This window comes from Cygnus atratus, chromosome 4 (genome assembly GCF_013377495.2).
Source record: "Cygnus atratus isolate AKBS03 ecotype Queensland, Australia chromosome 4, CAtr_DNAZoo_HiC_assembly, whole genome shotgun sequence".
In the NCBI taxonomy this organism is placed as follows: Eukaryota; Metazoa; Chordata; class Aves; order Anseriformes; family Anatidae; genus Cygnus; species Cygnus atratus.
Genome location: NC_066365.1, coordinates 67,606,228 through 67,894,585, shown reverse-complemented (window position 1 = coordinate 67,894,585; position 288,358 = coordinate 67,606,228). Strand labels below are relative to the sequence as shown.

General features: G+C 38.7%; 5 protein-coding genes across 5 annotated transcripts; 4 read left to right on the top strand and 1 right to left on the bottom strand.

Moving 5' to 3' along the window:
• The first annotated feature begins 149 nt into the window (after positions 1-149).
• On the top strand, positions 150-21,656 carry MSANTD1 (Myb/SANT DNA binding domain containing 1). The gene is given in 5 exon segments (XM_035547303.2): positions 150-217; positions 335-457; positions 460-598; positions 10,837-11,121; positions 20,752-21,656. Coding segments are annotated over 4 exon segments (777 nt in total). The 5' UTR covers positions 150-217; positions 335-345; the 3' UTR covers positions 20,993-21,656.
• An 11,928-nt stretch (positions 21,657-33,584) lies between these two features.
• Positions 33,585-108,541, top strand: RGS12 (regulator of G protein signaling 12). The gene is made up of 17 exons (XM_035547465.2): positions 33,585-33,764; positions 38,656-40,598; positions 56,411-56,530; positions 77,571-77,592; positions 85,818-85,987; positions 89,192-89,284; positions 90,492-90,635; positions 93,442-93,621; positions 94,852-95,005; positions 96,233-96,309; positions 97,066-97,266; positions 98,502-98,575; positions 100,493-100,619; positions 101,566-101,662; positions 103,044-103,123; positions 103,632-103,785; positions 106,454-108,541. The coding sequence occupies exons 2-17, from the start codon at positions 38,742-38,744 to the stop codon at positions 107,086-107,088; spliced, it is 4,185 nt and encodes a 1,394-aa protein (XP_035403358.1). The 5' UTR covers positions 33,585-33,764; positions 38,656-38,741; the 3' UTR covers positions 107,089-108,541.
• Positions 108,542-135,153: 26,612 nt separating this feature from the next.
• On the top strand, positions 135,154-176,473 carry HGFAC (HGF activator). Its single transcript, XM_035547146.2, has 14 exons — positions 135,154-135,229; positions 136,687-136,741; positions 138,557-138,653; positions 144,472-144,545; positions 149,964-150,077; positions 151,125-151,256; positions 152,630-152,740; positions 164,263-164,437; positions 166,768-166,853; positions 167,795-168,035; positions 170,576-170,715; positions 172,861-173,001; positions 174,050-174,198; positions 176,098-176,473. The coding sequence occupies exons 1-14, from the start codon at positions 135,164-135,166 to the stop codon at positions 176,266-176,268; spliced, it is 1,752 nt and encodes a 583-aa protein (XP_035403039.1). The 5' UTR covers positions 135,154-135,163; the 3' UTR covers positions 176,269-176,473.
• Positions 176,474-180,029: 3,556 nt separating this feature from the next.
• DOK7 (docking protein 7) lies at positions 180,030-244,096 on the top strand. Its single transcript, XM_035547276.1, has 12 exons — positions 180,030-180,134; positions 180,269-180,314; positions 182,877-183,122; positions 186,622-186,822; positions 195,481-195,600; positions 203,122-203,229; positions 205,781-206,655; positions 229,657-229,699; positions 236,825-236,890; positions 238,035-238,106; positions 242,385-242,537; positions 243,960-244,096. The coding sequence occupies exons 1-12, from the start codon at positions 180,081-180,083 to the stop codon at positions 244,094-244,096; spliced, it is 2,121 nt and encodes a 706-aa protein (XP_035403169.1). The 5' UTR covers positions 180,030-180,080.
• Positions 244,097-255,452: 11,356 nt separating this feature from the next.
• On the bottom strand, positions 255,453-264,671 carry LRPAP1 (LDL receptor related protein associated protein 1). Its single transcript, XM_035547405.2, has 8 exons — positions 264,437-264,671; positions 261,316-261,460; positions 260,846-260,970; positions 259,085-259,205; positions 258,012-258,170; positions 257,417-257,499; positions 256,524-256,700; positions 255,453-256,184 (listed from the first exon to the last, which is right to left on the bottom strand). Exons 1-8 carry the CDS (start codon positions 264,617-264,619, stop codon positions 256,119-256,121), a joined length of 1,059 nt encoding a protein of 352 aa, XP_035403298.1. The 5' UTR covers positions 264,620-264,671; the 3' UTR covers positions 255,453-256,118.
• Between the last annotated feature and the right edge of the window lie 23,687 nt (positions 264,672-288,358).

Here is a 288,358-nt window from a genome sequence, read left to right as displayed (position 1 = left end):
GTTTAAAAGCTTTAATATTGATGGCCTGTCAACTTTGTCCTGATTCTTTGGCTTTCAGTTAAAAGGTTTTTGTTGTTGTAGCTTATGCAGTTGCTCTGTTGCTATGGAAACGTGACATCAAAATGACGTTTCTCTGTTTAAAAGCTTTTAACTAAATTCCTGCCTGTCAGATGTAGGCCCCATTTTGTGCACTCAAGCTTCAAGCTGTTGCAAAAAGGTTTCATATGTTCTGTTGTCATTCAAATTCTTTATCCACATATGCATGTCTTGCACTACAAAAACCTAAGCTAAAAACTCAATCTATATTAAGTGTCCTCTTTTAAAACCCTTTTAGGTCAGTCAGCAATGGCTGCAGCAGAAATTCCCAGTTACATTGTCTCTTCTCAGACTGAGAAACACAGAAGGGCCAGAAACTGGACTGATGCAGAAATGAGAGGTTTAATGCTGGTCTGGGAAGAATTTTTGATGAACTGAAACAAACTAAAAGGAATGCCAAAGTTTATGAGAAAATGGCTAACAAACTCTTTGAAATGACTGGAGAAATTCGCCACGGAGAGGAAATAAAGATAAAAATTACAAATATGACATTCCAGTACAGGTAAGCTTCAGTTAATTCTTTTTATTTTAAGAGATTTTAGCAGGGGCAACGCAGTGGTGTTTGCTTTTCAGAAGGAAGTATCCTTCAGGAAATCTGTAGATAAAAGATTAAAGATTGTTCATATCGCTTTTAAAATTCTCTCTTGCCAGTGCTGTTACGTCATTGTTAATTTTTCCCCCATTTCATTTCAAACTCCGGGACAACTTTGTTTCTTTATAATTAACTAGCATTGTTATGGTGTAGAGGGATAGAAATGCATTTAGTGGGAAAACAGATTTTTTTTTCTTCTCTTTGCTGAGGGGACCGATTGTGTGAGCTTGGCAGCAGCTCCTTGCAGGGAAACTCCTGCAGTTTGAAGTGACCAGTGAGGATCGGCATTGCAAGGCAAAGTTTTCTTTTTTTTTCTTTTTTTTTTTTAAATACGAAATAATGTTTTTGGGGGAATGAAGCTCCTGGATTTTGTTACTGTGAGTTGAAGGGTTACACTTCACGGGGCCAAGAATAATTGAATGCCTTCTTGCCGAGTGGCACACATTGCTATAATTATAAGCAGCACCAGTGAAAGAACGATCATATCTGCAGTGAGGGAATCGATGTGCACCGTCAATACTGCTCCCAAAGAGTTGGGGGGAGGGCAGAGGTGGCTACAAGGAGATGATAAAGAGCAGGCAGTGTCACTCAGGAGGGGAAGTTGCCTTTAAAAATGCGAGATGTTTTTTTTTTTTTTTTCTAGGGGAAAAAGAAATCAGAACTAAACAGGAATATTTGCATCTCTCTTTTTTAATTTTCTTTTTTTTCTTCTTTTTTTTTTTTTCTTTCTTATCTCTGTGAGGCACAAACTGCCTCGTACTGGAAATCCTGAGTGGTGATTTTTGCTATGTGCTTGTAATGCAAGAAAATCAAATATGTGACTCTTTTATTTAATCTCTCCTCAAAGCTCGTATTAATAATAAAAAAGGTTATTACAGCAGGCAACCATGTTAAAACTGCTTGCTTTTTTCTCTGAGGCAGCCCTCCTGTATTTAATGCAGAGACTGCTCATCATGTAGAAAACTAGGGAAAATCCTGTAAACCCCTTAACTTTGAATGTCCTTCTTCTACATTTGTAAGATCCACAAGCGTAATCTTTAACATCATTTTCCATAACATTAAATCCATGTTTTGTAGCAAATGTCTCCAAAATGTTTCGCTAACACTGTTGCAGTCCTTGCAGTTTTTTTTTTCACCCAGACTGTAAATGAGGAAGCTGGAAGTAAGATAAATTTTTGCCCTGCATCACCCAGCTATTCACACTCAGATGAAGAATTAGAAGTCCTGAGTTGTTGGCTTCCAGGCCTTTGCTTAGTCTGCTAAATCTGCAGTCCTCCCTGCTGAGAAATACATCTCACAGCACCGAGATTTTACAGGTGTCTAGCAACACTGCACAATATTTAAGTGCCATAATTGCCAAGTGTAATAGGTTATTTCTGTCAGCCTTTGTTCTAAATTTTCAATGTTGTCATCAGTCAGACTGTCTCAGTTTTTCTAATTAATGTTTTTGCTTTAAAGTTGCAGTGGGGGAAGGGAAGAAATAAAATCACTCACAACCATACAGTGTGTGTGTGCATGTGGAAACATAGCACTTTTAAAAAATTCTTATGACGTTTCTGTGAACTTCAGAGATTGCTTCTGTTGCATGTTGTCATGCTGCTTTTCTATAGTGCAGTGCAGTGCATTGCAGCTCCTTGCTTGTTGATTAAGATGCAAATTTATGAGAGTTAGAAAACTGCCTTGCACTATCACTGTGCTGTTTCATTTTGTACTCTTGGATTTGAAATGCATCTTCCTTATTGTTCGTTCCCATCCAAAGCACGCTTGTGTGCTTTGCTTTCAAGACGAGGTGATAGAAAGAATAGGGACAAACACAAACTGTGACTTACAACTCATAGTTTTCTGGAGGCTTTTTGTTGGCGTGTGAGGATAGGAAACGTGATGAAACTAAATGATGTTAGTTGCCACTGACTGCTGGCTTTGCTTTGAAGCATCTGAGTTTTAATCCACATTTTGGTGCCTGGAGGATACCTGAAGATGCTTTACCTTAGTGTATTTCCATGCATCACTGCTGCGCTGTGGCATAAAGCGAAAAAGAAAGTCCTGAAAGTGGGTAAAATGATCTATTTTGGGACAATATTTTGTAATGATGACGTAGATTTATCAAGTGTGACATGTGAGCACCAGTAGCAGGGATGAGGGGGTGTTCTGCACCCAAGTGATTATTTCTTCCCACTCCTTCAGGATCTCTTACTTTCTTACTCTACACAACTCTGTAGTGTCACAAGGGTGCTATGGTCTCTACTTCGATAGTCAGAAATTAACCAGATTATAATATTTAATCAGGTAATAGTGTTATTTAGTGGTGAACCATGATTTCATAAGGGAAAATAAATTTTTTGTCCTACAAACTATGATACATACATGTGCACATATACATAAACATACATAACACATACATAAACATATACACATATATGTATATATTTGCTATAAAAGGAAAAGCAGTGCTTGAATATTTTTCCTAGTTCAGTTAACAAAGTTCAGTGGTAAGTGTCGCTGCTGGCATGTCACATCCTGGAACATCTCTTGAAAAAAATATTAATGATCTGAAATATTAAAGGATCTAAAATAGTAAACACATTTATAAGGAACACATTTATAATGGTGAACACATTTATAATGTGCTTTCCTATCTAAGGATCCCATAGCATTTTGAAATCCAATTCTATATTGTTTTGCTTATATTGCCCAATGAAAGCCATTACTCATGGTGCAGAAGAAGTCAAAGTCAGACAAACATATACATGGGCAGGGGAGGAGCATTTCTTATCCAGCAGTTACTGCAGTTGCTGCAGCTAATGCAAATTTATTCATGGTTATGGTGGCCTGGAGCTCAGGCTGGGCTAGTAGCCCAGGTGTTCACCTGGGTTTGTGGGTACATTTTTTGATCCTATGTGGAATGCTGTGCTGCCAGATAAAGTTAGTTCAGGTGTAGTTCCGTGCATGTGATCTTCTGTCACAAAAGCAATTTTAGGATGATCATATCCCATTCCTCCACATCTGTGGTAAAAACATTGTAAAAATGTTAAAATGCCTTTATATAAATCTATTTTATGTCATTATTTCCTCCTTGAATTCTCATGTTTATTTCAGACTGCCCTATATTTCAACAAGGTGACAAGAGAATGAGAAGATGTTTAGAAAACATGATTAGGATAAGATGCGGAAATCTTTCTTTATTGAGAGAAATGGAAAAGTCTGTGACTTACTTGGAAAAGAAAGCAAAGAAATAGGAGGAGTTCTAGGGGTGCATGAAAACATACTGCACTATTTTTGAGAATGTAAAGCAGGTATTCCTTTTGCCATAACACAAGAAGTTATTTGTTGAAATTGTAAGGCAAGAAATGTAAAACTAGTTCAAGCCATATAAATTTGTATTACACTGCATAATAAGCATGTGGAACTCATTACCACTGAAAATCATTGAGACCAAGAGTGGTAGGTTGTTTTATTATTATTATTCTTACTAAAGATTAGATTTATTAAATAAAAATACAGACATTGTTTGTCTTCAAATTAGGGTCATAAAAGACAGTGGGTTTCAGGATATTACTAGCAGTCAATGGAAAAAGAAGGAAATATCATTATGTCACCCAAAAAACCTGTCCATCAACATGTTTTTGAAGTATTTAGTACTGACTTTGGTCAGAAGTGAGGCAGCGGGATGATGATCTGGGAGCAGCTCCTGTATTCCTTTTCATTGCCGTGGTCCAAGAGCATTTGGAAGAAACTATTCAGGGAAAAATATACCATATCCTGAAATAATTCCTACTGCAGTTTCAGTATGTTAAAGGGCGATTTAATCCACTGTGGAAATTACTTGTCTGAGTGGAAAATTTTGCACAGGTGGAAGGAAAAAATTTGTTGCAGGTGCATTTGGGTAAGATTCTGCATTTAAGAATTGAACTGGAAGCTGAAGTATTTGCTGTGGATAGAGCAGCCACCAGGTTTTTAAAGTTCAGTTTTAAAGACTCCTGGGTAACGAGCTGCATGAACATCCCTATTTATCTCTGGTGGAAGAATGAAAAGCTGAGTCAAACCTGCTGCAATTCAAGTTACCTTTCTGATGTGCTGGGTATCAAAAAAGTTTTGCTGAGATTAGCATGCCATCTCTTGCAGTTCAGTTTTTTAGGTTTGTAGGATACTTGGGGCATTCAGCACACATAACCCTGTAATTAGTTCTTCTGAAAGAAAGCACTTTCCTGTCTCTGCTAATATAGTGATATTAATTCACTACATATGTTGTAATATTACTACTGACATAATATGCACTGGCTTTTAAAAATAAAATTGGGTTTGCAAAGCTAACACAGTGGTCCTCAGTTTTGATCGATTCTCTCTGATGTTTAAAAATAAGAACAGTGTGAATGCAAATTTGTTATTTTCAAAAACATCACCCTCCCCAAAACCTAGGAAACAGGATGCAGCTGTTTCTGTTTGATTTGAATCACAGTCAATTAATGTTAATGATTGGTAAATTTGAATTAGTCTCATGATTTGAATAAAAGATTAGTCTAATTTTTTATTTTCATGTGTACATGATAGCAATTAAACATTGTTGCTTGTGTAATTCATTGCTATACTCTATGACATTAAGCAAGTGGAATATTTGACCTCTGCTACACCAAATGATGAAATATAAGTGCATCCAAATTACTGCAGAAAGTTAAATTTGAATATTTTACCAGCTTTCTCTTTAATTTTAATAATTCAAAGCAGATGCACAACTTAAGTACTGTACTTTCATACATCTTTCTTTCCCTCCCTGTTGATTGGTTCATGAATAGTTGTTATTTATTATTTATTTTGAAAGCTTTTCTCAGGAACCCCAGGAGATGAATCTTATATCCATTCCTTAAGTCAAGTAGTAATATCAAATACTGTAATAATAATATAAAAGCAGTATTGTGTTGAGCAAAGCGAAAAGAAGAAAAAAGGCAAGTTATAGATTACATTTTTTTTTTTTACTGATGAAATAATGATTTTTAAAAACTCTTTAGAATATAATATAATAATTTTATTTTAGAAGGTTGGTAATAGGCACAGAGAATAAAGTCTGAAGAAAGGTCAATGGCAGCACAAATTACTCAGCTGGTGTCTCAGACCATTCGTTTTGGTCGTAGGACTTCAAAAAACATTAATTTATTCACTTCTCTGTGATAAGATGTGCAACCACCTTTTAGACTAACTGAGCAACACTGTTTTTCATACTTCAGATATTTGTCCACTGGAAACTTTGATGCCTGAATTTTTGGAGAGGGCTCTCCGTTGCTTCTGCTCTCAGTTGGATTTTAATAGAGCCTTGTGAAACAGTGACAGGTCTAGATAAACTCAGCAGGAATTTATTTTGCAAGCTCTGTTGACTTTCTCACTTACCCCTGTTTCCTACCTAATTTTTCTGCCTGGCTCACTCACTCAGGCAGTGATTTGCCCGGTATATATTTTCAAAGAGTTGAATGTTTGGCTTGTCTTCCTTTCTCATTTCCGAAATCTTGCATCCCAACCTTACTCTTGCCCTGTTTCATTCTAGCTTCTTCATTTTTCATTAAAAAAGCAAAAACAAAAAACACAAAACAAACCAACATGAAAACAAAACAAAGAGAAAAGCAAGTTTACGTTTTGGATGCAACTGAGACCTGCTGTGATGATTTATGGTAATTACTGACTGAGAGCAGTAAACTCATCTTTGCCTTAGACTTCAGTTCTACCAGGGTTTTACTTACATTAATGCAGGCAGAAACTCTCAACTGTTTCTCTAGGTTTTCTTGTTTATTTTAAAATAATCAGTGAATCCTGAAACTTAATCTTAATATTGCCAAGTTATCTATTTGTTTTTTACCAGAAAGCTAAAACATCACTACTGTAGCAGTGAATGTTCTCACTGTTTTCCTCCACCTGCAGCATTCCTAGTTCTTTTCCAAAGTAGACACTCCCTTTCTCATTATCTTCCTATCTCTCCATCTATTTAATCATTTTTTTCTTTAAGAATGAGCCAGACTCCATACAGGTAGATGGTTGCTGCTGGTGCTGCTTTTAAGCTAACAAAATTCCCCTGCCAATCTCCTGGTGGTGATCACTTATTTATTTATTTTAGCCCAGAGCCATGGTAAGTTGTCAGAAGTGGAAGAATTTGTATCCATACAATTCATTCAGAGCCATAGAAATATCTAGTTTTATACAGCTCCAACCCTAAAGCTGTACGGGCAGATGATAAACTACAGCTCTTCCTTCAAAATCATGAGAGTGTTAGCAAAAATGGGGTCTAGGTGCACAGCTGACCTCAAACATAAAAAATGTATTGTCCTACTTGGGAAAATACCTGCTCCTGAAAAATTTTGCTAAAGTAAAGAGGACAGCGTTTAGCTCAGGATGATATAATAATGATAACGGAAGACTATTTTTAGTGCCATTCTAGTGATAAATTAATACTTGAAATGTAACGTATTCCGAATGGTCATCAGGGCACTCTAATTAATAGTAAGATAATCCTACATGGAGCTGTCTTTATTTGGGGTTTAGACTAAATATTCTCTTAATAAAAGTTGCTTACTGGTACATTTCTACTACTTCATTAGCAGTTAAAGGATAAACATGGAAGATGTGGACCTGCTGCTGAAAGGGGTAGGTTATTTACTGACCACAGATGCCCGTGTTAAGGCTGAGGATACTCAGTACCCTCTGGCTGGGTCCTCACTGCCCAGGTCTCCCAGGCTCTTGTGCCTGGAGCAGGGTTCAAGGAGCAGTGGAAATACAACTAGTGGAAAACTATTGAGTCAGGGATCATCTCTGAAAATTTATGAAGATTGAGGGAGATCCTTCGTGAATGAAGAGAGGCTGCTGTTGAACCCATCTTCAGCAAGGGCAAGAGGAATTAAAAGTTGATCAGCTTCTTTTCAACTCCTGGGAAGATCACAGAGCAAGTCATCTTGGAAGCAATGTACAGTCACACGAAGGAGAATGCGGTGACTGGAAATAACCAGGATGGATTTACTCAGAGTGAATTGTATCTGACTGACTCACTTGCCTTCTGTGATTAAGTGACTAGATCTGTGCATGATAGTAGAGCAATGGATGTTGTTTAGCTTGACAGGAGTAAGCTTTTTGACATAGTTTTCAAGGTCATCCTTGTAACCAAGCTGGGATTGTAGAATCATAGAATATCCTGAGTTGGAAGGGACCCACAAGGATCATCCAGTCCATCTCCCGTCTCCACACAGAACCATCCCAAAATCAGACCGTATGTCTGACAGCATTGTCCAAATGCTTCTTGAGCTCCATCAGCTCGGTGCCGTGACCATGTCCCTGTGGAGCCTGTCCTAGTGCCCGACCACCCTCTGGGTGCAGAACCTTTCCCTAACACCCAGCCTGACCCTCCCCTGTCCCAGCTCCATGCCGTTCCCTCAGGTCCTGTCGCTGTCCCCAGAGAGCAGAGCTCAGCGCCTGCCCCTCCACTCCCCTCGTGAGGGAGCTGCAGGCAGCCATGAGGCCTCCCCTCGGCCTGCTCTGCTCTGGGCTGAACAAACCAAGGGACCTCAGCCGCTCCTCATACGTCTTCCCCTCTAGACTGTTCACCACCTTTGTAGCCCTCCTTTGGATGCTCTCTGATAGTTTATATCCTTTTTATACTGGTGGTCTTAAACTGCACACAGTGCTTGAGGTGAGGATGCCTCAGTGCAGAGTGGGACAATCCCTTCCCTCAACTGGCTAGCAGTGCTATGTCCGATGCACCCCAGAGTACAGCTGGCCCTTTTGGCTTCCATAGTATACTCCAAAGGGGTGAACTACTAGCTGGATGACAATCTGACTGGATCACTGGGCTCAAAGTGTGATGGTTAATGGCTTGTATTCTACCAAGAGGCTCATTCTAGGTAGAGGATCACAAAGGTCTATGCTGGGAAATGTCCTGTTTAACAGCCTGAAGGAACAGATATTGGAATGCATGCCCATGGTTTTGCAAATGAGCAAACTGCAGGGTACAGCCCTCACAAGAAAGGACAAGGCTGCCCTTCAGAGGTTTCTAGGTAAGCTGGAGAAATGGGCTGACACGGACCTCATGAAACTCAACACAGACTGGCTGGGCAGCAGCTCTGCAGATGAGGCCATAGGGGACCTGACTGACACTAGGCTAAACACAAGACATCTGTCTGCCCCAAGAGCAAAGTAGGCAGAATACCATGCCTGAGCATTTCTTGTCTTTTTTTGGCACGATGTTTTGCAGTTCTGAAGGCTCAAACCATGTCTGGTGAAGTCTTAATGCAGCTGCTGGACTTTGCTCTGACATGGTGGAGAAATGCTCGTGCATGGCTTTTTGCTGTCTTGCCCATAGGGCAAGACCATGGTGAATGCATTGCAATGAACAGCTGGGGATGGTAATGTTTTAAAATAAATTGTTTGAATATATTGAAGGTTTCACAACATGGACAAACAAATGTGAAATGTAGACCTGGCTAGTAGCTCATAGTGGTATAATTGATTTGCTCTTCATGTGAATAGCCTAAACAATTAAACTAATCAATATCAAGTGATGGTTGCTGTCTGCCCTGAATTTAGCTATTTTGTGTCTGGGCTTGATGAATATAGATGTATTTGTAGGTTGTACTAGATATTCTCTGACTATGAAATTGCAGCAGCAGGTTGTGAAACATGTATGAAATTAAAATTTTGAATGCATATAGGGCATAAAAATACAGACAGCTGTGGAGGTTTTGCTATGCAGGACTCTGATGTGCCTTCCCAAATAGCTGGCAAAGCTCATCAGACCTTGCAAGGACAAGAAAAATAGAAGAATCCATAAATAGCTTCAAAATCTACGCAAATATTTCTGCCTTTTTTTCTCACTAGTGGATTTCCCCTTACCATGGGCTGGGAGGTGTTTAAAAGGAAGAAGTTTAAGTTCCCACCTTTAAGTTTGGCACCATTTTTATCATGTTTACATGTTATTTAATTCTATCTTTTGTGCAGGCTGGTGTGGGCAGGATGGATTCAGAGGAGGAAAAACCTGGAAGGCTTCAAGAAAAAGGGGCGGGCCAGGTGTCCAGGAATAGTTTTTATCTTTTTTTTTTTTCCTGTAAATTGAAACCTTTTCCTAGCGGAGAGAATCAGATTTGTTTGTTTGCTTGGTTGATTTTTGTTGTTGTTCATTTAAATGAAATCTGGTTTATGAAAGTGGAGCAGTTGTCATTTATCTTGACGTTCCTGTTTTCTTCCTTTGCTGCACTTTCATTTAGAGTAACAAGACCCTAACCAGGAAAGGCAAATGAGAATAAAGTTTGGGATGTTAGCTGGGTAAAGGAGTGTTTCTGAGTTGCATCTATTCACCTTAGTTTTGTATTTTTCAGTAAAAGCAAATAGAATAACAATGGATGCCAAATGGGTTAGTGGTGAACTTTGTGTTAGGACTGAATGACAGATCTCATAATAAGGTGCAAGTGAAGGACAAGGTCATGGCTGATAGTCCTTCTGCTGTAATGTTTTTGTGCATGCTGTTTATAATGCATTATCAACTGCCTGCTTTTTATTTTTTTTCCGTGTGTGTGTGTACATAAATGGAACTATATTTCTTCCTATTACTGATCTTTACCCTGTAACAGATGAGCAGACATTTACATCTTATGGTTGTTACTAGAATCTTCACAAGGCCAATCCAGAGCTTATAGACAACGTCAGGAAAAGAATATGAATGATATTTATAGACATTTGTATTCCTAATGGAAAATATTCATTCTTCAACACATGGAAGGCCAGTGCTGACCGTAGTTTGATTGTGCTGTGTTCCCTGCCCTGGCTGTCCTAGTACACTGCCAGGGGCTGCTGTCAGATCAGTTACTCTGGCACTCTGCGAGGAGAAGAAAAAGTATTGCATGATCAATGCAGTGCTGTTTTCATTAGAAGCTGTCATGTCCTTTATTTGTGTTGCATGTAAACCCCAAAGGAAATTCGTCTTTTAATCACAGGTTAAAACTAGGAAAAGGAACTTAACAGCTTCCTTGGAGATTAAAAGAAAAAAGTGTCTGATTTTGTTCTCATTAAAAACATTCAGTTCGACTCCCAAACATGACCAGAACAAATGTTTTGAGATAGAAGATCTGTATGAAAGTTACTTTTAAAGGAAAATAAGCTCTAATGTTTTATGCCTTTTTTTACAGGAAATTAAAATGCATGACTGACAGTGAAACTGTTGCACCTGACTGGCCTTACTACAAAACCATTGATAGGATTTTATCCAAAGTGACAGACCACAGCGATGTGAAAATGCATGAAAATCAGCAACCAGGTCCTTCTACATCACAGACGGAGGCCTCACAGTCTCCATCAGCTAAGTCAACGCCTCTGTATTTGCCATATAACCAGTTTACATACGAAGGAAGGGAAGAGTGCTTTGAAGATGAACATTCAGAGAGCTCATCAAGCTTACTTTCTTACAAGCTGAGGTAGTATCTAATTTTCTCCCCTTTCTTGTATTTCAGAGAATGAACCCGGATCAGATATCTAAACGGGAAATCCTGGAACATTTTCCTCTAATGGCTGTTGTATCTTTCTTGTAAATCACAAGTGAGATATATTTCCCAGTGTCAGCCTTTCTGCTGAATTAGGGCATTTTCTTTCTTCCTTTGTGAGAGATTGGAAGGCAGTAGGAGGACTGCCATGTCATGTAATATTGCCAAAATTCAGCATGCGTGTCACTGCTCACATGAGGTAGAGTGTTTGTAATAGGAGTACAGGCATGTTCAAGACAGTACTGAGAATGCAATAAGAGATATAACATACTGCTTAGATGACTCTTGGCTTGCTCTAGTTTTATTTTGGTATGAGTAAGTGAAATTTCCCTGGATTCAGCTATTGGTACAGTGGAGAAAAGTAGCAAACTAAATATTGCTGTGGACACCAACCATTTTAAATACAATTGAGAATGTCACTTTTTCAAAGTAAATGCTAGTTTGAGAGTGCAAACGTGTTGCCTTTTTTGATAAGATTGGAGTAGTTTGCAAGACAGCATTTTAACAAAAGTCAGGGTCGTACACTGGATACAAACTTTAGATTTTACTAGTCTCATTTTTCATCCAGTGTAGTGTGAAATAAGAGTTGATTGCAGTTTTATGGCAGCAAAAAAGTTGATCCTGGAGATCCTTATCATAAGTCTGTGAGCCTTTAACTATAACAGTAAAATTATCTGTCAGTCATGCAACTGAGAAGGTGTTAAGCTGGAAGAAGAACCAACCCAGCAAGTCCGGATTATTGTTTCCAGGCCTACTCTTGGATGAGTAAAACTAGGATAAATGCATTCAATCATTTAAGCAGTGGTCTTTGAATGGTTGATTATTTTTAAAACTTTTTTTTGGCAATTGAAAATATATTATGGTGTGTAATTTCTGAGCTGTTGAAGCTTTTTTGTTCATAAGCAACAGTTTATTTTTTCATCATAGATCATTGTAAGGAGTTGATATCCCAGATAAATGATCTCTCATGATTTAGGATCTGCAAATGCCAAGATCATGTTTCTTATGCAAGAACTTTCTGCTCCCCCAATTCATAATTCGATTTCCAGTAATATTTTTTTTAATAGTTAAGAGGTTACTTTTTCACAGCTATGGGGCATATTTTATTCACTAGGCTGTTATCGTGGTTTAGCCCCAGCAGGCAGCTGAGCACCACCAGCCACTGGCTCCATGTCCCCAGGTGGGATGGGGGAGAAAATCGGAAAAGTCCAAGCTCATGGCTTGAGGTGAAGGCAGCTTACCAGGGACAGCAGAACCAAGCAAACCAAGGAATTGGTTGGCTGCTGCCCACCAGCAGGCCTAACAGCGAACAGCTCCTTGGGAAGACCAACACCATTGCCCCGAGCATCCCCCCTTCCCCTCCTCTCCCCTGGCTCCATTGCCGAACACGGCACCCTGCAGTGCAGGACACCCTTGGGCCAGCCTGGGCCAGCTGCCCTGGTGTGTCCCATCCAGCCCCTGGGCTGCCCCCAGCCCCTTGCTGGTGGGGCAGCACAAGGGTAGGGAAGGCCTTGGCTTGGGGTGAGCCCTGCTCTGCAGCAACTGGACCTTCGCCTTGCTGTCGCTGCTGTTTGCAGCAGAAACCCCAAACGTGGCATCATACAAGCCTTTGCAAAGAAGGTTAACTCTATCCCAGCTAAAATGGTGGCAATTATTTGATAAAATAAGGTTGTTTTTTTTTTTAATTACAAGATGTTAAGTTTGCTCAGGTTAGGGACAATTCCTGGAAAACATCGGTTTTGTACTGTGGGTGGCTGTGAGGGGAAGGCAGAGGTCACCACACCAGGTCTCATTACAGAGTGTAGACAAGCCATCTCAGAAGTCAAGCTAATCAACCACAACTCTGCATTCATTGTGTTTACAGTTTGCAGAGTCCCACTCTCATGTGGATGCTTTCATTTGCAGGTGGGCTTTCATCTTAGCAGACTTAAACTGCTCTGCCTTCTCTCCACAGTGATAAAAGTGATAAGATCTGGAAAATTTAGGCTATAATGCATTTTAGCCAGCTTTGGGTTCAGTCTTTTTTTTTTTTTTTAGTTCTTTTTTTTTTTTTTTTTTAGTAAGAAAAATATTTGAACTTAGCCAAGTTAGGAACTATAGGTCATTGAAATCTAGCTTTTAATGGTGCAGACAGGTTTTCAGCTGGCTGCAAGTCTACATGGCAGGTCATGCTGCTCTGTCCTTGCTGTAGCTCAGGCTGCAGTGCTGCTGATGCTTGGTAAGGATGGCTGCACAACTGGCTTCATGAGCTGCAGGGAAGGACAGGTTGACCATCACTGTGGTAGGACCTCCATAATACGTTGCTCCCTAACTTGCTGATGTAGTTGTGATCTCACAGTCTTATTCTCTACTATAAGATTTGTTTGTGCAATGGAATACTGTGCATATCATTTAAAAACAAGATATGTACATATTCACAAGTTAAAATTCAGTTCTTCTGTGTTTAAGGAAAAAAAAGTTGAGCTGTACATACCACTTGAGAGATTAGTATAACATTTCAGGTGAATGTCGTGACCAGATTAAAAATGTGCAGGTACTTGTGATATTAATGGGACATGTACCTGGGAGGAAGAAAAGTGGTATTAAAATATTCACAGGGGGTTTTACAAAGCTTGTACAGCTTTGACCTGTTTAGTTAAGTCTGATGAATTAGAAAAGAATATGGACTCCTTTTTTTTTGGCCAGAAGGAAATACAGCACTTGCTAATGGTATCAGATGGGTTAAAAATCACTTAAAGCTGCCATTGTAAGACAGGGAAGATAATTCTTTTAGAGTTACTAATGGAAAATTATGAAATGAGAAGCAATTTTCAGCTTAAGCAATTAGTATGTCATCCTGTATGTGAAAAACACTTTGAAATAACCAACAAGAGCAAAAAGAATTTGCATACAAAATTTGGGTCCCTCTTGGCATTTTTTTTGTAAATGTCCTTGACTCTAAACAGTACATGGTTGATCTAACATATTCAAAAAATATACTAAAGACAACACTGGGATTTGAAATCAAAAGAATGCTTCAGGTCCCCAATCTCCCTCTCAACTTTATTATTTTATGGCTATATAAAACACTTAGTTTGAAAAATATACACACATATCTATATGTAAAATATCGGCGTGTTTTTCATCTATATATTTTATGACTATGTAGTTCTTATTTGTCTGTGAAGCAGACTGTACACAGATCAGTTAAGTGTGCAAAGTAAGCTTATGCTGTGGGATTTTTTTCTCCAGTAATAAAAATCATGATGTTATGGCAACAATAGATCAGTGAAAAAACCTCAAAGGGTATGTTTTTTTTTTTAAGCCAACTTTTAGGCTTCTGAAAATTTTACTGTTATTCCCTTAAACTCTTGAACACAGCTTTTAAGCATGAGCTTTCTGTTTTTCCATGGTATCCTTGATCATAGCAGGAGGTTTCTTGGCTGTATAAGTTACAACATTAAAAAAAAATATTGGATTTAGTATTTAGCTGTTATGACAGAGAAAAATGTCAAAATTTACACTTCTATCAATACATGCACACTCTCAAGCTAAAAATAGTTGAAGCTAGATTCCTTTACGTTTTATTGGAGTCTGGGAGCTTCTTAGAAAAACTTGTTTTTCCTAGTTAGTGACAATACAATTAATGTGGGATCAAATTAATTTTTATTTCTGTTGCAATTCACAGATGAGGAGAAACATTTGGAATTCCTATTTCCTTTAATGGGATGCCTGCTATTTGTTCAGTATTGCATGAACACCGCTCTTGGGCTTTAAGAAAGCTTATATTATATTGCAGTGTCCATAAAACATCTGACAATTGTAGAGTTATTGTTGGATAATATAATGTGATATGATGGAGTCTTGTACTGCAGCTTAAACTTTTAATTTCAGAATTCATAACAATGCTATAAATGACTTTTTATCTAATTGAAAACAGTGTTTTTTTCACCCTGTGGAATAATTTATAGTCTTGTTTCTTCATTGTTAAAATAATGACAAAACATAATTATGCAGATTGCGAATGTGGTTCAGACCTCATCAGTTCTGCCATTTCTATCAAACTGAAAATGGGGGTGAAAAGAAGTTACTTCCGTAGATTAATAGACTATAATAAAACCACAACGCCATCTAGTCTGACTTCCTGTTGAACACCGTCGATGTATCTGAATCAGTTATTCGGATGTGGAACCCAGAATGTTATGGAGGGGATTCTGTGGCATGATTCCCTTCAGCAGAGGACTACTGCACTCTGAAGCCCCTGTCTCTGCTCTCCTCCACTTCTCTGTTCCTAGGATTTGTTTGACTCTTGGAAATTTTTCACGAGATATCCAGTCCAGATCTGATATATTTAGAAGATGGAGAATTCACTCTTCTCTATAATAATCTGGTCCAGAGATTTATCTCTTGCTTAAACCAGTGTCTTTTTTTTCTAATTTGAATATAGTGAGATAAACTTTCAGATGTTACTTCTATTTATCTTTCTTTCCACCATATTTGACATCTTTTTAGTATTTTTTGCTTTCTATCTAGATGTAGTCATGTACCATGATACCATCTTTGGTATTCTTTCATTTCTAAAAGGTAAATTGAATAAATTGGTACACATTGCTTACACACACCAAAAGAATAAGAATAGGTAACAGGAATTAACCAGGATAAGTATTGTTTAATAGAAGTGCATTAAAACTTGGTAAGGATGCTAATTCAGGAAATAACAGTTTTGGCAAGTCCTTTAATCTTTCTAAAATCATGCAATAGTTATTTAAAATCTGAATGGGCAGCTTCTACAAAGAAGTTTGAGCTTTAGGCTATGCACATTGTATAGTGCATCTTAACTCATTATGCAGACTTGTTATCATAGTACGATGCTTTGCCCAGCCTCCAAGCCATTTTTTGTGGTTGTTATCTACACTTCAAGGTTGAGTCTTGTAAGTTCCTGAATGCATTTGGCTGTATTTGAATGAGCCTAGTCTACCAGAAGGTCCAGATTGCTCTGATTCTCAGTCCTCAAACTCTGAAGATCTTTCTGCCATCTCATATTTAGTTCCAGATAATTGTTAGTTCTGTTTCATAAAGATAGGGGGCAGGGTGGTCTACTCAGATTTGTTCTTAGCTACAAACAAACTCAACATCAACAAAGCAAACAAAAAAAAAATCCACAACCAAGTCATAAACAGTAGTTAGTTCTAGAGATGCGTAAATTTCAGAAACTGATGGTAGTTCATTTGCCATGAAGTAGTCAGAAGAGTTGTTATTGTGGTTGTGTAGAGGTAACACATGTAGTAGACTGATTATTCTTTGTGTTTAACTGCTGTTTCAGTATTTTTTCACACATATTGCTGAAATGAGCCTCATTGGGTGAGTGTAGGCAATCAATCAAGGAACTTTGTAATTGGACAGTGAATTAAAATGATTTTAGATATGTATACAGTTCATGCATTTGAGACTGGAAATGTCTTGCCTAGTTATACCTGGATGTTTTGCTTTGTTCCTCATGGTCCCCAACACACACTGTCATTTCTTGTTCAGCCTCATAGATGAGAGGGAAAGCATTACTTCCCTTCATTTCTTTGAATCCTGCCTTTTTGTTTTAGGCCATAGTGTGGAAATAGCTTTGCAAGGTTTAGCTTGGAACACAGTCCTAATGCCAGAGCTTTTCTCTGGAGGCTCCCTGTCATAAACACTGGAGGTCCAAAAGTACCACCAAGTCGTATTTAAGGTCCTGTATTTCCCAGACCACTCTTCCCTTCAGATCAAAATCTACCTTGAGAAGTCTCTCAAGGCTTGGCAACGAGTGGAGATGCTTCCTTGGTAGAAGGATGCTGTCAGGATCTGTTGCATTCCCATCGTCATGGAGGTGTTGGTTGCACAGGAATGCAGCGTGGAGAATCAGCAACCAACTGATGTTTGCTACATGAAATATGATTGTTTCTTATGCTGGTGCTTTGAGACTACCAAACTAGATGTACTCCTAGATGAAACTACTTGAGGATATTGATGTTGATGGGATACTCACTGCTGAACCCTATGTGTCATATTCCTATTCCTGCTTCCCTCTTGACTTCCTGTTAGAAAAACTTGGAGAGGTCTCTCTGGCCCTACGCTGGAGACCTAGAACTTCTCAAGAAAGATGGCTTGGTATCTGAAGAAACTTTTCAAGATTCAGATATTCAGCAATCACTGTACATTTTATGTTATTTCATGTCACTGAGGGTCCTTTGCTCGTGAATTAGATTCTTTGGATCCTTCTTTCCTTTTATATTTTATTTACTTATTTATTTATTGGAGACCCTATTCTCAAGACCTCTTCTTCAAGAGCTATTCTGCAAGAGAGAGAATTATAAATCTTGTCCTTATTATGGACTTGTGAGTCATCATAAAACGCCCTGCATTACTGTACAGTCTCTAGGACAACCCTTCAAAGATTTTTTCTCTTCTCTTAAAAATAAAGTGTATTTTAAATCTTTCAATCCAAAACATTCCATCTTTTGTTTGTTTCTGTCATTCTATCTTTGTCTTTCTGTCTTTCTCTGTCTTTCTCTGTCTTTCTGTCTTTCTTGTGCTGATTGAAATAAAAAGACAAAATGGCAGTCACAACCACCAAGAATGACGATGCAATACTCAGTGCAGCCCATTACCCTCTACATGGCCCAGATTTTCTCTCTCATTCCTTATTAAGGACCATTCTCACTAAAGCTTGCTTTGACAAGACACAAGCCCTCTTGTGGCTCTGGAAGCCAGCTCTTACCCGTTTCAGATGGATAAGTTTTAACACAACTACTTTGTAATACTGTGTAAGGAAGAGAATAGAGAGACCCATCAGGTTTCAGTAATAAACTTCTCTTCACAGAGGACTTAAAATTCAAAAGGTGACTTTTCTGGCAAGTGGATTGGTTTGTTGCTCCAGCTGCCAAAAAGTATGCATTGTTTGTGAATGTGAAAGCAGTGATGGGAACCTTGGAATAACAGATTTAATGTTGTTCTTACACTGCCATAGACCTTTTCCACCAGTTCAGCCTCCTTGAGAAGCACAATTCAAATCATTTTGGCCTTTAGATTAATGGGAGCAAACAATTTGTTGATAGCCAAGACCCATTCTTGCTGGATTGTCTGACTGTGATAACCTCATTGATCATCTTGGCCCACAATTTGAGCAGAGCAGCATGCATTTATTTGATACCCAAAATCAAATAAGAGGTGAGTTCACTTTGTATACCTTTTGAAATTGTTTAACAAACATAAAGACGGTGGTTTCTCCTTTTCCTCAGGACCATGGTAGCAGTGTAATAGTGACAAAACCCTTTGAGTTGTACAAGTAACCTTGAATACTTGGATAATCTGAAAGCCAATGGTCTTTGGTCACCATGTCAATGTACATTTATAAAGAAAGATTGTTGCTCTTTCTTACCCATGCACAGGGGGACATCACATTAAAATCACAAAACAGTATTGAAACAGTTTCCCTCAAAACCAACTCTATTTTTTTTTCTCTAAGATTTTAATAGCATTTAATTTGATCCACTTGTTTCTTTTCTTAGACTCCACTGTTTGGGGGTCGTTACACACTTAAATATCAAGGAGGGTGTCGTTTTGTTATATTTGCATCAAGTCTTTCAGGTGTTTACGCTTGTTTATTTTTTTGTTGCTGAGAGATCTGAATGTCACTGTCACTGTTGTACAAAGCCTGTCAAGCAGGATAAGAACTTACATGGAAATTACGACACAAATCTGCCACAGCTGAGTGACCTTCCTCACTCCACTTCTTCACATTAGTAAAAGCACATTCCTCAAGTGTTAGGCTGATGTCCTTGGTCAAGGTTACCTTGAAATCTGCAAGGTATTGATATGGCTCACAACTGTGCTATCTAATTATTGGATTTCACCTAGAAAGAATGCTGTGTTTGGCAGAACACAGCTGAGATTGCAGTTTGTGAAAAGGGACTTTGAGACCCATCATCAGATAACTTTGACATTGGGGGCTCCAGTCTGAGTTACAAAAAGTGTGAATGAATGCATGGGCTGTCACTCTAAGTTAGAAAAGAAGCTACCCATTAGTAATTGCAAGTTTTTCAGATGTGTAGTTCACTCGCATGTTTGCCTTGTATATGCCTTTCTTCCCCTTTCACAGTCTAGTATGCTTCTTTCTTACCTTACATGTTAAGAGAAATGGATTTTGTGTGTGTGTTCTGATGTGCATGCCGTGTAGGCTGGTTTTGTATTCCTTTGTTGCACTGTCACCCCAAATTAGGATGGCCATGTGAACTATCCATCTTGAGAGTCTTTATTGCTAGGTTTCTCTCTGTTTTCCAAAACAGAAACTCAGTATGATGCAGTATAGAGAAAATTCTCCTAATATGAACCAAATTGCATGTGGCAGTTCTACAGATTTCAGATAAGGACATAAAAGGTAGACAAGCATGTATTAAATTTTATCACCTGAGATAGCTTAGAGACATTTTGCTAGAGGAATATCGACATGACAGCCTTAGGGTCTCCTTAGGGTCTGGGAATCTGGTTTTCTCCAAAGGCTACAAATACACTTTTTGAATTTCAGAAGAACATTTATTTGCTTGTTTGTTTCTTTTTTTTAAAAAAAAAACTCCAAATAACAATTAATTGCTATGTTGAATACAAAGTCTTGCCTGCATATTATGATGAAGGGAAAACTATAGGCAGGGAGTTGTAATGTGCTTGAAATATCTGTTAAAATGCTAGGAGTTTGAAGGGAGGTATGGTTCTATCCTAACTGATAGAACTTGTAGTTAACCTAAGAATGAGAAGAAGGTACCCATAATGTCTTGTATTTGTGACAAATACATTTGAATAAAAAAAATCTTGAACTGCAATTGACAATTTTCTCTAAAGGTAAATACGAAATGTCATCAATCTATGACCTGTAAGAAATGAAGGAGTCTTGAAAGCTGTATCCTGCTCAACTTTCACATTGTTTATAACGTTTTATGATGGAGTATATAAATAAGCAGTCACTGCAACTGCTGTGTCTCTGTGCAAGGACAAATTCTGAGACTAGCATGCAGTAACAGTATCAGTCCTGCTGATATGATGCTTTGAAAAACTAGAATTGTAACTTACCACTACACAAAACAGTACAGTGCAGTGCCTTCTCTGGGTGGAATGTTTATTGCAGCTTTAGAATTGAAGTTTAAAGTATAATAAATATAATGACCAGATGGGCAAAACCCCTCTCCCAGCACAACTTGTAGACTCGATATGTAAGAAACATCAAGACAAAAACAAAGTACTATGACTGGTATTCTGTGGGGAAAATTCTTGTTAAAAATAATGGGATTTTAAAACATGTTTTTACAGTCAATAGCACTGTGCAATATACTGTAGTAAATACTTCTGTTTTGGCATGCACCTGAGAGGGAATATATTTGAGAAATTTTTCTTTCTGTCTTTCTGTCTTTCTTTCTCTTTCTGTCTTTCTGTCTTTCTTCCCTCCCTCCCTCCCTGAACTTAGGTATAACTTTACCAAGAATGTAGTACAGAATTTTATGTCCTAACATAGTTTTTTTCCATAAATACAAATTTAATTGTTAACAAATACTCCTATTTCAGAACTGAAGAAAGACCAGTTAAGAAAAGAAAAATGCAAAGCTGCAGCTTTCAAAAGAAGAAGCTAAAATTAATGGAGGCCATGTTGGAAGAACAGAAGAAGTTAAGCAGAGCTATGGAAGAAACCTGTAGAGAAGTGCGCAGGATTCTGGATCAACAAAACATCATTCAAGTTCAAAGCTTACAGCTACAGGAGAGAATGATGAATCTACTGGAGAAAATGATTTCCAAATCCAACGTGTAGTTTCCCCTTGTGAATGCCTCTGAGATTATTATTGATATTATAGACATCCCCTTGCTACACACCTTATGTGTGTCTGTTGCCCTATTCCCTGATTTTCCATGGAAATTAAAACCTTAGTGTAATCTTAGATAAGCAAAGAGAAAAGATAATGCAGTGTGAGGGCTATCTGGCATGAAACAAAAAATAGTGCAATATATGCCTAAGTTGAATTATTTTTATACAGAAAGGATAAGGGATGAAGCTCTGGGAACTTTGGTACTATTATGCCTATGTCAGGTATTGTTTTACAAACAGATGTGTTGTATATTTCTTCACATCAAGGACCGTACCCTGACCTGTTGTAGGGGAACAGAGTAATGTGTTCCTAGAAATGCTAATTGCATCTTGACTTTGCTGATGATTAAACCTTGTTTTGAAACATGGACAGTGATTGTTCAAGTGACCTATGGTTCTTGTGAAGAGCTACTTGGGATGACGAGATGCATCCTTTTAAACTCCATGCCTGGTATGAATAGTACTCTAAAGTATGAGGGTAAAAATAGTCTATTCAAATACAGTTTTCATAAGCAAATGAACAAATCATTACTATATACTGAATACTAAAATGTATAGAAGATACTTGAAGTTGCTTTTGATATTAAATGTTTAATTTTTTTCATTATTAACTGGAATCTGTTGACTTAATGAACAACCAGCAATGAAAACTCTCATTTATTCTCTATCACAAAAAAAAAAAATTGTACTGTGTGTATATACATATATATATATATATATATATCAAATGAAATAAAGGAAAAGAAGAAACATTTATTATTGCTGGGTTAGACAGTATGCTTTGGGAGAGTGAAAAATACTGGGAGAGAGAATCACAGTCAAAGGTTTTAATTATTAATTGCAGCACAAAGATATCCTGTGCTGGTGCCCAAAATATATAGATGGAAGTCATGAAGATCATTCAACACCTCTACACCAGTATTTACTGGTGGTGCAAATCTGGTAACACAAGTAGATGTTTAAGGTGTGGTTGTAAGGCAGATCAACATTGATACACCACAAGAGGGAGCTGAACGCATAAAGGATTGTACTGAAGTATTTAAGATGAAGTAGTAGAAAGTGTTTCTTTAGTGAAAGGTAATATTGAAATAACATTTAACATACTTTCAAAAATTCTTCAGCTGAATTCCTATATAAGTTTCTTTTTGCTTTTTCCTTTAAAAGCATATTTCTTCTGCTTTCACTGTATTTGCAAGGCTGAATATCTAAGGTTAGATTCAGATATAGAAGTATAAAATTAATGTCAGTGCTAGGAACTAAGACCATCTTCCATTTTCTCTATCAAATAATGTCTTCTCTTGAAACATTATTTCTGAAGTCGTTTGCATTTTTCTATATATTTTAACTTATCGTTAGCTAAACTAATGTTATCTAAGCTATTTTAAAACTCAGACACAAATTATTAATCTGTAATTCTGTTTGGTGAACAGGATAAAGGCTGTATTCACCAAACAATAATATATGGAAATATGTCTTAAAGGCTGCTGTAGGTATGAAGATAAGTATGATGCAGCTCTAAAACATGATTATTGTATATAAACGTAGTCTATTTCTACTGGATTTAATTCATACAAGGCTAATGCAAACATAGTAGAAGACAGAACCTGCAGAAAATGGTGGCTGATCAAAGATAAACGAAATAATTCTCCTTCACACTCTACTACAGTGACTGGGTGACTAGAAAAAAGGGCAAGTGTCTGGCCTGATTCTGCTAAGACGGTGAAATTATACAGCTTACATTTAGTAAAAGTGAAACTCCAAATACTTTTTTTGTACCTAAAATTGAATTAGTTGGCTCTGAAAGAGAATCATGAAACCTTACTATGCATCTGCCTGCACAACTTCTAAAAGAAGGGCTGTTCCTAGTGTCATACGGATGATCAGACTAGCAAGAGTACATGAATGTGAGATGGAGGGAAAATATGTTTTGTGCTTTTGCATATTCCAGATGTAGACATGTTGTAGACTCAGGTAGTCTGAATTCTGTGGTGTTTTCTGACACTTTATCTGGTTTACAATATGATGTAAAGAAACTCTCCCTTGACTCCATGGGAAATAATAATATTTACTGATATTATTTACACTAACCATATAACCATTAAATCCAATTAATCAGCAATGCCAGTGGCGGCATATTTGAACTTTGTACTGTGCCCCTCTCCCTGCATGCTATAAGAATTACAATTCCAGAGCTGTAGGAACACAAGAATGCAGGAAATCTGATTCTTTGCTTGCTACCATGAGCCGCCATGTCATACAATCCCTTCTGTAGATGTGTGGAGCTGTATCTTAGAATGAGTCTTGCCTCCAGAATTATGAAAGAACTGTCTTACAGATGGGTAAACTGCAATTTAGAAGACTGTTTCTAAGATTATTCCAGGTCAATTTATACCTAGTCTTGTATTTACACAGATTTTGCTGCTTCTTCAGTGATTAATCCTGAGAGACAGCGGTCAAATTACATGCAGACTTTCTTCAGAAGAATAATGCTCTTTTCTTTTGTGCGGTAGGGATTATTTTGATGACTGTTTTGCTATTTTTTTCTCTTTGATGTCATCCTTTTTGGAAATGAATGACCAGAATGATATACAGGATTCTAGATGAGACTCTGAAGAGTCCTACATTAACTGAACTAAAAGAAGTGTTATTTTTTGGAGGCTGTGCGGTTTTATTTTTGTACAAGGCACCATTTTTAATCATTTTTATTTTTTTAAATCTTTTAACAAAAGACTCTATTTCCATCTTTTCCAGACTATCTGTACTCTAGCCCTGTTTCTGTCCAGAGAGTGAATACAGCACTGCTGCACATAAATCTGACTAGTTTCATGTACAGTAAATTTTTTCTAATGCTTTTTCTGATAACAAGTTAAGAATTCCCTACTTACATAGTTTATTTTTGCTGCTGTTTGTTTTATTTTAGTAATGACTGAACATTTACATGAAAAATTGGGCCATGTAATTTCTCTGGTTTTGTTTTTGAAGGTAGGCACAGACTTCTCATCTATATGGGATATATGGGACAGTTAGCTGCAGGTAAAAATATTTGAATATTTGAGATGTTCAGACCAATTATAACTTGAAAGACCTGCCTGGAATTAAAAAGCTTGTTAGAATTCCCACTTCTGCAAAAGCGAGACACTGCTTCTGGATCTGTATGTTGGGAGTAGGGAGATGAGAGTGTAAAAAGTTTTCAAGGAGAGCACAGAAGGGGTTACCCAAGTTTAGCATTTTAACTATGACATTAAAGGAACTCCCTCATGGTTTCTAGAAGTGTGATCAACAAGTAAGCTGTAGCACACGGAAAACGAATTTGTTATTTTTAGGGCAGTACTGGGGTCAACGCAGTACGATATCACTTTCACTAAACGAAGCGCATGCGTTACATATACACATTCAGATGGTGTAAATAGAAAAAATAAATAGGGGAGGAAATAGACTGCCTGGAGGCAGGTTACTTTGTATGTGATGTGAAAATAGAATGAAGAGGAACCTGAGGAGACAGATGAGAAAAAGAGACATTGGGAAGCATACGAGGAATTGAGTAGAAGGGGGACGTGATGAAAGGTGGAATGTTCCATCATGGATGAAATATGTTGGGTAAAGGGGTAAAGTAAATGCCTCCAAATAAAACTACTAATTATGAGGAAGAGAGGGAACACTAGATTTAAACACTCAATTTAAAAACAGAGCTAACAGTCAAACAGTGTATTTTGAGTAGACGTCTACAGATGAGTTAGACAAGTCAAAAATAGCATACAGTAAGTATGGACATTTTTTTCTCATGATCTCTGGATGAATATTTGGAAGCAAATATATTGTAACCAGAGGGGTTAAATTATTTGTAAGAGGATTCCATTATAATTAAACATCATTTTCACACTTTGGCAGAAATATTTGCTGTTTAAAATATTTTGTAATTAACTGAATTATTTTTTTATCCTTGATTTCATATTGGAGGGGCAGTTTATTTCAGACCTTGCCAAGTTTAATAGTTTTCCACCAAAACATGCAATATATTTATGGACATGGAATGTCTTTATCATTTTCTCCATCAATGGCTATCTATCTCTTTTGCAAAGTACAAAACCATCAGAAAAACACATGCACAGAATTTTTAAAATTGTTTTTCCAGACTGCCTGCCCAATTCAATATAGGCAAAAAGAGCTTATGTGTCTATAAAGACGTACCCTAAGTTGTCAGCCTGTCACTAGTCCTTACTAAGTCTCTAGTAGTAAGGTCACTGGCACTACTCATATGAATAAATTTAATGAACTGTGTGTGTATATGTTTCAAGGATCAGTTCCTATGCTGATAATGTAATGTGGAAGGCAAATTTGAAAAAGAAATTTAGGAACATTTGGTGGTGTTATGTCAGCAAGTAAATACTAACCATCTGGTCTCTAGATTGCTAATCTATTTCCCCTGATTTTATGGGTAGCATACTTCCTGTGTGTGCAAGCTTGAGACTACATCATTAAACTTTTGTATTGATCTTTTAAAGTGTTTTAACAGAAACATCTAAATTACTTTGCCACTTTGGGATGAAATGTTGTTTTTATGCATAATTTTTCAGGTTGGAAATATTTCATTCTCCTATGTGTTATTTTAAAGTGTCTTACTGAAAGACATTTTAAATGAGGATAAATAATTTCAGGTATTTTCTCTGAAAAACAGACTGGTTATCTGCAGCAAACACCATCCAGTTATCTAGAGCTGCCTAATTACTACAAATGAGATTTCAGTTTGATCCTGGTTTGAAGGCCGTGTCTTTGTCAAATGTTTGCTATGTAGAGAAAGGTGTTGCTTGCATTCCAAATCTGTTGTCTAGCTTTAAAACATTTTTTAAAGAAATAGAAAGCAGCACATGCCAAAATATCTTTTAAAGAAATTGCCTTCAGTCATCTGGAAATCAATCACTGTTTTAATTCTCTTTAACTTCTGTCGTCTCGAATTTTGCTTCTAACGTCAGGTTCTAAGAATTTGGCAACTAATTCTTAAAATGTTTAAAATGCTGAAAAATACGTATCTGAATTTGGATTTTTAAATGCATCTGTAAGATTTTCAGTGAAAGTCTGAATTTCTGATCATATCTTGTTGTCTCGGGTAAGTTCTGAGTTGCTGTGTATTGTAAGAAAAAATGAGTTGGTGCATAAAATTAAAGGTATAAAATTTTCTACATACTTAAATGTTGAGAAGCACTTATCACAGCTTGAAGTAGGCTTGTTTCATGGAGGGAAGCTATAGGAATATAATTTTTTATGAACTAGAAAGTAAATATATTTAGAAAATTAATTAAAACTACTTCAAAAACTCTCCATGATCCTCATTTGTCCCATGTCCCATGCCTCCCCTCCCCATTTAATGATAATTAATTTATCTTTACTTCAATATAATTAAATCAAATACAGTTTCCTTTATCGACACATAAAACCTTGTTCACGTGAACTAGGTGTTAACCCTAATGGTATACTTTCTTTAAACTGATAGGAATAGATTTTAAATACTTCTTCTTCAGTTAGCTTAACTTGGTACTTCACTAGACGAAGATGAAATACACCAGTGGTAAACCTATTACAAAAAATAAAGCTGTCCACACAGAGCTTAAATCCATACATCCCACCTGCATGCAGGGATGTCAGCCTGTTTAGGGCTGGTTCATGTTGGCTAACAGGCAGTAAAAACTATGACTGAATTTCACCACAGGCGAAACTGCATAATACAGATTACACCAGAAACCCTGTACTTCACTCACATGTCTTTGCTGGCAGGAACTTCTGGTGATTTGGTTTATGCATTCTCATATGAATGAGCCATGAACTTAATTTAGATGCATTAATTTAAATATATAGCTGGACTCCTTGAAGATGTGTTGTCTGTGCATATGGTCATACTACATATGCAGTGGAGAGCAACTAATTTTGTCTCAGTAATACCTGTAAAAGCATGCAGCTCCCCACATGTGTTGATTTACCTAGACAGTTTGTGCCTACACCAGTTCATTGACTTAACTCAGAATCCCAGGAACTTCTACAGACTCTTGGGAAACCAGAATAGGAAGGTGGTTTAAAAAAGTACAACATACCTGGAAGAATTTTATTCTTAAGAAGACTTTCCTTCTGTTTGAATGTCTGTCTGTCTGTATGTTTGTGCAAAGAATGACTCCATGCAACATTCCATATGCTTTGTAGTTTGTTTACCGAAGTGTACTGGTCTTCAGCTGAAGACAGGTAGCCAATGTGCTGAAACAAGAGGTATGGCAGGGTGTGTGATGAAAGTTTAAGTTGCCTGAACATCAGTGCACTGTTCTTCAGTGCTAGAAGAAAATTCCTTTCTGATAGTCCTTATAGTCAATCATCTGTCTCTCTCTATAGCAATGCCTCTGAATCTCTTAGCAGGAGACATAGCTAGGTCTGGTGATTTTGACTTGATGTGTCAGGTGTGTGGTCAGAATTAGTCTTAGGAGAAATATGGTTTATGAAAAAAAAAAGCATAGGTCAATTTTCTATTTCAGATTAAATTAGGATGTTATGCTAGAGTGAGATCTTGGAGTGAGCCAATTATCAAGGAAAGGCTGGTTGTGGAGGATAAACTATAATCTCGATTTCAGCACAAACCACCTGGATCACCATGCGATGACCACCACAAATGTTGTATCCTTCAAAAAGGTGAAGGAGGAAGTTGAATGTCACTGGAAGAATTAATCCATCAGATACATAAATATAGTAATCAAGTTTTACAGTGGAATAGAAATTTTGGTAGGAGGGAAGACCTTAACCTAGTTCTGAGAAGAAACTTAAGATGTCATGCTGTGGGTACTGAGGAGACTACCACACTTGCTATCAGGGCCAGATCTCTTAACAAATAGTGAAATCAATTTCTGCCAACTCCAAAAAGTCACTTACATTAACTGGGAGGATAATATTAAATGAAACCAAAGTTCTGGTGGAGCAAAAAGAAATTGTTCTACCTTATGTAGATGTATCTTAATGAGTTTCTATACTCATAATCATGATTTTTGCTCAGAAAGAACAGATGTCTTCTAATCTTAAAAACTATTCAGAATCTAGTTGTGAGGTGGGAAAGGTTGAAGTCAGCCTGAAGTAAGTCAGATCTGAGAGGCAGGGCAGCCCTAAGTGTCGCCAGTCATGTCACGCCTTTTCACCTGACCCTCAGGAGAAGAGACCCCCCACAAGTGGAGCAGTGCCTCTGTCAGGGATTCTGCAGATGGTGTGAACTTGGTCCCAAGGGACCTCCTGTTGGTCCTCCAAGTTTGGACATTAAAAGCTTGGATGAGAAATTGGAAAATTCCTGGACTTGATTTTGTCACATTCCAAGTGCAGAGACGGTTAAATGTGGTCTTTCATTCCAGGGCTAACAAGGAGGAGAGGATCCCTCCTCACTTTGATGCTGCATCACAGGTCTTTTTTTTTTTTCTTTTTTTTTTTTTTTGTGTGGTGACAAGGTCTTTTATTGGGGGGTTATGTTAAACAGGAATGTGCGAAGAGACTTGATTACTGAAGTCACCTCTTCAAGTGCCTCAGGCTCTCATTTTCGATTCTTTTCATGGTAACATGTGAGAGCGTGGAGAACACTTCACATGTTTTCCTGAGTTTTGGGGATAAAAGTGACACTTTTATACTGAGATTTGTGCTGTCTCATTGCTTAGAAAAACGTGCTTAGTAATAAATTTAGCCATCAGAGTCCTGATATGTCACTTGCATAGTCATGATACAGCCCTGCTCACTCTTTTGAGAAGCTGTTGCTGTCTGAGATGATATTGCCTTCTTTTTTTGTCATGGTACTTAAAACCACAAGGAATCCTTCCCTGAGATATCCATTTTCCTTACAGAAATAAAAATACACAATGCCTCTTCAGAACATGTAAGCTTAGCCACTGCATAACACACATTTTTGAGCCCAATGGGACAAAAGATACCCTGCTTAAATGAGCCCAACAGGAGAGAAGACACTGCTTAACTGGAGCAGCAAGGCCATGGCAGCTTAATTCTGAATTGTAAGAATAAAGCTCCAAGGCTTAAAGAGAAACAATCAAACACAAATCTCTTATCTTCTGTATTCAGAGATATCCCTTTGGAAAAAAAAATAAATATTGAAAATGATTTTTTATTTTTGTATGTGTTTTGATATTGGAAGAAAAAGTGTCTGTGACACAGTATGAAATTAAAAGTTTAAAACCATTCTGGCTAAACAAGGTATTCCTCAGGGACTGCTGAGGACATGCTGTCCATTTGCCCACAAGTAACAGTGGGATAGAGGTTTGTATGCTTCCACTGACACCAGTAGTGCCAAAACCAATTTCTGGGTCTCCAGTTCTTGGCAGAAGTATGTTATGTATGTTTGCTTGCAGTAGATGTTTTGGTTATGTGTATACTAGGGTTGCTCATCAGCACTGCAGCTTTAACGTGACATCAACTTTACTCATACCTTGTCGTAGGTGAAGGAGGTAAACTGAAGCTCAACAAGAAATGATTTGTATTTTCAACTCTTGTTTACAACAAAATGCTTAATTTGATTTATGTTCATAAATTTAGGAAAACGAACACAGCACGTTCTATTGTAGTGACATGCATTTTCTAAAAATACCGAATGACTTCATTTATACTGCAGTGCTATCCAAAGGAGCCCTCATTACCATGGTCTTGCTGTGCCTGTTTTCACACAGAGGAAGATGTTGCAGACTGTTTACTTTGTAAACTTTTGGTTTTGCAAATTGTATCATTCACATATCCGAGTAAGTACACACAAGAATCTTCCACCCACAAATGGCTGTATTTTAACTATATTGTAATCTTTCATTAAATAACATTCTAGGTAAGGACACAATTACAAAGCCAAGTAGATGCACACGGTATATAGATCAATCCTTTTATATCTAAATAGGATTTGGGCGGATATAGCCTCTACTGGCCAGTCAAGATTTAACAAGATCAGTGTCCCTGTTTAGTTCTACGGCTTCACAGCTCCTTGTAGACTTTTTTACATCAGTATACTAGGGTGGGAAACACCATCATCCAAACCAAAATGCATTTATACAATAATATAAACTATTATATACATTATATATATTATATACAATAGTATAAACTATACAATAGTTTTTTCATCTCCCCACTGGCAAGAATGTCTCCCACTAGGGAGAAGACTATTTAGAAGAAAGGAAAAGTCATCTTTAAAGATTGGATTAACTAGTAAAACAAGGTAGATATTGATGGCTGTATTTGTCTTGCAATTCTCAATGTGGGAAACATGATCTTCACTGATCCTCTGAATCAGACTCTGACGGTTGACTGAAGGACTAGCTTTTTGAATTTAGAAAACAAGCTCTTAATGAAGATTTAGCTCCCAACTGCATATTAACTTGTCAACACAAAGCTAACTGTAATGTATATGATATACAATCTTCCCTGATGTTAAGAACAAAATTTAGCCAGGAAAATCAGAATGAAGTTTATATAATGAAAGAACATTTAATGCTGACATTTATATCCAGTTTTATTATTTTGAACATGTTGAAAACATTAAATGAAGAAAACTGACATTTGTGCAAGGATATTTCTGTATGATTAAAATAAAACATTTTCAGCATAACCAACACTTTCGTTCATTTAACCAAGGTAATTAAACAATGGTCATTAAACTCATAGACTTTTAATCAGATGCTGGACTAAGTTTCATTTTCTGACTTCTCATCTGGTGTATGTAACAGCAATAAGAATACTTCATTAAGGTATGCATTGTAAATCTCTCCAAAGCAAATCTGACAAGCAGTTTTGTGACAGCCACCCTTGGTTAGACAGAGATATCTGTACACCCAACAGTAAGCTACTTAGGCTTACAAGCCAAAGTCTTTAAGGCACAGATCCTTATTACTTTGTTTCACACTCCTCCTTCCTGTATTGTCTCCAACAGCAGCAAAAGCAGTAAGACAAGTTATAGCCAAGACCTTGTACAGACATTTGAGGGGCCATTAATCACCTTTTTCTACATTCTAACACAGAATTGTTTCAGCTTATTCATCATTTCCACCCATGCTGAAGAAAAGCACTAAATTCATTCACGACGAGTTGGGTGCTCCTGACTACAGGTAGGCTGTGTGAGCCCACCTATCTCCTTGTCGATCTGGATGTTCATTTCTTCCTTGCTGAGCAATACTCATGTAGGAAATTCTGCTCAGATACAGAATCCTTCTGCAAAGTCAGATTTATTACATACGTCTGTGCTACTACCAAAGTCCTATTTTCTGTTTGCTATCGTGAACAGACCAACTTCAGTACCTGCTAAGGAGGTAATCCAACGCTGCCATGAAGTAATTACTTTATACTTAGTAAAGGGTGACACCACTTAGTATCCCTCTTCTTTGAAAAATAAAGCAGATTTGATTCTTTGTATTAACTGAAACAAAAGCGTAATGGGATACCTGCAAATACCTCTGCAGATAGTTACAATTCCCATTTATTTCTAGCTGTCACTTTCAAACAGATTTTCATTTGTTACAAATGCTTACAATGTCAGTCTGAACTACATAGGTCACTGATCTTCCCTTCTGCAGAGAAGCAGGTGGGCTAAGTCGATGCTAGGTCTGTTAAAGTAGCATGAAAGGCAGAAATAATTGCAAAAGACATATAGACTTGACAACCTCACATGGAAGCTGGAAATAATTGAGTTATTAAGGGATGACAAACCAGCACGGTTTACAAAATTAGAAGGCAATTGTTGTCCTTGTGAAATCTTCCTAGTCAAAGGGATAAGTAACTATCACTTATTTGGGCAACTTTAGTTCTCTAAAGAATATTTTGAAAACTGTTGTACCAGCCTTTATCTGAGGGTTAAAATCAATTAATTTTCCTTATTATGTTTTGAGTTTTTGGTTTCCCTAAAGGATGAATAATTAGTTTTATATGACATAGTAAGTCTGGACAAGTTAACAGATCTGTCATGTAATTTTACACTAATCTGCCGCAATGTATTCTGAGAGGATGAAGAAAAGAAATAACGCTTATTTTATTCAATTATTTTCCTCTTTGGAAGCTTTTCTTATTAAACTTGTTGTGAGAACAAAACTGGGATCTAACTTGATCTGAAATATTTCTTGTTGGTAGAAATCTGTTTGGGATGGACTTACAAGGAAAATAACAGCAGAATGAGAAGATGGGGGTAGGATTGGAAGAGCAGGATCCCTTATTTTTCCCTTTTCTTTTGGCCTGTGGTTTTATTTTTCCCCAAAATCTCTAGTACGCTGTAATCATTTGAGAAATGGCAGGGGATACTAAGAAATAATTTCCTAGATTGGATAAAAATTAAAGAAAATACTGAAGTTAAACCATCAAGCCACAGTTTTAAAACTTAAAAGTTTTCTTACAGACAAGCCAGTGGCACTGAATTGTAGGTTATATGTCCTGTTCTGGGGAAAAAACTCTGAAAGAAAAGACGAACGCTGTCCTTCTCCTTGTGACTGATAGGTTCAGCTCCATTTCAAGTTTTCTTTGCCTAGAGATAGCCACTGAAATGAATAAAACCCCTATGTTCAAAGTATTTCTACAGGTCCTTTTTCACAATTTAAGATCACAATTTTTCTAAAGCATATAAAGATTATAAAAACTTCTCAGGTTTTGTGGGAAAGGCAATCACATTTGGTTAATTATTCCATTCTCCTAGACCTTATATTCCTTGGGAGCCTCATAACTGATGTTCGCTTTTCTTTGTATTATCTTTCCCTCTTCCCATTTCCCCCATTTCAGTAACATTTTTCCAGTCTTTCCCAAAAGAGCTGATGGCAGTGCATGTTGAGAACTTGCCAGCTGTATCCTGCTCCCTCCGGATGGTTTCCAAAAGCCTAGAAAATTAGAAACTGTGCATCCAACTACACCTAGGCTGGCCCTTTGACTGTCTGATTGCCCAAGGGACACCTCACCCCTCCTCATGGGGGTCTTGATGGATGAGCCCAGCACTATCCCTACCCCTTGCAGGGCTTGCCTTGCCTTCCCTCCGCACCCCAAAGGCAGGGCTCCTGCTGGATGCATCCCCCGAGCCCTGCCCCACTCCTCAGTGCCATTTCAGAGCCGTAGGTTGTGCTTCTCCGCCCCTGGAGCGGATTTCGTGTCCTCAGACTGGAACCAGCTCCAGGACGTTACTGTGTAACTTCACTTCACTTCACTTCACACTTCATTTCAATATGCTTTTCACTTTGCTTTTCACTTCGCTTCACTTTTCACTTCACTTCTTCACTTCACTTTTCACTTCGCTTCTCACTTCGCTTCTTCACTTCATTACTTCACTTTTCACTTCGCTTCACTTTTCTCTTCACTTCACCCACCCAGGTCTCGCCGCTGCCCCGTTCCCCGAAGCCCCATTCGAAAGGGCGCCGTCAACCCGCGCTTGCGCACTCCCGTCCTCGACCGGGGGAGAAGAAAGAACTACGATGCCCGGCATGCCCCGCGCGGCCAGCTGCCTGCAGTAGCAGGGAGCCGGCCGCTCGCAGGGCAGGCCGGGAGCTGTAGTTCTTCGGCGGTGGGTATTGTCTCTCCCGGTTCTCTGTCCGGGAAGCCGCCCGCCGGCCGTGCCGGGTGAGCGCGCTGACTGACGGCTCCTCGCAGCCAGTGGCCGCGGCGCGGGGCGGTGGAGCCCGGCGCCGGTCTCCTCGGTGACCGGGGGGAAGGTGGCGCCTCCCGGAGCGGTCGGAGTCCTGAGGGGACCGAGGTGAGTGAGGGGGGTCGGGCGGGGTAGCCCCCAGCTCTGCTTCCCGGCTCTTTGGGACCGGGCTGGGGCGGGAGGAGGAGGAGGAGAAGAAGAAAGAGGAGGAGAAGAAGAAAGAGGAGGAGAAGAAGAAAGAGGAGGGGGGGACGACACAAAAAGGAAACAAAAAAAAAGGAGCCCAGCCACCACCAACATCTTTTCGCTTTCTTAAGTACAACAAATAAACTAATCCGGAATTTTAAGTGCGCGTCTGTTTATACAGCAGCTTTAGAAAACTTTGCCCTCGGTTGTCACGCAGCCCAGCAAACGCTCCGTCGTGTTCCTGACGCTCCGCACCTTGGCTTCGCCGTGAGAGGAGTTTTTGTTAACAAATGTTTTTCAGTCTGCTGTTGCTAATTAAAGTCGATATTTCTTGAATGATCACGCTATGTGTGCTTAATCACTTTCTGGCAGAGCGGTCGCACAGGAACCATAATGGTATGTTTTGCCAATTGGGGAATGCTGATATGTGATTAAAACACCGTCCCACCCAAGCTCCCGAACAACTGGTAGCTGTCTTCAACAGTTTGTCCTGTTATATTTCTTGTGTAACTTGTCTATAAACACATGCTGCATTTTAATAGTGAGTGGAATTCAAATTTTACAGCTTCGTTTGGTCTTTGTAGTAGCATCGTTTGTGAAAGTCGGTTTTGCGTTAATGAGTAGAGTAAGATGCTGAAGTGTCTGTTGCAGTACTTCAAAATTCATGTGAAGGGTGAGGGAACAGTCTTTCTCCTCTGTGTTTCTACTTTGCACAGTTTGTCATCTTACAGTCTCGCTATTGAGAAACAAAATGAAGCCAACTAGTTCTCTGCTTCTCCAAAAAACCTACCACCGCCCCCAAAAAAGCACATTAACGTAGGTACGGCAGCGCTGAGTATCAGCTCATTTCCAAAGGCTTCTCAAGATGAGCTGGTGGTCAGCAATGTTGTCTTAATTTCCATGTTCTTCTTCACGCAACTGCTTTCACGTGCCCTCTGTAACCGCTAAGGTTGCAGGCTAAGTTAGGAGTATATCTCCTGTTTCTGTTTGCTCTTTTGTTGCTATGAGTGAGCAGGAGCAGGAAGCAAATCACCTCTCTCCCTTGAAAAATAAGCAAATTAGTATTTCCTCTGTAGTAGAGAGCTCAAGAAATGTCATGAAAAGCTAGCATGGATATATAAAAACATTACATAAAGAAATTCAGTGTCTGGGGGATAAAGTACAGCTCAACAGTAACTGGTATTTTTGGTGTTTTCTACCTCAAAAATAATTGGTTGCAATGGTAGACCAGATTGTATGCTGGTTTTGTTTGACACCTTTGTGACAAAGCTGATGTATATGGGCAAATTATGTCATTACACAGGCTTGAACAACTCTTAATTTGTATGGGTTAGTGTTTCTGTCTGAAATGTCCTTTGAAATAATTTTTAGTTATTAAGCTCTATTTGTTCTGTGTCCTGTTACTAAGCTGTGTTGGTACAAATTTTGCTAAACTTTCTGAAATCATAGTAGTAATTTTGTTTTCAGTGTTTTTCAAATGATAGCAGTAATTCTATATTTTCAGTGTCTTTGTGACATTTCAGTGCACTTACTAAGCTATGTTATTTGCATAAGTTTTAGTTACTCTGTGTTACAAATTATTCAGCTTTTCTTTTGTTGAGTCCTGTTTTCTCATTTAAAATGCATATATCCTCCTGACTGATACTCATTAATGTGTTTTGTTACTGTACAGACTTTCTTTTTCTTTAAGGCTTACTTTGTCGTACTTAGCGGTAGCAGAAAGTCAAAGGAAGCTTGGCCACGTGTTTTATCATGGTGTAAGCATTTTTCTGACCTACTGTATATGATTGAATCATGTAACATGGTTATGCTATCAAAGTAATAAAATTCAGTGCCATAACTACTAGAATTACAGCAGCATATTAGTGATATTCTTGGTAAGATTCAGTATCGTTCTGAAAATCAACAGCCCAATTTTATCTTTGGTCACACGTGACAAGTTACGCAGGTTATATTGTTCCCTAACAATTTCACGTTTTAGCAAACATGCAGACATACAAAGCTTTCTATCAGTGCTTTGAGTGCATTATACATTTTGTAATCTATTACAGTAAACGAATATTCAGGTGCGGTTGCTTTGAAACCGTGGAAGTTTGTGCCAATTTTGTGCCATATCTCTCTAGCTCCAGGTTTCAAGTCTGCAAAGAAATAAAAAGAGAACTTAGGCAATTAGAGAATTTAGTTTTGAAATCAGGCTGTAAGATGCATGTATTTTTATAACTCGTTTGTTAACAGTTTGTAACACAACCATTTTCTCTTGGCATCTCTCTAGTTATGAAAAACATTATTTTTGAAATTTTTCCATTTGCCTGTCATACCATTGTTGTAGTAAAGCATATTTCAATGCTGAGGGTTCTTGCAGAAGAGCCACATTGGTCCTTTGTCCTCAAGTTTCTTAGATAAATTCTGCGAGCTGTTATTTGTCATGGCTGTAGTAGCCACAAATAATGCACAATAATATTCAGCTACTGAGGTGAAGAAGTGATAGCTTTTCCAGTGATGTAAACATTTTTTTCTTTTCTTTTAATGGTTTGTATGTGTGTTTATATATATATTATATCTGTATTAAGAACTGATTTGACGTTAAAGGACTTTTCACTCTTAACTTTACACACATGAAATTACGCAAATAAATTATAGCTATAAGTCTTCACAGCTCTGGGACCTCGTCATTAGAGACTAGTAACGTGGTATACGCAGCCTGCTGTTTTGTTTTTATGGTCATCGTAGGTTTTGGAATGACATTCCCTTATCAGCCGTTATCCCCTGCAATAAATGCTTGATGTGTAAGGGGCAGAGGTTAGGAAGGCAAATAGATAAATCGACTCCGGAATAGAGTTAGATGGAGTCCTCACAGCAAGTGCAGAATGGTGAGGTAGGACAGTTTGCTTCCTCCCAAGAGCAGCCTAACTATGTTTTCATCATGTTTTACTTTTTTAAGTCATATTTAGGATTCTTTTTTATTGATTAGAAAGATAGTTGGAAGACTCTTTTTTTCCTATCAGCTGCTACAGTATTACGGTACTGAATCTTTTTTTTAGCGACTCCTGCTTTTAATATATTTTTCATCAGATTATTTGTAATCTAATGCTCTTCTAATTGTTTCCTTTCCTTTTGCACTAGTACCACGCTTTTTAGTGCCAGAAATCATGGTGCTTTTTGTTAACCAGTTTAGCAGCACAGTGTTGGGGGGCACCCAAGGGACACATCAGGGTATTTTCCAGACAATGGAGAACAGAAATTTTCTTTCAGAGATGAATTAAAACGTGTATATGTCCATACTCCTAGGTAGCAGATATTTATTTATTGTTGGGCATTTGTTGTTACAGTCGGTTGCTTTTGTTGTTGTTGAAGAAGTATATCTTGAACAGGTTCACTGATGTTTGAGTACCCTCAGAAAGTGCCAGACCTATTTGTAGAGAGCTGAAGGCACAGCGGTCTCCGAGGTCCTAAGTTTAGCCTCAACAGGAAAAGGCAGACTTTTTTTTGAGACACAAGACTGGATACAAGTTGACAGGGGTCTTTTACAGCAATGTGTGAGCCTGGTTAAATGTTTCCAAAGCATTTCTTGTGTTATGATTTCCATCTAAAGGTTAAGTGTGAAGTTTCATTACTTTGTAAAGCTAAGTTATTTTCTCAAATTACGGAGGAACTCTAGTTATTGAAACTAGATAATTGCTATATTAAAACAATTTGCAGAAACCATACTACGTTACCAATAGCAGCTGCTCCATGGAGACTATAAAATCTGATGTCCCTTTGTTCAAAAAAATACAGACTAAACCCCCAAAGTAAAGTCAAACCTTCTTAGGGAAGCCTTTCTAAAACAGTGGAACTTACCTGAGTATAATTTGGACGAGACATCCAAACTTCAGTGTCAACACCAAAATGTAATGAAATCTACTTTTTCTTGCTGTTCCTATAAAGCTGCTTTATCTTAATTATAAAGTCATGAATCTGCTGCTGACTAGATTAATACTGGCAGCATTTGGAGTTCCTTCTTTTTTCTTCTTTTTTTGGAAGTTTTTTTTATCTAAACTAAAACACATGGATGTTGGAATGACTGAAATGCAATTTTTATAGTATTTGCTTTCTGAGAAGTTATTTTTGAGTAAATTTATTGATTGGTATGATGGTAAATCTGATTTCAGTTCCCTTTGGTCTCTACATGATTGAATGCCCATTTATTGTTATATATGCAAATGAAATACATGTGCAAACAGTGAAGCCTGAGATGCTTTAAGTTACCTTTACAATCAGCCAGACAGCTCTAGGGGTAATTTATCTAACCTTTTTTAGATGGATGCATTAGGTACTCGTTTCTGTACCTTGAATATATAGGAGGGGTGAGCTGTAGCTCAGTAGATATTGCCTAATTTTAAGATACCTGGGAAAGGGCAGATGAGCTTCATCCAGGATTTTCAACGTGCTGCAATGTGGTGGTGTCCCAGTGGTGCAGTGAGCCAGAAGTTAACTGAATAGTAGGTAAAATGGTGGAGCCTTGGGGAAGACATAACATGACACAGTATAAGAACGCTGGGCTGTATGTCCGAAGACTTAGATCCTGTTCTTAGTTTTGCCATTAAATTACTTTGTCATTTTGGACAACCACTTTATTTGCATTTGCTACGACTTTGTCATTAACAAAATGATGACTGTTCTTTCAAACTGTTTTGAGTGCTGTGTTAATCCTCTTGCAATAGTTTTTGGTAGAATTCACTAGCGGCGTTTCTGAATAGTAAAGGGAAAGCTGGGTGCTAAAAAAACTGAAATATGGTTGAGAATTAAAACTTCTTTTTCTTTCTTTCTTTAGAGCTTCATCAGATGGAGTGATACTGTGAAACATGACAAAATCCCGGACTATTTAAAAGTTTTCCTGTCTCAGGAAAAAAACCCAACATGTATAGACCAGGGGAGACAGTCAAACGTCGACTCAATATGCATGCACCTCCTCGAATAAGGAGTGTGGAAGTTGCTAGAGGAAGAGCAGGCTATGGGTTTACCCTTTCTGGACAAGCTCCATGTGTTCTTAGTTGTGTTATGAAAGGAAGCCCTGCCGATTATGTTGGACTTAAAGCAGGAGATCAAATATTTGCAGTTAATGAAATTAATGTGAAAAAGGCCTCTCATGAAGATGTAGTGAAACTTATTGGAAAATGTTCTGGAGTCCTCCACATGGTCATTGCTGAAGGGATTAGTCATATAGATTCATGTTCAAGCGATGAAGAAGTTGGCTTTTATGATGGAAAGGGGTGGCTGAAGCCTAAACCTGACTCTAAAGCTCTAGGCATAAACAGAGCAGAGAAAGTTGTTGAAGAAATGCAGTCTGGTGGCATTTTCAACATGATCTTTGAGAATCCTAGTCTTTGTGCTGGTAACTCAGATAATTCCACACCAAAACAAAGATCGTTTTCAGATTCTGCTGCTATTAAATACGAAACTGGAAATGAAAGTGTAAGCAATCCAAATGTACTGTCAAAGGAAGAAATGTCCAAGGTCCCGAACGATGATTCAGTTTTTAGAATTGGACTGGAAAGTGCAGAAGACTTTGGACTAGATGCAAGCATTTTAAATGTTGCCATGATTGTAGGCTACCTAGGCTCAATCGAACTTCCTTCAACAACCTCAAATTTGGAAAATGAGAGTTTGCAGGCTATTCGTGGGTGCATGAGACGTCTACGGGCGGAACAAAAAATCCATTCGTTAGTGATGATGAAGATAATGCACGATTGTATTCAGCTCTGCAGTGACAAATCAGGTGTGGTGGCAGAATACCCTGCAGAGAAACTGGCATTCAGCGCTGTTTGCCCAGACGATAGAAGATTCTTTGGATTAGTTACAATGCAGACAAATGATGATGCGAGCTTGGCTCAGGAAGATGAAGGGGTTCTGAGGACATCTTGCCATGTGTTTATGGTGGATCCGGACTTATTTCATCATAAAATTCATCAGGGCATAGCAAGACGTTTTGGACTGGAATGTACAGCAGATCCGGACACAAATGGCTGTCTGGAGTTTCCAACATCATCTCTACCTGTTCTTCAGTTTATTTCTGTCCTGTATCGGGATATGGGGGAATTGATTGAGGGAATGCGTGCAAGGGCTTTTCTTGATGGTGATGCAGATGCTCATCAGAATAACAGCACAAGCAGTAACAGTGATAGTGGAATTGGGAATTTTAATCAAGAAGAAAAGAATAACAGAGTTCTGGTGGTTGATTTGGGGAGCAATCCAAGTAAACATATTCCTAACAGTATATGGGAAAATCCAGTAGGAAGGGGACAAAATCAGTCTGCTTCCCATTGGAATGGCTTCTGTCACGAACAAGAAGGAAATATTCCTTTAGAGGTAATTCAGAATGATAAGTCCCAAAATTTAAACAAGCACTTATGTCCTTCTGCTCGTATCGAAGTTCCACTGGTTTCCTCCCGAAATTCAGTACCCCCATCAAAGAAAAGTGCTGCAGGCGTGGGCAATCAAAGATGGTTGCCCGTGCATGTCTTACAAGAGTGGCAGCACGGAAATGCTAGTGACCAGGAGTCTTACACTGATTCTACAGACGGCTGGTCAAGTGTTAACTGCGGGACTCTCCCCCCTCCAATGAGTAAGATTCCAGCTGACAGATACAGAGTCGATGGCAGCTTTGGTCAGCCGCAGTTAAAATCTCATAAAAATGAGTGGTCCAAGAAGATGTTTTGCATGCAAAACAAATTTGGCCCTCCACACAGTATTAGGAAGTCTAAAGAAGATAAAAAGGTAAGAAAATGTTGATACTGGTTCTTAAAAACCAAAAAACCACTCCAACCCTGTGGTATTTTAACTTCATGATATCTCTGTACTGAAACTTAAATTTATATTGTTATCCTTTACAGCATTTCAGATGAAGAAAATAATATGGCTCCCTCTCCTTTTTAGAGGCTTTGTATATTCCTGTTTAATTGAGTGCAGCTCTGGAATTGTACTTCTGCTGGAAGTGTTGTCTATTAGAGCTTTCTCACATTTCTTGTCTTTTCATTGTTTCCAAATGTTGTCGTGGCATTGCAATAAAAGGAGACATGACATTCTAGCAACTGCAGTTCCTTCTGACCTCCAGCAGCAAAAGAATGGAAACAGTCTGGATCTTCAGTCTGATTTCTTTTTTTTTTTTTTTTTAGAAGGTTGGCTTGCCACTGTCATTATTTTAGTGATATCTATTTTTATAGATATGTGGTCTAATCATTAGTCACAGACTTGCTATAAACTTTTAACAAAAGAAAGTAATTTTAAGATCATGAAAATTCACTCCAGCACACCTCTGCAGTGTTAAACCTACATCAAAGGGTAGTCATTAATGATGATTTTAGTGTCCATTATTAGGTCACAAATCTAACACACTGCCAGTAAGCTGTAGTTCAAATTTTATTCCAGCTTACTGCTCTATCTACTTGTTTTGACTACGATTGGGCTTCTGTAAAGCAAAGCAAGAAGACTTAAAATAATAATAATAGTAATAAAACTGTGTGGAAGGGATATCCAGTATAATTACATACTGTTCCCTTTGCCACATACACGTTTTTCTGTTGAGGGAACTAATCTCATGGGAGTCTGCTGTTGATAACTGGGATTCTAGTAAAGTAGAGGTCATCAGTGCTACATTGAAAGAATTAATGGCAAAGAGATGTGTTTGAAACATTTGCTGACTCCAGGGAAAGACAGAACCTCATGCTCCAAATTAGTCTTGAAGAATTATTGTTCTTTCATCAGCTTATAAGTCTCCATCATGTTACCCTAATCTATTTATGGAAAAAAGGAAAATTTTCACCTGCTTAAAAATATCCAACTGTTGCTCTCTATGTAAAGTGAGTAACAGTAGGGATTCGTTGATTGTTTCAAACTGCTAGAGACATAATCTTTGCATTGTTGTGACACTTAGGCATAGATTTTTTTTTTGGGCCAGAACGCAGAACTTTAGAACATTTTGGTTTTGGTGTCGAAGAGATTCGTTTTATTGCTTTTCTTTCATGGCGAAGCCAGTAACTTTCACAAACATCCTGAAAATGATAAGAAATGATAAGAAAACTTATGTACTTAAGTATTTTTAAGATAAACTGACTGCAACCCAGTGTTTTCCAGACCTGCAGTAACAAATTGAATTTCAAATGATCTTAAACACAAGGTGTTTCATGCTTTTCAAAAAAAAACCCCAAACAAATAGAAATTATCCAAACAGAAACGCTTCATCTGTAAGCAGCACCCACCAAAACCACCTAGCATTGAATTGTGTTTGCTACCCTGTAGACCATGTACTATACAGTCTTCTTGCCAAGAGGTTTGCTGATGGGCCAAGGAAAAGGCCTCTCTAAACGTAGTTGCAGCTCCGGGTGCGTTGTGGATGCTGGTCCCAAATGCTCTTCGGGAACTGGGGACCTTCAGCTGCAGGTACTGCATCAGCTGCCACGGGCTGCTGGAGAAAATCTTCAAGGGTCTCTGCAACAGCTCTGCGTCTGCCACGTTGTCCGTGATTGTAATACGGATGTGATTTTTTATTTTTTATTTTTTTAGAATTAAAACTCAAAAAATTATTTTTAAAACTCTTGAAACTTATTTCCTGGAAGTCACGAATATACTAATGAGAATCACGTTGAAAATTTTACACTTTAAAAGGAAAGACGTTCTATATGTGGGTGAGCAGAAATAATAAATCACCTACTGTATCACTCGGACCAGCATATACCAGAATATATGTTCCAACATAAAATATTTCGATTACTCTTCCCTTTTAAATGCATTTTCTAGTAAAATAAGTATTCTATTCTTTGATTAACAATAAATTTGTTTGCAAAAGAGACGTTTAAAATGTTCCTACGTGGCTTTAGCCTTTAGTCTCCGCATTGAGGCAACAGAACCTCTTTTGCATTTTAATTTTTCATTGGGTGTTATTGAAGGCTATTGAAACAGATGAGGAATACTCATGAAAGTCTTGAAATCATTTGTGAGCATGAGTTGCAAGCACTTAGTGTTATTCAGAAAAATTCGTAGAGATGGAGTAGCACTATGTTCTCACCTTAATGAAAATAGTCAGGGAACGCCATGTTACTGATCGCCATACCTCTGTGCTTTGGTAGCTACTGCAGAAGTAGGGAAAGTCTCGGTTTTGTATACTAGAGCACAAATTTGCTTTCATAATATAATGATATCCAGAAATTCAGACTTTTCTTTTGGCTTTGTGTGGAAAGAAGGGGTATGACTGTCTATTTCAAAACATTTTTTAAATGGATTAGATGCTGTATTCTAGAAAACTCTACATCCTCAGCTCCCTGTGACCTTTTTAAGGGATAAGGACTAATTTTACATAGCCTGCTCAGACACATTCCAGTCATGGAATATAGAAACATAGAATGGCTGGGGTTGGAAGGGACCTTAGAGACCATCTAGTTCCGCCCCCCTGCCATGGGCAGGGATGCAGCGCACTAGAATGAAGTGTATAAAGTGGCCACTTGGGATTCTGTTCATATTTTTATAACCTAGTGGCTGAATCTAATCTGAATCTAATGTTTAATTCGTCACAGCAGCCTTTAAATTGCTTTTTAATTGGGTGTTTGTTTTTTTTTTTTTTGTCTTTACCTTAGTATTGAAGGATAATATATCCTACAAGTAGGAATGTGCAGAAACCACCAGAAGGAGAAAAGGCAACCAAGGCTAGAGTTTTTTGAGCTGGACTCTGCACATCCATATTGCACGCTGTCTTCCTTGGAGCTTTCATTGCACGCTCTTGTTACACTCTGGGGAAAGGACACAAGTCCCTGGGTGCAATTTGGATCCAGCAGAACTGCTGTGCAGCTAAACAGTGATGATCAGAGCATGCCGTACAGCAAAATACTCTGTCCTGTACAGTGCTAGTCGGGAAAAAGAAGGGCATAAACTCTTTTATAGCTGCACCTATAAAATATCTGTGAATAGTATAAAGCACAAGCATAGATGTTAAAAAGCTCTGTATAGCTACTTGAGGTTACACTTGCAGAACTGGATGTGGGAAGTTTATCTTATGGGTAGTAATGTATATGATGTTTCTGACTTTGGGTTGCAAGGGCATAAATGAGTTTTCTCAGCTTTATTTTCCCTTTGGTGTTGCAGTCCCTTAATGATGATTTTTTTTTTTTCAGCTAGTGAATTAGAATTAAAGTTAATTTTGTGATAATTTGCAAAAACACAAGTTTTTTTAATGTTAATAATCATTATATGGCTACAAAGCATTTTAAAGTTCAATATAAGTATAAATAGTAGAAAAAAATAAATTTGCCTAATTTGATTAAATATCACTAGATAGCCTGGCTTTTGTTGTTCTTGTTTTTTCTTTTGCTTTATTATGTTATTGTAAGGATTTTATCCTTAAATTATTGAACATATATGCTCTCATAATGGCTGTATTTATTTATTTTTTTTCCGATCCCTGTTTTTTAAAATGGTTGTTACACACGGAGGAGGAGAATTGTGAATTCATCCGGGAAATCTCAGTTCTATTCCACATCTTCTGATTTATATTTTCTTTGGTATCTTAGCTCCCATGCACCTCCACAATCGTTTCCTGCACTGAACTTCATGTTTCCCGTGTTCCTTAAAAGTTTCACATGAGCAGATTTCTACTGAAGCATCCTGTGAGACTTTTGGGGACTAATTGACTCCTGTAGGCTTTTAGAAGCCTCTTAATCTAAAACAAGTAGTGGGAGGCTTTGAATCTCAGCATGACTGAGGAAGATTTCTGGTAGGGAGAAGTGCCTGAATTACTGTAAGGCTGATACTGGGTAGGGGCGTGTGGTTTAATGAGGTCTCCAAGAGTAGCAGATGAAGAGTCTCATTATGGTTTCAGTGGGAATGGAATAATTCCTGCTTTCTTGTTTCTTACTCCTTTTGCAGTGTGCTGCTTCTGTTGCTATTGCCTTGTTGTTTCCACCTCCAGCATTCCACCTACTGATCCTTTTGCACAGTTTTGGGTTACACAAAAGAAAAGTGCCATAAGAAGTATGAAAACATCAGGGGATGTTAGGATTGGCAAGGGACTTAAGGAATTGCTGAACAGGGAAACATGCTGTCCCCTCTAGACTAAATTAATCTAATGCGTTTGATTTTGTTCAACTCTCACTCTCTGATTTCAGGCTAGGGCCTGGCCAAAAGTATGTCTAACCATTACTGTTTTAAATTAAATTTTACTGGGAAAATATTTTTTTTTTTTTCTTCAGTGGAAAGCCTCATAACAGTCAGTTTAGACTTTGAGTTTTCTCTGTGAGGACAGAGACCTAGGCAGTGACCTCTCACAGGTTTGTTTTAATATTGTGGAGGCAAACATAACATTTGAGAGCACAAGTGGTTTTGCAACCAGAGCTTAATAACTTAATAACCAGGTCTATTCCGAGTGAGTATGACAGATCTATTAAAAAGGCTTTTAAAATTTTGAGTATTGCTTTTTAGAAACCCTTTTCTGCTTTACATTTGTTGTAAGACTTCTACCTTGAGGATGCTACAGTTCGTGCTTGTGAGGAGTATGAATTTATGAATTAATAGTATTTGTGGATCTTAGAGGAAGGAAAGATAGATAAATTCATTGTCTGAGACTCACTGAACAATAGTACTACTATTTTTTTTTTTTTAACTCCAAAAATGTATCAACTGCTTTGTAACCTTCGTGACTTAAGTTACTGAGAATATTGTAAGAACTTAGAAGACAGGTAGCAAGACCTGTCCTGGAGTTCACTAATATATCTTTGCTTGGTAATATATTTTCTGGGTTAGCTTTTACTGTTACTCTGTTTTGATCCGAAATTTATCCGTACTTTAGAACTGGTCTTTGACTTCAAAGCGAGTAAAACTTAAAAAGATACTCTGTTCAAGTTAAGAGTAGAATGTTTTTATTTTTGAATGATTTTTTAAAAAATTTGCTTCAAATCCAAGAACTGCAGTTTTTAATGTTGGTAACTGGGTGGTGCACTAACTGAGAGGCAGATATTTGAGAGGCAAAGACAATGTTGGCAAAGCTATGTGGTTCCCATATTTGTTTTTTTGTTGTATAATTACGTGTGGTTTTTTTCCCTTTCCTCTACAGTTCTGTTTGCTCTCTCACTTAAATTGCTCCACCCCAGCTGTTTATAAAGCAGAATTAATGGCAGATGGCTTGCTATTCTTATGAAGTACACTTTAACGTAAACCTTTGGAATTTGATCTGGTTTGAGATATACGTTATATACCTTAAAGACAACACAACTGAAATCCCAAATACCAAGCTAGATCTGAGAATGTGGTGATGTGAATTCATCTGCTCAGTGGTATTCATGTGCAATAAGACCTCTGATAGCTTTCGCTGTTTAAAAATGAAAAACAATTGAATATTTAGAAATTTCTTGCAGCTTTGCATTTGTATTGTAATCTTCTAAAATAATGATTTTTAAAAATGGACAACTCTAGGATATTTAAAATGTATAAAAATCTAAAGTAACGCTAGGTGCTTTTCTCTGAAAAGAAAATCAAAATCTGGAGAATAAGTGTCTTCAGAGCAATGTTGACTTTGTTGAAATCTCATTTCAAATTAAGGGGAGAAGGTATTTAAGGATTTCTGAATTTGAGTTCTGAAGCCACAAGGGAAGACAGCATCTTAAGAAACAAAGAGAAATATGAGAATAGTGTGGAGGAAAATAATTAACACAGAATGAATTGAAGACTATTTAAAAATGGCTTTATTTTAATTTTTTAGCATAGAAGCTTTAATATAGAATTATAAAATTACTCTGTAGGCTAAGTGCTGTTACCTTCAAAAAAACAGAAACCCAAACCCGTTGTCTTTATTATGTAGAATGAAGGTCTTTAATTAACAGAAATAAATATGGAATCTTTAAAACCCGCATGAAGTGTTTAAGTAAAAACATGAAGAAATGAAGCTTAAAGAGAAAGGCTTGAAAATTCATTCCATCATTAAAATGACCATTAAGACAATAAATTTGCAAAGAGAGTATCAGAGAAGGATATTTTGCATCATCAGACCAAATTCTGTCTCTTTAAGGTAGTTGTGTTGTCATTCCTCCCATACACTTAGCAGATGTACCTTTGAAAAATTTGTGTTTGCTCCCTGACTTCTGCAGGAAAATTATTCCAGGACATCACTATTATGATGTTAGAAACTTTGGTTTATCTTCCAGTCCGAAGTCTTGCATAGAAGGTATATTCTCTTCGAGCTTTCATTTTGTTTGATGGGGATTGCTAAATCTCTCGGTTCTGGGAAGTAAAGTTTCATTCTCTTCATAATTTCAGTAGGCCTTTTCAGAAACTATTCTAGTTTAAATTCATTCTGGGTGATGAGTGACCAAAATTTCACACCAATTTCCTGATAGTGGTTTCGTGTAATTGTAGTGTACATTTTCCAATCTCTATTGTAAATACCTCATATAATACCTCTTCATATTATTTACTTTTTTGATAGCCATATGGCACTGGTGGTTAATATTTATTTTGTAAGAACAAATCAGTAAGAACATCCGTATCTATCAGATGAGATACCCAATACTGAGGTCAATATCCTATTTTGGACGCTAGCCAGGAGCAGCTGCTTAGAAAAACACGGAAAATGTATCCTAATTTTCAGCAACATGTGATTTACAGGCTTTCCTCAGGTGGAGACCGAATCCACATCATTGTGTTTAATAACCTTTGTAAGCCTATTTTCTTGAATTTGTTGTTTCTTAAACTCAAGTGTACCTTTGGCGTTCCTGATATATTTCACCTGACATAGTTCACAGTTTAATAGAATGGAAAGGAGGCAGTTGTATTTTCCTGTATGATTTCATTTCATACCTGCTAATATTTGTCATGAGAAATACTGAACAATCTAATTCCCTATTTATTTATTTATCCCTAGTCATTTAATTTTCTTTTAAATCTCACTCACCAATCACGAATTTTCGAGGTGGAAGTTAGCTTTGTCTCTTCCCATACAAAAGTTTTTACAGAATTGTAATCTTCAACCCTTATTTCTACAGTATTGTTTTTGAGATCAGTTAACCGGAACTATAAGCAATTTTGAAAATGTGTTGGTAGGTATTTATGAATATAAAGCTGATTTATTGTTTTCCTTTCTTTTTCTGATGATCCCTTATTTGCCTTTTTGGTTGTTACTGAGCATTGGGCCATAGTTCCTTAATGTTCCTAGCTAATGTTTATGATAATTTGGAACCAGTTATTCTGTATCTACTTGAAATTTTCTTTGTGTTTTCCCTTGATATCCTCAGGTCTTTCTGCTCCTTTTCAGTTTCCAACTGATAGGCTTCTAGCTCATACAATAAACTATTATCTGGTTATACTGAAAAAATGATCTTACTTTTCCATCTGCTTTAGTATCATCAATATGTGTTTTTTGAACAGAGATTAGGGATAGCACTGCAATTTGGATGGTCAGTGTTCTGTGCCTAGTACCCTTAGTAATGAGACGAGCAACAGATTTTATTTACTTGGCGCAGTGGTGTGACAGGACGGCCTCTTCGGTGTCTTCCCAAAGCACGTAGAATTCTTGTATGAGATTTTACCTGGTTGTTGGTTATAGTATGGGCCTAACTGCAGTTAAAAATGCTGCTGTAATGGTTAGAAGGTTGTGAAATGTGTCATTATTAAAGAGTTAAGATTAAACGTGATCAAATCCGTGGACCAGTAATGGTGATTAATACTGTTTTAATCTTTTGTCACACTGTTGCCCCTTCTCCCCACACCACCCAAAGAAAAAAACCAACCCCAAAGCCAGAATTGTAGCGTCATTAAAGCTTGTCAGAAAGCTGTCTGTAATGTCTGAATGATGCTAGGCCTCTTTTAATTAGCCTATCACCATCTAATTTGATTTTATGAGGTGATGTCAATCCATAATGGTGGCAGCAGTGCACCCTGAAGGGTGTTAATTCATTCTCCCCCCCCCCCCATATCATACGGAGCCTTTTCTCTCAGCATGCCTACCTATACCCCGGGGCTTACTGTGTCTGTATCTGTTATGGTCCAGGGGACTGGACCACATCAAGCTGTCTTCTTATTTCCCTCACAGATTCTTTTCTACCTTTGAGGGTATGAGAGATCCAAACCCAACATACTTCATTTTTCAATGCATCCTGTTCTCAGGACCCATAGACCCTCTCTTTATACGTCCTGCAACTCAGCACCGTCAGCTTTTAGGCAGAGGAACATTTGATGCTGGCTGATAGAAGGAGGGATGAAGGAAGGTCATGGCCTACAGTCTTGCCTGCTTTGCCTCATTGTAGTGCGGGGGCACCCAACTACCAGGACACATAATCAGGAGAATGGGAGGTTATGGATGATAGGGAACATCAGAGGAAGATTAAGAATCACTGAATATCCCAAGTTGGAAGGGACCCACAAGGATCGTCAAGTCCAACTCCTGGGTCCCCAAAGGACCACCCAAAAATTCAACCACATGTCTGAGAGCGTTGTCCAAATGCTTCTTGAACTCCAGCAGCTCAGTGCTGTGACCACTGCCCTGGGGAGCCTGTCCCAGTGCCCGAACACCTCTGGGTGCAGAACCTTTCCCTAACACCCAGCCTGACCCTCCCCTGTCCCAGCTCCATGCCGTGCCCTCGGGTCCTGTCGCTGTCCCCAGAGAGCAGAGCTCAGCGCCTGCCCCTCCACTCCCCTCGTGAGAGAGCTGCAGGCTGCCATGAGGCCTCCCCTCGGCCTGCTCTGCTCTGGGCTGAACAAACCAAGGGACCTCAGCTGCTCCTCATACATCCTCCCCTTCAGACCCTTCACCATCTTTGTAGCCCTCCTTTGAACACTCTTTAATAGTTTTATGTCCTGCTTACACTGTGACACCCAAAACTGTACACAGTACACAGTTGCTGCAGAGCAGGGTTTGAGATTAATATTGATAGCAGAATAATATTTGTATCTACTTGGGATTTTGTATCTACAAGGTAGATTTGTATCTACAAGGGATTACTGTGGCATCTGTGTTTCCCATAACTTTTCTTCTCCTGAAATCTTAAAACTGCATGGTTTTGTAAAGATGAACTCCTGCTTCGGCCTGACCCTTCTGTTGTTTAATACCCGAGAGTAAATTTGGTGTGTTTTGAATATCCACAGAAGTTTCAAATTTTATGAACTCTGTGCATGTGGGTTCTGCACTAAAATGCTTATTATGCACTTCACCATACAATGTCGAAGAGTCAAATCTAAAAGCAGAGAGAGTTTTTAAAAGCTTCAATAGCTGGAAATAGGAGCTGGACAAATTCAAATTAGATGATTTTATAGTGGCAATAATTAAGGTTTGTTACACACAGAATGTAGTAAATTCTGTATTAATTGAACTCCCTAAACTGAGGCCTTTCTGAGGCCTAACTGAGGTGGTGTTCCTTTTTCTTTCAAATTCTGTGAATATCAGCATCCTTCTTTTGTTATGTACTTTTCAGAGGTGTTTAATCAGAAATAAATACTCCAATTGACACTTGTACAGGCACTCACAGATAGAGTTTTGTTAAAAGAACCTAATTGATTGGACTTTTGTGGAGACAAAAAGGCTTATATGGGGAATTGACTCTTGAGCAGGGTGGCCAGTTGCCATCCAGTCAGAAGGAGAAAACAATTTGTATCAAAGTAATTACATATCAGTGACTCTTTTTTGTTCGTTTGTTGTTTTTTATTTTAGAGTTCTTAATACTTTGTTCATGACTTGCAAGTACCTTTTTTTTTTCCTCAAACATTTTAAAAATATGATTTCACTTTTGTGCTTGCGCGTCGCCTTGTGAAATTATCTTTCATTGTGGAACAGTTTTGAAAGTGTTTGAAAACATCCTTCTCTAAATGTAGATGATCAGGCTTGGTAGAGTAGCAGATTTTTAACATTTTAGGTCAGCTCCCCTTTTTACAGCTTACCTCTCCCTCTCTTCCTGCTCTTCCACACAGCATCCAAACTCTCTGGCCGATGAGATTCATCCCATTTAGTTTCCCCTCGAGATCACAAACTGTAATGTGTTGTCCTTTAAATGATTAAATTAGCAAGATCTTGTGAAGCTGGCATTAGCCTTTACAGTTTTTCTTTCTCCTTTCTTCCCTTTCTGGATTCCTGCTCCTGGCTCCCTGTGTTGTTGCCTAGGAGCCTTGAATACCCAGCAAAACTCTCCCACTTGTACTCCAAGAGCTGCCGATGTCCTCTCCTTGCCACCTCCTTTCTGCTCCTCCTAGCTTTTAAACGGGTATCAGAGGAGAAAATTCTCATTGTTTTTTATTTATATCGAGGTACTGGATGAGAGGGCAGGATATGTTTAACTGTAGAGAGACGCAATGACCATGTAGTACAAAAGGGAAATTTCAAGTTGTTCTGTGTGACAGTTTGTTAAAAAGTTGTAATATTTGCTAGAATATGAAAGGGTGTGGTACGGCTCATTCTAGAGCCAGGAATTTCTTTAAGTTAATTGAAGATGGTTTCGTTTCTTAAAGGTCTTTGGTTTCTTTGGGTTCTGAATAATTGATAAGGTTTCATCAACTTGCTACTGTGCCTTCCTGCTCCAGGCTAGAGTATCACATTGAGGACCGCAGTTTCATGTTGCATTTAGTTGGTGCTACCAATTTAAAAAGGTCCTGTTATTCTCAATCCAGCAGTGGCAGTATCCATCGTCAGTTGTGTTGACATGGCTGTAGATCGATCTGAGTTACATACAGGATAGCTTTAAGCTTCCAGTTTTTTGTTAGTGGAGATGAGGGGGCAGCCTGTTGCAGCCTGGGAGCTGGCAGGAGTGGTCAGAGTCCTTAAAACAGCACAGCTGCCAAAAAAAAAAAAAAAATGTTGTATGGAACTAGTGCCTAACTTGTTTATGTTAAAATTCCTTCTAAGAGCATATCCATTTTCTTTCTTAATCTTTAAAGAGCTAGATTTTTGCAAGTCACCTTGTATTGGATCATTCTTGCTCTTCCTGGCCCTCCATTTGCGGTCTGGCGTGGCTCCTGTGCTTCTTGACTCCCTCTCTTTTGTTCATGCATCAAGTACAACGTTTTCTACTCTCATATTTGTCCTTCTCTTGTACACATTTTTTGTTATTAGAGAAATTGTTCTCACCTTGGGCACATTCACAGACTGCTGCTGTATTAATTCTCTGCTGGTGAATTTTGTTTTTAATACCTTGTTTGTAAAGTAGATAGGACATAACTCACCCCCAAGGCCAAGTAGACATGTTAAAATAATAATAATAATGTGTATATATATAAAATGTATTTGGAGGGAAAGAAAGTCTACAGTTTGGTCAGATGGATAGTTACCTCGTGAATATATTTGCACTTACTGATTCCTGTTAGCCTAAGGAAAAAACGGAGATCTAGTTATATATTAAAAAAAGATTATGCAAACCTATTCGTTGTCCTGTTTGTTTTTTCTCTTCTGATTATGCATTTGACTTGTATTTCTGTCCGTGTTAGATTGTAATTTGTATTTTGTTACAAGAATAGGAAAAGGAATGGATTTTTTTAGAGTATCACTGTGTCAATTCCTTTAATACGTTGTTGTTTTTCCTCTTCGTCTGCGGAATCGTAATAGGGTGAAGGCTTGTGGAGATATGTTCTTTTGTACTTTGACCATGATAGAGAGTAGCAGCAGGCATGTAAATATCTGTATTGCGAAATGCAGAGGATGTATTTCTGTAGCACGTGATTTCCACTAATCAACTGGTTTTCACAAATTTCTGTGCTTTTCTGTTTTTTTCTGGACTCCTAAAATGAAACCAACTGGTAAATCATCAGATGGACTAGAGTTTCTGATATTGTTCTGTAATAGGGTTTGTTTAGATTGACTTGAATATCTAGATATTTTGAGAGCTCTGTTTTATAGATTTAGCAGCAATGTTTCAGGAAGAGGATCTTTAAGGTATAGGAAATAGTTCTAGGGCAGGTGGGCAATCTATATTTAAAAAAAAAAAACAACAAAACAACCCAAAGCCACTGTTCATGTAGCAAATTTCAGTGTTTTAGTTGGGCAGCTAGTGGTGAACGAGACAGTATTTCGTTGGTCATATAATATACTGTTTTGAGTGTTTTAAGGTCCATTTAGTATTTTTTTTTAATATTTAATAGTGTAAGATTTTTAGAACTATGATAATTTCTTTATAGCTAATAGACTGCAAAATTTACATTAATATCAGTCATTGCACCAGCAATCTGTATTTGATTAAAAGCTGTGGATTTCTTTAGCCATGATGGTTAATACAATCTAGTTGCAATGTCTGTGTTCCCTTTTCAAGTCATGGATGTTTCTATTTCCAGCTCTTCAGAGTCCCATGAGACACACTTGCTAAAATGTTGCTGCTGTCTGCTTAAGTTACAGTGTTTTGGTTGTATGTGTATACACAAGGCAATTTTAAAATATTGAATTGAATTGATCTGAAGAAGGACATATACCTTTATAGTCTGAATATCTGGAAAGGAGTCCAGAAAGGGTGAAAAGGAAGACTTCTGAGCACCATTGCCAGGAAATTAAATACTTTGTGAATTTTAGTCTTTTTTTTTTAGCAATGTTTTTCTTAATTTCCAGGATTACTAATTTGAACTTTTGCAAGAAAGAGATTTTTGTCAGCTGAAAACATTTTTCTAATTGTAGTTGTTATCCAAATGGATTGAGGAAATTGTTAGCTTAGTGAATTTTTATATGTCATAATTATTTCTTATACCCTGTGTTGTTATCAGGGTCTTTTTTTCCTGCTCTTATCTTTACCATTCCATCCAGTGCTCAGTAGCGAGTTTTGTATAACAACGTCAAAACAACATCAAAAAACATAAAGAAAATGTTTGATTGGGTATTAATTTCCTGTTCTCTCTTCTACTACTACACAGTTTTCAAATGTTTTTATCCACTCTCCCTCCTTTTCTTTGTTATTTTTTTTGACCACAACTAGGTAAGCTGCATTTCCTTCTAAAATGGGGCATCTGGTGAGAATTAATGTTATCTAGAATCTGCTTCTCAGTGGAATATAATTAGCTTTGTCTTCAGGCAGTTTGTTCCTCTTCCTCCAATTTGTAATGTCACTGCTTCTAAATTTTTTTCTTTGTGTTTGCTAGTTGACAGTCCCAGAATTGTACATGGCAATCTCTGCTGTTTAAAGATATACTGGATAGTTAATGTACTTTTTGGGCTGAGTTAGAAAGGAAAGTGAAATGCATTCATTACTCAAAATAGATATGACTACTATTGATGTTTTTTTTTTTCTTTGTTTCCTTTCACCATTTTTTTTTAATGAAAGATGAAGTCCTCTGGGTGCTGCATCTTGTTTTGGGAAAGACTTGAGAGACAGTTAAGCAGAATCCACGGGTAGCTGTTTGATTAGTTTCAAAACACCAGTTGTATTCCCATTAATGATGGCATTAATTTCACTAGCCTTAGAATTTGCTGAGCTGTTCGTAGTCACCAAACTTTTATCACTAATTTACAGATTAAAAAGTAAAGAATTTTAAAACAGGTCTGGTCATACATGACTAGTGATGAAGCCTGGTAAATGAACGCTGTGTTTGTGCTGCTTTAACAGAAACATACTGATATAGGAGCAGCCTTGTTAGTGCTCTGACATGCTGGGCAGTAATAGTAATGGATACTGCTGAATTTATTCAGGGGCTGATGTGGAACTTGCTGTTTGACACTGATTACTGCATTAGGTGCAGACTTTTATTTTGGACAGGAAGGACCACGACTGACGTGAGCCAAGTGCGAACCGCTTCAGCGATACCTGCCTGGAGGAACAGATGATTTTAAAAGCTGCTCAGAAAGTTAGGAACTGTACTCGTTCCAGTGGGTGCTATCTGTGACAATTTACAGATAGCAACTTTCTTGTCTTCACATTTAGTTGACTGTGTTAGCAAAAGCCATCTTAGCTTTTTCATACTGCAATTCTAAATGTTCTCGTAAAAACCTCAGAAGCTAATCTCCAGTTGCCAGATTTCCAGTTTTCCTTGGCAGAAGCTGCACCATTTTTTCTCACCCAATTAAAAAAATATAAAAATCTGACTAAATCGAAAGATGGGAGGGAAAGAGATTTCCTATAAAAATGGATCACTTCTAATATCGAATGAAGAAGCTGAAGTCTCACCTTGTTGCAGTGATGAACCTTGCAACATACTTTGGATCCAGATTCCTGTATCCTGTGTTATGTCTTGACATTTCCAGGGACTTTTAAACAGTCTATTGTGAATAGTGGTGGCTGTCAGAGCTCTGTTGCTAAAGAATAGTAATGACTCTGCAGGAACAAATAAACAGGCAGACATCTTCTGTTGGATGGTTCATCTCTTATTGCAGCAAGGCGGTGGTAAAATGTCCTTGATGCTCTCTGCTTCATGGGAGTGCTTGTTAGTGTGAAGTTATAAGTGTGAAATTTATGATTGTTCTTTCCATTGATGTGACATACAGAGATATTCAAACAAAGGATTGAAGGGATACCCACATGCGTCAGAACTGAGAGCACAGAAAGTAGCCTGAAGGAAGAAACAGATAGAAAAATACATTTTAGTAAATATTACAAAGCTGCCAATGAGCAACTATAAAAGTACTAATAAATATTATTGAAGCTTACTGTGATGAAGAAAGATGCTGAAATGAACTAGAAGAAATTTTACCCTGAATTAAACTCCATTATTTTCTCAAGTGAAAGAGAACATCAGAAGACAGGAAGGAATTTTCCCCGCACTAAATGTTACAGCGAAAGGAATCCAAAATTTCAGGCATATAATCACAAGTTTTCATAATGTAGTGAGTTTATGTACATCTGCTTAGCACCAGTCACTGACTGTGCCTACTGTTAGGTTTAAGCTTAAATTTTCCATTTGGCATAAACTAGATATATACATGCTGAGTTGTTATAGCTTAACCAACCTTTGGTTATTTTTTAAGGAGAAAGAGTATGATTATGGGGAAAACAGAAAACCATTGCAGTACCAATTCTAGTCATGAAATATCAGAGTGAGGTAGTTTCTTTCTTCAGAATAAAAGAATAATGCATTTTGTTCTTGCATTTTGTTCTGTATGATTTAAAAAGTTGGATGTTACAGTAGCAAAACTTCAGAAAAAAATGCATAGTGAAAACAAGATTTTTAAAAGTGGAGGAAGATTCCAACAGAAGCTCTGTGAGATGACTTCTAGGATGGTAATTTCCAATAGAAAGGACAAATATTTTCTCATTTTAAGGATATGCTAGTTAAGACTAGAGCTAGGAGCTAGGCTTTTAATTAAACTCTATCTTCTAATACTTACATGTAGCATGTGTGCACTTTAGCAACCTAGCTGTTGACTTGTGTTGATAAAGTAACTTAATGCTAAATAATTATATTTGACTTGAGTCTGGAGAAGTACTTGTGTACCTGTAATGATTTTAATACATGACTTTACAGGGTAAGTGATGAGCTTGTGTTGAACCTGGCGTCCTGTCAGAGATTTGCAAATCATTCTCCTTGGTATTCTGTCCCTATCAATGCAGTCAAGCTGGACAAAAGTAGAGTTGTTTAAAATTCAGATGCCGTCACTATGATCAGTAATGTACTAAAATTAAAGAAGTAAAATAATCATATATATTTTCTGTCTTGTTTAGGGTTCAAAATTTGGACATCTGGTGGGATTAAATCAGGCTCCTCCCCAGCGTTCTTCTGCTCGAAGATCATTTGGAAGATCTAAGAGATTTAGTATCACTCGTTCACTGGATGACCTTGAGGTAATTAACTTTCACTTAAAACTTAGAAATGAGTCCAGGTGAAGAATATATAGTAGTTAATGGTGGTGATAAATGAAGGAGAGTAAGTAATCCCTGTAGTGTAATAGATTTACTAATCATAATATGACATTTCTTTGAGGGAAATAGAGATTTCAGGTATCACCTGACTTTCTCAGTGTTTCTTTAATAGTTTACATTGGTGCTAGCAGTGGCCATTCTTTTTTGGGGAATTCTGACTTTATTTTACCCATCACAGCTGGTCATATAGAGCAAAACAGTAGTTTGAATTAGTTATCCTGACTAACGAGGAAAAAAACAACTAATGTTTGTCATATTCTTTTATTAATTCATCTGATATTCTTTGCATTGAGAAAGTTTTGGGGGGTTACACATGTTGCCGGTGTTGAATATGAAGACCAAGCTCTTTACATAGTTCCCTGAGGAATTTAGTTTTCCAAGTATGGAAAAAAATCCTGTTTAAACAGATTAAATAAGTTTTTCCTCCTTATTTGCCAGCAGTTGGAAAAGAAAATGCCTAATCAACGTGGTGCTGGTGATTGGTATGGTGATTTTGGGGTTTTCTGAATGTAATGTAATAAAACTATTTCACATCTGGTATAACGTCAGCTGATGTCTGGGCCTCAGTGGCCAAAGCTTAGTAATTGTGGTGGAAATAGAGAATGAAAAGTCACCTGAATTTGAAAATCTGTTCCTCCTGCTCTGCTGAGAGCCTCTCTCAAGATGAAGGAATATGGCTTCATTATATCTTCTCTTCTAGTGTGTTTCCTCCTGAAAACCTGACCCATAGTGATGTGAAGGCAAATGGAGAGATTTTTCCCTTACCCCTTTATCATGCTTCTCTGGAAGAAGGTTTGTGGTTGGGCAGAAACAAAACTATGTGCAGAGCTCTTGGCACAGGAGCCATGTAATACATATTACACTGTTCTTTGGCATGGGAGGGAAAGTGGCACACTGATTCCTCTAAATGGGAAGGAGGTGTATAAAAAGTGTTTGAGACGGGAGGAGGAAAGAAAGACATTCTGAATTTCCTGTTGTGGCAAGATGTAGGAAGAAAGGCATTTCACTAACTCTGAACTAAAGGAGGGGAGAGCTCGGTGCACTGGATTTTTAGGGAACAGAGTATATGGAAGGAGCTTCTGGCGTGCTTAGGGAATGCAGGTAGGATCTGTTGTTACTTGTTTCTCAGGTGTTTTAAAGGAAAAAAATGTATCCTTTTTTCATTGTGGTCTATCTTGTCTGAAGCTTTTAGTTGTCTTGCTTTTCTTTACTAGTCACTGAAAATAGTTTTTCATTTCTTTGCACTTGACTTTAATATAGTAAGTGCACAACTTCAACAAACAGAGCAAGATCTTCTAGATAAAGCTGTTTGGTAACTGTCTAGGAACATCTTTCTTCATTAGAAAGTTTTTCTAAATTAAAAAGCCTTGCTGCTACATATTGCTAGTTTTGACAGAATTTCTGGTCACAGCAAGAGATGACCTTCTCAGAATATCTAAGAGCCTAGTACTAGTCATTCATGTGTGATAGGAGAAAGGGGGTTCACACCACATTCTTCCAGATTCAGATTTCGTAGAAATTTATGTGCATATCTCATATTCTGAGGGAGTTGTAAACACCAAGGATATAATTTAATTTCTATTGTAGGAGCTGTTTTGCATTGCAAAAATAATCACCAAGATAGGGACTTGGTACTTACCCTCTGTTAATTTCAGAAAGATATCATAGTCACTGGGCTATGAAATCCGTTTTTCTCTCTCTGTGTCCCACTCGGTATTCGCTAATATATATATATATATATATATATATATATATATATAATATATATATATATATATATATAAAATATGTATATATATATATATATATATAAATTGTCCCACCAACAGGAGGGACTGAGAGTCTCTGTGTTACACAATGTCCTAATAGTCAAAGCTGTTACTTTAGATGGAGGAACTGAAAATTCTAGGCCATGGTATGAATTGGACAAAGTAGAAACAATCTGTACTAAAAACTGTATCTGGATTAATTATTACATGTAGCCACTTGGGTGTGGACTTCTCTCTGTCAGCTGCTGCTTTTCACTTTAAAATCTCTTTTTTTCTCTGCATGCTACAAGAGAATGGCACCTAGCCTTCATATATCCCAGCCACCTGGTGAAATACGATCCCTGAGAATAATTTCCGAAACTTGACAACTCAAAGTAAAATAGCATGAGATGTTTTGGTTTTGGTTCTAACTTTAATGTTGCTACTGCAGCGTTATTGTCAACTGCTGTTACTGTTACATGAAGTGTAGTAGAACACAATGTTGTCAGTTCATGTTTAGATTATTTCAGGCCATCTATTTAGAGTTGCTGGAAGAGGAAATAACAATAGCAGGAAATTCTTAGAGACTCCACCTCTGGAATAATGATCATGAACATATTATATAGGTTACTCAGTTGTTGTATTCTTTCCAGCTATCTTAGCAGAACGGATAAGGTGCTGACCCAAACATTAAGTCTGAAACTGAATGTGCTTTTCCAAGCTTGTGGGTTTGATTCCTGCTAAGATCATTGTAGTCTTCTAAATTGAGCAGTGAACTTCCACACAGTTCCTTTTATGGGCATATGGTGAACACTGCTCATTTCTCATGGGTCTGAAGAAGGTTGCATTTGCACTTGTTATGACATTATGAACTTGCTCCTCTTGCCTTTGGAGCTGTAGTGTCTGAAATACCAGCTGTCAGTTTTGCTGTCTTCTGCCATAAGGTGGCGTGGTTTCTTTGCAGTTGTTTTTTAAAATTTCTTTTCAAAACCATTCAAGCATAAAACATATATATGTGTTTTATATAATATATATATATAAATTTTAATAAATAAAACCAATGATTGCAAGAGAATAAATATTTCACCTCTTCTTTCAAATAGGAATATAATGGCTGACTATACCCACACAGTTAATCATATAAGGTTAGAATTAGCTGTTATGATACAGTGCCCACCTTAAGCACTTCCTCTTACCTGCAGGAGCTCTGCTGTACATTAAAAATAAATAAATACAAGTTTGTGTGCTTAACCTCTAAATGCTGTTTTTACTAATAGAACCTGTATATGAATTCGTTTTAAATCTGGAGGGATCAAAATAGGATAAGAGTGCAAAATTATAGGATGTTGTTGTGCTAAGATGTAACAGATAAGGAAAATATCTCACAAAGCACAAAACGTACAATTTTATTTCTGAACTGTGAAAATTCTGCTTGTTTACACCAGGGCTGAATATGATTAACTTATAAGTTAGAATTCAATTCAGAAAATTAGTGTGCCCAGTATATGCCTTATTTATATTGTTTTCACAAGAAATGTATTCAGAGATCTTCCTTTACTAAATTACAAGAAATATGTATTTATTAAGAACAAATTCCTACCCTGTATATAATAGTAATAATTTTTTTGATGTTAATCATTTTTTTTTAAGTAATAGTACCAATAAACGACAACAACAAAAATTCTGTGATTTCCACCAATCCTATTTCAGAGAATACCTGCTGGTTCATATTTACAAGGCATAGCTTAGGATAAATGGAACTTGGCATGATTTAGAATTATTTAGTATTTAGACTAAGGAGAGGACATGATCCTGTCTTTCTTCTTACATCCCTGTAGGTAAGTGCCACCACTCACATCTTCTGTTTTGTAGGATTCTGTGAGGGCAAAAACATTGTTTATTGATTTATAAACACATTGAAGGTGACTCCGTAAGACTGCAGAAACTAGAATCCCACCTTTTAAAAAAAGTTACATTAAACAGAATAATCTTTTTTCTCAGCATCAATTTTGGAACCAGATCCAATACCACTTCCAACTGTAGCTCTTTCCATTCATATCTTAAACTTTCTTGAAATGTGTAAAAATGGAGGACCCTTGTAAGTGTTCCCTCAAATTCAACAGATTTAGTTGTCACCTAGCCAGGGAGAACATCTCAAAGCTGTTGAGTTTCCTGAAAATCATTTTGACGTACCTTTGGCATTTCTCTGTGGTTAAAATTAGGACGGAATAGTATAATGAGGTACATAATGTCTTACACTAATGAGTAAGAGTATTGTTACTCTGAGTATTGTTAAATAACCTTTTGATTTAGAGATCTTCAGAACAAAAAGATAGCCTTTTTTATTTTTCTTTTTTCTCCATCCCATTTTGTAAACCTTAAAGCTATATCCCATATGAAAAAGAACATTTATTGTATCGAATTTCTGGATTTTAGTAATGTTTTCGAAGTTGGAATGTATCATATTCCTTTTATTAGTCAGTGTTAAGAACTTGTTAGAATGTTCTATCTTAATTATAACCATTAATAATCTAGTACTATTAGCTGTTATTATAGATAATAACGCTCGATTTTTTTTTTCTGTTTTGTTAATTCTACTGAAGCAACTTTTTTGCATTTCATCTGCTAATTGAAAGCGTACAACACATCTCCTCGGTATGAGGTTTTTATACTAATGAATGACATGTCTCTGCTGGATATTAGCTTTGGCATCTGTGGGTGGCAAAAAACCCTAAATGCTCATTTGACTTAATAATGAGTTTTTAAGTGGGTACCTGTCTTTGTTTGGCTGATTTAAATAATCAGACAAAGCTTACACAGGGAGATAATAGCTTATATTAGGCTAGCTAGTACAGTAGGAAAATCAGACAAGAAGAGTTAAACATGCCCCAAACTTTTCCCACCCTGTAAGTTGAACTAATAAAAAGTATTAATGCTCTCCACAAAGCTTGCTTCACCGACAGTCTTAGATCATCACCATGGCCTCAACAGCACCACTATGGCTACTATAATTATGTGATTTAAATCAAGGAGCCTCTTCATTGTGAATCTAGATTTGTGAATTTAACATTTGAAAAGAATGCATGTTTTTGTCTTAGGTTTTACTGATTATGTTAAGCTTTGATAATTTACTGTGGCCTGCTGGCATACACAACTTCCACCATGTATTTATTACCTTTAACCACTGCATGTATTTTGTCCTAATTCTTAACTAAGATGTAACTGACAGTTTTGTCCTCAGTCTGTTTTCATGAAGGTGGAAAAGAGGCCACTTGTGAAGCAAAGTAGCATGCAAGAATAAAATCTAAATTTTTTGTATGTAAAAAGTAGTTCTGTATATTTAGCATTTTTTATAATAGAATTCTTAAAGAGCTACTCCTGTCTCATACACTGTCAGTATCCTGATATTCTGAAATCTGAATGCTAGTACAATCCAGCCCCTAACATTGCTGTTTCAGAAGTCTCATGGATCTGTGACCAAATCCTAAATTCTTTGTTTCTTTTTTCCCTTTGTTAGAAACTGCCTGGTTTCTGCTCGTTGGAGTAGCATAGCAGTATGTGGCAGAGCCTCTTTCTTGGAACGTGCCACTAGGTGTCAGCTTTTCAAACAGTGCAACGTGGAAGATGTCAGCTTAGTGATTTTACAGTCACTTTCTATAAAATCCAAACCCTCTTGCTGATCTAGAATATATGCACCTTTAAATAGTGTAAGTTGGTCATGAAATTAAACATGGATTTATTTACCTTGAATTACTGTACCATATGTGGTCATGGAGATGCTCATTAAGGCTTTTAAAAAGCACCCAGTGGTTTCTTTCCAGGTATTCCAGTCTTCTGCTCTGTTCAGGCTTCTGACTGTTACATTGCTGGCTGAAGTTGCCTACTGATGAGGCTGCATAACGGCTGCACACCTGAGCTGTCAAATGAAACAGGGCCAGGACACAGGGATAGGCACTGGAGTGCAATGTTTGTCCTCTTGCATTGCCGGAGTTGTCATTTATGTGGTTTGTCCTGGGCCAACTAGTGTATTTTCACAAATGACTTCTGGACGTGGTTTAGAAGTTAGCTCCCATCACTGTTCCCAATGGGCAGTTTGGATGCAACCAACCTGATTGACAGGAGGCTTGGTGGTATGGCAGTGGGCAGACACTTCCAGCTGTCTTTGGAACTACACAACAGCTTATGGCACTATTTATTTGACTTCTAAGACATAGCCAGTACGTCTCTAGGTTACCATCATCTCCTTCTGAACGATGCCTATGTTATCCCTTAGAATTTGCTTTGCTGACATCATTCTTACTGTGTCTTAAAGAATGTAATTTTTTTCACGGTTGGTTCTCTAGACTGCTCTGTTAAGAGTTTCAAACTCTTTTCAGCATACTCTGGAGGATCTTCCTCAGATTATTTCTTACGTGTGATCTTTTGAGGTTTGTTAGTTACATCCATTGTTACTCCTTTAAGGAGGACAACATAATGCTAGCAGTGTGCATTTATTCATTTTTTCACAGACTGTGCACTGGCATTAATATTAAGCCTGTGCTGGTATTTTATACTGTAACATAATTTTGAAAATATTATGAATTTTTGCTATATTTTTTTTCTTACATTTATAAAATTTATTTTGGAAAATTCTTATGCTCTTCACACTTCACATATTTTTGTAAAGTATCTGCCCAAGGTGGTTTGGTCAACAGATGAGTACAGTTGTGTGTAACCTCTTGTTTCTTGTGAAATGGAGGCACTTACTTCTGGATATATTCAAGAATGTTAAACCGTGTGATTTTTCAGACATTGAGAGTAAGGGGATTTGTCTTTTGTCACTGCAAGTAGCAAAGTGACCGTACTTGGATAATTTTACTGTTTACTCTTTTCTACTGCTTTTGGGTTATTTATTTTAGATTCTGAAGAAATTTGTCACAAACTGCATATACGAAAATAAGTAGTCAGAGAGCATGCTGGAAGCTGGATTTCATCTCTCTTTGCTCTGTGAGGTGCATACAGCAGTGCTCCTTCTGTACTTTGGTGCATGAGAAGAAATCAACAGTGTTGCCTAGGATGGATTCTGTCAGGAATTCATTCCCCATATGTGCAAAGACAATTGGCACTGTATGCAGAAACTTCTTCCTCAGGAAGCAATTGTCTGACCGTGCCACTCAAGTACTGTCCAAACCTTATTGCCTCTGGGCTTGGCTCTCTAACACAAGCCAGTTTCTGTCACAGAACCAGAGGTACAGTCTATGCTTTCAGGGACTAGATGAGAACTTCTATTCTGCTTACATCCTCAGACAGCAGGCCTTACTTCTTGTCAGTAGCCAGTACTGCCGTTCTTGAGCTATTTGATTAAATGGACACTGGTGAATTCATAAGCTGTCAATGTCTCCGGCGCAGTCACATTTGTGATACTACAAGGATCAGCCTGGGTGAACAAGTTAAGGCAACTGTCTGAAGCTACAAAGGGCTCGTATCCGTTAGTTCAGCTACATAAGGTACCAGACCTTATTTTGGCTTCATTTGGTTCCAGTATTTGGGTAGCAACACATCAGCCAATGCTCTCAGGACTGGGAGTCTTAGTAGGTGGGCAGCCTCTCAGGGCTATCTTTCTCCATAGCCTTTGGTACCTAGCCTTCTTTTAAAGTTGGGCTTACTGTCTTTGAGCTGAAAGTGTTTACTGTCCTGGGTCTAATTCACGAGGCACGTTAACCCCCTGACATTGTGGCAGAATAATAGCTTTTGGCACTGCCGTCTGTAATACCCAGAATTATTTGAAGCTAAAGACTGACCTTTGCTTCAGTTCCTTTTGTTGTCGATTCAAGAGCATCTTTGAAGGCTCCTCCCAAGAAGGTGAGCAGTGAGGTAAAGTTAGTCAAGTTAATAAGGGCAAGAGCAGTCTCTGAAGATGAGAGCAGACTGCTTTTATAAGACTGAATGACTGGACGACGAAATGGCAGATGAAAATGTATGTAGATAGATGTAAAACAATGCAAATGAGGCAAAATCATCCTAGCTTCATATCAAGTGGTAGCTATGTCTCTGAGCTGATTGCTTCCTCTCAGAATTGAGGCCTTTGCGTTATAAAGGACAGTGGCATGAAAACATCAGCTCAGTACAGTAGCAGCAAAAGAGAAAATCCTGTTATGAATTATTAGGGAAGGAATAGGGGAAAATAAAGCACACAATAATTCTACTGTATGAATCTGTTATGTGCCCACAGTGTGATTTTGCCAGCTTGAATATGGTGTTCTAACCTCTTTATTTCAAAAATGTTATGGTGCATATTAGAAATGGAAAAGGTTCAGAAAGGCATAACAAGAGCACAGAATCATGGGTGGCATACAAAAAGTAATTGGGTTTGACTGCTTGCTGTCTCCTTTGGGACAAGAAGGAGGCACCATTAATGGAAGGTGGCTGGAGCCAGGAGCAAAACAAACAAAGGAACACGATTGTTCATGCAGCAGGTAAGTAGATCTGGGGAACGTCTTACCACAGAGTGCTGTGGCTGCAAGAAATTTGCATGTCCTTAGGGGAGAATGGACAAATGTTTGGAAAAGAAAGCCACTGGGGATTATTAAGGAGACAAGCCACACCAGGTTCAGGAAATGTGAGCTAAAAATACCTGAAGTCTGGTACAAGGTAATCAGGAAATGTATGTTGCCCTGTGCTACTCATCGCTACACATCTATCCATGGCTGCCACTGGAAATTGAACAGTGGGTTTGTTAAACGTGTTCTGAACTGATGGGGCCATTCTTATATTCCTAGGGTCAAGGATGGACCTTGCTTCTCTTTATCTGTGGGTTCATGTTCTCTAGGCACAGGAAGCTGCGTTACCTTTCAGACGGTGCGACCTTTTCGTGAAGGGCTCTCCAGTACAGCATCTTCCAGTGCAGTTTAACGGGAGCGGGCCCTGGGAGCACGCACGGTTGTGCTACGGCTGCCTGCAGCCTCTGCTTTCTGGCCAAGAGGGCACCAGCCGCTTCCCTGCTGCAGGGTGGGTTGCCCCTGCAATTCCCAGGCAGGAATGAGGAACCCGGTGACTGGTTTGTTTCGTGTCCCTGCCCTTCCTTGGTTGCGGTTTCTGTCACCTGATACATCTTTTTTGTCACATCACATGCTAATGGGTGAGGAAGGATTTTTGCTCCGTGAGACCTGGTTAGTGGTATGGGATGAATTAAGGCCTTATTGAATGAACTGAATTGGCATTTCTAGAATATAGTCACAGAGTAGATTTGAAAGAGCACTGTAGCCTGCCGTGATTTGATTCTGACTCTGCACTCCTTGTTTAAAGCGCTGAGATTTTTTTTTACCAAGGCTAGGACTTGGTACCATTTAATTTCCACTGACCTCATGGATTTTTTTAGTCGAGTGAAGCTTTAAGAGTCACCTGCGGAGTTTCTTCTAGATGAGTTGCTGCTCTTTATTTAATATTAAATGATCAAAATGTTTCATCTGCTCTTCTGATGCTTAAAAAAATGAAATAAATATCCCATCTTCTACTTCCCTCTAGATCAAAGAACTCCAAAAGGCTGGTATTTAAGCGTTATTTGTTGGGCAGAAAATATGTGCATTTCCTCCTGAAAACACCCAGATATTGCTGGTCTGTCTGGAGTGTAGGTGTGGTATTGAAAATGACGAGAATCATGTTTCACTTGGAACAAGATCCTTGTAAATGCCAGTGCCCTGCTTACTCAAAAGAACACGGAGCATTTTGGTAGGATGAGATAGGTTGCATAATATGCATACATGTGATTGTAATCATACTGAGACATGCACCTACATGCCAGAAACTGGAAGAAAATTACTGCGAGTCTTACAAGTTTAACTGTTCTTCTTCATCTTTTTTTTTTTTTTTTAAGTAATTTTAGATTATATTTTATTTTTAATAGGGATTGATTCACTTGGTTCGTTCGGATAATATCCAAGGGAAATGTATTAAAACTGAAGATACTTTGGAAGAGAAAATGATGTTGACTCAATGCTTAAACAAGTTCGGACAAAAGTTTAAGTCAGAGTCCTGTAGGCCTTTACCGAATGCATTTTACATTAGCAAACTTCTCAGCTGCACGTTGTTGTCTTTCGAGAAGCTTTTTTTGTTACGTAGGACCTGCCTAAACAACATTTTACGAGCTGCCTGCTCCTTTTGATGGGAAGATACAGAGCCACTGAGGGCGGAGAATTTGCTGGGGAGGGAGGAGAATGGGAGAGGTGTTGATAGGGCGACACACAGAGAGGCTTCATTTTTTTACTGGACTCTGGAAGAAGTAAATATGTGTTCAGAAAGAGCTTAATAATAAAGTTGAAGGGACTGTTTCTTAACAATGAGCTATTAAACTATTTATACATGGAGAAAACTTTTACTGATAGTCAAGTGTCTGTAAGTATAAAGTTTTGTTTGTCTAAAGCGAACAGAAAACAGCAGTATGGTTTAATGAGTAGTCTTCCAAGCTAAGAAATCTTGCAGTGAAATGTGATAAATAATGCTTCTAAGGATTCAATGAGTTTTTAAAGAGACAAAGTTCGTAAGTATAAGAATTTAAGTTAACTTTCTATATAAGCTCTATTATGAAATTAAGAATATAACATTTTTATAGACATGTCTTAAATAACATATTGTTTTTACAATTTAGAGTGGGTACAGTATACATACCGATGTTTCTCTATTTTTTTTTTTAAATTAGTCACTTAATTTTCACTGTATTTGTAGATGTGTTTCCATAAGGCAAGAATGTTGTAAAAGTTGTAAGTTACCTTCTAATTGTTACACTCCTTTTTATGTGTGCAGCTAAACTGATTTTTCTTCCAGCTGGATTTTTATCCAATAAAACAGACTCCAGATAGGATGAGTTATTAAAATAAATGAAAAGTGTTGGTAGAATATAGAATTTTGAGGTGTAAAGACTTCAGACAGCTTTTAGCTTTTTGCTGCTCAGAAAATGCACAGTTTGTAAGTGAAGGACCTAAATGTGTTATCAAATTTTGACATTTTAGCCTTATTATTTATATTTAGCCTTATATATGCCAACGTATAATGTCATTTGATGCTGAAAGTGTATTAGCAAAACTATTAGCTTTTAAAATGAAAAGGGAAAGAGAATTGTAAGGCTTAGAAAGATCCATCTGCACTGTTTCATTAAAAATGAGTAGTTTTCATGTTTGTTTTACATTGATTTCCTCAAAGTTTATTGATTCTTAGAGGCTTTATCTATAATAGGAAATTCAGAAGCGACTTTGTGTCTTAGGGATCTGTCACTTAATCATATCCTCCTTAATATGTAATTTAATTTTAATATACTATTAAGCTGCAATTCATCTTCTATCTGGATGTACAAGTAATGCATGCTGTTACTTCACGATTTTATTAGTGGAGGGAATTCAGCTGTCACACGATGTTGATCAACAGAAGAAAACCAGTGATGTTTGTCTCAAAAAGATTACTGAGTGTATTTTTTATTACCTATTTGTGGTCAGACTCCTCAGAAGTATATTTTAAATTTCAAAATGTGACTTTCAAAAGCAACTATTTGTTTTTAGTGGAGATTTCTGGATGGCAAATCTTTCCAAATTTATCATTTTGAAGTGTGTACATCAGTCTCGGAAAGGCAGGCAAACAGCAGGGGGCACTCGGGACAGCCGTTTGCAGCAAGTCTCTTTATTCACCGAATTTCCTGTATTATTGAAAGTCTTGGTATTTAAAGGTAGCTTCTTTCTCAGTTATTTATAAATGAACACATTCCAAATAGTTTGACTCGAAAATATTTTTCCTTAGTATAACCCTGCAGTATGAAGGACTTTTATCTTTAAAATTGGTAGAGGGAAACCACAACCTCGTAAACAGGAGAAACTTCCCTCTTTTAATCAGTAGCACATATGTGGTATGTTTACTGCTGAGTAGCTGACAAATCCTCCACCAAAATACATCTGGACAGATTCTAGAAAATTTGGAGAATTAGAAAAGAGATTTCTATTTCATTAAAAAGTTGTCTCAGTTTGTTTATAGGTTGTGATTCTCCTGCTTTACAGAAACTCGGGGTCAGTGAGCTAAATTAAATCCTGAACTTTACTTGGGCTTTCGTGCAAGTCGCTGCTGTTATCTTGAACATGGGATGCAGAAAGAAATACTTGATGAGAGTTACGTTTTTGGAGGAGTGGTCTGTTGATGCCAAATTTACTTTAGGAATTTGTGTTACCAAGAGTTCATCCAGAGGGTTGCCTCTTTCTAGTGGCCTCATATTTTTTTTGTGTGTGTGTTCTTCTTTTAGGAGTCAAGGATACATTAAATCCTATTCATCCTTTGACAAGTTCAAACTTATCCAGGCTTCCTGTCATTCTATCTTTCTCTTGAGCTTTTTCTTCTCTGAAAACAAGCATACAAAAGAAAATAAGAACAGGAAGTGGAGGGAGGGTGGAAGAGAAAAACAGATCGACCATATCTGGGGTCTCTACCCCTTCCCACAGTTTAGCTTCTAAGCAGATGGATGTGGGTTTAGAAATGTCGTCTTTGGTATATCTGAATAAGTTTTTTAAAGCTGTTGTGCCATATTTTAACACTTTCCATTAATAGCTTTGCAAATTAACATTCCTTCTGCTTTCGACCTTTGAACTCTGAGTTGCCTGCCGGGTTTACAGATACGATACACAAAATCATAAGATTTCAAAGCTGGCAGCTGCTAAAATAATCTATGGAATATAGAGGTAAATGATTTTTTTCAAGGGTTTTCAGAGTCTCATGACATTTTGCAGTCATTATCATTAACTGGTATTGTCTAACTGGTAGAGCTTCTTGTCAGTAGTGTCACTGTATGGAAAAAATGTGGACATGCGATGCTCAGTTCTTCAATGAAATAAAATTAACAACTATAGAGGTCTGTTTAAACTAAGGGATCATTAGGTTTATAACGCCAACCAGGAGTGCCTAGGATGTACAAAACATTGCCCACACACAGTGTTCCCAACCGTGCTTCACCACAGGTGCTCTGGTGCAGTGCTAGTCTTGCTGCTACATCCAATTACATGTAGGTATTTTCCCCCTAATCATTCTGATATACTTGTGGGTAAAAAGCACACCTGTTAAAACCATGCTGGCACATTTGGGCATTGAAGGAGGTTCCTGTAGGACTTAGGTTGGTCGTTAGCTGAATGCTGTGGATAAAAGGCTTTTCTGTGTTGCCCCAAAGGGGAGTTCCCAGGACAGCTCTCTGTTTGTGCTTTTCACTGATCCGATGTGAGGATTACTATGCACGCTATCACCTGTATATTTGTAACGTTGCTCTCTGGTTGTTTAAGGTATTGACTGACAGTGAAAAGACATTCTGCAGCCCACTTGGTTTCATGTCAAGCAATATGCGATATTTAAACAGACCTATGTGGCCTTTTAAAAATATATAGTCTTAATGCTTATCCACACACGGCAAAACTGTTCTTCTCTGCAAGTATCGCGGGAGATTTCCTACATCGTTATTTTAGGATTTTATAAAACTTATTCCTTCCTATCAACCTCCCTATTTGTTTCCATTGCATTTCTTCATGGTATCAAACACTAGGGGAAGACAGCACTGTGAAATGCAATGGTGTGCCTATTCAGATAACTAATCAGTTATAAATGAGCCTTGGCCATGGCAGCAGATTGTTCGTGTCTCTGGAATGCTTCTTTAAAGCATAGTTTCTCCCTTTGCATCTGTAATTACCTTGAAATTTCTTCTCTGCTCACTCTAAATTAAATCTGGGAGACTGAGTTGCTCAGTTTACTGAGACTCTTCAACGTAAATTCAGAAGCAGGACAATGTGCAGACTTGGACTGTCTTTGGCAAGCCAGTCTTTCTGTGAGATCCTGAGTAAAGGCTCTTCACTTCTTTTTGCCTCAGTTTCTCTCTGTGACAGTTCAGTGCAATATTCACCTTCTTCCTGGTGGTTTTATAGCAGGGCTGATCCTCGGAACTGGATGGGTGGATGTGGGGGATTCCATGTGCTGCCCTGAAAGAGGGAGATCCCTCTTACTAAGCTACTGCTCGTAATTCCGCCTTGGCTGCAAGGACATCCCACTAGCATAAAAATAATAAAAAAATGTTCGCTAATCATTCTTAATTTGTAATTCTGGCAATTATTTTTAGCAAAACTGGAATTCTGATTGCTTCAAAAGTACCAGAAAGGGATGTGTCGGGTACTATCACTATTTACTTGAGCACGGCAGCAAACTTCAGGATATCCTATACTTTCCATACCCAGTCTCCTGAAGACACTACTACCGCAGCAAATGAGGAGCACTTCCCTCTTGCATTACAAGTAGCTGCTTTTGCTCTCTCTCCTTAAGGCGCTGTGCACAGAGCTGCCTTGACATCAGTGAAGCATAGGCTGGGGTAGCGAAGAAGGAAGGGCAGAATATCCCTTGATTTCTGCAAGGAGGATTTTGTCTTTAGTGACAGCAGGCTGCACCTAGCTCTGGCAAAGATGCCAACTTTCCTTGTACCGTGGATTTTTACCTGCAATTGGCAGTGTTAACCACTGGAAAGTTAACCAGAATCGACCGTCCGAGGTCTTATTTTATTCTGGCTTGCATTATGTAAACCTCTGAAAATAATGGTTTACAACGTAAATGTTTCTATAAGTAATGTTAGGGTGATTAACTAATGTTTGGCTGAAAACTGTTTTGGAAATCTGTTTTCTCGAGCTCAGGACTTCTGCACAATTCAACTTCATTTTATTTTCCTGATTTTCGTATAGGAAACGCTTTAAAATACAATCAGCTCGATTTATATAAAACGATCTAGCTTTTCTGGTGAGAGATAATTGAGATCTAATCTGAATCCCTGACGAACCACAGCTTCCTGCATTGGCCTGTTGCTATGGGTAACATAAAGGGAGTAAAATAGAACTTCATACGAAATGCCTTTAAACTTTACTGGCATGTACAGGCATGGAATAGGGCTGATTTTTTAGTTTAATCTTTGAGAAGCTGATGTGCTAAGGAAATGCTTTTTCCATATTAAGTGAAGATGAATTTAGGAAGAGTACTGTTAGGAAAAATAACTGCTGTTTCTTATGAAGAGCGGGTAAGTGATATGAATTATATTTAGCTAAAGCAAGGCATCGTTGCAGTGAGAAATTAGAAGAGGCTATTGTTATTGGCAAGAAAACAGAGAAGAATGTTATCAGCTTCAGAATGCTTTTTATTTAGCCTTTCAGCTTTTTTGCTTTAAAGTATTTGAGTTAAAATTCCTTTCTAAATGCAAGCATTTGGCTATATTATCATAGAAGAGTAAAGGGAACCTTACTGTACCAGCTAACCTTCAGATTTTGTGATGTATTTTTGAACTGTGCCCAGTATGTATAAAGCTAAAAGATCAGTGAGTTTATAATCTGTCTATTTTTTTTAATTCTGTGCAATGTGTGTTGTGCATGCTTTCTGTACCATTATATCAATATTATATCTGTAGGTAAAACTGTATATATTTTTGTATATGTCTTTACCAACATAATTTTAAAGATGGATTTGACATTTAAACCACTGTGTTCCGTAAGATTGGTTTAGACTGGGGTAAAAAAGTTGAACATCTTTTTCTTAAAGGAATTCCAAATATCACATCGGTACTGCTCTGTGTTGTTTTTACAGATTCAAATGTACAGTAGTTGTGTTTTTTTTTTCCTGGAGAATTCATACCTCTCTAATACTTTTGTATTAGCTGTTGTAAATGCACTTCTTTGGTGGCAGAGAATTGAAAAGCCAAATTATGTAAGAGTTCTCCTTTAAGAAGCATTGTGAAGGGGCATCCTTTTCATAGATTTCTAAATCACTAAATTAATTGCAATCATATTTTAAACTGAGGATAAAAATAATATTACACTAATGTTTAGAAGAGATATGTATGTGAGGTTACTTATTAGAAGGAAAATCTATAATTAATATGTAAGTAATATGGATTTTGTTTTGATTTCAAATGTTAGGACAATGTTAACTGTATTTTGAGGCATTATCCCCCTCCCAGAGATCATCAGAGTTCCTGGCTTTTGTACAGTGTTAATACTATAATGCATTTAAAGGATAACAATACACGTAGGCAATGTAAGTCCTGGAGTAGTGTCTCTTAAGATCTAGGGACCTGCTTGCAATTCATCCCTTGGCAAAAAGAGAAGTTGCTTCAGGTGTTGTGAGGAGGAGTTGGAACAAAGCTGGCTGCAGGAGGCAGCTGGCCGGGTGCTAGGCTTTCCCTGAGCTCAGGGACAGGATGTTTGAAAGTTGGCTTTCGTATTGAGTCTGTAGATCTTCAGTGCTTTGTCTCTTAAAGAACATGACAAGTTTCCCAAAGTTATTTTGTATATTGAAATCATATGAGCAAATCAGTTTAGAAGGTCGGTGGAGCTAGGGAAGCTATTCCAAGCTGAAATGCCTAATTAGAGGGGCTTTTGGAAAGGAGAGGGCAGTATAATATAGTAATCAGCAAGTCTAACAGACTCCAAAGGCAGCAGTCAGAGAGCTCTGGATGCTGCAAAAAGTCAATGCCTATGTTGGAAGAGAGAGTGATTTAGAAAGGACACACAGAGGTCACTTATAATTCAAATCCCCCTTTCTCTGAATCTTTCTGGATGCCCATAAAAGAAATAGATATTTGTTTAGTCTGTGATTTTGTCATGGGTAGGGTAGCAGAGAACAATATTTTTTCACTCTGTTTAAAGATTTTTATCCCTGTGTATCTCAGAAATAGTTCAAAATATATATGGCTTTTTTTTTTTCCCCTCAGGAAGGTACTCACCCACATTCTATTAACAGAGATGATTTCATGTTGCTCCGTTTTATTGTTAAGGCCTGGCATTTCCTAGCGTGTGTCACCCCTCCCAGTCCCCCCATCTTTCCCTTTGTTCTCCTCGAGCACTTGAGCATGACTATTGATTTGGATGACAAATCCTGAGGAGGTGAAAAAGGACATTTTGTGTTGAGTTACCTGGGTAGTCTGTACACATGGGTTTATTTCTTCAGAATAGAGTCTGGGATATGGATAGAGTATTTTTGTTGTTGTTTTTTGGCAGCATGGTTTTGTGGCAGACCGTGTCAGTACTTAGTTAATTACCTGCGGCCTGATCCATGTAAAGGGCGACATTCCCTGGATCTAAGCAAATTTCCCAGATGAGAGTTTTTGTCAACTGAAAGATGTCTTCAAAGTAGTTTTATGCGGAGGTGCACACATCTAGCAGGTTATAGACCATGGGAGCTAACAGGTACAGGCTGCTTCAACCTTTTGAATTGCATTTTCCTTTAGTGCCCTCTCTCCTCTCCCCTGTTGTTGGGGCAAGAGGCTATGTTGTCTGGGTCTATTCTGGAATAAGAATTTTATATACTCACAAAGTAGTCTTCTCCCTGTTAATTATTGTAAGCTAATCCTCTTTTAGCTGTATTGCAAGCAGATCCTGAACATGACATCAAAAACCTTATGGGCCCTTCTGGTTTTTCCGCCTAGCAAAGAGAGTTGATCCAAAGAGAAATTCTTACATGTTTTCTCTTAATCCGAACCTTATGCTATCTAATATATGCTGAAACATTTGCCGATTTACAGAGACCTAAAACGCCTGTTACGGTGTGTGCTAACTGAGTGGGAAGCCGTTGCTCAGCTTGCTCGCCCTGGCGTTAAGCTCCTCGCTTGGATCACAGGGATCAAGATCTTGCCCTGAAGTCTAGGGAAGAGACTTGCATCCGTCACCACTGGCATGTGTGTCTGCACACCTCAGCTGCTAATCCAGCTGGAGGAGCAAGCAGAGTTCCGGTGAAGAGACATCCTGGAAGACATTTTCGTGCTCCTAAATTCGACTTTTTTAACGTTTTGGTACTTGTTACCATCAGGCTCCTGGCACACACCACGGGCTTTTTCCTACACCAGTTTGGAAGTCAGAGTAATTTGAAGAACTAATTTAAGTTCTTATCTGGTTGTGAAAGATTTGAGGGTTGAATACAATTCAGATTTTATCTCGGAGTGATAGTTCATATAGTTCACAAAACAGATACATATATGTCCTGTCATTTGGAATGAAAGTCTTTTTTTTGACCTTCACCTTGACCCTACCTGGTACAGGCTCATACTGTATCTTTCCTTATCTTTCAGAAATGGCTACATAAAAGAACCATTCCATTTTATTGCTTTGTAATAGTTATGTTTTCTAATAGGTAGTTCTTAGTAGGTATATGGTAAGTGTTAAATTTCATCGAAAAATCAATTTTTATATGTATAGGAGATCAAATTTTGTCCTGAAGAGCCTCCAGTGGTGGTGAGCATGAACAGTGAAGAATGAAAACCAGCCCCCACCATATACTGAATTTTTAAAATGAGATCATCATAGTATTTAAAAAAATCTGGTCTTGCAACTTACACCTGTGGACAAATCTAGACAAGTTTCAGCTGAACGGTTTAGAAGAAAAACTGCTTTGTATAAATGTGGACTGTATGCAATTTCTGACAGGTTTATATTAATACTTCTAAGTATTCACAAACGTGTTTTGAACATAGTACTGTACATTCTTGCACAATAATTACAAGCTTTAGTTTCCAGCTGGCTTTGTTGAATTAAGTGGATTGAGTTCAGATGCATAGCCGAATTTAAAGAAATGTTCTTACAATACATTTAGTTCTGTGATCTAAAAACGTAAAGTGATATCCTTGGAAAGTGCTGGGTAATTTTAGAGGGAGCCAACGGGAATTTGGAATATCTTAGAACAAAAAAAGGTGGCTGGTATTTAGATGAGAAATTCTGTTCTTCCTATGGGTTCCTTTTTTTTTTTTTTGTTGGTATGTTTAAACATAACGATTACTAAGGTGGCCTTGCTTAGAGAAATTTTGAGATATTGATACATGCAATTAACATGCATTAGCCAAAGCATTCAAAATAAACAAACACCAAAGCCAACCCATGGTATGTAGGAGGCCCACTGCCTTTTAAAGCTAAATGGCTTTAAGTAAAACTCCATCTCACTGTCCACAGAACGTAATTAAGTGTGGTCCTATCACTGTAATTTTTCAGCTTTTCAGCAAAATCACACAATTTTTCTAAAAGTTGTGGAAATATTCTTTTTCTATCATGAGAACCCTGCTAATTTTACTTCTTACCTTTCACAAACATGAAGGAGGAGAATCATACTTAATGTTTTTATCTAGATTCATGGAACTTGCCAAAGTAAATGACTGTTCCTAAAATGTATACATTTTGAAAGTATTTTTTTTTTAATTTTCTGTCTTCTATGTAAAGTGATGCTACTACTTTATTTTCTTCGTTCTTTGAGAAAAAAAAAAAAGATTTTTATTTATCAGCTGTTCAAGAAGTATTTGGACAATGCTCTCAGACACATGGTCTGACTTTTTGGGCGGTCCAACCCAGAAGCTGGACTCGATGATCCTTGGGGTCCCTTCCAACATGGGATATTCTGTGATTCTATGGTCTGCAGAGCATGCAAATAAGAAATTAGAAGCAATTATATTGATAGCTGCCTTAAGGTAATTTGTGATCAAAGGTGAGAAGTTTAGGGTAGGTAAACACACAAACTTCAAAATTTCACTAAAAGTCTAATTGTCCTTGAAAATTTGATGTAAAAGGAAGGTAAATTAAAATTTCTAGATTGTGAAGATGAGTTAAGTTACAAGTTATGAATGCATAATATACTTGCTAAACTTCATGCAAAAGAAAAGTAGAAAAGATGTCCTACACCTCACTGAGTGCATTTTTGATAACGAGTGCATTTTTGATACCCAAAACAGTGCTGTTAAGCAAGCAAGAGGCCTAGACACACATTTGACTGTCTTATTATGTTTCATAGATTCAGAAGCCTTTATCTCTGTGTAGTTTAACAAGAAGGGTTATCTTTTTTTTTTTCTTGATGGATTTGTGTTTATCTGAACTAGCACTGGAGGAATGCTGTCAATAGAGATTAATTTAGACTTTGAAAATTCCAGAATACTTTTATGAAAAACTAGATCAGATCCTCTGCTGATTAGGGGAACGATGGTGCTGCAGCAGTTTACAGAAGGCAATGTTCTTCAGATAGCATCAACAGCAGGATGAAATGCTGCAGTGAAACACAGAAAGAAAGAAAGAAAGAAAGAAAGAAAGAAGGGAGAAGAAATAATTCTTTTAAAGATTACTAAAGGTTTTTGTGGATTTTGAGGGGGAGAGGGAATGTTTGTTAGCAAGGTTGACAAATTATGGATAGGCAGCTTTTCTCTTGAGCTGTGTTCATATGCCTGTTTTTTCTTCTGTGTGTTTTCTGTCTTGGAAATATTACAGATATATAGGGCATTCTTTCCTAGTTCTTTAAGCAGCCATACAAAATAGGACTATTTGAACTATTTAGGAAGTTATTTAAGGCTCAATGATGCTTTAAATCATCGAGGAAAGATTCTCCAAGATTATTTCCAAGTTAAAATAATAGTAAGTTTTAACAGCCATTGAAAATCAGTACAAGCTTCAATCTAAAAATCAGTTGTCCTTCCAGTCTTTCACTCAGCTGAGTGTTGAGGTGCCAGCTCTGGAGGACACATTTGGGAAACTTTCACCTTGTTGATTTTTAGACAAATCTTAGCTGCCTTGAGGTAGTTTGCTTTCAAAGGTGAGATGGTTAGGGTTGATAAACGCACAAACTTCAACATTTCACTAAGAAGTCCAATTGTCCTTGAAAATGTGATGTAAGATACTATTAGAGATGGTGGGGAGTTCAGTCCTAGCTTATTGGAAACACTCTAACACCTTTCTGGCTCTGTGGAAGTCAGAGACCATCAGCAGGGGAAGTTTTCAGACTCTTCTGAATGCCAAAACATCTGAATTTTAATTTTGATTCCACCTATCTCCATATATTGCAGTAAAATAAGGTCTATGAGGTGTTCTTTTAATTTTAAGTCCTTGTCGGTCACTTTTAAGGTATCTGCTTTCTCCCATACACCAACTGATGGACTTTATTCATCTAAGAAGAAGGTTGAAATCAGTGCTGCTACTCACAGCAGGAAGTACTTTGTCCAGTAAATATTTGTGGGATCAAGTTCCAGGAGTGGTTGAAAGGACAAGGGAGATTTTCATGGTGGGGAGGAAACACCTGTGAGAAAATACCAGCTGGTATCATCTCTCACATTATCTGTTGTATTAACAATATGATGATAAAATTAACTAACCCTTCAAATAATATGTGAATCTCAGAGATTTCTAATACTTGTCATGAAACTTAAGTAACACTTATTTTTCTCTTTCTTATTGCAGTCAGCAACTGTCTCTGATGGAGGTAAGCTGAAGCTTGTTTTTATTTTTATAATGAAAAAGAATCAAATTTTCCCCATTAAGCAATGTAGCATGTGGTAAATAAGGTGATGTTTTGCAAGATGAGAGTCCAAAGTGGTACAGCACTTTGTGACTTCTTCAGGAGCTACACCAGTGAAAATGTTGCAGGATTATGTTCACATGCTTTCACTGATTTGATTTTTTTTGTGTGTGTGTTTTGTGTATTTCCCTATTTGCACATTTTTATTATAACTAAGATTCTTCATTCATAATAATAAAGAGGCAGAGCTAGATGTCTTCCATATAATTGGATGTTAGATAAAATCTTTTTCTGTATTTTATTGTCCCTTACATACACTGTTGGCTTTTGAAGAGAGATGCACTAGCTGCTAAGTTGTAAGCTGTTGAGGTGGAAAAGGTTAAGGTTGAAATTTCTTTATGCCTTTTGAGAAGGGGTAAGTAATTCGATAATTGTAAAATCTCAGCATAAAGCTTTTGCAGTCCTGGAGTACTTCTAAGTAAGCTCTTTGCGTCACCTAAGCTTGTTTGTTTTGATTTTAAAACGGCTTTAATGCTTTAAAGGGCTGTCCACTCTTTGTTAAACATTAGAAGATGATTTCTCTGAATCTTTGAAGTTAATTGAAACAGTTTAAGTATGCTTCCTTAATGGAATAAAGAAATGTGTGTAGTTTAGAGTATAAAAGAGATGGTTTTTCTCACTTCTCCTGCTTGGCAGGAGTTGGTTCAATTGATCCTCCAGAGAAATTCACTTACATACATATTATTATGTTTGGTATTCTTTCACAACACTAAAAAGACAATTTTCTTAGATATGAAGGAGACAAACTGTTCTAATCAGTGCTGTAAAGCTGAAGAAATGTTGTAAATGGTAAGGATAATTTTTTATATTACATGCAAATGTAAATGCAAAAGTAGCAATACTCTTCACAAAATTCCATCATGTCTTAATTTCTGATTTCTTACAATATTAAAATTACAGTTGAGAAATATTACTGTTTTAGTCCTTTGGGCAGAGCCATTTTCCAACGGCTGGCTGACTCATCGTAAGGTATTTTTCTTCTCCACTGCTGTAACAGTACTTCTGTCCCGATGAGAAGCTAGACTCTATAATGTATTTGTCTGATCTGCAAAGTGGCAACAGAATGGAACAGAAAATAATTGTCTGTTCTGCTTCCTATTTCTAAAATACAGCCGTTGTTTTTGTGGGAAAAACATGTATTTTTCCCTGGATGATACCTCTTTTATACAAACATCAAGGAAGACAAAGCACAGACTTCTGGTTGGATGTAGTTGGATTAAATTCCAGGTGCTGGGGGGCAAAAAAGTTGATTGATCTTTTTAAGCTAAAAGTAGAATGTGCTTGTGTCTTTTTTTCCTTGAAGGTTCTCCTCCTATATTAATGAAAATTGTTTTACTCCTGTTGCCTACCCAAACTTGGAGATCCCTGTGATATTACTCATCTGATAGTCATTTCAAGCTTCCAGCTGAAAGTTTATTTTGAAGATCTGACTTATTTTCAGTTTTTCCAGTATGGCTACTTGCATTTCTTTCCAATTCCATAGGTAATTGTGTTTTCACAGTTAATTCTGTCCAGTTTTGTGAAGAAATGAGAACTGAGGGCCCTGTAGGCTGCAGAGGGGAAAGAACAGATAGGAACTTCTATGCGTTTTTTCTGCCAAGTTGTATGTCCTACTATTTTTTTCAGCCAGTGCTGAAGATTTAACATGGACTCTTTCTTCATTCTTAAATGGTACCCAGGGAAGAGAGGGCATAATTTATGTAAGATGCAGTAGTTGAACTCTGATAAGTAATATTGAATAAACGCTTGAATACTGAGAAAGAAGTTTGGAAAAATAAGAACCAAAGAGAATATAGCCAACTGTAATGAAAGAAAATCCTAATCCATTTCCTTGAGTAAAAGCTCTGATTCATGTCTGAATTACGTTTTCAGGCTTTCACTTTTATCGAAATTGTCACAGCACTGAAAAGTTTTCCAATCTTCTCAAATTTCACTAATACATTAATAGATCCACAGATTTACACATTTTAGAGAACATCTAAATTAGAGAGATTTGCACCAGTGTAGCTATTAGTATAGCAGTGTGTATTTCCCTCCCTAGACAGAGTGTTTGTACATGTATGTGGTATAAATACTGTTGTTAAGCTTCAGTCTGGGAAGGGAAATTGATGTTTGAAAAGCAATAATAATGTGTTTATATACATCCTTTCTGTATAATAGGAGGCACAACAGCTCTCTGCACATTTTCTTCCCAAAGTCAATTAAGCCTCGTGTCATATGGATTTTATTATGTCAGAGACAGGCACTGGAAACCATCTACCCCTTGTAGAAGTTTTACATGGTAACTCTGCTTATGCAAGGCTACGATGTTGTCATTAGCTAAAACTGCGTGCTTGGGCTTTGTAAAAGGGGTAAAAGATCTAGATCCTTGAGTTAACGGTGTTTCCAGAGATACTGACCTGCTGCAATGCTAACTGTGTCTGACCTGCTTAATGAATTGCAGACAATCAGAATGCAAACTGTAATACTGCTGCAAGATCACTGCTATAGATCAGTTACAGCACCTATGCTGTGGGAACAGCAGAAACCATTTTATGTTACTACAACTATGGGTAATTAGCAGATTGCTCCTACTTCCCACCCTGGAAACTATACGTTCCTGCTAGAGCAGGAGTAGGAGAGTGCTGACACAGCATGCCCCAGCCTGGCTGATGTTTTGAGCACAGTGCAATCTAAATCATCTTAGGGATGATCATTAGTCCCCAGCTAGTTTCTGGCTTTCACTATTGATACCTAGACGGCACTTTACAAAGGGCAAACCTTAAGGTCAAAGGGCATGTAATAAAAGTACACCATCATTCGTCTCCCAGACAGATGGTCCCAGGTGGTGAGGTATCTTAATAGCTCTTTTAGGAATCTCTAACTCAATTCTTACCTGCTATTCCCTACAGAGATCAGTTCCACGATGCTGAAGTCTATTATTTCCACATACTGAAGTGTATCACATACTATAGGCATGTCTTTTTCCTGAGATACCACTTTGCTGTTGCGTCAGCTCACTTCTGGTTTTAGTGTTCATCATCCAGAAATAATTTTCATAAGGAAAAAGTCCTGAAGAATCTTTTGAAAGGAATCTGATGTTTAGAATACATTTTTACATTATTTATTATTCTAAAAAGTAACTAAAGAAGGTAGCACAAGAAATCCATAATGAAATACAAAATAAAACAAACCACTACCGTTTACACTGTAAATACAGAGGCATTATTTCCTCCAGCAGGTATACAACTTATTTTTCAGTTACGTTGGCAGTGCGTGCTGTAGCTGTGTTCCACTCTAACATGAATAATTCAAGCTCCTTTAGCAGCAGTGGCAAAAGGTCTTTTCTTTAAATTATTTATGGAGCATTTTTATAGTGCTTTGTGTTAAGTATACTATTGGCTTCCTCTGCTTGAAGCCATGAGGGTAAAGAATCGATTTGTTTAAAATGGTGTAAAAAGCTACCAGGAATTGCTGGAGGAGGACGCGTTAGCTTCCCGTATCCCAAAGTTGCAGAGGAACAATGTACCGGGCAGTGAGGCCAGCCTTCACCCTATGGGTTCCGGGACGTTACAGCTGAACTTGGTATGGATTCAGAAGGATGGCTTTCAGTGAATGCCTTGAAGTATTTGATTAAGTGGCACCACAGTGGTTCGTATCAGCTTTATCCAGGTAATGTATTTAGTGATTAACTGGAATATCTTAATTATATGAGTGTGTGCATTCAGATGATTACTAGGAGTATGTGGAGCTGCTCACAATAATAAAAAGGTATTAGTAGGTTGAGAAATATAAATGGATTTTATGAAAAAATGCTTAGAAAAATATCCTTAATTGCATTCAGACTTATTGCTTTACATGATTTAAATCAAAACTCTCAAAGCCATCTTATCCGGAATACTTTGAAGATTTCAGATGATTAAATGTGTGTACTTTCTTACATACCACTTTCTTGTGTAAACACAAAAGGTGTAAAAGGTGGTATGGATTTTAGGAAGTATTCTTTATCAGTTCTGTGTTTGAAGATGGCAATAAATGAACCAGTGAGTTTGCACAGGCAGTGGTACTTCCTCGCTAGGTACGGTAGTTCTCGGACAGAACAGGAATAAATTTAGGTCCCCTGGATTCCTGATGCTTCAGTAAGGAGCCTCCTTTTACAGGTAATGCAAGCTGGGTCAGTGCTCCTGCACAATACGGAAAAAGGAAGAAAGGAAGGTATTTGGAAGCTTTGCACAGCCGTGTGATTAAAGTGTTTGAGGGTGAGGAGTCAGCGCTCTAGGTCTGAGGGCACAGAGCGATCATAGAGGAAATAGGTGACTGGGTTGGAAAGTGGCCCTATTCCTCCTCTGCAGGGTGGGCTGTGTGTAGCTAGGAATGCAAGTGGTGCGAGTCAGGAAACCTGACACGGCAGGCTTACAGGGGAAGCATTCCTCTGCAGCCGGAGCGGAACAGGAGTTACAGCTTATACACTCTTCATTTAAGTGTGATTTGGATAAATTATGTCCTAGTGTGAGAGTTGGTGATATTTTTCCCCCTTTCTTTCTGATTCTAGATTACACACTGGTTAACTTAATTACAACCATTGATGCATGTACTTAAAGAAGCACCAATAACCAAGCCTTGTCCTGGGGAATAACCTTGTTCTGCATTGTTTCCAGGTTAACAGGTACTCCAGCAGAAATCTGTACCCCTTCTAAAAGCAAACTGCATTTCCTTTTTAAGGGAAAACAAAGCGGTGCCAGGGTTAACGGTACTTTCTGAAAAAATCTGAGTTAGCTAAATAAAGTCCAGCAGAACAGAAACAGTTTACTGAGAATGAGTAAGCCCTTAATGCTGCTCTAACGCTTCGGAGGACCGGTGCCAGTAGCTCTCAGAGCTGTTGAAAATGCAGTCTTATTTTGATTCATTTGTTTTCATGGGACCTCCAGAGTCGGCAGCATATCAGAGGGATGAGAAACCAGCATAGTTTATAGCAAATGTAACTCTGACAAGCTGGAGAGTGAGCAGCTGCTAGCAATTAGAGGTAGTTAGCAGTTACCGATTGGTGTAAACACCCGGACTGTAATTGCAATTCGGTCTTCCTCCCTACCATGAGGAAGCTGAACAGTCACGCATGGGAGGAGGGAGAAGCTGCTCCTGTAAAGACTGCTGTGCCTACCATTTCCCAATCCCCAGGAGTCCTACGGCACTGTGACTTGCCCTTTAGGGCTGAGCAGTTCCTGTGGCTACTCCCTAATCTCCCTCTGTCACCCACGTAGGGTTAGGCAGGTTGGTATGTGGGATGAGTTTACCTTTTGGAGTCTGCCTCAATGGGCCTAGGAAACTTTCATCGTTCGTCACCGGAGAACTCCGGGCATCGAACCCTCTCGTAGTGAGGCAGTAACATCTGAAACTGTTCCAGATATATCGAGAAGTGGGTGTCTATTTATATCCTGGACTGAAAATTAAAACGTATCCACCTGCAGAGTTAAAGCAAAATACTCCTGGTAATAAATTTAGCTGTAATTCTCTTCAGATTCACATTAGCTTCTTTCACAATAGTTTCACTGTGGTGACAGGTATTCTCTAATGAGGCTAACAGTTGACTTGGTTATGCTCTTTGATATGTCTTACAGGAAAAAGTGAATAAATATTTGTTATAAGGAAACTTAGCGTTATTTGCTGAGTCTTTTTCATTAGCTTTGATTAACATGACTATTAGGCAAATAAAAAATGTTTTTATGCCTAATGTATTATTATGCTCCTTAAATATTATCCTTGTTGAAAATACAATTTTTCATTTTCCCCTAATCTAATTCTGTATCTTTTTTGCAACGTTTTGCTTAAACAATAGCTTTGCTTACAGAAAATTGCAGTAGTTAACTTTCACATCTTAGTAAATATTTGTAAGCTACAGAATACATACAAAAATGAAGTTTCAGAACTATTTTTGTCTTTAAAATTTCTTATTTTTATAATTATGTTTATAACTTTTTGGTGTGTTTGTAACCATTTTTGAGTGGCCCTTTTTTTCAAAGTTCATACTTCCAGCGAAGAAAAATAATGTTTTGTGACATAGAGTTTGGAAATGCAAAGTCATTCCTAATATATAATGGAAAAGGAGACCTTGAGAGATCTTATAGAATAGCAATTTTGTTGGAATTACTCCTTGCTTTAGTTTATTTGGGAGATTAACTGAGGAAAATAAACAACAGTAAAAATGTTTCTGTGAAGAATAGGCCATTCTTCATGGGTTGTGAATTCAGTTTCCTCAACCAGCTTGCATTTATAGTGAGCTTTAGCTTTGCTTTTCTATTTGGCGTAGAATTATTGAAGACACCATTATTTTATTTGAGGAAAGTATTTTCTCACATCTGTTACTGCTAATTTTTCAACGAATTGAAAGATTACCTGTTTTTATCCCTTCATCACAAATTTATTTGGTTTGGCATGTCTCAGGTCCAACCTCCTGCTCTAAGCAGGGTCCATTTTGAGACAGGGTTCTTCAAGGCTTTATTCAGTTATGTCTTCACAATTAAACCTCAGATTCACTCTGTGAATCAGTAACTGTGAGTACTTCTATACTGATTTTACATTTGTGTAAGCTGAGAGATGGAGAGAATGGTGGTTTGTAAAAGGACATGCAACAAATAAACGACAAGTGTGTGAATAATTCCCTGCTGTATACAGTTTCCACTTTACTTAGAAAAGTCAGTTCTTTCAGTTTTCCACTATGTGAGCAAGTGGTCGATTCTTCAATATTTTTTGTGTGTACTGTATTTACTGATATATAGAAAAGATGGTTTTGGTTTAATACTTGAAGTTATAACAGTCATGCTGCTGCACAAGGTTGTATTTTCCTAAATTTTCTATGGATTCTTGTTTATTTGTCTTTCAGAATACAAAAGCCATTTCTGTTGTTTCCGAGATTTAAAGTATCGGGTCATTTCTCAACTTCATCCTGAAAGAGGGCACTGAGCGAGCGTAGGGTAACACTGAGTTTCTGAGTCAGTATTGCTTGCCACCTGCCGTCTTCAAGAGCTGACCACAGCCTGCCACTGTTATTCTCACTTATTCCGTATATTATTATAGCTACCATTTTAGTAGATAAATTGAAGCAACATCATATTATTATTATTTTTTTCCTTTTGGTTGTTTGTTTGAGGTGGCTAATGAGTGTATGAGTGTGTCATCTCAACATTGTTTTGTGTATGAATCTGTAGTGGTGGTATGTAGTCTCCCATTTTGAATATTTAATTTTTTTCCTATGCTTAGCTTGAAAATGCTGGTAGTTTAATTCTCTCTTGGTTGTTTCATTAGGAAAATGTTATATTTAGATATGCAAATTATTATACTAAAGCAGGCTATTTAGGTATTATAGAATTTTTCTAGTGATCACTTATGTCAAGAAGACCCCCAAATACCCCAGCAAGGACAGGATGAGAAGCAGCCTCCTCTTAGAAGTGTCCCGCTGGGTGCTGCATCACGCAGACTAGGGGAACATTGAGGTCCCCAGATAGCTGCTGATTGTTGACTCGAGTATGGAATGGAGTCTTGGATCCCTGTTTTTGTCAGAAACTCCCAATCAAATTAGGATTTATGGATTGACCCATCTGCTTCCCAAGGATAAGGGGGACATCTGTTACTAGCTCATTTTCGTTGATAGTACTATTTTAAGTTGGCTTTTCTCCTAAACTTTCAGCATTTAGCAAGAATCTCTCATTCCATGAAACACTTCAGAAAGCCTCTGACTACTGATAGCAAAATTTCATACAATTTTCAATCTCCTATCATCAAGTAGTTTTTTCTTTTTCCCCACTTTCTGGTGAATGGTAGATTATTAAAAACCTATCTTCCTTGGATAACCTTACAAAAGATTGCAGTCCATGTGGTGAGGAATGTTAGCAGAATCCACTGCTTGCTTCTTTTGCTTCTGGTAGGGCATTGCCGCTAAGATACTCATTTAATTTTCTTTTGAACAGAAGAAAATTGAGAGATGGTTATTATTATTATTTTCTAAGTAGGTGCCCCTTATAAGCAATGCCGAGAGCTTTTGAAGTCTCTACTACTATGAGCTTGTGAAAGAGACGTGATAAATGAAGAAAACCGTGCTGCAGAGGAAAGAGTAAAAGTGAATAATATTTTATTAACTTTTTTTTTTTTTTTAACAGAGCTGAATAGTACTGATTTGAAAGATTGCATCAGTGAGAACAGCCTCAGTAGCAATGCTAGTCTTCCCAGTGTACAGAGCTGTCGTCGACTTCGAGACAGAAGAGTTGCAAGCTGGGCAGTTTCATTCGAGCGTCTTCTTCAGGATCCTCTTGGTGTTAAATATTTTTCGGTAAGGTTTGAGAAATAGTAAGAGGCCTTTCAAACTACCTGATATCACTGTTGTAATTTTTTTTTTCCTTTTGTGATGCTATCCTTACATAGGACAAGAGATAGGAGTTCATTGTTGCACAGTGGTTATCTCAACGTCTTTTAAGTTTAAATTGGTTCACAGCTTAATAAGAGTTCATAGTAATACGTATTTTCATGAATTATCCTGCATTTTATCTGAGATTCAGATAAAATGGAGGGTACGTTTTTCTTTGTACCAGAATTTTTAGTAAGATTCCACATTTTGTATAACATTTCTATTTGTTTATATTTTGTATCTGTTGCCTTTTTACGAGAAAAGAGTTAATGATTTACTCTCATATTTGCCTGCTGAAATGTTTGGAAGTTTTACTTAAATGTTGGAAACCATGCAGAAGATTTTTTTGATGATACAATGGCTTATCTTCCTGCAAAACCTTTTTTAGAAATATTTTTTGAAGTAGTTAGGTAGCTTAGAGCAGTGGTTAAAGCTGCAGTTTTCAGGAGCAGAGTTGAGTATTTGCAAAGCATAAATTAAACTTCTTCACGGGACATTTATGAAGTCATAAATAGTATCTTTATTTTACATATAAGGAAGTCGAGGTGTATATGGTTTTGCATTGTTGCTCAGAAAGTCTGTTGTTGATTCTGTACGTTGTACAAGGACTTTTTGTGCTGCCCAAATAATTCTCTCAAAAAGAACATAAGGAAACTTATGGTATCAGAGACGTAGATTTCTGGAATCTGCAGTAACTCCTTTACTTGATATGAAAGTACATTAAAATGATTAATAGTCAGACTTCCAGCTTAAATGGTGAGGGAACATGAAAAACAGATTAACAGTGAATGCCTGTTTGAGGAAACAGAACACGTAAAAGCAAAATGATACATCCTAGATATTAAGTTCCCTGTCTTTCCATTTTTCTTAGCAGAGTATTTTAAGAGCCATAAGCATTTTTGCTTAGATATTGAGATTCTCCTCATAATGAAAGAAAAATTACAATTTTGATCGAATGTTAGAGTCCACCTAAAAAGGATATAGTTCTACTGAAAGACAGTAGAAGTTAGTTGTCCTTTCTCATTACTTTTAAACCACCAGTAGGCTTACTTATGTATACATAAGAAATTGCTGCAGTCTTTTTCAGTACTATGAATGTTCAAACTTTTATTAAGAAGTTTGAAAGTAACTAGTGTTTATTGAATTTTCAGATTAAATGTTAAAATTGCACTTCAGTTCAGCAAAAGGCGATCTTGGATATTAAATTCAGGAAGTTTCACTTTTTCCCCATTCTAATTAAAAATTATTTTTTACAACTTTACAAAAATACATGTGTTAAATACTCAATTTAAAGAAAGGGAGTGCTGAAATTTATTGTGCACCACCATTTTCTTGAGGCCCAGGAGAGATCCAGGGCTATTGTTCAACTCTACCTGCTACCTGGATACTGTAATGCCATGTAATCTGGCGTAAAGTAGAATCATGGTAGCTGAATGAAATGCCTTTGCAAGTGACAGGTTAACATTCCTTCAAAAGGAAATTCTAAAAGCCCATGGACTCAGAAGGAAATCACCTATAACTAGCCAGATGGCGCAGATATCCACCAGGGTTCAAGAATCTCAGAGCACCAGCATGTAATTTACGATTGCGTAGTAGCATCTGGGTCCATTTACGATTCAGAATACAGAGGCTTTCCTGAAGACAGCTTTGTCACACAGCAGAAATTACTCTTGAAGAAGAGATTTTGCATGTTTTGCAAATACTCACATTTTGCATAATAGTCTGTTGATGAGAGCAGTCATCCAGGAAGTGAGAGACCTGATTGCAGTTCCCTCCTCAAGTGGTTCAAACCAACATCTCCAGCCTCCCAGCCATATTTTGACAACTACTAGGCTATGTAATGTTTCAAGCGGGGCTCCATTCAGTCCTCCTAATTGTTGTGCAGCCAGCTGTGCCAAAATCATGTGGCCAAAAAGAAGGCAAACAGGAGATTTCTGGAGATGTGAAGGCACTGAGTGGGGAAGTAGGCAGTTGGGTTCCAGTTCCTGCTCACTAATTTGATTCTCTTCTAATCTGTAATTACATGTACAACAAACCAATGTCCCCTGACTACTCTCTGGATTTTTTTTACTTTTTTTTTTTTTTTAATTTTCAGGTTAGGCATCTAAAAAACTTTTAGTTTAAATGGAGAGGCTGCTAGTGCATTTAGGCTCTGTGTGTTGTAGTCTGTCTCAACTGTTTTTTTACAGTTGTACTCTCTGAACTCTGTGCAAATCCTAAAAGGACACATAAGGTTTAGTTTTAAGTATTCCTGTGAAGATTCCTCTGAGACTGCCTTGAATGTTAAGGAAACTTGAGTGTATAGCAGTGTGATGTTTGAGTGAAGGTTGTGGCTTGTGTGATAACCTAAATCCTTTTCACTTAAACACTGATAGGTAAAGCTCTAAAGCATAAACAAGCATTATTCCAACTAAATGAGTCACTGGAGAGTTTTTAGAGGCCCAAGTTTATTTTTTAGAGTGATTTTTTTTTTTTTTTAATAATGGGTAAAATGCTTTCAAGAAATATGTTGAGACAAAATTGAATTCTACAGATTTGAATCAGGGACAGTATGTCTTTGTACAATTTTCAAACTGAATGGGATCTTGGTCCTTATTTGGACCTTTGGATGCTGTAATATAAATGTGATTATTGTGTGTTTTAGTGAGAGATTTTATTTTCCTCTAAGAATGTCTTTTCCAAGGAGAATCCATCTGAACACAAAAAGCAGGCAGTGATTAAATATTCTTGTAGTGAGCATGTGATGCAGAAAATTGCTGTAATGAATACACAGTTGGTTATGCACACTGCTTGATAAACATTCTATTCTATTATTAGTACTGCAATTAAAGGCAGCTAGTTTACGGTGTAATTTTTTAATGTACTTATACATTATTTAAATTTTTATTAGGTTTATTCGCTAGTATATATACTACTTAACATGAAATTTCATTTTTGTTTGTGAAAATGATATGATTGCAACTTGATGCATTATTTTCAATTGTATACATTTAAAAGAAATGAGAGAGGAAAAGCGCTAGGCATATATTGGACATGCATTACAACTGGACTGAATTATTATCACTGCAAAACTGCAAGTAACTTGTTTTCTTTATGATGCACTTAATTATTTGCTTATTTTCACCCTAGGAATTTCTGCGGAAGGAATTTAGTGAAGAAAATATTTTATTCTGGCAGGCCTGTGAATATTTTAACCATGTACCTGCACATGATAAAAAAGAGGTAAGTCAATATTGCGTTTCAATATGTGGTGTTGCTTGCTACAAACTGTTACTTCTTCAAGATTATTGAAATTATTAGAACTATGCTTGGTCTACTGTGATTTCACTACACTAGAGTTAGAGCCTCAGTCTAATTTTCTGTCTCCTGAGAGTACTGTCCCAGGTTGAAGTTGTTGGAAATATTTAGGATTCAGTGAAATGCAGAGATAGCTCTGTAAAAATGAGCTAAGCTATTTTGGATGTTGAAAAACGTCTAGCCCAGTGTAAGAGAGTGCAGAGCAAATTAATTTAACATGTCAAGGAGAGGTGAAAGTTAGCCTCTGTTGTGCTCTTTCAGCTAAACTGCCTCTACTTGCTAAGATAATTTGTTTATAATGTGTTTGTAACTAACGTGGATATGTATATACACTAATATATCTGCTGCAGTAAAGGTATTAATGTTTTTTCACAGATTATGAGAATCTGTATCTCATTCTTTTAATAGTCTGACATTGGTCAGGCAATCTTAGTTACATGAATTTTGTGCAGGTTTGCAACAACTGCTGTCAACATCACAACTGCGTGTAGTCAGGTTTACACTGTGGAAATGGATTCAGCTTCCTAGTACCTCTTTGCTCCGTTATGGACCATCATTTTTTTCCCCACTTTCTTCTGTCTTAGAACAATGTATTTTCTGAACACTCAGGGCTCTGAGCTCAGTTTGGTGTGCTTTTTTCATTCCTTCTATAATGTAGGTGTTTCAAAGTAAACAAGATAAAAATAGCACATGAATATTTTCTAACAGTAAATATTCAAATATATGTTTACATTTTTCTAACTTCTAGAAATTGAATCTTAGAGAATTAATTTAAATAGTAACCATTATCTGAAAGGTTTAAAATATAAAATACCTCTTCTCCTTCTCAAAATAGTATTTGATGTGGTTCGCCTTTATTAATTTCATAGTTTAATTATTTTAAGTTTTATTTTGATGGTATCTTTTACCTCTTAGGAAATATCTGATGAGTATTTACAATTTTAAAGGAAAAAAAACCTGTTTCCTTCCTAAAGCTAACAAAAGCCATTAAATGAAAAATGCTTATATATATTTAGGAAATTGGAATGGCTCTATGTTTTTGGATGAAATACATCGGTATTAAAAATAGATGTGTAAAGATGCATTTGCAAAGTTGCATATAAATTAATAGGATAGCATTGGTTTTCTACAGCTTTCTTACAGAGCTCGGGAGATCTTCACTAAGTTTTTGTGTAGCAAAGCTACAACTCCAGTTAATATTGATAGCCAGGCACAGCTGGCAGATGATATTCTCAATTCCCCACATCCAGATATGTTCAAGGAACAGCAACTTCAGGTAACTATCGAAAACATAACATTGTTGTACATTTGTCTGTTATCTTTTCCTTTGAAGTGCTTTGAAATGTATAAAAGTATTTTTACATGCCGTGTACTTTACTGCCTATACAAACACAGAGAAGTCAAGATCATAGAGATTCTGTTAGTGGTACAGAAAAAGGCTGCATAAAGGACTGGTACTTGATTGTTCTTCTGTACATTTGAGGATGTATAGAAAACTGCCATTAACTAAATCATCTGAAAAATATAACTGAAATGAAGATTTAGTGCAAGTAAATAGTACCATGTGATGAAATACCATTGCATACAGTGTTTGCATATGGTTGCTTGTTCTTTCCTTTAATGGAGAACTCTGTACACAAATAGTATCTAATTTTGGTAAAAGTGGCTTGTAAAATATGCCTGTTCTATTGAAGGATGTGCTTTAATAGAACTGTCAAACAAGGAGCTTATTGAAACTGTTGGTGTCTGAAGACCTCTGAAGCAGATGCATTTTAAGTAATTTTGATGTTCCCAACAGAACAGTTCTGTAACAACAGGATATATTTTACATTTTCTGTAGAATTTAAGTTTCGCCTTTTTTTGTCCAAATAAACTCTTCTCTAACTCCCACCTTAACAATTTAGTAGTAGAAATAATTTTGAGATCATATTTTTTAGGAACCAAGGGTATAGATTTAAATGCGTAAATGAAGCAAGTCACAATCATATTCTAAGTGCAGCCTCAGATTGCATGCTTTTGGGTGTAAGAGCAGATGGGTGTAGTAACTTTCTCCATCTGCAAATATGGGGAGAGAAGGGTAGTCCTGACTGCTGGTCTGGCAGCTTCTAGCATACAGTGAAGCATACAACTGCCCCATGTGCAGCTCCCAAAGTGCATTTTCATGCACTCCTAATCTTGGCTTTCCATGTCTGGATTCTTCTTCACCTTCTTGTTTGGTGGAGCAGATGGTGTTCTCATTAGTATGGTGGCTGTGCTGATGCAGGTTTTCTTCCTCCTATGAAGATGTAATGACAGTTACTTCTGTCTCATTGAGCAGCCTTGCAGCTAGTTGTGCTGAGTTACTAATGTTGTGTTGTCTGGCTGAGGCAAGTGCTCGGTAAGGAACTGCCTTGATGGCCCTGTGTATCTTGGTTTCACTAGGTTAGAAAACAGTGGGTCAGTTTTGTGGTCCTGGTGGGTGGTGTGACCTTGGGAACAGAGAACTGCAGGTGAGTTTGGTTTGTGCAACACATGCACAGACTTTCCAAGTTCAGCTCACAGTAACTACACCATGTTAACAGTGAGAAGGATTGTATTTTTCACAGGGTGAGAGATTCTCCATTGTGAGCAGTTTTTCTAATGGGAAGGGTCTCTGACACTAAATTGTCTCTTTGACACCTCATTGAGGGCTCACTAGACTTTGTGCTAGGCTGTTTCAGCGCACTAAACAGGTAAAATTAACCCTACAAAAGTAAGTGTTTTTTAGATAGGAAAACCATTTATTGGAAGATACAACAGAACCAACAGGCAGCACCTATGAGGGAATGGAAATATGGCTGGAGGTGAGAACGTGGATGTCAGCATTCAGTTTGGATTAGGTTTTCGTGACACTTCAGCATCAAGTTCTCTCTGCATTATCTTGCTGTTTGCCAGAAAACCTTTGGGCTAGTGCTTGTTGAGAAGATTGTCTCTGTTTGAAAAATGCTTTCTGTCTGCAGTTGGGCCCCTGTGGCTTTGTGATGGGCTGCTCCGTAGACTCCTGTCAGTGCTGTAGCCAGTTGGGTGGTGCGTACCATTCTTCTGTTGTAGGGAGTTAGTCATGTCCAAAGAGGAGACATTTGTACTGTTTTTTTTCAGATCATGTGCAGTTAGCTTAGTCATGAGAGAAGATAGAAAGTTAAAAGTATGAATTCACTTAAAACTATAGGTTTGCAAAAATGGAACAATATATCTGATGTTCCTTTTAGCAGCTAAGAAAGAACTTTTCTTCTTTTACTTGCATAAATTTAGCTTTGGCTAAATTAGCCTTGGACATTTGCTCCAGGTGTGGTATAGAGTTGCTCTCTTCTTATGTTGTTCTTCTTCCTTCTTATGTTGTTAAAAATGTGTGTTGGTCTCACTCAGAGGAGCCATCTTATATAATATGTTCTTTTTCAAGGTCTTGATGTACATTACTTTGATCATTGGATCCTCCAAAACCAACGATCCTTTGTTTATTATTATTGGGTATATGAACACTATTATAGTGCTGTACAGGGCTCTTTGCTCCTCCCTGTGTCAGTAGTTAACCTTGTATATCTTGTACCATTATATATTGTTGCATGCTGTGATTATATCATGTTCTTGAGTTTTAGACCATAAACATTCTTCTTGTTTACAGATACCTTAAAAACACTTGTATAATTTAACAGATCCTAAGTAATATACAGTACTGATGCAAAAATTTCTTAAAAATATTTCAAATGGCTAGTTTGCTATGTGCTTCGTATAGAATGTGCAGACAAATAATACAGTAAAAGATGGATATGAGGGTGGTGTTGTCAAGACTGCGCATCTCAACTTCTTATGAACTTTGGACTATATGGAAATCATAACATTTCTCTGAAGGAAGAGATCAAATTCTGTTTCCTTCTAAATTGGTATAATATATTTAACCAGATCTAAACCAAATCATGCCTACTGCTGTTTACTGGTTCGTGTACTAAATTTTGTGGAAGTTGGCTGTTGTGAAATAGCTTTTTTTTTTTTTTTAACGTGTTATTTAAGCTTGTTATTTGTTATTTAAGCTTGTGTAACCGTTATCTTTTGCATTTTAATTTCAGATTTTTAACTTGATGAAGTTTGATAGCTATACTCGCTTTCTCAAATCCCCCCTTTACCAAGAATGCATCCTAGCTGAAGTAGAAGGTCGTACTCTTCCAGATCCACAGCGTGTTCCCAGCAGTCCTACTTCTAAACACAGTATCAGTTCAGAGAAGTCCAATATCTCAACACCGAAAAAGGTTACTTTTGATTTCATTATTGTTATCTGAAAAATATGGTCTTAAATACCATTTTCCAAGTTATTTAGAAGTGCAAAGATAATATATGAAAAACAATTAGAATGTTTGTCTAGTGATGCTGGCAAATACTAAGATTACAAAATATTTATGTTCTCAGGAAAATACTTATATTGTTTTAATCCACACCTTTGAATCAGATTTTTAGCTGTAGTCTTCCTGAGTATAATTTTAAATCTATATTATAATTTAAATATGTGTAAAAATAAAAACTGGGGATTATTTTCATGCATCAGTTCAGAATTTTATTTTGATTGAATATTGGGTTTGAGATGTAGTATTTTAACCTTTGCTGAGAGCTGCGATTTTTATCAGAAATTATTTGACGAATCTTGACCCAATCTAACTCAGTTTTGAAGAGGATACTCTTTAAATGTCTTATGCCATACTAAACTAAGATCATTCTGTGTAAAGCAGGTACAGTTCCTTAAAAAATAGACCTGTAGTCTTACTGATCTCCTAACATTATTGAAAGTTTATTCTTCATCTGGATAATACCACCATGGTATTACATAACTGCACGGGTAAATTATAACTTTGCATTTGTCATGTCAATCACTATGCATTAGCCCATCTGCTTTCATGTATTTTTATGACTAGGAACCTTTAAAAGTAGCATTTTAAAGAATAGTCTAATAATCTAACAAGAATAGCATGTTAAAAGCAAGTTTAGTTTATTAGCATGCATTCCTAAAGTTTGTATTCTTCAGCATTAATAAATACTTTATAAGTGTGAAACAGTACATTGCCATTGTCTCAAATGCAGTTCACGTTCACGCCCAGCCTAGAAAAAATACCTGAAATATCTAAATGGAAATTCTGTGTTGTAAAATTAAGACGAAAGGCTTTTCCACAGTAACTGGTAAGCTGTGAAGAGCTCTTTCATGTTTACAGGAGCTCTATGTGGCTTGTTTTCAGCTACTGTATTATAGTCCCTACCTAGTAGAACATCTTCATCACATATTTCTTTTGGTTTCCACGGTTGTCTTTTTTTTTTTTTTTTTTTTTTTTTCCTTCTGGGAGGGGTGCTGGCTATATAGTTATTGATAGGGTAAAGATGACAACTAACCTGACCATCACATTCATTTAGGAAGAAGTGTGTGAGGTTTGTTTTATAGGTAATATGCTTACAAGTGTGTTCCAACCAATGATTTAATTGTGTTTTGGTGATAGTTAAGTGGTAAATCAAAGTCAGGAAGATCCTTAAATGAAGAGTCAGGAGAGGAGGACACTGAGAAGAAAAAAAGGGGGACGTTTTTCTCATGGTCAAGAAGTAAGAGTTTGGGAAAATCACAGAAGAGAAAGGAAAATGGTGATTATCAACATGGTGAGTGTTCACATCCCACATTGTTGCCCACTTGTTTCATTGGTAGATGTGACTAATCACATCATATTGAGTTTGCTTCTAAGTACATCTCTAGGTGTGACAGAGGGAAAAGAAACTGTCAGATCAGAAGGCCATAGTGTCACTGGGAGCTGTATTGAAACAGGTGTAAAAATAGAAGTATGAAAATGTTTAAACTTCATTGTATGGACTTCCAAGAGACTTCTTTTTCCTGCTTTACAGTACACTCCGTGTTTCTTTGTGCTGGCAATTGCTTTTTAAAGCAGAACACTGCTATATTTATAGTAAGATAATTTCAGCCCTTTACAGAGAAGTTCAGGAGCTGTACATGCAAATAATGTTGTAGCTACAGCTATTTAAAAAACCCTCCATCAACATGGTCCTACCAATCTTTCTTTTATTAATACCACACAGGTACATTCACTTTTGAACACACTCACTATTTCCCTTTCCTATTATTCAGGAAAGGACTTTTCCTGTTTAGTCCTTTCCTGATTAAAACGAAGGAAGAAGAGTCAGAGTTGTGAAAGCCCTTGTAATCTGCTGCTTTGTTGCTTAACTGTTTTCAAGAGTTTAAGGAAGACTTTCCTATGAATGCACCAGTACACGGTCTCTAGAGGAAGAGATGAAAGTGTTGGATTAACTCATTCTATTGAGTTAAAATAATAGAGAAATTTCATCAAAGCACCAAATTTAGACTGTGTGATTATTGTGTTTTCTTCTTGTCTATTTTCTAGTAAAGCCACACTCCCATAAGATATCTTTGATCAAATTAATAGTTTGTGTTCTTATATATGCGAGTATAAGAGACATAAGGATTATAGACCTAAGTTTCTGAAAGTGACTAGTGATTGTATGAAATCTCAGTTTTCTAACACCATACTTGCTCTTAAAGAAAATATTTATCTCCCCTTACAATATCTGAAGAGGTAAACTAATTTTTAAATTTAAAAAAATACTTCAGGATTTTATATATATAAAAATATCATAAAAACAAGTTGGGTTGTTCAAGAGTTGCATAACTTGACCAAATATTGTTTCAATTTTTTGTGCTTCGGTTCACAGGATGAGTATTTGGAGTTTTCCTTTAATGAAAAAATGATTTCTCTAACCAGAGGAGCTAATGTTTTGCAATAACTTTCTGTATTATAAGAAATTATATATATAAAAAAAAACATATTACTGATCATTTATTCTTTCCATAAACAGATTCTATTCAGTCCAATGGGTTATCATACAGGCGGGAATCACAAGGCTCCATGTCATCAACTGCTAGTCTTGACTTGGTAATGGTTTGCTCTTAATAATGAAGTGGGGAAGCAGTGAAAACAGTGAATTATTATTTTTTTAAGAAGTCTGAAGTAATTTGTTTAAAGTAATGCTATTGGAAAGCATCTTAAAGTGACACATTTAGAGGACAAGATGTAGTATTAAGCAATTTTAGAATGCTAGAACTGTAATAGAGATTGTGTTCATAAAATGTGTCTAATTTTGTCCTTTTATCAGAAAGATATCCTTTGTATCCTGTTTTCTCTGTCTGAACTTCAGACACCAGTAAACTTCTAGAATAAAAGTTTACCTTTCAAGGGGAGCTACTGTAGCTCTTTATAAACAGTTTTTTCCATCTACCAGACATTTGAGATCTTTTTCTGAAGAGCTACACATTAAAGCTTTCCCTTTGCTTGACCCATATTCGTGTTAGGCTGATTTCTGTGGTACCAGAATTCCTCCCTGTTTCTTTTAAAGTTGTGAATTGTTCTTCTTGTCATCATGACTTAATTTTTCTCCTAAAATTAGAGAGAAGAGAGGTAGGGAATTACAAACCTCACGATTTTGTGCTCATATGTGGGGAAATAATCAGCGAAGATGCTGTGATTTCTAACCATCGTGTTCTGTGTTCACAGTCTGAAATTAATCAAATGCAAAATTAATAATAGAACATAATTTATTTTACTATTTTGAATTAATTTTACCTACGTTGAAATGAAAGAATGTGGTATTTTCCCATTGGGCATTGACTTTTCTTTCTTTTTCTTGTCAAGTCTGAAACCTCTAGATTACCTGCATTTGTACCAGATAAAGAGAAATCCCCCAAATACTGCTGTGTAAACCTTCCAGATGGTTCTTCCAGCAAAATGGCTGTTAAATCTGGATTCTCTATCAAAGAGGTGCTATCTGGGCTCTGTGAGAAACATGGCATTAACATAGCTGCAGTGGACCTTTTTTTAGTTGGAGGCGATAAGGTAGTGCATATTCTCGTGCTTTCTTTTTCCTTTTCCTTCCTTCCATTTTTTTTTTTTTTTTAGAGTTTTCATAGTCATTTTACTAATAAGAAATTCTGTTCCCAATAGTAACATATATCTCCTGGTTCTACCGATAGCTCTACATTGGCAATTCTAGTTAGTTAAAGAACAATTTTAGTGAAACTAGAATCAAAGTTTATGACAAGAATTTAGAACATGAAGAAATGGCCTCCAGTTGAGCCGGGGAGGTTTTGGTTGGTTATTAGGAAAAATTTCTTCACTGAAAGGGTTGTGAAACAGTGGAAGTGGGAACCACTCCAGAGAAGTGGTTTAGTCACCGTCTCTGGAGGTATTTAAAAGACATTTAGATGTGGTGTTTCGGGACATGGTCTAGTGGTAGGCTTGGCAGCGTAGGTTAATGGTTGGACTTGATGATCTTTAAGGTCTTTTCCAACCTAAATGATTCTACAGTTCTGTGATTCTAATTTCCTTACAATAATAGGTTAATTTAGGTATCTGGTCCATTTAGTTTGTCCTGGGAAAAAGGGTTAGGGTGTAGAAGTATCCACATAGAAAACATATGTGATTGTAGATGGTTCTTCATTAAAATAAACAAAAAAACATAACGACATTCAGTTGTTCAAAGCCGAAACAAGACAAATTCATGCTAGAATTAAGGTACATATTTTAATATTGAGGAAAATTTCCAAGGCAGCAGCTTACCTTGGTGGGGGATGATAGCACTTACTCCAACAGATGTGTCTGCAGTTCAAAGAGCAGCTGTGGATGTGAAACATTTAATTTTTTTGAATTTGTCATTATGATCAATCTAGATGATTATGATAGCAAATATTAATGCATGTACATAGTTATGTGCCTGTTCTTTTAAATCTTTCAATGACTGCTAATTTTCCATGTTTTTTTCACGTGTCATTCATTCTATGTAATAGTTTAAGCTGGAGGATCTAAGATTGTTTTAAAACACCGATTTCCTGAATACCTGATTACTGCAGTAGAAGTTGAAGTTTGGTCATTGTCCTGCAACTAGACAAAGAAAGATAGACCTCAATCTATTTGCTTACTGTAAATTAATATCCATTAGAATGTATACAACCTATACTAGCAATTTTCTTAGTTATCTGAACAGCGCTTTTTTAAAATCTCATAGCTGTTCTTTATTACATATTTTAAAATTTATTTATTCTCTCTCCTTTTGTTCCTGATGTGCTCTTTAGCCGCTTGTATTGCACCAAGACAGTAGCATCCTGGAGTCTCGGGACCTACGTTTAGAAAAACGCACTTTATTTCGGTAAGAATCAAAAATGCTATCTTTTTCTGGCATTTTCCATCCCAACTTTTTGTAAATGCACTAAAGTAAATTGTTAGTTGCCTGTGCAGTGAAACAGCAGTTAATGCCTAAAAGAATTGCTTTGAGTCTGATTTAAAAAAATAATAGTTAGCCACACAAGGCAGTATTTTGGATTATAATCCAGAATCCATTGTACAGACACACTAGAAGAAATAGGCAGTAGTATCAAGCAAATAGTCTCATCTGAATAAGGAAGGTGACCCAACATTTGTGACTGAAAATGACTGATAGCCATGTCTTGCAGTTTACTCTCAGTGTGTTGTGGTTTAACCCGGCCAGCAGGTAACCGCCACACAGCCGTTTGCTCACCCTCCCCCCTGTGGGATGGGGGAGATAATCAGAAAAAAAGTAAAAGCTTGTGGGTTGAGATAAAGATAGTTTATTAGGATAGAAAAGAAATAAAATAATAATAATTATAATAGTAATAATAATAAAGTGTACAAAACAAGTGATGCACAATGCATTTGCTCACCACCTGATGGACTGATGCCCATCCCATCCCTGAGCAGCGTTGTTCACCCCCCCCACTTCATCCCCCCCTCAGTCCAGCCACCCCATATTAATTGCTCAGCATGATGCCATATGGTGTGGCATATCCATTTGGCCAGTTTGGATCAGCTGTCCCGGTTCTGTCCCCTCTCAGCTCCTCGTGTACCCTCAGCCTCTTCTCTGGCGAGGTGGTGTGAGAAGCTGAAAAATTCTTGGCTTAGTAATAAGCACCGCTCTGCAACAACTAAAACATCAGTGTGTTATCAACATTATTCTCATCCTAAATCCAAAACACAGCACCATACCAGCTACTAGGAGGAAAACTACCTCTATCCTGGCTGAAACCAGGATGAAGTGTAAGTCCATTTTTACTTCAGATTGCAATAAAACTTACACAGGAGAGATGTCTTTAGCATGGGCAATCTCTGAGCACACACGTGTGCCTGTTAGGTGGTCTGCCTGTGTTTAAACTGATCTCCCTTAGATTTAGAACTATCTAAATGCTTCCTCTTCAGGTGACAGTGAGATAGGGTGCCTCTAAAAGGTAATTCAGATCAGGGCAACCAGTGCAAGGATCAATAGGAGAAATATGGAGCTACAGGAACGTTTTGAACTGACTAGAGCAGCACCTGGTGAATTTCAAACACTGAAAAATGAAGTTTTCTTGATTGTTGTCATAGATTCAAGTGGACTTTAAATGCCAGTATTCCAGGTTAGGGACAACTATATATATTTATGATCTCAGGCTTAACTGCTCAAGCTGGAGCAATTTTGAACAAGCATACAGGACAGATCTTTTGCATATGGGTTCCTTTTACAGCAAGTTTTTATGATATGGTGTCATCCAACCAGAAATTAACATCTTCTGGAATTCCACTGTATTTGCTCCCACATTTAAAAAAAAAAAAAAAAAAAAAAAAAAAAAAAGCTGGTCCATGTCCATCTCAAAGTAGTTGAATAGTAGTACATCGTGAGTCTCTATTGTGACAATGGGAAGAAATGTATTTCTTGCATCCAAGGCTACAACACAGGTATTGAGTAATTTTGGAAGCACTATTGGACCAGAATGGTCAGATCAATCACAGTGGGAAAAAGAAAAGTTCCATATAATGCATTTAATTGGTCTGAGGATCACCATGCCATCACAATGCCTTCACTGAGCTCTGGCACGTGAAACAGTGGGCATTTTATTTGTATTAAATATGCTTTATCCCTTCAGGTAAGGACAGATTTGTGCTAGTGAAGTTTCACTATATGCAGGGTCACTGTTTTTAAACTAGTGTAACTGTGCTGTAAGTTGGAATTTATATTATTTTTTATGTTTTATTAGAATAGTTCATACTTACTGTGACAATTGGTATGTTTCAGGCTGGATCTTGTTCCAATCAATCGATCAGTTGGTTTGAAGGCTAAACCCACCAAACCAGTAACAGAGGTCTTAAGGCCTGTGGTTGCAAAATATGGATTAAATCTTAATGATCTTGTGGCAAGACTAGTAAGTATCTTTTGATGTAATTCAAGCTGTATTATTTTCTGTCTGGAGAAAAGTGTTTCTGAAATTTTTCCTATCCTTACAAGTAGGCATTAAAATCTGTATTTATAACCACGTGTTGAGATGAAAATGAATAGTAGTCATAAACATTGTGCTTAATAGTAACTACCTGAAAGCTTCAGTATGCATCTATGTTATATATTCTCAATCAGAATAAATCTAACATCTAAAATAACGGAGCCTGAACATAGTTTCTTCCAGAGCCTGACTCTTCCGTTTGTAAGCTGGGGGAAAGTTGAGTGAGATTAGGTAAAGCTGTCATCCCGTTATCCTGGGAACCATGAAAGTTGCCTCAAATCCTTACAGAGAATATTTCTGTGGAAGCAGACTAACTCAACTTGTCCACGACTAAACACTCACCTAGCATTTCCTCTATTCTATTATGATGAAACGTCAAGGAATGGAAAGTTAAATATGTAGCATTTCTAGAATGTATTGGCTGAGCCACACCATGTTTTCCAAATACCTGAAAAATACATTGCTATTAAGATAATTTCATGTAATGGAATTACAAAATTAACAAAATATGCCCAATGTAGAATAGAAAATAATCTCAAATTGCCTCTGAGAAATGTGATTTTCTAAGCACATACAGTAATAGTCCTAGACTATTTGTGTGTGCTTGCAAATTGGATGACTTTTGTCTCCTTGAATCTTCTTCTCTTCAGATACCATTCCCCTCATACAAATGGGCTAAACTTATTGTAATCAAAGTAATTTAACACTAATGGAATAAACATTTTCAGGAAGGCAGAAGAAGGATTTATTGAGGCTATACTGAAACATAAAAATACTTTGCTCGTTTTTTTTTTCTTTTTAAAGTCAGACTGTAAATTTGTTCTGAAAACAGCTTTTTCTCTATTATATACAAACTGTGATCCGACTTTAGAATGGTGAGCAGGAACCACTTGATCTTGGTGTCCCTATATCTAATCTGGATGGTCAGCGGGTTGTTCTAGATGAAAAAGAGCCAACAAAGAGTAGAGGTAAGGTGGTATGAAAGCTTTTATTTATGATGTAAAGTCAGTTTCATAAACCGTGACTGGTTAGTTTCTTCTGTTGATATGTCACATATAGCATATATTATTTTTAAGTAAAAAGGAGTGAATTTTCTAAAGATTGAAGTTTAAATTCGTGCGTTGATATCACGTTCTTTACTGTTGTAAGAAATTTTGCACAAGTAATATTTGAATACACAGTATTACTTGCACTCTTTGTACTACACACACATTTAAGGACATACTGCCTAATGATAATAATGAGAAAAAAATGCAAAATAACTCCTATAAATTTGGCAATTAATTAAAAAGAAGCACTCTGTATGCGTAAAACAGATGCAGTTTGTGTAGCAGCTGTATATACTGTTATGATAACCCCATCTGTAACATAAGAAAGTAGCAGAGCTTACCTCTCCAGTTTAAAACTACAATTTCTAGAGATAATACTAAAAATGATATAATTTGTGATTTCCATGCACAGAAGGTTCAGCTTCACTGGAAGATATTACAGATACACAACATCTAGCTTTAACAATAAGGTTACACGTGGTTAAATTGAATTGATGTAGAGCAGAGATCTTCAAGGAAGAACTAGGAGAACAAATTTGAAGGTATTTATTGAAGAGAAGCAGATTTGTCATTTTTCTAGGAAACAACATCAGTTGTCATTTTGAAAAAAAAGATATCAATCTAAATACTCTCAAAGATAACTAGTTTAGGTATTATGAATACAATTGTAATCCAATGTGCTTCCAGTTATTATAAAAGCCTAAATCATAGAGGATCTTTCCAGTACTAAGCTGATTCTGTGACATTTCCCAGTAAAAAAAGGATTATGATTATCTGCTTGAGACTCAGCCTTAGGTTTGTATATGTGTTGTATGTAGCCAAAGGCAATTTGAAGGAGCTGTTTAGTTAACGTACAAATAGACAAGGAGGATATGGCAATGTCTAGAAAACAATTGATGCATGAAACAGATTGGAGAAAATTCAACTTGACCTTTCAACGGTCTCTTCTGTTGGATTTTCTTTAGTTGTTTAAATTGAGTTTTCTAACTTTGGGAAATACAAACTGAACAGTACATTGAGATTTGATTTGATCTAAATTAACAGAAGAATAGGAGAACTTAAATGAAACTTCAGAATCTTTAAACTTCAAAAATATTGTTAGTGTTACAAAAAATTTAGAGGTGGAGGGAAGTTATGGTAGGTTTTGACTCAAAGGTGTCAGCATTATCAACTGTGATCACTCTATTTTCCAAGTACACCTTTTACAGCAAAAAAATCTGTTTTGTGCATCATAGTCACTTAGACGTTACTTCTTTGGAAACTATAAATTTGTAACTAAAGAAGGAATGTTTATGTTCAGTGTTTACAGATAAACAAAAAGGTGCATCAGTAAAACAGAGTGTAACTGTGACTACTTCAAGAAATCAAGTATCTACTACTGTAAGTCTTCTGCAATGATTTTTGTCCCTTAGTTCATCTTTTGTTTTCTTCTGGAATTGTATACGTAAAGCTGCATTCAGCCATAATTTTGCCAAATTATGTAACTAGATTGATTATAGCTGTAATTCATTCAGTATTTTTCCACTGTCAACAGCATATATGTGTGAGAACTTGTCTTTGTGAGGCTCTGTCAATGTATGTATGTATTTATTTATTTATTTTTGCATCTAATTGGCTTGTCTATATTCAAAATTGATAAGTTATTTTGAAATTCATAGACCCTTTCTGTAGTGTGAATTCCTGAGAGTAAACAATATAATATTCTTTATACATTTTGGGGGAGTATTATGGCAAATGTTTTTGCAATAATCAATATTAAACTAAAACATTTGTTGTGGTGGTGTTGGAGAAACGTTTCAAAATAACTTTATTTATAACTTAGACTATATTATGTACACAATGATATAGTATAAATGTAAGTAGTACCTTAACTTTCCTTCTAATGCAGGGAGAGGGAAGAACTCTAGGAAAGTCTAATTCTATCAAAATGAAAGGCGAAAATGGAAAAAATGCTAGGGAAGTTCGACTGTCAAAAAGAGAAGACTCTATTGCAAAGATTGGGAAAAAAAAAAGTCAGAAAATAAATTTGGATGAAGCAGAGGGTATGTGAACTTTATATAGTTTATGTAATAACAAATAATCTTGGAAAAATTAGAATTGTATATCTGTGTAGGAAAAGGTATCATGTATTTAATAGTGTATTGTGAAAATCAGTCATGATCCTTGTATTTTTGTTTGATTCTCTTTGAATTGTAAAGTTTTTGAAACTGAAAGTAAAATTTGAAGACTACGTAAAAGCCAGATACAATAATTTTGAAGTACCTAGAGATAAACATAGGTGTCTAATGGGATTTTCAAAAGTGAGAAGTGCCTAATTCCAAGTAAAATAAAAAGGAATTAGTTACTCAATTGCAGCTGAATATCCCGTTTGATACCCCTTGCAACTTTACAAGCCATGTAAAATTTCATCTTTCTGTCCACTTTTACATAAAATTTTGTAACTCAGTGAAAGGTGTTCTGCACAATTGTGCAGAGCTAATTTACTCAGGTAACCAACTTACTCAGGTAAGAGTTTTTGAAAATGTTTTACTAAAGCCTATGATGGTCAACGCAGTACAATCTGATGGTGAATGTGGAGATGTGATGGGCAAGAGTAAAAGCTAAGCTGTCAATCAGTAACTGCTCTGAAAAGGTGGTTACGAGTAATAGCGAGGAAAGGGGTTATTGGTCATCTTGTATATTCTGAGTCCTATTTTTACTTCCAGTTAAATATTTAGAGTTTTGATGATAGTATCAAAAATGAACAAATAAGAGAATTTACTTTCTTGTAGAAAGTTGTCTTTGGGAGACAGAAGAATAAAAATGATGTAGAAGTTAGAAATCTTGATATACCACCACCCTATCCTAGGGCATTAATTTCCCCAGACCAAAAAAAAAAAAAAAAAAAAGAGAATATACCCACAGATTAAAATTTATTGCTGATATTAACTAATATGCATATCCAAAGCCTGGTTATGCACAGTTATAGAGCACATGAATGTTCGTCTATGAATAATTGTCCACTGACTGGAATGAAAAAAAATGCTGTGACTAAAACTTTTATTGCAAAATAGATGTTTGTTGATGTGTTATTACAAAATGTTAGTGCGTTTTAAATTATATTCTGTTGCTTACTATTTTGTTAAATTGTTTTCCATATTTTAATATTTTCATTTTTCTTCCTAGGGCTGAGTAAAACATTAACATAATTTGAAAACTTCAGAATTCGAGGCTTTCACATTTTATTTTGAATTTTGTGAAATTTGTCTAAGTTTGGAAAATACTTACTGAGTGTTGTAGACTGTTTTTTTAATGAAAAAAAAAAACAACAAAAAAACAACCCTGTTCTATGAAGTTTGAAATTTCAGAAAAGAACGTTTTTGTATGACACATTTCAGAAATGTTGCATGTTTTATTATGCATACCGCCATTTTGCAAAACTTTGGCAATAAGAAGCATTTTGAAGCTTCCATCTTGGCTACATTCAGATTATATGGCATTTGACAAAGCATGTTTAAGAAGTCATTTTTACAAATACATTGCAAAGCCTGCCAAATATGATTAGAAGATTATAAATGAGGTCATACAAATGCAAGTGTATGACTTTATATTATGCTAGGTTAACACTGATAATAACATTCTGTGCTTTTTTGTAATGGCTTTCGCTTCAAACAGTATTTATAAGCTGGGTTGAAACTATTGATTTTAAGTCATCTGGTGGAGATGGCGTTTCTAAGCATCTTTAATATTCTATAGTCTCAGTGCTTTTTTCTTGTAAAATTAGGACATGAAGAGACCCTATATTAAGAGTTACATATTTTTATATTTTTATGATTGCTACCAAAGAGTTTGTCTATTGTTGCAATGCTTCTTTTTTGAGGAGTGGTATAATTCTTGGCTTATGACTGATAAGTTTCTTGTTGCCAAGTTTTGAGGCTTTCTAGAACAATGGTGATTTACTCTGGGTATTATTTATATATAGAAGCATATTAAACCATTGGACATCATTGAGGACGTGATCAGAAAATCACTTCTAATTGTGTTAAAAACTCCATTAAAAAAACCTTCCCCATCACTCTTACTCATGGCTCTTTTGATGGCTATCGACTATCTATATGCTACTGATTCATTGCAGTTCAGAGTAAAATGGGGTTACTTAAATCATCATCTGATCATGCCCTGTGATGATAATATACTGGATTAAAACTACACCGTGAATTGAATTTAAACTGTGATAAAATATTACTAAACTGAGAAGAAATCAATATTAACAAGGAAGTTTGCAACATTTTGAATCTATGAATTTTCAAATGGTATGGCTATTTTTGAGTTAAGATGGGTAAAAACCATCTAGAATATAAACTGTGCACCCATTGTTAGTAAGACCAGAGCCTTGCTTTGTATAAAGAATTAAAAAATCTTGTATATGTACAGATTTATTAAATGCATAAAATAGGAAATAAAAATAGAAGATGTGTTCAAGGCTCAGTGAATTGCAGCTGTTCCAAACTGCAAAACTCTTACAATAGCAATCCTGATGGTCTTAATTATAGTGATGCTAGTGAACATTGCTGCAATTGAAAAAGTTCCTAATTACCATGGGATCTTATTTCAAGGCAGCATTGAAAGAATTGAAGATCTTCATGGAAAATAAATATGCTGAAAATTTACGTTTTAATGGCATTGCACTTTCTGACAAAAACTTGTCAATTTTGGGTTTTTCCCCAATAGAATTTTTTGAACTCATATCCAAAGCTCAAAGTAACAGAGCAGATGACCAACGTGGACTGCTAAGGAAAGAAGACCTTATTCTTCCTGATTTTCTTCGTTTACCACCCACTGGACCAGAACCGTCCTCATCTACGCCAGCAGGTCCTAAAGGCCTCAACAAGCGAGTTTCAAAAAATGATGGCAAGGATGGATGTACATCACCAAGTGGAAAACAGGAGTCCATACAAAACTATAATGAAAATTCAGTAAAGAAAATGGGTTACTCAGAAAATAAACATAAATCTGCTTTGACAGCACTCCACAGTCAGAAGACTTTCAGTGTTCCTTTTAATACTACGTTGTCTCCAATTCCACATGCACACGAAAACAGTGCAACAATATGGAAAAGGCAGTCAAGAGAGTTACAAGCTGAAGGCATACAGATGGTAGATGATGAGAATGTGGCAGACTTGACTCTTGTGGCTGAAGGAGATATTAGTAGCCCTAACAGCACTTTGCTACCACCGCCACCACCAACACCACCGTCAGACATCAGTAAACTCACAGAAGCCAACTATCCACCCCCAACTCCTTTTGCAGGTAATCAGGAAAAATCTGGATATCAAAGATCCAATTCAGGTATTTCTAGATTTTAATAGTCTTTCCTTTTATGTAAAACTACTTTTCCTTGGCACTGCTAATCAGTATTTGGCACCCATTAAAGCAAGCAAGAAAATTTTCTCTGCACCTTAAGGTTTTTTTTAATTATTATTATTTTTTACAAAATAAAGATTTTCATTGCCTTAGTCTGTGCTAACTGTAATATTTCTGGTTGCCTTTAAAAACATGCATTTATTTGGATTTTGCATGTGGTCAAAACTGGACACATGCAGACAAACCTTTAAAATACATCCATATGCTATAATTATATCATTCTTTAGTCTGGGAGTAGAAAACAGAATATTGGCATTTTGAGTTGCATAACACCACTGCATTCCAGATTTTCTGATCCATTTGTCATAATGAGATGCATGATTAGGGTATAGAAGTTTAAATGCTTTAGCAGGAACCCTAATTATGTGTTGAAAATTGCAGGACTGTTTATAATTAAAATTCAAAGTGGATAAACCTTAATTAAAAAAAAACAAAACTCTAATAGATATTTGTGACTAAAAATAAAAATTTAAAAGCTTTTTAACCCATAGTTTGCTACCCAGAGAAATAGACTGCATCTATCACACTTGACCCCACAACAGCCACATGTGAATTAGCTCTTTCTATTAGATCATTTTAAAGAAAATATGTAACTTTTTTTAGGATGCGAGTTTCATGGTCTAGCAATATCACAGAGCAATATTAGCCCAAGGCTAAAGTAGGACGTTTCTTTATAAACACGGACTCTAATAATAATTGCTATTACCAGAAACTAGAGTTGGAAGATGATGGGTATTGTGACATTGACATTTTACAGTCATTGTACTGTGCATTTTAATGTAAAATATAAGAAGAGGTATCTATGTGCTACATTTATTTTTGATGTTTCACAAACATATGGTGCCATAATTTGTATGATCACATTTCTTTGTGATGTGGGAATATACATTTTAATTATTTATCTTTTTACACAGAGTATTTGATACTGTTCTTTATCTGTATGGTTGACGATTTGTAAATACTTCTTTGATTGTTGGATGCTTATAAATGGCAATGCAAATTATTTCATTCTCTTGGTATTTGAGAAAGAAATCCCTTTGTTTAGTAGTATTTGAGAAATGTTCTATAAGCGCTACTACTTAATTTCTGAAACTGAGTATTGAACAGACTTGTAACCAGTGCCTACAAATACAAAACCACAAAATGTACTTCAGACGTATTGATGTGTATATGCATAGATATGTGTTGGTGTCTTTCTGATAATGTGACAAGTGTACAACGTAGGTATCAATTTGCATAGCTTTCAGTGAGAACTGTTAAAAAAAAACAAAAACCATTTGCACTTAAAAAAAGAAAACTTCATGAATTTACAGTATTTTAATGCATGCCATACATTTCTGTGTAACCACTGAACTGTAGCTTTCCCTTTTCCCACTTTCTACTTTTTACTTTGTAGAAATCTTTGTGTAGTTTTCACATGTATTTTGTATCTTTGTTCTCTCAGGAGTAATAAATTCTAGACCTAGTTATGCAAACTGGTTTTAAGCTTTGATTTTCTTTGTTATTGAAAAGCAGTTCCCTTAGTCCTGGGATTAAGAATTACGATTGAAATTGTCTTCTAATAAAAAACAGTTTAATTGATATGAACTAGCAATTACCATGAGACAAAGTTGGCAACCGTAATATTTGTTAATAATCTAAATATCAAAGGTAAATGCTGTCTTGAGATGCCAATAGGTCACATGTTAAATCCATAGCATTTACATGTGCACCAGAAGGCAGTTAAGACAGGAGATTTCTTTTAAATGAGTCAAAACAGGAACTCCTGAAAGGAGAGTCTCTTCTGTCTGTGGGCTATTGGGCTAAACTTTATATTCATCACTTTTCTTCTTATTTTAAACTCAAGCAATTCATCCCTTGTCTTTGATAAATGAGCTGGTGATCTCAGTTCATTTGATGTGGAGTAACCAATATAACAACATCTTGATTTGGTAGGCTCTGTTTAAGAAATGAAGGGCTGGATGGGTGCTGGAGACTGATCTACTCTTTTTATTCTTAGAGATGGGTCCTATATAACAGTACTGTGAAGCCAAATTAAAAAAAAACAGCAAGAAGCTTGCAGTGCTGTTACCTAGGCCTCCTTTGTGTTCTGGGCACTGAAAATGACGTTTTTTCTAAAAGTCACTGTGTTCCCACATAGCTGTGGGCCTCCATGAAATAAAATGAAGCTCTTCATGTCCTGTTGCAGTTCCCCTTTTAAAATCATTCAGCCTTTTACACACTAAATAACTGATATCCTCTATGTTGAATTATTTTAGAATTTCATTTACAGATTTGAATTTTCATGTTTTCCAACTGGTCTACTCTACTTTCTCTGGTGATTGTTTTATTTTTCTGTCATAGTCACCGATGAGAGAGCTTTAAGTACTCAAATGAAATAATTTTGCAAAATGAAATTCTTCGTTTCTCTTAATTTTGTAACAAATTCTTTTTTAGAAGTAAAAAAAATTATGTAAAATGCCTTTCTTCCTTGTTACAAACTTGATGTATACACTACCTCTCTTTTATACTGTTCTCGCAGTACACTACCATTTTACGGGAACTGTAATCTACAAAAAAAACAACCCTGACTTTATTGAAAGTTTTCTATTTTCATGATTTCATGGAGATTGCATGGAAAGACTATTAAATGACATTTAGCAATCACAATAAAAAATGCTGGAGACTATCTCCAGTCAATGATCAATTTTTAAACGGACTAAATCATTAATAATGGTTGCTTTTTTAAGTGCTTTAATGGTTCTCCGTTCATAATCTCCTATCAGTAGAAAGTGTGTTTTTAATTGCTTTATTAAATTGAAATCTTGGGAGAAAATGTAAAACAATGACCACGTAATTTGAAGTGGTCTATAAAGTTGGTTTCAAATTGATTGTAACAGCAAAGGGTGTGCATGCTTACACTATACTTTGAGCTTTTATCTCTTGGGTTTATATATGCTGGGAGGGCATCAGGGTGATGAAGATTGGCCATACAAAGCAGCCCCTTATGTGTAATCTTGTAGGGGGGCAATTTGCTGACCTCAGGCTGATGGAGCAAAGCCAGGTCAATTTCTAAATATTTCCCTGTAAGGGGGAACTCTTGAGGTGTTTTCATTTGAAGATCTAGAAGGCAAAATAAATGGTGAAAACCAGCAAAACGAGGTTTGCAGTGCTTAGAACTTCTGAGAATAATTTTGCAAGCACATCTTAACATTAAGTAAGTGAAACAAATATTACTGAAGTAATATTTAGCTATAGGGTACACATTATCAAATCAGTTTGCAACACAAGAATCATTACTGCTTCTAGTTGAGTTACTCAGCAAGAGAAAATTTCTTGACTTTCAAACGAGCTTACTAGTTCTGGCAAATTTCCCACTATAAAATTTGGGGCTTTCTGGATTGGAAAGTTAATTCTGAAATACTTACTTCATGCTTCTACATATAATGCTGGTGGTATCCAGCTGTGGAAGAAATAATTATTGTATGGTGTAATTGGCTTGAAGCAGTGCATTCGTTTTTGAAAGTGCTAAATTACTGATTTTATCTCTTTGGATTTATTAATTTTTAAATTGCATGGGATAATCTAGGTACTTTGTTGCCCTCCATATCCATAAGTTTTTCCCTGGTGGTTAGGCACGTTCACTATCCGTGTGGAAAATAGGTGTTGTGGGAAGGGGCAGTTTTTTAACCCTTCGGTCCCCTCAGGGGCCAGAGCCTTGCGCTGGGTTGTATATTCAGTGGTATTCCATGGGGCCAGCAATTTGTTTGCTCTGGTTGTGGACTCTCCTACTCTCTGGTTGTGGAATGCTCCTAGGTGGGCATTTTTTCTCAGCAGCAATTGGGCTTTTTCAGGAAGTATCATTTTATCTTTAAATAGGATAACTTGCAATAATCAAGACACATGGATTATAGATTTCATTCCATCGGTGTTCTTCTCTCTGTTATTAAAAAAAAAACAAACTTTTTTTTTAAACGTAGGGTGAGAAATATACTTAGGATGAAATTTTAGTCCATGGAATTATTGTCTACCAAATGAGAAAGTATTTTTTTGAGTAGATATATAGACTGGGTGGAGCAATTCAATTGAATATAGAGTTTATTCAGAAATCCCTTTTGTACGTACATAATGTCATTCGTTAAGAGAGAGAACCAGCTAGGGAAAACAAAAACATGGTGAACTCTGGAATAATACTTGGATATGTAAGATAATAATATGGGTATGTAAGAAAAGCATGAATTTAGACTATATAAACAGTTACTTAATTTGTTCTGAAGATGCTGCTTGTTTCTGAAATAGCAGCATTATCCTCAAAATAAACTTGCTTCCTTTCTTATTGGAAAGAACTCTGAGAAGCAGGATAGTTAGTGCTAGTGCTAGGATTCTTCTGTTTGAACGCTTGCACAGAAATAAAATGCTGTGTGGGCTTTCAGAGCCTGGGGCTGGCTATTGTTCCCAATGACAAAAAATAAAATAAAATCCCAACTGCACTTTATTATTCACAGAAAGGGTACAGGACACTGTAGCCAAGGAACAGCGATCAGATGATAGCAGCTGTATTTCTGTGACTTTGACTTTTTGTCTACTAAACTTTTCAGCTTCAAGGGTAATGAATTCCAAGTGCAGTCAACTTTGGGATAGTTAGAGAGATTAAAAACTCGCACATATATCTTCAAGAAGGATGCAAAATAAGCTTATTTTTGTAATAAATTCTTTAATACTTTATTTAACTTACATTTTGCATAACCCCTTAATTCATGGTAGCATATTTTAGAGACAATCCAGTGATGTTTCCTATGTAAATAAGCACATAAATGAAAACATAAATAAATAAAAGAAATGGAAGGGATTCTAGTTAAAAGATGTAAAATTAGTGTAAATCATGATTACTAGCAAAGGCTGTTGTCCGGCAGTTAATTATATCCTTATTGGTTATGTGTAATTTTATAGAAGATAATTGTATTTTGGAACAATATAAAGAAGTACTCAGGGATCCAGGAATGTTAAGGCCAGAATCTGTTAATCCCCTTTTAATCAGAGCATGATTAAAAGGGAGAATTACATGTACTACATTACAGATCAATAATAAACAAAGGAGAAGGAGAGCTATGTTAAGGGTAGACAACCAGGAAGCAAGGAAGGCCTTGAGGGATAATTATTTGAAAGGCAAGCTTATTTCAGTCAAACAGCAAGACACGTTGTAGAGGGAATTAACAAATTATTTCACTGGTTGGATAAAGCATTAGAGAAGTTGCAACTTCTCTTTGGAATGAATGCACCCAGGCTAAAATCAGATCTATTCAAAAGCACGACTTACATTTGGAGAGCGAAATGAGTTTGGTAATTATTCGTTAAATCTAAGCGGTAGCCCTGCTAAACCACGTTTTAGAATTTAATTGAAGAATAACATAATGGCAGATTAAATTAAAACTGACTCAAGTAGTTCAATCCACTATTTCCTATGGATAGCATTACCCTCAGCAATAATTAAACCTACTGTTAAAAAGTTCTGATGGAAAAACAAAGCGCTGGAAGATCAAACTGAGGGACAAATATCTGTAGACTAGGGCAGAGATATTTTGTCATGTCTCGCTTGGAAAGCATGCTGTGACAATTATGTCAGCTTCAAGAGAGGAGGAACAGCAAGGTTAAGCACTTTGCCCAGTTATTGAGGGCATGTAGGTCAGTCTGGATTGAAATTCAGAGCTTTTCTTTTTATTTCTCGCACTGCCCCTGGCTTTTAAGCGATGCTGTCTGCAGTTCCCTACTGCTGCTGCCATAGTGATGTAAGAGGCCACTGCCCCCAGCAGCACTGGGTGCTTTGTGTCCTTTCTTAATTAGGCACAACCCTCGTGAACACGTAATTACTGCACGTGAGCAGCAGCAGTCCTACCAGCTCCCTCCTCTTTGTCATATTCAGATTCTGGCTTTCCAAATAACGTCTCGTGCTTTGGTCTTGAGAGTTCTTTTGAGATGAGAGCAAGAGAAGAATTTCTGTCCGTCCCAGGTTTCTAAACTTGATGCTGCAGAAGTGTTCCAGAACTGCCCAGGACACAAGTAAATATGCTGGTAGTGCAGATGATTGCCCCTTTGTAGGGTAATCCATTTCCTAGCTCGATGCCATCATAGTTTGGGAGTGAGATTTCAAGGCACCAGGCTTATGATGCAGTTGGTGTTTTATCACGCAAGTGAAATATTAAGTCAAATTTCCTTTGGAAAGATTAAGCGTAAACTGTAGTTAGGAACATTTCGTTAAATACTCTTTTTCATCAGGGTTATGCCAGTTTAGAGGTGAAAGAAAGGAAATTTTTGAAGGGAATTTAACCTGCAGAATTCTAAATCTTAAACGTAAAGTATCCTTTTCCTTTCTGAAGCATGAATCACTTAAGAAACTAACAGTACATGACCAAGTGTGCAAGTCATTGATCAGCCTCTTAAACAAATCCATGTCTGGGAAGCCTAACATCTTGGAGTGCCATTTCACAACAGTCTCCCACATTAAAGAACACACCTGAGTCTATGAATTCGGATTGGTCATTTGAAAATGACTGATTACATTTGGTGGTGGTAAATAACCGGTTCCAATAATTGTTCCTGAAAACTTTGGTGATTCTTTTCGTGAGAATTAGAATATAAATATTATGTAAGACTTCAAACAGATTCTTATCTGTTGTAAGTCATCATAAAATCATTAAACTGGAGCTCATTATATTTAACTGAAAATCTGATCCTCTCTTTGTTAGAAGTTGAATGCCTGGGATAAATGGTATAGAAATCAGCAGAGTTATAGGATAATAAGATTTCAGTAAAGCCAGGAGGCTAAATGGAGTGATGGATCTACACAAAAGAGATGTCTATTCGGAAGTGGTGGGAAAATTATGGTACAGTATTTAACATTCCATCCTATGTGAAATTCACTAAGTATGGACATTCAAATACACAGAGCTCACCTCTTACAATGAAACTTAACATTTATTTATTTATTTGTTATTATTTATTTTTTCCTAAGATAAATATAGTGTGAGTGGAACTAGATTCAATATTGGTCATTTAAAAATGAAGGTGCTGAATTTTACACCTGGTCTAAATTATACTTAAAGAAATGACTCACACCTATAAAATTTAGCATGCTGAATGTACAAGGACCTAATAATTATTGCATAGAAACATTATCAGCATTTGCATTGCATCCATTGGAAGATGTGGGTGGACCTATAAATCCCGCATCTCCGTTGCAGTTATGGCTGTTTGATCCTATCTACATGTGACAGTTAATGCTGTTCCTGAAATTTCTGGTCTTCTGAACTCGTCTTTGCCTGGAATTTGACCAAACACTCTGTTGGTCTTAAACTGCTTGGAGGACAATGTCCTCCAATATCTTGCTTATATCTTACCTAGATCTTGAAGAATATCTTATACAGAAGAGCAAAAATTCCCTTTGTCTATTAAGACAGAGGAAGATTTTCCATAATCATAATGTTAAAATCAGAGAGCTTGAGAAAATACACAAAATCTAAGTGTCAGGAAAAGAGTAATATTTGTAAAGGAAATCAGGAGACCAGCCCAAATGCTGCCCAATCACTGATCCTTTGAAAACTGCAGAAAAATGTACGTACAGCCTTCTAAGCACTCATTTAGCTGTGGATCTGTGAAATAGCAGATCTCCAGCTTAAGCTTAAGGACTGAAGAAGACAAGCACATTGTCCAATCTGCAGACCAGCTGGAACATATTAACAGGATCAGATGCATGAGACAATTCCCTTACAGCTGCATGGAGTGCTTAGCGAGGGAGCCGAAGATTACCCATAGACGGGATTGTGCTACTCCAGTCTCTGGAGAGCAGTCTGTGCAAGCACTGCTGTAAGAACTGGCTTCCTTTCCCTTCTGAAGTTACGTAGGGTGCTTGAGAAATGATATTCAGGAAAATAAAATATCATTTCTGATGTGCTTTGCGCAAGGGAAAGCAACCTGCAGTGAGAACCATGGAAGTTTTCGTCACTTCAGTGCAAGAATAAAAAGTGAAGGAAAATTTTATCTGTGCAAACCCTCTGCTCAGCACAGATATTACCCTGCGTAGCTGAGTTTTCTCAGGTATTTGCTACTCAAAACAAGACTGTGAGGAGACCAGCACAGAAGTGTTGCAAGCATCATTTGAGCCTTGTTACAAAGCTCCACCAAGTACATGCAGATCCTGAGTCTGTTTTGAAACTTGAGGGATACATTTTAACACATGCTGCTTTGGGGAATCTCTATTATTTGTGCTGAATAGCCTTACTTCCTTTGTAAATCTTTTGTTTTGAAACATGTGGAAAAAATCACATTAAAATCCTTTTTCAGTGTAGCACTGCTCCTGAAATCACCTTCCAGTTCGGCATAGATGAGCCAAGATCTTTTCTACCCTGCCAGGAAAAGAGCGATCACCTTCACAATATTATCCCTTAGCAATTCCTTGTTCTTTTGAACCGGTATTTCAGATAAGGCCTTCTGCATTCCTGTCCTGCCTCTAGTAGTAATTTGTTAGATTCTTCAGAGGGATTGCTCCTGATAAGGCCATTAATAGAAAAAACTGCCCATAATATGGGTTTATTCCTCTTCAGATGGGCTTCTCCTGTGAAGCCTGAGAGCTAACATTGACCTGATTTTTGCTTCGTTCCTAACAGACTACTTGAAAGCCCAGTTGCTCCATGTGCTGACTCGGTGACACCATAATCCAAGACTTCAATGGCATGTCTTATCTGCAGCTGTAGAAAGACTAAGGCACCAAATAAATATAGTCATACTTACACCTTCCGTAGAGTAATACTTCCTCAGCAGGAGTTTCTGGAGACGTGTTTTCATTGAACCCTGTTAATGTGGACTGTCTTGTGGCTGTGGAGACTATTTCAGTGTAGTTCAGAGCGACAGAGCTATGATACCTGACGCCACCATCAAAGTTTTTGCTCTGCATTACATTTAGTAGAAGGACATACTCTTAATAATAAGACTACCGGATGATTCATGCTCTGTCAATGCCAACTATTTGTTGTGATTCATCATTAGTACAGCTTTTTAGAAACGAGTGCCTCTTTTAAACCAACATGAAAGGAGAATCAGAGATGTCCTCAAAGGGCATAGAATAGTAGATTAAAAAGATCAGGAGTACCATTCAATACAGTCATGTAAAATAAACATTTTAGAATAAAAGGATAACATTTTACACCACAGCCATGCAAACAGCACTTAAAATTAAGCTGATGTTCTGTTTGCAGTATGAAGATGTAAACATGAGGTGTAACATAGGCCCATTAAATGTTAGCTGTAATTTGGTAGTCGTGCTGGGCTAGCGGGGCTGAGAAAGATTTTTGCCTTCTTTCTGCTACTGCTTGGCTGATTTGTTTGGAGTTTGATCTAACTCCTCTAGTTGTGAAAAAAAGGCAAGTACTTCTGATGTGGAATATCCACATTATTACTTGTGGGGCTGCGCTATAGCAAAAGCAGTGAAATAAGATTGTGTTACTTAGAATTTTGACTTATTTTCATTAAATAAAAGCTTTAGCCGTTGAGTAGGCCCTAGAGTGATTTGACTGAAACAGTACGAAATTGCTTTATTGTCCTTTCATTTGCATTTTTCCCCTTCTCCATATTGAAAAGTTCTTGGTTATGATGATTGTATTATTAATTAATTATTTTTCTTACAAAGAGCAGAGTACAGATCACTTTATGGAACAAACACAAAAGATTTCCAAGCCAGCTATGTGATTTAACCACACAATTCTCATAGGGGCTGTGTGGCTAAATGTGCCGGTCAGACATTTTAAAATGTGTTAGGTAAGGCATGTTGGATAAGACGGTATGTTTTAAAAGACCAGCTGTTACACATGGAAAAAAAGAAATTAAATTGCAATGGAAGCCCTTTCTCATGTCTGCCTTTGTCTTAAAAGTTTTTCTATTTTTCTCTTGGATAGCAACTGGTCTATTGAAAGTAGTAAAGAGTAAAAATTATCTCTCCCTGCAAATTTTGCCCCTTTTCCATCATTATGATAGGGGTGTCTCAGCTACTCATGTTGGTAGTCATGGTGTGAATCGTGAAGCAGTTCTTTTGTCATTCCCTTCTTGTTGCCTGTTGAAACAGCCAGAACAGACATATCTGCAATTACTTTAACAAGGGCCTAGCGGACTGCATTGTCATATCTAAAATAAAACTGACTTTTTTTTTTGAGCTGAAGGTTTTAGTCTAGGGTTAACCTCAACTTCCCATCCCAGTTCTGAAAAGAACTGCTCCTGTTTTCACTAATGAAAGTCATATATTTTGGATGAGGCAAAGCACACTGACAGATATCTTGTAGCTGATGCAAGTCTTCGAATATCAAGCCCAATGTGTCTATTCCTAGGGGCTGCTACTTGACACTGCACAGTCTGTGAGGCAGCCAGTGCTGAGAATGAGGAAGACTTGGGACAGTAATGGCCTGGCATGGTTGGTTCTAGACAGTAGGCCCAAATCCTAACAGTGGTGATTTTAGGAATGCTGTACCAAAAAGAAACTTCAAGGTTAAAACACCACACATAACTTTTTTTTTTTTTTAATGCTTAAGCTCTTCAGCAAACTAAGCTGTTTCTTTTCTTCCTGTCCTGTGAACTGTCCCCCATAACTGCTAGATTGCATTTCAGCACAGCAAACTGAGACTTTAGATCAGCCTAAGTCTGTTGGAGAAAAACTAATCTCTAGCTAAGTTAAACAATATCTCAGCAGGGATATGGTGTTGGAGGCCATTTCAAATCAAAGAACATCTCCTGTTCTGCCCCACTGGGAGTTCTGTATCCTCCTGCTTCACGTTTGGGTTTGCTGGTGTGAGTTTTCATTCTAAAGGTGTACAAATTTATGCTAAGTAGTTATTTTTAAAGGAAGTTTATTTATTTATTTAAATTCTGAATAATGCGAAAGTAAGACAAATCTATATTGACACTATATGTACCTTTGAGACCTACTGTTAAGTTACCTGCTGGGTACCTCCGGCAGTCTCCTGGATGGGGTGGAGGAATGTCCTAGTTGATGACCTACCTTTAACACCTCAGAGGAGGTCACAGCACGGAAAATGGTAGCAGCCAGAAGACAGCTAACTCTTCTGTTTTGTGCTTTTTGTTTAGTTAGTCTGTTTGTTTCTAATTCTTCTATCAGGTGCAAACCACAAAAAGAAAACTGATTCACAGGGAACTTCAGGAAACTCTTGTGAGCAAACGTCTCTCAAAGCAAAGACCAGCAGAAGCGTTAATCCTCCTGGCGTGAGAGACAACCCTGGCAAGGAGCTGCCCGTGAACAGGATAATTGATGTGGATGGAGTCAAGCTGGAAGACACCGGCACACGCTCCTGCGATGAGTCCGAAGGGAATCTCAGCTTTGAAGGTTACGTCTCGGAACTGAGATCTTGCCAAGGGAGGATGAGGACTGGAGTTTATCGGACATCAGACCTTCCCTCTCTGATTGCTGTAAAGAGTGAGAAGAATAAGGGCACTGAGAATCAGTATAAAGCTACTTTTGTTTAAATCTCTGTTTTTAATTAAGAGTTCTGGTATTTTTACCTGGCATTGGCAGCAATGGAAATATGCCTTAGGGACATGTTTCTGCGAGTTTTAAGTTGTTTTCAGTACCTGTTGCCTTCAACGAGCCTGCCAGACAGTCTGTTCTGATATGAGTTAGAACCTGTAGAATGAAAACAGAAGTATTTCGATGAAAGTATTGAACTATTTGCTTTTGTTCTCTTACTGTTTATATATCATTTTCCCTGTCATGATTCTGTTGCACAGTGCAATTAAAATGATGATTTCCACCCCTACCCTTCTTGTCTTTAATAAAGACAAACTCACTTTAAGTTCCCCTATCCAATTTCTTTATTTAAGATGACTTAATTTTAATCTTCTTATGCTTTTCCTGGTCTGCAGGATTCCCTATGTGTTGGTAGACTTCTGAAGTATAAGTAAAATCAGTTACTGTTGAAAAAAGGTTATGATTATTTTATTAATATCTTCTTATCTGGCTCATAACATTTGGGACAAGGTCCAGGTGAAATTGAAATTCACTTTTGTCTAATGGATTACATGGCTTTTATGCAATAAAACCTTTGTTACACAAGCAGTGAGAAGAAAAAAATAAATCCTGTTCTGGGAATAATAGCTGCTCCCATTGCCAACACTGGTGATGTTTCCATAGCAGAAATGTATGTGCTATTTACACAGCGGTGGGAGAGCCATCCAGATCCCTACTGAGCACTGCTCTTGGTGTCTTGGCTTTGGGGGAAGGTGGATTTTTGTTACCGCTCCTTCAGTAAGCAGTTAATTGCCACTTGTTCTTCTTGTCATTGATACTACTTTCAGTTCATCTTCTAGCCTTGGGCAGAGTTTTGAGGAAGAAAAGGTACTACTGAACATGTTGCTTTGCCGCATTCTCCTTTTCCTCATTTTTCATTTCTTCAGAAGAGGTTATGAGTCTGGACAAGCAAAAGTGTACACAGAGAGTGCTGGCTCTCTGTTCAGCTCTTTGAAACAATATCAAGTATATATATTGAGACCTTCTGGTGGTTCACTGCTTTGAAATTGCTTTGGGACTCAAAAAATCATATTGCATAGCTCCCAGGTGGCAGAGCTGCACAGGCAGGAAGTTTAAAGCTGTGATTATTCATCAACTTCTTTTTCTTTGCTCCTTCTTACTAAAACCTACAAAGAACTGTGAAGTTTTAGAATACCAGAAAATACTGGAGAGTGTTACTCAGTTTCTTAAACTCATATCTTTTTGTAAAATGAGAAGGAGATACATAGAATTTTACAACAGTAAGGAGTGGTTCCTAAAGCTTAAGAGTTATACATTACATACTCCAGTGATATAAAAGGACATAGCACCCATTAGCTTTACAACTTTAATTCTTTTTCACGATTAAGTGATTCTACTCCTATTATTGAGGGAAACATTAATATTAGTCTCAACACAGTGCGTGACCGAATGAGGATTTGTGCTGTAAGAATAGCTGGTATTTTAAAAACTTTCAAGATTAAAACCCATTTGAGAGCCATGCTAAAATCACAGTGGTGCAACAATGTTGGATATTAGGGGAATTCACAATAGCATTTTTGAGGCTGTCAGTGCTAGTTGGTAGCTGAGTATTTTTTTCTCATGGCAGTGAATAAAATGAGCTGGTTGTCTGAGCCCAGATCCCACTGTGGCCAGGTATCCGTGCCAGGGAAACACAGCTGGCAGCAACTGAAATCAGAGGTAGGAGTGGGTGAACAGGCTTGGAAACCGATGCAACTGGATCCCACACCGTGATGAACTGAGCTGCTGAAGCAGAGCCATAGCGCAGTGTGTGCGGGCTGGCTTTGCAAGCACTCAGCCTGTACCTGGACTGGGGATAAAGGGGGAATAAAGGGATAAAGGGGGAAAGCTTCCTACTGTTTGCTCCTTTTGATCCATAGGGTAGGTTGCTTCGTATCATACTGTATATCATCTATGCAGGACACAACTTAACAAAGCAGTGATAGCACAGTGATTATGAGAAAATGTTTAAAACATCTCTGTATTTTTAAGTGGTTTTCCCATGTTTGCTTCTTCTTATTGTTTTGGTAACATTTTGCTAAGAATTGCTTGTGATAAGCTATTTCTTTGCACAGATAAATGGCCACATTTATCCTATCTTCCAGCAAATTAGTAGCTTTGTTCTAATCAAGACCAACATCACACCAGTAAAACTCAAGAGAGGGCTCAGTGACCTGTGACACATTTTGCACTTTTTGTGTGTTTTGGAAAATCAAATCCTGACCTATAACAGGTAAAAGCTTGAAACTCAAATACAGTAATTACTGTCTATATAAATCCTTGATCAGTGTTTTAGATGAAACCATCTTACATTGTGGAAGTGTACCTAAGTGGTGTTTGGTGAGCAATATACAGTTCTTTAACTGGAAAAAGAGACAGCTGAGGGGAGGTATAATGATGTCCCAAAAACCTTGAGTGCTATGGAAAGGGTGGATAGGGACAGACTGTTCACTCTCTTCTAAGACAAGAGTTAGGGGCCATCAGGTGAAGCTGGTAGAAGCCAGGTTCAGTTCAAAGAGGTGGTTCTTCACCCCAGGTAATGAGAATGGTGAAGACGCTTTCCAAAGGACACTGAAGAGGTGGGAATGTTGCAAGGGCTGCACTAGCAAGCAGTTGAAAGAGGCCTACTGGGGGTTGCTAAACAGACAAAATGCATGGGATCCAAGAAAACTCTAGAGCTTGAAACCCCACAACTTGAGCTGAGCTGTTACGCACGTGGAGGTTGGGTGGACACAGCTCAAGAGCATTTGGTTATCCAGCCTCTGCGCATCCTTAGCTGGTAGAGCTAGTTGGTTAATTTAAGATAACTGAAATATGGTCAGTTTTCTTTCTGAAAGCTGATAAGCTGAGGAAAAAGAAGGCAAACAAAAAAAAGCTGTTTTTAAATACTGAGTGCAGCAAACTGGGTCTGACTCTATCAAGGATTCAAAGGAGAGTCAGGCTGCATGCAGGAAAATGAAGGATGTGGAAGAACGGAATTTTCTTTAACATAGGGAAAAATCCTGGCACAATGCCTGGAAATCCTGTAAACAAGGGAACATGGGAAAAACATTCCTCCCTGCTCTGCACTGTTATGCCAGCTATTGACATATTGTTTAAAACAATGACTTCTTAGGTAGGACTCGTGGAAATTCACTACTTGGACTTAGAAATAATAATATTAGCTCTCCTTTTCAGTATCTGGCAGAAAAGAAAAACCAAACCTGCTGGAATCAGTTGCCACAGATCATGGAGTTAACAAAAACAAATGTGGAGAGCCTACCTCTGGCTGATGTTTTCCCCAGTTTTGCTAAGGATGTTGTCCGATTTTAATTACTGTGTGACTTCAGCATTATAATATGACTTTAAGTTACCTCATTATCCTGTGGTTTCCACTACTAATGAAATCTACTTGCAAGTAAAAAAGCAGCCCATTTGAAGCACTCTTTGACAGTGTAATCCTTTATCTTGCCAGTTAGTTCTTAAAGATAACCAGGCTTTATGTGTCTTTATTTTTCTTTTACTTTTCCCAATTTTCCCTTGTTGAAACTCCACTTATAAAGTGAGTTCCTCTTAAGGCCACAATGACACATAAAGGAGGAATTTGATGTTCCCATCCTTTTATTTGGATGAGGGAGATCCACTGACCTATAGCCTCAAACTGTAAAAAATAGTAATGCCAGTGATAAAAACAAAACAAAACAAAACACTTAGAAAATCCTATAGCTTTCTAAATTTTATTTAGTATACCAGTTCTCTTGTATTTCACTCGTTGTCATGGCATCTGAGCTTCAAATTGTAGTGGTTGCAGCCTCACAGGCTCCACAACAGTGTCAGTCTTCTTGTTTATTGTTTTAAAAGCTCTGTGAAGAATAGAAAATACACATGTAGGCAAACTTGAAAAGGGACTTTCCCCTCAGGATTACTCTAGCAGTGTGCCTTGTCAACAGATTTGTGATATAACAGACATGCAAAATAAACCGCTGCGCAATTTAGCTTTTGGGGACTGCATGACAAATAACTGCTGTTTTATGAAGGCACATAAACAGGCTTTGCAAAGGGACTTTGCAAGAGATTTACTGCTCCGTGGGAAGGAGCCAATACCTGACTGCACCATGCACTTTCTCATGCCCTTCTGGGGTCTATTTAGTGTCTTTCAAGGATGCTGGGTCCTTCTTGCACTACTTCCCCTCCTGAAAGTTTTGGACTCTTTTTCTTGCCTTTGCTGTCACGTGCATTGTTTGATTTCTCCTCGTCTTGTGTTGGAATTTACTTTCTTGATAGAAAACTGCCAAAAGACAGTGGTTCGGCCAGCAGCCTCCTTGTCTCATTGGCACAGAGATAATTGTGAGCCAATTTTGCTTTTTTGGAAGTAGCTGATTTTCACTACAAAACTGAAATCCTTGACTGTAGTTGTTTCTCAGCAGGGGTGTTTCTGCCCATACCATCTCTGACATGGTATTGCTAGTGAATATTGTCATTAAAAATCGTCTCTCTTAAGGTCATCTGTGGCTGGGAGACCAGACTAGTGTGTGGTAGCATGCTGCAGCATCTGCAATGAAACAGCCTAAGGCATCTTTTCACCAGTTCTCAAAGATTTTGAAAAGTTTCCAAAGGCTCTGCTAGAGAAAGGCCCCAGCCCAACGGCAGGACCTTTTCAATAAGTGTGAGAAGCCAAAACTGTTGCAAGTCCAAGCCACTCCTCATTCCCCACTGCAGCTCATTGTGCTGGGTTTAGAAACGGCCGTATTTTCTGTATCACCAGGCAGATTTCCAAGCTCTGTGAGACTGTTACAAGCCATTGTGACAACAGGGCTTCTCTGCGGCTGGTGTGGGTGTTTGCCCTGCAGCAAAAACAAGTGGCACATCCAAATACTCCTCTGCCTGTGCTCTTGGAATAGCATCCCAAGTTTAGCATTGTGGTAGCAGGGTACTGAACAACTGGTGGATTTGTGAACCATAACCCAATGCCAATTAAAACACAGGAAAAAGCTTTCATTAATCTTACTAAAATATTTCCCTGCTGTAGACCCACCATTATTTTTTGCCAGGTCCCTCTTGATATTTTTCAGAAGACCATTTATCTGCTGGGAAGTGCTGGATGATCAGGTGTCTGCAAATCTTGCCCGCATTACTCAAAATGTTAGCAAATACGATGTGTTACACATGAATGAACGTGCTTTCCAAATTGTTTGTGTGGAAGATAAGGAAAGAAAATTGTTTATATTTTTTCATCCTAAGCAATCACTCTGTTGAATAGTCTAAATATTGTGTTGTACAGATTTTGATTTGTATTCTTGTTTTATTTGTGGTTGTGACTTTAAACTTCTCTATAATGGATTTCTAATATGAAAATGCACATTGAATTAATTTCTCATGCCTTGTCTTTCCAAAGTATTGAGAGATCTGTACCGCACAATGATGTGTTTATAGGATCTTGAGTGTGTCAAATATCTAAAATGTTAATTGTGTACTACTAAATAAATAATTTATACCACTGAAACTGATAGTGGTTTGTTGACATCTAATTTCAATGCAGGGGAAAAAAAAAGTGAGTTTTTTTTTTTCAGTTATTCACAAGGAAAAAAATCTACATTATAATGAATACTGTACATGAACTTAAGTTGATGCATTTTAGAAAGTTGGCATTTTGTCCTTAACACTGGTTGTGGTGGAGTGTGACTGAGCCAGGCACTGGCAGCCATGCACAGTGAGCTCTTGTCCCCACAGCCCAGCTGATGGGACCTCCTGCCATTTGGACCTAGTACTTACGTACATCACAGCTTTAATGACAGTATGAGACAACCTGGAAGCAGACTGCACTTTATTAGAGCTTGCAAAGAAGTCTCCTTAAACCTGGCTTACATAAAAAAAATTCCTTTAAAAGAGAGTTTTTAAGAATTCCTGCCAAATATTTATATACCTTAAAAATAACTCATCTTCAGGAATTTAATAATAGTGGGTTAGATTTTTAGCCTTTAATTAATTCCTTTTGCTCTATTCTAGCAAGACAAAGGAATTGCAATCCTAAGGTATGGCTGTGGCTGCATGTTTTCCAGGTACAGCATAATCCCCCTCTGGCTGTTCTTTAGCATAGACCTAGGGTTGTCCAGCTGTGCAGTTTCTACATGGACATATGCATCAAAACTGCTCTGCCTAGCTGCAATATATGAATACTCTACCAGTGATCAAGCGTGGAACAACCTGGGGCTCAGAGGGTCAGTGTTTGTGTACATTGATGTTAATCAGTGATGTGATAGTCCTTAAATGGTTCCCATCTCATTCACCACCCTTGTCATTTGTGCTTTGAACACTCTGCCAGAGGAAGGGTCTGTGCAGCAATTTGGGTACTAACAGCAGAAAATAATGACTGATGGGGATGGGATGAAAAGTAATTCTTCAAATTCCATGCCAACACTGTGTTATCTGCATGACAATCTGGTACCAGTTTCCAGTTTCCAGTAATGATGCTGAATCCCTCCCCTGCATGTACGCACAGCTGTAAAGACACAAGAGCAACTCCAAGCACCTATAGCTTGCACCAGGTATTCTTAAATACTTTGTGACTGCTTTGCCAGGACACACTGACCTGTATCTCTCTGCTTGCATCTCTGCTCATGGTCTCAAAACGGTGTATAACTTAGCTCAAGCCTCAGTTTTGGAGCAGGCTGGCAAAGAAATGAAAGGCCAGCTAGAAGTAGATCTAATTTAAGTTAATCCCCTTGGAGTGGAGAAAACTTATATCACTGCACAAAAATGAAGCTAATGTCTGTCCCCTTTCCTGTGAGAGAGAACTGGGGTCTTAATGATTTGAGTCTTTCCTGAAAAGATGAACCCATGTTAAGGGGAAACTACCCTTTAATTACTATTCTCCCTCATTTATAGACTTGCACAAGAATCCCTTTCAGTAACTATATTTGCTACTTTATGAATGACATAAACTCACATACCAATGATATTCACATAACTTCCACCTCTTCCACAATTTTAAAGTTTCCAGAGCCAGTCCTACAACTAGGATGAAGCAATGCCTGGCTGAGATCAGCCCTCTGTATGTAAAGCAGTTAGCTGAAACTTATTTGCAACCAGGAGATAATTGTTGGTGGTGGGCACATATCTTTGATCTTGTCCTTGCTAATTGGAGCATTGAGTAAAATGCGTGCATGTGTGTGTTAGAAAATCCAGCACAATGCATGCCACAACTGCACTCCCTGGCAAGGGGGTGAAGGCAGAAGAACACAGATGCCAATCTTCTTGTTGGAAGGTGCCTGATGGCCAAACCAGCCATGACAAGACTGACACCATGCCAGTTTCCTGCAGAATGCCGATTCTCCCATTGCATCTTGTCTGTTTGATGAAGAACTCTTCTCGCTAACACCCAGCCTGACGCTCCCCTGTCCCAGCTCCATGCCGTTCCCTCGGGTCCTGTCGCTGTCCCCAGAGAGCAGAGCTCAGCGCCTGCCCCTCCGCTCCCCTCGTGAGGGAGCTGCAGGCCGCCATGAGGCCTCCCCTCGGCCTGCTCTGCTCTGGGCTGAACAAACCAAGGGACCTCAGCTGCTCCTCATACACCTCCCCCTCCAGACCCTGCACTATCTTTGTAAGTGAGTCCCCTTTGGACAGTCTCTAGTCTCTAGTCTCCTTTGGACACTCTCTAGTAGTTTTATATCCTTCTTACACTGTGGCACCCACAGCTGCACACAGTACTTAAGCGAGGCCGCACCAGTGCAGAGGGTGAAAGGACTTGGCATAAGACATAATTATTCCTTGCTATGCAACTCCGTAACTAACAGGACTGGGCCTTGTGAGAGCAAAGGTAAGTCCACTTAAATTCAAAATAGGCATAACAGAGCTGATCTGAAAGTCATGATTTCCCTCCTAGGAGACACTGTCTGGGATTTTCTTGCCTAACTTTAGGTGTCTACTCTAAAGCTGCCTTTGTGCCCTGAACACAGGTGTTACTTTATGTATTTGGTAGAGATACAGTTCATCTTGTCTGTGGATATAACGAATGAGTTGAAACATACATTTGGATGTGTGATCTGTACCTTAAATTTCATTCTTCTCTATTTTCTAGGTCTCCATTGGAGCCTCAGTCCCTGCCTTAGATGTAGATACATATGCAGCAGGTCCCTTGAAGTTAGGTGGGGTGAATCTGATCTGCCAGTTTCTCCTGATGTGTGAACAATGTAAGTCAATGACAGCTCAGATTGTTTCTGCAGCAATTACACAGAGCAGCAATTACATTTCTGCAGCAATTACAAGGAGTGGCACTGGAGTTACAGGGAAATGAGGGGAAAGAAAGAGAGAGAAGGAAACACAGCAGGAATATTGGCCACATTGTGCAATCTGTAGCCTAGACCTATTCTTGGGGCAAGCCGTGAGACAGTGAGTGGTACCCAAATCATTTCTGAAGTCAGGAGTTGTGCATCAGAGAGAGGGCTGCTCACTGGTAGGGACCCCAATCTCCTCCTTGTATGCTTGACCCTGCCTTTTTTGGGGGAGTGCAGAAAAAGGGTCCTTTAGGCTTTGTCAGGGACAGAATCCCTATTGCTTTGGTGACAAAACAAACAGCGAGAGTGACCAGTAGGAGATGATGAAGGGGAAACACGAAAACAAAGAAAGTTAATGTACCTTCAGGGCTTTCTGCAATGTGAAGCCCTGGGGCATCTTCTGCCTCTGCTGACCTCTTGAGGGCTGGTGGACCTCAACAGGATTTTCTGCCACCAGTGTAGATGGGTTTGAACCCACAGGCCTTTGGCCTCAGCCACTCCCTCTGGCAATGAGCAACTATGCTGCAGTCTCCAAAAGAAGGAGTCTGGGGACAGGTGATGGCGGAGGGAGGTCATACAGTGGAAGGAGAGGCCATGAGTAGGGGGGCTTTTAGTAGTCAGTGAGAGGGGAGCCCTGGCTGAGGGGCAACCATGTCCCTCCCCACCTTTCCATTATGTTACTAGTTCTCCAAAATGCACTGGGATCTATGGCACTGAGAGACATGGGTTGTGTTTCCATGTAGGTACAAGAGCTCAGGTGGGGAGAAAGGCAATGTGAGGAGGAGGCAGGAAGAGAAAAGGAGAAAAGGGGCATTCATGACAGATGGGGAAAGAGATGGCAATTTGTCACTGAAATCATCATTAGAAATACCTTCTGAGGACATCCCCTTAGAAGTTTGCCACAAGATTTGTAAAGTAAAAACCCCAGGGAAAACCCAGGCAAACACTATGCTAAATTAGCAGGTTGAAAATACAGATTAATAAATCCATAGCGAGCATCCTTATGGTGACACTGCAGCATCCACGCTGGCCCTAGGCAGCTGCCACAGTGACACTGAATGATGGGTGTGCTCCCTGTGCGTGGCTTTAGCAGAGGACACCTCGTCGCGTGGCCTTGCCTGGTCACTGTACTCAAAAGGCACAGTCAGAGACTCTCCGAAGGATGTTGCCTGGCACTCCAACCTTTGGCGCGTGAGCTACCTGCAAAGCACAAAGTGAATGCTTAATAAGGCGTCGTCTGGTTTCCATACATATATATATATGGAAAAAATATGGAAAATATATACAGATGTATGTGTGTAGGTTTCCATACAGGCTATTATTAGGGCTGCAATCAGAATAAGTAAAGTGCTCTTGTTGACCTCTGCTCCCCATCCTGCCGTAGGCAATAACCCTGATGCTGAGGCAAGCTGCAGAGCTTGCCTCCTTCCTGTGGGGCTGTCCCTTACCCCTCAGTGCTCTCTCCAGCCTCGAGAGGGAAGATTTCAGCTGCCTTCAGCTGCAGAAGTGGAGCCACCTTCCCTCACACATGCCTGACTTATAGACCATTTTAAAGTACGCCATGGGGGCGTCTAATATGCTAATGAAGAAAGTGGGTGGAAGAGCAGGAATTTGAGCACAGCTAAAAATGTACATGCCTAACAATTGCAAATCAGCCTGTGCTGAAGTTACCTAAATGGGTTGGCATCAGTGGAAGGTGGGTGCCTCTACACCTCTTCTTGTCAGTTTGCTGTGAGTACACGGCTAAAAAAAAATCATACGCCTCTCTATATGGACCTGCTGTTTCAGCCAGGGTTATCAGTAAAGGTTTATATCAAAAAGTCCCTACTTTCCACTCTTACTCAAACAGTAGGAGGAACAGTGTCTTCATGCAAACACATCCCAGACTGGTTGCAGGCATAGTATTTCAGATATGCTGTGGCATCTGGCTGCATTAACAGATCTAAGTACCATCTTGAAATGGACTTCTAAAATATTGGTTAGTTTTTGCAACTGGATTCACGTCTGGGTTGTGTCAATGAAGGTTCTGCATATTGTGGCTTGTAGTAAAGTCTTAGATCACTCACAGATTTGTGTGATTAAGGGTGTAAAATCCCAGCCTGGTTTCTTTTTTGAAGCTCAAGCTCAGCTACTTTTATATGACTTGATTTTTCAGATCAGAACTAATGTTTTTTGAATGCATGAAAGAAACATTCATAAGTACAGCTGCAAGTAAAGGCAGGGCTCTCGTAATACATAGCTGCAGTTGCAGTGGCTAAAATGTGATTTCACAGAGTAGAAAGCTTGAGGCCATTACAAAATCAGTAAACAGAAAGGCGGCCAGTTGAAAAGAGAAAAATAACAAGCAGGATATTGTCTGATACCACATCCTGCCAATGCAAAGCCAGGTGTTCCAATGGGAAAAAAAGTGAAACAGAATGTGGTGCTCACAGGATTGCATTTACATACTGCTTAGTAGCACCCAGGGGTGCTCACTGCTGCTGGGAAGGCTGTGGCTGCTGGGTGCTACGTGAGGGTTGTATGCCTGCTCCTGATGTGAGCAGGTGAAGAGCTGGCCAAGTTGGGCTGGGGAAGGGAGACAAACACAGCAACCATGTGGCTGGGGAGGGACTACACTGCTGGTGGAAAGCAAGACCAAAGAGGTGATTTCTGAGGGATACCAATGAGATAAAGGGCTGGAAGGGGCAGGTAAGCAGCAGGATGGGGGGCTTGGTGAAGTGTGACATTTAACGAAAACACACCAAGGATTGTGAGATGCAGGGCAGAGGACCATAGGGAGATAATCCCAGAGTCCAGGGACAGATGTGTCTCCATGGGGAGTCATGACGGCAGCACAAAGGTCTGCAGAGCCTCCAAAGGAGAGACCCAAGCCCTGCGGAAGGCAACGGTGAGAGGAAGACCAGCTAACACATGTACAGAAGATGTTTGCTCTGCCTGCTGGGTGCTGGGGAGGTGGTGGAGGCTGCTGGGGAGGTCACAGTCTGGGATGGGAGATCCACAGCCAGTGTGTTGGGGTGGGGAATGAGGGTGGTGAGGGACTGACATGAAAAATAAACACGATAGATCTGAGAACAGATTCAGTCACTGGAGAGAAAAGGGAAAACGGTGCAGAGAACCCCAGAGCTGTGAGCTCACGGGTGAGGGAAGCCAGGAGAGGCGCTGGAGGAGTGTGGGAGGTGAGAGGGCTGAGGAGGAGTAAACATTTGGGTGAAGGCGTATCTTTCAATCCCAGCAGGATCTGCTACAGTGCAGCAGCTCCAAATCCGTGTTTGCTGGATCCCAGATGCCCAAAAAACAGACTTTTGCAGCTTCATTTTTACCAGCCTTGCTGCTGCTTGTAGAGGGGGGGATAGTTTGGGGAGGGATTGGTTTGCTCTCTTACAGTGTGCCTGAGGTTATGAATGGCTGCAAATATTACCAGCAAAGCCTGGTGCAGGAGAGGATGAAACAGGAAAAGCCAAAACCATGTAGATTCAACATTCCCCCTTCCTTCCCCTCCCACAGATTCCTGAAGCTCCCAGGGAGAGGAGAGGAGATGTGACACCTAGGGGTGTTTGTGGTTGCAGTTTGCCCATGTGAAAAGTGGTGCCTTTCAGGTGCTACGCTGTTTAAGGTCCGTATGAATAACTCATCAGTCTGGGGCACTTTCCAGCTTGGTTTGAGCCAAAGTTGTTGTTTTTTTTTTTTTTTTTTTTTTTCCTGAAGTAAGCAAACAAACAAAATGGTTTCAGCTTTCTTCCATTGCACATGGCCTCAGCGAAGGAGAGCAATGGCTTTTCTCTGGGCTCCACTCCAGAACAGAGAAGAGGAGGTGGAGGCTCACTTCTTGCCCAGCAGTGAAGACCCTGGTTTTGGATGTCAGCGATCAGGTTGAGGTTACTCTGTTTCTTGAGACAGCTTTGACCTGTGTCCCCTGCACTAGGATTCCCATCTTGTCTTATTTTAAAATCTTTAGAAAATCACTAGCCTTGGAACCTAAGAGCATTAACCTCTGTTTTGGTGATTAGGATAGTCATTAAGAAGGACAGCCACGTTTTGGTAAATACTCCCAAAAGCAGGTGATGGGAATGATCTCAAGCTACAGAGATAAAGGTAATCCTGTCCAGCAGTGACAGCAAGGTTGTAAAAACAGAGCACACCGATGAACCTTCAGCCATGGGACATTCCTCCCCCTGTCAGCTCAGTACCTGATACACAGGTGTGAATGTAAATGGATGCAGGTATGTTTGAACTTGTCTTTTCCATTTACGTCTAGCGAACTCCTTGATGAAAAAAATTGCAATTTTATTATTTAATGCTGGTGGCTGACTCAATTTAGTTTTTGTTAGTATTGAGTGATTAAGGATGGTTGTTAACATTGCTTCATTATTACTAAGTAGTTTAGAGTCTGGGCTCAGTCTGGGCTTTTACTAATTATTGCTAAATGTGAAGAAATAAAAGCCATTGCGATGTGGGAAGTGAGGAAAAGACAAATGTATGAGGCAGCATAATCAGTATGTGATATACCCCCTGCAGCAAGCATTTCTGTCTCTTTCTGCTCATTTATTGTGTGTTTATTTGCCTTTTCATTTTCCCATGATGATGTTAATATAAAGGGAAAATGACTGCCGAAACTGAGGGATTTTAGCCTTTGATACAGAAGAATTACAGCCTGCAAACATGATAAAGACTTCCCAGTCTTTCTTTGAAACCTTTCATTGACTTCAGCAGTAGCAGAAGCTGGCTCTAAATGCATTTGGATTATGTGTGCTCCACAGGAAATGTTCAATATTATGTGCAGTGAATTTAAGAATCAGGACATGCCTTTTTTTAAAAGGAAAATGGAATTTTCTAAGAAAACAAGAACCAGACTCTAGCTGCAGTTTCACTATTGGAACGAGCTGCAATACAGGCCCCATGCTTTGATGCTGCCAAATAACATTGCTCCAACACCAGGTCTTTCCTCTATTTCCTATTTTCAGATTTCCTCTATTTATAACATAATTTATTCCTCTATTTATAACATAAATATTCCTCTATTTATAACATAAACACTGACGAGATATATATATATATATATATATTCTCAGTCTTTTATGGAGCCTCAACTGAAACAGGCACTAAAAGAATTCTGAAATTTAACATTAGGGACTTTATCCTGAGAGTGATAGGAACTGTTTCCACATCACTGCTTCTCTTGTTGATGTTATGATATCTGCTCTGTCCACACACAACTGTTTTCTCCCTTTAGGGAAAGTTTCCTGCAGTATGCTGGAAATGATGAGTCACAGACGAAGTGGTTTGGGAAGGCAGAGGAGAGCAGCTCGGCGTGCTGACCTGCCTGACCCATGGGTCGTCGTGTGGTGCTCTGCCTCCGTCTCTGGTTAGTCGAGTCCCGAGGTCACACTGCAATTCCTGTAAACTGCCTGAGCACCCGGGATTGCGGCACCAGTGTACATGAGTAAATAAAGTAGGTTGCACTTGCTGGAGAGTCCTAAGTTCTGTGCTGCTGATTTTGTACCCATTTCTGTTATTTTCATGCTGGAAGCCCTGTGCAGCTGGATTCTCTAAAGGAGAGAGTTAAAGAGTTAGGCATGAACATGTGCTGGGAAGGGCTGTCCTCCCTCCTTGGTGCCTTTGGGGTCCCTCCCAGCTCACCCAGCACTGTGTAAAGGATTATGGATGTTAACACATCTGAACTCTCTCTCCCCAGATCTGTTCCCAAAGTGTCCCTGTATGCATGCTTCTTGTGCTGCTCATGACTGAAAACTTCAGGTGGAAAGACACAAATATCTGCAGCCTCCCATGTTCTTCATTCTCATGAAGTCTCAAGTTCCCAATGCCCTGTGAGGTTTCTAAGAATTCAATACCAAAATTGAATCTCCAGTTTTCTGAGTAGCTCCTTGCCAATTAAATATTTCTTCCTCTTAAAAAATGCTTTTTACAGATTCTAGAAAAAGCCTGACAAAGGCAGGCAGACTTTCTCCTGGTTATAAATAAGCCATAGGGTCACTAATCACTTAACATTATTTTTAAAAAAAATCTCAAATTTTGCTTTATCTCTGTAGCAGTAAGATCTGCTCAGACACCTCTCTGCTGAACCAATGCAGGCAGTGTTCCTGTAGTAGTTAGGGCTTTTTGGTGGTTCATATCTGTCTGAACCCTGAAATCACCGTTGGGTGATTCAGAGCTCAGAGGTGATTCCCATTACATGGTGGTGCTCCTTGGGTGGCTCCTGGAAGCAGCCATGGCAACTGCTTGCTTTGATGTCTTCTTTTGCTTTCTGCCTGCAACATCCCTGGTGTTGCTTCTTTCTTTCCCTTGTATTAAGGAACCAGTTTCAGCGAAAAGCTTAGAGTTGTGACTCCCCAGAAAGACGTTCTGCAACTCTTGGTTGTAGTTCAGTGCCAACAGACAGCAACCAGGAGCAGACACACTGAAGGGGGACAAATCATTTCTTTTTCTATTTTCTTCATTTTAGATATACGAAAAAGCTTTCCTACAGCCTGTCTTGGTCACCACTGAAATGTTTTTGGTTCCAGAAGTGGATGGTTTTTATTCTGGAAATGGGTGGAAGGAGATTTTTAGTGTTAAAGAAGCATCTTCCTCCTTCTCTTGCTGTCCAGTCCTCACTCTCCTCTCTTTCTGCAGAGCTTTTGGGGACTTTGGATGGAACACCAACCAATGGCTCCCCTCTACCCCCTTCGCCCCCTCCACAATTTAGGAGCCTAGATGCTAAGAGATGTCTACGAGTCATTGGATAGGAATTACTAGACTGAAATCTAATGACCTAAGTCAGGAATGAGGGTAGGAAGTGGAAACCTGTGTTCCAGCTTTGCTAGGTGTCTCCAGACAGACCAGACTGTCTCTACCTCTTATTTCCTATTTGTAAAAAGAGGAAAAATTAGGCAGATATGTTCTGTGAGTCCATTCTGAAGCTTTTTTAAATTTCAAATCTTCAGCCAACAAACAATGCATAATGGCATAATCTTTTTCTGCTTGTTTGCTCTTTGCTGGATTTTGAAGGAGACAGTCTCAAATTTATGTGGTTCCTGCTGTTTGAAGCCTTACTGACAGTAGGAAAGTTTTGTCTATAATTCTATATCTGCATAATTGTACTAACAAGAGCTATTACTGTGATGACAGACACAGCAGCGTGATAGCACATCCAGTGGAAATTCCCTCCAACATGATAAACCGTCATAGAAAAATTGTGCCTCTCAGTCCCAGGGCCTTAATGCCATTGTCGTGTTGGGGTAAAACAAAAAATCACGCCCCTTCCATAGCTGTGCTGGTGAAACTTCAAAGGGCAGAAGAAAACTTAAGCAAGGGCTATGTTATTCCTTCTGCTGCTGTGGCTCTGTGGATTTAGGGTGTGAAGAGGTGCGGTCCCTGATTGACAGCAGATGGCTGGCAAGAGCCTGGAGCACAGGCACAGTTATACCAGCCAAACCTGTGGATTTTGGTTGTGGGGCAAGGTGGGGCTGGAACAGCCTCTACTGGTGAAATCTCAGTTTTAGCAATACTCTGCCTCCCCATTAGAAGAGCTTCTGTGCAGCTATCGTGGCCAAGCACTTGCTGGACAGATGGTTTTGCTCAGGTGGCTGCAGAAGGGAGATTTTTGGTACACCGACTGTTTTGTCAGTGCTGTGTGTTCTCTCTCCTTTTAGTTTTCCCAGTCTATTGCTCTGCAGGGCTGTTGTTGTAAGTCACAGCTGTGCAGGTAACCATCTGTTAATGAGTAATTCCTCTGTCTGATACTGGCATTGATCTATTCCATATTTTGCAATGCAATGTTGTTTCCTGAGTGGGCTTGTTGGGAGCTCCCTGTTATTGCTATACCATGCTTTTAATTAGCTTGTGAAGGGAAGATGGGAAGTGACTGGGTGCTAAATGATTTCTGTTACAGGCAACATTGGATCAGCTGTTCTGGAGGTGCCCTTAGCCACTTAATAAGCCCAGGGGAGGGAAGGGAGGGCACTGCTGTTTATCAGAGAGGGACAGGCACTTTGTAACCTCTTTGCTCCCTGTGGTTTAGGCAGAGTATCTCACTCCATGACATTCCTATCTACCCACAAAGACATTAATGATTAACGGTAAGAGCTCTGCTTACTTAGAAAACTAAAATACCCTAAAGTCAAGTAAATCACAGTGCCTTGCGAAAGCTCCTTGCTGATTCACCCTCCTGCTCCAGCCCAGCCCTGGAAGCTTCCTTCTGCCAGGCAAAACCTTTGTGAGAGGAGAGTGAGGATGAAAGCCTGTGCTACTTTCACTCTTGTCTTGGCCCTGGCTCTGAGTGGTGACTGTTTGAGGATGGTAAGTGTGATTCCTCTGCTTTGGAGTGGCTGATCTCCTACGTGCTGCCTGGCAGGACGATGTTGCCCAGGGGCTGAATGAGTGATGCCGCTGGCCAGACGGAAGGGAAGAGCTCTTCGGGTGAAACACAAAATGGGTTTGTTAGATCAGGGCTCACAGCAATGCTGACTAACCAGGGGCCTGTAGGATAGCTCGTCCTTATACATTTAAAGCAATTGCTCATGTGCATGCTCGCTAGGGGGAAGAGTGAGGGGGAGCAGGGACTACCAAAGTTGCAATACTTTGAAAATGCATCTCAAAAGTGTGTTGATGCAAGCAGGTACCTGCAATAGCATGGAAAGAGAGTGCTACCCCACCAGGCTTTGCTGCTAGCTGGTAACAACCTGATGGTAACCATCTCCTCCTATTACTGTTTTTGTGACATGCCCATCAGTGTTTTAAACACATTTTGTGTCCTTTTTGGGGGATGTCTGCAAGGCAGCTGTGGCACTGCATGGCCATGCCAGGTTGACTTTGCCAGTTTGCTTGAACTCCACTGTGGCCTGGCATCCACCATGGCCTAGCTGCTCAGCTGATAGCCCTCACCCACACTTGTGTGTGTCACGGTTAGTCTTTTATCACCAGAAGTATTTCCATAGACACTGTAGGTCGGAGCAGAGAGGGACATTCACGGTGCCTAGGACAAAGATCAGCCTTGGCTGAAGCCACCAGGGACTTCCCAGTGCAGACAGAATTAGTGCAGAGGGCAAGTGCAAAAATTTTCTTCCCCAGAACTGTTCAAGCCTACCTATATATCTTAGCAACAGCTTGGCTTTACTGCTTGCTTACTACATTTTCTGCACAGCTCTATGTTCATGATGCGCTGCTTCCTTGACTGCTTTCATTATATTTTTATCTTTCTATGGTTCAGCTGTCAGCACCTTTGGTGGCAGCAACATTTTAGGTCTATTACCCTTTTTATTATTTCCTGTGGCTTCAAATCAGCTCAGCCTAGTGTTCTTTGCTTGCTGATTGGCGAACCCAGATAGAGCAGAGTTTGCTTTTTTTAGCTAATGTCCTGGGGGATACAGCTAAACGGAAGGAAAAGTCAGAATTTTGACTTTTCAAAAAAAAATAAAAAAATATTATTTGTAGCTGTGAGCTGGCCCCAAAATGCATATATGTGTTCTGCAGGGAAACAGGCCATGTGTCTCTTGGCAGTAGAAAGACAAAATGGAGCAGGGCTTCAGCCTTCTGTGTTTTCCTGGTTTAACAGAGACCTTTCACTAGCCAGTGTTTACCTATCCTGGTTCATCAAGTTGTGCCTCAGCTAAAATCAGGTGCAAATAATGAGATCTTTGCAGAAGAACTGAGAGAAACACAGTTTGAGGGCACCTTGGAAAGCATGTTTATCTGTACAGGATGGTTCCCAGTGTGAATTTCTCTCTCCAATCCACATTCTCTTTTTCTCTTTGTAGCACTACAAATCTGGGGCAGGAAGAGGCTCAAAACATGAGTTCGCTCACCCACAAGGTACTAAGTCAAATCCAATAGGTTTCCTGACAGTAAGAATGATCTGTCTGTCTGCATCCATGCTGTGCAAGCTGGTAGTAAGCCTGTCCTTGTTTCAACATGAATAAGGATTATGGAATGGTTATGACAATATTAATGTCTGCATAGAGGTGAATTTGGGATTAGCTCAGGCATCTCAGATAATTTCCCTTCAGGTGGGGATTAATGCGAAGGTGCTGATGGGATTTTCATTTTTTTGAGCTGGTGTGACTTATTTTTTTTCACAACACAGTCAGGCTGTAGATGTGCAACTCCCTTTATTTTAATCAGAGCTGTGTCTGCCCTACACTTTAAAGTACATGAGCTCTTTGTATGTATGGGTTCAGTTTCTGCCACAGTCCTTGATCTCTGTGTGAGAGGAGGGTTTGAGTACCATGCAATTTGCTGCACTGCCTTTATTTAGATGTCACCTTAAAAATCAGATGTCCTGGCTGTGTGCAGGCACTGCAGACTTCCAGTTTTAAAGCTTTTATTGCCCTGTGCTTTTGCCATTATGGATTATATGAATTGGACCATTAGTGGTGCCTTTATAGCTTAGAACAGTCTTTTAATGACCTATGGGATGGAATATGTCTTCTGGCTGGATGTGTTTTCACAACTGTCCTTGCTACATATAACGGGAACTATCAGGCAGCTAAGGTAAATATCTGAACATTTACCCAATTCGTTCAGATAATGAAAACCAAGTTTCAAAAAGTGATAGCAAAGGGTCTTGTGGAAGCTATTTTGCAGTGGCAATGCAGAAGTGTTGGGGTGACTGTAATTCCAATTGGCCAGAAAGGGCTAGGACCACAAGGCTGGGTTACTTTTTTCCATAGTGCTAACAACTGGCCCCAGCAGCTCTTTGAGATGATATGTCAGGGCTTGAAAGGGTTAACAGATATTGCAAGAGTGTGCAGGAGCTCCAGCTGTGACTGCAGGGTAAGCTCAGGATGTGGAGCCATTGCACATCGTCACCAAGAAATGGAAACATGCTGTGCTGCAGACTTGGTTGTATGCCCCATTTCTCACCTACAACAGCAGTTGGCTTCCCATTCATGCTCCTGGTTCTCAGAATGGATTGCTTTTAGTTTAATGGTTAAAATAAGCTCTGACAGTTTTCCATTGTCTTTTATTATCTTCAGTCTCTTTCATTCTCAACACTCATCTTGAAGGATTTTTTTCTGTTAGACTCCCTCCACCCATCCTTACAAAACTGTCGCTGACTTGGCAAACGTGAAACTTGCCCTTTTCAGACACCAGTCCCACTGATTTATCTCCATTTATCCCAAAGGGATACAGAATTATCCATCACCCCCTAACCTTTCCCCACAACCTTTAAAACCTTCTTTCCCCTGGCTGTTTCTATTTCAGTTTGTACTGCCTGGTGCCTTAATTGTTTTAAACAGATGTTACAAAGCGAAAGGTAGCCTGAAAGGATACTACTTCAGAAATCAATCTAATATGCTATTACAATACTCTGTGATTAGAAATGAAAATTGCGATTAATGAATATAATTGGCATTTGCTGTACCAGAAATAGTAATGTATTTCGAGCTTGAAATGATCTGCGATCTTTACCACACAGCCCATTGCTCTCTGTTGACTTAGTCATTATGTAGGATTTTTGGCCTCTTCTTATGCACTAAAAGTTGCAAAGACACAGAATCCAAAGCACAGCTGAAAAACCTGAAGTTACCTATCTTTACAATTTCGTATAATAACATACAATATGTATATATACACCTGTGGGCTGGTGTTCAAGTGTATGATGAGGCTTTTATTCTTGTATTGCAGTGTTTACAGAGGATGGAAATTTATGCAAATTTCCTTTCCGGTATGGCGGAAGGCTTTACCATTCTTGTTTATCAAATATATTTTCCCGAAAGAAATGGTAAGTTAACATTCTTCACAAATGAAGACAATGTTCAAATGAAAGCGTCATGCTTTTAGTATTTTAATCTTGTTTTTGTAATAATTAACATGGGGTTGTTCTTGTGCCCACTGAGGGCAATGCTGTTCCTCTGCTGATACTCATGATCCTTGGATCAATATTCGTGCACAAAGGGGGGGTGAATCCAGTTGTGGGGTCCCCAGGGCCACATAAATTTCAACAATTGCAGAAATGTTTTTTTCCTTGGCCTTCAGATTGGAATTGCAATTATATCAGTGGGGAGAGCTGGTACAGAACGAGCCAGCATGAGGAACTGCCAGGTAGCAACCCTCTGCTGAAGGCCAAGGGAGAGATACGACCACCTGTAAGAAGTGACACTCTGTTAAGGAATTGGTTGATTTTTGTGGGCTGTACTTGTAGTGCAGCAGGGACAAGCTGATTTTTGAGGGAAGTTGGCTTTTTCCCCATATCTCTAATTTCTATTCTGATTGGCACCAGGCTCCTTTTGCATGGTGCATTACTCCGGAGTAGAGATTTATTCTACTAGTATGTTTAAGACCAGGTCTCCTAATTTTGAGCAAAGGTTGTTCTTTCACACATGGAAGTTGTTAGTATTCGTTATTCATTTAGTGTTAAGGGCAGTCAGGTGGGAACCCTACTGCAGCAAGCACTGAATAAACAAGACTAACTTGCAGACAAACCTGTCTAAGGAGTGTATTAACAGAGACCAAAGGCAACAAAGCAGGGAGTATATGGGCACCAGTAATGTGGGCACCAGTAATGTGAGAATATATGCACAGATGACCTATGTGAAAGGCATATACATACATGTTTTCAGGATGTAGATGTTTTATAGAGTGTGTATTGTTGGCCCATGTGGGACAGAACTTGCAGGTTTTATGCTGCACTAATTTTTTTAGGATCTTTATTGTCTTTCCGATGGTACATCTGTTTCAAGTGCAAGGGTTGGTGTAATAGAAACAACACAACATGTGTTGCAAATGGACACAGAGCTTCAGGTTAGGAGAGCGTATCTGATTGTCCTCAGCATCCAAAGATACAATCCAGACAAGAAACACCTCAAGGATTCAAGAATGTCATCATTAAAGGAAGGGAACTGGAATAATTATCTAGTGTGAAGCCTGTCCTTGATGGACTGCAGCCACAATGAGCTTGACCTTTGGACCCACTTAATCTCACACAATGTTTAAAATGAGTCTTGTTAATACGTGACACTCTGTGTATTTGTTTTTAGCCAGTTAGGCTACAGAAATGGAAAACCTGTGAATGTATGGGATCCAAGGTTAAAGCATACTTTAGAGCTGACCTTGGACACTTTGCAGTTGTACTTCCTATTTTTTTAAAAGCCATTTATTTACAAGCAGGTAGATGAAGAGGGCAGCTGGAGCTGTTTGGTTTTGACAGGCCATTTAACCCCATGGCTGACCTTCTGGCTAGTGTTTACTCTTCTTTCATAAGATAAAAGCAACGCAGTGTGTGACTTTAGGCACACAGATGCCAGGAACAGAGCCCTGAGGAACAGTTGGGAAATGTGTTCTGTGCATGTTTGTGTGCGTTGGCACCAGCCCACACAGGGCTGATGGTGAAGGACTGGTCCCAGGGGACAGACAGGCGAGGGCAAGGCTCAGCTGCTTCCTGCTCCTGTCTGCCCATGAGCTGCAAGCAAGGATGGAGATGGTGGGAGGCTGGGAGCCACCTGCCTCTTGGGAATGAGACCAGACTGGGAGAAATTGCTCCTTTTTAGATACTTTGCTTAGTCTGCAAGGGTTCTCTGTAATAATTGGCTTTCTGTGCTTGATCAAGCCCAAGAGAGTGCTAGAGTATGCACTTAATGAGTACATGTTCATACTCCTCAGGTCAAACCTTAAGGCATGACTCAAGGCCAGACTTTATACCATGAGCCAAAGCCTGCTTCCATTGGCTTTAGTTTAGTTACGTGCATTTTTACACTACCTATGGCACAGATATCATGCGCTAACCCATCATATTAGGTTTAATAAAAAGACAGTCCTGCTTCAGAAAGCATTTAAGATCAGTGTCTATCTCAACACAATGCAGAATATCTCACTTATGAAAGCTGAGATGTTGATTAAAAGGACTGAATGTAGTAAGAAGATCAGACATGACCTTGATGATTTCTAGCATTAAACATTTCAAAATGACTGCAGAAACCTCTCCCTACTTAACTCTGCGTGCAACAAACAATGTTGTATCTTTATAAATATTTATTGAAAACACAGGAAAGAAGACAAAATAATTGCAGTACTCAAATAACAAACTTCCTTTAACAGCATCCTGTATTGCATTCCCCTTTAATTATAATCTGTTTTCACAGATAAATTCCTATTTAGCATTCTCTTACCAGGTACTAAAGATGTCATGTAAATTTGCCCTTTGTGTTAGAGAAAAAAATTAGCTGGAACTGGTGGTGAAGCTCATTCCCACTTCCAGAAACACAAAGCAGTGTAGGGATGGACAAAATGGGGGTGAAAGTCCCAGGGACACCTGTGAGAGCAAATGTGGTGGCTGGTCTGAACTGTGACTGAGCCAACCCTGAGGCTGCAGGGCTGCTGCCAGCACCCTGTCCCTTTCGCCAGTGGTGGGATGAGCTCCCCTGAGATCCTGCTCAAGCCCTCCAAAGGGGGCTTTTTGGCCAGCTGGCAAAAGGTAATGAATTTCAAGCTGGAAGGTTTATGGCAGTTGATGAAAGGAGAAAGACATGCTGGGTGAGCCAGGAGACACCAAGCATCGGGCTTTTGTTTCTGCTGGTGCTGGTGGTGGTTGCTTTGGTGGTTTTTGGCAAAGTCAGGCCATCTCTCATGGCCAGGACAATGCATAAGGAGGCCAGAGGGAACCTCCATGCCTCAAACACGGTGATAGCACCAGGCATGACCACGGAGCTCTTTCCTTGCACCCATCTGGCTCCAGCTTGGTGCTTTGTATGGTCTCCAAAAGGTTTTATTATTAAGGCTCCCAAAATGCTCCCAATGGGTAAAATAGCCCTTCTTCCATTTGTTCTACCTGTCAGTTAGGCCACATCTGTGATCCACCATTTTTGTCTGTCCATTCCTGATTCCATTCCCATGTTGTTTATCGCACATACGTTAAAGTGTTGGTTTAATCAACCCCTAGCAGTAGTGTACTACTACTGATTCTGGTGTAATTCCATATCTGTGTATTTAAGTTTTCACTTTTTCGTTAACAATTTTATGTGACAGGCTGATGTAAAGACGTTTGTCTTTACATAAATTTTGAGAGCGAGCATAAGTAAAACCAGCACAAAGAAATAAGCTGATATTGGCTGGTCTGACTGCTAGAGGCAACATCCTGTGAAAGACCAAAATGTTATCACATTTTTGGAAAGCCTCCCAGGGAATAACACATGAAAAAGGAAAGGAGGGAAAATAGTGAGGTAGCTTTGAGGATGTGCTGAGCTTGTCCCAAACAGTAAGAGAAACGTGGCAGAATATAAAAAACCTATACAAATGTACAGGAAGCCTGGCACTGAGGAGGCAGCCTGGTGGCCCAGGGCAGGATTAATGTCTTTGTAGTCATTGTGAGGTGATAGGGAATGAGGGGACAGGTTGTGAAGAGCTTTAGGTGGGAGGATCAATGGGTTGCAGGAAGCCAGTGGAAGAAGCAAAGGCAGGACCTCTTACGACAAAAAACCTTTAGGAAGAAAAAATGGAGTTCTCTATTTGCTTCTAACTTGGCACCTGCTGGACAGAGTCCAGAGAGTATTACTTCTTGTATAATTTTCCCCTCAATGACAGGAATTTGCTCAAATTCATTATGACAAATACTCAGTTCTACTTTTAGATGTATGCAGAACCTTTTTCATTTGCCTCCCCCATGCTGCTCAGTGTAACACCACTCTGCTAAATCAATAATTATGTCAGTCAGAAAACTCTCATTCCCCGTCATTACTGGCACAAATGAAATGTTAAGTCTGAGGCCATTTTGCCAACAGTAACACAAGTAGTACACTGCTGAGAAGCACTTAACTCGCTGTAATCTTCATGTGCTGTAGACCATCCTTTAAAAGAGCACAGGGAAATTTCCATCAACTCCCAGCAGAATTGCATGGACCTTACTGCCTGTGAGAAAGCAGCATCTTTAAGAACGTGTTGAGTTATTTTGCATTAGAATACTAAGCACCTTTCTTTTTATGCACCTTATATGATTAAGGTCACCTAATTTAACATACATGGCCTATTCAGACGCTCCATAGGAACCAAAGCATTTTAAATACCACATAGCATCTAGTAGAAGTGAGGTAGGGCAGTTAAAAAAGCAGATGTGCTCTACAATAAAATTTTGACCTAGCTTGTGGGGTCCTAGGGTGGAAAGATAATTTAATACCACAACGGTTCAATGTGTGATGAAAATACAAATAATAAAGCCAGATTATCTGACATGTTAAATAAAGCAAACTTCTATTTCTTCCAATGCCCTGTAGCTACACATTTCCCTATGTGGTGACAGATGGTACAACTAATATTTATTACAGAACCATAGAACCATTTGATTGTTTAGATTGGAAAAGACCATCAAGTTCATTAAGTCCAACCATTAACCTGACCTGCTGAGCCCTATCACTAAACCATGTCCCTAAACTGTGTCCCTTACTGCCATGTCCAGTTAAGAAAGATATTTTGGTGGATGGAATATTGGGACAGGATGTGGACCTCTGAGGTTCAGCCTCGGTTCAGTCACACACTCCCTGCATGACCTCGGGGAAACCTGTAAGTCTACCTCTGCAAGAGGGGAATATGAACTTAATGCTCGTAGGAGTGCTATGAGTCTTGGAGGCAACAGACAGATAAGGGCAAGAAAAGTGCACAGACTAAGTGACCATCAAAGTCTGGATGGATGGTGCCTTGGTAGGGTTCTCACAGGCAGTGTGGGGTGCAGGATTCAACGTGCTGCTCTGCAGAAAGTAGAGGGTTTATCTGTGCCTTTGGAAACCACCCATACGTCAGTTATTTCCTCATTTTGTCAGGCAAGCTAAAAATTAGAAATACTTTAAAGGAAGTGAGTGCAAAATATGTTTGCTGCTGCAAGCCAGGAGGAAGTCCCTCTGCGGACAGTCTCCTGCCTCCACAGATTATTAAAGGTAACTGGCAGGCATCAGAAATGGGTTGGGTCCTGTTTGGCTAGTTCTGTAATGAATAAAGGAGACACAATCTATTGGCCTTGGTTTTGGTTTTTATTTCTGTCTTTTGTTTTCTAATCTTAGAAATGGAAAGTAGATTTTTTTTTTCCTTTTCTGGAGGATTCATTGGGGATCTCAGGTTCTGCTTCCACATCTCAGTCTGTATTTAGAGACAGATGGGGCAGAGCATCTTTAACAACAACAACAACAAAAAGGCATATATTTTCCTCTGGTGTTGAGAGAGTTTGAATGAAACATGCTGACTAGGAAAAAAGTATGAATTTACATATTGCCAAAGAGCAAAGGCCATGTAGTTTCAATGTAAAAATGTATTCTCGGTCTTTCTGGACTGAGAGCAAAAAGAAGGTGCCTGGCTATAATGAAGCAATGTTTTGAGGGGCACAGTGGTCTGTAGTAGCCCTAAGCCTTTGAACCCTCATAAGCATCTTCTCTGCAAGATCTTTATTTAAAGCCAAAATTCCCAATATTCTGTGCACAGATTGCTCCAACAACAGCCGGGGTGAAACAGCTTCCCATGCTTGCCCTTCATCCTCTGTGATTGAGAGGGGTCCTCTTGCTTCATCTGGTGCAACATCCATGCTGTTTGAAGCTGCTCTAAGCTGCATCTCTAATTCTTTCCAGGTGTTCAACAACACATAACTACGACCGCGACAGGAAGTGGGGGTACTGTAAGTTGTTGTCCAAAGAGCAGCCAGGTAAGGCAAGCCATTGCCTAGTCACGCCATTTACCTGCATCCTACTTTTCCACCTACAGTAAGAGGGGACAGTGCCTTCTGTGAAGCTTTTATTTGGTGTACACAGAATAAGCCTTCACACTAACCATTTCTGGGGTCTCTCTGTGACTCTGCATAACCATAGCTGTGAATTCATAGCCATTGAATATTCATAACCATGAGGCTGTGAGTATCACAGAGTCTTTAATTCACTGTCGACTAACCCGAAGCCACGGAGAGAAATTATGGCAGAGCCAATACAGAAATCTGAGCTCCTGCTGAGCTCTCTCCTCTCCTCCTCCCTCGTGCTTTGGAGGTGCCTTTTAGTTTCCCCCTCATCTAATCAGCTACATTTTCTGTCTCTTTGAGCATTAATTTTTAGAAGGTACAGAAACATTTCACACTGTGTACAACACACAGCCATAACTTTACAGCTGTCCTGCCTCAAGATCTCAGAGTAAGGAGTAGGCCTTCAAAACCAGGCTTCCTTAGGTTATGGGCTGCTTCAGAGAATACAAGAGGACAGGTGCTTCATTGCAGGAGAACTGAGGGAGAAGGAAAGGGTTATTTAGCCGAGCAGTGCTACATCTTCATGTGGATCACCCCACTCAAGTGCTATGATTACCTCATTGTGAAAGTCTGTCTAAAATGAGAAGCCAAGATCTGTGGTAAACTCTCCTTTCTATCTAAGTCACTCCTAATTGACACAGTGGGTGAAATCACCACGTCTCAAGCATTCCTATGAGGAACGTGCATCCCTGTCCTCAGCGTTACCTCGATGGCTGGCCCCTGCAAGGCTGTCTCCCCAACCTCACGGGCTGGCTGCTTGGGGATCTCATTTGGCAGCATCTAACATTCATTTTGAAGCATCTAACTCACTCACTTTGTAGGAACATACACATCTAGTTCTCAATTTATACAGTGACAGAGCAGTGTTGAAAAATCAGGTGTAGCACTGATCAGACTTGATGCCCCATGTCTATTTTTGGATCTGTGTTTAAATGTTGATCATGTTCCTCTGTTCTCCTTGATGCTGCTTTCAGATGTGACCTGTCTTGTTTAGTCTGTGGAATCTGGCTGGACAACCTTGCATGTTCCCTTCTCACTTTCAAACAAAGGACATCTGCCTTGCCCTTGCAGGGATTTCTCCATCCTGTCAGGAGACTCATTGTCAAACATATTACAATCTACCAGAGCACTTGAAAAGCCAATGCTGGCTGAATCATCCTGAGAGTCTCAAATTAAGAAGTATGCAGCATCATCATTTAAAACTTAACAACTTTAAATTATTTTCCAGCCTGGCTTTAAAACAGATCAACAGTAGATCAGAGACAAATGGCCTAACCCAAAACAAGCAGCAGTGCATGTGCCTTTGTAATGCAAGTGTGCCAGACATGAACACAGACTTCATAGACAGTTCATGCTTGCAAGAGTCAGGTCATGAAGGCTCCACTTCCTTATTCATGGGTGCCTTCCCAGAGGGTGAAGTGTTGGAAACAGTAACTCATGACTATTTTAATCCTCCAGTGAAACCATGACACAGTGGTGCCTGGCTGATAGAAGGAGGCTGTTTCAGTGACTGAGGAAGCAGCTCTCCAAGCCCTGTGCTTTGCATTTCCATGTTAGTGAGCGTCCTGGCAGGCACAACTCAGGTCCAGCCCCACCAGTGGTTCTCCGGCACCTGAAAACTGCCCCTGGGCTCTTCCTAAAGTGAATATAAAAGGAGGGTTCCTGCCTCTCTCTTGTCTCTCCCCATCCTTATAGTGTTTATTTCCACCCTCCATTTCTTCTCAGGACAGATCTTCGAGCCCTTTTCCATTTCTCTCTGTAGTCTTGGGGATAGAGTTTCTGTTGTGCTGTTTCTTCACTGCTGTGAATGGGTCCCAGGCCACCCTGGCATCCCTTGCTGATCCTCCTATGCAAAAAAACACAGGGCTTATAGGACTTGCATCCTTTTGGGACCCAAGACAGTCCATTTGGCCAGGGTGGGACATTCCCCAGTGGAGGATGGATTTGCTGGGGAGCCCTCCATCTTCCCCCTTTCCCCACTGCTCCTCCAGGGGTTCCTCGTGCCACCTCTGTCCCTCTCCCTGCCCATCACTGTGGTCCTGGCAGCCCCATGAGCAGCTGTCTCCAAAGTGAGCAAGCCTTTTGGGACTCTCCAGCTCATTTTCAGCTGTTGCTCTCTGTAGGGTGGTTTGCAAAAAGAAAGGCACCTCACCAGCCTGCCTCTTGATGAGGGCTGTCAGCGTACTACAACCCCAGTAAGGGCTTGCCTTGGTTACTGTTTGTTCTCCAGAAAACAAGAGTTATATGTGTGAGAGAGAAAAGGAAAAGAAAGAGAGGGATGGGATCATTGCTGGCTGTTACAAAGAAAATACTTTATTCCTAGAAGTGTTAAGGATTTTGTAAAATTAAATATAAAAGTATTGAAATGTTTGTTTGTTTATTAGCATAGTTATATTTTATTTATTTATGTATTTATTTATTTAATATATTTTTTTAAGCAGCAGGCACTGTATTTGGACTTGGAAAAGGTTTAACAGATCATCAGTCATAGGTTAAAGTGTAAAGGTTGATGTTGAGGTCTAAAGGGAGGAGTGGCAAAATGGCTGAAGGGAATTTCAAGCAAAGGGAGGGAAGTTCACTTGTTGGCGAAAATAACTGGGAAGAGGGCAGGAGTCAAACTGAATAATGCTGATCTTCTAAACATAGAAAGTATACCATTTTATTATGAAAAGAATCCCATTAATCTAACCTAATCACACTTTTGGTGGTGTCTCAGCTGCTTTATAGGCACATGAAAAGCAGTAAAAAGTGAAATTCTGGGGGGAGAAAATGTCCTTGGCTGAGAGACTGGTGAGAAGTGTGCAAACTGGGACGGAAAGGATCAAAGACTGAAGCATGGACTCTCTCCAGGCCCAGAATGCCCTGTGTACGTGGGGAGTCTACTTGAACCCATTGAAGCTGCTTACAAGTTAGTGTTAAGCAAGCATTTCAGGCATCGATCCAGAAGAATACTTCTGCCAACTTCCAGAGAAAGTTTTACCAACGAGCCTTTAGCTGCAGGGTGAAGTTAAGCTTGGGTATAAAGGCTCTGCTGGAGAGAGATGTTAGCACTGCGCAGTACAGAGCCAGAGCTCACAGAAACAACACCTGGAGCGCTTGTTCAAAACCCCCTGAAATTAGCAGGAGCTTTATCGCTGCCTTTGGGAGATATTTGTTCAGGTTTCTAGAGGATCTGCCTTTCCTGCCCCGGAAATCCTTTGGAGAGCTTGTGTAGTATCTGCCCGAGGTGAGCACCTTCATGGACATGGGCCAGGCTGTGCATGCATAGCTCATATATATATACAAGTATATAGGCATAAATGCACAATGCCCCTATGTATGGGACCTCCAGATCTTGGGCAGTCTGTTAATATTACTGCTCTGCCCAGGCTGCTGAATGTCTGGAAATCTTGGACGAATGGCCAAAACCCTGATTTGGAAAAAAATGTCAGACAGCCAGACACCAAGTTCTTTTTTAAGAGATGTTTGGACTGATATGGAAAGAAGAACTAGAGAACTAGTGCTGTGTGGGCTGCGCAGGCAGGAGGAAGAGGCACCACTGCAGGGGGGGGCTGTGAGGAAGAGCAGCCCCTGGGAAAGGTGGATGGCAGAAACAGAAAGTTTTTGTGGGCAGATACGGTTAGAAAGGCAAGACAAGGCTGCTGCTCATTCAGCAGAGCCTCAGAGTGGTGAAGCTGAAGTCAAGGTGACTGCTAGCAAACACAAAAGTGTTTTTCCCATGAGAGTGGGGCGGTAATTCTGGGTGGCTTTAGACATTGGCTGAACAAGCAGGGACTTGGTGCTCCCTGGTTACTGGTGGGCAGGATTCCTTACAGAGAGGTGGGACTTGTCTGTGTGTTTAGGAGCACCTCTCAGAGGTACAAGTTGGTCCTAGGCTCCAGGACAGGAGGGGAGGGATGCAGAATAGCCTGGGGAAGTCTGGCAGTGTGTGGGTGTGATACAGTGAAGGACTCAGACTGGAAAGGAAAGGAAGGAATGGAAATGTTCTTTGCAAGTTTAATGAGGGTACTGAGCACTGCTGCACCAGAAGATGGCCTGGAGACCAAGTCATGGTCTAGAGTTGATGGGTATAGAAAATACAGAATTTGCCTTTGAGGAAACATTACATCATTACAAATTTCATAACTATCAAGCAGCATGAACAAGAGAATCATCACTGCCTCTACTTGCTTTCCCTTGATGTTATCCTGGAGTGAAACTACCAGTGAATACACCCAAGGCTGGTATTTACACCAATTACACCACTCTGTCCTGAAGTAAATATTTTGATAAGTGCAGGGGAACCTTCACATTTACACTGCCATAGCCAAATTCACAATCTGCCTTTCGTGCTTCACCTCAGCTCTGTATGCGTGTGCCTGTGTCTTCATACGTTACCTCCCATGCTTAGGATCACACTCTAGCCGAAGGAGCACTCGGATTGAGTAACTCTACAGCTGCTCTTGTAGAGTTGGACTAGCTTTAACAAAAAGAATTGAAATGCAGACAAGCTGTTGGGCCAGTGCTTCCACAGGTGTAAAATGTGATGTTGGTTGACTTCAGGGGAGATACAGATGTGGATACTGTATGGAATCAGGAACTCCAGGTGGCCAGCAAGACTCACAACTTTTGCTTTGATGGAAGTAGAGCTTCCATCGCAGGGCTGAGAGAGTCGTCCTGGTGCACCCCCTCCTCTCCCAACCTATTTTCCCACGATTTAGAAAACTCCCATACAAACAGATACACAACTCCTGTCCAATTCAATTTCATTTGGCCTGATTTATTTGGATGTGCCCTTGTTTTGCTTCAAAAGTTTTTTCCTTTGTTCCGGCTGTCCTTTCATTTCAGACATAATCCAAAAATCCATAGCAAATTCCTCTGTCGAGGTTCGTCCTTCATGTCATTTGAAAGAGAAGATGCATAATCCCGGTTATTTATGTTGAAATTTGAAGCATGCAGGGCGGTAATTCGGATAGAGGCAGAGCTGCAGCCTTCCCTCCCCAGAGCAAAGGCACAGCTCCATCTTGTGGGCATTCAGCCCATCTTCTTCCTCACCACACAGCTTCACACGTGCCTGAACCCACCACCTTGGGACAAGTTACTCTGGTGGAGAAGGTTCAGCACAGTGGTTTGCTCTCCTTTTTAAAAAAGCCGGGTAAGTATAGCTGCTCTGGAGCTTAAAACAAGAACAATGTGAATTGTTTGGATAAACACCGTTTTAGATTCATAGGTGGTATTAAAACCACTGTGCATCGAACCAGAATGGTTAAGGTAACCGAGCTGACGCCTAACACAACAAAGCACGGCTTATCTGGCAGTCATTAACAGCAGCTTCTTATGTGGCCTGCCTAGATTACTGCGCAAACAGCCCTTGCCAAAATGGAGGGACCTGTTTTCTTGCTCACGGCCATAGGATGTACCACTGTGCCTGTTCAGAGGAATTCACGGGAAGGGACTGCCAGATGAGTAAGTATCTTCTTACACGAGTGTTACAACATGAAATACGAGCAGTAAGTAGAGCTCATTAAAGTTTGCTTAATGAAAAGGTAGTGCTGTTGTGATGGGAGAGACCACTGCAGCATGGATGTTTGTGTAGGCGGATTTCCAAATGGTTATGACAGACAATCCATTAGTGACAGGACAGCTGAAAATAGCTTGATTATACAGTTATAAATCCAAGCATGCTCTGAGCCAGTGAGATATTAAGTTATGGGAAACACAAAGAGCCTCTTCCCCTCCCTTTGCTGTTTTTAAGCTTTAAATATCACTTACATGTTTTGAGAAGACTAATAATACCATCCAGTAGGTAGGGCAGGGAGACATGAAAAAGCAGCAGCATTTCAGGTGACGCCTTACCCCTGATGCATATGCAGACACGGGGCCATTTCAGCTTCTCCTGTGATGTCAGCCTTACACCTGTGCAGCTCCTCCACCTTCAGGGGAGTCATTTCCAAAGGTGGAGGAGAGCCAAGGCAAAGAACTTTGCTTGGGTTATTTCTCCAGTTTTGTGGTGGAGTCACTCCCAATTTACTGCATGTCAAGAGAGGAATTTGGCTTTTACAAGGGCTTTCAGTTACACTTGCTGTTGTTTAATAAAGGCTTTTTCCTGCAGCTCTAGACTGTCTCCCAACATAAACAAGGTTGCCCTTTTCAGTTTTGGTGCTCCAGTGTCTCCAGCACAGTCCATCGCCTGTGATTGACACCATAAAGTGTGACAGACACAGTGATACACCTCTGATTTTATTTTTTGTATTTGCTGACTGAACTTTTGGGAGGGCTAAAGGGATGCTGTCATGTTCATAGAGCTTTAGGAGAATGCCACCTCTGCCTTGATGTCCTTGGAGCTGTGGCTTAGCGCAGCCACACCTTGGAGGCTGGCTTCTTTGAGAAGCACCAGCTGTCGACAAACATACATCAATTCAACAGGAAAAAAGGGAGAAAGGGTATGTGGTGCCGCCTCCTGCAAGAAATAACCTCAGAAAGCCTGTGATATTTTTTTAAACTGTGTTTTAGGGAAATGTTTTGACAACAGTCTCTATGAGTACTTTGATGTGGGCATGACCTGGTCAAGAGTCCAACAAGGAGCTGTGGAGCAGTGCATGTGTGTGGACGGCCAGATCGAGTGCCAGAGTATCAAACATGAACGTAAGCACACTATTTTGTATTGCAGCTCTTGACCTGCATGGAGTGGGGATAAATGATAGTAAGGTTATCAAAGCCTGAGTGGTGTTACCACAGCCAGGCTGCTATTGCAGCTCATGTGCCCTCCCCAAGAGTGTCGCATCCTTCCATGTGTGAGCAGTAATGCTGACCCAGGGAATCACTTAGTGTGTCCATCTTTATTAAATGAATTAAGCTGAATTTTAGTGACAAGCCTTAGTGCTGTCCTTGATGGGGATTCAATCCTGAACTGTGGTGCACAGGAATATGCGACAGATACAGTAGAAGTGCTGAAATTTCTGACTTTTCTCTCTTCCAAAGCTGTAACATGCCTGAGAGGCACACCCTCCTCTACTCTTTCCCTGTGCACCTACAATTACTTGAAGTTGCTGTTTCCTCTGAGATTTCTTCCCAAGCCTATCCCAGTGTGTTAACTACCTGCCTCCAGGATCCCATTGCCCTGCATCGACCCCAGAGTCCCCATGACTTTAGGCTCAACATACCCATTCCCAGCCAGGGTGATGCTAAGTTGTGAAGCCTCCACCTTGTTTTGGGCTCCCAGGTGCCAGACAGAGTTGGCCAACTAGCTGCAGGGCATGTGCTCCAGGTTGTCACCTATCTGATGAAGCCATCATGGCACCTCCCTTTTGAAAAGATAGATGGTGGGAAGCAAAGCAGTATGCCTCATCTCTGTGTGTGCTCCAGTACGGCTATTGTGTTATTCAGTCCGGCTGACTGTATCCACCCCCCTAGACTCCCAAATAACTTAAGAGTACCGAGTAAGCTTCACAGAAGCCCTTTGAAGTAAGTAGGTGCTTTTATTCCCACCTTACAGAAGTGGAAATTGAAGTATGGAGAGAGTTGGTGGCTTTCTAGGACACTGGGAGTCCTTGGGAGAGCTTGTAAATTCGATAGGACTTCATATTTCCTTGTTGGACACACTAAATATTTGGCTGAGCTTCCTGCTAGATACCTTATTACAAATTTCAACACAGCTCAGTGGCAAGCTTGGAATTGGCAGAACCCTCTGTACAGAACAAACTGCTAATGCCAGCATCATCACCACTGGTAATAACAGTCACCACCCCCTTTTATCTATTATTCATTAATAATATTTTTCAATAGCTATGCTGACATTATCCAATAAAAGTGAAAGCAATGAGACAGACCTCAGTGGGCAGAAATCAGCGTAGTTTCCTTTTCTTCAATTCATATCAGGTGTAGGTCTGAGATGAGTAAAAAGGAAAACCTTCCCCAAAATATATATACAGGAAGAAGATGTACTAAATTAAGTTAAAATGGACTGATTCTCTTGAATAGCTTGTATCTTTGATTTGATCTTTGTCTTCTGCTTGTAGGTTGTGTTCATGATCCTTGCATGAATGGTGGAGAATGTAAAATGATTACCTTCAGTAGGGAAATCGTATGTGATTGCAAAAGAAATTTTGTAGGAAAGTATTGCAATATTGGTAAGTATAACAATGTACTGGCGGGCAGGGAGGTTGGAATTTTCATGTGCATGTAAGCCTAGGGATTTTTTACCTCTTTGTTGTATTTTACCTTTGCAGACATTGCTTGTAATAACAGAACAGTCATGTAGAACTTCACAAACAATTTTTTAATGTATTCCTCCAGTGTAAAACATGACACACTCTTCTTCACTGAAACGCTGCTTCTAAAAATATTTGTTCATGTCCTTAACTTTATGGAAAATTAAACACAGAAGTTTTAATCTAATTACTCATGTCCATAAAACTAAGTGCACGTGCCCATTTTGTAGGGTCAGAGTCACAGAGCTATTATCCAATACAAATGCTTCCCTGCAGATTCAGGCATCTTGCGCTGTCCCCTCATGAAATAAGGAGTTGTGCTCTGACAAAAGCTAGCAGCTGGCTATATTTGGTAGCACGAGGCTGTTGAGAGATGTAGACAGAGATAAATGTACACCCTTTGGGTTATTTTGTACTTCAAATTATTATCATATTTAGCTCTGTACAGCTTACCTAAAAAATCCTTACTTGTACTGGTGGGTCAGGGCAGAGAAATCTGCCCTTTGGTGTCTGTGTGCTAGCTCTATGTTGCTTCTTATTTGATGCTGCATCGTTTTTGGTATAACTTCCCTGCAGAAGATTTAACATTTCTCACTGCAAGGGTTACATCTCTTTGTAAAGCTCACTTGAACACTAAATCTTAATTTGTATCAGTGGCTACTTTTTAAATACCAAAGATGTTAGGCATAATTTGTAATAGACCTGCAGTCATACCAGCCTGTGATCCCACCGACTCATTGGCTGTGGCTTTCTCAGTACATAAACCCCAAGACTTTGAACTAGATTTCATCAAAATCAAAGACGAGGCTCCTGGCAGCTACAGTGGGCACCTAGTTAGTCTGACTGAGTGCTTGAGTTAAAAAACAAACAAAAAATGAGAGCACTAATATATAAGTTGGTATCTGGTATTCTTCTCTGTTATTCTGGTGGTTAACAAATGGTGCAGCCATCTATTCAAACTGGAAAAAATCCTCTTGGGAGACCGGCAGTACAGCTAGAATAACAAATAACAGGAAAGAATTGGCAAATAGAATGGTTTATGAACTGGTTCTGAACCTTCACTCACCAGATACCTGATTAATCATGTGAAACAAGTTTGTGACTCTTGGAAGTAGCTCATTGTAGCTCTGTTTTTGTCCTTCTGTTGCCCCAGTGAGATTTTTCCTGGGCTTTGCTGCTGCATGCATTTGGATGGCAGGACTGCATGTATACGGTGTGTTTGCAACCTAACATCCTGGGGAGGACTGCGCACTGCTTCACATGAAATCACTTTCCAAATTCCTATTTAGTTATCAACTTCCCATGCCCAGAGCTGCAATGCTGTGCGTAAACATCCACTCAGCATGGCTGGGATTGGGAATGTCAGGATGGCAGTGTTGTAGCTGTAATACTGGTTTCTGTCAGACTAGCTCAGAACAAGAAATAAGCAGGTGCTCTTTGATTACTTGAAAATAATAAAAGCAAACATTTGGTTTGCTAAACAAATGGCTTTAGATGCTTACAATCCATCTGCATTCAGCTGCATAACACCCCCACACAAAATGGGTACTGAAGGATTGTGTTTATGTGTCAAGGGCTTACAAAGAAGTATAAAAATGAAAAAAAAAATAGCCTCTTTGCCAGGATTTAGTCATTCTAAATTAATGCAAATAAATTAGTGCTGGAGTCTACTGACCTGATAGTGCCACCACACAAGGGCAATGGCATTTTGGTGAAAGCACTAGGAGTTTGTGATCTCACAGCACATGGAACAGATTTCTAATATGTGTTGGATTAATTTATTCTTCAACCCTTCAATTTGCTGCTGTGAGCACAGCTGGCTTTTTTTCTTTTTTCTTTTCATTCTTTTTTACAGTCTTGTAGTTTCCTTTGTCTCACAGGACTGAGTTGGGAGGTTACACTTTAATCTCAGTAGCCTCTGGTTATAATGCTTGATTCAGAGAAAGCTACAGTGTCCCAGAGTCTCTAAAATTTACTTTATTCTAAATTGTTCATTTGTAGAGGCAACTTTAAACCCAAGTTGTCATGCAAAGATGCCTTAAAGAGAGAGAGAAAGAAAAGAAAAATGAAACAAAACAAAACTATTTAATGAACAATAAATACCCTCAAATGTTATTGGGCTGTGATGTGATTGAGGTCTCTGTGATGTCTTCTGCCCTTGACTTCAACAAAAAATAACCAATCTTCATATATTTCTAATAGAAAATCAGCTAATTTATCTTAGCACCGTACTCACAAATATAAATAAATGCAGTGCTATCCTGGGTGAGATCACAAGTGTGAGTACGGTTGTGCATTGAGCACTGGCAACGTAGAGGATAATTGAGAAGTAATGTTAGTAGCAGGAAATTACTGAGAAATACTTCTGGTCTGAGGAATTTCTCAGCAGACCACTGGACATTCATATTTAATAGGCCTTTACTTGTTTTCCACTGAATTCGTCTAAACTTTATAGAACTTTATGCTTTCACCTTTCAGAGCATGCCATGACAAGAAGTTCCAGAATTCAAATAGATGTGAAGAGAAACAGTATTTTCTATTGTTAGCTTAAAACCTACTCCCTGATAATTTCATTTCCCCCCACTTTGTACTGTGAGTAACAGAATAATTGTAACTTCTGTGATTTTGCAGGTACCTATTTATCTATCTGTTGATGGTCTCTTTTTCAGACTATGGGGTCTTGATCACAGCTTAAAATCATTTTTGACGTTTTTTTATAATTTTCTTGCAAACAATCATTACAGATATTGCCAAGCTTTTCTTATAATGGCCATGCAGTTCCTGGCAAATTGTGAGATGGATTAGAAAAAAATATGGGTGGTGACAAATGTAACATAGGACATGTCTATAACAAAGGGGATCTATATACAAAAGACAGTTTCTAATATAGATTTCTATTTTTTGTAATAATACTTTATTTTCTAACCCTTAAAGAAGAAACTATCATTATTAAAGAAAGACCTGACATTTAAAAAATGTTCTAACACAGTTTCTGCATAAGATTTTGGGAAAGGAAAATAGATTACATCACCAAAAAGTCCCTCCCCAAACAGATGCTGTTTAAAATTATGCAAGTATCCTCTTTTAATTAAGCTTAATTCATAATAATTGCACTTAAATATGCCCTTGTAAATTAAAAAAAAAAAAAGAAAGGATTTTGTATTAAGAGAGTATTTTGTATTAAGAGACTTTGGAGACTTAGCTCTTGATGAGGGAGCTCTGAATCTAAGCTTTAAGTGAAAATTCAGAATTAATTATCCAATCATGAGTAGCAATGGTCATCTTACTGTACAGAGAAAGTCAAAAAGGGTTCAGAGTCAGCACTTTGGCAGTGATAAATGTGAGAAAGAAATGAAAATTAAGAGGCATGTAAGGGTGATATTTTATCTGTGGCCCAAGCTGGCATAGACAGTAGGGGAGAAGGGAGGGAATTGTGAAGTTGCTGAGGGAGATGTTTAACTTGAGAAATGTTTAACTTCATCGAAGGCAATAACTCATGACAAACAGTTATGAAGATGTAATTGTAAAATTACTTTGATATTTCAAGTTTCTTTGAACCAAGAGAAGCCGTGGTAGAAATGTTCCCTGAACACAGAGGGACACACAGCTAAAGAATGAGGAGCAGCTTGGACAGAGGACAGATTAATCATTTATACTTGGCATTTATGCAGGTATTAAAGGGACTCGGAGGGTGAAGGAAAGAGACATAGATTTTTTTTTTAATTTATTTATTTTTAAGAAATTGGTGCCTTTAGGCTTCTGTGGTCGAAAAAGCACCATTGTATTCATACTGCAGGCCTTAGCTGACGTGCAAGTAGAAACTGGTGTATATTTTGCTCCCTTTCTGCAACAAAAACAGTTCCTTCTGACTGTGGAGTGCTTGCTTTAGTATTGTTTTGGGGTTTGGGTTGCTAGTTAGTTTCATGGTCTCCTTGGAATTTTTAAATGTATTCTCAATTTATTGGTGAATGCTAGTGTTTTATCTTTATACTCTATTTGCCAAGCCTTTTCCTGAAACACTTCCACAAAAAGTCATCTGCACATGACTTTGTTTTGCTGACACTGAGCAGAGAAATAGCTTGCAGTCATATGTGGATAATTGAGGTGGGTTTCATACTACAAACATCAATGGTTTGTTAGCTTTTAACTAGATTTTTGGGGTGCATAATTTATTCATTAGGTGGTACAATGTTTTTGATGGCTAGCTGTTTTTTTTTGTTGTTGTTGTATTAGGATTTAGCAATAATTCAGGGTCTGTTCTTGTGGAATTATTTACAAAATTTAGGTAGCTGTGTATTAAAAAATCAGAAATGGTGTTTGCTAGTAGTTTGGTCATGATAAAGTGTGGGGTTGTTGAGGGTATTTCTGAAAACCCCTTATGTTTTCTAGTGGTGGTGTGTTTTTTTTTTTTTTTTTTTTTTCCCTGTAGGCTATTGGTAATGGAATTAGAGGGACAACATAGCTTTAAAGAAAGTATGAGTTGGAATGCTAATTGTGGAAGGTTTATGGTTATATAAGGAGATGTGTTGGTTTATGTCAGAAGTAGGTTGAAGAATTTTAGAAAAGTAAAATGACAGAATAGATGAATATATAATTATATACAAGAAAAACTCTTGGCCACATCTTTGAGTAACTGGGGGTGTTTGAGTTAATAAAAGAAGTTAAAAAAAAAAAAAGACAGCAAACCCACCCTCTTAGTGGCTGTTTTACTGAAATAGTGTGTTTGCAGTTTTCTGCTAAAAAAGGTACTTTCATAAAGGAAATTTAGCTCTGGAGGGTGGAGGGAAAGTTTTAAATCTTTCCTTCTGAAGAAGATAGCGAGAAGATAATGAAAACTTTTTATGTTTACCAAGGGCATTCTATAATCTACCGGAATGCTTTCAGATTAGTGTTTAATTTTTTATTTTCTATGATCCCGAGAGATAAAAAGAGGGTAAAGTATAATAACAAGGTCAGTTGGCTGATGAGGATAAGTGAGTATTCAACCAATTGGTCACTCACTGAGGCCTGCTATTAACAGTTAAAGAGGCTTCACAGATGGGGCTGGGATGCTGTGTGTTGTTTGCATGTATGGAGCAGTGGGATTAGTAATAAAACTAGGATGGAGAAGAATAATATGCCTCCATGGTTGTGGGTGAATGGACGGAATAGAAGATAAAAAAGGCATCATTACGGTTTGATATGGTTTGGAGAAGTTACTAGATGGTTTGCAAGCATAAAGTTTATGTGTTCCCTAGGAGGTTGTACGAGGTTAGGGTAAGGTTTATAAAGGCAGGGATAATGAAGAGGAAGCCTAGGGTACTGTTGCAGAAGGCACTGGTAGAGTAAAGGTGGTTTGGATTTTTATCAGATTTTGAATTATTTCCAAAAAGGTTGCTGGAGCCACTTTCATGGGGAAAAACTAGGTCTAGTAAGCTAAGATCTGAAATGGTAAATGGTAGGAGGAATTGGAAGATAAAGTACATGAGCATGTCATTATCAACTGAGAACTCACAAGATATATAGTAGATGGTAGACAGGAGACTAGTGACAACTGTGGCTTCACAAAGCAATATTTATAAGGTACTGTTTATGGAGATGATGAATGTGAGCAGAGATAGAGAGGCTACTCTGATATGTCTGGTTTCTTTGCAGAGTTAGGAATTATAATAAAGATCTTGGCTTTTATAGAGGAAAATGCAAGTGAAGAAGGGAGCACCATTTGCATGGAGGTTGTGAATCAGTCATTTACAGTGGGCATAGCAAATCTGTGCTACAGAGGAGAAAGCTAATGAGCTATGCTATCAGTGGTATAGGGTATCGCAAAGATTAACTTTATGAAGATCAAGTGATAAGGCAAATACCAAGGACTAGGCAAAAATTTCTGAGGAGACAGGAGTAGGTTGGAGATCAACAGAGAACTTTATTTTTTACAAATAAATGTATTTTTCAGATGTTGGTGGGCATTGAAATTTCTATGGTACCTTCTGTGTGCCTGCATTGGTGCCTTTTTAGTTGATTAGTCTTGTCATAATCCTAGTATAAGATAATATGATTAATATTAGCAGCTGATAATATGAAGCAGCTGCTTAGTCCTTACTCTTATGATAGGTGGTTAAGGGGAAGATGCAGGAAGATGCAGAATTGTGGTAGAGCTCAGAAGCTTTCAGCTCACCCCTTGGATTACTGCAGGGATCTCCACTGCAGTGTTTGCCTCTTCTATTGCCTGCTTTCTCCCACCAGGCCACTGTGGGTGCTTCAGGTGTTTCAGAGACCCCCCTCTTATTGCTTGCTCTCTAATGAGCAACTGCTCATCTACTGGCAATCATTAAGTGCCAGAGAGTCTTTTTATGTCCAGACCGTATAGATTTCTGAATTTAAACCTTAATATAGAAAGACTCAATTTCCTCCGAAGGTAGATTTATACATTAGGTTTTATAAAAATAAAATAAAAAACCTTCAGTTTTATCTCAGTTGATCTAAGTATTTGCAAGTGCAAGATTACAAAAATAAGTTGAAAGACAAATATGTTAAACAATAAGTCCAGTTGCAGCATATGGTGTGTACAATCCTTAAGTTAGGATGAAACTTAAAAAGATCTTTTGTGCTATATAAATCACTCTGTTTTTCCAGTCCTAAATCCATTCTTGTTTCACATGGTAAGTTTCTATTAAATTTAATTCATTACAAAGGGATGCCAATTTTTCTACATTGCTGCATCATTTTTGGCTCAGAGAGATTGTTTTTGTGTTTCACAGTCAGGCTGTGGTTTCAGTGGGGATTTATTTCAGTGTTAGGTGCTGTCAGACTGAAGGTTTTATTGCTATTCAACAAACTGGAAAGCAGCACGTAATATGAATCAATTATTTGTTATAAATTTGTTATAAGCATTGTTTTTTGCTGCATTAAATCATAAGCCCAAATGGAAATATTGAGATATAGGTAAATATTATAAATATATGATAGAATTACATGGAAATATAAATTCCCTTATACTTCTATTGTGTTTTATATTCATTAGTTTGCAAACTCTGAAAGCAACAGTAGTTGTTGTTATTCTTACTTTTGGAGACAGGGATTAGTGCATAGCAAAATGAAGCAGACTGCTTGAAGGCAGGGACAGCCTAGTCCTGGGGCTGCTGCCCCTGTGCATTAGACTTCATATTCTATTCATGATAGTGTGAAAAAGATGGCAACTGCTTTCTGTGCCCACCTGGCACCTTCTTAGTTATTTATGGAGATTTTCAATGGAACAAGGAGGGAGAGTTTGTTCTGAAGAAGAACCAGACTTTCTTTTGGGAGGGTGACGAAGAACAGTGCCAGGTTAATACAGGTCCTTCATAGCTCTCAGCATGGTGTTTGCTTCACTTCACCCAGCCAAGTCTGCCTTGTTGCTCTCAAAACACCCGAGCGTTCTTCAGTTTTTATACAATGAAGTGAAATGCCTGTATGAGCAATCTGTACAAATGCTGGAGACTCCTTTATGTCACATGTTCATTTAACCTGGGAACTCACAGCTACCCAGGAAAGGAGACTGAGGAACCTCTAGGTGGATCAAGAAAAGACAAGCCCTTCTGCAGGCATCCAATGAATCTGAGCTCATACTGAAATGAAACTTGACTGTAAAGGACTCCTTGGGAAGCAACAATGCTGAGGCAGTATAAGCAATAAATTTATGCTGAGGCATAAAACTTCATTGTTCATTGCTGTTCATCTTCATTGTTAATAGATGAAACATGACATTTAAATATAAATTGATAGATGCACTACAAAGTTTTCAGACAGGTATGGATGCCCTGTCTTGCAAACAATTTGCTGTCTAGTGAGTGCCAAACCGCTCACTCTGCCCAGCACAGGGGTAGTAGGGCATGCATTTAGCTCTGGGGCTTCCTGAGAGACTTAAACAGTAGTGGGCATATGCTCCAGGAAAGCTCTGGATGGATGATGTTCTCCTAATTCTACCAAGGTTTTGCTTTTCTGTGATTTCTAAAGATCTCTTCTATCTGGATAATTGATATTTAAGACACTGGAAAAGACATCTTGTAAGGGCAAGTTAAAGTAGAGAGGGGACTTTTGTCCTCTTACCTCTCTCCCTTCCTGCCATGAGCTCATATAGAACAATACAAAAAAAGAAACTCATCTAACATTATCTTTGATAAAAGCATTATAGGTTGCTCATAGATAAAATAAAGCATTACTGAATGAAATGGTTACTTAGAGCTATCCTGCCCCAGGATCAGGACCATCATAGGAAAAAAAAAAATTACTAACAGAATGAAACAACATATGTATATCTGAAAGAAAAATACAGTCAAAGGTCAAAAACATTAAGAAAATTGTTGATGAGATATTTGGGAAAAATCTGAAAGTTATATTGTTTTCAACAGAAAGACTTCCAAAAGAAACTCATAAAAATATTCAGGTGTGTAACTACAGAACCTGATACAAGGTCTGGTGACAAAAAGGTCTTGTTAAATGTTCTCAGGAAGTTATCAGTTAGAACTGGTTGGATAACTGCTATTTTTGGTTGCTTTTAATTTTAGGACCCGAAACTTCTTTTTACTGGAAAATTAAAAAGCAATGAATTGGTGTGACATGCTGATAAAGCATGCCACAATAACACAATAAGAGTGTTTTATGTGAGTTATTTAAACCTCTTGGATTTTCAAAATATAACAGGAAATTATTTTAAAATATTAATGATTTTTTTTTTCCTGAAAAGAAACAGTGATGATAGTGGTATGGGTCTGCAGAGTAAATTGGATCTAGGTTTTCATCAAACTGAAGTTTCATCTGAAACTTCAGGCCACTTCTACTCTGAGGCTGATTGGCAGTACTGCAGGGAAGTGAATGAACAAGAAAAATACGTATATTATGCCCTCCATTACTTTCTTCCACATAGGAAAATAAATACATTTCAGAGTTATGGGAAGTTGCAGAAGCTATAAAGCATCAGAAGGAACAACTCCCAGTCAGAGCAATCCATTAAGAACTGCTGAAAGCAGACCACCTACACACCGTTTCTGACAGAGGCAAAAGGAGATTTTTCAGTTCTAGGTCTAAAAAGACTATTAGAAGCCAAAGATCTATAAGACTACATTCATTCCAGAATACATTTCTGAGAACTGTTTTTCCTGAATTATAGGTATAAAATGTACTAAACTTTGTGAATACTTCCTAGTGGCCTTAGATACATAATGAGCTGTGATGGGGGTGCTGTGGTGGTAATGCAAGCCAGTAATGCAAGGAAACAACAACTCCGTTAACCTAGTTGCTTCTCCACAAGATGTGAGATTAAGTTACTTTACTCCTGTGCCAAAAATACCCTTTAGAAAACCAAAACCAAAGAAAAAGTGTCTGAGAGATATTACTGTGCCTCTCAACAAGTGCAATATGTAATCCAAACTTCTTAGAGGAGGAAACACGAGGGATGATTTAGAAAGGGCCAAATTCTTCCAGTTACAACTTTCTGGCAGCTTTAGCAATGACTGGCAGACATGCAGAAACATAGATGCATTGGATTTTAAGCCTGACAAGGTTGAGCACAACTTGTAAACACCATCTGCAAGATGTCCAAACCATTGGTTTTGGAGAATATGGCCCCAGTTCTGCACTGAAACAGAATCTCATTTCATCCTCATAAAAGCAAGCAACTCTAAATCATTTCTGAATGTAATAAATACACCATAAATAAAAACAGCACCTGGCATTTCCTTGGATAAATGGAAGAATTTTGCATGCAGCATGATGGTGGTATTTTCGTGACACTGTTTCAGGCAAACAAAGCAGCTTAACTTGCAACTTGCCCAGAAGATAAATGGCAGGTTGCCAAGAAATGGGTACTATTGCTAACAATACAAATGGAAGACAAAATCTTTCCTGTGAGCTCTGAGATTATGGCTGTTAAAATATTCGTTTGATTGAATGTAATATTCCCCTGTTATTGAAATAAAGGGAGCTTGATTTAAGGGGTGGGTGGGAGGAGGAAACGTAGGCTCGCCATCTCAGGTGCTTTTGTTAGGCCAAGCTAGAAAGACGATTTTGCCAACTATTTCTGTGCTGACTCATGTACACTCTTCCACCAAACTTCTTGACCTCCAGCTCCCATATTTATGCCATATGCTTGCTTGTGGTTTTGAGGTCTGTTGCTACACTGAAAACTTGTAAGGATAATTGACATCAGCAGTTTGCTGCAGCAATTCACTGTTTCGGTGCTGGTTGCATGCCCCGGTTCGCATGTCACCTTATTCGGTCAAAATAAACAGATCTTTGGCAGTAGTTGTTCACACTGTGCAGTGTGATTGATCATCCTCATAATGTGTTTTTCAACACTCAGGCAGTATCATGATGCTTATATATTTCAGCATGTTTATAATTTTACAAGAAGTTTCCACTAGCCTTGCAGATGTCAAGGGTAAGTCATACTGGCATGGCTGGGATAAGAAACCCTCTGAGGCTTGGTCACAATTAATACTCTTTGTATATTGGATGGTTTTGCGTTTCCTTTGGGATACTCTGAGCCATGTTTTGAAGTGTAGACTTTCTGCTCGGTGTAGCTATTTGTATACAAATACATCCCCATATGCTTTTCAGCCATAATGCTGGTAGGTGCTGTTGGTAGATCTTGGCAGCTCAGTACACGGGTCATGGAATAAGTATGTGTCAGACCTATCTGAAGGAATAACTCATGTGCAGGTGAAAAAGAAATGGGGTTAGAATATGAAAATTCAACCTGCTGGTTTCGTTTTTGTAAAATTGATATTTTTGTGATATGTATCTACCTATATATACATGTAATATATTTGGGTTTGGTACATATATGTATGGGTATGTATGAGGCCAAAAAGGAAGTATTTTACAAAACCAAGACTTTTAAGCACTTTCTGGCAGGGCAGGATTGTTTTCACTAATTTACAACACAGATGTCTCTATCTGAACTGGTTGATTTAAGCTCCCTTTACTTTTAATGGAGATTCAGTCAACATAGTCAAGGGCATACATCAAGACTCATCACATCTCAGAAAAGTCACCTCAAACAAGCTAGATCAGTTTGGTGCTAGAAATGCCTGTTTCTCTTAATTGAAACGGGAGTCTCCAGTGATGAGCTCAGCCGTGTCTAAAATTAGACAGGATGAATCCCAGCCATATTGCTGACTTCACTGCAGATTGCTGACTAAAATCCTCCGTACACAGCAAAAATTTTAGGTCTAATTCTCTGTCTATTTAATAGTTATTTGTGCAGATGTAAAACGAGGCTAACTCACTACTCTTATTACACAGAAGTTTTAAATGCTTTTTAAAAATAAGAGTAAAAATCCTAATTTGATATAACAAATTCCTGGGAAAGATGAAAGGCACTACAGGGTTGGGCCCACTGGTTCTCCTCTAGGACCTCAGATGTGAAATAAGTGTTTAACAGGTAATTAGAACCAAATCCTGACCAGTCTCCTATGCTTTGCCAGCTCCTTTCCAAGTGTGCTATCGTGGCAATGGCACAGGGTACAGAGGCATCAACAACATGACTGTTTCTGGACACAACTGCTTGCCCTGGAATTCAGACTTACTCTACCAAGAGCTTCATATCAACGGTGTTGAAGAAGCAGTACAGCTAGGCTTGGGGCCCTTCTCTTACTGCAGGTAAGGAAGGTTCTCGTTTGCCCTGTATTTCTAAACCATAAGGTGGATGTATTGTGGGAGCATATTTGGAAGGGAGAAAGGGCAGGAATATCAAAGCAGATGGCACCTTGTCTTGGACTGACTTAGCAGGCTGAAACAAGAGGTGTAAGTCTGCAGAAGGCAAGATCTGGTAGATAGGCTAGATCAAAACTTGGATCTGTCAAGAGAAGCTTAGACACAATCTAATGTTGGAAAATCCTGGTTCTTTTTCTCCTGAGATTTTTTTTTTCAAATGAGACTTTTTTTTTTTTTTAATGAGATTATTATTCAAATGATAGTGCAAAAATTTTGAGATTGTTCATAAATGATTATCCAAAAGGAGGTAAAAATGCACTGTTCAAACTGAAATGGTTAACCTTTATTTCAGATATTTAAATTGTGAAATATTTAATATAAAGGAAAACATTTTTAAGAGTGAAAAGTTATTTAAAAATGAAAAAAATCAAAGCTGCTGTACTTCAATAATGCTGAAATGGGATGTCAAAATTCTTTCTTATATTTCTTCCAAAACGAAATTACTGCAAAGTAAAATTTTGGCATTTCAATTTTGATTGAACCATATGTACAATAAACTACATTTCTGCTCAAGTTTTCTGTTCATCTATAATGAAAATATTTGTGGTATATAGGCTTTCTCCTCAGTCATGTTATGTTCCCGTGTCTCAGATTTCTTCATGAGATCAATGGCTATCCACAAATAAAATAAATGTTTCAGTTTAGACACAATCCTGGAGCTGAGCAAAAGGAAGAAACACCAAACTTTAGATACATAGCCATAAATTGCTGGTTGATTTCTAGGATTTTTTTTTAATTAATTTTTTGAATGGAAGTTGGACAAGTATTTCAGGAAGATTGGAATGCACTGCACTTCGTGATTTGTTTGGTAATAAAAAGCATATATGCATGTTCAAAGTATCTCTTCTTCTCTATCTAAAACAAATTAATAACCAGTTCTTAAACCCTCCCTTAATCCAAATTGGCTTGCTTTCCAAGGCTTGATCCTGATTCAAGTTCTTAAGTATGAGATTTATGGTGTCCTAGCACATCATGGCAACTGATTCGGCATTTATTTTGTGCTTTGATAAATCTCGATCCCTTCAATTTGCATCATTTAAGCACAATATTCACTTGCAGGTTTGAAATGCAAAGAATAAAATGGTGTAGGAGCTGATGTGTTCATGTTCTGTAGAGCTGAGAAAAAAGCTTTTCACTTTTTTTTGTCAGCTTGTTATAATTTCTTGGGATATCTCTGCTGCACTATATAATCCTGCAGATATCTTCTTCTTCAAATAGTCTAATTTAGAAACATTGTTGGCGGAAGATGACTCAACCTGTGTTGCTTCTTCAGTTCTGAAAATTTGAAAGTGCTTTAATCTTTTTTTGAATAGCAGTCAGGTTAAAAAGAAAAAAATATTGAAGAACCTTAAAATAATACATAATACTTTTGATAAATCCAACTGAAATTAGAATTATGATTTATCCAGAGCCCTGAATTATCTTGTCTATTTTTCTTGGCCTACTAAAGATCTTTCTGGGTCTTCAAAGTTTCACTACATTCTTGGAGGAGTAAACTGGGCAAATTTCTGGTTACTTAAATAACATTGATCATTGATAAAGACAATTATATGGTACTACGGAGAAATCCTAGTGGAATCTACCCCAAATCTGTTTAACATCAGAATAAAAAAGGACTAAATAGACTGTGATATCTCTCTCCCCCCCCCCCCCCCCCACCTTTCTTTCTGAGGAGCATAGTATTTTCTCAAGGTAGTCTTTCATTTCCTCAGACTCTCTCCAGGGAATGTGAACTTGAGCATCTCAAATTCATTTTTGCTAGCTATTCTTGTTATGGATTTTCTATGAATCTACCTGTGGTGGAATTTCCTTGCTTAAAAAATTCATCTAAAAAAAGGAATCTCTCCCATGGGACTTAGTCCTGAAAATAGCTGCGCTGGTATCTGTTGAAGCACTTCAGTGTGGGCTGTATTTAAACCAAGTGAACGTGCTCATGCATCCGAATACTTGTAGGCAAATTCTACAGATGTTTAGTCATGTGGCTGTATTTTAGTTCCTAAAGAGCTTTATTTTTGACTAGCTTTAAGCATAAAGAACCCTACTGAAAGGCTACTAACCCATTTAAGAGTTAGCAGGTGCTTCCGCACTTTGTTAGATGACTCAAACCCAAGAGTCCTGTCCTCTGCATGGTGCAAGAGGAAAATGCAGAAAGTGTCCAGGCAGCTTGGAAAAACACTGGTTAATGCTTGCAATTTGTTCTCCCCCTAATTAATTAGAAATCCAGATGAAGATGAGAAGCCATGGTGTTACATCATGAAGGACAACAGTTTGTCTTGGGATTATTGTAGAATTCCATCTTGTGGTATGTAGAAGTTCTCTTAAAATCCATGTTATGAATTAATGAAGAAAGAGTTATTGATACTAGAACAAGCTTTCATTATATAATTTTGAATGTCCTACTGTTCCAAGGAGTATAGAATATTTTACTGTTTGCAGTAAATCCAGTGAAAACAACAAGTTTATTTTGCATTTTTTGGGGTTGTGATATAATCTGTGATTTTTGCCCTACAATAGTGTATATAAGCAGTGTCACACTACTGCTTTCCAATGAAATCGTCCTGATATGAACAGAATTTCTGCTAGAACATGCAAGACTTCAGAAATAAATGATGTTTTGTTGCAAATGTGAAGCAGGCTCAGAGAGGTGAATGAGCCTCTGTGAGCAAATAGAGGACTGGATCTTGAAGACATATGACACAGTATTTAATTCTGAAAACTAAAAATTCTGTTTCTCCTCTAAATTAAACAGTTGTTAATATTAAAGCTATATTAAATTCTTGCTAATGTTCAAGCTGACCTTTAGAACAGAGATTTAATTTGAAGTCAATTTATAAAATGGTTCTTTTATTCTCCATTTATGGTTCCAATACATTTGATTGATGACATTAATACAAGCATACTAGTCCTTGCTGTTAGAATGGCAATGGCAAAGCTCCAGAATCTGAACACGATGATGCGATGTATTATGCATTGTGTTGGGCCTCTTCCATCACTAAAGGTTATATCTGTACTGGTAAATGAAACAGCGTCCAGGAATTTTTCAAGGCACAGTTAATTTACACTAGTACATGTGTAGCCAGACCATTGGGAATAGGCATAGCATTCAGTCTTGCAGCTTTCCTGAGGAACTGAATGAGATTCATTTATATGTGAACATTTAATGATAATTAAACTCATTTAAAAGTTCTAGTCCTTAGAAATCACAAGATTTATAGTCTGATGCCATTTCCCTTTATATCTTAGAAAGCAGGGAAAGGCGGCCACCAGTTCCAGACCAGACTGATACTTTTGCAGTTGCCAGAAGACCATGTGGAAGAAGACACAAAAAAAGAAGTTTTGTAAGACCTAGGATTATTGGGGGATCTTCATCTTTGCCTGGATCTCATCCCTGGACAGCAGCAATATATGTTGGAGAGAGCTTCTGTGGTGGAACCCTTATTCAGACATGCTGGGTTGTGTCAGCAGCACACTGCTTTGCTAACAGGTAAACTCACACCCCATTAGTGTGACAGTAGGTCTTCTCCTCCTCATTGTCACTGTGTGCTTGTGAATCATGACAAACTTGCATTGAAACAAGTGAGAAAGAAAATGAGATTACAAAAGGCAAATATTTCACAGGGAGTTGCTGGTAATTTGAGTGCAGTCCATAAACTAACAAATAGTATGGAGTCCTTTTGTCCCACTGGCCCATATCTGGCTCCCTACAGAGTCTCAAAGATGCTAAATGACCTGACTTAAGTAACAAGGTAGTGCTGAGTGTAAGGACAGGAGGACAAGGAATGGAGCTTGCACATGCAGTTATCTGCAGGGGGATAGGAGTATTTCTCTTCTCAGTTACCTTTTTGCAAGTTTATGTCTGCTTTGAGGTGTAACAGAGATGACTACGCTCATTATTTTGTTTTGTTCAAAAAGGCTGAAACAGCCAAGTAATGATTTATTAGAGGCAATAAATTACTGTTGTTTGACACAAATAGAGTAGGCTGAGCTTTACAAAAATCCAAAGGAAAGAAGTGAACTGCTGCTAAATTTTTGAAGTATATTTCCTCGAGGGATGAATTGGTTGTGTTTTTTTTTTTTTTTTTCCCCTCCAGCTGCAGGGCACTGGGGAAAATATTGACTATAGGATGGTCTTACTTTATTCTAAATATTTAATTTTCCACAAATGCTGAACACTTTTCCTGATTTTGGTTTGATCACATTGATGGTAAAAATATTACATCATTTCATACCCATTGTTCCTTTGCATAGTAAAGAAGCCAAGAGAAACAGAAAACCTCGTGCCAGAATACATACACTGATAGCTTGTAGAGCTAATAATACCATTGTGAATGCTGTACTGAAGCATTTGGAGCTCGATCCACAACGCATTTGTTTTTCAAATGTTGTGAAATAGCTACTAACTTTGGCAGCTATTCAGGACATTTCCACCCACTTCCAGCTGGTGGTTTGGTACATACAGATTTTCCATAATTGCTGCATTGTAATTTGCACTCTTCCGTATGTTTAGTACCTCTAAGTTAGCCACAATTTCAACTGTTTTCCACTAGGCGACAATAGATACTTATGCAGCTAGCTAGCTTTTTTATTTTTTTCCTTTTCTGTAGCCTCTCACTTTTTATTTCTTTTCCTGAATGAATCACCTGTAAGTCACAGTGGAACCATTTAGCGCTTTTAAAATCTTTTCTAAATACTGTCCTGGGAAGCAAACTTCCACTCTGTTTTACATGCCCCAGATCTGATTTTCAAAGGAATTGGTTTACTACTGCAAGAACACTGAGAAAATCCTGGCCTTACATATTGGTTGAAGCATTTTTTTTATCATTTTTTTGTTTTCTAGATGAAAAAAAAAACACAAAAACAAACACACAACTAAACAAACCTCAAACTTTGAGCTTCATTAACCATACTCATAGTAATTATTGCAGGGTAGCTGCCTGCTCTCTGCACTGCAATTAGTCAGAATCTCTCTCCCCTAGCTGTTGATGAATGCTTTGTGTTCAGTACTGGAGAAGAATCTGCAGTGCTTTTATACTGGATCTGTGCATGATAGATATTTTCCACTTCTGCACTGGATAACAAAAAATCTGAGTTCCCCATGTTGAAGACACCAGCTTAATTCATTGTAGACTCATGCATGTGCAAATTAAACTGCTTTTAAAGCATGAGTGAAATTTGAGTTCAATTGCTTTCAAAGCTAGAGAATTTATTGTCTTTCCAAACACTTCTTGATTTTTCACAATTTTCCCATTCTTCACAACTTTTGTACTGGTTCTTGTTAGTTCTCTGACATAGGACACTGGACATGAGAAGACTGTGGTAAACAATCAGTAAGATAGTGTGAATTACAAAACCTATATTCTCTGCGTGTGTTTTTTCCCATTAGATCACTCTGCTTTTGGACCTTCCTCCATCAGATTGCTTTTGATTCTAGATGACAGATTAAACATGGATCAATCTAATCTCAGAACAGAAGTGGTGATAGTTATTAGGTGGAAGCCGCGCAGATGCTCCTGAATTGTCAGTTTGCCAGCACCTCTAAAATCTTGATCTATACCTATAATATTTTTAAGAGTTTAGTTACCCAGAGAAATGAGATATCCACCTCTGACTTGTTCTTTGGTCCTCAGTTATTTTGGTACTCATTGGTAAAGTCTGGTAAAGGTTGACCCAGTTAAGTTCATATAACTAGAAGTGGTTGCAGACCCTGAAGATGCTTGTGGCCAGACAACAGCTGGGCAGCAGTGCATGTGGCTTGTCTTTTCCTTCTGTCAAAGAGCAACAGCCTTTAATGAGGTTAATCAGGACCCACAGAGCACGGGACTCCCTATAACATTAGTCATCTTTTTCCTGGCCCACAGTAGGTAAGAAGCCTGGGTGACAGATCAAGGCATAATGAGAGGGTAAATAATGGGCATGGTGGGGATCTCAGTTTATTAACAGTTCATGGCTCACACAGCCATTGGAAACGGGTTTTTATTTGTCCTTCTAATCACAGAATTGCTTGTTCTCTCTTTTGTATTACAGTCCTCTAAAATCCACTATTACAGTAGTTCTGGGTCAGCATATATTTAATAGAACAACTGATGTAACACAAACATTTGAAATAGAGAAATACGTCTTGCATCCTCAGTATTCTGTGTTCAGCCCTACTGAACATGATATTGGTGAGTATTTTTGTTCTTACAGTTTTATTTCCTGTTTAGCTGACTTAGTTTCAGCCTCAGCTGATCTGTTGAAAGCTGCCTTCATAGTGGAAGGATCACAGATGTTAGGAGGGGCTTCTGAGAACAGAGGGTTCTTAGTTCTACCAGAGTTATAACAGCAACTGAAAGCTAGACAAATTCAGATGAGAAATAAATTGCAAATTTTCAATAATTATGATAATTACCCTTTGGAACAATTTACCTAGATGTATGGCAGATTCATCATCACTTCAAGTCTTCATGCGATTAGGCATTTTTTTCAACCAAACCCGAAACTGTGGGCTTGAAGCAGGAATTACTTGGTAAAATTTTATTGTCTGTATTGTATAGAGCATCTGACTAGATGAATATAATAGCCCCATCTGCTCCGAAAAATCTGTTACTAAGAATCATTTTTTACACTAAGGAGATAGATTTAAATATCAGCTGTCTTATCAGTCAAAAGTTAAATGCCCTTCTGACTGACCTTATAATATTAGCCAGAATGACAATAGAAGAGAAACTTGCTTCTTATTTTCTGATCTGCTGTTACAGAAGCTGGCATGTCTCCCTGTGGTATCAAGCTGTGTGAGCACTTTGTCTATGAAACTATTTAATGGTCTGGCACCAGGGATATCTTAGGTCAGGAATGTACTGGCTTTTTTGCTCCCAGATGATGAACATTTTTCACTATGTAGCAAAAACCATTCAGGTCCTACATTGGTGGGAACTCTGTCAGAGCATACCAAGAAATGAGCTTGATTTGGGGTATTGCTCTGCTCTGAAATATCCTGGTATAAATCACAGTTTGTACTTTGGGATCTCCTGACTTTTTAGATTGCTCTGAAATTTGGCATGACTCACATGCACAGTGTCCAAATTTAGGGTTGGCTGAAGATAGAGTTCCTAAGACATGCCCCACTGCAAGCAAACATACAAGCAGGCAGAAACTGGGGGCAAAGATGTGTGGGCACGTTCTGCCCTGTCAGTGATTTTTTTTTTTTTCCTGATGCAGCAGAAGATTTATTTGGTGCTGAAACTGCTTTTCAGAAGGAAACAAGCAGAAGTGTTTGTTGGGAAGTATGGGGGATTCGGAAACAGGCAGAGTTGGTGGGGGAGAGGAGGCAGGTGAGGAAGAGCAAGCTGCTGAGTGTTGGAGTGGTTTGTGTGGGCTCCTCGACCTGTGAGATACTGCTTACACATTCCACCAAAGCCAGAAATGTAGTCAGAAGAGAAATAAGATTATTCAGCGGGATCTCTTGCTTTCCACACAGCTGTGCTCAGAAAACCTGCAGGTTCTGAAAGCCATGATAGGAAGTTTAAATAGGTGTAGCCACAGGACCTCAGCTCTGTCCTCTGAGTGGTGTGCCCAAACCCCGCACGCTGCCCATGTTATACCAACACAACATCCCCTCGCTTTTCCTACAGCTAAGCACAGGAGGTTCACTACAGGGGAAGTGAAGTTTCTGATTATTTTGACATCCCTGTTCACTACCGAGTTCACGATGCTGCACAGCTCCACATTTACACTGTTTTCAGCCTCGTGAGGGGAGAGTAAAGGTTGTGTAGGCTGTGTAACTCTTGATAGCTTTCAGAAGCTTGGTTTTGAAATAGCTTGATTTTTGTTCCTTGATTTTCGAGAACTTGAATTTTGCTGATCTCAGTGATAACAAGGAACATGAAATACACTGGCTCTTGCAGTAATTAATTATTAAAATCAAATTGGAATGAGGCAGGTGGCCAGACTTGCAGAAGCAGTGAGCACTTGCACGTCCCACTTATTTCAGCTGAAAGTTGTGGATATGTCACTGTTATTTAACTTCAGGGTGGGAGGAGACATATGTATTTTCTATCTTCCCCCTTCTCTACAAAGGCAGTGAAGCAAAATCTGCTCAGTGAGTGCAGCATAAAATAAATATTCCCACAAGGGAAGTAGCTGAATATTTCAGCCTTCAATTTAGTGTGAAATCAGGTGCTGTTGAGATGAGTCTGTCTGTCTTTGATTGAAATATCTTAATTAAGAGAGGCTTAGGGGATAATTAAAGTTGTATCTGAGACCCATTGCTGCCAATCCCATTAAAGAATGGGAACAGTCACTTTATTCCTGATGTATTTTCTGTTCTGCAGCTTTGATTAAGCTGAAGAAGAATGGCCAGCGTTGTGCTGTCAAGTCTCAGTTTGTTCAGCCCATCTGCCTGCCGGAAAGTGACACCGTTTTCCCCGAACAGTTCAAATGTCAGATTTCTGGATGGGGACACAGGCACGAGAGTGAGTAAAATGACAGAGTTGGTACCTGTGGAAAACCCTGATGATAACTAAATATAATGCTCAAGGATATGTTACACAGCTGATGGTTTTGTAAAATATTTTCCAGGGGACTTCTGGTGGGATTCATTTTACCTGCCTTTAGATATTTGCAGCATTTACATCTGAGATAGTCATTCTGAACTTCCTTTGTAGTCCCTGGAATTTGGAACTTGATTCCCATGACCAAACATTTGTATCTATTTAGGATGAGAAAAGTTGTTCTCTAGTTAGACCTCCATGGACCATGAGAGAACCTGGAGCAATCAGCTTAGCTGTAGGGGCCAGCAACTGTCACGTGAATCCTACTCCTGGTTTCTCAAGGTAGATATCAAAGACTGCAAAGCAAACACATTCAACTTACTAGTCTGTGATGGAGGAGGTCTTTACCTTCACCAGGCAGAAAATTTTGGAAACATCTACTAGAGAGGGCCACAGGGACTTTAGGCTAAGAAATGCTTACATATAATTTAAGAAAGGTGAGCAGAAGGAAATACTGCTTCTCTCCCATTCTTTGAGATAAGGAATTTCAGAATCTTGGCCATGCTGCCTTGATGCGGAGATAGCAGAGACCTATGCAGATAGATGAGAAGGATGAGGGAGCTGACTGCCTCATTTTGGTAAAAGACAGAATGAGCAAATGTCATCCTGATCTAACTGTGCAAGTTAACGGCAAAAAGAGGTAATGGAGCCTTGGAAAATTTATGATTTAATATCATACCTGGAAAGAGGAGTGCTGGGGAAATGTTCCCGTGTCTCTAAGAAATGAGAGAACCTAAAGTGGGTTAATGTCTGGACTTGAAATACTGCTGTTTTAAAGGGCAGGGAACCTGACTGTAGAAGCAGAAAGTGATCTGATCACTAGAATAGTTATTATATTTAAACAGGTTCACAACTGAGATGTGCTAAATGTGTTTATACGTTGTATCTTGCATTGTGTTTCCATGTTATGCTCTTCGCATTTTATAAAAAATACTTTTTTTTTTTTCCCCTGTTTGGGATTTTTTTAAAGATATTTCTGGTTACTCGGATGTCCTGCAAGAAACACTGGTTCCAATTATTTCTGAGGAGAAGTGCAAAAGCCCTGAAATATATGGAACAGAAATAAGTGAAAATATGTTCTGTGCTGGCTACTTTGACAGCAAATCTGATGCTTGCCAGGTAATGTTGTGAGTCATCTCCAAGCGAAGAATATAAATGTATATTATTGGAAGAAATGTTGCAGTGTTACAGTGCTTGCTTTTGACATTACAGTGTTCCTAAAGAAAAGGAAGGTTCCTAAAAAAAAAAAAAAAAAGGTTCCTAAAGAAAAGATATTTATGTGACTGCACTGTTTGCTCCCACATTAATTTTTTAACCCGTTCAATGTCAAGTTCTACAGAGGGGGAAAAATACTTTCAGGGTATTACATTCCTCCTACCTTCATAAAAGCTAGTGGTTATACACAGGAGAGGAGGTGCTTCAGCTCCTGGCTGAGGGATGGCACTGTGTTGGCAGGTATGCTGGCAGGTATGCACTGGCAAGCCAAATCCCCAACCCTCTTGCTTGAATGAAACAAGGATACTTGGGTAGGAGGTGGGAGCAGTGGTGGAGTTTGGAGGAGGTATGCCCTGAGGTTATTATAGTGGAAGGGTTTTAATGGTGTAGGATATCCGCCCATTGGAAACTGTTTCATGACTTCAGTCCTTCACGGAAGGACCTCAAATTCATATTACTTTGTGTCTCTTTTTGAGTTATGACACACTGTGGCTCTGAATAAGGTTTCAGAATTGTTGTGGTGAGAGATGAGAGTTTTTTTAAGCATGAAATCATTATTAGTGAATCAACAAATCATTTTTTCCCTGTTAGCCAACTTGTAGTGTGGTCTAAGGAAAAACAGTGTAGACCTCTTAATGTCACAACAAATGTAGCTGACCTCTGAGTTTTCTTAACATACGCTCATGAAATTATCTATAAACCATCTGTAATGTATAAAAATATTTAAAGACCAAGAAATGTCAAGTAGACAATGTGTTCTTCTATTTTCTTGGAAACTTTATATTTTTTTAATTGGTGCACGGGTACTGAAATTGCAATCAGTGAGATAAGTTGTGGAGACACATGCAAGTTTCTGAGAAGTAAATTAATTTCGGGTAGAGAATTTCATTTGATGTCCCTGATTTATCAAAGAAATCTCCTAATAGGAAGGCAATACAATTTTCCTGCCTACTTTGGTCTCAAAAGTATTACTGTTTAGAAAGCAAATCTCAAGGATTTTCTTTTTAAACAGGAAAAAATGATTTATCCTTAGTCCCAAATATCTGAGATGTGGCTCCTTTCACCGGTCATGCATTTTTGTTTCATTCCAAACATTTCCATTTCTGTAGGAAGTCATTCTCAGAGGAACAATAATAATAAAAGCCCCCCCTTCTGTGAATATTTGCAAGGTTTTAAATAAGCAGAAGTGTTCCCAATTCATCCTTGCTGTAGTGTGTCATCAAATACTAGTTTGGCCTTATTTTCAGTTTATGGCTTTAATGACAAGGTAATGCTCAGTAGCATTAAATTCAATAGATACAAAACTGGGTGTACACCACAAAATTATAGCATTGTGCAGTCATGTGGAAAAATGTGTATGTGTGCAACAATCTCTGATGGCTGCAATAAACTGTCTTGAGAAACTCTCAAGACCTTCTATGGCCTATGTAATCTGTGCAGAGCCCATAGTGCAATGTAGCGTAAAGCTTAAAGACTTGCTTACTCCTACTGAAAGGGACCCCAATTATTCATGCTCTTCAGTAGATGTCTGAATCCAGAAGAATTTCAGAAAATCTTTCAAACAAAATCTGATATTTTGATATTTCTTTTTAATGTGAAATTTAAAAAAGCCATTATATTAGAGGTATGATTAAAAAAAAAAAAGTTTTCTACAGCGAAACTTCAGCAGATAAGTGCTTCCATATTCAGTTTTAAAATCTAAACCTCACATGCAAACGTTTTCAGTTTGGAACTTTCCCAAAATAATCTTTTTTCCAACTCTTTTCTGTCAAATTATTTAATCTTTCATTACTTTTAACACAGGGAGATTCTGGTGGACCTTTGGCCTGTGAGAAAAATGAAATCTCTTACCTTTATGGAGTTATCAGCTGGGGAGATGGCTGTGGCAGAGTCAACAAACCTGGAGTGTATACACGAGTGACAAACTATGTAAACTGGATTAATGAGAAAATATCCCCCCGAAAAACTAGTTGAACATTTTAAATGTGATAACATTTCAAGCATGGTCCTGGAGTCTTTTGGTTTCATTAAAGTGGCATAAATATTTTATTATAAGCTAGTATGAAAACTGTCCTGGTAATTCTTAGAAATTTCAAACAGACCACCTAAAACAGACCTAATCCCTCTGATACCAGCAACTTTGAGCTGCAATTTTAGGGTCGTGGATAGCTCAACATATAAGACTGTCTTTATTCGGCTTAATAAAACAAACATGTCAAGACAGTGTACCAAAATCTACAACTGTTTATCTGCTTGGTGGATTACATGGAAAGAGTTATTTGAAAGTTTCTGGTGGAGCTGTCATCCTCCCAACCAATCTGTAACAATGTTGTCTCTGTATTCTCAGATGATTTAACAAAATAAAAAGGAGGAGCACCAAAAAAGAAATTCCCTTTCCTTCAGAAGTGATTTCTTGAAGTGCAGGTTGAGAGGTACCAGCAGAGCAATATAGGTGAAGCTGCTCCTCGGCTAACTACAGCAAACCAGCTCTGGGCAGAAAACAGAGGATTTAGATTTTGATTCAACAAAATATGTAAGCACATTTCTATGTTCTGCTGACATAGACATTAGGAACATGCTTCAGAGCTCTGTTGAGTCTGGTGTGCAATTTTCCAGCAAAGTTTAATGCAACACCTGCTGAAAGCACAAGTTTTTTGCTGAAAAATGTGGAAAGTCAGTGCACCTGATTGCTTACCAACGCATTAGGGCCTTTTGCAGACTGTCGGCTGCTCCTCACCCTGAGGATAGCAGTGGAAATACTTCCCCTTGGGTGATAAATGACTAAACATTTCTTAAATTTGACAATGTTTTGGAGATGCCTTAGTTTTTGTACTAACAAGTTATTTAACTGTTCAGATAATTCAGGAGGGTTTTGTTAGCAGATTTTTAAACTGGATGGCTGGGAGAGCTGTTTGGTATTTTCCCTGGGAGGTTGGTGATAATCATAAAGCCCATGTGCTGCTGACATGGTCTACGGAACTATTATAAGAACAATTAAATTATTACAATATACAAGTGTTTAGGGACTGTATAGCCATCTGTGTTAGCAAAAAAGCAGAAAATGATTGAGCATAAAAAAGTTTAATCTCATAAAGAAGAATAGAAAATTACAACTTAATACAGAGATCTTTAGCCATGTCAGATATATACATTTGGAAGTAATGATGTAAATGCTTTTCTTCTTTGATAGCAAACATTTTCAAATTCTCTTAAGTGTTTCAAACAAAGCTATTCTTTAAGATATAGAAATGTAAAGTGGTGTTTGGATACTCAGATGTGTGTTTTATTTTATAATACTGGTGGTGTCTTCACGGGTTTATTAGTGAATGATTTCTGCAGTTAAAACAAACTTTGAAAGGAAAAATAACCAAAATCTGATTTCAGGTAAGTACAGAGATATAACAATGCTAATCTGGATAAATGATATAAACTATTAAATAAATGTTTACCCTCTGTTTCTTAGACTTAGTCTGCTGTGTATATGGTTACAATTAAATCTTTGAATCACTGTGTAGGTTGTTCAACAGGTTGAGAGCTGGTAGAAAAATGAAATAACACTTCTCTGTGCCAGAAGGCATCTGAAAAGCTCTGCATAAGAATCATTTCCAGCTGGTGGTGCTCCCAGTTTATGTAAGTGTCGCACAAAATTTCCAGTAGACAGATGTAAGAGTGAAGAAACTTGAGTCACAAAGCTTAGGTAAGATTTTCAGCTATAAATACTGCGAATGCTAAAGATCAAAGTCTTTAGTTCTTGATTCCAAAACAATCTGAAGGCTATTGTTGTCTGGGTTTGCCTTCCTGGCCGTTTGCAGTATGAGTCTGGCTTGCTTAACACTGTGAAATGAATGTGACTGTTTAACAAGACTAACTGTACCTGCTGATGAAAGACAAGTACTAAATGAGCACGAAGGAACTATTTACTCTTCTTTGGAAGTGATTCATTTGGAAGAGGTTTCAACACAAAGCTTATGCCATTCTGAACATCCATATCTGTTCTGTGACTTCACTTTCATGTTGAAATTAATATCCATCCACACTGAGCATGCTTTTAAACTGCTGGATTTGTGTTACACATATTCTCTCAGTCTTCTCTTGCTGTAAAGATGGTGGCTATTTGTCAGGAAAGATGTTAGACTGGTGTTTCTGGCAATTTGTATAGAGCTTTTTAATTCTTCTGTTTTCAAAATGCACAATTATTACTGCTACGTAGCAACAGTAATATAAAAAATATATATATTAAAAAAATACGTTGAATGTTGATAAGTGGAACTCTATTTTCTGCCCTCAAAGGTCTAAATGACAAATCTTCAATTGTCGTACTTCGAATTCACTAAAATCGAATTTTTGGTTTTCAAAATAGCCTGCTTTTTTGTTGTCACTGCATAATCTGGTGGAAATAAATTTCCTGATTTGGGGTTCTGCTGTATGGTGACTAGCCCTGCATTAAATCCACAATCCCTGACTAGAGGTGGTGAGCACCAGCCTGAGTGGCAAGCAAATACTTAGGTTTACCAAGAGCTCCATGCCTGACCTGTCACACCCCTGAGGACATCGGTCACATTCCTATGGGGTCTCCAGCACCTTCTGCCTCCTGCCTTTCTGTTGAGCATTTCCCCATGGAAACTTTCCCCTACTTTCTCCCCCTGTATGTAAGTGCTTGTCACATAGGTTAAAATGAAATATGGCTAAAATTTACTAGAGGAAGTTTTTCTGATATTTTTTCCCCCTAACATTTAGCTTGAAATTGAATTGGAATGCAAAACCAGTTGAACGAACACATCCCTAATTCATTATGAAACACGCTTAAAGATGGTTTTATTAAATTATATGTTATTCCATGCAAACTGACCGATTCAAAGAGAAGAAATAAATGCAAACATCTAAAAACCCCTTCTATTATGCTATTGAAAGAAAAATGTGCTGTGGTGCCATTTAAAAAAATAGCTGAAGGACTAATTACCATCAAATAAGATGCAGTAGGAGTATTTTTAGAATAATGGACTCTAATTAGTCCATCGCTCGTTGAAATAAATCTAAGGACATCATTAACACATCTTATTCTATTAATTGTAGCAGCTCTGGGCTTGGTATAAGTGGGCTGTTATCTCGTGAAAGTTGCATTGCAAAGGAAAAAAAAAAAAAAAAAAGTATTTTTATCCGGGGTGGTTGGCTGTATGTCTTCTGGGAGCCAAGGGGAGTGGTAATTGCACTTTTTGGAAGCAGAATTGGGGCGCTATAGGGATGCTGCGAGACCGGGGATGTTTCAGCGCCAGGTCCCGCTCCGTTGTACCGGGAGCCGGCAATGGTCCTGTCCGGGTTTTCCTGCGGGCCCTCGGCCGTGTCGGGCATGGGGCTGGCCGCGCGGTCAGCTGCAAAGCCCGGAGCGGATCGGTGGCGTGGGGGGCGGCGGCCTGGGGTCGCGGCTGGAGGGGATCGGCTGGAGGGGGCGGGCGGAGCGGGGCTGCCGCGCTGCGGTGCTGAAACCTTGGAGAAAATAAAATTAATAATAATAATTTAAAAAAAAAAAAACAAACACCACAAGCGCACAACACAATAAAATAGTTTGATAAAGCACCGGCGGGGAGCTCCCCGGGACCCCCTTTCCCCTCAGCCCGCTAGGGCGGGGGGCGCCGGGGAGGGCCGGGCGTTGCTGGCCGCTCGCCCGCCCGCCGCGCTCCGTGTGCCCGTGCGGGGACCTCCCGAAGCTATTTTGAAAGTGACCCCTCGGCCGGAGCGCGGGGAGGGAGCAGCCAGCCGGGCGCAGCTGTCCGGAATCATGACTGAAGATGACGGATTCCGCGGTGGTGGAGGGTCACGTCAAGTTGAGAGATGGAAAAAAGGTTCCCCGCTCGCGGCGCCCCTTTGGGACGGGGGGCCCCGACCGACGCCCCCCGCGTCCCGCCGGCGGGGGAGCGAGCCCGCTCTCCCCTCCTCCGGCCCTGCCTAACCCTGTCCTTTTCGCCTCTCGTTGCAGTGGAAGAGTAGGTGGCTGGTGCTGCGCAAGCCCTCCCCGGTGGCAGGTAAGAGCCGGGTGTCGTAGGGGGGCTCTGGGGTGCCGCTGCCCTCCCTCCCTCCTCCGCCCGCCGACGGGTGGGGGGGCTTAGTGTGGGGTCTGCGGGGCTCCCCTCGAGCCCTGTCGGCTGCGGGAGACCACCGCGGCCCTCTGCTGTTGCTCTTTTTCCTTTTTTTGGGGACACGCACAAATTACGGGCTCAGCTGGCAGCCAGCCAGGCGGCTAGAAATAGCCCGACGGGTACCGAAATAAGAAAGCCCCCGGGAAGAGGCTTCGCTTTTCACCTCCGTGTTCCCCCTCCGCCCGCTCCCTCGGGCCGGCGCCTTCCCTCCTGCGAAAGCCGGCCCCGAGAGGCTGCGGCGGCTGGGGGCCCCCCTCAGGCGCCGGCGGGTGGCGGGAGAGCGGCTTCACCCCCAGCGCAGTTCCCTCAGGGCCCTCAGCCTCCCTGAGGGCCCTCAGGGCTCCCTCAGGTCTCGCAGTCCCCCCTCAGAGCCCTCAACCCCTCTTCAGGGGTCGCAGTGCCCCCTCAGAGCCCGCAGCCCCCTCAGGGCTCGGCGGCGGGACGATCCCGGCGCCCTGGGTGTGAGGCCGGGAGACGTCCTGCAAGAAAACGTCCGTTTTTCCTCAAACTACCCCACAACCGCGCTCCGATCCGGGCGTTTCGGGGCAGGTGCTGAATAAAAACAATTGGAAAAGGTGGCCTGTCAAAGCGTGGTTGTGCGCTTTTGGTTTAAAGCGCGTGTTAGTTCTTCAGGGTGACTGGTGGCTGTAAAAGGCTGGCGTGGTGAGCTCTGTAGTTATTTTCGATCCGTGTTTTGACATAAAGCATCATTTCGGTTTAAAAATAAACTGACATCTCAGATTAAAAACTTCACTTCCACGTTTTTGAAGGGAAAAATTGAAAATGCTATTCAGAGTTGATGTTTGCCTGTTGGAGAGGGAGAAGTAAGTTTCAGGTTTTCCTCTCTCTTTCTGATTGGGAAAGCGTTTGGCCCCCAAAGTATTTTTTTCTAGTGCTCATTGTTGCCTGCACTCAGAAAATGGGGACCTGCATTGCTTCAGTTTGGATTGTGGAGCCTTTTCTAGGCTGTCGCTGATATAGCGGATGTTTCTTTACTAACTGAAGCTATTCAGACCTACCTCCCTGGTGCGTGGGTAGTTACAGATATATGTTAGTATTTTAGAGACTTACATCTTGGCTGCATCTGTTAAACTTCTATCCATGAACGGGCATCTGTAGATCCTAAAAGTTAGTATCGAGACATGTAAGTATGGGTCTGGATTCCTAACATCAGCGTGAAAGGGGAAGATGAGGGGGCTTCTTTGAAAACTTACTGACAACATACCTTATTCCTCAAAAATACTGTTCTAGCAAAATTAGTCAGGTCTACCAGAAAACATCCTGTGCTTTGCTTTAGTCGGTCTGTAAACCACAGTAGCTCTTTCTTCAGACATACAACTGTATCACAGAATGCGTAAATACCGTGGTTGCAGCTGTTTTTGCTAACAGGTGCAAGAAAACAATTGGAAGTGTGCGCAGAGCTCTGCTTCGGTTAGCAGACGCTTCAGTCTTTCAGTCATTTTTCACCTCTTTGGAAATTTGCCAGGCTTTTGCCCAGCTGAGAGGCACAGGGCACCTTGCCAGGGCTCAGAGCACCACACCCCAGCATTCATAAAATGGTGCACAGGGGGCTTCCTCCTTCGTGGTATGCAGGTCAGCAGCAGCATAGGATGCTGCAGCTTGGATATTTACTGTTAACTTCGGCTATTATTGAGTGCTGTGTGATAGGAAGGGGACTTGGGGGAAGATGAATGCTCTTGTTATCACCTGCAGAAGGTTGAAGAGGGCTCTCCAATTTTTCTTGTCTTTAGGGTTTGCTTGTGGAATGTGCTTTTCCTAGGTCACCGTCATGCTTGAATTACTTTCTTCCATTGCCTAGTTGCTATGTAATAAACACCTCTAGGAAGGGGTTAAAAACAAATGGTGACACGTGAATATTAAAAAAATAAAAATAAAGGTGTGGCATATAATGATTATTTAGCAATGACTACTGTGTAACATTTAACTAGGAAACCTGAGCTGACACAGTCTCTGGCAGTGCAGCCCGCTCACCATTTAGTAGTTGAGTAATCTGTGAACTACTGTAAGAATTTCAGTTGTGGTTCAGTATGTTCTAATGGAAATATAGCTGACAATAGCCTCTCAGTCCTTAGCGTTTGTAACGTGAACAGCTATCATACTGTAACTCCCAATGTTCAGAATTAATGAGTGGGTCCCATCCAGACTTGGGAAAAACCACTCGCTTCTTGTAAAATAAAAAAACATCTGGGAAGACTTTTTACTTATTTTCCTTTTTCTGAGCCTGCAGATTACTGTTGAAACATGCCTTCAGTGTCTGCTCCCTGAAAACAAGGACTGCGAACTACCTGGGTGCAGGGTGGGAGAAGGAAACTGAGTTCTTGCATTGACTTGATCAGACTGACCTTGTAGTTGTCTAAAGCACTTTTGTATTGAAGCAGAGTACTAAGAAATGTGTTGTGTTCTGTTCTGCCTCATCATCGCTGACAGTTTTACTTCTTTTAGACTGTTTGCTCATGCTGGTGTACAAGGATAAATCTGAGCGAGCGAAAGGGCATAAGGAGAGGAGCAGCGTGACCTTAGAAGACATCTGTGGCTTGGATCCTGGGCTCTCCTATGAGGGCTTGAATCACACGCTTGCAATCATCTGCCTCTCTCAAGTTGTGATGCTGGGATTTGAGAACAAGGAAACAATGTATGCGTGGGATGTACGAATCCGCTACAGTCTGGGGGAAGGTAACCTTTGTCTTTTCATACTCCCCCCTCTTCCTCCCTCCCACCCCCTCCACCCAGGAAAAAATCAAAGAAAAACATAGACAAAATGCAAATAAAAAAGTATAGTTCAGGAGAAGACTTGCTCATCTGAGTGAAGAGACTGTGCTTCCCCTTAAATCGTAAACCCTTCCGACAGGTTGTGATTACAGTAGTGCCCAGTCCCATTGTTTAACTGAGAGAGCATTCAACTTAGTTTTTGACTTTGGTACTGAAAGTGTGTAGCTTTGAAGCAGAGTGATAGGTTGAGCTGTCATCATCATTTGTTACATATGCTTTGCCATCTGTTGTAGTTATAGACTCGTTGCTTTGTAAAGATGATCAGGGAATTTTACACTAATAAAATATAGAGTATCAGAGACATGGATGCTTGGAACTATCAGATATGAAGCCTTGCACAAGAAAAGTTAGAGGGAGTCCCTGAACAATACAGGCAGATGTAGCTGCACCAGTGGGGACACTGACAACGTAGCTGTGTTGTGTAGTGGTTCTACTTCTTTACAAGTTTTGGGGTCTCTGTACAGCATAGGCTTGTCCTAAAGCATGGAGGGGAATTTGGATTTGGCAAAGTTGGTCTAGTTTTCGTGAACTTTCTCTGGTGCGGTACTGGGATGGAGAGAGTATTTGATCTCAAGCTGGGTGTGAGAATTATGGTTGTGATAGGAGGAAATGCAGAAGTGAGGATTTTTTTTTTTTTAATGCTCTGAATGAGGGGACAAATAGAGCCTATGGGGTGAAGGTATTGTTTCACATGTAGCCCTGGAGTAGGGACAGATGGGGGCAGTGTGTGAGTGGAGGTGAAGACGAAGGGAACAAGTATGATTGGTTGAATTGACAATAATTTGTAGAATGTTAATTGCAAAAAAGCTTAGGGGAAGGAGGCAAGACCAGGGTATGGAAAACTTGTTCAGGGTTCCATCTTCCTGTGCTGGGTCAGGTAGGTGAAAGAAGTCAAAGGGAACAGAATCTAGCTTGAATAGAGAGAAGGAGAAAGGTGTGGAGTCTACAAAGAGAAGATGGCAACTGTTTGATCTCTTTTTTTTTTTTTTTTTTTTTTCCTTAAAGACTAGTAGGGATGCCTTTGTGTGCCTTGGAAGTAAAGTGGCTGGATGCTGAAAATAGACTGTGGACAGATGACCTCAGAGTCTGGGAAGCAAGAGGGGGGTAAAAAATGAAGAGCTGACGCTGTTCTTGAATGAGGACCACAGAATGGAAGGAGTGTTCACTGAAATTCCCATTGTTTTCTCGGTTTTTCCCAGGTCAGGTGGATGTGATTCGTAGGACAGCTCAAGGGAATATAAGAACCAGCATTAGAGAAAGCAGGGGAATTAGGTGAGAGAGGTGTAAGCCATATGTGAGAAGAGTGCTTGTGTCCACAGCTTATTCTGAGAAAGTTAACATACTGTGAGCCACTGAATAGCTGTGAAGAAAAAAAAAAATTACCTTCTGCTCATAGGTGTATTGAGCTAGGTATCTTGTGGTTGATTTATTTATTCATCTATTTATTTTTACCCCAGAGCAGGAGTAGTACATGTCTTGAGAAGAATTTTTGAAAAAATTGGAATTTACCAAGAAAGCAGCATATGGAAAAAGCTTCATGTCCAGACTTGATTTTCCCTCTACTTTGTTTTTGCTCAGATTTGAGTATGCTGCTTCCTAACAGTGCTCTAGAATCTGAGTTCTGAGTTACAGCTCTTTGTTTTTGGCAGCTATGGTACCTTGTAACTGATTGTGTTGAATCATGGTCTGTTCTTTTATGAGGCAGAAACGATGCTGATGCTTCTGCTCTTATGCTTTAATTGCTGGTGAAGTACCTCTGAAGCTAACAGTGCAGTGGTGTCCAAATTATATTAAAAATTACATATTGAACATCAGTCGTCAAAGTGGTTTGGTGTGTCTTTCATATTTTATGTTTAGATAGGTTGTGTAACATAATTGTGAGCCCAGAAGGGGACATTGTGTGACTATTGATTTGCTCCTTAGCAGTATCACCACTGGCAAAGTTGTAAGGAGAGCTGTGGTTAGTTAGATCTCTCTCTGGCTCCTTACACATTTCACTCAAATGACTTTGTGGCTAATTCTGCTGGAGCCTTAGGGAACTTAGCAAATGTATGTCATGGATGAGGAGCTGACCTACAGCTAAGATGGTAACTAAGAATATAGCACCTATTTAGATGAGAAGCAAGGCTCAGACCTGGCTGAAATTCATGATGCTTGAAGGAACATAGTCAAGAGGCAGGGAAGAAATCAGACTGCCTGGAAATTACCCTCTAGATGTCATAGCAATGAAGCTGTTTGTGTGATCTTTGATGAATAACCACAGTCTAAATCTTTGTGATTCCTGACAAATGCTCTACCGAAAATCTGACTGGAAATGTAACAGTCCCAATCCTTCTCTATGTCAAGACAGACTTTTTTTGTGTGTGTGTGTGTCTGACCACATGGTGAAAGAAACTGGAGGAGTAGCGGAGGTCAAAGCAATTGTTTGAGAATTGGGTGCTTGCTGGCTGAAATTGTTCCCTTTGAATCTCCACTGTGAGATCTGAGCCTTTGAAGTGCTCCCAATAGCTTACTATTCAAAATGCAACAACTCTGGAGAAGATGGGAGACCAGCCTAGCACAGCTGCTGCTGTAGATAAGGACCCTTGCAGTGTAGGGGACACAGGAGGTGGGATTTGAACCTGAGGTTTGTAAACTCGAATGAGATAGGTGTCTTCCCTTTTCCCCTACTCTGCTGGAGTTTAGACAGTGAAGCATGGAGAGTTAACTGACTTGTAAGAGTGTACATTACTTATGAATCACTTCATTTCCTAATATTTTGAAATGTCTGGGCATCTACCATCACCAACTTGCAAAAGATTCACAAAGGTGGGAAAATGTAACTTTCCCCATTTTGCTGCCTGCTAGGGAAGGCAAAGTGCAGAAAGGATTAAAGCAGATTATTAAAGGTTGCAAATGAATCAGTGACAGAGCTCTGGTTAGAACTTGCTGCTTCTTTGAGCCTTGACTTTTGGGCTCTTTGGGCACTGTGTTATGTGTCTGTGTGCATACAAGTTGGAAAGGCTAGGCACAGGCTATTTTTTTGGAGGAGGAGACAGAAAGAAACTGCTGTACTGATGGAAGAGGTACGACTGAAGCATGGGCTGGATAACTAATTTGAGGTAGGGATTATTCTGTTAGACTTTAGATAAATTAATACAGCATTAAGTTGTAGCGTTACAGCTTAATCTTTTGTAGTATTAAGCCAATATATGTTTTCTTCTTAGACTAAATTGACATAACATAGAATAATGAGCTTATAGTTACACACGTGGGGTTGTTCAGGCTCTACCTAGAATCCCTGTGCTAGAGCCTGGTGGTGTGTGCAGGGGTCAGTCTACAGCTTAACAGAATGACTTGTTACATAAATCACGCTACCTTACTTATATTTTCTGTAGTAATTTTTTTCTTCCTTATTTGATAGTTCATAGATTTCAAGTTTTTGTAGCACCTGGCACTAAACTCGAGAGTGGGCCTGCTACCCTGCACTTCTGCAATGACATCCTCGTCCTTGCCAAAGACCTTCCTCCTAGCGTCATGGGGCAATGGAAACTCTCAGACCTGCGCCGATACGGAGCTGTCCCAAATGGATTCATCTTTGAAGGGGGTACCAGGTGCGGCTTCTGTAAGTACAAACAGAACCTGTCTTCTAAACGTTGTTTGAAACCTTTCTGTGGAAATGCAAGTGCTCATTTTGTCAATGTAGAGTTTGTGGAACCAGCTGTGTAGCTTTGTCGTACAGTCAGCTTCATGTCAGAGGTTCCGTTCCAGTAAGTAAGTAGGTTTCTGCTGGCCTCAACCCTGGCGTTCAGTAAAAACGTGACCATGTGGAGTTGTGGCTGAACATTGCTGTGTGGCTCTCCAGAAGATTTTCAGTCAGTCGTTGCTGGTGGACTCAGAGCAAGAATAAAGTAGTGAAATTTTAAGACCTGTGTCATCCAAGAGATAAGACAAAATGGTTTAATGTTGAGATTATTAAATTATAATTGATCCTGTTGCCTGCAGAGGGAAAGTGATGCTGAAGCTTTGAGGTTACCTGCAGAATCAAGGCACTTGTGTAAATGCTAATATCTAAATCCAGTAAAGAACTCGTTCCTAAAAGTTAGAAACTTCTGCTTGTTAGTTGCTTTGTCACTCTATGGGACCATAGGATTCATGGGGTCAAAATGAAAGCAAGCAAGCTGAAGCTAATTTCTGTTGCCTAGTAGCTAAAGTACCCCTTTAGACTGGGAGAAATCTCTTTAGTGTTTTATTTGGGAATTTTCTGGTAAAATGCAAAAAACTATGCAAGAGCTGAAAAGAAAAGATGATTAATGCAGCAGATATATCATATACATCAGTTGAAAATGTTGGATTTTAACTTCCAAAGCAGAATTTGAAGCTATGCTGTACTGATGATCTTTGAGTGGAAATGGATGTGCATATTGCCAAATTGGATGTGAAGTTGTGTGACTTTTGCATAACACAATGTGAAAATAACTGATTTCTTCAATTACTAAAATAAAAAAAACAACAAACATAAAGTTTCCAAGTTGATTTTCTAGCAAAATTTGTGTAGGAAAGGGGAATAGTTTTGTCTGCTTTACAGTAGTGAGAGTTATTTGCTTTGTCTGTTGAAAAACACAGAGCTGAGTTACAAGGGTGGTTGGCATGGACTGAACAGTCGTATCCTGATTTCTGATTTAGGACGCTTGCTTGCAATGCAGAAGACCCTACTGTAAATCTTTCCCTGCCTAATATAGTGGTTGGGGTTGGAGAGGGGTTTCCAGTGTCTGAAGGAATGGGTTGTAGGTACAGCTGGTAAGGAAACAAATCTGTTTTTTATTAAGGTTATTGTGTTTCAGTTAAAAGGTGTGGGAACAGGAACATGAGTGTCTTGTTTCCCAGTGGCATGGTTCAGACTGTCAGCTAGATGACTGGTTATAATGGATAAGGAGAAGTCAGCACAGTCACCTTTTCCTCTCCTGTGATTCTGCAGATTCAAGTTTAGCCTGTGTCAACTGCAATTAGTGTACATCTGCCAACACCTGCAGTTTGGTTTGAACAGGCTTTCTTCCATGCAGAATAAAGCGTTTGCATCTCTGTATGCAAGTGCCATTTTATCAGAACTCCGGCTCGCATTTAAATGTGTGCACTTCTGTGCAGACGTAATTTGGGTCTGCTTTTTGAATTCTTAACTGAAAATAGAAAATCTTAAACTAAGCATTCAGAATGCTCATGGGAAGAACTTTCCAAAACAGTGTCGTTCTTTTTTTTTTTTTTTTTTTTTTAACACTGCTGTACTTTTTAGAGTAGTAGTTTTTGAACTAATGAAATCTAAGATCATTCAACTGTGGAAAACTTATATTTAAAAAGTATAGGCAGCTGAAAAAAATGCTAAGCAATCTTTAAGTAAGATTAGCAATGGATTGATAACTTGTATAATCTGTGTAATCTATATAATTCCTCCAATGAGAGAATATAAAGCTTAACTACCGGGGTAATTGGTAGTCCTGAGGCTCTCTTGGGAAGCAGAGCATCTGTAATTTTTAGTGAGTAGAAGGTAGAGCAGTACCTTCTGTGATATGTTAAATTCAGTTTTTCCCTTAAATCCTAAAGCAGGTGTCTCAGAGAAGAGAGTAATTTCTTACTAATAAGGGCTTCAATTAATGGCTTAATTTTTGGAGTACATAATTGATGGCAAATGGAGTACCTGTGGATCCCACACACGTTTTATGCAGACTTTCATTAGAATATGGAGGAAGACAAAATAATATTGAGGGCTATCCAAAAGTAGAAATGACTAGCAGAAAACAATGATGGATGTTGGGACTTAGGTTCTCCTTTAAAAAAATAACTGAACGAAACCCCCACAATTGGCTTTTTCTCTTTCATGCTTTTTCCAGAGGGACTGTTCAGCACTGACTGGCAAAGAACTTGCCACACGCATTCCTGAAGAGTCTCTTTGTAGATATACTGCAGTTTTGAGAGGGACATTGTGATAGGGTATGGAGAATAGACATTTACCTCTCCTTAATGTGTGTGGCTTTTATTATAACGTTGATGAATGGATACAACTTCAGTTCTGGCTGTCATTCTTGAAAGGATTAAAGTAAGGGGTATTTGCAGATCAAAATGGCATGTGCTGACTTATTTATCACCTATCCTGTGTGGCAGTATCTTTCTTTAGTGGCTGCCTGAACCAAATTTGGGAAATGTGTGATATGCTACTCGCACACTTATTTGTGCTGGTTACGTTGCAACTAGCCAGGGAATTGCTGCTGTGGTGTTTGCTGGTACAGTCAGACCACCTCAGCATGTAACAGGGCTGCAAGGATGTGCACAGGGTGAGGCTGGGTTTATGAATGCTGTGCTGTCAGGAGCCGTGGATGAGTAAGGAAGTGTCTCTAGTACAAGACCTTGTGCCCTGCCAAGATTCCCTGAGGATGTGGGTACCACTGATACTCCTTTGGTAACCTGTGTGGCCTTATGAGTGCTGCAGACCAACAAAGGAGGTGGTCTGCAGGAGGTAAGTAACAAGAAATTAGACGGCTGAGCCACTCTCCTGCCTGCTGGACTCTTGTCTTGCAGGTATCTCTACGACAGCTTTCTAGAAGGTCTTGTAGAGCATTGCTTTGTGAAGTGTAATACATGCTCCTTGGTTGTACAGCTTACCAAAATAGTGTGTTTTTTATTTGCTGTTGGTGGGTTGCCTGTGTCCAGAAATCTGAGTATAGTATCTCCACAGCAACTGTTTTGAGGACATCTCAATTCTGAGTATTCAGCAATACGGCACTGGAAACTGGCTTAAAGAAAGAAGGTACATTTTGGTAGGACTGACCTCAGTCCTAAATTCCTGGTTTAAAAAACAAAACAAACAAAACAAATAAACAAAAACCCTTTACTCTTCCTTTGATTTTTTTATAATGAAACAGAGTGGGTCTATGTTATTGACTATGTACTGTTATGTACTGTTATGATCTGTATTTTTTTATTGGAATGGAATATATTAGATTACTAGTATATCACCCTGTAATTCTAAGCATTACTCATGTGATGTTGTTAAGGATGTGTATTTCTCCAAAAAAAGTTAGAGCAGTAAGTAATACGAACCATGTTTGTGATACCAAAAATGGTCAGTAGCCTGTATGTGAATATAGATGACCTTCAGTTTGTATTTCATTTTCATTACAGTGCTTAGGGAATATCTGTTTCAGTCTTCTTATTGGGTTAGGTAGCAAATGCAAGCACATATTACAGCATTACTAACATACAGGAACTTTCATTTACTTACGTTGAACATTTTAGTCTCTTTCATGTCCTTTGTCACCAGGTCCACCACCCCATTCAGCAGTAGGCTGAGGCCTGACCTAGTTTTCCTTTTTCTACTAATACACTTGTAGACACCCTTCTTGTTGCTCAGTCAGCTGAAATCAGTCAGCTCTCCTGGATCCATCTTCTCTCCAGGACTGTGTACCTTGGGATTCTTCCAAGTAGATTCAGGGTCAGTGAACAGGCTAAATTCTGCTCCTGCAGACTGATTCTGGGAGGTAGGAGTGAAGATGTTCTGGGTCCCTAGGTAAGCGTTAAAATAATAATAACCAAACAGACAAACTGGAATCTTTTTTTTTTTTTTTTTTTTTTTTTTACTGGGTTGCCTTACTGGACAGGACACAAACATCTCTAGAAAAGTTGGAAGTGGTGGTGGTTGTGTTGCTCTGCATGTCTCTTCTGGTTGTCATACTACTACGGAGTGGGAAACCTTGGTTCCTGGCTTCCTTTAGGGCTTCAAATCTTTGGTTTCTTCCTGCTGAGGAGCAGCTGGTGCCTGCAGAAAGAAGGGTCTAGGTTCAGTATGGGGCCTGGAAGCTGTCTCGCTGAAATCAGAAGAGAAAAGTGCAGTATGCCTCTGTAGCCTTGCAACTGGGAGCACAGCTACAGGGACAGAACCCATATTCTGGTCACTGCTCCTAAGCTTAAATGCTTAGTTCTCAAACTTAAAAGCTTGGTTGTGTAAGAAAGCCCCAAAGTAATAGGATATATAAATAGCTTTCCATTTACATTATTTAGTTAAATTGTGGCGTATCTTCTGTAAGTAGTTCTGGATTTGATGCAGTTGCTGTGCTCCGAGAATTTCAGCTGATTTGGGCTTATTGATTGCGGCTGTATCTTATTTCCGCATTGTAGAAAACCTAAATGGTTCGCTTCATAGGCCAGGATGCCAGCTGTGTAAAGAATGTCTGGTATGAAATGTGGATGGATGATACAAATGTGAAGCTATTGGTGACGGATTTGCTCCAAGAGCTTGAAGCACTGAATTACCTATGTTATGCTGAAGTTTTTCCCCCAGCTTCCCTCTCCCCTTTAAGCTTACCCTAACTTCTGGGTGCTGCTTTTAAACAATGGAATAATCTGTGAGTGTTTTTTTTTTTTTTTCTTTTTACACTACTGTAAATTGGGAGTATTCCCCAGAAATATGAATCAAATTGGTACAGATGAAAAAAGGAACAAATAAGATACCTTATCTTTCAAGGGAAACTTTTCTGGTTTCAGGAAGATACTTTGCATTTCTTGATATGCCCTTAATTAAAATGGTGTTTGAAGTTGTGGTGAGGCATACCCAAATAAAGAATCTAATTTCTGAGTGGCTGCCGACTGTTTCTGAAGGTCCAATGCTGTTTTGAACACTGGGGTTGTCATGACTCTCTAATCCTTTAAAAAGAATCAAAGTGTGCATTAGGCTAGAATGTGGTCTTGAGTCTTGTAGAGCCATTTACGTCCATGGTCTTCTAAATTCTTTTTAAAAATTTTCCGGGCTAATTTTTTGTTCGTATGTCCAAGATTGTTGTACTGGCATTGTCCTTTAGCATCATATTCTCTTTCTCTGTCTCTGAAGCTTACCTTCTAGGACATTTATAGAGCCTTCATTTATGCTCCGTGTCTCTTTTGCTAGGCTAAGCAAGCCCAGCCGTCTTATCTTCCCTGTAAGATAAAGCAGCTTATTAGTAGCTCTCCAGTGTACCTGTTTTTTAGTATGAATTAATCTTTGGCTGCAGGCCACCGGAATTATGAAGTATTTTGAAAAGGGTCCTACTATGTTTTTGAGCACAATATTAATGTTTCTTTTTTTCTTTAGAAGTGTCTGTCTCAATACCTGGCATAGCTGAGAACCTTTGGTTGCCATGGCCAGATGTTTTTGCATCTTGTCCTCTGCCTGTGCGTGGGCAAAGGGACAAAGAGCATATTAATTGTGGTACAAAATAGCATGCTGTGGTTGGAAAGTTTACTTATTGAATTCAAGCAACTTCTTTCACTAAGTCCCTTACCCGAGGGAGGAAGGGGGGGACAGGGAGAGAGTGCTCTTCAGTCTAGCAAACAGCTGCATGGTATTACAGTGATGCATACCACATATTCCTCAGCTTCCAAATGCTTGTGAACCAAATCTGTTCCAGCACATGACTGAGATGTGTAATTTCTAGTAGTGAATTTCTCAACTTTCTCAAGAAAGCGGAGAACAAATGTAATTGCTGGCTTTTATGTATGTTTTCAGAACACAACTTCTTTGAACCTTACCAAGTCATTCATCTCACCTGATGTATTTTGCAAGGACTGCAAAGCTTCTTCCATCCTTCTAGTTCTGTCTAAAAAAACCAAAAAATAAAACATATCTTATGTGAGTTGATCAGCAATTATGGTGATCAAGTGAATAACAGAATCTACAAAGAAATGATGGATATGTGCGTATATTGGATTTGAACCCATGGACACGTGTCCATACACTGTTTGCATGAGTTATATAAAGGCATTCATGTTTGTTTTTGGAATTTCCAAATATGTATTAGTTCTCCACAGAAATTATCCCTTGAGTTAAGTAGCCAATTCATACGGAAGTAAATTTCTTCACACATTTACTTTTTTGTTTAAAGTTACAGGCTTGTAGAGCCTCTCAGGAGTTTAAGAAGGACTCTTCTTAACAATAGTGATAAAAGAACAAGCAGTCCAGATGTAATCGTTATGTACAGAAACATTGGAGCTATCTTCTTTTCCTGAGTGGTAACATGGATGTGTAGGATTCTGCTGGGATATTAGGCGACATAGTCCATCACTGTGCTTTAGATATGAACGTCCTCTGTTATTTTGTCTCTGTATCCTGGTTGCTTATTGTGTGTGGGATGAGAAGGTCGTGTTCAGCAAAGCCTTGTGCCACGCTGCTTCCTCAAGAAAGGCATGTCCTTTGGCATCGACGTGATTCATGGGGGAAGAGTCGTACCCTTTAAGATGAGGCAAACTGATTTCTACTCAGTGGGGGAAGGAGGAAGGAGCTCAGATCAAGAGCCGAATTTCAAGTTTCTGAATGTATACTTTGCACCCAACTCTTTCTAACACAGAGTTCTCTGACTCTGTCATCTCTTGGAGAGGGGGAAATGAGACAAAACTGTGTGAGTCACCACCTGAAACTTTCATACCTGTCAGACTGCATGGGTAGTGTTGTAATCTCCTAGATGGTTTTTGATACTGGAGCCATTGCGTGTATATGTGCTGTGAGAAAGTGCAGGACAAATACCCTTTAAAAACAACAATAAATAACAGTATCAAAAAAATGTAAAGTAGGATTTTCCCTGGTTTATGTTTCATGAGCTAATGTGTGTGTCAGTCTTAATTCAGTTGCTTAAACATAGCTTTGTGTTTTAATATTTGTCTAACTTGAGTCTCAAGTAATGTTTCAGACCTTATACTCTGGAAATGTTGGCAAGCCAATTCTCTAGTATGACTGAATGAGTACTAGCAAATGAATTCTAATTCCAGTTGAGTTTATAGCAGTTTGCCAAATGAAATAAACTGGACCAGGAGCAGAATTTCTTTCTTTGATTAGAAAAGTGTTGATCAGTAAGATCTGAAGAGGAACGTATCTGATGGTGTGATATAGGAAATTAGAAGATGCTGCTAGCACCATAGTCCTGAACAGATTTAAGCAGAGCAGGCAGAGGCTTAGATATGATAAAAACTAGGAATGACACAATTGTGGACCAGAAATTGCTTTCTCCTGGAGTGGACAGTTTACTCCTTGCTGGCTATATCTAATTTCCTAAAATATTTTGTGGTCTACTTTTTATTATCACCTTTATTTGAATCCAGTAGCTCTTTGTCAAGCAATCAAAAGCATATCCATTGCTCAAGTGAAATGTGGATATCCTGTTGGATAGGACTGGGCATAGGTGTGGGAAGTGATGGGGGTGGAAGTGTTCTGGTCAAGACCAGTGCTGCTGCTTAAAGTAAAATTGACAAAGATATCCATGCAACTCAGAAGAGGCTAGAGAAATATATAGAAGTCAAATTTATGCCCAGATTAAGGGCCAAGCTCCTATGAGAGTAATGTGTAAAATTCTTTGCAGGACTAAGATATGATTTCTGGTTGTCTAGTGTGCTTGGTTCTGGTGAACTGGCAGCACTTTTTAAAAGTCTATTTTCTAATTTCACTGATTGCTGGGGTGGAGGGTATTTTGTCTAATGTTTTCAGATCATCAAGAAGGCCAACTACACTTCTTTTCTGATGTGAGTACGGTTTGGGCTGAAGGTTCTCAAACAAAATGTTCTGTGGAGCATTTTTAGTCTTGTGTCTTGTCCATGTAGCTATATATCATGCAGCTCAGAACTTGTTTGTTTATTTAGTGATTCTCATTCTAATTTTGCTTGGGGCTATTCTTAATGAATGGAAAGCAAAATATCAGAATAGAGTGAAGGGTAAAGATCTGATGACAACCTGTGGAGTCGTGTTACGTTCTGTTAATAATAGGCACATAGGACTTAGTCTAGGTTGTTTTAACAAGTAGAAAAATTTATAATATGACGCAGCAATATAACAAAATCCCAATCAATATAGGATATAAAACACTATTTTTTGATAAAATTGGGTAAAAGTAGAATTAACCTGGCTCATTTTGCTTTGACACTTTCGGTATCCCTGACACTTGCATAGCTAAGATTGGATCTACAAAATTCTAGGGGTAACTGAGAGTAAAAGACCCAGACAGCTGTAGAGCTTATGGTTTGTGTTTTGTCATTGCTCTGTCTGCGTTGCAGAAAATCAGCTTAAATGATTAGTTAGCTGTTGAATTTATGTGTAGTTTCATGACATACTGTGTATGCTGACCCATTTTTGGTTTTCTGTTTGCAGAATGTCTTGTTGATTTCATGGCTTGCCCTTTATATGGTTTTGATTGCTATGTTATAAATAGCTTCAGCTAAATATATTTCTGATGTATCCAGGTGAAAAAACACACATTTATGTTGTGCTTTCTTGCAGGGGCCGGTGTTTTTTTCCTTTCTTGTGCTGAAGGGGAGCAGATCAGCTTTCTGTTCGACTGTATCGTCCGTGGCATCTCCCCGACGAAAGGCCCTTTTGGTTTGCGTCCAGTCCTACCAGGTTAATATAGGAAGTACAGCGTGACCGAGCAAAGTAGGAACTTGCCATGTCTAGCACTTACTGCTCTGATTGTAAGAACAGCTTGCAGACACTAAGGGTGCAGAAAGTGCAAAGTGGTTTTCATTCTGAAATGTCACAGTACAGATGTATCAGTTGAATGTACCCAGTTTCACCCTGTTGCTCTGGCTCATTCAGATTTCTGTTGATATTGCTATCTTTAGCCTTCTCTTTTTTAAAGGTACTAAAATACAGCAATTTGAGTTGAGGATTCCTAACCTTTAGTCTTAAACTTGCACAGTGCAACTTGGATCCGTGTCGGAATTACTATTTTGATAGTTTAATGAACTGAATCCTGGAAAACTAACTTCTGGGGTATTTTGAGTTCATCCCAAACACTTAGAAAAGTCTTGCCAACCTTAAACTTTGCCAGGCCTCCATATCAGTTTCAGTTTTGCAGTTTTTTTTCTTTTTTCTGATGTGCAAGGATTAAATTCCTTTTCTTATTTCACGGTAAATGCTGCATGTACTGTAATGGTCGGAGAGGAAATTAGAATCACAGTAAGCCCTGTTGCCTTTTGGCTTCAGCAGATGAAAAAAATACAATGTTGAGTTGGAATGACCCTGTCAAACAGGGCAAGTGTGTGGAAATAAGATTGCAGAAAAATATCTTTGTATTGGCAATGTGATATAGTGGGAATAGGCTGAAAGAATGGTGAAGGACAAGGCAGGATGTGTAGGAGATATTTAAAGTTTCTGTTTAAGTGTTAGACATTTAATAGATGTTTTACAAGGTTTTATCACTGTTGTAAGATAATCAATTTCAGGAAGGAAATATGATGGAAAATGTTAGGTCTGGATGTGAAACTTGTGAAAATTAACTGCAAAAAGTTAGTTAAGGTAAACAAAGTAGCCACAAGGCTCATTTTCTCTTCTTCCCGTTATTGTAACACCAAGGTAAATTAAACAACCAAGTGGCATAGTAGGCAGTGAGACCTCATTCTTCTTATATGATGATGTGTTTACATTGAACTAAGAGGAGTGTTTAAAAAACAAACCACCACCACCAGAAAAACAGTCAACCCACCTCACTCCCCCTAAAACAGTGCTGATACTTAAAGCTTTGCCACTGAATGCATATTTTCTGTATTTCTAAAACTTTCCCGAAATATTTCATTTAACAAAAACGGATATCCAGAAAAATCATGCTTACAATGACTTTTTCATTTAAATTTATTATTACTATTTTTTAATGATGGCACATTCTTTGAAAAATGTACTATTCTTTTAATGATGGCAAATTTTTTGAAAAATGGTTTTTTAGGGACATGTAGAAGTAAATTTGCTTTTGCATCTTAGTTATCAATTCAGTTATCGTTTGTGCATTGTTATACATAGCTACATACCACATTTCTTTCCCTGCTTCAAGTGTTCTGATCTCAGTGAGTACATCCAATGGATGTGGAAAGTCCTGAGGTTGAGTTGGTGATTTCTGCAAAGGAAGACCTCTTTTCTGGGGTCTGTTTCATTTGTCTTCTTGGCTTGATGGATCTGCCACTGAGATGTAGTCAGCCACTGGATTTCAGTTTGTTTCCCTGGTCAAGACCAGTGCTCTGTAGGGAACTGTGCTCATGTTCTTGCATACTCCTCTGTGGTCCCTTTCCAAGCTACTTTGGTCCATCTAGCTGTTATTTTCCCATATCTCTAACCTTGTCTCTTCCATTTTTTTTGTTACCCACGTTATACCTTGTCCTTTGTAGAAACTTTTTATTTTTCATGTTCTCCTCCATTTATTGTCCCGTTCAGAAGCTTACACAGACCTGTTCAAGGCACATACACATATACAATACTAGTGATTCATCCATAAACTAACCTCACTTATCAAGTATGCTGCTGCACAAAACCTGCTGTATTTCTTGAAAAGGTCAAGTTTCTACCAGCTGCATACTGTATCTGGTAAGAGTACTGGAATGCACGCAACCTTTTGAAAGGGATATGGTAAATAAATTAGTCATCTGTACACCTCAGATAACTAGATAAAAATCCCCAAGCTGGGGATTCTACAAAAAACATCTATCCAATGTTATTCATATTTACTGCAGTACAGAGTGTTACACACCCTTGACAGTGCTTTATATATGCAATATTCTGTTTTTGTGTAATTTAATTTGCTTAGAAGCTTTCATAGGAAGCAGCCTTTTCTCCACGGTTTGCCATTTGAATTTGGTTTCTTTTGACTGTACCCCTCCAACTTAAACATGAAATACGCTTGAATAACTATTAGGGATTCCCAAGAAAGGAAAACAGACAAACCCAATCTTATGGAGAAAAAACATGGTGAAAAAAAGTCATATTGACAGTGTTCTTGGGCTCCAGTGCACGCATAACAAATATAGTCAGCATTTGCTTAGTCTGCTGTTCGAAAAGGGTAATGAATGACACCAGTGGCTCCTTATGTACAAACATCTCATTTAGCTATATAATTAAATGGAGCACTGAAGTATATAAATATATACGTGTACACTGCATGTGCAAAGGAAATTTGATCAAGTACTATATTCACATCTTCATTTCGGGATTGTAGTTTTAAAAAATACACCCTATTTCTTTAAAAGCTTGGTATTCTTATATAGATGCATTTGATTACTGTGTGTATTTATGTCATTTATAAAATATAAGTGAAAATACTGTGGAGTGGAACTCATAAACTTGACTGACCCTATAGCAGGTAGCAAAATCTGGTCTGACCTCTCATAACTGACCCTGCTTTGAGCAGCAGGTTTGACTGGAGAACTCCTGTTATCCCTCCCAACCTGAATTGCTCCGTGATTTTATTTTTGAAATGGATAGCAAATGAATGTGAATATTATAATGATAAAAATAATTCCATTATGTGCACTTACAAACAAAATAGAAAATGAAAAGAACGTTAGCTCTTTTACAGTTTACCACTGTATAGTGCTTATTTTGGGAGCCCATCAATTTAGAAGCTGCGTACCAAAATGCAGTTGATTTGTTAAAGGCTGCATAACCAGGTCTCACATTTTAAGACGTGACATTGAGTGGGAATCCAAAGGTAGTGTATGTATCTGTAGATGTTTTTAGGCAGTGTAATATTTTAATAAAGGACTTAATTGAGTGACAGGAGGTCTTTGGATGGCTTATTTTTCCCCAGCTGCTAGCTGATATAATTGCTGTAATTGGCTACATGCACAGTCTTTTTTTTTTTTTTTTCCTTGAGAGGGTATTTAGTAAACCAGGCCAGAGAATTTTTTGTTCTTGTCTTGACAGAAATCTAGGTATTGACAAAGTACTGAATCACTGATGGCATGGTTTGTAATCTATACTGAATTTACATGCATGTTATCTGAGAACTGTTTGCTTACCAGGTGTGTGGTGAATTCCTTCTTTTCACTAACAAGATTCATCCTGAATTCCAAAGATGAACACAATAAAGGGCCAACAATCTATTGGTGATATCCTTTGTTGCGTGGGGCAGATCTGTACCCTGTAAACCTGGCTAAGGCTAAGGGACAGCCTAGTCTTGCAGGCTGGAGAGACTCCAAGTGTAATGTCGATAGTCTTGATGCTCTCTTAATTTTGGAAGCTTTTTCAGGCTGCTTTGTGACTGACTGGAAAATGTGCAGTGCTGCTTGCTGAGGATCTATCTGATGCTCTTTCTTTTTGTCGAAGCTTGATACACCTTTGACCATTGCAAGACAGCTCTGTGGCTGCCTTCTGCACTATCTGTACCAAGTGGATCCTCCTCAAACTTTTAGGACATCTTTGCATTCCTCCAGACATCTTACAGGGTGTGGAGATGTTAGCATGAAGGTGAGGGGCCAGGCCTGATTTGCAAATGTGACTGCAGTTACAAAGGAAGAAAGGACAGATGTTCAGCCTAATTTATCTAACTTTGTTTAGCAAAGTAATTAACCAGTTGCATTTTAAGGATGCATATAATCAAAAATATCTTAGGTAGCTGCTGACTTAACATGATATGATGCATTCTTCCTGACAGGTGCTTACCAAACAACCTTGGAGCTTTGAATTACAATGACAATTTATTTGTGTATTACCAAAGTATTCAAAATCTCCCACGATGAGCAGCTGATGTGGCTCTAATGAATAACCACCAACGTAATATAAAAATAAAGTCTCCATCAGAGACATTTTTAGTCCAGCCAAATTTGATGTAATCCTTTCCTCTTTGCCCCAAAGCAGGGTTTAAGAAAATTTCAGTGACTGCCTCAAACAGATTTTTCTTTGTAGCAAGGAAACCATTTCTGGTTGGGAAATGATAAAGCACTTTCTTAACTGAAGGACTTGAGTGAATCTAACTGCCTAAATTCCATGGGAGTAAATCACACTATAGGATGCATTTGTCTAGAGTTTGGGAAATGAAGGTACCAAATTGCCCTGAGTCGTTGGAACTACTGTAGGATGTTGTGTGGGCAGAAGCTGCCTGAACTTCCTTGGACAGCTGCCTCAGTACCGGTCATGCTGCTGCTGTCCTCCTGAGTTAGTAATATGGCAAATTATTCCACAGTTACTTAGAAGCTTTGAGGTACAACTGTTGAGGAAAAAAAACTTTCTACTTTTTTTTTCCTTTTCTTCTTAACCTTATTTATAGGTTGATACAACAGGAGAGCATAGGTTATTCTGGGTGGCTGCCAGTGACTTCAGACCTTATCTTTTAGTAAAACCTCCTGATGACTGCTTGGTAGTCTATAATAAAAAATTCTGGTATAAGAATGCACTCCTGGGAAATGGTATTTTGTGTGTTTTCTATAGAAGTCTTGCTTATTAGCAGCGAACTTCATGGTTAAATGTGAAACAAAGACTGCAGTAAAACTGACGAACTATTGTTAAGAACATCTGCCTAAGAGTTTAAGTCTATGTACACATGGTAGGCTTTTGAGTTGTTTCTCTAGGTGTCTTCTAGTGCTTGCTGAAAAAGGGTTCTTGTAATCCTTTTTCCCCAAGACTGGGCAATGAGAGGTCAGAGCACATAACTATGAACCCAGTTTTCAGATAGCAGTTTCTACCTCACGAGCGATGTGGCAAGGAGGGTCTTATACATAGGGGATTTGTGTCTGTAGGTGTGTATTAGCTGATTAGGAAGTTGGTTTCAAGAAGCAATTGAGCATCTGAAATGTGGAACTTAATGATTTACTTCTAATTCCCTTCTACCTCCCCATCTTGTATTTTATTCAAGGCCATTTTTGCAGGAGCAATTTCTTGACCAGTTTGTGATTTTTTTTTTTTAAATTTTAGTTCTAATGCCTTTTCCTTCTGCAAGAGGGATAACAGTTATTAAAAAGCTTATAGCTGTGTATGTGCTCTAGTAACATTCTGAAAATCAATATGCATCAAGCAGTCAAATTTGTGAGGAAAGGGGAAAGATCTTTCCTACTGATAGTTCTTTGTTGTTGCAAGGATTGCTGTCTGTTGCATCCTGGTTTGACTAATCTGCGGGTCTGTTACGCTAACTTTCCATTCCAAGTGCTCGTGAAACCTTTTTGAACCTTTTTAGACATGAGAGCATTTAGCTACGTACAGTAGAGTAACTGGAGCCGAGGACATCTGAAAACAGATTCAAGCAGCAGCCTGTGACGCATTTTGCCACCGAGGAGATCCTTGCATAGACCTGTCTGAGTTGCACCATAGGTGCTGGTGGCCAAATCTCGGATCTGCCTTTGGCAGAGATCCATATGGAAGCACTGGGGGTTTCATTTGAGTAAGCAGTGACTCAAGCAGGTTTGAACTAGTCAGTACTTAATGCGAGTTGTATTGCAGGGGAAATAGGAATGGAGACCTAACAAAATAATAATTAAAAAATCCATATCAAACAGTCCTCTTTTCTGTTCTGAAAGGTAGGTTTGGAGGGTGCCAGATACTGACATCAAGTGCTGTTTCAGCTGGGAGACAGAGAGGTCATAGACTCTGTTTGTCACAGGCTGTCACAGGCCTTGTTGTCCTGTCCCTGTTAGAACATTGATTTCCAACATATGCTGTTATAGCAGGACTGTGTGTATGCCTGGCTTGTTCTGCTAATCTTATCCAGATAGCTAAATACGGAAAACCCCTCTATGTGGAGAAGAAAGTTCAGCATTGTCACTTTTGCTACTGTAATGCAGTCCCATCTGTCCAGCACAGGTCAGAAAGTGTGAATAAGGCCAGGGAGGAGAAAGAATTAGTGATGTAGGGACTTGTATGGAGCTTCAGCTCATCTGGAAAAACCACTTCCCCTGACTATGAGCTTGCTTTGACTTCTATGTTGACAACATCAAACCCAAGTCTTTAGAAATGGAAGGACCTGGGCTGAAAAGGAAACTGTCCTTTCATCATTTCAACTATTTTTTTTTCTTTTACTAACTCAACCATAGCAATGTGTAGCCATTTTCTTCCTTTTCCCCTTCTTATTAAATGATTCAGTGATTAAATGTTTTTGTGGTGTGCTGTTATTTCAAAGTTGATCAAATATACAAGAGCCACAGCTGTGAGGAAGCTAATCTGCTTTATCTGTCATTAATTCCTTTCCCTGGATAATTGAGGGCTTCTGAAACTTCTGATGATGAGCAAGTTAGCAGACCATATCCTTTGCAACTGCTGAACATGACACAATTGTTAGTGCTGTTCGAAGAAATCTGCAAGATTTCTCTTGGGATGATGGTTATGATTACTTTTGACATCTGGTTTTGTTGCTATGCCTGGTTGCAAACCAAGTGGTTTAGAGGAAACTGGTCTGTTTTTCTGATGAAAGTTCTCCCACATTCTGTGTAACTTCTGGTCTTTCTGTTGGAATGGAAAGAGTCTTCTGCAGCGAAGCAATTTTAGCTGGAATGGCAAATTCACCAAAATGCATGGAGAAAGTCCCCTGTAGCATATTTTAGTATTGTTTTTTATCATTCTATTTTACCTTGTATTGAACAGGAACACACTCACCACACTGCTTCTCCTCTGACTTCTGAACTCAGTGATGGTCTGAACATCAAACTTTAAAGCAATGTCGTTGCAAATACATGATCTACATCAGTTGTAAGGGTATCAAATAGTTTAAGCACTATGATTCTAGCTTTATTAAGTAGATTTATAAATTTGTAGGATGACAAATTCTGTTCTATCTTGATGATAAAATACCTGGTGAGTTTGGTGAAACCAGGACACGTTTTATATGTCGTGTATTAGCTTTTAACTCCTCTAGACCTGCTGGATGCTAATTATTATGTAGCTATTTCCTCCAATACAGTTCTCTTCTGGGTTCTGTCCTTGGTGGCAAATCTTACTGACATTGGGTATAATCTCCAAAAGTCTTTAACATTTAAAATTATGACTGGTTATGTAGCATTTCTTCAGGATGTGTTTGAAGGCAGATTGTCCCATATATTTTCCAATCAGTATTTTCCATCTCCTGTAACACAAGAATAGAGTGTCTAACATAAGAATGCTTTTTAAATTTTTATTTATATATTTTCTTGTGTCATCTTCTTTTTATTTATTTATTGTATGTTCCTTTTAAAGATCCAAGTACAAATCCAGCCTATTCAGAAGAAAGATTGGCTCATGAAGCTTTGCAATTAGAGAAGCGCTTGAGCTTGCTGTCCCATACAAGTCGCCAGGGCAGTGGAGGTGAGAAATGTCTTTTAAATAAAGATAAATGGTGTTCCCTTCCTTTCTGGGCTTTAGGAATGACCATGTGTATATAATTATAAGATGGTGAGCTTAAAAGAAAAATAATAGAGCGATGGTCAAGATGTTTCATTTGAGCTGCTGTTGCAGAGTGAGTTTTGGATCAAACAGTATTAATACAAGAGAATCTTTTAGTATGCTGAATCCTGCTGAAACTCTTCATGTGTAACTTCAAATGAACTGCCTGTGACCAGTTTGGTATCTGATTAAGTACTTGACTCATGTCAGCCTGTGAGATGAACTGACTTGTGTAGTTCACACAGCAGGCTTACAGCAGATATTTGTAGTAAATCTGAAGACTCCTGCGCTTTAGTTCTGTGTTATTTTTCTGGTGGTATCTGTGCATGTCCTTTCTGGAGTTATTTATGTATCAAAGAAGAATTGGTGTCTAACACTAGATTTGTTAAAAGGGCCTGTGCCCCGAACTGCCATTTGAATTGCTTAATAACAAAAGTTAGATTCTCAAAACATCTGCTTTGCTCTTGACTCTAAAGTCTACAAGCCTAAAAATGGCTGGTGAAGGACCTCGAGCTTAGTTATTTGCTTCTATATATGTCTATGGCTACTTTAGTCTTGATTTTTAGTCACTGCTGAATAAAGTGGTTTGTGACTGAATACCACTGACGCTTCTTTGAATATATCTACTAGATTGATGTACAACAAATGAAACTGGATAGTGAAGCATGCATGTTTTTTAACCCAGTCACTCTGGTTAGGTAACATGTGGCCAAACTTCATGTACATCCTCTGCTTGAGATTTACTTGAATTTTTGCCTCCATTTTCCTAATAATGTTCTAATCCTCAGAGAATGAGGAATCAAAGTAAACTTTTTCATATACTGTTCTTTGAGTTTTGCACTGGAAAATTAAGCATTTGTGTTTGTGGGAAATTATAATAACAAGATCATGGGAGGGCATTTGCCTGAATCTGTACATCTAGGTTCTGCCACTGCCTTGGAGCTCTGTGTTGTAGTTTCTGCAAGTCTGTGGGAGAGCTTCCCTTCCAAAGTTCTAAAGTACCTAAAACATTAGACTAGGAGAAGTGATTTCAAATAAATTAATATATTTTTTTTCCAATTAAGAATGTATTTTTTTTTTTGTCAGAAGATTAACTGTTTTATTTAGCAGGTATTTTTCTTCAGGTACTGGGCATATTGCTGAGAACTACACCAAAGGTTTTTGTAATTCATGCCTTCTGTCTAGGTGGCAGCATAATTTCATCTCAGGAGTTACACTTGTGTAGGGGTCACAAGCTATTGTCAAGCAATGGGCACTGTGGGAAAAGAAAGATTAGATTTCGTGGGATAAATGTTATTCTTTTGTGATAGTATTAGCAAGTATTAGATAGTATTAACAAGAATTACTCCATGCAGAGTATGAAAATTATTCTAAACACTTCCCCCTAAACTAAGAATAGAAATAGTTTAGCAGTACCCGAAGCTCACGCTGTGTTTTGTGGTGGACCCCTCACATACCATCCCCATCTGGTAACTTCTTGCCCAAGATTTAAAATTAATTAATTAAAATTAATACCTACAAACTGATCCTGATGTCCACTTGTGTTGTATGTGTCTTAATAAAATAGGTTTTGTTAAGAATGAAGAAAATAACTTTGTGGAGTTGCTGCGGGAGGGGGGTGGTGTTTTGCATACGTTTGAAAATGTCCTTGTGCCCTTTTATGCCAATGTTTGGTTTTTTCTTCTTCCATCTTCTGTCTTGGATAGCTGTAGATAGCTGTAATTGTGTTCTTGCAAGTATCGTTGAGCAAAAAAAATCAGGCAATGTATGCATAAATTAATCATGGGAGATCTTTTACTATGTAGATTTGTAAGCATTGTCATAATGGTAGTATTGTCATTTTTGTTTGTGGCTGTGATATAATATTGCCTTTTAGTATGGATGTTACAGAGAAGTACAGTGTAGGAGACAGTGGACAGGACAGTCTTAAGTTTGATTTTATTCTTGCTGTCTCTAACATTCACTTTGTCATTCAGAGAAGATTTCAGTGGAGGGAAAAAAAAATACGAGTAACCATTTGGTTGATTCAGATAAAATAGAAATATTGAAATCTCTTATATACTGTTGGGTTACAGTGACTAGTTTTTTTTTCAGAACATCCTCTGCTATTCTGAGAATATGGGCCTTTGCGACTATTGCCTGTGCGGTCAGAGGAGTGTTTAAAATAAAGCCAATTTAACTGTACAGGAGTAAAATATGTTTGAAAAGGGGAGAACTGGGTGCATCAACTCTAAAAAGTTAGCCCCGAATGCAGTGTATTCCACAACGTGCTAGGGTTACGGTGAGCTAACATACTATTGCATTTTATTTTTCCAGTGGGGATAGGAATTATTACAGGAATTCTGGTGTTCTGACAGAACTTTCCCTTACAAAGCAGACAGAATTTTAGGGTCCTTTCTGTACATACTCATTCTGCTTTTCAGTCTCTCCATTGTATTTTAAACATGGGTTGATCTGTTTTCTTCTTTTCTAGGAGATGATAGGAGTCTTTCAAGCTCGTCTTCAGATACCAGCCACTCGGATGTTAGTGTTGGGAGCAGATTGACAATTTGGCCTGAACAGTCTTCAGCCAGCACCTCGCAAGAGAGTCATGGACTGGCAGCTGCAAAGGGCATTCATCTTGGGGAAGAAAAGACCCTTCCAGAAGGGGCACGTGGCATCACAAAACCACCTCCAAAGCCCCTCCGATCCAGACAGCTACAGGAAATAGGTCGTCAGAGTTCTTCTGACAGCGGAATTGCTACTGGTAGTCACTCCTCTTACTCTGGAAGCTTCTCTTCCTATGCTGGGAGCTTGGACATTTGCCACGGTGATGAGTTTGGATCGTTGCTAAGTCTGCCATTGAACTTTCCTTCAGATCAGAATTTATGTACTTGTCCTCACAGTGAGCCCCAGAGAGGTGCGGGATCAGAGTATCAGATTCCCAGCTCTCTCAGACATATTTATGACACACCCAGGAGTTTGTTACAGGCAGCTGCTAAAGATGTGCAACCGAAGAGTGCAGATTCCACGCTACCCAAGGACCAGACCCTGCCACCTCATGGTGCTAGTGACCCGAAACTGCTACTACCACGCCTAGAAGCACAGAGGGTGCCTGAGCACAGCCAGGACCGAGGGAGGCCTTCATCCTTACTCCCAGAAAGCACCAAGGACTCAAGTGATGAGACACATGTGGATTTTGTTTCGAGGTGGTCAGATACAAAGCCACAAGGACAGGTGTCAGACTCCAAAAGTAGTGAGTTGGCACCACCTAGTGGAGTCTCAGCTGACCCCTATGACACTTGTAGCCCCCACCTTGGGATGACAAGAGCTCTTTTTTCCGCTTGTCCAATCTGTGGTGGACTAAAGGTAAATACCTAACACTGAGCAGATGCTAACAAGCCTTACTTAATAATAGAGCATGATTAATTTAAAATGACTTAACTTGCAAGTCATAAATATTATTATTTCCTTTATAATTGTAATAGGTATTTACTTTTGTGTCGTTTATGCTCAAGTTGAGAGGCTTAGTACACAAGTTCCTCAAAATCTGTTCCTGATCCAGAAAACACTGAATAATATAGGCCATCAATCATTGCTTTTAAATTGGCCAGTTTTGTCTTTGAGAGTATGTGAGTGGCTTGTGGTGACAGAGATGGAAGCTTTACAGGCACATGAGAGGGCTGAATTTGTCATATAATAACAATAATTTAGTATGGAGGTCATTGATATGTCTTGCTGCTGGCACTTCAAGAGAAGAACGAAGGGAGGCCAAATAGCATGTGCTGCTCTTTAGGGTGGTCATAGTGCATATTTTTATGTTGTTAATATTTCTCTTTTCTTTATTAATGCAGTTTGTGAGCAAGTCTTGCACAAGAAGAAGCCAGATTAGTGAAGCTTCTTACTGGGGAAAGAGAAGATAGCACAGTTAGCGTGGCACTCCATAACAGATCGCTGAATCCAGTATGGTATTTATAACTGGCCTCTGGCAGATACTTTGAGGAGGTATACAGAAGCAGTATACTTGCAGGGAAAGTTATTTTTGATCACCAGTCACAGAAAAACTTAAAACCTGAAGCATGGAGATTCATATACCTTTCTAAACACATTTTTATCTCTATCACTATCTGTTACTATGACTTTGTTCCCAAAAGTTTTCTGAACCCTGTAAAATTCTTGGCTTTTTATGGCAGTAAGCTTTATACATTGCATGAAGAAAATATTTTTGTTTTTATCCATTCTGGAGAATACTTTTTTTCTTTTCTGATAAACAAGAAGAAGGTAAAGCTGTGTTGGTGAGCTCTTGAAATGCTGGTAAAGTCAGCGGGAGTGCTCAAACTAGGAATGTGTGAAGTAAGGATTCAGCAAGAGAGACCTCTGTATGAGGAATTAAGTACTGCTGTTGAAGTGTGTACTTCTTAGTTCAGCATGTGGGATTACGTAAATCACTGCTGTGTGAAGGACTTGAATGTCGAGTAAGTTAAGAAAGAAAATAAAAGATTATAAACTTTAGGGGCTGTTTTCTTCTCATGTGATGTTTCATGTATTTGCATCATTGGCTGCCTTCGCATCTGAGAACTAGAACATCCTTTGTGCCTGAGGTGCTTGTGTGGTTCTGTAACAGCAGTGCGTGAGCACCTTGGACATTTCTTTGTGGTGTTCTTGTGGCATTTGGGAGGAAGGGAAATGCTGGTGTAGGAGGCGGAGGTTGTGTCTGTGCTGCTTTTTAGGACCGGTGTTCTTCTGGGGCCGTCCAAGCCAGCCATCTGCAAGCCCTCTAGCCTAATTTTGAAAGCTTGGCTCGATGCAAGGGCCTGAGACTCAGCCTCCCACTTCTGCTCTTTCTGCAGTGCGGGCAGTGAGGTGCTCCCTGGTGGTCAGGCTCCAGCTTGGCTTTGTTGGAGGCAGCAAGGAAGGAACCAGTTGGGCTGGGGTTAGCTCATATGGTCTAAATCTTTATGGGTGCTCTGAATTGTCAGTTTAGAGATGATTTTATCGATGCTTTCCCTGGACATCTGTGGCAGACTGGCAGTTGAAAGTAAGCATTCTGTTATATGGCTTCAGTGCTATTCAAGAATAAATTGTGCCACTCCTTCTTTAACTGTCTGGTCACCCCTGTGACATACAAATCCACATCTTTTATTTGTGTGTGTGTGTGTGTATATATATATATGTTTAAATGTGTGTATATGTATAAAAAGATATATATTATTGTGAAGGGCTGTCAGGTTTCACAGTGACTCTGCTAGCCCTACTAATATCAGTTGGCAAGAATCTCAGGAATAATCAGTAAGCAAATTTAGTGACAGAGAAACGCTGGTGCAACACTTCTACTAACTCTTGTTTTAGCATCATATGCACATTTTTTTTCCCTTACCCAGCTGAAAGTATTTGGGAAAGAATTTATATTAAATTGAATGATTGACGAATTTATTTTTACTTTGGAAAGAAAAAAATAACCTTTTGATACATTGTCAAGTTATTTTTAGCAGTATTTAATAGGTACTGTGTTTGGCTTTTCTTATGGCAAATGCATTGAAAGCAGAAATCCATTGCCGTAACTAAAAAATAATTCTTATTTCTCATGCTCTGAACAGCATTTAATTGAGATTAGGGCCAAAAGGAGTTGATTTATGAATTAATGAAGACATCAGGTTTTCACATTTATTCGAGCTGATGTTCAAAAGGCTTTAGTGTGCCAGTGTTTGGAGTGCCTTTGCAATTTCAACTTAAGCTGTTAATTAAATTGTGTTGATGGTTTTTTAAATGCCTCCTATTCCAAGTGGGTGGGTGGCCTGAACAGAGGAAAGCCTACAGCAGTAATAATGCATGGAAGCGTTTATTTTCTGCCCTGTATGTAAACCTTGGCAAATGGAAGTTAGATTTGGGGATGTTGTCTTTGTGTTGGAGTTCAGCATGTGAAGAGCTGGAGACAGGGTGCAGGATGAAGACGTGCACATGTGGAAGGGCTGGTGGCGTTCGGTATGGGGATTGACTAGGTTAAGAGCCACCTGCTCCCCTAATGACAAGGCTGATGAGGAACACAGGGAGAACATACCCTGGGAGGGTGCCGGGGTTTAAACAAAACAGGGGAAGGAAGCCTTTCTGTTTGACTCTGGATGAAGAATAGAACCAGCATGAATAAAACCACTAAATATTGCTTCTTTAATTTCTATATTGTATTTCACATTAGACATTGGGGATTAATAAGCAAGCATGCAGGGTGATTTGCTTTCTATTTTATGTTATTGTAGTGTGCACAAGATGTTCCTCATTATAAACTTCTCAAGGTGTGCCTTTGCTATGTAATTTTTGCCTAGGTGATTTCAGTGCTATAGATCAATGCAGAGATGAATTCTGTGTGTATTGTAAGAATATTTTAAGTTCAGAATGTTGAATTGTTGTGGGATTTCTAAGTAAGGTGTAGAGATTTATTATTAGACTTAATTTTCAGCTACTTAGCTGATACTAATTTGAGGAATGGCATTATACTGTAAGTTTGTTGCTCTGTAACTTCATTTGATGCTGTAGTTTGAGAAACTGTCAACTTTTTTTATAGGGTGTCTTTTTTTACACCATGACTGTTTGTAAATTTTCTGAAAAATAAAATTCTTTTCCAACTGGTTTTGTCCTTTTCCATCTGACAAGTATTACTTAAATTTTTGCTTCGCTTTTTGTCCCCTGACCTTCATCATCTCGCAATTTGAATTAACATGGAATGACTCTGGCTTTCTCTTCTTACTGCTTAGTGTTGTACTCAAATCACTGTTGGCAGCTCAGAATGTGTCTATCAACAGGAATTACTTTTATGTATTTCTGGTTCACCTAGACTCATACCTGTGTTAGGAGTTCTTACGTATGTAGAAATGTAGGCTCGATTGCAGCGTTGGTAGTTAACTTGCCACAATAGAGGATAAAAGAAAGCATCAGTTTGTATGTGTCTGTTGTCATCAGTCCTGTACTGGCACTCAGCCACCTATTTTAGTTGATCATTTAAAAATACCAAAGCCTTCTTGGAGACAATGGTCCTGGATTAGGAGCAGGTCCACCAAAGCCCTCTGTGGGGGCCCTACGTACTATTTATGTAGTTCCTGCTGCCACAGTAACTGTGTGCATCAGACTTTGAATCACCCAGCATATCTGTACCAAGCTGAAACACAGGGATGCTGCGGTCACCACGCACAAAAGAGCTTAGGGACTCTGTCAGGTAGTAGGACCACAGCTCTGAGTGGCTGAGAACCTCTCCCTCCATAACACAGGGAGACCTGGCACCTGCCTTGGGGGGCTGTGGGGCATTGCTTACGTGGGGAGTTGCTTTGATTAGCTGATAGGAAATTCACCTGTGTTAGTCTGTGCTGTAGAAAATGCTTTATTTTGCACTATAGCTATTAAGAGAGGGCATGTGCATGTCTGTGCTATGATCTTGGAGTAGGCATTTCATGCAAGGTCCCTGCAGAGCTTCTTAAACAAATGCAACCTTCTGTGAGTGCAGAGTCTCTGGGTAGGTGTAGAGCTGCTGTGCATATCTCTGTTTCCATCGTGCTCTGCAGACCAGGGAGATGAAGCCTAGAGAAGCCCAGGCCCACTTTGTGGTCTTGCCTGGCCTCACTTACCAAGGTCACGAGCAGCCTGTAACTGGGCTGGGAATATGGCCCCTGTCTTCCAAATCCTGTACACAGCCCCAAACATGGATTTTGCTGGTGCGTCTTCCTTCACTGTAGACACTACTTCTGGAAGGGGTAGAAGAGAAGGCCTGTAAGGTGTAAGCTCCTGTAGTGGAACTCGGGATACAGCAGCTGCAGCCTACACTGTCACATTCATGTAACAGCAAATATTTTCTTTTTTTTTGGCTTTTAATCGGGTACTTTTCTAAAGCAGTATTAAAATAAAGGAACCACAGTAGATCATTATATATAACTTTATTGTAGCTACTTTCTCCTGCTGGAGCCATTACCTCTTTCCCCATGAGATTCGAACATTTTATGTTTATCTTGTAATGTGTTTGTTTCCTTATTTTTCTCTTAAAGCATAGTAACATGATTATTAGTAGCTACCCGCCTTTTACTTGTCTTTCCAAAGGTTTTATTATTATTGCTATTTTCTATATTATTGATGTGCGATGCTGTAATATCTTATGCTTCCTCCCACTTTCCAAAAAGCTCCAGGCTGTCTAAATCCTCAGTTGAGAAGGATGCATTTGTCATCTTCTGTGGTGCTGTTCCTACTTGTCTTTCCGTTTTAATCTCAGAGCTCTGGGCAGTTAGGCATCACACTCACTGTAAAAACTATAAAAGGAACAGTTCACACCTCAGACGAATCTGGAATTCAGTAGAAGTAGGTATCATGATCTCAGTAATGATTGTGAGGTCTCTTATGCTTTGGTGACCCCTAATTACAGGTACTATTGGCTTTTGGTATGAATTAGAGAACTTGCATTTGTGCTTCTTTTAAGATTTAATTCCACTTGTTTTTCTTTAAGTCCTGACTGTGACACTTAAATGTGCAGTGAGGTGCATCTGCCGTAACTTGGGTCACCACTTAATGAAGTAACTGTATGCACTGGACGATGATTTGACAATTATTTCTACTACAGTTATTGTAAAAGGCTCAGAAACTTTTACAGTAAAGTATTGTTATTTTCTGGAATTTTCACAGATTTAAACAAATCTTTAAAAACACTGATTTCTTTTAAAACACATTTTTGTGAAATAGAAGAAATCCATGATCATTGCTGCCCTTGACAATGAAGTGCAGTCATTTTTGGAACTGGTTTTCTGTCCTGACAAACGCATACAGCACCACGCAAACCAAAGATTGGAGGAAAAATATGTTCTCCAGTTGAAACTGACAGAGGAAAGAGCAGAAAATATGTGAGGGGAAGTGTCAGGCTCAGAGCTTTTGTTTTGTTTTCCCTTTTCTGGTTTTGGCCAGGACCCCAGGTATGCCATGGAGTTAACAGCCTTCATCTTACCAAAGTGCTGTTGGGTCTGCTTATGCACTGTTTTAAGATGTTCCTTATTAGCAGTTCATAGGGGAAGGATGATGATTTATTTTTTTCTTGCACAAAACAATGGCAATAGAACAATACTAAACACTTATTGGCAACAGTCTTCACCCCCAAATAACCAAGAGACCAAGCTTCCTTTTTACTTTGTTCTTGCTGGTAAAGGCTTATATAGATGACCTTTAGAAAATGATTTTTTTTTAGAATATAAATTTCTATTTTAGAATAGAAATTTTCATGTAGATGGCTTTGCTTAAGAAGGTCACTTAATGGGTACAACTCTGGATTTGAGATATCATGGTGAAATAGAAGATATATGCACCCTACAACAATTGTGCAGATTGCTTTTGCCACTTACCTCTTATTTAACAAATTATACTGGAGACACTCTCCAGCTCATCTATCACAAAAGAATCTCCAGCATTTGTGCTAGGAGTAAAGATTCAAATCTGAATTCAGAATAGCAAGAATTAAGCTCTTAGCACTTCTTGGGATCAGGCACTAAAGTGAAACAGACACCCTGTGGTCTGCAGTGGGAAAGGAGGTACCTGCCAGAGAAGCACTGGTAAGTGAAACGGTATTAATAATCTAGAGAAGAGAGCATCTTTCCTACATGCTCAGAATGTAGACAACATAGCTCAGGAGAACTCATTCTTCTGTACCAAACAGAAATGTTGCTGGATTGCTTTTCTGTCAGACAGCCAACGAAGATACTGATAAACCACAGTATTGACCTTTCATACCCATCATAATGAACAAATGGGCAAATCTACTTCCTCCCCTAAATACAATCGAGCTGGATAACAGCTTTTATTATTACTACAGCTGATGACTACTTCTTCCTCTGTTGAGAGCAATAGCTTATCTGAAGAGAGAGAGAAATAAATGTTTTGAAGGAGGAGGAATCTGACAACGAAAGCTGGAAAAAATTACTCCTTTTGGAATGTAGGATTTGCAGGGTTTTTGTTTTTGATCCAGTTGTAGAGAGACTCAGCAGATTGCTGGGAATGTGGCCAAAATGGAAAAGTGGAAGATTTTTTTCCCTCTTTTTCTTTCTCTCTCTCTTTCTTTTTCTTTCTCATATACATCCATTTATTTCTGGAAAAAGTCTAGAGAATCCTCTAAAATGTTAGCAGACAACATTTTCCATCTTCATTTTCTAAAAGGTGAAAGTAGAATTCACCTGGGGAGGCAGATACCACAACAGGACTGGGAGAGGGTGGATTAAGTTGCACCATACTCAGAGGGAAGTGAATAGCTCCAGTGTCAGCCCCAGACTGATTCCTAGGTTTGATTCCCAAGCAGTTCATTTCCTCCTGTAACGTCGTAAAAAAGTTACTTTAAAAAAATCTCAATTACTGACTTGCTTTTTTGTAAATTGATTGTAATTTTTATCAATGTTATATTTTTAAGATCATGGATTGAAGAAGGCTAAGCAGAAAATACCCTGCTTTGATTAAAAGTTACTGATACTAAAGTAATTGCATGGCACAGAGAAGGAATGGGTGAGTGTCAGCTGGATAGCAATCATTCAGATGGGATGTCTGGAGATTTGACAGCAGCTCACTGCCAGTAGATAGGAGGAGTGAAAATAGATGCTCGGTGCTTGTAGGGCCTTTCCTACCAACTCTTTCTTACAGAGCCACTTAAAACTGCGAGTATGGAAATTAAAAGGATGAAATGTGTTCCACCAAAATTACACAAACTGCTTACATTCTTCCATGATCCATGACAACGCATACGAGGGGAATTAGTTTGGGGAATTCAAGATGCGCGATACACTAAATACTTCATGATATCTGTGGAAATACTGTCAAGTGGGCTGATGATATCTGCTAGCACAAATACAGGCTGGGCAGAGAATGGACTGAGAGCAGCCCTGAGGTGAAGGAGCTGGGAGTGTTGGTTGATGAGAAGCTCAACATGAGCCAGCAATGTGCACTTGCAGCCCAGAAAGCCAGCTGTGTCCTGGGCTGCATCAAAAGCAGTGTGGCCAGCAGGGCGAGGGAGGGGATTGTCCCCCTCTGCTCTGCTCTTGTGAGACCCCACCTGGAGCCCTGTGTTCAGCTCTGGGGCCCCCAGCACAAGAAGGACTTCGATGTGTTAGAACAAGTCCAGAGGAGGGCCACAAGGAAGATCAAGGGGCTGGAGCACCTCTCGTATAAAGACAGGCTGAGGAAGTTGGGAAGTTGGGCCTGGAGATGAGAAGGCCCTGGGGAGACCTTACAGCGGCCTTCCAGTACCTAAAGGGGGCTGCAGGAAAGCTGGGGAGGGACTCTTTGTCAGGGGGTGCAGTGATAAGACAAGGGCGGGTGGCTTTAAACTAAAATAGGGGAGATTTACATTAGATGTTAGGAGGAAATTCTTCGCTCTGAGGGTGGTGAGGCGGTGGAACAGGTTGCCCAGAGAAGCTGTGGATGCCCCATCCCTGGCAGTGCTCAAGGCCAGGCTGGATGGGGCTTTGGGCAACCTGGTCTGGTGGGAGGTGTCCTCGCCCATGGCAGGGGGGTGGGAGCTAGATGATCTTTAAGCTCCCTTCCAACCCAGACCATTCTATGATATAGATTTGTAGTGGTCAGATTAGATCCATAAACTATCTGTTGTGTACAGGTTGTGATATAAGTAAATTGTTACTGTTTCTAACAGAAATGTTCAACCCTATACCAAGTCATACTACTTGGCTCATAAAGAGCAAATAATGTTTTCTAATATTGGCTTAGCAAAGTTTAATAATATGGTAACAACATATGGGCAATGTGATTTTTGCATTGGTTAGCAAAATCATAGCAGTTGTGCCAACAAACCTACTGAAGATGACATTATTACGTGCTACACAAAGAAATCGACTACCACCACCACCACCAAAAAATGCACTGAAATGAATTTGAAGAATGAATCATTGGAGTATATACGATCATAACAGAAGGAATACTTTCCTTAGGCAGAACAGACAGAAAACGTGGGTAAGCCATTCTAGTATAGGAACAAAACCAATATGTACCCCAACAGTTTTCAAAAAGGACTGTTTTAAAGTTGCCTTGCAATTTCATGTATTGCTTTATTATCATAGTTGCAAATACTTCTGCTGAAAGGCTAGGAGATGTGCCTACAGGAGAAAAGAAAGACAGTTCTTCATAATTCCACATAGCAGAGACTAGACAGCTGGGGTCTATTGTTCCGGACCTCAGGAAATACAGAGGGAATCCATCCTAAAGTTTGGTGTTTTTGCCCTGCCTGGCTTAATGTTTGATGTGTTTTATGAACTTGGTAGCTATGCTGTAAAGCCAGTGGTCTAAGGCAGACTCCTGGTAGGAATTTGTGATGGTGAAGTGCAGATGACAGTGTTTTGGGTTTTCTCTCACTTTTAACAGGATGGAAATCCCAGGGTGTGCAAGAGAGAGAAGAAATTTGAGATTTGGACTGATCCAGAAATTTTGCATTATGGTCTTATTACTATGGCTCTGACCACCTTTGGTCTGTGAATCTGTATCTGGATAATATTTGCTTACCAAGGCTATTGTCAGGATTGATCAGAGGGTGTTTCTACAGTGCTTTGAATATGGACAATTCTATCCAAGTGCTAAATCTATTATTAAATCTGATGTTTTCCAGGCTGCAGTGAGAGAGCCAGAAAGTTGTTTGCCTTTCATGTGAGCTGTGAACAGAGAAGGAACTCATTAATAAGAGTTACTAAAGAAGAAAATCAACCTGCCAAGATGGAGCAGCTGCTCTACATTTTTTTTTTTTTTTGACATGCTGGAAAGTCTATCACTAATTTTAATAACTTCAAGAAATAGTTCAGAGCCATTTTCTAGTAAATGAGAAAGATCAGAGTAGTGGCACCGAATATATTATCTCCACAGAAAAGTTTTGTGTGACATAGAACTTGAAGAATGGGGTCTTTCAAGAATTGCAGCATTACTTGGAAGAAGTTATTAATGCAGGAACCTTTGCACTCAGTGGATTTAGAATCTGAGGACATGGCTGTTGAAAATCAGTTCTTTATAAACATGGGATTAATTAGAGGGTTGAGGTATTTTTTTAGCATTTAGAAAGGTCTAAGATATCAAGAACATGCTCGAGAACAGGACTAAAGTTCAAGCAAAGTTGCAACAACAGAGGAAGAAAAGAAAAACATAAAAGCTGGCGACATCCTTATCCAATAAAGAATTTCTGTGTTCTGGAGAAATGTGTCTTCAGAATCTAGAGACGCATGTCCTTAAATGACTATAATGACTATGGAGAGGCATATTGCATCTTTTTTTTTTTTTTAATTATTATTATATTTTTTTTTCTTTGATGTCAAAAGCAGTTTTGCCTGACTAGGGAATAGGTAAAAGTCCAATGTGTGAGAGCCACAGGGAACTTGTGGAGCAGTTCAAGGTGTCTGCAGCTGAGTATTTCAGCTAGTCAGCTTGACCCATCTTAAGTACGTAGATACTGACTGTTGAGTTTCTTTGGTGCTGGTTAAACTCAGATCTAAGCCAGAACTAAGGTGACACAACAAAACCTTAAAGTTACGGCAACTGAGCAAATCCTTTTACAGTGTAAAAAAAATACTATTTACCCCACTTCTTACTAGTTGCACACAACCTTTCTGTACCGTTCTTAAATGATGTTATGAAGGGATGGACTTCCCTGCGTTCTGGCCATTCTTGCTAGGGTAATAACATCTTAAGTGTTGAAGGATCCCTTGAAAATCTTGAACTTGCTTCAGGGAGTAATCCCACCCACAGGCATAGGACAGAAGTGTAGGAAAAATGTTACGTGGAGCAACTACTGTTCCTTTTCCATCCCATCTGCTTCAGCTCCAGTGAAGTTTGGTGCATCAGTGTCTGCCACAACACACATTTTTTGTGCGTGTAAAAGTTAGGCTGAGCTTGCTGGGGTAGGTTGGGGCTGTTAAGATCAAAACAAGTGACGGTTAATGTGATCCATGTGATAAATGACAGCCAGGATGGGGTAAGTGAATGCCAGAGTGTTATGTACAGATTCTAGGCTGCAGTAAAGCCTCTCTGTTGCTCTGCATTTATACCTCCCTTTGCTTTAGTTTTTATGTGCTTCCATGCTGCCTTTCCTAAACCAGGACAGATGAAAGAAAGCGGTCCATGAGACTTTGTCTGATGCAGGACATTCCCACACAAGTCCAAAGAGTGGATGGAAAAGGGGCTTTGAAAGAGACTTTGTGCTCCTAAGTCTTGTCACATGAGGATATCGCGCTATTCGCAGCATAAACTGCAGCAGCCAGCTGTCAGTCAACTGAAATGACTGTTTCAACAGCTGGGAATCAGTGGGACATGAGCTTTGGCCGTGTTCCTTCTCCCCTAGCCACATCCTTTGTAGTAGTTTGGATTCTGTGGAATCCTCTGCTAATTCAATGCTGATTGGAAGCAATTTTGAATGCACAAGAAATTCAAGACCGGAAAATATTAAGGAAATATAAACCTTTTCCAGAGCTGGTTTATTGCAAGGACAGAGAAATGTTAAGTGGGCTATATCAGGGCTCGTAACTGTATACCTGAATCCTCTGCAGCACTGGCAAAACTTTTCCAGATGAAGTTTGCAAATTCAACTCGTTCCTTGAGACTGAAAGTTAAGCAGAACACATGTGCTATGGAGATAACTGCTATAGAAAGCTTTGGAAAGCTACAGAAATAATTATACCTAATAATTTATAGCAGTGCTTTCCGATGTAGGAAAAGCCTGTTAGCAGCCCCCATGCATAGTTAAGTATCTGTATCCTTTGAAGCTGTGCAGTTTAATTATAGTTTCATTACCTTTGACAAACCATAATTTCAGTGATGGCTGGGCTTGTCTTAATCTTACTATTTTGAGCTTTCGCTCCCTTGTTTGTCCTTTTAGTTCCATCCATTTCTTTCTAGTGTTGACCACTGATTATCTTGTTAATCATTTTTCTGGCAGAAGTTGACTAACCTTAGCTATAAATGTGGGATTGCAATTGAAAAAGAAGGAAAATGAATGCAAAGATGGTATGCAAGGCTTTAATCTTTATTCTTCATAGGTTCATAATTAAGCCCACTCTAGTTCTCTCTTTGTGTGGAGCAGGATGCACAGGTTATAGCAAGGATTCTTTTCTTCATGTCTTTATGTGGAATGGGCTGGGAGGAAGGAATCAAATAGCTAGTCTAATGCAACTTGGCATGGTTCCTTTGCCTACAGAACAGGCCCAAGTGTATTTTTAGTGCAAGTACAAGCTAAGCTCTCACTGTCGAACACTTTGAGGGAAGTGGAAGAAGCAGCAGAGCTTTCTTAGGGCAGTCCCTAGGTGAACATTTCAAAATGGTAATTACAGCTTAAAATAAACTTTCTTCATCTCTAAGAATCAGTAGACATAGGTTTAATTTGTCATAAATGTTTGAGATTTTACTTTGCTAGCCATTGAGATATTTCCATATTTCAGCCCTTCTTTGTTTATCATTTTTCACTGTAGCTGTTGTGGTGTAGTTGAATCCATGAGTTCCCTTTATTTTCTTCAAGGACAGATGACTTGGTTTTACAGTCTTGTTGCAAGCAGAAAGCTGTGTAAAAGGAAAACCTTCTGCACTTTTGTATAATATGTGGAATTAATTTTCTGCTAATCGGGAACTTTTTAACAAGCATAGTTGTGGTGAGTTAGAATGCTTCTCAGTACAGTTGCATAAGAACTCCTTTGAAACATGTAAAATGTCTCTTACACATTTTGGCTGAAGTCATCCCCCTTCCTCATCAGAGAAGGAATGGTTCTGGGCCAAGAGTTGAATGAATTATTAGAGCTTTTGTTTTATACATCTCTTCCTGTGTAAATTTGCCATAAGGCACCCTTTCCTAATTGAGAAGGCAAGAATATCTGAATCCCTTTGTGTGTGCATGTTAATGCCTGTCCTTTGCATTTATGTTCAGTTGCTGCAAGCTTCCTGCTAAGCAGTGCTTTCGTATTGACTTTTAAAATCTTGAAATGGGATAGTGTTCCTGCTGCATCAGAGCTCAGTTATTTCTGGGATGTGCTATTGTAAGAAAATGTAGAAAAACACTTTCCGTTTGTCAAGCTGTCCACATTTCACAGGTGTTTCTGCGCTACTGATATCCACAGTGGTGGAACTGTTAATCTTGTGAACTTTAAAATACGAAAGAGATGGATCGTGTGAGGTGCTGCATCCTGTCTGTGTACACCCTGCCTCTTCTGTGTCTTTTACATACAGAGCAAGAAGAATGGGGTTAGGAAACCAAACTGCTTATTATCTGAGCAGTAAAATCTGCTTTTACTTGGACCTACTTGGGCCCCATCTGGGGCTTATTTTCAGTGGTACAGTAGTTTTGTCTGAGTCTCTACCCTGAGTGGATTTCATTTGGTACAGAATGAGTGGAATTTAACGCATCTGTTGTACAAGGAAGCTCAGACCAGCAAATGCAGGGAAATTGAGTGTATTTTAAATATAAAATATTCTTGCAGTAGTGTAATGCTACCCCCTGTTGGAAATTAGAATATATGGAATTTAAACTGGAATACAGGGAAGTGTTTGACTTTGTGTGTATGACTTTCTGTCTATTATACTTGATAGGACTTTAGTAGTGCCAGTCTCTATTATATACAAATATATGTATGTATATAATATATATAAATATATATGATTTTTTTTTTTTGCATAAATAGAAGATTCCCCCCAAGCCCCGTCATCAGAACTGAATCCTTTTTGAAATAATCTTTTCATGTTAACATAGGTGTTTTTCTTTCTTTTTTTTTTTTGTAAGATAGATGTGATACCAATATGTAACCTCCTATAGCCATGTTGATTTCTATTGTTCATAAACATCCATCCATTCATAAAGTCCTTACCACTTCTAAAAGAGAAACACATTCTGTCTTTCTGCATGGCTGAAGTTACTGTACACACTATAATTCAGCTGTGTTACAAATAACAGCACTCATGTTCACCCGTGACAGTGTGAATGGTTAAAGCAATGCTGTGGGTGCACTGCTGAGCCTTCAACAGTCAGAACAAATACATATTTGAACTCTTTTGCTTAAACATCACAGCTGGAGTTTCTGTACGTAGCTTAGGAGAGTGGCTTAACTAACAAGACACTGGCTGAGCAAGGCTCTGAAAGGGGAAAAGGGAATGTAATGTTATTATGAAAACATCCCTAAAAAGTTGACAAAACTATCACAAGTTAGAAAAACTGCTGAGTGTCTTATGCTTAAATTAAAAATTGTTCTTTTTTATAAAATTCCAGAACAGGTCTTCTGCTACTCTGAATCACCACAGCTCAGCTGAGAAGTCAGGGGGAAGGCAACGTACCTGATTTTTACTGCCTGGAAGAATTTGCTGTATTTATTTTGGCCTTAGGAATATATTATATGCTGAATTTAAGACTATATCAGGAGTATCTGCCCTGAATCTTAGATCTGAATGTTTCTTGAGAGGAATCTCATAGCTGGAGAAAAAAAGTTACCATTTCAGAGCTTGAATGTACTTGATGGTTTATTTTATTGGCAATTGTGTAAGGAGTCTTTCTTGTCCTGAATGGCAGAATGATTTTATGCAATGGTGAAAGATGAGGCAGTAAAGACTGATAATAATGCATTTTATTCTATATCTAGCATCAGCTCATAGGTGTATTTGTTCAGGGTTCTGTGCTCTGAAATGAGGTGATAAGTACTATGCCCCAGCTGTTGTGTTTGATGAATATACCTTATGACATTTGCATATGGTGTTTTTATTTCTTATGAAGAATTGTTTTTAGTTCCTGCTTTCTAACTCCTGCATCAATTCTTGGCATGTTTCTCACATACAGAGAACAAAAATTATTTTAGAGGCAATTTGCTGTCTCTTGCTTAGCCATTTCTTCTGGCTGGTTGAATTCTTCAGCCTGGCCATAGCTCCTGCTATGAAAGCCGTCCTCTGAGGTGAAAGGTGTCCTGATCATAATCCAATGTCTTTGTGGTGTGAGGTCTGTCATGAAGCTTAGATGAGATCCTATGTTCCGGAATACTCATAATCATTAGTGTCCACCTTCTGACTGGAGTGGCTTATATAGATCCACCTTGAGGATTTGCTACTGCAGTATCTCTCTCTTCAGCTTGTCACTGTACCGTACCCATCCTTGTAACAGCTCCCTGAGAGAAAGAAGTGCTTCTACCTGCATAGAAATCAGTGCTGATTTTTTCCCTGTGGTTAAGGACAGATGGATCAAATTCCCAGGGGAATTCAATCATCTGGAACCAACATAGCTTTTTTTTTTTTTAAGTACTATAAGAAAAATAAACCTTAAAAATAAACCTCCTTATGAAATTAGTTCAAAAATGTAAGACTAAAAATACCCTGAATCTCTGTTTGAGGGAGGTGGTGGAATGTCTTTATTTACATCTCAAAAGCTGTTGTGGTTTGGGACATTTCTCTGTAACCACAAGCGTGGAAAAATGTCTAGCTGATACTGGTGCTAGGACCATTTCTGATGGTTTAGCGTTGTGTGCCTTCATACTCTGCTCAGGGTGAGCTTTATTGGTTTGTGTCAGATATTTGTGCCCTTGACTTTTTTTGGTCTAGCCTAGAAATATGCAAGCTTGACTTGTGTTAGTGCCTGGAAACAGACACAAACTTCACTGATGTGTTTACACCAGCTATTTTATATGTATTTGTTGGGATTGCATAGCTGTCTCCTTTAGCATTCTGCCTAAACACTTTTGCATGTAATGTGTGATGTTAAAAGGAAGTTATTTAGGTTGAAAAGCTAAACCCTTTACTGTTAAGGAATTGACAGATTTACAGTTGCTCCTGCTGTCTTGATTTTACCAACACGTGTCTCTCTTAGGCAGTGAATGGGGCAGATGTCCCATGGAAAAGATGATATGTGACCATGTAATTAATTGCATTACAGTCCAGTTTGGCACAGGACTAGTGTGACTCTTTGGTATATACTAATTCTAGGTCCATTTTTGAATACCAAAACAAGAACAAACCACATTACTTGTTGCTGTGTCAGCTTCCTCGTGCCAGTACCATATCGGTAGCAGGGCACGAAATTTGACCCTTCAGCATTGCAACCCAGACTCTACCATCTGAAATTCGGGGCTATGGCCACTGGCTGGAAAAGGCTTTCATGTCGGGTGGAAGCTGGGCAGCTGGGTCCAGGTACTGGCTTTTGTGGCAGCCATGGCAGAAGGCTCAGCCCAGGCTTTCTTACTGTCTTAAGCGAACAGAGGATAATAAAGAGAAGGATTGTTTATGTTGTCCTGCTGGACTGTTGCATGCTGGTGACAGTACTTTCGTGGGCCTCATGGCGGCCTGCAGCTCCCTCACTAGGGGAGCGGAGGGGCAGGCGCTGAGCTCTGGTCTCTGGGGACAGTGACAGGAACCGAGGGAATGGCATGGAGCTGGGACAGGAGAGGGTCAGGCTGGCTTTAAGGGAAAGGTTCTGCACCCAGAGGGTGGTCAGGCACAGGGACAGGCTCCCCAGGGCAGTGGTCATGGCCCCAAAGTGCTGGAGTTCAAGAAGGATTTGGACAACGCTCGCAGACATGTGGTCTGAGTTTTGGGTGGTCCTGTGTGGAGCCAGGAGTTGGACTTGATGATCCTTGTGGGTCCCTTCCAACTTGGAATATTCTATGATCTTGTAGTGTGTCATTTTCAGAGCTGCAGTATGATGTCAGTGGTCGTATTGTGGCAAATGGCTCACGGCCCACAGCAAGAAGCAGAGGGCCCCTCTCAACAAAGGCCTGTGACTGGCACAATAGTTTGAAGTCACCACTGAAGCATTCCTCTGTAAAAATATAAGAACAGCACACAGATCTAGACTAGCACTAAACGATACTTTTAATTCTTTTTCATCTCTTTTGGTTTAAACAACATCTCTAACCTGTGGGTTAGTTGGGCTGTGACTATTCCGCAGGTTTTAGGAGGCACATTTTAATGTGACACAGGGCACTGCTTGCTGGTGCCACTAAAATCATCAGCTTCATGCTCCAGAAAATAGCTGATGTTTAGGTTTGGCTGAGCAAACTGAGATGTTTCTGAACTGACTTCAGCAATCCTTCCGTAAGCCAGCAGTTGGCTTGCGACAGATGAAGCTGAGTAATCAGAAGTTTGTGGCTGAAATTGGAGCCCTGCACCTGAAGCATGCCATGGTCTGGAGTTTCTGTTTCATTTGGAGTTGTTACGAAAGACTGTAGAGTTTAATAATTTTGTATTGTCTGTTCAGAACCTGATCAACTGCTGGGCATTGTGAAACAGCCCAGCAAAGCAGATGACCTTTAAAGGTTGCTCCACATGTCCATATTTATTGACCTTTCCTGGGAACTCTTTTTTTTTTTTTTTTTTTTTTCCCCGTGGCAGCCTAGGCATTTCAGCTTTAAACTTTTCTTTTGATTTGCTCCAAGAATAAGTCATAGCCTTTAATCCTCATGACAAAAGTACATTAGCTGTGAGTTTCATTAGGAACTGATTTATTTTTGCTGAAGTATTTGAGCTTTGCAGAACTTTGGACACGTTCGAGGCATTTTCTTTTCCATTTTCTAAAAGCAGTTTAGAATTTTGTATTTTTGTGATGCTAATTTCAAAATCCTCACTCAGGATTTCCCATTGAATCCTTTGCTTCCTTTTTTGAAGTTGCCCACAGCTCAAGATGCTATAGTCATAAACATAACTGCAATCTGCTGCCTCCTTCTACATACAAATTATGTGAAGCAACCACAGGGATACCGATGAAGGGCCATCAGCTGTATACAGCAGGCATGAGAATGTTCATTGTTAGAGAAGTCTGCTTCGTTTTTCTCTTTTCAGTGACCTCCCATGGATTCTGAGTCATGATTTTGATGGTCTTCTATTGAATAACTGGATGTTTTGCATGGCATTGATAAAGCACAGTGGCTTCAAAAGTAGGGGGAGGGAGAAGAGGAAAAAATCTAGGTCATAATCTTCCTGAAAAGTAAGCGGCTGGACAGTGTTGCAATCCATCTTCTCCAATTATGAGTGTATTTTTGATATGTGCAGGATAAAAATCTGAGTGCAGATAATTGCTCCTATCACTGCTTCCTCTTTCCAAGAAAGAAGATGGGGTCTTCTCATTTATGTTGAGCCTTTCTTCCAGTATGAGGATCCAGGCTGTGGCAAAGCTTCATAGATATGCATAAACAAATGCAAATGACACTTAAACCGTTGTACATCTAGCTCTTACTAGGTTCAGAATAACGGAGCTATAAAAAACTTAGATGAGCTGAAAGCAAAGCTTTAGTTCCAAAGATACGCAAAGGGAATGACATAAGCTGTGGCTGATGAGGTGTGTCTGAAATGTTGACAGTAATCAGGCAAATGGCATTTCATTTCTCTTGCCAGTGACGATGGAGACCAGCTCAGCATTGCAAACTACAGAAGCTGATCTACTCTTTCTTGGAAGCATGGCTTCCTCCCTTTTTATCAGCCATGTTTAAAAATATGAAACAAAAATCTTTTGGCTCTTTGAGAATATGTGTTTTATACCCTCAGAGCCAGTAGTAGGAGGAATTAGCCTTAAGAGTGATTTGTGTATGTAGAGAAATGTAGACGTGTTGCTCTTTAAATGGGACAGTATTTGTGTCTGTTTTTTTTTTTTTTTTTTTTTTAAATGAGGACTGATTTAGAAAAACATGTATTTCATGGAATTTAAAGTGAATCAAACTTTGAATAAAATCAAATGAAACAAAAAACAAAAAAAAAGGAGAGAGATATATCAAATATGCATAAGAAAAAATAATCCATTTTTTATTGTAAAAATAATTGTGATGGTTATTTGCACGCACACACACACACACAAATAAATGCCAAAGCTTAGATTCTGTTCAGCTGTTTAGGGCAACAGAGCTAATCTATGAATAATGATCCAGCGTATCAAACTAGTGGTTCTCTTAACATCTATCATTGAACCCTACCCAAGTTATTTGGAAGCAGAACATCAAAAATGAATGTCATCTGACAGCAGCCAGATCACTACCAGAGTTAAAATAGCCCTGGACATGTAGTTCATGATGTGTGATATACAAGTGGTACATATCCGTTTACTGTGGGTGTTGTAGTGGTGAGGTTGTTTGAACTAACAACCATGCATCACATATTTCAGCACTCAGCTCGTGGGTCACAGATAAAAGAATCCACATTAGAATGATGTTTAACCTAAATTATATTACAAGTAGCAGTAGATTTCCAGGATTTAGATACTCTCATCATTAATTATTGTCTGAATATCATATCAGGCATAACAAAAGCATGTTATCTGAGTGAGGTCACTTACTCATTTTCTTCTTTGGCTTAATGGTAGTTTGAGTTCTGTATTATACTCTGCATTTGAAAACCATGCACTTACACCTGTACGTTATGCCATAATAATTTATTTTTTTTGTTTCCTACAGACCAAAGCATGTTTTGTCTTTGTTATGTAGAATGAAAAAAAACTTTTAAGTCGCTAATCTCATTCTTTCTACTGGGTTGCCTCAGCAGCAGCCACTGTAAGTTAGTGGAGTTTCTCTCTTATTAAGGATTGTGACAGGAGGCCTCGTAGTTGCAGAAATAATAGAATAAATGCAGTGAAATGAAAATGAAAACAACAACTTTATAGTCTGGAAAAATCACTTGATAACAAAAGATTGCTTTTATTTTTTGTTATTATCTTTGACTTTTTTTTTTTTAATCTAATCACATCTGATTCTTCTGTTTATTTGTTGTCTTCCATCTATTCACTATAATTCCAAAAATATTTTATCAGTGTCCCATATCTGATGAAATTTCACACATCTAACTTCTGCCAGCCCTTTTGCATCTTTTTGTCAGGTGTGATCTAATCTTGTAATAATGAGTTTGAAGGTATATTTGTTTGGTATTATTTGTCTAGTCTTCATCAGTTTTCTTATCTTACCCACCTAACCCATACATTCTTATGAAAAACTATTTAGAATTTATTTTGTAAGAGTGACTAGGAATTCCAGTCATGAAATAAGACTCCATTGTTGAACAAACTGCACATATGTTAACAAGGTGACATCTCTTTAATATTTGGCTATTTCCATATGATATATGATGTGCAGAATAAATAGAAAATGATGGTTTGAATGCTGCACTCACATTCAGAGGTCTGAACTTCATGTTGATTTTTTATTTTGTTTGGCATTGTGCTGCTTAATGTGAGTTAAAAATCAAAGTTTCTGCAGCTGAAACATTCAGCATTGCTAACTTTTCAATCCTTCTGTTTCTTGCAGAAGTACTAGACTTACTCAATGTTGAGAGGAGGGAAAAAGGGCAAAACTTAATTTGCAAGTAAATCAAGTAGTTACAATTTGGACTTAAAGGGGGAAAAACGATAGTTAGCAAGTAGGAGGCAGTGCTATTTTGCAAATAATAACTTTGCTATAAATTGAGGAGAAAACCAATTCTAGTAAAAATATTTGTTTCTTTACATCACTGTTGCTTGTAAGAGCTGTAATGCTGAAAGAGTTCTCCTCTCTGGGAGGCTCAAAGAATAAACAAAGACTCAAAGTACCTTCTTTCTTTAAAGAGCTCTCCATCTCCTTGCAGGTTTTCTGCTTTCTATCCTTTATTTCTATCCATGTTTTTACCATATTTTATGATATTCTGATGTGCAATGCATTTATGGGAAAAGAGTTAAAAATATTTTCAGACTTGCTATCTAGTTTCATGCATCAAGCACAAGCCCTGAATGACAGCAAGGCTGTGCAGATAATGAGTCTAGAGGAAAAAGGGAGGAAGATAAAGACTTTTTCCCCCTCTCCAAACAATTTGTGGTTGACTTTGTGAAATGATAAACATATGGTTCTCCCCTACCCCCCAAGTTACAAAAATACTCCTTTGTAAAAGCAAAAAGTTGCAAGAAAGTTGTGAGATCCTTTCTTATTAGCAAGATTTGAATTTTATGCATTTCAACACTGCAGCCTGCCACTTTCTATTTCTTTAACTAAACTAGCAGGTATTACCTTCAAGACAACATAATCTGTTTTACATCCACAGACACAAAAAAAGTCAGTTTTTTTTTTTTTGTATTCTATATTAATATACCCATAATAAATTATTGGAGGCAGGAGAAATGTTTTTTTGAAGTCTGATATAAAAAACAGAGACAAAAAATGTAGAAATTCTATTGTAACAGAAAAATATTATGTTACCTAAATATACACGATATTACTCACATTGGATTACAAAGTCTTCTGTATGTTACCTGAGCAGATAAGTATGCATATTCCCCTGCTGAAATCAGCATCTTCTGTGATGGCACACAGTAACTATAGGAACAAAAAACATTCCATATGGTTAAATTATTATTATTTTTTAATTATTTTTTATATTTTTTTTTCCAAAATACTGCAGGATGATTTTTTTGTTGTTGTTTCAGAAATGAAATCTGGGCTATGTTTCTGATCCCTCCACCCCCTTTCCACTCTAAACAGTTGCTCACATTCAGTGTCTCTTATGTTAAAACATACTGCTAGCATAAAAGCTGCATAAACGCTGAGGCTGGAGATTCCATGTCTGCAATAGGATCAGGCTGGTCTGTTGTCTGATGTGTGCTATGCTACTATTCCAGGCTGTTTTGTGTTGCGGATATCAAAATGGCATTCAAAAAAATCCTTACACCCCCAATGATCCAATGAAGCTCTTTTAATGTGTATTTTATTGTGTGAAGCAGAATCACAGTAATCTTTTCTAATCTTTTTCCACTTCAGTGCAAGTTCCATCAAAGCCAAAGAGTCTTTCCACTTGCATTAAGTGAAGTTGGATAGAGTTGCTAACTCTGACAGTTTTTCTTGTATGTCACATTTATAGTTTCTGAAAAATGGAAGGCAGCTCAGAAAAAGAGTTTTTGAAGTAGTAAACAAAAGGAAGCCTTAAAGTGATTAATATACCATCAAGAAAATAATCTCTGATTCTTGAATCAGAAGCTACATCACCACTTGAAAGCATCCTGACACATAATTTCACAGAAAGTATTGCTTCTGGGAATTTCTGTGCTTAGATTTTTATTTTTTTTTTTCAGGTGGAGTGAATACTGTGAAATTCTATTCCTTCCATCTTGCTGTTCAGTGGTGTCACCTTGTTCTGAATTAAGCAATGCATTATGTAATAAGCTTTACATCTTAATATGTTTGCTCTAAGAAGACCTTGTGCAGGAATTAGTATGGCTTGAACTTTTTAGTACATAAATAAACTATTTTGTTTTCTGTTGGGAAATTTTGGGAAAGTTAACACAGTGCTTGTACAGAGGTGAAGATAAGTAGTACATATAAAGTCCTGATAGCTTCTCAAAAGCTACCAGTTCATAGGAAAGCACAGGAAACATATCAGAGGTCACAGGAAAGTCTGTGTGTTTAGATTAAGAGAACCGATGCCAGGTGTTAACATAAAACAAAATTTTACTGCTTTGGAATTAAGCAGTGTTACTGCTTAGCTCTAGGAAGCATATAGTGTTTCTCCACTTCGAAGTTCAAAAGAGCATTTATTAATCAAAAAGAATAGATCGCAATGATGAATTATTGCTCTTGCCAATATCCCAGAAGTAAAGAGATCTCCTTGGCAGAGTGGTGATCCGCAGCATAGAGTGGGCTGGCTTCACAGCCTACCTTGATGTTTTAGTGCAGGAGCAGCCTTGATGCTGTCTGGAGATCAAAGTGCCAGAGCATCCTCCAGATCATCTTTAAATGACGTAGAGTAGCTGAGAAAAATCTGGCCTGCATATTTTGGTGCTTACTGTTGGGTGTGGATGGGCACTGGTACTCAGGCTGCCTGCTTTGATGTGCCTCAGCTGCCATTGTACCAGCACGATACCAGTAATGTGAAGTAGCTGAGATGGCCCAAAGCTTTTCTAGAAAGACCCTGATGTCTCTGGTGGGATTTGTAGGCAGTCTGAAATTGATCTGAGCTCCAAAATAAAATGTGCTGGTTTTATGCAGCTGGGACAAGCACACCCAACTTTGGTCTGCTCACAGCACCTACCACTTTAAGCTAATATAGACATGGCCTTAATTAATCTGTTAATTCATTAATCTGTTACTCCAACTCAGTGCTAGCTGTGTCTGAATACCAAATTTTTTTGCTTTTTGTAGTTCAGTTCAGGACTGATTCAATTGTGCTAAGCCTCATTGAGCTTGCTGCAGCAGTTGTAAAGCAACCAAAGCAAAGTTAGTTTGCTTTTTACTAGTACATGAGGGTTTCACAAATTATTCCTGTTCTAAGCACCTTCAGGTGTGAACACTTTTGTGTGTGTTCTGGATTTGAACAGCATGTGTTAAGCCTTTGCAATGGTGAAGTGTTTTCTCTTCCATTCTTCCTATACTTCGTAAAATTTCTATTGCATGTAAAGATTTTCATTCTAAAATTTTCTGTTTTCTTTAGGGATCAGCAATATTACAGTCTGGAGTCTTACCAGCTATACCAGGTAGGAACCACTTAGTTATTTGTTTTGTTAAAAAATGATGCCCAAATGGTCCCAAACAGTGATCAGCAGAACAGCAGACATGGAAGTAGAACTAAAGACTGTATTGAGAAGCATCGTGCTTGTGGTGGGTTTTGCTGCTGCTATTCCTGAGACTGACATTTATGAAGTACATTGTAATCTGTAGTATCTTCTATTGTAAAGATTAATGTATTTGATTGTTCCCACCATTTTATAATGTAAAGAGGTTCAAACGTGTCAGTTTCTATAGAAAGTTATTTATTGCTTTTCCTGCTTACATTCTCAAAGTCAAGATGAAGTTCTTTTAGGCTATACTAACATCAAAGGCAAGCTTGATTTATATGTTTTGTGTATATAACTAGTTTTCTAAATAACAAAAAACCACAGGAATGGATGCTTAACAGAGGCAATATGGAGTGGCTTCTCTTATGCCCATGAAACTGCTGACTGACAGACAGTCAGTAAATTACATCATCATTTTGCTTCACACATAACATTTTGTAAGGCTTTAAGTATGCTTGGTTTTGTATACTGTTTCCATTTCGTTCTTTGAGAGATCTGTGCAGGGAAGTTGTTTAGTTTCTTAAAGATCTTTGTATTCATTAACTATTTACTTGATAATTCAATAGATACACTAAATTTGTCATGTACCCTACTTCCAAAAGAACACTACTTCGTGCTTGGGTTTCTTTATTAATTTAAAAACCTTGGCAAATACATAAAAAAAAAATAGCTGACTGATGCTTGTGTGAACAAATCCAGTAAGATTCTTAGGATCAGGAGGTGTCTTTGAAGAAGGTCATAAGTAATTCTATTCCTTTGTTTGTCTTAGCAGGAGAAAATCCAGAAGCATGTCGCAGATCTTATTCCTAGTTATTCCACTCGAGTCAGTGGAATTACTCTTGATTTATAGAGGTCTAAGTAGAAGCACAAATTGGATCATTACATCTAATTTTATTTTTCCATCTAATATTCAGGTTTCTAGTCCCCTAATCAACCCAAGGAAACCAGAGCAATTCTTATGATGTGTGTGTAAATGTAGGGGAACTTGCGTCTATAGCTTGGTGTGGTGGGTACAATATTATTTCTACATTGAGGTCAGTGGCAAATTAAGTGTGCATGCAAACAAGATCTGCTGAGAACTTAATCTCAGGGTATTCATGCAGGTGAAGGAGTTAGATGTTTTGAAAAAACTTATCAAAAGCAAACTGGAAATGCAGATAGAAGCCAGCTTTTAAGATCAACAAAAAGGGAAGATGCAACACTGGAAAAAAATGGGTCATTTTTCATATCTGGTACACTAGGAAAAGAAACAAATATTTGTTGGAATGCATATAAAATGCTTTAGGTGGATACAGCAGCTGAAGTTTTTAGCCATCTTTGTGGGGTCTTCAGCTCTCAAATAGCCTCCTGTGATTCTGTTACTATGTATACCTGTAGAACTTTATTCTTCAATACTTTACAGCTTTTCGGAATAGAAGGAAAAAACATGGTTTCTCTCATTGTCTCATTTTATTATCCTCAAATGTTCTATTTGGAAGTATTGTTTTTATATATGTGAACATTTCAAGTGTAGTTAAACTTGGTGTTGCAAAGCTTTCAAAATAATACTGTAGCCTTTCAGTGTTTTGCATAATTCTGGGCATGTACTTAATGTCCCTTGGTGCTGAGCCGTAATGCAAACAGTTATATTGGACTAAAGGAGAAGCATTAGAACTTTTCTGTCTCTCTCATGTTTTTTAATCCATTTTTTGTGGATAACATAGAAGCATACTAATTTGAGAAAACTACTTTCAAAATTGGCTTGCACACTACATGGCAAGTTACCTTTACTAATGTGTGTGCAATGTTATAGTGACCCAACACAGTTTTATTGTTTGCTAGTACCAATATCCACAAGCATATTTTATTTCTATCACATAAAGGGTTGTATATTTTTTTTCATACTTTTTTTTTTTTTTTCATACAAATGCCAACACACCTCTTTTAGTACTACAGGTGTCCACATGAACTGTTCAGCAATTTTTGCTCGAGTGCCTCAGTTTTGTATCAACAAATGGAGTTACAGAATCAGGATAAATTGTTTAAATGTTTTTCAGTATATTGTCTGTGAATGTGGGGAATGATATTCTTCTACTCTCAGTTACGTATGCTGGGCAATAGACTAAGCTACTTCAGAGAAATATGTCTAGTTCTAATGGCAAGCTGGAAAGTGTTCATAAATAAGGCAACAATTCTGAATTTTATTACTAGTTAAAAAAATCAGGGTGAATCATTAAAGCCTGATTTAAATAATTCTGTTGCCTTTGTTATAAATAACTTCATAAAGATTGATTAGAAAGAGAGACTGAATTAGATTTCCTGCATTTGTAGGAGTAAAGTGTTCTCATTGTTATCATAACTTTATAACAGAAATCAAGATAAGAGATGCTTTGGAATTGTATGATGTGGATATGCCTGCTCTTAAGTATAATAGGCTATATTTATGGTCATTATGAACATTAAAATACCTTGACAGGAGATGAGAATTTGATTCAGATTTCCTGATTTCTGAGAATGCTGGATTGTGGAGACGCCTAGATTAAGTACAGTTTGGTCTAAGCTCTCGAGAGGTTATACAGAGTTTCTCATGACTGCTTAAGAAATTTTGTAGCCTGATCTAGTGGATGCAGTGTCAGAGAGGTATATGTAGGTCATTTTCTCAGGTTCTCCACATGTATTTTGAATTAAGGGATCATGAATGAAGTACACATTCAGTGTTGAGAGCTGGAATCAAAGGACAGCACTTTTCTTCACAGGATGGTGAGCTAAAGAGCTCGTTGTTTTCTTGGTTGTCCTTCTGGTGCTATAAATCACTGTGATGTGTTTTATAGGGAGTAGGAAAAACAGGGCTCAAGTGCTTGTCTAGTTCAAATCTCTGTCCCAAGGCTAGGATACGCTTCTGAGCATGTGTCTGCTGGGTGTTTGTTTAGCATGTTCTGCAATGAGAACTCTTAATCCATCTAAATTGTCTGAAGTCCTTTACTGTTCTTACATTTAGAATGTATTTCTGAATAGTTGAGGTGTTTCTTGCTGTAACTGAGGTCTATCAGTTAAACCTTGTGCTCTTTTCTAGTTCATAGTAACAACTTAGATGGGAACATTAGTCCCTTACTTCTGTTATCTTCATGCTCTCATTTAAAATATTTGAATTTTCTCAGCTGAGTAGAAGTCAGCCACAGATCTTCTGTTTTATCAATTACGTTTAAACCACTAGGTTATTCTGTGGAAGAGAAAAAAAGGGCCACTATTTCTGTCCTTCATTGCCAACCTTTCCAAGTCAACTGAGCAGTCTGATTCCCAAGCCTCCTATTTAGAGAAGCAAAATTGAGAACGGGAATGGGGTTGCAGATGTGCTTAGGGATCCTCTGCAATTCCTGGAGAAGGCATTTCATGCAGGCTCTATGCATTATTTTTCAGAAACTTTAACCCCTTCCCATTAACACCAGGGAGTCTGAATGTTCAGGGATTCCCAGGAGCTAGACCCAACCTCAGGCATTTTAACACACAGATTAAACATCTGAAGTGAAAGCTCTGGTCTCCCTGTTCTGTGCTGCAGGCTCTGGTATTACAAAAATCAATAGCTGAGTGGGAAAATAAGTCAAAAAATGTCTTCTCTTAGAAGCTGTGTACTTGAATATTGTACAGTTTTGTGACCCTTAAATTTCTTTTATTTTTTATTTTTATTTTTTGGCTGTGCAGTTCCATTTTTTCCCCATATTGTAAACAAGCAAATTCATCAACATTGCGACAGACGCTCTTGCTATCTGTTAGCCTCTTTGTTGTAATACCTACACAATGCTTGACTGAAGATGTTCTGAGAGGCTGAATTAAGGAATAAACATAAAACAATGCTGTGGATTGGAATTCAGCTGAAAAGTCAGGGTGCTGATTATGAACACAGCATCTCTATTACATTATTCTTAGGTAGATAGGGAGTCAAGGTAGGGAGATAAGAAAAAAGAATAAAATTAAGTATATAATGGGTGATGGATGCTGAAAATGAACTTGTCTGTCTGACAGCTTAGCTTTTATGATGGAAAAACAGGCTTTCTCCCAGGTATTTTTAATACTTTTATTGCAAACATATTCAGCTTGATGCTTCTATTCCAAGCTTAGGAGTTTCAAGGAATTAATTGAGAGTGGTGAGAAAGAAGAATTTGGCTCATACTGAGTTGGTTATTGTTGCTTAGTTTGGAAATAATTCATAATTCACAAAAATTGTATAGGATAAATGTTATCTGTTCTTCAGCTGTAGGAAAATAATATCCGCAATGATACATTTATTGAGCCAGTAAAGGGCTGTGTGCTGAACAGTGTCCACCACACATTGCAGGGCTAAGCATTACAAGAGCCATAAGAGCCATTTTCATGGCTGTTTCTCGTGATATGTGTGCTGTATGTTGTGCTTATTTTTTGAAGAGTGGACATAAAGAAATGAATATGCAGTTTGAAAAACTTTTCAAATAGTGGTTGTCTTCACTGAGCTACACTGGATTTTTGAGTCTAATCATAGATAGGAATGCAAAATATTCTGGAAGGAGGCAACTTATTTTCACTTTTTTACATTTTGAATACCACTGTCTCTTTATACATTGAAGGAAGTAGAATACAAATAACTTTCTTGATGAACTATTCAGTTGTAACAAAGACGTGAGCGAGTCAGCCACACAGAATTGGATGGCATAGGAAACTGCAGAAATCTATTCTTAACAGTCCCTTGTAAGATGAAAACAGTGATGGAAGGGATTTTCTGTCTCCTACTGGATGCTTCATATGTTCAGAAGGGTATCTTGCTAGCATTTCCTTTCCTGAAAGTGTTATCCTAGGATTCACAAATGAGAAACAAGCCAGTATATGTGGTAGCTGTAAAGAAGAAGGAAGAAAATAGGTCAAACTCTGTTGACGTCTGTTTATACAGTGCAGTTCAAAGCTTCACAAGAATTCCATGAGAGATTTGACTATGTAAATATGTGTTAGTTGCCAGATCTGAAAATGAGGAAAATGCAACAGGTCAAATCCTGAAACATTAACATGACTGTTTTAAAGCAGCTTCAAATCGGAAAATTTCAACTTGACCATAAATGGACTGGAACATTTTATGGTTGTAAATTTCCTTTCCTGTTGTGTGTGCTCTTCACAAATCCTAAAAATGTTGCTTAAAAATCCATATTTCCTGTAGAATGATTTCTATTGAATTGCATAAAGTTTTTGAGGGGAATAAATACCAGTTTTGTGATGAAGCTGCAATTAGCATAAAGCTGTAGTCTTCTTCTCAAAGTGAGATGAGACTTTCAGCTGCATGAAGTATATTCAGATATACTTAATAGTGCAGGGACAGAATGTTCTGAGGTGAGAAAAAGGAAAATCAGTCACAGTGAAAATACAAGTAAATCAGCTAGTCCAGGATATCATACTTTTCTGTCCTATTTTTGCATTTATTTATATCAGCAGCCTTGTTAAAAACAAAAGTTCAAACAATATTTTTAGTGCTTAAGCTCTCGTCAGGATACATAAAGATTCTACAATCTGATCTCATTTGTTAAAATACAAAATCATTTTTTCAGGATGGCATGCGTGACAATTCTTGTAACCTTGGATTACCCTAGACACGCCTTTGAGTACAAAGCAAAAAATGCAAAACCGAAGGTTTTAGTTCAGTCTTGTGCTTTTGAAACATGTTCACTATTTTTTAACCTATCATCTTCATTAAGTGAAATTATGTGTACTTTATTTAGATTTATTTTATTATAGTGTGGGAATAATTTCATAAGCATGAAAATGATTAGAATTAGAAAATAAGTTCTATGAATATATACTTTATGCAGGGAAAAAATAAGGAATTACCATTTTCTTTTGGTTCCTAGGTCATGCAGATTTCTTAAGCACTTGAGATTGTATTTATCTTACATAATTTCTTCATGTTGCATATGAATTATGTTAATTTTTGGATGCTATTTTAAAAACAATTTGCAGAGAAGTGTCTAAGCTGCTCAGAGACTATTCATCAGTTTTGAAGACAGTGTTAATTTTGTACCTGATCCCAAACACCCAGCAGCACATGCCACAGCTGCCCTGTCACCAGTGGCAGGGTTACTCATAAGCACAGCCTCCTACCTCATTTCTGTTAAGTACCACTTACTTGCACAAGAAGTTCCCTTGAAATTATTCATGTCAGGAAGTAAATGCCACTCACCTTGATTAAGGTGCCCATTGTAAGAACAGCAGAGAGAAGAAATTCATGGCTGGATAACAATAATGCTAACTGAACAGGTAGGTATAATCCTGATTATTTTGCTGGTTGCCTGAAGAAGGGTTATGGGGATGCAGAGAAACATATACCACTTTGTATGTTTCCAAGCTGCTAGCTCATCTTCCCTCAAGCTTCCTTATCTAGAACTGTGTTTGGGACATTCATGCTGATCTGAATAGGGCAGAAGAAAGAAGACTGAGCCATCTGACATGCCCTTGGTAAAGCTTTCCTGGCTGCAGCACTCTAAAGCTAGATCCTTCACCTAGCCTTCAGCTTGCCCCAGTTCATGTATTCTTATATCACTGGACAGTAGACTACTGAAGTAGGATACAGTTCTTTCCATTAATTTTATTAGGTTTTGGATCCAGTCTGGTGAGATCTTAATGACAGCTTTAAATTTTGTTGTTACCAAAGCTGTGTTATGGATTGCAAAGGCAACTCCTCAGTTTTTTCCCGCCATTTTACTTCTTGGTTGAAGATGGCCATCTCCATGAGTAAGGTACTGCTCTCTATGAATAGAGAGGCCAGATACCTCAAAATTTTATAGAAGGCATCCTCTCTTTCTAAAAACTAACCAACCAACCAACCAACTAAAAAAAGAATAGCAAATTTAGGTTATAATGCCACAATCATCTCAGAATAAAGAATTTTGCAAAAAAGGAAAAGAAATGTTGCTTGGAGGGTGAACAGAGACTTGTAATTTTTACTGGAATTTTTCTTGATGTTTCAGAAACACTAAGAATGATGATGCACGGCAGATATCTAATAATAGCAACAGGTATTTAGGTTTAATGTGAATATCTCTCTGAAAACAGGTGCTTCTTCTGTCATGGCAGCTTCTGGGTCTCTGAAACTACATAAAGGGCACAGTCTCCAAGCTGGTAGGTACAACTGGTTATGAGGTATGTGTGTGCATGTAAGTTTAATTTTTAAGTGTAATTTTAATTTCAACTTAAAATATTTAAAACTTCAGAAAATGTAAAAAGTAATGTATGATTCCCTATTGTAACACTTACATATCTTTGGGTTTTTTGCTTTGCAGGTTTTTGTTAGAAAGGCATTGACAGATGGGATAAGTTTAGAAGAGGCAGTGACAGATGAGATAAGTGTCAGAGCATAGACAGTAATTTTATTCACAGCAGTAAAATGTTGCCAGCACTTTAGCAAAGGGCACCCACCAAAAAAAAAAAATCAACAAAAAACCAAACAAAATAACCCCCCAAACCCAAAAAACATAACCCCAAAACAATACAACAACAAAAAACCCACCTCAGACCATGAGATATTCTGTACCCTAGCAAAGAGATGCTGGGAAAAAAAACAAACACATTTAAAGATACTTCATGATAATGGAGGAAAAAACAACATTAGTGGGTAAAATTGCGAGCATTTGTCATTCAGATTTAATACCAGTATGTTCATACTATGGGCATAGCTTTTCAGCTTGCCTTACTTGAACTGGGGTGGAGTCTGAGATCACGATGGAACATGGGCATCTTTTTTCAGCTTATTGCTCTGGAAGCACCAGTGATGTTGTGCAACCTGGCTTCTTGCAAAGATGACAATGTGCGCTTGGAATGAGAAGTTATCTTTGGAAGGGCTAGTTTAGGCACTTTCTACAGAGCTTTGTCAGAAATCAAGAAGTTATCCATCATACTGGAGGTGGAATTTTAACAAGAGTCTTCCAGATGCTCCCAAGATCACCCACGCGCTTCTCCCTGATTCATACATTCAAGACAGCTTCGCTCCCACGTCGATGTATAGCAAAACACGCTGTTGACTTTAGTGACCTTCAGTGTGAATACTTTTAAAAACGCCCTATAGTTTATTTCTTTGTTGTTGCACTCCGTAGAAAATTCTGACATCACCATCACAGAAAAGTCGACGCTAGCCACTGTTCATCCTTTCTCAGATTTTTTCAGTATGACTATTTAGATTAGAAGGTTACAAGTCCAAACCGAAAATTGCATTTTCATTAAGCAAATTCCCACATTTGAAGCCATTGATGGTGTTCCTGTATTCTAGGTGCTAAAGGTGGTTATGAGATGCTGACACTTCCTTCAGAACCTGGCACTCCTACTAGCCCTGAGGAACCTGGTGAGTAAAGATCTTTGCAACCAGTTGTATCAGAGGACTACACTAACATCTCCTGTTTCTTTTTTATTTTTTGCTTTTATGTTGTGATCTCTTCTAAATGTTGATTTTTTTGAGGTGATGGCCTTTGAATGTCAGTTTTACATGTATGTTCATACACTCACACACGTGCACATGGTTATCTCGGGGTGTTGGTGTTCTTTCTGTGAACAACACTTGTTGAAAGAAAGGCTGAAACACCAGTTTCAAATATCATTCTCTTCTCTCCCCAATCATACCTATGTTAGCCTTTCCTTTCTTTTCACTCTTATCAATGCTACTCCATTTCTTGTTTTTATTCTTCTCCTGTTACTGATTTAAATCTTTCTTTTATTTCTACCTTTTCTCCCCTTCTCAGGAAAATCATCAGGTATGACATTCAGCTTCCTGAAGCCTTTCACCTATTTACCCCTATAGAGGAGTTTGCTAGTTTTCATGCTAGCTAGCTTTGAGGACACTTGACTTAAACTCCTGCTACATGACTTTAACAGTGTATAGAAAGACTTCAAAAATTATCTTTTCCTTAATGGCTATTGCGCAGTATCAGTCCTTACGATTGTCATTTGCTTATGACTTTAACTATTTGGGGTGCAGGTTTTCAGTGCTATGGATCTGCCAAATTCCTTTGAAATACTTTAGACAGAATCATTTAGCTATTTCTGATAATGATGTTTGGTGCAGACTTAAAGATTTCTCCTTTGTTGTTGTTCTTGTTTTTTAGTTTGCTTTTGTTTTCCTATTGTTTTTAACACTTGCTCACTTGCTTTGGAACAACAACTTTGTCTGATAGTCAGAAATTGGTTGGTTACTTCTTGGATGTTCCTATGTGTTTTTTTTTTTTTTTTTTTTTAATGAAAATCTGTCAGAAAATTGGTCGGTTTTCAAGTCTTTAAAATTTTTGGAATGTACAGTAGACTCCTTTGATTTAAATAGCTTACATCTAGAGAGATTACATTATCCTGGATCCTACTGTAACCTCTGACAACTCTTACTGTTACCCAACATTGTACGAGCTCTCTCTGCTTTTCATAATGCAGTCCAAGAAGAAGAAAAAGTTCCCCTTTATTAACAGCTGCTGCTGGTTGGATATAAGAAGTCATCCTCTTCTGTGCTCTAAAAGGACTTGACCACTTACTGCCTTTCCATTTATATCCCAACAAAGTTTGGATTGGATGAAAAGAAAAATAGTGATTTGGACAAATAAAGTTTTGATGTGAGTATTATGTGCGGACAAGGAACGGAACTTCAGGGAGAGGAACAACCTGAAAGTGATACCATTTTTCCTCTGCACTCCTCTGTCCCAGCTCAACAGCAGATTTTAAAGTGACTCTCTAGTTTTTAGCACTCAGAAGCTGTCACTCCTGCAATCTAGGGAACACGCAGGAGTGATTTATGATGCCTTATTTGGTATTGGATTTTACATTTCCATTTGAGATGGCCTTTACAGTCGTCATAATTTGATCAAGTTTCTTCCCTTCATAACAGCTGATGAACCATACAAAAGCATCTTATTACCTCTTCTTCAATTTAGTACTCCTTTCTTAAGTGATGACAGACAGAGCTTGTGGCACTGAGTCTTCTGCTTGCTTATGACAACTATTTTTCCACCAGCTTACTCAGATATATGTAAATATATAGTTGTGGAATTATTTTGCTCTGGTTCTGGAGAAAGCTAGCTTTAATCATTGACCAAAATGTTTAAAAAAGCAAAACCAACCCACCTTCATCTTTCCCTTTCCCCATACTGTTGTCATAGATAAACATGGAAGAAAGAAAATCAGAAATGTATTGCTTTAAGATGCAATAGCAATCAATGATCAGTAGTGATCATTGTATTTAAAAATGTATATTTAACAAACTTTTTAAAAAAGTAAAATGTAATGGATGATGGCATTTAGGTAGTAACAACAGTCAAATCCCATCTTCTCTGGAAACTCACTTGACAGAGGCATTTTAATGTTAAGTACTTACTGACCTCTGCAGGCTGTGGAGCATTCCTCCTGGAACTGCCTGAAGTAAGAGGCAGTGGCAGTAACTCACTTAGTAATTCGTTAAATTATGACTTGGGACACTGAGGACTACATGTTTGCATCTTTATTGTGTGATTGTACTATGTAAATATCATTGATGTTTTCAGGGCTTTTGCTCAGCTACTTGCAAATTCTATGCCCCAGACCTCCTTCATTGACTACCTAACCTGATGCTGCTGGTCACAGACAAAACCCAGCAAGTAGAGAGTTCCTCTTGATACAGGCAAGCTGCTCAGAGCCTTCATGCAAGATCTGGAGAACCTGAAGCAGGATTCTAGGCTGACAGAAACCTGAAGTTCAACAAAGGGAAGTGCAGTGTCCTGCACCTGGAGACGAACAACCCCAGGCATCAATACCTGCTGAAGAAAAGGACCTGGGGGTCCTGGTGGACACCACATCAAACACGAGCCAGCAATGTGCCCTTGCCACGAAGGTGGCCAATTGTATCCTGGTCTGCGTTAGGAAAAGCATGACCAGCTGGTTGAGGGAGGTGGTCCTTCCTCTACTCAGCATTGAGGGGGGATCTTATCAATATATAAATACCTGAAGGGACGGTGCAAAGAGGATGGAACTATGGATGGAACTATGTTATTTTCAGTGGTGCCCTGTGATGGAACAAGAGTCAATGGGCACAAAATGAAACAAAGGAGGTTCCCTCTGAACATCAGGAAATGTTTTTTTTTTTACTGTGAGGATGCACTGGCACAAGTTACCCAGAGAGGTTGTGGAGCCTCCTCCTTGGAGATATTCAAAAGCTGTCTGGACATGGTCCAGGGCAAGCAGGTTTTGGTGGCCCTGCTTGAGCAGGGAGATGGGGCAAGATGACCTCCAGAGGTCCCTTCTAGCCTCAATCGTTCTGTGATTCTCAAAACAGGCTTTCCATTTTGGCCTATAAGGCGACTTGAGTTGGGTACAACTCTCACAAAACAAATGATGGGAGAGAGTGTGCATATCTGAATCCTGGTGATAAGCATTTTTATGTAGCACGTAAACTTGCAGTTTGTCATCTCTCCGTGCTGACCTGAACTATAAATTCTAAGTTACCCATACCTTGTGAGAATGTAGCAGCTATGGTACTGTAAGCTTGAGCATTGCCCTAGAAAGTGTTTAATGGTAAGAACTCCAACAGGCCTGGGCAGACAGGTGATTACTAGCTTTCTGAACAGTACAGTAAGGGTGGGACTCAAAGCCTTGCCCAGGCACAGACAGAATACAGCTTTGTATTTGGGTCTCCTATAGCCCAAGTAATTCTGGGAAGTCTTTCTCTTGGTATTTCATTGAGATTGAAAAGCTTGATGTAGGTGCCTGATTTCAGGAAGGGTTTGAAGGCTGAAATGCTTGGCTGGCCAGTGAACGGAACATTAACCTTTTATCTTTTCTCATAGTTTCACTTCTGACAAGATTAGAATAATTGGAAGTAGGGCTAGTAGGGGTCTTGAGAAGTCATCCAATAGATAATATAGTCTGCTTTAAATCACAATCATTCTATAGAGAACTATTTCTTGGTAGGCATTAATCTATGTCTTTTTCAGAAATTTCTAGATGCAGAAATTCTTCAGCCTCTGTGGGATTACCTCTAGAGTTCTTGTGATCTTAAGTATTAAAGACATTTTTCCAACTGTCTAATTTACTTTTTTTTTTTTCCTTACAGTTGAAATCTTTTATTACTTGGTCTGTGCCCACTTGGCATCATTCTTGTTAGGAAAGCTGTCTGCACAAGCTTGCCTTCCCCTTGTTTTAAGCAGTTCTTAAACAGTCCCTGTTTTTGTGACATACTTTCTGAACTTCTACTGGTTTTGGTTGCTCTCTTGCAGATGCTATAATAGCCCATATCTTCCTAGAACAGATTGCTTCATGTAAGGCTTTATTAATCTGAGTTGGAGCTGAAAGCCTTGTGGAGTAATGTTGTATACCTTGCATCTGTTAGAAAATTTCTGCATATTGTTTGTTTTCTGTCACAACCCAATGAGATCACTGGCAGTGGTCTGTGGTCTTCTTCATAGATCCTGACTTGATCAGTCTCTGACAATATTTTCTGCAGAAGCTTTCGTCTTCTCATGTCCCATTTAGGATTGACAAATATACTATTTGGTGAGCTGAGTTGTTACTGCTAAATGTTTTCTTTCAGAACATTTGACGGAACAGTGTGTTTTATGAAATTGATCATTGGTCATCGCAAACAATGTCTATAATAACATGTTATTTATTTTAGAAGGGGCAGTAGGTTATTCAGCTGATGTCCCTGTGTCAGATCGACCCCACAGCGAGACAGCCACCTATGTTAATATTCCTGTCAGTCCGACTTCCAAAAAACAACTTCATTACATGGAACTGGAACTTCAAGAACCTACTACAAGCATAAGAGGTAAGGAAGTCTACAGTACTATTTAAACAGCAAAGGATGCAGTAATGCAGAATGTACATGGTATGGGGAATCTTAATTTCTCATCTACCCATAGCCTCTAGCTAACTGAGGAGCCGTACCCAGGTACATTTGTGAAGCACTTCTTGTAGTTGCTGACTCTTTTGGGAAAGATTTTGAACTAACAAGGTTCTATAAGATGTTGCATCCCTCTGACAGGTGCATTGTATATGCAATGCTAAAGTGAACATTTCTATGTCTGTAGAGTTTGACAGACAGTAATTTGCTTCGTGTTCTCAAGAGTTTTATTGCATGTATTAGGACTGCTCTTGTTTAATTTTCCTTGCTTGGCTTCAGAGACAGGGTTGTGGGTGTAGGTGTACAAGGCTTGCTTCTAAAGGTACTGAAGAAGACACTGCCTCTAGAGCCATGCAGCAAATGCTTAAGAACAGAAATATGGTGTTCTGTCTGCTTTCCATGTGAAAGTGCTGCAGAGAGGAAGCTAGCAGAAGCATTTAATTCCCCTTCACCCCCTGATTCTTTGGTCTGGATATGGGTTTTTTACTTCTAATGCTTCATTTGGAGAATTAGCATATAGATGTGCATTATAGCTACCATGTACGGTCATTTAGAGGTGTAAGGAGGAATTCCTTACAGACAGCTCCTAATCAGGATTTGGCATTCAATTCCTTAGTATTGATAGATTTTCCATGTTTAATTTTCAGCTACTGACATTTTAATTTTAATACCTTTAATATCAGCATGTTTACAACTTTGAAATGCTAGCACTTTTTTTTTTTAATAGAGGTCTCTGTATAACACCCTGTTGAGATATGAGAGTGATGTTTTAATTTTATTTTAAAGACAGTAAACCAAGGCATTAAGAATGAAGAGATTTATTTCCATAAACTGACATGAATTTTCTTAAATGTCAAACGCTAACCCATGCTCAACTTGTGTAACTTTGAAGGTGCCTCAAATGATAATAACTATTTTAATCTTTCCTATTAAAGTTTTCCCAGCTTCTGGAGTTGTATGTCTGCACCCTTACAGAACTGTTCTTCTCTTGAACAGACTGAGCAGCTTTTATCTACCTCATTGCCAGTTATTGGACTAAATTGCAATTTTGTTCAATTTTGTCGTCTACTGGGAGGAGCAGGGGTGGAGATTGAAACTTGGAGCAGAAATACAAGCATTTCAGATTCTTATTTGATGAAAAGCAAATACCTGAAATATGTAGATAACAAAGCTTCTGGGATTTTTTTAGTTGTGGTTATCATCTTACTCCCTTTATAGGCTGCTGTAATGCCAGACCAAGATCCACATAGAAAATCTAAGGAAGAAGTCTCTCAATAGCTTAACCCTGGGTCACTTACCCTGGATTGTGTGGTATAGTCTATTATACCATTTTGTTTGGTGTTTCAGGGAGTGGATCATCCCGATATGCGCAGATTGACATCACGGCCACCGAGACAGCCCACAAAGTGGGAACACAGCACGCGCAGTGCAGGGAGGAACGCTTGCAGGAGCTGGAGCAAAAGAAGAAAGGGGCTCAGCAGTGACCTGTCTAGCAAAGAACTTTTTGCTCACCATAAGTTGGTACTAATTTAACTTCCAAAAGATTCACATTTATTGTTAAAAATACAAAAGCTGCCACTGCATATTGCATTTATACCAGATTCATTCCAGCATATTGATTCCTAATTGGATAGCTGGTAGCTTGAGGGGTGTGTGTGTGTTCTTTCTTCCTTTCGTTCTTTCTTCCTTTCGTTCTTTCTTCCTTTCGTTCTTTCTTCCTTTCGTTCTTTCTTCCTTTCGTTCTTTCTTCCTTTCAGTCTTTTTAAAATTCGGTTGTAAATTCCAGATTTTTTTCCATATACAATAGATGTAAGTTACCTTTTTGTGTAAGTCTAAAGTCATGTAAGAACCTGGAACAAATTCCAGTGTTTATGAAATGGTGGCATTTTCTTTAAAGATAAAGAACTTGAATGTGTGCAGATAAGGGAATGTGAGTGTGTGTGTGGTATGTGTACACATATGTTTGCATGCGTGCATATGTATATATGTAAGCACACATTACAGATAAAATATATGTATATATCTGAGTGTATAAATTATGTAAAACCTTTAATAATATATTAATGAAATTGTACAAAAGCAAGAAAACTCAGTGCCTGATTTTTTGCAGGCACAGTTTTTTCAATTTATATGCTCATTTATGGACATGCTTAAAAATATCTATAGGTAATTAGGTTTTATACCTCACCAAGAGTTCTGTCGCTTTGGCTAGAATTGCTCAGCTTTAAAAGCTGTGGTGTCAGGGGTGCATACAGACAAGGGTGTATACACACGGACAAGAAAACATACATACAAATATAATTTAATTATACCTATAAACCTTAGTAATTTGAAGGGATGTTTAGGGTCCTTCTGTTCTTAAAAGCTCTGTTTTAGACAACACGGGCGTTGATTTCATCACTGCTGAGTACCTATATTTCTTATCAAGTTTTACTGAATCTGAACATACAAGTGACTTATAAAATGAGGTTTCAGGCTTCTCATCCAGAAAAGCTGAAAAACAAGTTATTCAAAAGAAACAGTCACTTTGAATGTGAGTTCTTTATTTATATCTCCAAAACTATGCCTAATGTACCAGCATCAAAATTGAATCATCCACCTTGATGCTAAAACTTTTGTCAAATAGTTCTCTACTGTCCCTAAATAGCAAAAAAACAGTTCTGGGTAAGAGCATGATGTCTTCAGAGATGCTACAGAACTGACAGAAAAAAAATTCTCTTGTAATATAGGTTTATCCACAAGTCTTTGCCAACTTGCTTTTGTACAGTGAGATTGTATGATACAAAACTTGACTTAATTTCTTGTGTTGCTTTGTCTATGTAATTCTTGTTTTCTGTGTATTTGTCCCAAAACAAAATGTTATTTAAATAAAACGTGAATATAAATATGGCAGTTACCCTACACTAAAAAATTAGTGTACTTACAAAGAAAACAAAGTTTTGGCCTGTAATAATGTATCATCTTTGGCTTCCAGAGGTTATCAAGAATGATATCTTGGGTATTAGTTTTTTGACTGCGCCTTCATAAGGTACAATATCACAGCCCAATTCTGTTTTTTAGATATGCATAATTCAGAATGGCTTTAAATATATTTGAATGTCATCTCAATAGTAATGTAAAATATCAGAAATCTCTCAAATAAAAAAATACGCATTTGAGAGTTGACTAATGCCATTGTCGTCTTTTCTGTGCTGAGATGTACTTTCCTTTTTATCAGCCTAGCTTATTTCTGAAGGAAAAAGGGAATATTTCTTATGAGACTCCCAGTTTAAGAGGTGGTATTATTATTATTATTATTATTATTATTATTATTATTATTATTATTTGACAAATGGGCAGTGGTGATCTACTTTATAAGCACACATTTGGTACAACTGGAGTAGCCTGGACTTGAAGCTCCTTGGGAGCAGGTTACCAGGGCCCAGTGCTCACCAGGCTGCTGTTCCATTAAGAGCTCTCCACTGGAGGACTTGCAGGGACAAAACTCTTGTGATGTGCCTTGTGATGTTCCTATTTATTCTTAATATTTAAAATGTGTGTTGCTTGCCTGATGCACTGAAATGCAGTGTTTTCCACTTTCAGTCTTTGTTTAGTCAGTGTTTCAGAGCTGTCTTCTGATATTGGAGTAAAAAGCTGGGGTTTCAGAAGGCTGGTGTTTAGATGTAAGTAGTGGATTTCCTTGTGCTGTACCATAGCCTCTGTGCTGGTGCAAAACTGTTTTCGTGATGTAGTGAGTTGTTTTCTACCTCCTATAGTTGCAGGATGTGCGACAACAGGATGAAGCAAATGCCCTTGTCTAGTGTCTCCAAGTCATACATTGGCCTTGATCTGACATCTGCATGGAGCAGAGCTTTTCACCTGCACGGACTCAGCATTTAGCAATCCATCTACAGGACTGTACTTGTAATGGTTACAGTATTGTGATATATAATGAAGCTGCAATATTTCTATTGTAAAAACATATCTATCAGGAAAATATATCAGCCAGGTTCTCTGCAAAGGCTGCCTTTCTGTAGAGTGCTTAAAACTGCTTGCACTGGGACTTTGCAGCACAGGTGGAGATTTGACGAGATGCTAAAGGTCATCGGACTGCTGCTGGCCTTACAGGAGGAGTCACAATGTTAAAATGTGTTTTTTTTTCAGGTTAAAGGGGCTGTGAATCAACACATTCACGTGGTTCTCTGTGTGCATGTATTTGTGTATGCCATAGTAATTTCAGCTAGGATTATCTAGATGGTTGGATATATTTACAGTCTTTGTTAATGTTAACATAATTATCCTATAAGGCTTTCCACAAATGGAGTAATTTGCTTTCCAGATTTCTACTTCTCTTTTTGTACTTACCTTGAATAAGTCAAATAGAAAAGATGACTTTCACTTGTTTTTTTAAATTTGGTTCCTATTCTCATGCACTAAATTACATTGCAAAATGTTCAGGAGGCTGAAGCGGCAAGTCAAACCTTACTGTTGTGCCTGTTAAAAAATGGTTGCTTTTTATTTTTATAGTACCTTGCAGGCCTCCCTATCATGTTATAGGGTTGACATTTTAGTTGAGGAAGTTACAATTTTCTCACTGGAATAACAGGAACTCACAGAAATGCAAAACCTTTATTTTCCTAAATAAATAAAATAATGTGCCTTCAGTTTCCAATGGTGAACCAGGAAAAGTGAAAGCCAAATTGCAATCCTATGAGTAGACTTGTGCTCACAATGTAGCTTCCATTGGTTAACACCAGTAATGCCGATAATGTTCAAATAGTTGGGGGTTTATTCACACATCTGGTGTAAGTGGTCTAAAATACAGTTTAATATGGTTTGTGATTGTTGTAGGATGATTCTAGTACCAGAACTCTTTGCACAAAAAAAAAAAAAAGAAAAGAAAAAGAAAGAAAAAATGAACAAAAAACCTCCAATACTTTTGGTCATAAATGTGACTCGTAACTTCTGCTGGCACAAATTATGGCTTTGCTCATTTTTAATTTAGCATTCTCCTCTTAGTGAGCTCTCCCCTTCTCTCCCCCTGCCCTTGCCAGGAGTATGGGAATCAACTACCAGAAGGACAAAACCATGTGATGCTGCTGGTGCTTCCGTAGGATGTTCTCGAAGTATATTAACGTGCCAGAAGTGCCAGCTTTGGGACAGTGCTCTCAGGGATGAGAAAGCAGGCTGTCAGCAAGCGAAGCGTCTGGGCATAACAGTTAGGTCTGGACCAGCCTATGCCATCTCCGAGCTCTCTCTGCCATGCATCTATTTCGCATATCTGTGTGTAGTGTGCGCGTGTGCCTCTTTCGCTCTGGTCGTCTTTCTCTGTAGGTTACTGCCAGATGTAACTACTGCTCCAGCGTGTCTTTATGGTGCTGTTCGTAAGCTGTTATGGAACAGTTTTATATTTGGATGATGGAATTTCTCCAAGTTAAAAACGTGCTGCTGGGCTTTGGAGGCATTTTCTTGCTGAACGACGCAAGTAGTTGTCTGTGTTTTAACAGCGCTGCGGCACCTGCAGGGAAAATGCCAGTAGGTGCCTTTAGGTATCTAAATGTGCGTGAAAATCTGCCCCAAGAGTTGTTTTTAGTAAATAGCTTGGAAAAATTCCTCACTTTCTTCCCTGTTGTAGACTTAAACAAGTTTTAATTATTGTAGCTTGGAAAACTATACTTGAATTTAATTATGGATGATTACACTTTATAAAAATGGTGATGCAACACGCACACTCCAGTTAGTACCTTTTCCAGTTTGGCCAGAACAACATACACATTCCTTGCTAAAATGATCACGGGAAGAACACACGGGATTTTTTTAGATTACTGGCTACTCATTTCTGTGAAAATTCTGCATTTTTTTAGATAACAGTGTTACATTTTTGTGTCCCTGTTTACCTGGGAAGATCCTCAGCTATCATTCTGCCAGTTACACAAGCATTACTTTGCAGTCAAGGTTGAAAACAAATGTTACTTTAACATCATGCAGCAATAAGACCAAACAAAACAGAGTAAGGATGGGAGACTTAAAATTTATTCAATGGAATTTTGTAAGGACTAGCTATGTAAACATGTTTTTTCAGTGTGGGTGAGTAGAATTAAAGAAAAGTACTATTTTTTTTTCCAGTTTGGATTTTTTCTGATGATTGTGGTTTCATGCTCTTCCGTGAAAGATTACGGGCTTCATGGTAGCCTCACTCTGATGCTTAGATCTGTGACGATCAAGTGGATACAGACTAGAATACAAATAATTCACATCCTGGATTATAATAAAATATGCAGTGGGCAGGTTTGGGAAAGTGCAGCTGCCAAGTGAACTTTGAGTTTGGTAAGGACTTCAGAGTGAGGGGAAGTTAACTTTAAAATTTACTTGCTTTTAAGCATTTGTCTGCATCAGATCATCTAGAAATAATTCAAATTTATTATCCCACTGTGTACACCGAGGCGTATGTAACATCACCATTTTACTGAAATAATAAGTGTCAGTTTATTTGAGAAATGTGTAGTGGGGGGGTGGGATCAGAAAGCAGATTTAGCCTGACAGTAATTTATCTCTACATTACATTGTACTGTTGTGAAATCCCTAAAAAAAAATTAAAAAAAAAAAAAAAACAAATCCTAGCACTTGCTATTGTATAAGTTAAATTTTACTTATCTGTGGGCTGAGCTAGCAATTTATGGGTAGTTCAACATACAGAAAATAGAGCAGATTGTGTGCTCAGAAGGGAACCTGGCCTTTGGATACCAAAGTTTTATTATGTAAGGAGTTGCTTGGGTTCATCACAGATCAGCGTCTCTCTGCTGCTGCTGAAAGATGTGCCTTGTGGTGTGCCCTTGGCTGCTGCATGCACTTTGTCTTTTTACGACCGATACTTCGCAGTACTGGCCACAAATTCAGAAGCACAGCAAAAATTCCTACTGGAGTTTGGCAGAGAAGTAGGTAGGTGTCAGCAGAGAGCTGGAAAGCAAGTTTTTCTTTGCTAGTGATTGCAGAGAAAGGAGTAGTGTAGCGGCTGGAGCGTATTCAAGTCTGTGAACCGTCATGTTTGGATGGGCGCTGGAGTCTGCCACTTGCATTACTGCTTCTCGTGGATGCAGCAAGGATGTGAAGTTTCTTGGATCAGGCTGAGGTTGCGGCTGTGTCCTCAAACAGATCTGCTGTGACATCTCTACCAGAGATGGAGTAGAAACTGTGGGATGGTTAAATGCCTGCGTCCACTCTAAAATGCCAGACTGTCATGCTGCACGTGTGACAACATGTGACCCCTTGTCCCTGCATCAGCCGTGTGAAGGGCTCAAGTCTGTACTGAATATACAGCTTGGTTCTTGGAGAAAATCATCTTCAGTGGCTGGTTTTTCTCCTTGGAGAGGCGTATGTGTAAAGCCTAGTCTGTATGTTGGGTGAGTGCTGGTGCAGAGCTGCGTGGCCTGACGCTGAGGTGTACCTGGTTCTGCGTTCAGCAATGTCAGTGCTGTTTACGATAGCTGGGGGATTTACTGGAGATGGAACAAGACAGAATTTGATGAGTTTGGACCCTCTCATGGCTGTCCATCTGGCTGGGGACCTGTCAAGGTGCAAGTTATGGTCTGCAGCCATTCACACCTTCAGTTGGGGCTGTCACAGGAACCCTGTCTGTACATTGCCAAGGTGCTTGCCCTGAACAATGCAGGAGGAGCTGGAACCGGGTGGATAAAACACACCTTGGTGGCCAAGCAGCAAGACTGTCAGCACAAAAAAGGCCTGCATTACCCATGGCTCTCAGGCTGACAGTACAAAAAGGCCTGCGCTACCCCCTGCTCTCAGGCTGTCAGTATGAAAAGGCCTGAGCTCTCAGGCTCTACTGGAAAGCTGTAGGTGGTCAAAGCTGAACGGGATTCTTTATTTTCCTTGGTTTGAAGGAGCTAAAGAGAACTCATTTTTAATCGCACTGTATTCTTGTAGCTAAATACACTCACTCCTGTTCCTTCTGTAATCCTAGCTCTGTGTGGCAGAGCTACTTTGATTTGAACTTCTGACTGCCCTATTTGGGTATATTGGCTATTTTATTTTTTTTAATTCCAAAAAATCCAGCATAGCTATTTCTACAGATGGCAATAAAATGAGAAGGCAAACAACTGCTAAGAACACCTCTGAAAAAAAAAAAAACACAAATGGAGACTTTGCTTTGCAGTTCTGCAAGGCTCCTTTCTCCGCTGGGGAATGAGGGTCAGTTTGCACAAGACCTGAAGCAATCGGAACAAGGGATTAGAGAGACACCAGCAAACTGCGGCTAATGCAAACATTGCCCAAGATGTATGCATCCTGTATAGATCACGGTTATTAGCTGTTTGAAGAAGGGCTTGGAAAAAGGTAACTTCAGTCTTCCAGGCTATAGTTGCCTGTGTGGATGCTGTTCAGATTGTTGGAATTTTATTTATTTATTTATTTATTTATTTTGTGTGTGAGAATCTGTGCCTGTTTGGTATGGACTAGGAACAAGGTATAATCTGAAAAATTCCTAACAAAAATCAGGCAAAACTTGCTGCATTTCCCACTGCCAGCAGCCTGCTGTTGAACTGAAACGAGCAGTAACTTGTGATTCCTAATCCAGTAACTCATGATTTCTCTTGCCATGGAAGTCTCTTCTTTCAGAGATGTCTGGTTTTGCACAGAGTTCGTTTCACTCCCCCTTTATTTTCTTCAGAATGGAACAAATACTAGATTGGCAATGGCCCCACGAACTGGTGCGGATGAAGACTGTTTCACTAGTGGCCTACTGACCACTTGCACATCCAGTAAGGTAAGTGGGAGTCCCAGAGCATGGATCTCAATTGAGGTTGGAGAATGAACTCTTTCCCCATTGAAGGACATTTGGGTAATGGTTCTGGTTCAGATGTCTTCTTGAATTAGAAACTAAGAATTTGAATTTGATGCTAGACACCCAGATACGATGCCAAGCATTGCAAATTATTTGGTTTCATATGTGGGCTTCCAGTTCTCAGCATGTTTCCTAAAATAATGCGGCTCCCTTCCCTCTTTGGAGTAACTGGCCTGGAAAATTGTAACTGCGGAACATTATATATCAATTTGTTTTAGTAAGAGGTTTATTTTAAAGAAATTCAACACACATTTTGCCCTATAAAAATCACCAGGTTTAAATTATGGTAGATCCATTCTTGACAGGCAATCTTTGAGACTATAAAAAAGATTATTAAAACAGATGTGTGTAGCTTTCTGGTAAGTTAACACATCAGTGAAGTAACAAACTATCTACATGTTATATTAACATACCCATCATTTTTATGTTCACAAGTTAAGCATTAATATCTGTGTAGTCTTTTCTTTTTGATTTAGGAAAGCACTCTTGTTGAGTGGTGGGATAATAAAGGTGAGGATTTGGATATGTGAGTGCATTAGGGAGTATTGATAACATATGAGTTACAATCATTGCTGTACTAAATATGACTCAACTTGAAGTATTTCCTGAGGATGAAAGTTTATAAATTTATTTTGGCTCAACTGGATGGATTTTTTCTATTTTATGACTGTTGATACTAGCAAAAATTTTTTTTTCTGTCGATTAATGACCTGCTTCCTCACATGTGAATGGCCTGAAATTATATATTAACCGTGTGTTGTATTTGAGAACATAGATTCTGCTATTTAGAGGCTTTTTGTTAGATAACACAGTGTCTACGGAAAATGCAGTCTTAGTCTTTCATAGCTCCCTGTTCTGTGTTACAGGGATAGATCTGTTTTTAAAGTAACACTCTATTCTATGTCTTGACATATTTCATGACTTTGTAATCTAATTAAATACTATGGAAAGAATAATTATATTTTAATATGCATTTAGAGCTGCCTATGTACTACAGGTAGATTTTTGTATGTGAAACAGCACCTTAAAAAAACCACAAAAGTCAACACCAAAACAAAACCCAAACCCAAATATACCTCTGAAAGCAGTAGCAAATGATGACAGAGAAGGTCTGTGGACGATGAGTGTGTTGCGAACCAAGCATGAGAGCTGTGTGTTACCTCTGTGTAGGTTACTCCTGAGCTGAATGGCTTACAGCTGAGCTGCCAGTCTGGTTTCTGGGCACTGCAGCATGTTGGATCCCAGGGGCTGGGAGGTGTTGGCACCTCACCTGCAGCTTACGAAACGCAAATGGTCTCTACGTGGTGAATTTAGAAACACTTGCTATTGCCTGATCTCTTAGGCATGAAAAGCCCTTGGGAGGAGAGCGGGGACTTCGTTACAGCATTACATTTGCTGTAGTGGATGTCCATTATTTGTCATGGTTGGATGATGTGATCTGAGCTCCTCTATCAGCACACAGGACATGGTGTTTATTTTAAGAAAGGCTTGGTTATTTTTGTTGTATGCAATGCCTTGTGTATTTATTACCTGTTCACTTCCTACCTCCCAACCTGCTTAATAAATAAAATCTGTCCTATATGAAATCACCGACACATTTATTTAATTTGAGGTTCTTTTTCAGGGCAGAGTTTGACAGTCTGTATAAAGGACAAAACGTTCCAATCTTTTTTTTTCCTAATAAATACAGTTCTTTTCCTCCCTCTTCTGCTCCCACTTTTGTATTACAAATTGTTTCTCAGAGTGGTTTGAAAAACTGTAATTTGAATAATTACAAAAGAATCAGATAAAATACCAATTAAGGAAAAGAAGCAGAAAGTTCAACCACTCAGGAAAAGCTGTTAGAGCTTTCCTATTCGGTCATCTTTTCCAGGCAGTCTGAACTCCGTTTTATATATATGAGTATATATACATATATACTCCGTTATCATATATATGAACTCTGTTATTCACCCTGCACCAAGCACAGAACTGTATACTTGAACTAGGCAGGATGTAGATCTAAATATTTCATTTATACCTTTTTTTTTTCTTGGTTTTGAATTTTTGTTACTTTTTACAGAAACATGAGTGGTGATTCAAACTATTTTTAAAACTTCTTACCATCTCAGACTACCCACTCTTGTTATTTTTACCACATGAAATGTTTTGATGGCTTAAAAACTGCAATAATTAACTGATGTACATATGTCGATACGTGGAAGGCACAGACTATAGATAAAAGGGAAATCAGACTTTATAACTCACTAGCCTGTGCACTGTCTCCAGATCTCAAAAAGTACAGAAAGCATCAAAGAGCCTTGGCAGGAACGGAAACCATTCCTGATGGCTTCTTTGTGCTACTGCACAGCATGACTCAACTACAGAGTATTTCAGGAGGAAGTTGGATTTGGGGGCTGCAACAACTGCAGCTTAGTATTTTTTCTCCTCCAGGTTTGTATGAGCAATCTTTGGGTCCAATGACTCATTTACAGCAGCATTCCGTAACTAAAGCGAGGCGACTGCACTAATCCCAATCTCCAACCTGTGCCATTAATGACCTGTGTCTTGTTCCTAGTTTTAAATTACAGTGACATGTAAGTATATTGTCAGTCTCTTGTACTTTGAAGCACTTGCCAAGTGCTCTCTCTCTCTGCTGGAGCTTACCTGGCCTTTGAGCCTGATCACTGTGGTGGTACAGCCATCAGCTCTGTTTACAGGGAGTGCCTTCCCACCAGGGCAGCAGCTGCTAGCCTGATGAAGCAGCTGTGCACTCAGAGAGCCATCACCACTGCTGCTCTGACCCCGGTTACATGTTCTGTGAAGCCAGCACCTTCTACTATTCCAAAATTCTTCAGGAACTCTTCAGAAAGCATATTCTATTTCAGGTATACCCCAAAGGTGAAGCCCATCTTTGTACTATATGTTCTCATGCAGAGCATACAGCTTCTCTGCCCTCCTTCAGTGCAAGCTGAGATACTGAACATTGCTTTTCCCCTCATGCGACAGGTTTCCACCAGCAGGAGCCTCTGAACACACTTCAATAAAAGCTTTTTCCATTCACATACAACCCAGCTAGCATTTTATCACTTGATTCAAACACAAGCAGCTGTTAACTCTGAACGTAGAACTTTTCAGATTTTGGTGCTTGCTTAGTTCCTTTCCTCTGCTGATGTACGTAGTGCATGTGTTCAAATTATTCTATTATTAAGAACTTACTGACTCACTGCTACTATTAATAATAAGCCTGTGTTTCTACTGGTGGGCTATAGTTCTCCGGAATATAAGTAACAGCTTACATTAAAACAAATGGTAAAGAAAAAAAATTGCTTACTGATGCAACATAAGACATTCAGGATCTCAAAGTAGGACTGCTACCACTGTTTCAGTTCAAGTCACTTGCACATTATAGAATAATCTTTATACACAGAATCATCCTACTTGTAACCCACCATGGACCCAGGACTTATCTAAGTAACACACACAGTGGCTGATTCTGATTGACCATCTTTTTGCTATTTCTCACAGAGTAGGTATGGCAACCAAATCTTGAAGATAGTCTCCTCATGTGGCATGTTACAGCTCTGCAATGTGTGAGTGACTGACCTGCTTAACCAAGTAGCTGTAATGATTTACCTACACAGGACCTTTGCCTTAGCCTTGTTGCTGGCACAGCTTCACGTGAAACATTCCTTAGAACAAAAGGGTCAGCAATAGTATTGCAGAAAATTTCAACCCAGGTGGCTAATCTTTACCAACAGAATGAACTGGTCTTGAAAGGCAAAGTGATAATAACCTTTACTGGAGATTTTACTGGAGTATGTACTCAGAGACAAGCTGCTTAAGAAAGCCTATTCTATTCAGAATACAGAAACGCATTCCTGTGGTGCAGAACTACTTTTCCTGTCTTAAAAACTAGTGTATGAGTGAACCTTAGTTCCAAGCAATACACATAGATCTCAGAAAAAGGTCTGAATACTTGTCACTGAACAGGAGGGAATTTAAAAAAAAACACCTCACAGGTATCCTGTTTCGATTTTTAATGACTAAATGTAACAAAACCAAGAAACAATGAATGACAATTGTACATATACATTCAGTAACTTCCGATGTGTTAGTCTGTAAGTTCTGTGAATGGACCTCAGTACTTTTTTCCTCCTTATTCCTCCTCCCCCTCTCACATTAAAGATTTATATACAATGCAGCTCTGAACCACTGCTCAAGTCAATAGAAATATTTTAATTACCTTCAGTAGGAAGGTCATTAAGTTAAACACGGAAATAAAAAACTTCTCTGACCTCTGTTTTAATGTCCCGTACCTCTGTGCTTGCTTTCATTTATCAGAATACCTTAACTGATTATAAGATTAGTATTTTTTTCCACTATCAGGAATGTTCTGAAAGTTCACACGTGTTTCCTTTTGAAATGACTACTTATTTCAAAGACTGTTACTTGATTCGTGCGTATGATTTACATGATCCAAGATGTGCAACTTAAATGTATAATGTAATCATTTAATTTAATAGTGCAAATACAAAATTAAGTGGACCAAATAAGAAGTTTTCTTACAGGACAACCCTCTTCAATCCTTAGTATTTCAGAAAGACTGCCTTGTGAATCCTGTTCAGAAAGAAAACCCACCATTATTTGTTTTGTGTTCATAGATGGATCCCACGAAGGAGAACAGATGTTTATAATTCATTGTGTTGAAGACCTTGAGAGATTCTGCTGGATAAGTCTTGCAAGTGCTTCTTTACCTAGCAGGAAAACAAAACATATAAAACAAATTTTAATAAGACCATGAATAATGATGAAAAAGTAAATAAATTAATATCATGTATTCAGAGTTTGTTATCAGTATTTGTGATGACTCAGCTTTCAGGAAGGGCTGAGACTAGGGAGTTTTCAGGCATTTTAGAATTAGGTCTATAAAAACAATCGTGTGTATCTTGTAATAAACATGGAGCACAGGTGTGCCTTAACCTCCCACTCTTAAAGCCGTTCATATTGCATGAAAAATCAGCACTGGATAATTGGCATTCCCTCTACTACTGAGTTAAATTTTCACCACGTATGTATGCTGGATTTATACATACCTTATATCCAAGCTCTTTTGTTTTTTCTTCCAGCATGGCATATTTCTCTCTATTTCTGTTCAGATGTTCCTTATCTCCAGTTCCCTCTACGTGTTTCAGTTTCTCGTGTGAAATCTCTAGTTGTTTCTGGTAGTGATGGTGTTTCTCGATTTTTGCTTCAAAGTGTTTCAGCTCCTCCTAAGACAACAAACACAAACAGCTTCACAGTATTTTCTTTCCACGGCTCCCTCTTCCCTTTCTTTTATTGCAAGACATCCCTAAATACTATTCTACTGAACTTGGCACTGAAAGTTTTTCAGCTCTCTGCTTCTTAAGAATGTCTGGACAATACATTATCATCACCACCCAGACATCCAGTTTTGAAGGAAGATGTTGAAAACAACTTGCTGCAGAGACCTCAGTTGGAGACTGCTGATGTCTCTAAGGTGCTAGGAGATGACAGCAGTGAATATCAAATAAAAGCTTACGTACTCTTACTGTTGGAATAGAGTTTTTCTTTTTGCTGCGGCAGATATGAAGGCAAAATTTACCTCTTATGCTACTGTAAAATTCTGACAAAAACATCTCACTGAGGCTGCAGACTTCAGCAGGCTTTCCTCTGACACTTGTAAAAGCAGGGCCAGTGAAATTAGTGTAATTAAAACATAGTCGCTTCTTTTGTAGCCCAAGAGAACTGGGCATTGGGCTACACGTGAGTAAGTAAGATGACACTTCCATTTTGCTGATTATAATGGAACCATATATATGACTAGTTTCATATATTTCAAACATTATGATAAAAGATTTTTTTATTTGGTGTCTAAAGAGCAACATAGAAGTGACTGCATTAAGAGTAACACAGAGCATTTCTTTAAGTGGGAAAATAGCTTTCCATAGGAGATCTTACTACTTACCCGAAAAGATTCAAGTTCTTTCTCAGTGAAATTGGCTGATTTTGCCATGTCCCACAAATCAATCACCCTTGGTTCTTCAAATTCTAAACAAACACATACCACCAAATGAAAATTCAGACAATGTCCTTATGCCCACCTCCTATGAATGATGAGTGTTCTTTTGCACACACATACAAAAGGATACACTAAACACTGCATTAGCAACATGGATGAAAAGGGAGAAAAATCCAAGCACTTAATTTAAAACTATAGCGTTATAGCAAGTATTTTTTAAAAACCAAAAAAAACCCAAACTCTAGGAACTGAATAATGCTGTTGTTTGCCCTGCATGTTGTCGCATTTGCCCTCCTGGTACAGAAGGCATAATATCCCTTCCCATGTGGGCATGGAATACAGAACTACGCTCTTTGCAGGTTGTTGCTCTCCTTGTATTAGGCTTTTGGTGTCAGCTTGTAAACAGAACAGCCTGGCTCTATCTTTTCAGCTCTTTGTAGCAACACCATGTACTGTCACACTGAATAAATCATTGCTTTCCCACTGATTTTTTAAAAAATGAAATTGATACCAAATAAACATAAAAAATACTGTATCATACCACTGGTTGCATCGTATCCCTGGTGACTGACTTTTCGCAAACGCTCAAATCCCTGATTGATGCTTCTTAGCTTGTCTTTGAGCTCTCTGTGTTTGTTGTGCAAGATTTCCTCTTTCACCAGGTTCTCTTCAGATGGGTTGATGACATTTTTGTGGATATCTGTTGAAAGAGAAAAGTGTTATTGATTGTGGGTCAAATCCTGATAGGTCTAAAGCCCTAGAAATCCCTCAAATCTGGGGAGAATAAAACATGATCAGCATCTAAGCTGAGTATAATAAAGCATTGACACTAGACTCTGAGAAGCAATAACTCCATTTGCAGGTTAATATTATAATCAATGCTCCTCAGTGCTCCAGAGGGTGCTTTTACAGAAATGCCTTTTACCTCTTATGACCACCAGTCCCAGTTTTAGTAAGGGAATGTTCTTATTTTCCTAGGCTAGCAACATCCCAAGAAAATGGGATAGATATGGCTGATACGTCCCATGCCCTTCCCCCAGGCATTTCTTGAGCCAGTCGGGACATCCAATGTTGAAATGACTTCCAGCACCTTCAGCTCTACAATGAGAATGTCAGGCTGCCTGTGAGCTTTAGAAAACTTTGGCTCTAACAAAATTTTTGCTTGGATAAGTACAGCAAACTGGATTCAGCTCCTCAATGCTTTAACATGTGGCTCAGTGCCAAAGATATATATCCTCTTGGGCTCCCACTAGTGAGATAAAAATGCATATTCTGTAGATTTAGGACAACATTTTGCAGCAGCGTACCTATGCTTATTGCACAATTTCTAGTAAACTACAACAGCCATCACTGGTAGTCTGATGATACCATCCCTGCTTGAAACAGAGGCAAGAATCAGAAAACTGAAATGGCAACACTTTCATTAGCTTGCAAGATTTTTGGCAGCTAATGCAGAACTAAACCCAGCAAGTATCTGGGAATGTCAGCATCTGCAAAGCAGTTCTGGCAGAAATGTCAGACTTAAGGAGTTTCAAAGAAACTTGGAAACAATGGAGGCAATGGTCAGAGAAAGAGTTGTACTGATCTCAAAACATCAGACAAATGTTCAGACACCTTCTGTTCTGCTCACGGTCTCTAGCAGAATATTGTATTCATGAATCTTTTCTTTGTGGTGCTTAAACTCTCGCCAAAGCTTATCCAATTCCTCGTCAGAGAACTTCCCAGAGGTCTTGGCCTGAAAGAAACACGAACTCATTATATTTCCCAGGCCAAATGCTCTGACATGCACTCATCTATCAAAACATCACACTTCCCACGACATTTAGAAAATTATTAAGCCCATCTTTTCTGTAAGATCTTTTGTTTTGAACCCCTTTGTATTAGTATGAGGGCAGGAGATTCAGACATGATGGGGACTTAGTGGCTTTAATCATATCCCAAGGAAGTTTGCTTCAGACCTAAAAAGCCAGACTTGCTATGGACTACCCAGTGAAAAGCCTCTGTCATTTCTATTCTGTGGAAAACAGTTTGATCAATAAATAAGGGCCGCGGAGATACATATGCAACCATAAGGGAACTGTTTGAATGAGGGCTGCAGCATGATATTAAGCACAGTCTTAACTCAAGAAATCTTACTCTACTGGCAAGTGAAGATTTTATCACTACCATGCTCTGCAGTGATTTGTTTCTCACAGGACTACTTTTTAGCAAAGAGGGAAGCACTGGTCAGACAGCTGGAGGACCACACACAATTCTGGTGACATACTTCCTGCAATGTATGACCAAAAAGTGAACATTTTTGATACTTATGCAATCCCAACTCTTTTTTTTTGCTTAGGGAATACTTCTAAGTGATGCACTTTACTGTTCCCCAGAGCATATGACATCATGTTCCTTGCCAGAGCTGCATGTAGTTACAGTAACATTTTAAAACCCAGCAAATCTCTTTCTCTGCTTTGCTACAACCACACTACGCAAGTCTAAGAATTCTTTGCTTTAGCTACTTGTTTCTAAAAACTGCATTATCTCATTTTTGTAAATTACTTTGCCAGTCTTAACTGCCCAAACAGATCATACACTTTCTATTTTTTATGCATGAATGCAAATCCTGGAACGTTTCATTTGAATACCACGTTGGTTAAGTCCTTATTTAACACCCCCCAAACACCTTTCTAAAAATTCCATCAATAAGTTATATTTTAAATGTATAATTTTTAAAAAAGCCCAGAGAGAACAAGAAGAAAAACAGGAAAAAAAAAAAAAAAAACAACAAAGAGAAATCATGAATTTAGTGAAATTTGAGGAAGAATTCTGTTCATCTTTAATGGAGCCAGGGGTGCAGAGGGGCAGATGCAGATCTCTGCTCTCTGGGGACAGCGACAGGATCCAAGGGAACAGCATGGAGCTGAGACAGGGGAGGGTCAGGCTGGGTGTTAGGGAAAGGTTCTGCCCTGAGAGGGTGGTCGGGCACTGGGACAGGCTCCCCAGGGCAGTGGTCGTAACACCAAGCTGCTGGAGTTCAGGAAGTGTATGGACAACACTCTCAGACATGGCTGAATTTTTAGGTAGTCCTATGTGGAGCCAGCAGTTGGACTTGAGGATCCTAGTAGGTCCCTTCCAACTCAGGATGATTCTATGATCTTATCCTCCACGACTGCTGTGGGTGTTTTCTTTGGCAAAGAGCACCTGCCACACCTAGTGACCTGGATGCAGGTGGGATGCCCTTAGTGCACAATGATCTGAGCTACAGAGCACAGCAGCTTGGCCGGTACTTAAAAAACAGAGCAGTAAAGCTATCCAGTTCCAAATATGATGGCACTCAGAAGAGAAGAAACACAGATTTTCTACGTGACAATTCCTGGAAATTTTACCCACCTTGCTCCATAATTTTTCCAGTCTTGGGTCATCCAGTGTATCACTTTCTGTACCGTCTTTAATGTAGTTGGTATCGACTAGTTGAGAGTCCTTCTTTCCATTCATTCCATACTTTGTCATAATGACTGCATGGGGAATAGAAGATACATTAAAACCAGCGATGGATGTATGGAAGATGAGAGGCTGGCTGCTACATCCTTAACTTCCAGAGCTGGATTTTGCAGCTTACAGCGGAGAGGCTAACGGTTTAAGACACAAACGCCCCAGGATTAATGACTTCTTCTGAAAACACCAGGAGCAAAGGAAGCTGTTAGCCACCTGCAGTTCCCTACTGACCTCCAAAGAACTGCTGCACGCTCAGCATCTTGAAAGACAACCTAGTATTTAATGGTTCAAACACTTACACAGGTGTCTAACCATATATATATTTGATGCAAAGATTAAACCTTTTCTGCAAAGATGTACCTTACCATTTAAATTGCGTCTAAGCTTGGCTTCTTTCTCTCCGTCTTCATCTAGCCCTTCAGCCTTCAGTTTTTTCCAGCTTAGCTCATCCTTTTCTTGTATTTTTAGATCACTGTGCAACTCTGCCAGTTTCACAGCAGAGAGTTGAAGCTAAGGAGAACAGAGGAAGGTTTGTATTCAGTTATATGGAGTCATCTCTTGCTGCAAAGTTACCTTAGAAGCTGGTACAGCACACGTAGCCGGTATAGCACAGCATTTGTTTCTTTTACCCTAATGCTACGCATCCGAGTACACAGGTCTGAAGGTATGAGCCACAGCATTCATCCATCTCTTGCCTGTGAACAGGGCTATGCCCTCTGCATATTAATGTTAACAGACTGTGATAATGTAGCCTTCTCTCTCAGCTCTTCAGCTACCTTGACAACAGTGAAATTGTGCAGGGGTTAAAAAGTTGCATCTTTCTTGCAAGTTCCTTCAAGTAATATTTAAATGGGATTTTCCCCCTCTTTTAAGGGGACTGCCTTCTGAAAACAACCCTATTGTAAAAATGCCCAGTACCAATAACAAGGAATATGAAAGAAAAAAAAATTAACCTGTTGTTCCCCTTTCTTAGCTTTGTTTAGATTTAAATTTGAGTCAGAGAATTAAATCCATTCTGTTTCACTAATTCACAAAATGCAGTTATGACCAAACATCTCAAATAATGTGCCATTGCCACCACACAAGCTTTCTTGTGGTCCACTTTCTAACCTCACAGTTTGATTGAGTTGGTAAATTTTGTCAGTACGGTTTTGTAGACTAGTAGGACACTGAGGATGGCCTTACAGGTCACAGAACCACTTTATCTCAATTTTTACTAGAAACAAAGCACACAGTTTACCCAGATCACTTCTCACATGGCTTATGCACATTAAAACCATAGAAAACCTGGAGACATTCCCTTCCAACATAACAGAAGAAAAAGAGCAGATACTGAAGGAAAAAAAAGAAAAAAAAAAAGATTTAAATGTATGATAGGTCAGCCTGAAATTTTGTGAAATACGCAGAGAAAACAGGAACAAAGACTATGACTAATATGCAGTTGGCTAACCGGCACTGCTGTAAAATGAGCCAAAATGTTCAAATTCGGCACTTCAGTTATTCACTTAAAAACAAAGAAATGACACAAATCATATTAAAGTTTAAGAACTTCTTGCATGTGTGTTGATAATGTGAAGGTGGGGTGAAGAAAAGACCGGAGAAGAGTGGTAATCAAAAACGTGCTAGCAGCATGACTGCCAATGGCGTTCTGGCTGAGCTCTCCCACTTGTTCTACCTCAGGTCCCTGAGCAGCCAGCTCCTGGGAGCTTGGATCCAGCTCTGAACCAGCCAGGCTCATCTGTCCTAGGATAAATGTATTTACTAGTTTTTTTTGTTTTGTTTTTTGTTTTTTCCATTAAAATCAAATTGAAGAATAAAAAAATTCTAATTTTCTGTGAGAATCCAGGATTTTTAATAAACACAGATTCACAACTCGGTATTATTTTTCGACATCAGAAACTGATGTTTAAACTGATGCTACTGAAAAGACAGCCATTCAACTGGCTGTTAGCAGGTTATTTGAAAATAATTCGGAAAAATGTCATAAACGTGTTACTGCACTACATTTCTTTTGACAGGAATTTAGGAACCTATGCATGTTATTGTTTCTGGTTTCAGTTTAGTCCGTTCTAGTACATTCAGCGTCACAAGACAACTTAATTATTGCAATTTTTAAACCAAGTTTTTCTCTGTATCTTGCACTTAGCTTACTAAAATAACTTACCAAGATTTAGAGTGGTTAGAATCACAGATAAATATAAAATTTATAGAACATACTAAAACTTCTGAACCCTCTACTACTAAAGCCTCTCTATACTCTAATTTACCGTCTACTTTTCGAGAACTGTTTGATAAAAGCTAAGCACTTGGCAGAAACCACTTTAGTTATTATTTTTTATGTGCTAAAAACAAACAAGCAAATAAACAACCCTAAACTTTAGTCAGGTACTCATTTGCTTTTCTGGAGCAGGCTGACCTGGACAGCCAGAGCGTCAGTGCTGCAGTGGTCACAAGTAACACTGCTTTGCTCAGCAGAGTTGTGTCCTGATGTTCTGGGAGGAAAAGTGAGTAAAAAGGTTGCTATTAATTGTAAAGGAAATGACTAATCATCTCACTAGTTCTGTATTCTAATGTCAGCAGTCAACTAGTGTGGACTTAATATGTTCTGTTTTTTGACTAACCCTTATGAGATGCCAAACACAGCCCGACAAGGAATACCCTGCCTCCAATCCAGTAACTTAGGCTAGGGAATACCCATCCAGGATTAATTCCTTTGCTTGAAAGAACTGAGCTCTTACCAGCCACTACCCTTTTCTGCATGCTCTACAATAGTGAGGGCAGGAATACGAGTGTAACTAAATACTTTTTTTTTTTTAGCTCAGAGTGAAAGAAACTCTAGTACTAAACAGTCACAGTTAAGGCTCTCACCTGAGAACAATGATATCCATTTGCTGGTCCACCTGCATGTGATTTGGTGTAAACGAAATATAGGTGATATAAGCAGCTAGGTGAAAGGTTTCTACCCTCCAGTGAGCTCCCGTCCTGTGCAAAGCAGGGACAAATGCCACTACCTTCAAACAGGGCAGAGTGAGCACATCATGGCCATTAAAAAAGGTAATGCATTCGAGGTGCAGGTGTAGGGGTCATCTGAGATCCTCCCTGGTACCTGAGGGACTTCACTCTCCATTTTTCACTTGCTGGCATGACCCTGGATATAATGATGGGCTGACACGCTTCTATAACACAGATATGCACATCAGAAAAGAGAAACGAGACACCTGAGAGAAAACCGCGGGGTCGGTTTTGGGACGGGGCGCTGCGGCTCCTGCTCCGAGGTACCCACCAGAGGCAGTCAGGCCTAAAACCCGGGCACGAGGCACAGCACCCCGAGGTCTGACCCCACGCCGAGGGTCCGGCTAAGCACGGCCGAATTTTTTCCGGGAGGCCCCGGGTTTTCTCCTCCGGCCGAATCGCCCCGCACCAGCCGCCGCGGCCGGCCCCGGCCCCCGCCATCCCTCCCCTCGCACCGCCGCGGGCCCCACTCACCCGCTGCGCCTTCTCCCAGACCTGGTTCAGCCTCACCACACGGAACTCCCCGGTCTCCCGCCGCTTGGCCCCGGCGGCGGCGGTCAGCCCCTCGTTGGCCTCCCGGGAGTATTTGCTGGCCCGGGAGCTAGCAGCGAGCAGGAACGCGGCGACCAAAACTACCAGCGCCCGCAGAGCCGCCATGTCGCGCAGCGCGGGGAACTACAACTCCCGAAATGCCGGGCGGCCGCTGAGGGGTGGCCTCCGCCGCTGGGGGGTGGACGTTTACGTCGGAAAAAGGGGCTGGAAACTCACTTTTGTGGTTTTTTATTTTCCATGTAGTAGTTTTAGAGAGCTCTTTCCTTTGTCCAGTTCGTACGGTGGCCGTGTTGTCCTTCCCTCAGCGAGGTGTCATTATCAGCTGTGTGAGGCGAAGGGGACAATGGCAGGTCTATGCACTGCACATTTCCTTGAACAAAGTTTTCTGCTATTAGCGCAGTATTCAAGAGTGTACAGAAAAAAGAATAGGCCGCTCAAGAAGTGTGGAAGCCAAGAACAGCGACAGCTCCTGAATATCCCCGTGAGGGGGAAGGACTTGGTCCTCCCTTGGAGGTGATAGTAGAGGGCAGCCCTGACTAGCACAGCCCTTTGGCTTTGATGGTGTGGGGAGAAGGAGCACAGTGGGAAACATAATAATGAGTAGATTGTTTTTTTAGCAAAGGGGATCAACTATGAGAACAGCCCCCAGGTTGGTGGTGCTTACTGAGGGCAACTCTGGGGCAGGAGTGCCCGTTGTATGGTACTTGCCTCCCATCACAGCGCTTCCTATGCACAGCAAGCAACCAAGAGGTGTAGAAGGCCACTGAACATTTTTGGAGGGGATTAAGTCTGGCAAAGTATGTAATGATGGGAAGATGACCAATAATTAATACAGAATGGGTATAAATCCTTCCCTGGTTATTAAAAAATCCACTAAAATTGAACATTGCTAATGATGGAAGCTCAGGGCATGTGCACTGAGATGCAGGACACACTTCATGTGGGTGTTTTTGAGGGGAAGGTGGTGAAGAAAGCTTTTTCTTCTCTTGTCTTTTTTTGATAAATCCTCTGCACACTGCAAAGCTTACGTATTATAGGGTCTTTGGTATAGCTGGACATTTCTGTATTGAGTTTTGTTTAGAATGGTGCTAGAGCCTGGCTGGTGGTGGAAGCAAAGCTTCACTTCATTAAGCGGACCTCGTGTGTGACCTTGAGCAAAGCAAAGCATAGCGCTGTAGTACTGTCAACACCAAGCCTTCATGCATTATAAATCAGTACTGTGAAAACAAATAGATTGCGTGAACTATAATGAGATTTCTGAGAACGATGCCCCGAGGAGGACTTTTACTGGACTTATTTTTGCCTCATAAGCAATATAAATCATCTTTCTTCTCTTCCACATTTTCTTAAGTTAATTCTCAGTTATATGGACCTAGAAGCTGTTGCTGTAAAACTGAATTGCAGAAGCAGGCAAAAGTATCACAGGCTTGCCTCATTTATAAAATGAAGAATATGTTGGTTTTTTGAATATTGTAGTATGTTAGTGAAATGATGGTGGGGAAAACACGCCCATTAGATTTATCCAAATGTTCTAGGCTGCTCCACATTAGTTTTAGGTTCTAGAGCTTGTTTTAGTCTCATTATTACAGCATATCTACGTATTGTTGAGTCATTTTGGAACAGATGGTTTCATATTGTCTCTCATTTGAAGTATTGATTGAATTTGCAGTCTCTCTGCAAATAAATTAGACCCCAATGCTATATAAACTTTTACAGATTCCCACTGTTTTTCTTGTATTAAGCTTAGCTGTGGGTAGCTTTGTGCATTTGTTTGCTTGAAGTTTTGAACTACAATGGGAAAAATTTTAGAAATAAGGAGTAAGGAGTGCAGCACTGTTATTTTGCTTATGATAGCCTGTAAGGGCACTGGACAGTCAGATACAACATCTGTGTAAATTGAGTATTCAGTACCACCACTTTGTATTGTTGTGTATGTGTTGGCCCAAGTGCTTCACTCCCACAAGTAAAAAGCCAAAATGATTCCACTGACTTCTGTTTAGAGACTTGGGATTTATGTTGGTATAGATAAGGCCAAACTCATCACAGATTGCACCTTAGGGTAAATAAAAAATGCAGTGGGAGGTAATGGAAAATCAGCTCTATTATAGTTTCCCTTTCATGTGCACTTCGGGTTAAATTCTCCCTTCATTTTTCCCTTGCATAATAGAAAAGCAGCTCAGCTGAATCCCTGGGACTGTGCCAAAACTGATATAAGCAGTGGAAGTGTTAAGCCTATTGTCTAGGAGTCTATTGATTGCATTGTCCCAAAGGACCATTTCTGAGTTGACAGACCATAGCTTTTTTTATTATTATTTGTTCATTATCCTTATTTAAAAAACAAAAACAAAACAATAACAAAACATGATGTAGACCACACTCAGAAGTCCTTCTTCTGCCCTCTGTTCACTTGAAAAACAAAATTAGAGAAATTTGGAATGAGGATGACACTGCAAAGCAGTAGAAAGATCAGAGAAAGTCTTGGTTAAAAGAAAGTCTTATGGCACTTATGGAACAGTTCAGAGCTCCTGGTAGAATAACAGAGAGGAGGGCTTTTAAGCCTTATGTTCAGAGGCTTGAAGGTGATCTAAATTGCATTCTTCTGAGTACAGTGTTGGGGGAGATCTTTACCTTTAAGATTCAGTTTAAGAGCTGGGTCTGTTGGTCCTGGTTTCAGTTTTACCAAAATCAGTTTACCACTGAATTTGCCCATTCACATGTTCTGTATACATCTAAAAATATAAATAAATAAAATAAAAACTGCCTGGCATTTCAAATACTCTGTTGCTGAACTCAGGGAAAAAAAAAATACAAAAAACTGTTGTGGCATTTCTCATCTCCATCTTCTATTCAGTCTGCTGGCCTGCATGCTGAGCCTAGCAAGCTAAGATGCAGAGAAGGTAGGGTAAGTGTGGTGGGTTTGCAAAGGTGCTGCTGACTTTTTCCAAATACGCCTTTCCTCAGCCTTCCCAGGACCCTGTTGAGGGTGTACTGAAGAACATGGGAAAGTGTCTGGGAACATTTTGCAAACGTTAACCTTAGCCAAAAGTCTGCCCCAGCTGGAAAACAACATGCCTTTTCCTCTTTCCTCTGGAAGACCACAGATATTTCAGTGTGGTAACGTGGGCCCTACAACAAGTTTTTAGACTTCTTTTTCATTGCCACACTCCTACCCAAGTTACATTTTAGCAAAAAACCAGTACTGTTGCATACTTTTTTTCCACCCACGTAAGATTGATGTGAAATATAAAAGCTTGTTTTATGACTGTCAGTCCTCTCTGTAATGAATGATTTTCTTATTCTTGAGAGTTAATAAAATTCTACCAAATGCATTGCTTCTTCCCAACCACAACCCTCATCACATGCATGGCAAAACAGTTCTTCTGGCAGTGGGCTTGCCTTTTCTACCTTTCATTTTTTCAACCCTGGTCCTTTCTACCTTTGCCAAAAGCAGCACTCTGTATGGTTCATTCTCCTGTAACAAATGCACTTCGACCCCTCAGTTCTCCAAAATCTAGCCCAAATCTTAACTTTGCCAATATCCAGGACAATGGGAGACTTACCTCTCCCAGAGTTCTTCTATGTTGTTGTCCCACTGCATTTAATCTTTCAAAGCCCACTCTGATCAGTAATAAATATAACTCTATTTGGAGAAAGTCCTCATTCTCCAAAACTTAAGGTGTTTGTCCATCCTGCTAGAACATAAACCAAGACAGATATATCTATATTAAAACAACAACAACAAAAAACACAGCATGTGTTGAACTACCTTCCTCATTCTAGTTGTCTGTGCAGCCAGCAATAAACATTTTTTATGACTCCACTTCTAGAAGTGTTAGCCTAACCATAACAACAGTACACACAAATAGACCAAAGTTGTATTTTCCATTTTTTTAAAGGTTAGTATCTCTTCTAAGCCATATTTCTCACTCTTCTTCTCCAGACATCACAACTTAAGAGTTTTAAGGTTGTAGTATACACTGAAGACCAGTTTGTAGCTGAAAACTCTGAAAAACAATGTTTTCACAATTTCATTGTCATTCTAAGTTTCTGAGGTATGCAGCATCCATAAACTTAAATACATAGTTCTAATTTCCCAAACCCATTGTTCCTAGTCTGAGCTCAAATTATGATTTATTATTCTATTAGATTTTTAAAGTAATTACTAGCTCTTATTATCACTCCCTCTCCTTTGTTTCTGAGGGTTAGAAGATCCAGCAATAAAGTGACTTCTACTTTTCTAATTCTCTTTGTTCCTACTCCTGTCTTTAAACCTAACCCTCATTGTAGACATAAACACAACCCCAGGCTAAACATATCCATCATCCCTCCTCAGTGATCTTTAGTTTTTCAAGTATGCATCATACACCAGTGAAATTTCACTAGGGAAGTTTAATTTCCCAATGTATAATATATACTACAATGAAAGTCCTAGCTTGCAAACCTCTATCTATTGAAAAGTAATTCCATCAGAATATTTTATCATCGATACTCTAGTCTGTGCTCTTGTGATCTGAGTAACTTGAATTCAACTAACTTGCTGCTTCTTACTTCTCTATACTTAAAAACATGGAAAGGTCTTACACGGATTTAACAGAACCTTAAACATAATCTCAGGATCTCTATAAAGACCAAAAAATGAATGTAGCTTTAGTGTCTGCAGACCCAGACATCATCATTTATCATAATTTTTCCTGTGCAACGTGCTCTAGGTGATCCTGCTTGGCAGGGGTGTTGGACTAGATGATCTTCAAAGGCCCCTTCTAACCTTGGCCATTCTGTGTTTCTGTGATCACTTTTGTAAGAGGGCAGTATCTGACATATCTATTAATATCATGAACTCTTATTTTCCTAGGTGCCTATCCAGTCACTAGTACAAGCCTAAGCCTGAGCTAGGCTTAGTCTGTAACAGTTATAAAACTGATTTAATTACTTTAGTATCATATACCCTTGTCTCTGCGGAGAAGACTCATCAGTGCACTGGGCAACAAATTATGTCCTACTGCTCCTCTTTAACCTAACTCCTTTAACACCTCCTTTCTTGTATCTGTCTTGGTAAAAAGGGCATGTACACTTGTCTTTCACTTCTAATTTAAATGATCTTAGGAAATTCGTATATAGGAAAGGCAAATAATTTTGTAATTATATTATTAAGTGGTTGAGTCACCATCCCTGGAGGTCTTTAAAAGACGTTTAGATGTAGAGCTTAGTGATATGGTTTAGTGGAGGACTTGTTAGTGTTAGGTCAGAGGTTGGACTAAGTGATCTTGGAGGTCTCTTTCAACCTAGGTGATTCAGTGATTCTGTGATTTTTTTTTTTGAGGCCATTCTCCTTTTTAGTAAAAATAGAAACTGCCTTTTGACAGACCTTTTATCTTCTTTGAGCTAATATAATAAATAGATCCTTTGTGTCTATATAAATTTGACAAGTGTGTCCAAACTGTAAAAGCAATGATAATTGGCTCTTGTCTATATGTATATCTATATAGTTTTAGTCCCGTTCAGAAAGATGCTCTACAAAAGTCAATGAAAGATTTGGGGATGACAAGCAATTGTGAATCCTACATTTCTTGACTAAGAATAGTTATCAGGCCTTTATTATATCTGTGCTATAAATGCTCTTGTCCTCATTTACAAGAAGGTTAATCTAGATGTCCAACACTGTTTAGTGGTTTAGTATATTAACCACATCATAACAGGTATCTTGGACAGATGCTCAACTAACTTTTTGTTCCTACCCATTTGGAAGAGAAACAATAGTGTTACACATTTCTAGAGAATGTAGTACCAACCTAGAAAAATAAGGTCAGGTAATGTCTAATTCAAAAGTTTACCCAGTTATAGATTTCTATACAGTTGTTCTCACCTATGAAATCTAGCATTTTATACTACTTAGGCAGCTTTTGAGTAGTCTGCTTTATATCTGTAGTAACTTCACAGTTCCCTGATTATTAAATATTACAGAATAAAAATATAAGAATATATGAATGGGTCTCCAAATAGTTAAGCTTACCTGTAGCTTCATCTGTGATACCATAGTACCTTTACACATACCAAGGTAAGTTCTGGTGTATTGGGGTATTACAGTGGGTAATAATACAGTTTTGGTGGTAACCACTGTAGATCTCACCCCCCTGAGCATCTTGAATTTTTCTCTTGGTTTTGTGTGTTAATTAATAGAGTTTAGCCAAGGCCTGATATAACTAAAGATCCATCCAAATGTAAAAATCAGCTGTTATTCTGCAGGAGAGTGTACGTGCTCTTTAAATGACTAGATTCAGTCCCAGAGCAGTGTCAGAAATGTGATAGAAGGGTAAAACTGGCTCAAAAGCATTTGTCTATCCTATTCTAATGATGGCTGCAAACCAAAGATCCCCACGGTACACATCACAGCAGTTAGCTACAGACTGATCTTGTGAAGAAAACCACAAGTGTACCTTAATACCACTGCAGTCTTGCTGGCTCTGCTTGGCTCTGCAGGATTTTATTTGTATTTAGGATTAGGTCTTAACAGTTTAAAAGCTTTTTGGCCATATAAAGAACCAGGTCTATGCTGGTAAAACACACTTGAGTTAATATTGGGTTTTAATAGCACAAGAACCTTTCAAATCAAGATGGCTTTGGAGTTTCCCGATTGTCTTTGTTCAGTGACACAAAACAACGTCTATGTCTGGTGTTTGCTTCTCAGTATAGATCTGCAAGCACAGAGGGATCCTATTTCTTGTTTTACTTTCTTTTAGTAACAGAAGAGAGAGCATCTTTCTGGATCTTACACGTGCTTTTTCACAGAGATGTAGAGTTCCTTATATACTCGTTTGCTTTACATTAAAGAGCACTTATTCAGGTTTGCTTTAGGTTTTACAGGGCTGGAAAACCTAAATCATATCTGGACTAACTGAGCTGAAATCTCTCATTGAAGATACAATCCTGTTTGTCAAGGGATTAAGCCTATTCCTTCACTGGGTTCTGTTCTGTAAGTCTCTGACTTATGGAAGATTCTGTAAGAATATATATTCTAGTAAGATTCAGCTTCTAGACATAAATTTTGACTACTTCAGCCAGGCTACCAGTAGCTGGATTCTTTTGATGTTCCCTTCAGGAGTCTGCAACAGCTCACAGTGATAGGACGTCACAGCTGTCTGAAATGCATTCATTCCACAGAAGGCCTGAAGGCTTACAGCTGTACCTGTAAGAGCGTTGTAAACCTTCCTTCTCTTTGTAAACTCCATTTGATGAGCAGCCCTCATCACAGCATCTGTCTCTCTGATTCTCTGCATGGGTGACTCTCAACTCCCTGTCTAAGCAAACCCAGATAATGTGTCCTTTTCCAGTCTCTGACGTTTTGGGTCTGCTTTGTTCCAAGTCTGAATCATAGGAAAACTGTTGTAGCATGGATGAAGCTTTTTTTTTTTTTTCACTTGATCCATTTAAGTTAAATAAAGCTATGCAACTGTTTTCTTTTTCTGAAACAACTTCTTTATTTTCCTTGGATTTAATTCTGTACATTCAAGCAGGAAGTTAAACAATGTCAACCTGAAGAAAATGAATCCTCTAACATGCAGAAAAAATAGACAGGGGAAATGGTTGTTATTACATTAACATCTTACCTATGTCTTTCGTGGAATTACTGGAACATCAAGGAGAATTAACCAGCTTGAAATTTATTTTTAAATGTGCTTTCTGATAAAGTGTATCATTTCTCCCATGCATTTAATTTTAGTGATAGAAGAAAACAAGTGTTGGGATAATGTGATTGTAAAACATCTCTCTGGAGTAGTTAATTCTTTTATGTGTTAACAGTTTTCTATCACTATAATCTTGTTGAAATTGCTTCCTTAGCTAAACTGTTTAGGGCTGTTGCTAAAGATGAACGTATCAAAACCAGGTTATGAATTCTGCCCTTCTAGAAGAGATCATTCTGTCTGAATCAAGTGAACCTCGAGTTGTTTTGGGAAGAAATCTACTACTTATTGGCATTCTTAGCTGTTTGTGTTAGTCCTCCTTACTACAGCTCTAGATGACTTCAGGCTGCTGTGGTGGATTCAACTTTCCTTTTTATCCAATTCCCAATGAATGCTTTTAGGGGCTCTTTCTTCATGATGCTGAGGTGATAATATGGGTCTTATAGTTGGAATCTTGGCTTGTTTTAATGAGTGGGAGTTTAGGGACTGAATAAGCTTGAGATCTGGAGTGAGAGACATTTTCTCAAGCACTCATATCAGAATCCTGGAAACCCTCATTGTTTCGTGATCCTTTTGGTACCACCATGGACTTTACTATTCTGTTGTGTGACTGCTTCAATTTTTAATATTAAGTATATAGGTAAGTTTTTTAAATAGAGATTGTACTGTAAATTATTAGTATAAAATAAACAATAAGTGCACAAAAACCCACCCCACAATCAAACTAATTGCTGACAGGTGTCTCACCTGCCAGTGAAATGCAGCTGCTCTCTGAGATGGAGCCTGTCAGTGCAACTCATGTTTTGGTGTAGTTCAATAGAAAATGCAAGAACAGTTTAATGAAAGAGAACATGGAATAACAGAAAGGATTCTGAAAAATGCCAAGTGTCATGTCCTTGAATACCAAGTGCTGCATTATTCTCTCATAAAACTATAACAAATAATTGACTGGAACTCTGTTCCTCCTGAATGATCCTTTGGGGAATTCAGCAGTGCAGAATAGAAACAAACCTGACAGATGTGCTCCTTTACCTCAGGTTTCTGTCAGAGCAACTGTATCTTTTTTATTGGGAACTTAGTCAAGGGCTCCTTAAAGGTATTTTTGCCATTTAACTTGATCCTTCTTTTTCCTGCAGAAATGTAGGACAGGAATCCTGATGGTTTCTATATTGCTGACTGTCACTATGAAGCGTGACAACAGGAGGTCTTCAGTATTGAGCAAATGTATGTGTTTTTATTTGGCTGTGTTGCCACCTTGAATAGTTTCTGCCTCTTGCTTCTTTTGCTTTTTCTTCCTCTTCCCATCTAATTTCGGCTACATCATTCCTTGTTTAGATATGTTCATGAGCTTCCTTCAAATTCTGTTATTGTCACAACACAACTTTTCAAGTATAGCTGCATAATGCATGCCTTCATCCCTTTATTTTCCTCCCATTCCCCCTTAATTGCCTATATACTTTTCAAATTGTAGCAAGCAATAGCTATACCTTTCAAAACTTATTTGAACTGCCGCACTCTTCCGAGATGCAGAAGGAAGAGTTCTATGTCACAGTTCTGCATTATTTAGATGTAGCTCGACATCTTTTTAGTATCTGTTGAACCATACAATAAACATTTTATTTTCTGGGTATTTGTTGTCAGACCTCCCAAAGTGGGGCAGCAGTAATTTTCAAGTTACTGTTATGTGGGGGTTGAATTTTTGGTGAGCAGCCTTCAAAGCTGGCTTGCCATTTCAGAGTGTTATGAGCTCTGGCATGAGCACTCAAGAGTGTAAAAGGAGTAGTTTTCATTCTAATTACTGTTCCTGAAGTTTCAGCTGTTTAGGCAGAAGAAGGGTCATGGGAGCTGTAGAAAACTGAGCCAACTAAACAGATGGGATCTTCTAGTCCAGCTGAAAGAAATACTCTTCCTCCAGAAAAGACAAAGAAGATTTTAGAGCTAAAAAAAATTCTACATCACCTGCTATGTTTGAGATCTTAGTGCTTCACAATAAGCATCAGAGAAATTCTGCAAGGAAGGAAAAAACACAGTTCAGTTAGGATTTCACAAGCCAAACACCGATTTTTAGGGTGTCTTGTTATCCATATTGGCTATGAGGCATTCAAATGAAAAATATCTAAGTAGCAGTGGCTGGATGTTTGCTTGGGTGGAATGAAACAAAAGGACAATAATTGTAGAGGGAGATGAGATTACACCAGTCCCAAGAATGAGAACACTTCTAATCTTTTTTTAGTTTATAGTGCTATGACAGCCTGAAAAATAACGTACGAGCCAGAGAAAAAGACTTGTTTCTTGCCTGATATATATGCAGTCCAAGTAGAGACATGCTGTGGAGGAGTGCAGGTAGAATTGCACTACAGAGCAAGAAGTACTGAACAAATACAAGATAACTGATCAGTGTGAGCTACGAGAGGGATGACAAAGTGACTTTCTTTGCTATAGTCTGAGTCAAAAAGCAGGAAGGGAGGCAGACAAACCTGCACAAGCTGGAGGCATCCTGCTGTTGTACCTTGTTGTTTCAGTTGGATTCTCCTGCTTCTGCAAGATGGACTAACAACAAAGAAATCAGTGTAATTGTCAAGAAAATTATTTTTGGTGGAAAAGTGGTTAAATGAAAAGAATAGTTCTTCATAGTATTAAATGTAGCATAACTAATATTAAACGCTACAGATGACATATTTACCAGACAAAAATATAAATAAATGGAAATCTAAATGTGAGCCACTTAATCATTTCTATTTGTTGTTTTTTTTTTTCCTTTTTTTTTCCTTTTTTTTTTTTTTTTTTCTCCTAGATAACATCCAAATAAAAACTGATCAGGAAAGATGGAAAAGTAAAGTGAACAATCCAAAATGTGCTGACCTTGGGAGCGAGAAGGAAAATCCAAATGTGGCTGTTCACTGCTACAAGGTTAGGAACAAGGTACACAAAAGGAAATGGAAGAAGTCTTCAGGGTTCCCAGAATGAAATTTGAATGTCTGTCTATTTCCATCTGTGCTAGAGGATGTTGCTGGAAGATGTGGCCACTAATCATCTTTGCTGTAACACAGCAGTGGAGCCTGAGCTGGAAAAATGCTGTTGTTTTTATACCTCCATTTAGAAGACATTGGTTATCTGCGCAATTAAACCAAATGCTAATAAACCTAATTTCTCTAGCGTTGTCTTAAGTGGCACATATCTATAAACATTTATTACACTGAATTAAGTGTAATAAGTGGGCAATGTTCACTGTGACCTCGATAAAACCTTTTCAAACATTCTGCTTCCAGGCTGCAGTTCTGCATGCTTGGTCTGCACAAAATGTTTTTGGAAGGGAAGCATAGGTAAAAGACCATTTAATATACTTCCAAGAGAATAGGAGTTATTCATTATCCTGCCCTCTCTCTAAATATACCCAGCTGGGTGTATAATCCTTATTTTCCCATCATGTACTATAGACTCTTCTGGAATCTAATGCTAGCAGATACCATTTCTCTTGAGATTAACAGTAAAGTTCATTTATCAGAAATAAATATTGAGCAGCTAGGAAAATTTGCAGTCAATACTTATCCAAAAGGAAAGTAGATTTTATTTTAATCAGAACAAAATTGTGTTATAGATTGTGCATTGTTAAATACCTTGCAGTACATAGACAATTTACAGCCGAGGCAGAGTAATTAGGTCATGGCCCAGGGTTCCTATTCGTCCTCTGTTTTGGGTAGTATGTTCTCCAGAAACATCCTTTTATTTATTTTATTTTTTTGAGGAATTTTGAATTCAGATGTATTTATTGACTTTCCTTGGTTGTATGGATTATTTGCAAGTGAGTCTCCAACTTCAATGGAGAATACAAGAATCATGGAGCAGGAAATACTGAAATACATGTATAAATTGAAGCCAGACTTGATTGACTCCTTGTCTTCTTGGAGTTGATTTTAACCTATTAAAGTTCATAGGGGACTTCCTTGCTATCACCGTACCATAAACCAGTTTCAGAAAATAGGTCTTTGCACACTTCTTAAAATTAGAGTTAGTGATAAGATTTGACTCTTATTTTGCTGTATCAGAGCATTTGATCACATGGGATTATTTCTGTTCCATGCCACAGAAGAGCCATGAGGGTCAGGCATGAGTAGTCGTGCTTTAAAGTTTAAAGTAAAATCACCATAATTACTTTTAATAATCCCTTTACATTTGTTGCAGCACTGACAATATCAGTGAGGAGACTGTCAGAAAAATACTGTCTGTGAGAAAGAAAAGGTAAGTCATTTTTGCACGTCATAGCTGGCAACTATAAAAGAAAGGTAGAAATCCTTATCGTTTTTTTTTTTTTTTTTTTTTTTTTTCCAGCCCTGACAGCTGGACAGAAAAGCTGAGTCATATTAACTGGCTATTGGCAGGTAAAACAGATCAGGTCAAGCACATTCCATGAACTACATCAAATGCAATTAATCTTCACAGAAACTGTAACTTGATTTTTAAGAGCATTTGGACTTAATAGTGAAAAATTTAGACTGCTTTAATCTACATCCATCCTGTCATTTATATATATAGGTCCTTTGTTGCAACAATTTTCTCTCCAGGCGTATGGCTGATCCAATACTTAAGAAGTTCAATTCCTATGTTTTTTACCTGTGAAAGTGCAAGTTCTGTTCGTTAAGTTGTACTGGTTGCCTAAATTACGGAGATCTCAGAATGCTGTTTGTATTCATGGGTGGGATGTTCTCTTCTGCTCTGCACACTGATTCTGTAGCCTGGTGTTCCTTCCTTTTGCTGTAGGGAGCCTTGTGTTGCTCCCTGACCTGTGTGTGTCTACACTGCGTTCTAGTCTCTGTCGTCAGGCTTTGTGTGTATGGGTGACTCTAGGGACCTAATCCGAAGACATTAAAGTCAGAGGGAATCTGCTTGCTTAGATGGATTTGGGGTAAGGTCTGGAAGGCCCATGCTTACTCCCAGGGAAGGGTTAAACAGCTGTCTCTTAGTCTGAAAGTGGGCGGGATATACTTCTATTCTGGATTAATAAAAAAGCAAATGAATCTAATGTAGAAGAGGACTGAATAATCGATGGTGCACAGAAAGACATGCTGTTGCTATTAAACATGACCACCAAAGATGACAAAGATAATCATAACTTTTTATGTGAATAACATCATCAGGAGAAATGTAAAGAGTCAGAGGGACTGGCATCATATCTACTTCTTACTCTTTGTGTTCAGCTGCTACGCCATAACATGCCAAACACAGCTCTGGATCTACATTTTGGAGTGGCTTGGAGGTGAGCTTCCCAGTTCTGAGTTCTTTTCAAAAAGATTGCCCGTTGTTTCTGGGGTGATGCACAAGAAGCAAGCAAATAAATAAATAAAGGGGAAGTGAATCTCTTAAGATTTATTTCTTCAGAATAGTCTTTGGCCACAGGAGGGCAATACTGTTCTATAATAAATTTGACATGCTTTACTCACTGAAAATCTAATTTGCAAACAGGTAGCTGAGGGGAGAATAGGATTGATCATGTTTAACAGTCATTGAAGTCATATTGATCAAAAAGTGGATTTACGCCTTAAGCTGTGTTTATAAGTGTTGACCAGCTAGTGCTCCCAACACGGCTGTGAATTTAATCTTTTCAGGAGAGCAAATTGCAGCACAGACACTGAGAGCTGCAATAAGATTTAAGGAACTGCTGTTTCCCTTTCCTTGGTTTAGATTGCTACTGGTGTATGCCCTCCTTCCTACCACACTGTGAACTGGAGACCAGACCAAGAGGTGGCACAGGCAATGCAATAGTGAGTATGGCAGCCCCTCATGGTGCTGGTGGAGGGTTCTTTGCCCCTTGTCCTGCAGCTGTTTCAAAATGCCCTAAAGAGACTTTAACTGAGCACAGTAAGAGTGTGTGACTCTTGCTAATACTGGTAGAAGTATTTAGCTGAGAAGCATGGGTCTCATTTTTCTTTCTTTGCTTAAGAAAGTTTGAAATTTCTTTGTTTTGCCCAGAGGCCGAGGGCATGTTCTTCTGTATTAAGATCCAGACATAGGAACAGGACTCTAACTTGTTAGGTTATTAGGGATAGGATTAGTTGGTTTACACTGTCTGAGAGTTTAGTGTGAGGATGATGTTTGTCACAGAAATGAGATGTTTCTGTGAGTACCTTTGGGCACTTAATACATTACTTAAATACCATACGTTACTTCAAATACTTAAACATTAACATGAACATAATTTGTAGAGTTTGGGTATCTCCTGAGTTTGTCTGGATTTCTCCTGAGTCTGGAGACAGTCAAACTCCCAAACTAATAGAAAAGAACAAGAAGGCTTCTCAGGGCAAACTCTCTCATCTATGTTATTAGTATGTCAGGAAAGGTCTTCAAGAAAAGTTGAAATCATATTAAAAGTTAGAAAAGCATATTTATGAAGGATAGATCGCCAGCTTCTAAGCTAACCTTTTAGGTCAACTGGAAATGAAAATGTTTCACGGAATGAATGATCTGCTACCATTTTAGCTTCTGTTTCTGAATAAAGGCTCAACGAGGTCCTGTTTGGAAGGACAATTCTTCTGAGTTTTTTCTTCTGTTTTTCAGTTTGCAGTTTGCACAGTATGTCTGACATGCCTGCAAAAGTGGAGACCCTTGCCCTTACCTTCTCTTTAAAAGTTGCTATATTTCCTCTGAATGTTTTTAAGAAAAGAAGGAACAGTTGTGTAAGGTATATTTTAAATGCAAATTTCTTTTTTGTGGTATTTTAATTTTTTAACTGTTATTTTGTTTGTTTGTTTTGTTTCATAATCCAGAGCATTGTCTTTTGTTTCACTAGAATAAATTTTATTGCTTTTATTTTTAATCTCATCTAACAGGAACTGAAGCAAAACTGACATTTTTGATACATTTGCATTGGCAAAGGGGTAAGGAACCCAATAAAAATTGTAAGTTCTTTGCAATGCTTGTAACCTAATTTGGCAATTATCTTCCAAACTGTTGAAATCATTTTGGAAGCTGGTATTGTCAAGTGCTGAGAAAAAGAATGGAATTCCTTCTGGAGAACAACAACCACTCTCTTTCAGACAAAGGGCAGGCGGTGATGAAGCAGGCCATGAGGTGATGAAATTAAGTTTTACCAGTTGAGTAAGAGTTTTTTTGGGGTGGGCGTGGGGGGGCTTAGGGGGGAGAATCTACATTTTGCAGTTGAGACACTTAGATAAGACTACTTTTATTCTTTTAACATGTCACTTATTATATATATATGGTGAAGATAAAACAGCTGGAGCCAGTCACCCACCCAAGTCAGTGGTGGCATTGTTGTATGTACTTGGGTAAATCCCTTTCTCAGTTACCTTCACAGTCCCTTTTTCTACTTGAATCACTGTATTCAAAGTCCCCTACACGACTTTAAAATCTTATCCTTAAATATTGAACATGAATTAGATTAGCGCTTCTTAGAGTCATTGAGTGTCAGTTTTCTAACACTCAAAATGTGTGAAAATGGTCTTGTTAAAGATGATTTTTGTTACTTTCTGAGATTTTGTCTACTCTCTGCTACACATACATTGTATTCCTAGATAGAGCTACACATATTGACTCTTGGAGGAGTCAAGTGTCAACTGAATGTCAGAGAAATTGCCTTTACAACAAAATCTGTTAAGGTGTGGAATAACCTCATGAAAAAAGCAAGATACTTTGTGAACTTTAGTGTGAACCAGCCAAAACAACAACGAAAACCACGGATAATATTGTCCTCCATGGGGATGAAGAAAGTGGCTAAGCATTGGTAGTACTTTCCTACTTAATTAGTGTTTATCATTTTCTTCTGCTTTTTAAATAATTCACAATTAATATTACTTCAAAGGCTGATTTCTATCCCACTTCTGAATGTTAATAGGCAAAAACAACAACTTTCATTCTTTTTACTCTTTTGCTTTAATAGTATCAACTTATTTTTCTGGCTCATCATGGAAATATTTACTGATTTAGAGGCTAAAAGAGACCATTAAGATGGGCTCATCTGACCTCTTGTACAAACCAGACCAGAGAACTGAACTCCATCATGTGAGCATCAATTTTTCTTGAGATGAAGAATGTGTCTTTTAGAAAGACAGTACATTTTATTTCAAGACTTTCAGTGACAACAAACTCACTATATTATCTGGTAAGTCTTTGGAATGCCTAATTAGCTTCACTTCAAAATTGTGTCTTCTGTCTAGCCTGGATGTAATTAGCGTCAGCTAGCTGCTATGGGATCTAGATGTGTCTGGTTGGTTGCTCAGGAGAGAGCACCTGAGAACAACAAAGAATAGTTTATCTTGTTGCTCCTGGATCCTGATGCCTTTAGCAATCTAGTTGAACTATCCACAAACATTTTTGGTGTAAGCTTGGAAAAACCACACCCAACGTTATAGTCTGGTGTTTGGGGGTCTATGTTATGAAGGTAAGTAGGACAGAAGTGTGAGAGGTGGCAGAATTCACAAAGACTAACTTTAGCCAAGACAGTCCAAGTCTCTCTCTGTCATCAGTGAAAATAGAATGGTAATTCCTTCCAAGCATCCAAGTTAGAATATTTAAAGACCCTGCAGGAGACTCTGTAAATATTCCATAGTTCCATAGTGTCCATATTGTACACTTCTTTTCTGAGAGGTTTAATTTCTTGCCTCATTTATTTATTTATTTATTTATGGAGTCCTTTGGCTATATGTGGGGGGACTGTTTGAAGAAAATGTCCTTCTGAAGAGAATGGATTGACTTTCATTGGAGAATCTGTCAATAAAGAAAAAAATGATTCAAACATGAGTTAAGGGTAGCTTTCGTGTCTTTGCCAGATGAATTCCTAGGTGGGGGTGCGTAGGTTCTTGTTTACAGTTGTACATTAGAGGATAGTTGTGTTGATGTAGGTCAAGGACATTGAAAGTGTGTACTAATCAATTACATGAACTAAAATTTCCTCTGACCTCAATCTGGAGGGATGCTGTGTACCCTTTAGTAAGGCTATTGTTTAGTGAATATTTTTTAATTTATTTTTTTTTCAGTTTTATTGTTGTGTTTGTTTTTGTCTTGTGCTTTCATGTCATTTGATGATGAAAAAGCACAGTATGTGTGGGACTGTTCCTGAGCTTTAGAAAGCACAGTCACATTTCACTCACAAAAACCATTGTGACATTCAATCTGAAGAAAAATATTGTTCCTAAACACTGGGGCACATGAATTACAGATTTTTGTTGTTACAAAGAAGAGTGTGCTCTAATCAGTTAGCTGTTCAACACAACCCAACAGCTTAAGGGAGCAGAGAGGTTTTCAACAACACTGCCAGTGCATACTGGAGGGACATGATTTTTCATTTGCTTCCAGCTTTCCCAGAACTGCTGATATTTTACAGCAAAAACTTCTCATGTCTTCTATTCATTATTTAACAGGATGCTTTTTAAACCTTATGTAGTCGCTAAAAGTTCCAGAGCAGTGATGCCTCTGGCTATCTAATGTATAGCTCTTAATTTGGTTCTCGTTTTGGATCACACATAGAACTGTACAGGCTGACAACTGTTGTCACCCCAGATAGATCACAGAATCATAGATGAAAAGAACCCCTGAAATCTGAAGTGGAGGAAAGTTATCATAGAATCATAGAATATCCGAGCTGTAAGGGACCCAAGTCCAACTCTTAGGTCCCCAAAGGACCACCTGAAAAGTCAGACCATGTGTCTGTCTGTGAGTGTTGTCGAAATGCTTCTTGAACTCCAGCAGGCTCAGTGCTGTGACCACTGCCCTGGGGAGCCTGTCCCAGTGCCTGACCACCCTCTGGGTGCAGAACCTTTCCCTAATACCCACCCAGCCTGACCCTCCCCTGTCCCAGCTCCATGCCATTCCCTCGGGTCTTGTCGCTGTCCCCAGAGAGCAGAGCTCAGCGCCTGCCCCTCTGCTCCCCTCGTGAGGGAGCTGCAGGCAGCCATGAGGCCTACCCTCAGCCTGCTCTGCTCTGGGCTGAACAAGGCAGCTCTGGGCTGCCTCAGAGCCTTGCAGGGATGCCACGAGGGTCCTGGAATAATGGGTGCTTCAATGTGAGACACAATTAAGGAGAAATGAATAAAATTGACCATTTGAATTGGCACAGGAATTGAAGGATGCATGTTCTGTTGCCAGCTCTGTGACAGACCTGCTATATACCTTTATCAATGCCTTTCCTAAGTTTTTCTCCTTCTCTGTTTAAAGGATGAAACTTTTGGGATTGGAGCCCTCTGACGTGATTTGGTCAGGCCTACTCTTTCTTTGTGGCTTCTAGGTCCATCTGTAAAATAAATACTAACAGGTTGCTCTGAGGCTTTAGAGAGACACAACTCTGTATACTCTTGTGCAATTGATTTTTTTTTCCAGGTGTTATTATCATCACAAAATGATGCAGCTAATCCACCTCTGTGTGAAAGGCTGCTCCTTGGTGATATACTGCAATAAGGGGTGCTTATTTCTATTTGTTAGTTATACTAGGAAAGCCAAAAAAAAAAAAAAAGGAGGAAAAGCAGCTTAAGTTTTTAAACCTATTATGCAGTATTCCAAAAGGTCAAGCTGCTTTTCTTTTAAAATACAATTTAATTGAAAATGGACAGTAGCCTGGATCTTCTTCAGGCTTAATGAAGCAGGCTATTGATATGCACCATGTGTCCCTGATTAAAATCAGAAGGCTAGGAATGTTGCCAATTAGGCAATTTGTGAGACATTGGCCCAATTAGTTTGGGACCATGGAGAAGCAGGTACACAGTAAGATACTTTGTGTATTCCCTGTAAACAAACAAACAAACAAAACCCTACAAGGTGCTGAATGATGTCCAGGCTAATAAAGCCAATTAATTGGCTGAACTCTCTTACTGCTCTTTATTTTGCCTCCAGAAAGATTTCTCTGTAATAGAAATTTACCAAGTAGGTAAACATAACATTAGGGAAACACAAAGTGGTTTTTGTTTGTTTTATTTTATTTTTTATTTTTTCCCTCATAAAAGGAAATAATTCTTCAACTGTTTTATATATTAGGATTTTGCAAAGACCTGTTTCAGAACATGCCTTAAAAATGAAAATCCAAAGACGCTGGTGAAATTCCTTGAATGACATAATCAGTAGAATTCATTTTATAGCTTTTCTATGAATTACAGGAATGATATGAGCAAGAAATTCCTTTTCTAGCTCTCCATTGTTTTCTGGTTGTGCTGCATATGCTGTATCTGCAGGCAAAGTAGAAGTTACTCATTTTTGCCTACTGAAAATAAGCGAAAGGGGACAAAGTTAGGTTTTCTGCAGAACATAATATAAATACATATTTTGCCTATTAAATATGCCACAGGATGTCTGAGACCATTAAAACTTTCCTGTCTGGAGACAAGCGGAAGTTTTAGAAATGTGAGGGTTGTTTATGTGGGGAAAACACAAAGGCATCCCAGCACAAACAGTTTAGGAAGAGGTCTACATCATCTCCAAGATTATGTTGGCTTTATTGACACCTGAATTATTGCTGTGAGATATTAATGAAAAGACTAGAAATCGAGAGCTTAGTTTAATATCTGGAAAATCCTCTAATTTTGTGTTGTGAATATAGCAGTTTCTGAACACCTCCTTTTACAAATCCCTGGTTAAAAAAATGACTTTCTTAAAGGAGTACAGAAACTGATGGACTTTTGGATCATCTTAAGCAGGAAATATTCACTGTAGAATATGATTACAATTACTTACAGATAACTCTCCATGCATTTCAGGTTCCAGTTTTGTCATGTACAGATCCTTGTGAAGTACAAAGACACATCCAATGATGTATTATTTGGTAAGAATATGACTTATCATGGATCTACCCAAAGTACAGAAAAATCTATCATTAAGTTTGCAATGCTGGAACTATTTATTTATTTAGTTATATTTAAATAGATGTATTTTATTAGGGAGGAAGGAAATGATTAATTAGCTCTCAGCTAGGAGACATGCACAGGGTATTCATCAGATTTGCCAAACTGGTCACAGGTGCAATTGTTTCTAAACTGAAGAAAATATTGTTTGACACTGGCAAGTAAAGATAGAAAAGTTTCCTTAACTTTGTTAGCAATTCAGTCTCCCCTAAGGAAAAAAGCACATTGCAGAGGCTTTAACCAAAAATCAAAGCTTCGCATAGTTTGGTTGGCTGCTGTTACAAAACACGTGCTTCACAGCTCCTGAGTGTTTGAAAAACAGGTTGATTTAATCATTGACTCAGGGGCTTTATTCACATGAAAAAGGGAATTAAAGTTCAGCTACTTTGTTGTGGACTAAATATTAATCCCAAAGTGACTGGTACTGAGGTGCCTAAGAGATAGCACTCAATTACTGAAGGTGTTGAAGGCTTTTTGGCAGCCTGGTGCCTATTCATTGCGCTTGTGCTGAACAAGGAAGCAACTGGAACAAAAAATAACAACCACAAATCCTTCAGGGAATGTATCAAGTCAGAATTAAGTTTACTTCTTTTGCCAGCCAAAAATTTCTGGTGGAAAGTGTGATTTCCATAAGTAATGCAGCTGCACGGTGAAGTCTGACATTGCTTATGAGGTGTTTATGTTACTAGCAGCGGCAGGAAATTAAGGAACATTTACCTATGGCCCAGTCAGCTGGAGCCATTGGCAGTCTGTACAGAGAACAGCATGGCTTTGCTGCAGCTAGCTTTGTGCTGGAAAGTCTCCCTTCAGCTGTAGTCCATGAGAAAAGGCAGTTTGCAAGAACAGAAACGTTCGCTTTGCAGAGGTGTCCCAGCCTGAATAGAGGGCACAGCTCTCAATTCCTCCTGTTGCACTTCCACTGTATTTAAAATAATGAAATGCTTTCTAGACCATGGCAAATAAGTGTGAGAATGAGTTTATAGCCTCCAAGCAATGGTATTTCCCTGAGAAAGGCCAGTGCTAGACTCCAGTCACTAAATACCTAATAGAAGATACTGAGAGCATGTGTTGAGGAAGGGGCTCCTTTTTCTAAATTTTCAATTATTCCTTTAAAAGCCTAGATTTAATAAGAAGATCTGAGGAAGCCCTTCTTTTCTAAAGAGATTGTAAGCGAGCAGTGCCTTAGGGTATCTTCCTGCAGAATTAGGAAGGGAAGACAGATTACTTACAGTTTAGGTGAGTACTGACAGAGCAGTGAACAAACAGGATGATGAGAGAGTGCACCCTTCTCTGGTTCAGCTTTGTGATTTGACTGGTTTTATTTGGGAGTCTCGGCCATACTGCAAGTGGGACAGGGAGTGGGCTGTGCTACCTTGTGACCTGAGTGGGGCTAACACCTGGGATGGGTATGTGGAGAGAGTCCTGGCCATTTTGGACACCCTCAGGGTTAGATGGAAGCTGAACGTGAGTTTTGAGGGGCCAAATTTTGGAAGGAGGCACCTCACTGATGCAGTCCCAAAGGAAATACAGGGAGTCTGTCACAGATTGGGTGAATTGTTCCACAATCAATAATAATTACTAGAGTATTATTATTTTTTCTTCTACCACATATATACCAACTAGTTTCAAACTTATTATTCTCTTTTTATATTGTCTGCAGCTCAGAAAATTTTGGAAATTTTTGTTGTTGTTCATAAAATCAGAATCTCTCTATTTGTAGAATTAAATTTGTATTTTGACCAATTTTTATTGCTTATTTCCTAAAGGTCATGCTGTTCTCACATGATGTACTGATTCTCTTCAGTATAGTATCCAAATTTTGGGTCACCAGGAGACTTCATTGACATATTTTTCTTTCAGCTGATATCTTTATGAAAACATCTGACATCAGTCCCAAGACTGATTCTTTAAAAATTCCAAAAAGTAGAGAGCTGCCTTCACTGTCAGCACTTGGCTTTCTCCAGTTCCTTACTTAGAATTTTTGCCTGAATCCTTAACTCTTGATTTTAAGTCAGTATTACTGGCTTTACACCATATACAGTGCTTTACTGAAAGATTATATCTATTCTATACCTTATTTTGTAATTTTTGGGTCTTAACTTTCAAGCCCATATAATCTTTTTTTCTTCAAAAGACACCTGACACTTACCAAGTACTTTATGCTTTACCTTGATTGTAGTCATAAGCTGCAAAAGAATGCCTGTGATTATTTATCGAAGCTAAAGTGTTCTTCAAAGCAGAAACTGCATCTTTTTCATGTAAAAACTGTGAGTTCAATCAACCAGATAATCATGTGTTTAGGGTTATGATAACAGATGCATAGTGTCTATGAGTCACCCATTTTTTTTTTTTTTCTGTCAGATCCAAAATTATAGCTCACTTTTGATAATTTGTACTCCAGAGTCATGCCTCCAGATGAAAAAGGTGAAGGAACAGCATCTGAAAATGAAATACCATGTAGAGAACATGACAATTCGCTTATCCTGTCTTGGAATTAGAGTTTAATTACAATCAAAGAACTCTTCAACGTAAATTGCAGTTGCAGATTTTATAGCCACATGTGATGGTTTATGTCTTGCAAGTAGTTTCATGGAATGATTCGCATCAGTATATACTCAATTTGGTAATAATGCTTGTCTAAGAAAGGGCTCTGACTGAGATGATGGGCAACGTTTTTGAAATCTCCAGGGCTATGCTAGTTCTGAATTTGTTTTTCCTCCATTTTTCAGATGTGTTATTGTCCCACAGCTGTGCAAGTCTGGGAGCAAATGTCGGCTTTTCACATTTCTCAATCAACCTAAGTGGAAAAATCAGAAAGTGTAGCTTTAATGAATTGTCATGGCAAACAGTGCAGTTTCTCCAGTTGAGTAGTTCAGAAAATTTGCACACTGTGTCCATAAGAAATCTCCGTGCTTCTTTGGACAAAATGATGTTGAGGTATACAGATAATCGTGTTACACTGATAGTAATCTTGTCCTACTTCAATATCACATAGTTTTACATTTCTGTGATAAGAGAGTTGTTTAGGATAGACTATTTAGTTTCAACTGCTTGGCCAGCTGGAAATGTTCCAGCTGTGGATTTAGGGTCTTAACTATGCCAGATGATGGGTACATCTGAAAATGTCCTCTTTTCAAAAAGCCAAGCTCCTTTCAGTATAGTAAAGAAAATAATCTAAGCCAGAGAAGGCTAAGGAACAAGAGGGAAAGCATAAGCAGATGCAGGTAAGATTAAAAATAAAATGCAAGTATAATAACCCTGATGGATTGGTTGCGTGTAGCAATAAAGATATAAATTAATACATTTTGTTTCAGTCTCAGATACAAAGGAAAAGTAAATTTCCATTTGCATGTTTTACAAAATGAATTGTAACTAATTTCATCTGGTTAATTTGAGGCTCCTTTCCCCCCCTCTCCCAATTATGGGACAGAAATCCAGGACTAAATGTTTTGTTTCCACTGTGCTTTTGATTTCATCTGAATCTGTGCTTGCATAATATCATTGATAAAGAACTATCCTATATATAGGAAAGGCATTGTCTTCCTATTAAATTCATTATACACCTGTATTGGTGAAATATATATATAAAGCCTGACGTTTGTCTTTACCTCATCTTCAAAAATGGGCTAATACTTAATTCTTTTTGTAAGGTTTGGTGAATAATAACTCAAGGGTACTCACTTGTGGATCCTCAACAAAAAAGCATAAAAGATGGTTAGCCTCTGTGCTGCATTTAAATTTCCTCTGTTGTTTAAAAATCTCAAAGCTTTTTATGAACATTGTCAGTTGAATGTTCAGAATGTGGGGAATTGTATCCTGTTTGCCTGAAGGCTATTTCAAGGGAGAGCTCATGCCCAGCATCTTGTCTCATTCCCTCCAAGCTGGGAAAACACCCAGATACCCCAAATTCTACCCCTCTGCTGCCTATCACATAGCGGTGTTTTCTTCACGTGCCTTCAGAATAGGTGTGCTCTGTGGTCCACCTGGTCAGTTTTGAAGTTGAATAATTTTGCTTGGTCTCTCCTTTCAATGAACATCTCCAAAAGGACTAGTACCAATAAGATTGCCCTAAATAACTCCAAACTGATAAGCACAAACATAACGTGATTTGGAAGCTCCAATTTAAAGATTGCTTTAATAGCTTCAAGCATATCACAGCCTTTTGCAACTACTTGTTGCATGTTAGTATACAACAAATATAAGTGCTTTCCTATTTCTTCTCCCACCTGTTTTACGTGAATGCCCCTTTACAGCAATTATCTTTTATACGAAAGCAATGCATTTCAATGCCCTTACTTCAGCATGAAAGAAAGAGAAAACATGCCAGT

Bases quoted from the DNA above. Each gene is read 5' to 3' on its own strand.
- RGS12 (XM_035547465.2), top strand. From the start codon at position 38,742: ATGTATAGACCAGGGGAGACAGTCAAACGTCGACTCAATATGCATGCA. The intron at 40,599-56,410 runs GTAAGAAAATGT...TGTCTTGTTTAG, and splicing joins AGTCTAAAGAAGATAAAAAG to GGTTCAAAATTTGGACATCT. The intron at 90,636-93,441 runs GTAACTATCGAA...TTTTAATTTCAG, and splicing joins TCAAGGAACAGCAACTTCAG to ATTTTTAACTTGATGAAGTT.
- HGFAC (XM_035547146.2), top strand. From the start codon at position 135,164: ATGAAAGCCTGTGCTACTTTCACTCTTGTCTTGGCCCTGGCTCTGAGT. The intron at 144,546-149,963 runs GTAAGGCAAGCC...TGGCCTGCCTAG, and splicing joins GTTGTCCAAAGAGCAGCCAG to ATTACTGCGCAAACAGCCCT. The intron at 174,199-176,097 runs GTAATGTTGTGA...CTTTTAACACAG, and splicing joins GCAAATCTGATGCTTGCCAG to GGAGATTCTGGTGGACCTTT.
- DOK7 (XM_035547276.1), top strand. From the start codon at position 180,081: ATGACGGATTCCGCGGTGGTGGAGGGTCACGTCAAGTTGAGAGATGGA. The intron at 180,315-182,876 runs GTAAGAGCCGGG...CATCGCTGACAG, and splicing joins CAAGCCCTCCCCGGTGGCAG to TTTTACTTCTTTTAGACTGT. The intron at 238,107-242,384 runs GTGAGTAAAGAT...TATTTATTTTAG, and splicing joins TACTAGCCCTGAGGAACCTG to AAGGGGCAGTAGGTTATTCA.
- LRPAP1 (XM_035547405.2), bottom strand. From the start codon at position 264,619: ATGGCGGCTCTGCGGGCGCTGGTAGTTTTGGTCGCCGCGTTCCTGCTC. The intron at 260,971-261,315 runs GTAAGGTACATC...TTCCCCATGCAG, and splicing joins GCTTAGACGCAATTTAAATG to TCATTATGACAAAGTATGGA. The intron at 259,206-260,845 runs GTGGGTAAAATT...TGTTTCTTTCAG, and splicing joins TGGAAAAATTATGGAGCAAG to GCCAAGACCTCTGGGAAGTT.